Source organism: Parambassis ranga, chromosome 14 (genome assembly GCF_900634625.1).
Source record: "Parambassis ranga chromosome 14, fParRan2.1, whole genome shotgun sequence".
NCBI classification, from domain to species: Eukaryota; Metazoa; Chordata; class Actinopteri; family Ambassidae; genus Parambassis; species Parambassis ranga.
The window spans coordinates 6294265-6582622 of NC_041034.1; the positions used below are offsets into that span (position 1 = coordinate 6294265).

At 40.9% G+C, this 288358-nt stretch overlaps 11 protein-coding genes and 2 long non-coding RNA genes across 28 annotated transcripts; 4 read left to right on the forward strand and 9 right to left on the reverse strand.

Moving 5' to 3' along the window:
* Nucleotides 1-49527: 49527 nt before the first annotated feature.
* Nucleotides 49528-151490, reverse strand: rapgef6 (Rap guanine nucleotide exchange factor (GEF) 6). Of its 6 annotated transcripts, XM_028421126.1 has the most exons (32): nt 151033-151490; nt 130026-130096; nt 129305-129361; nt 126326-126409; nt 118594-118663; nt 112337-112480; nt 111326-111343; nt 84639-84770; nt 81255-81435; nt 80066-80202; nt 78167-78325; nt 77118-77270; nt 76021-76185; nt 74945-75052; nt 74608-74811; nt 73874-73982; nt 73537-73780; nt 69604-69761; nt 64206-64446; nt 61507-61674; nt 61197-61412; nt 59334-59545; nt 58745-58868; nt 57331-57354; nt 56048-56268; nt 55504-55677; nt 55273-55419; nt 55050-55169; nt 53467-53761; nt 51848-52392; nt 50700-51050; nt 49528-50179 (listed from the first exon to the last, which is right to left on the reverse strand). In XM_028421126.1, exons 1-32 carry the CDS (start codon nt 151105-151107, stop codon nt 50157-50159), a joined length of 5130 nt encoding a protein of 1709 aa, XP_028276927.1. In that variant the 5' UTR covers nt 151108-151490; the 3' UTR covers nt 49528-50156. The 6 variants fall into 6 exon arrangements, with proteins under 6 accessions (XP_028276927.1, XP_028276929.1, XP_028276924.1 ...); XM_028421128.1 differs by lacking the exons at nt 126326-126409; nt 129305-129361; nt 130026-130096; nt 151033-151490 and adding an exon at nt 124591-124895; XM_028421123.1 differs by lacking the exons at nt 118594-118663; nt 126326-126409; nt 129305-129361; nt 130026-130096; nt 151033-151490 and having other exon boundaries at nt 112337-113187.
* Nucleotides 151491-153745: 2255 nt separating this feature from the next.
* Nucleotides 153746-183043, reverse strand: fnip1 (folliculin interacting protein 1). Of its 3 annotated transcripts, none has more exons than XM_028421130.1 (18): nt 182854-182945; nt 173379-173508; nt 170832-170972; nt 170627-170727; nt 170237-170311; nt 169895-169986; nt 168896-168979; nt 166239-166310; nt 164722-164857; nt 163786-163987; nt 163304-163389; nt 160047-160193; nt 158540-158709; nt 156456-158106; nt 156205-156370; nt 155867-156067; nt 155669-155784; nt 153746-155570 (listed from the first exon to the last, which is right to left on the reverse strand). In XM_028421130.1, the coding sequence occupies exons 1-18, from the start codon at nt 182943-182945 to the stop codon at nt 155492-155494; spliced, it is 3741 nt and encodes a 1246-aa protein (XP_028276931.1). In that variant the 3' UTR covers nt 153746-155491. The 3 variants fall into 3 exon arrangements, with proteins under 3 accessions (XP_028276931.1, XP_028276932.1, XP_028276933.1); XM_028421131.1 differs by lacking the exon at nt 182854-182945 and adding an exon at nt 176542-176630; XM_028421132.1 differs by lacking the exon at nt 168896-168979 and having other exon boundaries at nt 182854-183043.
* Nucleotides 183044-183748: 705 nt separating this feature from the next.
* On the reverse strand, nt 183749-185803 carry LOC114446469 (uncharacterized). Its single transcript, XM_028422113.1, has 9 exons — nt 185721-185803; nt 185501-185615; nt 185289-185374; nt 184820-185138; nt 184613-184747; nt 184497-184536; nt 184364-184419; nt 184250-184275; nt 183749-184167 (listed from the first exon to the last, which is right to left on the reverse strand). The coding sequence occupies exons 2-9, from the start codon at nt 185577-185579 to the stop codon at nt 183787-183789; spliced, it is 1122 nt and encodes a 373-aa protein (XP_028277914.1). The 5' UTR covers nt 185580-185615; nt 185721-185803; the 3' UTR covers nt 183749-183786.
* A 2232-nt stretch (nt 185804-188035) lies between these two features.
* On the reverse strand, nt 188036-215184 carry acsl6 (acyl-CoA synthetase long chain family member 6). 4 transcript variants are annotated; one of them, XM_028420989.1, is made up of 23 exons: nt 215053-215184; nt 214794-214905; nt 213770-213894; nt 204759-204979; nt 203626-203740; nt 202441-202505; nt 200982-201083; nt 200664-200763; nt 199990-200168; nt 199225-199257; nt 198547-198598; nt 196040-196113; nt 195842-195919; nt 192921-193055; nt 192480-192614; nt 192080-192175; nt 191450-191522; nt 189417-189505; nt 189210-189326; nt 188978-189121; nt 188778-188879; nt 188621-188692; nt 188036-188532 (listed from the first exon to the last, which is right to left on the reverse strand). In XM_028420989.1, exons 3-23 carry the CDS (start codon nt 213813-213815, stop codon nt 188392-188394), a joined length of 2169 nt encoding a protein of 722 aa, XP_028276790.1. In that variant the 5' UTR covers nt 213816-213894; nt 214794-214905; nt 215053-215184; the 3' UTR covers nt 188036-188391. The 4 variants fall into 4 exon arrangements, with proteins under 4 accessions (XP_028276790.1, XP_028276791.1, XP_028276792.1 ...); XM_028420990.1 differs by lacking the exon at nt 213770-213894 and having other exon boundaries at nt 215053-215183; XM_028420991.1 differs by lacking the exon at nt 213770-213894 and having other exon boundaries at nt 204759-205009; nt 215053-215183.
* A 6282-nt stretch (nt 215185-221466) lies between these two features.
* irf1b (interferon regulatory factor 1b) lies at nt 221467-224846 on the forward strand. 2 transcript variants are annotated; one of them, XM_028422038.1, is made up of 10 exons: nt 221467-221623; nt 222174-222273; nt 222705-222804; nt 222902-223066; nt 223154-223188; nt 223302-223440; nt 223531-223635; nt 223751-223776; nt 223948-224065; nt 224156-224846. In XM_028422038.1, exons 2-10 carry the CDS (start codon nt 222187-222189, stop codon nt 224251-224253), a joined length of 873 nt encoding a protein of 290 aa, XP_028277839.1. In that variant the 5' UTR covers nt 221467-221623; nt 222174-222186; the 3' UTR covers nt 224254-224846. The 2 variants fall into 2 exon arrangements, with proteins under 2 accessions (XP_028277839.1, XP_028277841.1); XM_028422040.1 differs by having other exon boundaries at nt 221469-221623; nt 222181-222273.
* A 1090-nt stretch (nt 224847-225936) lies between these two features.
* On the reverse strand, nt 225937-242697 carry LOC114445824 (uncharacterized). Its single transcript, XR_003671711.1, has 2 exons — nt 242543-242697; nt 225937-226302 (listed from the first exon to the last, which is right to left on the reverse strand). It is a non-coding gene; the product is annotated as an uncharacterized LOC114445824 (long non-coding RNA).
* A 1297-nt stretch (nt 242698-243994) lies between these two features.
* LOC114446042 (solute carrier family 22 member 5-like) lies at nt 243995-246929 on the reverse strand. The gene is made up of 10 exons (XM_028421442.1): nt 246448-246929; nt 246215-246318; nt 245980-246134; nt 245717-245888; nt 245298-245424; nt 244973-245073; nt 244670-244884; nt 244394-244576; nt 244151-244286; nt 243995-244067 (listed from the first exon to the last, which is right to left on the reverse strand). The coding sequence occupies exons 1-10, from the start codon at nt 246853-246855 to the stop codon at nt 243995-243997; spliced, it is 1674 nt and encodes a 557-aa protein (XP_028277243.1). The 5' UTR covers nt 246856-246929.
* A 1629-nt stretch (nt 246930-248558) lies between these two features.
* Nucleotides 248559-251384, reverse strand: slc22a5 (solute carrier family 22 member 5). The gene is made up of 10 exons (XM_028421332.1): nt 250995-251384; nt 250808-250911; nt 250415-250569; nt 250158-250329; nt 249946-250072; nt 249629-249723; nt 249333-249547; nt 249078-249260; nt 248863-248998; nt 248559-248685 (listed from the first exon to the last, which is right to left on the reverse strand). Exons 1-10 carry the CDS (start codon nt 251382-251384, stop codon nt 248589-248591), a joined length of 1674 nt encoding a protein of 557 aa, XP_028277133.1. The 3' UTR covers nt 248559-248588.
* Nucleotides 251385-253962: 2578 nt separating this feature from the next.
* Nucleotides 253963-259823, forward strand: LOC114445892 (solute carrier family 22 member 5-like). Of its 2 annotated transcripts, XM_028421200.1 has the most exons (10): nt 253963-254579; nt 254855-254958; nt 255380-255534; nt 255613-255784; nt 255964-256090; nt 257342-257439; nt 257832-258046; nt 258133-258315; nt 258746-258881; nt 259120-259823. In XM_028421200.1, the coding sequence occupies exons 1-10, from the start codon at nt 254178-254180 to the stop codon at nt 259226-259228; spliced, it is 1701 nt and encodes a 566-aa protein (XP_028277001.1). In that variant the 5' UTR covers nt 253963-254177; the 3' UTR covers nt 259229-259823. The 2 variants fall into 2 exon arrangements, with proteins under 2 accessions (XP_028277001.1, XP_028277002.1); XM_028421201.1 differs by lacking the exons at nt 258746-258881; nt 259120-259823 and having other exon boundaries at nt 257832-257928; nt 258008-258046; nt 258133-258272.
* LOC114445894 (uncharacterized) lies at nt 254487-255995 on the reverse strand. Its single transcript, XR_003671712.1, has 3 exons — nt 255869-255995; nt 254861-254951; nt 254487-254608 (listed from the first exon to the last, which is right to left on the reverse strand). It is a non-coding gene; the product is annotated as an uncharacterized LOC114445894 (long non-coding RNA).
* On the reverse strand, nt 259079-263155 carry LOC114445893 (solute carrier family 22 member 4-like). 2 transcript variants are annotated; one of them, XM_028421203.1, is made up of 12 exons: nt 262873-263155; nt 262452-262634; nt 262144-262247; nt 261912-262066; nt 261652-261823; nt 261355-261481; nt 261088-261188; nt 260387-260601; nt 260108-260290; nt 259849-259984; nt 259658-259743; nt 259079-259184 (listed from the first exon to the last, which is right to left on the reverse strand). In XM_028421203.1, exons 1-11 carry the CDS (start codon nt 263089-263091, stop codon nt 259680-259682), a joined length of 1659 nt encoding a protein of 552 aa, XP_028277004.1. In that variant the 5' UTR covers nt 263092-263155; the 3' UTR covers nt 259079-259184; nt 259658-259679. The 2 variants fall into 2 exon arrangements, with proteins under 2 accessions (XP_028277004.1, XP_028277005.1); XM_028421204.1 differs by lacking the exons at nt 259079-259184; nt 259658-259743; nt 259849-259984 and having other exon boundaries at nt 260182-260261.
* An 803-nt stretch (nt 263156-263958) lies between these two features.
* LOC114446470 (sodium-dependent phosphate transport protein 2A-like) lies at nt 263959-270295 on the forward strand. The gene is made up of 17 exons (XM_028422114.1): nt 263959-264094; nt 264178-264321; nt 264388-264499; nt 264582-264777; nt 264894-264989; nt 265116-265167; nt 265250-265417; nt 265500-265616; nt 265825-265949; nt 266019-266131; nt 266202-266485; nt 267428-267579; nt 267702-267768; nt 267895-268200; nt 268550-268837; nt 268950-269072; nt 269630-270295. Exons 1-17 carry the CDS (start codon nt 263959-263961, stop codon nt 269728-269730), a joined length of 2580 nt encoding a protein of 859 aa, XP_028277915.1. The 3' UTR covers nt 269731-270295.
* A 95-nt stretch (nt 270296-270390) lies between these two features.
* On the forward strand, nt 270391-272422 carry LOC114446335 (uncharacterized). 3 transcript variants are annotated; one of them, XM_028421876.1, is made up of 7 exons: nt 270395-270699; nt 270782-271099; nt 271210-271497; nt 271613-271732; nt 271816-271890; nt 271972-272033; nt 272102-272237. In XM_028421876.1, the coding sequence occupies exons 1-6, from the start codon at nt 270645-270647 to the stop codon at nt 272025-272027; spliced, it is 912 nt and encodes a 303-aa protein (XP_028277677.1). In that variant the 5' UTR covers nt 270395-270644; the 3' UTR covers nt 272028-272033; nt 272102-272237. The 3 variants fall into 3 exon arrangements, with proteins under 3 accessions (XP_028277676.1, XP_028277675.1, XP_028277677.1); XM_028421875.1 differs by lacking the exon at nt 271972-272033 and having other exon boundaries at nt 270391-270699; nt 270839-271099; nt 272102-272422; XM_028421874.1 differs by lacking the exon at nt 271972-272033 and having other exon boundaries at nt 270393-270699; nt 272102-272422.
* Nucleotides 272423-288358: the final 15936 nt, after the last annotated feature.

Sequence of the window (288358 nt, forward strand, 5' to 3'; positions counted from 1 at the left end):
CACCGTGTGATTTTGGGCTGTCGCAGATAAAACATGAGCATCGTAGGAGAATCATGGAGACATCTTTGGTCATGGCTCTAAATCGGTGGTCTTACATTGTAATGTTAGATGGGTTCCACAATGCCCGTTGTCAGCGTCTTACGACCAAAGACAAGCTGAGATAAAATTCTAGCGGTGTCAGAAAATTAGGATGACAGCTGCTACGACCTGTCACTCCACATCCACGTCTTCCTCCTCCTCGCATGTTGACGTATATCGTAACTTGTGATCGCCTGCGATTCATTGAATGGTCAGCGTACAATCTGCACGCATGTTGCATAGTGTGTCATGCAATGGTCTTATAAGATCGCTAAAAATCGTACAGTGTAAACCGGGCATTAGGCGTGGTTAGAGAGAGCTTGTAATCTATGTATGGGTTAGTAATTCAAGATCTGGACTGTACGAGGTTTGTGTTCTGGTGTTCAAAGGTCGCGTTATAGTTGAAAATAAGGTTTTTGGCAGTGGGTGTAACATTTTTGTCGTAGACACCTGACTTTCGTTTCAGCTGTAAACGTGCTTAATTCTGCTGTAAATTTGGACACTTTAACTCACTTTTGGAGCCACGAGAAGTCACAAGAGGAACTGTAGTTTATGACACTCCTGCATGGACCTCACTTGTCATGTTAGAGACAGTTGATGTTAGTTTGCTAGTCTTTAAATAATCTTAGTTGTATGTGTTAGACTTGTCTTCGCTGGTTATTTGTTAGTCTGCACCAAAGAAGCAAGACAGATCCAAGATTCAGGTCACACAACAAAGTTATTATGAATCATCATAATGGGCACAGTCGGGCAGAGAAAACAAGATATTGTGACAATCCTGCTGTGTTTTATTACACAAAAAAATACATATAAAAAAACAGGTGACAGCACAGCACCAATTAACTTCAGGCCAGTCAGCTGATAAATCATAAATCATTATTATATACTTAGTCACAGTAATTTCTCCTTTTACTGACTGATGAATCAAATGTCAACAGTATCAACATCAAACAAAAAGCGGGTACATTTCAACCTGTAGCTGCGCCTCACCACTGCAGACCAGACTTAAAATCAGGAGCTGCAAACAAACTTTACAGTGAGAACCCGGCCGGCGAATGTTTCTGCCCCTATCGAGTGCAAAGATCAAGACAAACTTGAAGTAAAAACAAGCAGCCGGTCCACAGGGAGATGCCTTTCCCTTTCTCCTCAGTTCCCTCACTCTTATGCTCATCTTGTGATCTGTTCCCTTCATATCTTTATTCATCCCTCCATCTATATTTCTCCCTGCTTTGCCTCTCAAAGGCGTGCAAGTAAAACTTTTCTGCCTGGCACCTTGGAGAGGCTCGGGCGTGCTAGAATAAACATTTCATAATGGAACTATTGATTTGCCGTAGGTCTTTTTTTTATTATTATTATTGCTGGTAGTAGTATTCTCAAGGTGACGGAGATGATAATATGAAGGGATTATTTATTTTTTTATCTTCTTCAATCAATAAAAGATGGCAAAGACAAAACAAAGGACAGATTTATGAAGGATGCAAATAACTAAATTTATAACAGCATTTGGTTTTTCAAATTATATATATGTTTCTATAGAAACCACATTCGCATTTTTATTTTTATCATTTTTGCTATCAATTGATAAAATGATCAATATTCAGTGCAGAAAAGTAACACTTCATATTTCTCCACTTCCCTCAAATCAAGTAAGAAATCTTTTCAAGATGGCAAAGCAAATCAAAGTTGTCTGTGCTGACCCGTGGTGTTGCATTTATATTCAGAGCTCGCATCTTTTCTGTGGCTACAGATTTCACATCTGAGGTGGGTTCATATTTTTTTTAGTTGGGTTGATGAGGGCTTTGCCCTCTGGTTAGAGCGAAACAGCCTAAATGCCTCCTCTGTTCCTCATTATACTGGAAGAATAGCTGAAGGTTTATGTGCAAAGAATGAAAGCTATAGTTTTCCAAAAGATCAGTTACACAGAAGAAATGCTTTCACATGTGTAAACACAGAAATATGGGGAGGTAGTTGTTGGAAAGCCTGCACCATGGGCACACCTTCAACATCTTAAGAGTTGCCAGCAGTAGCTGACAGACCAATGACTGTTTTTAAGCCATAATCTTTCTCATCTACAATACAGTTATGCTGAAATCTTATAAATCTTTTGTTGCCTATTGTTAGTCCATATAGTTTGGAAATTGTAATATACTTTCACATAAATAACAATTAAAAAACATGACTTACTTTTGAACATGACTAAATCTAACTGCCTTGTAAGGCCAATACATGTCTCAAATGGCAACATGCAACCCAAAGCAATGTTATGGTTTATGAAAATATATTTGTTTACTTTAAATAAAAACAAAACAAACACACATATCTTTAGAGTTAAAGAACACAGTGAGACCCGGTCCAATCTGTTACCTGTCCATTCCCCCGGAGGCATTTATGCAAAACATAGGCTCGTCTGTGCAGCGTCTGGCACATTTTGTCCTATAAATCCCAGGTCTGTCTATTTTCCTCATACATACACAGTAGCTCAGGCCCACTGCTGGGCTAAAGGAGATAAAAACAAACGCTCTGCGCGGAACAAGCCTCCATCATCGGAGAGAAATAACAATACAAATGAGCTGCCATAATGTAGCCTAATATGTATTTAAGACGCCCATAGTTCTGTTATTTTTTTTACTTCAAGCTGGCAGCTCAAAGTGTTTAAATACGCTCGAGTCTACCAATCATATTAGATTATAAATGAACTATTATATATTTTATCACTGTCTGTGTCAGCTGCACATGTTAATATTCTTGCAATTAATAACTATGTGGACAAGAGATGTGGAGATCTTGAGTGGATCGAGAGGCTACTTTAAAGTCCATGAATTCCCTTCATCTTTCTCTCACCCCATCAAATTTTCTCCCACCGTCTCCCTTGTAGTCATGGTTCCCACTATTCCACTCCCTTTGTTTTCCTTTCTCCCAGTGTCTCGACCACTGCCCTCCTTCCCCTCCACACTTTTATTCTCCCTCCCTTACTTTGCCCAGCTTTGATTTTTTCCACTGCGCCCCACCTCTCTGCTCTCTGCGTGTAGTTTCACATGCTCCTAGGGTGCCTCATATCCCCCAGACACAATGCCATCCATTCATATTACATCAAGAGACACTGACACCAATTATTTGAAGGGTACATAAGGCTGCACAACCCCATGATCCAGAGGATGAAGGGAGAACAGAGACAGATGGACAGGGAGTTGAGAGAAAGATGAAGCAGATTGGAGCTCAGTTTTTTTTTTTTTATGTTGAAATTAGAAGGTCTGGTGAAGTTTTCGAGTGCGTTCAACAAACTTCACTGGACGGGGACCAGCAAGTTGAAAAAGTGGCAGCTTAGATAAGCTCTCATAAACTTGACTTGAGTGATTTTTGAGGCAAAACACCATTTCCAAATAGAAAGGACTGCCTAAAAAAGAAAAATTCACTTGGCTCCAGGACCTACTTTCTAATTGACATGTTGCTATAGCAACACATAAAGCAACGTTTACCTGGTAAAGTGCTGTTAGATCTGTGAACAAACAAATATTGACAAGCATCTACTCCCCAAATGTTCATGTTGGACAGAGATGTGTTTGTTTTCATTGCAGAAATTATAATGATGATTTTACTGCTAACCTGAGCTACCATCTCCTGTTCTGTGTCTTATGCTAACTTACGTTCCAGCACAGCCAAATAAGCAGCAGAGAATCTAACACTTCCGACGAGCAAAAATAAAAGCAGCTTTGTTTATAGTGTGTCTGTGTGCAACATTGGTGAGCAACTGCTCGAAAAGAATACAACAAAGGATGCATTGCAAATACCTTAACACAAAATGGTGGTGCACAAATCAAGCATCCTCACTCAGGCATCTGCTTCTCTACCAGGTACGCTGAGCTTAGCTTTCTAATAACACTCAAAAAGGGTGCATCTGAATTTAAATATTGTAGTTCAAACTGCAGTCAGAGTCTCTGATGGAGGTGATAATTATTTGTTCTGACAGTGAGCGAAAGTCAGACTGTGATTCCAGTGTAGGTTTCTTAACTTTCAAACAGTAAGAATAAAACATTTTCACACACCACATCATCTCAAAGAGCTTCCTTTCTTCTCTCCTCCACCCATTTATGACACACTCATCTGTCAAAATTTGTTCTCCCTCTCGACTTGCTGCTCCATTTCTCCTGTTTTGCGCAGGCACTAAATGCTTCTTCTCAGAGGTGACTGTCATTGTTTTTCAGTTGGGATGACTCGAGGCTCTTCAGGCATTCTGGACGACACGCAGGGAAGAAGGGAAGACGAAGAATAGGGATGAAGACGATCAAGGATCCGTAGCCAATCTACAATGATGCTTCGAGTGAAGTCAATCCGTCGCTTCATAATTTCGTTACACATGTTCAAGCTCCAATGTACAGGGACACACACAGATGCTGAAGAAGTCCTACTTTCTCTACATGTGTGTTAAAAGTACTGTTACGTGTTGTGTGCATTCTTTCCAAAATACGCCTGAAGGGCTAAAAAACACAATTCCAGATGGAGGTGCCACCATTGTTGGAAGAGTACAGAGTGAGCCTGCACACTCCTAACAGTACGTAATTACAGAGCAGACCAGTTCTGAGAAGTTGCATCTCTTCTCTCCTCCATTCGTTTTTCAGAAGCCAGAAGTTTTTGGACATCGCAAAAAAAATTACAATAAGAGAAGTTCTGAAGCACCATCTCCCACAGGTAAGGGTCAAGTTTCATTTAACCGGCTAGTTTTGAAAACATTTGCCCAGTCAGCAGATGGAAAAATATAAAAATTGAGAGTTCAAACCCAGACGGCATGCCCCCTGCAAACACACAACCTAGAAAACCTAATCACAGCCTATTAACGGGTCAAACCTATGATGGGGTTTATGATGTATTGGGCAATCTTCTGCTCAAACCCTGCAGCGCTGCAACCCGTTTTCCTGCTTCCGCAGCATTCATAAGGACAAAGTCAGGCTGAGAAACAGGGCTGTAGATGGAGTGGAAGAACAGTGCAAGGAGTGAGAGAGGAGAATGAAGGACTGAAACATCAGCGGTGAAGGAAAGTTATCAATGTTATTGATAAATTAAAACTTTATTTCTTAAATTTCATCACCACCACAAGTAGGTTTCATTAGGAAATAAATAACATTACATGTAACCTCAAAGTCCAGTAAAAGGTGGATGAAATTAAAGGAGCACAGTCTCCTCTGGATGAGACCCCCAGCTGTTCCATCCTCACAAGTATCTGCTCAGTGATTGGTATTGATCATAAACACTATCAACCTCCTGCAGAGGGAGGCTGACAGGGTTGAAATAGATTGTTTGTGCCAGAAGAAACCAAAAAAAAAATCTTTATCCGTTTCTCTTTAAGTGAAAATAAAAACCATGCTTTCTCATCATCCTTAAAGTAAAAGCTGAGCGAGTTTACTCAAAGTGATCAGACTTATCTGACTCTGAACCAAGTTCGGAGTATTTGAGGATACAGATCTGAAAACAGTCTTTTCTTGTAAATGTAACTAATGTAGCTTTAAGAGCATAATCCTTACATTTCATATTGTGCTGCTTTGCTTTTAAAAAAGGTCAATATTAAAGCAACACAGTCAGAACAAGCTGATTCTTGCTGAGATATATATAGTTTACCTAATGATTAGCCTACTCTACACTGTATTTACAGATTTATATATTTAGAAGCCACCAATTACACATTGGAGCTGATGTCTCAGCCCTTATTTTAAAAATTAGAAAGTATGAATATTGACATAATGATTTAGGGGGTCTGCTGGGACTGGGTGATATAGACCAAATTAGGGATATTTGTTCATTAGTTACATGTTCAGTTTTTAAACTGTGGTTGGATACACTCCTAATTTAAACATCTTTTCTAAATGTCAGCAATAAATAGCAGTATTTAGCACTAATTATATCGATAATATATCTTCAGTACTTTCAAAACTACAGCTGAGGGCTGTGGGGTGTCAATTAGGGCGTGAGCACCGGCTCGTACCTCTTACCTGCACATCTTTCCACACTGACAAGTGAGTCTTCTCCTTTACACACAACACTGTATACACCTTTTCACTATATGCGCATCTATTTGTTTGAGTTTTAAGCTGAATGGAGGTATGTCCGTTTCTCGTCTCTTAAAATTCAAACATGCGCCTTTCTCTGCTTACGAATACACTTTAATGTCATTAATTTGCTGCAAGTAATGAGAGTCACTGAGAAAAATACGAACTTTATATCAGACAGATACAGTGTTTACTAAAATAGCAGCAGCTCAGTAACTGCAGCTGATAAAAGGTGTATGTGTGACAGCTCGGCTCTCTGAAGTGAGGATTTGTCTTTAGATCCATGTCGGGATCATTTATAATTATATTACCAACTCATTGGTGGCACTGTATGGCTGTTGTGCATCACTCTCTCACTCTCTCTTTGATGTAGGGTAAACCTGCAAGAGACGAGCAGGGAGAGGAGAAATCGGGGAACTGGTGACTCCACCGGTATAATTTAAACACAACATAAACTAAATTGACTTGATTTAGGACCAAAAAGATGAGCATACATCTAAAAATATTATAATCTTCCCATTAAATATATACTAAAAAAAATACATGTCCTGCTGCTGATTGGTAGTTTGTTACATATCATGCAGACCAGATGAACCTTAGGTCTGTTCAGTGGACACATGGAAAAGTAACACATGAACATTGCTGCCGTTACACCACGTTGCCTCATGGCCCCTTTGGAGTCCCCTCATGTTTAAAACACACAATTTCCATCCTAAAGCAAATCAGGTATTGATCATTAATTTAAATCCTAAGAAGAATTTTTAAAACAGCACAGGATTTTCACACTTCTGTCTCACCCAGCTCGAACTCCCCCCCCCACAACGCACTCTCTATCAAACTTTTACATGGAGAGACAGTCTGAGTGGAGATGATGCAAGTAAAGCAGAGTTGAGAGATTCTTTCACTTTCTTTCCTTCACTTCTTTCTCTCAGCTTACAGGAAATAATTCAACATAAACACACACAACTTTTTATCACATTTTTATGTTTATCTGACACGTCTGAAAGGAGAATTGTATTGTTTTAATAATCATTTAGTGATAAGCAGCGGATTCCAGCTCCAGCTTCTGCCACACTGACTGAGCTTATTTCATCAGGGAGGATTAGATTTGTTGAATAAACTCTTTATCCAGTGTTTGATATCTTTATATAATAAGATCATCTTGGGATAATAAGCCTACACACCAATGGCTATGGCTTTTTATAAAAATGGGTAACTTCATATAACTGCTACTGTTAGACTCACACAGTGCAACAACAGCAGTGCACACACACATATACACACATTACAGTACAAAGAAATACACTTTCCTGCCCACACAAGTACAATCCCAGTGCTTCCTCCTCAGCATATCCTTTTACAGTGACCATCCGGCTATCTACACCTACTCACTTACACACACAAACACATCTTCCCGTCTGTGCTTACTTAGATACTGGCTGCTCAGTGATGTATGTGAGGTCAGTGGACTAAACATTTTCTCTCTCTCTGTGGGCCTGCAGGGGTCTGCTTGGTCAGCACACAACCGCTCACGCTTATCAACAGATAGGGAATACCTGCAGGACTGCCTCAACAAAGTCCACATGCAGGCTTTAGGTGTGGGACTGCACTGCCACACACAAAGATGCTACACTGAATAGTGAGAGCAACAGCCATTACCCTACAATGTTACCTATACAATGTTAACTATGTCACCAATCAAAAGTATAATAACTTGCTTGGCTCTATGTTTTGCTTATGATCAAAGTATCTTTCAAAAAACGGGGATTGATGAAAATACACTGTTTTCTGTGTTCTCATCTCATCATAGCAACAATAAAGGCTTTAGGCTGCTGCCGTACTGAATGTACACACACTGGAATGTCCACTGAAACTCCACATACACACTCATCTGAAGTAGCTGCACAGGACACACCTCCAGATGCCCCACACACACACACACCAGCCACTATACCCCGTTCACACTGGGGAAAAAAAATCTGGCTAAAGCGGGATTCGGGCATATCCAGATGTCCAGGTGTGAACACCTCGAATCCGGCACTATCCATCCGGCTTCCGGATTGAAATCAAACTGGATAGGCTCAAATGTGGCTCAGGTGTGAACGCAAATGTGGCTAGCGAATCCGGCTAGCGACATGCTACTTCCGGTTAACGATGTGCTACTTCTGGTTCACGGGGCGCGACACGGGACAAAAAACCACACGACGCATGCGCAGGCCTGAACGGACTCTGTATATTACAAGGTGCCACCTAGTGGTTTGGAGGACAGCAAACACGCTGGATGAAGCCGGATTGAGTGCAGACACAAGTGTGTGCTAGCCAGATTTGAAAATAGGTCTGAACGCATCCAGCATAAAGGCTGTCTGGGCTCAATCCTACTCTAGCTGGAATTACTTTCTTCAGTGTGAACGGGGTCTAAAGCACAGGTCATAAACCATGCTGCACCCTCTCTGCTCACTGGTTCAGCTAATACAGCAGCTCCTCAAGTCAGAAGTCAAAGCACCTACTTTACAAAGTAGACATCACAATCTTTTTTCACAGTGGAAATATACTGTAAGTAGTTGTAATGTTGCATTTGTTTTAATTTAATTCATGTTTAGACGAGTGTATTTAAAAGCACGAGATAACTTTTAGTTGTAAAATGAAGTCCTCCATTATGTTTGCTATGCTATGTGAGACATTTTTTTACTACAAAGGTTATACGATACAAGAGAAGCTAGCTAACGCAATCCCCCCTGGTATCTGGCTAACTCTCACCAAAGCCTAAAAATCTTCTGGAGTGTGCTGGGCTGATCATCAGTAAACCTCAACCACACAGCAAAGGCTCTGACAAGCTTTACTCCAGTTGGAGAAAACACTTCTCTGCTAAGAATTACCCAGAAAACACAAAAGGGAAAACAACAGATAAAAGAGAAAACGGAAGAAATAGTTACTCTGTTGGTATACTTCCACACTAAAACAGGGAGAAAGCAGCACTCAGACAGCACACTAACCATAGGTTTACCAAACAGGATGGACAACAGATGCTGAACTCTATCATTGTGTGTCTAGAATGGATGATTGAGGTGTTGAAATCCATGCACGACTCAAACATGGCTGCATGAGGTTGAGAGGGGTGTATGCTTACTGTAAGTTTGTGAGTGCCTGCACCTCCGGGAGAAAAATCAGACTGTTTGAAGAGGCTGAAGTGTGTATGCGCCTGTGTGTGTGTGTGGGCTTGTGTGTCAGAGGATTACACAGAAAGAATTTCTACAGCAGCTCTGCAGCTTGTTTTGCTACACTACAAGAAAAAACATCCCTTAAAAGCAAATCATTTTGACAATCAAGAGAAAGTGACGAGGGATTAAGGATCATTTTTATCTTTCACTGGTCACATTAATAAAAGGCATATCATATAATGCAAATCCAATCCCTCTTCTAGTTCATCAGATACCATCTGGATTAACACTAAACCCTTTTGAAACACCTGATAAAGATAGAAATGCATCATATTTATGGTGTGCACTGAGGATATTTATGGATGTGGCACATTTTTCTTTTTACATTCACCTGCCATACCTTTAAGTCGTTGTCCAAGAACGCAGATTAAAGCTTATAACACCACACTTAACGTGGCTGATTCACCTTCAGTCGATCGCTTCTTTGAAGGAGGAGCTCAATGGCTGCCAGTGTAACAGCGATGGTGGCTTAGGGACTTTGCTGTGGGACTTTAAAGATGTCCAAAAAGTGGCTTCACTGCATCTCACTGCACCTACTTGGGACTTTTTGCAGAGTGCCAGCGAGCAGCACCAGTTGTACCCTTAATATTGAAGAAAAAGCCATATGTGAGTGTGCTTCAGGGTTTTTTTTTTTGTCCAGTGTAAGTGGAATAGGCAGCACAGCTGGTATTTATGGCAGCGAGATGATGAATGTGAGACAAAGTCTATGAAAGGATACAGATGCACAGACAATGCTTGTTAGTAGGATCAAGTTTGTTTTCATCTTGTCGTGAGATTTCTTGGTGGTAATTAAAACACAAAATATCGATGTGCTGCTGAGCAGCTGAACTACGAGATATCACTGTTGGTCAAATGCCTGTGGAGAATATAAAGGTCTACATGGCTCACGACACCAACAAAGGCCACGAAACACATGGCTTTCAAAATAATAGTTGAATAAGAGCATGTGGGTGGTGTACTCCGCAACTTTGTTCTGCTTATTAGCTGTGCCCTTCAGTACGCCTGTTTCTTAGCCTACAGAATGTTTCTTCATCCTCCCACTGAAGTTGCTATTTACTGGCTTGAAGACTTCATTTACATGACCGAAAATGAGATGATTTTATCCCTTTGTGGCACACCTCCGTTAACGTTATGCTTGTGTGAGCAATTAGTCCCATGTGGTATCACTGTAATTAGGATAGCCTGGTCTGTCTCATAATATTTTGTGAAACGATCATTATGGACTTAAAAATGCAAATATTATGCAAGAACTGAGGGAAGAAAATCAAACTTGTCAAAGAAAGAAAAACTTTAAAGAAATACATTTACAAAAAATGTTTCTAATTCTGCTTCCAAGTCAGAAGAGAAATAAAAACTTGTTCAGTACTCCATTTTTTTCAACACCATGTGCAGTTTATCCCCCCCAAAAATATGACTTACTTTTGCTATATTCATATCTGAAATAGATACATTTACAGCCAAACCCTGATGATCATTTGTAGGCAGATCGGTAAAAAGTAATAAGGTCACAGAGTTTTTTAAGGCGAGATTTAAGGCTTATATGGTCTCTAGTCATCTTCATTCTCACCTTTCTACAGTGTGAGCATATCGGTCAAACTGCTAATAAGGATTTCCACTGAGGCCAATTAGCACATCCAAAATTCATTCTCAAAGTGAGAACTCCAAAAAAGTATCTAAAAAAAGTCTGTGGCAGCACATTATATGTAAAAAGCAATTTAAAAAATTCATTTGCAGCTTTACATTTACTTTATGACAAATCAAGACCAAGACCATCATTGGAAGGTGGAGGGGGGGGGGGGGGGGGTGTGATGAAAGGTGAAAACAATGTTTGCTGATTTGGGCTAGCAAAACTCATTAGCGAGTAGCACCTCTCCTAACTGATTTGTAAATGATAGAGGGAGATGTACAAGAAGAAGATGGAAAACACAGGACAAAATAAAGAGAGAGAGAGAATGGAAGTGACAATGAATTTGCTGTGGATAGACAGGCAGAGGCAATAAAGATAAAAAGAGGATTATCATGCCCATTGTTGAAGAGTCTGTTCATCCTCCCTCAGACTACAGTGTTTAACCTTGACATACACGTTACATAAATCGCAGTAAATTCACAAATATGCACTATTACTGGCAGATCTATATTGACTGCATTTGTACATTTGAGCATGTCTCCCTGTCCAAGCGCCCCATGCCTCCCATATAATGCCACCTAGGACTAGCTCAACACCTCCACTGTAGGTGCAGGTATAGCTAATGGATGCATGGATAGATTGTATTTTTGCATCTTGACAAACCAAAGGCAGAATCAAGCAGATGTACAGTTTGCATATGTTGATGCCAAAGACCTTAGATGAACCACTGTCCATGGGTCAGAGGATATTATCTGCACACAAAAACCATGTTTGATATTTACAATAACCAAATGTTAAAAACCTTTAAAGATCAAACTTCAGGTTTAGTCGTCACTGCGTTTTATCAATAGGCCACAGAGGGTAGCAAAGCAGGGAATTAATTCATGTGAAAATGTCACAGATTATTGCTTTTTTCAGAGTTTGTTGCTCAAACCTTAAAACAATGCAGTCGTCATTGTGTGTGTGTGTGCAGGACTGTGTGTGCATGCCACCAAGTGATACAGATTGTTGCACAAACCCAATTATATGCTGACATCAACAAAACACTCCAGCTCTATAAAATCAGCCTCCTCTCCCCAGAGGAACAGCACAGACTCTTGACAGAGCTGTAGTCAAGATCAGTTCTGTCAAGTTAATGTCAGGTGCACGGCTGGAGCAGAAAGTCTGATGAGGTCTGAAGGTGCTTAAACTGTGTCAAAATGAGGAGAAGTACCAAAACTGAGCCTGCATTCAGGTGATGCTTATTTGAGTAGTCTAGTAGCACCAAATACAAATACAGTAACAGAATTGTGAAATCAGAAGTGTTATATTCTTCAGGAGGCATATGCACGTGCCAAATCTAGCATTAGTATAAACGTGACCACCTACTTTTACAGCAGGGGCATGAAAGAAAGCATGTTTTAGTTGTTCATCCAAGAGCCTTTGCTCTGGTGTGAGGCATCCCCAGAGCATAAGAACTAGAAAGCAGAGAGCTGCTCTGAATGGACAAATTCCTAAGGCTCAGCATCATCCAGTGCTATAAGAGACAAGAAGCAAGAAGATCACAGAAAATAAAAGGAAACCAGGGGAAAGATAGATTCTCCAACAGATATACAGATATGATTGCAATTAGTTTGTTGTGAAACAATGCCCACCTTAAACTACTAAATGCTGGATATTTATCAGGGTTTTTTTAGTGTACAGGATAAAGATTTAACACCAGCACCACCCACAAAAAAAAAAAAAATCTCAGGTTTTCCTCTCTGCTCTGTGGCTGAAAAGCACTTGCCCGAATCATTGTCTGCCATCTCCAATAGCAGTGAGCATATCTGGGAGCTGGAAACTTTTCAAGCTTACCATAAGGTGTTTACGTTTTAGGCACTTAGCTGTCACTCTTATACAGGGCAACTTACAATGAGTGCAGCAGGGGAATGAATTACCTAGAAATAAGCAAAAAATGGAAAAAACTGCAATGCATGACAAGTGGTATTTTCTCATCTTCGCTATAAAATCCACCAGAACCTTTTTGATATGAAACACAGGCTCAGGTATACATAATCTCAGGCTTGTGTGTGTGTGTGTGTGTCGTGGGGCACAGCTGCAGAGGAAGTTATACTTAATTAATGTTCAGCCATGACCATTATCATCATCATTAAGAGCATGGGGAGCTAATTGGCAGAATCTGTCTCCGATTCTGGCTCAGAGTGCAGCAGCAGAAAAATTACACGAACAGGGAGAACAGGTAGATTGCCCTGTTCTGTGTAGAAACAGATAATGTGTGCATGTGTCTGAATGTTTTTATATGCTTGTGTGGGAATGCATCTTCCTTGTAAATGTGCCTGTTTGTTGATGGATTGAGAGCAGGATGGAGTTCACACCAGTCATAGGAGAGAAGGGCAGCAGTCTTGAAGGACATGAACCCTTGAACTTTGGTTCCAGAAACATCTCCGGGAAGAGGACCAGGAGGAGTAGTAGTCGTGCCCTTGAAATGGCTTTGGTGGCTTTGGCACGCTGGCTGCACAGTGTGATGTCTGCAGTCTCAGTGTTTCCTTCTTCTCCATGTGTGTCATCTTGCTCTCTATTACTTTATATTTATCCAGTTTTCCTCTTTTATCTGTCTCTAATAGCCCATCTGTCTCCCCTCTCTGCCTCCCTCCATCCATCTTTCTCTTGCTTTCTCTCTCCATTAGGAACTGTCCATAAAGCCTCTGCACTGACCGACCTCTACAAACTTGCTCACTAATCCGTGTGCTTTCTGATTGCTCTGCAACTACACAAACACATTTATACACACACACACACACACACTAATTCATTTTGGGCAAGCACCAGCTCATGAATACAAACACACATACACATACACACATTAAGAATCATATTATGCCCTGACGAAAACATATAATTCTCACACATAGACAGCATTAATTGACTCACATAAAGACCCAAAGTCATTCTGTATACCAGGAGGGGAGCTCAGTGCTCTCTCTGCAGTCTATCATTTCATTGATCTGAGGAAGTGGAGCGCAGAGGAAAGGAAGGTAAAATGCTGAGGTGAGCCTGTTTCTCTGCTCTAACTGCTCAAAATACAAAACATGTTTCACAAAGAGGTGTTAGCCAGCAAGGTTCTCATGGATCCACTTTGTTCTAGTGAGCTGAAGGCTATCTAGGCCATGGGCAAATCATCATGAGGTATCACCATGTATGATATCTGACTTTATGTCTACTGGCTTACTATCAGGTCTCCTCACGTGGTAAGATTTCATTCTTATGGGAGGAAATGTTGATTTCAGCACAAGGTTTGGCCTTATCCTGTCTTTTTGTGCTGACTGATTTTCCCCTAGTTGTTTCAGATAAGAGAAAGACGAGGTCTCAAAACCCCATGTACAAATGAAATCTGTTCTGCAGCAGTCACATTTTGAGTCATTTCACTCTATATCAATATATTTGAACATGTCCTAAAGAAGAAAAAGACCACATTTGGTTGATAATACATCTCCACAATAGAACACAGAATCATATTTTCCAAAATTATCTGATCATAGAACCAATACAGCTGCAAAAGTCCACACTGGGAGGCAGGGGGGTACAGACAACACACCACACCTTCCCTCAGGAGTCTGGGCTTTGAGTACCCCTAACATCGCAAGCTGTTGTGTTTTCACTGGCTGTTTTATTTTCAGTTAAGATTAAGTTTCATTTTCTCTTGCTAGTTAAGTAAACACCCTACAGTTTGTCTTAAAACACAAAAATTCATAACAAACACATTCTACAAGGAAAGCCACTCCTTCCACAATCAATTTGCTGACATCGAACAGACACATATCTACTGTGCTACACGTTGCAAAGAAAAGAGAAGCACATCTTTGCCTAGCATTAACGCTAATGGCGCCTGCTTTATGCTACATATATCTTCATTCCTCTGCCATCAAACGGTATCACCTCCCCTTCATAACATCTCTCTGCTTGCACCCATGGGAGCCAGTATCGCATTCCTATGGGATGGCTGCGATTGGAAGAGGCAATTTTTCCACTACACATGACAAGGCCATGAAATATGACAATGACACACAGAAGCCACTGCTGCTGCTCCTACAGATACAGAATACAGAGCGTGGTTTTACAAGCAAAATCGTTCTGACGGGAAGGAACTGCTGGTCGTCACAGCTGCTGGAGAGATGTGAGGTACGGATGCCATTTCTGTCATGCCGCAGCCTATGTAAATGACAGCCCACGTCAGTCAAGCAAGGAGAGTTGAAGAAAAGGAGAATCAAGGGAGGGGGAGCGGAAGTGGAGCATTGACATACTGGTCATTTTAATGTCAATTAAAAAGCAGCACCATGACAGGAAATCCACCATAAAGCCATGGAGCTGTGACGGAGTGACTAATAATAAGGACAGACCGATACCTTCCTTCCTGTTCGCTTCATCGTGTTTTAATGTCTTATTCGCTCTAATTTTCCTTCAACTCTTTCTAATTCTTCCTCTCATCTTCTCTGCATGTCATTACTCTCAGTGTCTACTCTTTTCCAATCCCTTGACCTCTTTGTGCTATAATTTCTCTCCCCACCCTCAGGGCCAAAGATGTGAGGAACATGGATATGGATGTGGCCGTCATATGAGTCATGATAATGGCCATCCCTCCTCTTGACCCCGTAACCTCACCTTTCAGGCCAACTGAGAAAAACCAAATGCCAACTCTAATTAGCATAGAGCCCATTAGCTTCCCTCCAGTAACTCGAAGAAGGAGAGAAGGAGAGCTCTGAATTGCCTTATTACCCAAGGAGTAATTGGGGGATTTGTTTCTAGGCTTCAACATCTCCAGCAAGAAAGACCTCAGCTAACAGGCTCAGAGGATTACATTTGTAGGCACTCAACTTTGTGCTTTTTTTACATTCACACCACAAATACAAGTAAAAAAGTAAGCTTAGGCACATGGCTCCTCTTGATGGCCACCACCATCATTCTGCATTCTCACAACGATGTTTTGTGGTGCAAACAAAGGGGAAGAACTAAGCTTCAAGGTTTCATTTTGCCATACAGCCACCACTGGTTTTGTTGTGGATTTTAGGTCTAAAGCTCCCCGTCTGGCTGAATACAGCTTTCTAAGGTTAAACATTTGTTGAAGCATGAAGGACAGGTATTCAGTGGCAGCACATTGTGTGTGTGTGTGTGTGCCAGAGAAACAATCCGAGTTTGTAAATGAGCTTGTTTACAAATGCACATTTGTGTGTTTGCAGCACTGCAAAGCCTCAGCCTTGACCAGATCAAACCTGAAGCGTTTTTCCACCGAGGAGTGTGGCCATTTGTTCCGGATGTGTCAGATACCCGGGAGAACACAGCAACACAGAATTCACAGCGTTCACAGTGGGAAGCTCTTTGGCCACTTCAGAAAGCGTGACAGGAAAATAAAGAGGCACAATCTTGGAGAGATAATCAGCAAAAGAGCCCCAAAGTGTTCCATAACCTAAAATAAACACAGACTGCTCTCAGACCTATCAGGTTGGGGCAAAATACATTTTATACTTCTTTTAGTGCTATCTTTCTCAGTGCATGGGAAATATGACAACAAGTCAGCATGGAAGAACCTCAAACAAGATGCCCCCCCCTGCTGCCTCACGGCTCCTGAAAGCAGGCAAAATGAAGAAATGATTGTTTTCTCTGAAAAGTTCTGTCTGCTGTTCAGGTGAATATTAGATTACTACTGGACCTCTGTGTGAGATGTGTCCAATTTCAAAGAAAAGGGTCATTTACACACGTAGACATGTTATTCTGTAGCAGAATCAGACACTTTTGATGCAGATTTACAGGCAGAGTAAAAAGAAATCCAAGGTGGGATTTATTCTCAGAAAATTGAGTGCTCCTGGTGTGCAGTTGTGTGCAGTCACACTACACACAAGTGTAATTTCGTAAGCTTTACCAGTACACTGTGGAGGTGTATGAAGCAGTAAAGATATCAGTAAACCTCCTATAGATAGGGCCTTATGTTCTACCAGATAAAGAATGCTGAAACAATGACTACAACAGCATTTGGCTTGCACAAATATCCAGTTGTCACATGTTGATAATTTAATTGGGTGACAATCTAAACAGTAACAGTCTCTTAAACAGCAGATGGTTAGACAGCGTGGACAGCTGAAGGAGGGTGCTACGGACCAATCCATCACATGGCAACAGACATTACCAGCCTTCAATCACTTCCACATGCTGGGACAAAATGCAGTGTAGAGAGTGAAAGCCAATGGCCCAGTGGGAAGTGATTTGTCCAAGATCAAGTCTCCCACTCTGCTCCGGCACACATCAAAACAAAGTTTTATCGTTTCCGTCTCTGTTTACGACGTAATTACAAGAAGATTTACACCACTAACTGTCCCTGAGCTTTGCCTTGAGTGTATAGTCTGGTGTCCTTGCAGAAAGGCCTGCTGCCTGCACACCTGGCACAGCAGGAGTAACAGATTAGAATGGCATATGCAGCAGTTATTGGACGGCCTCCACAAATGTCTGTCTTGGGATGGGCAATAAAACAAGTAATCTCATCACACAATATTTTACACATGGCAGTTTTTTAAAATTTACACTGACGTCTTTGGAAGCACATAAATATTCCAGTGGTGTTTTATGCAGATTTAACAGTCGCAGAGTTGGAAATTCCACTCTTGTGTCGTCGGGTGTGCCATTATCAGTAAATAGCTACGAGCGCTGACCTATCAAATTCAAGACCAGGAGTACAAAGACGTGTGTGCTCACTCCCAAGAACAATATAAAGATACTTAAACACTCAAAATATTGACTTAACTCACCCAGATTCTTCTCTAGCATGTTCTTGTAATCAAAAGACAACAAGAGTATTTTATTACAGAGTTCTATGTTACTAGAAGACAAAGTGCTGAGGGAACACTGTGGCTTACGTTAATGGAACATTAAGCTGCAGAAGTCAGAATAAGGAGGTGGGTGGGGGACAGAGGATGGGGATCCAACATGGTGGACTTTCACTCAGAAGAAGTCCGAGGTTTGAGTCTCCTGACGCCATGAGCTGGTTGGGTTTTCCCTCACTGTTAACTTTTAGTTTTAAATGCACCTGGATATGTGATAAGGTTTAAGGTTAAGGATTAAAAACAGGGTAAGAGGTTAGGTAAAAATCATCCTACAATACACAAATTCGTAACAGTAAATACATTTTACAAGGAAAACTGCTCCTGTGGTCGCCATAAACTCGGGGTGATCCACCCCCCTCCCGTCTCACAATCAATGGGAAATTCTTTAAAGTTACATGTCAGAAGTGGGATTCGAACCCATGCCTCCATTCGGAGACCAGAAGTCCCGTCTCTGCAGAAAGAGATCCTCCTTGAGTCTGGCGCCTTAGACCACCCGGCGATCCTGACACAGTAACAATACCAACACGCTGGTATGCAGCCGGAGAAATACGCTCACGTGTTCCTTGGACTGAAAGCTTGACCTCATGTTTTTCTGTTGAGGCCGGGCTGGGTTTGGCAGAGAATGGGATATTTAAGTGTTAAGAAAACATAACAATGCCCAATGTTAATATAGTGTCAGAATATTCTCTTCTGCCTGTAATGTAAGTTCCACAAAATGGAAGTCATAAAGTGTTCACCATTAATGCCAACCTGTCTCTCTTAACCAGATTAATAATAGGAACATCCAGTGCACTTTCTATGCTACCTGGTTGTATCCATATAGAGCCCATCAGCTATGTGCTCTTCTCTGGCTAATTTACTTAAATGACACCACAAAGGCAAGATAAATTCCCTCCAGCTGTGAAAGTATGCTGACAAATACATGGTAGAAATCTGGCTAATTTACCCCCAGCCATGGCATATCACGGCCATCCGAGTCACTTAACTCCCATATGCAGCCCACAAATATAAGCTATCTGTCCTCATCAAGAGTAATAGTCTCTTTCTTAAGCTGCCTTATGGGTCTGACCTTTCCACCATGCTAAATGTGCAAATTATTCTTCATTTTGCAGCCTATATTTTTTCTCCTCTTCAGAAAAGAAAACTGCAGCAGACCCAAGTCCCAGTCAATTCCACAGCACTAAAGTCGTACATCATATTTTGAGTGTATGGATTTCTAATATCTCGGTACAGCAGTCAAGATGATGTAACAGATATGGACTCTGAGCACATATCAAGTACATTCCTTGAGGATATTCAATATGGCTGCCACGAGACATTTGATCGGATTATTAAAATAGATAACCTCATACAGCTTGAATTATACTGTGAAATTTTAAAACTCCTGCTGGGGATAATTACGGTTGGTCTGGGCAAAAAAAAGAAATGGCAATAATGTGTTCCAGTTGGTTTAATGAAATGCTCCCACTTTTGCCACCTTGCATATATTGAATGCTGCCCCAACAATTGTGAGAAAATTCTGTAACTTCCCTCAAAAATAAGGTGTGTAAAAAGCACATATAAGCTCAGGCTAGAACTCCTGAGTTGCAGCAGGAGTCTGGAGATGCACATCCACTGACCTCTAGTGATCAAATTTCACTTCCCTGCTCTAAATGCAAATAAAAATGTATATAATTTGGGGGTGTTTGCTGTCAACATCAGCTTTTGTTTTTGCGAAAATCCATTTTATATCTATGGGTCAGTCTTGTTAATCTGAACAGTTACACACTGTCCTTACAGACTTCATTGCAGCAAAACTGTATTTCTAATGGACATTTTTCAACAGATGCTATTGTCTGGTAATTACAAATTAAAAACTGGCTCTTTCTCAGGATACAAAAAAAGGAGTAAAAACCTGCTTTGGCCCATTTTTTTATGGAGCCCTGGCTCAATTAGAAAAGGATGGCTGCGGTCCATGGAAATGCTCCAGGTCTATACACATTTTTTGCACAGGTGGTGCATCTATACTGTGGAAGCCTTACATTGTTTTTGTAGACAGAAAACTGCCCAGATCCATGCATGCAGGCTGAGCCACCCACTACCTCTCCAACAGACATAGAGGGAGGGTGCAGTTTCTGCAGTTCTGGGTAAGATGGATCTCTCTGATGACAGTCATTGAATTAGTCTCTTGGGACCAATTTGCATTTAGAGACTCTACCAGGAGCAATTGCCCCTGACAACACACCTCCCAGGGTCACAGGACATGAGGCCCCTCCTCTTATATTAAGATGATCGTTCAAAGAGGGGACAGTGCACCCCAAGATGTTCAAATTCATCCAATATATCTGCCAATTTATGTGCCAGGAGAATAGACTGGCCTATTAATTACCTCTGTGAATACCCACAAATGCAATGCATACTACTTTAATCCTTCACAGCATGCTGAGCTTAGCATATTTTACTACTATGACCACTCCATCAGGCTAGAAAAAAAAGAAGAAAGAAAGAAAAAAAATGGGGGCATGCTGGTGTGTTTTGCAAAGTGCAAATAATCCCAGGTGGACTTAGGTGGTTGGTGTGCAGCAGCGCTCGTGGTGCCAAGGGACGATGGCCCAATGAGGCATATGAAAGGAAAGTGCAGAGTATGCTGAGTCAGTAGCAGGAGCTTGCTTTGCCCTGTAGAGGTTAGATTGAGAGCATTTGTAATAAAGTCACCTTCAAGGTGTGTATTTGCACCATTTTTGCTAGTTATTTAAAGTGATAGTTTGCCAAAAAATGTGGCCTACTGTGTTATTTATGCATCAACATTGTTTTTATGTGAGTTGCAGCCTATCCCGAATCTAGGTCCCATGAAGGTAATATCAATATATTAAATAAACTTTAATACAAATGTCAACTTGCCAATTTTATTTTTCACAGTCTACTGTTGAACAGGTTGTTTTCAACCAGCAAGTACTGTATACAGAGCAGGTAGGTCATATTTAAAAACAAAAACACATTTCTAAGTATAACTTCAGCCTGCTTTGAAGTTAAAATAATAACTACAGTTAGTTTTTCAAACTATGCTTTATGAAAACATTTTTAAAACCAGGAATCTAGACCGGGTTCCTCCCAAACACCTGTGCTTTTCTTCTGTTACTTTGAGAGTAATAATAATGATTCAAGTGCTTTGGAAACAGCCTCTTTCTTTGACAGAAACACTGCCAAAAAAACAGCGGTACATTTCCACTGTATTCCACAATGCATGGTGACATACATTTGAACTACAAGTCAAAAGACTTTCTCAGTAAAAACTCTGCCAAACAAGTTTGGGCCAGGTGAGGCTGTGAAGTTGATATTCAAAAAAAGAAGAAGAAGAAGAAAAGCTAACTTTATTTCTTTTTCGTGGTGTGTGTTAACTTGCCTCCACTCAAGAGCAAACAGACTTTACCTCACTGCTTTTATTGCTTTCCTGACAGGGTGTCTTCTCTGCTTCCAACCTGGTTTCATCCACATACAGCTTGTGTGACGGCTCAACTTGAAGCACAGCGGGGGAGGTTTGGGTGTGGGTGGGGCTGCACACAATGGAGTGCACTCTTCTAACACGTAGGCCTTTCAAATATCATATCTGCTTCTACTTACAGTCAGCACAAGCAAATGGAAAGGTAAAGAGTCAGGATGAGAGACGGAGAGAGAGAGAGAGAGAGAGAGATGGTGGGAGGACAGGAAAGACACTGCCACAGCAGGATGCCCTTCACCATGGAAGACTGCAGAAGAAGTGAGTGGCACAGGATAAAAGTCAGATATAAGGAGAAAAAAAATGATTACGGGGAGAAGAATCTCCTCCTGTCTGACTCTCTATTTAATAAAAAAAAAGCATCAGCATGAAGCATGAAGCAGAGTGTAGGGTGTCCTTGGTTGCTGCAAATTCAAAATGTTTAGCTCACCTGTCATCCCTCGACTCATTTACTTTCACTCTAAATAGCCACTTCAGCAGCTAATACATTGCCCTGGGGTGTGTCTGGCTGCTGCTGAGTGCAATATTGTATTTGTGTTTGCTTTTAAAAAAAAAAAAAGGCAAGAGAGCTGCCACTACATTAAAAATAGCAGCCACTCCTTTTTCCAGTACATAATTGCTGTCCAAGAACAGGGGAAAAAAGAGGAAGGAGAACAAGAGAGGGAGGGCAAGGAAAAAAATGAAGGACATGAAGCAGGATATCATGAAGTGATAGATATATTACAGAGAATAGGAGGGAGGATGTAAGGCCAAAGTCACTCTCTAAACTCCCACTGGGTGCTTATGTTAGTGGGAACTCCATTAGCAACGATTAAAAAGCCATCGCACTAACAGCTTGTGAACCTAAATAATCACAGGGTCCCCTTTCAGTCTTGCCTCCCTCTCATTTTCTGATGAGCCAGGAGTGTTGATGCTTTCACCTTGTGGTCCCATAAGGACCCTGTAAATTGCTATTGTGTGTGTGTGTGCGAAGATGACTTAGTAAGAGATCTGGTCGGGGGGGGGGGGGGGGGGGGTTGAGTTATACTGAGATGCTTTGCAACATTTTTTTTTGTCTCTGCACTACTCAACTGGTCTCTTCAGCATCATTTAGTTCTGCTATTTGCTCGTAAAGCCTGCAGATATGGCAAGTTATATATATAAAAGCAGTGTGTCCATCCCTGGAGCTGAGGAAGAAATGTCTTCTTTCCCTCTGCCTCAATGAAAATCCTCATAACACACAAAAAAATACAAAATAAATGAAGACAGTCTAGGTGCTGTTTGAGAATACAGCTTTTCCTGCCTCGATCGACCCCACGGCCAAGATTCTCACTAGTTGTTCATGACCTTGTATCACCTCACACAGAACTTTCTCCAAAAAAAATCTCACTTCTATCAGCGTCTCACATATTGTTTAGTTAACCCACTGGCATACTTGGATACCTGCAATGCCACCAGGAGATTAATTATTTCAGCAAGAGTGAACATAAAAGTATAAAAGCAACACATACACACACAAAAAAAACACAAATAATGAGATTCCAGGAGTGAGAGATCCTGAAAGTCTGCCACATTCCACAGCTTTGACTTGGTTTAAACATCATCACATTTTTTTGGATGTCTATTAAAATGTAATTTGGCAAATTAACTAGGTAGCCTTCTTGTTGTAGCCTACTGGCAGCCTTTAAGTCAAAAACATAGTTCCAATGCCAAAATGAGGTTCTCTTGTTGTGCAGACGTGGCTTCATGTTGTAAGCACACAGTTCCAATTAGCAGTCTCATTAAATCATCAATAACGTCCATTTACTGACTTTATTTTTTAATATGTGTGTATATTAATGTGTGTCAGCTTAACCTATAAAATACATTTCACAGCAGAAAATTTGTATAACCTAGAGTTTAGTGATCTTGCCATCATAGCCTGTCTGTGACACACACTGCACATTAAGGCAAACAGATCAACACCACAAAAGGAATTAAATGAGTCCTTCTGTCCTTCACTTGTACCCTTTTCTTCCTTTGTCAACAGTAACAACTTTCTGTGTCTGTGTTTAATCAAAAGAACATCACTGCCCTGATGTTATTCTGCATTGCTGACAACTTCCAGTAATGTAGCCAACCCTCAAGTGAGCTGATCTGATGATGTAGACATCGAAGCAGCACAAGTTAAATGCAGCGAGAGCAGACAAGAGCTAATGGACGGGCAAGAATTTTTGGACACCAGAGTTATACATCTTTCATGCTCTCCTAAGCACAGTCCAATTTAAACTGATTTCTGATATACCATTTATGTTCTATACTATAGGACAGGGATAAAATATGTCTGTGAATTGAAAAAAATAAGAACTTTCCTTCATGCAATCAATCGATATAGTGATACTGTAGTAGTAGAGCAGACATGACTCCAGTCCTATTCCCCCCTGTTCCCAGGCCCATGTCATCCTTCAGTATTTTCAGTAATCCTGTACCAGGCATCAGTAATTGCCATCAAATTGAAAGCTAATTGTTCCCCACACCCCACCAGTTATAGATCTCCATATTCATACTCCCAACACACAAATAAGCCTTCATACTAATTGGCCTTCGAGGTACTTCAGCTATGCAGCAACGCCCTCCTGGGAGGGGAAGGAAATTGAAGAAATAAAGCAACTAGAATGGACTAATTCATAAATAACAGAACTCAGACAGAATACAACAGCTGATATCACACTGGTAAGCAGAAAATCAAAACAGGAACTGCAGGGCTGCAGAAAATGCAGCACAGACTAATCCAATGTCCTCTGTTTTTCTCTGAAGGTTATATATATCATGAATTCCCTGAAGGAATTACTTTAAAATGATGGCAAATGTTTACTTGGGCGTCAAGGAGGAAATGACTGGAAGTAGGTGGTTAAAGGTCAACACTCAAGATTCATATGACCCCAGTCCATCCAGTTCTTAGAGTGTAATCAATATCTTAGAGATGCCGTAGGGGAAGACCCGACCTCACAAATGTCAAAGCACACTCTTCCTATGACACATCCTAACATTGCATATTTAAACTAAATGGCCAACTTCACCTTTATTAAGACAAGTATGGAGCTTGAAGTTTGACAAAATAGGAACAATATCCTTAAATACTATTCAAAACATTTCAGGCTCTGGATTTTGGGATTCCTGTGTGGTCTAACTGAAGAGAGACATCTTCTCTGTTCTTCCTCTATTAGGTTAATTACATTGCAGTATGCACAGCTGGAGCTTTCCTCACATGCAGCAAAGAGAGAACGTCGCAATCTGACTCCCGGCCATCTTGTTCAGCCTTCCCCCACAGGATTTCCTTAAAGCAATTCTGGGTCTTTAGAGATGTCAGCTAATCTCGACATCTCTAAAGACCCAGGGAACATGCATGCAATTGAGCAGTTATCGTGAAAGGTAGAAAGGAGACTGCATGTTCTGGAAAGTCCCCCTTTATTTTCTTTCTTTTCTTTCTTTCTTTTTTTAACCTCAGTATTGATCGCAGATGCCGATGGAGAAGTTTGCAGTAATTGAGTCTTATCTTGATGGCTGTAAGTTTAATGAGGTCGGCTCTGGCCATAGATACCAGCAGGCTGGTAAAAAGGAAAGATAATGTGATAAAGATGGAGTAAAAAAAAAAAAAATCATGCTCCATATTGGAACAACACAGCCTAAGTGTCATCTTTCTGCTGGATTTGTTGGAAAACATGTAAAAACACAAGATAGCTCTACAAGAGATGTGATTTGTATAGAGAGAAAAAGTATTCTTAACTGGGAATTAATCCTAATGATCAGTTTTCTGGTTTGATTTCTGGCACACTTTTATCCTAATTTTTGGCAGTAACCTTTTTTTCTTGCTAAACAAAGATGTGGAAGCCTTACATTTTTATTTTCACCAAATAAATTGTACCACCTGTGCCACCTATTGTACCGCCGCACAACTTCTAAAATGTGTCAAATGTTGAATTCAAAACATTCACTCTCCTGTACACCTTGTTAAGATGTTATATTACAGCGTGGGCGTTGCCCTGAAGGAAAAGGCAGAGGGAGAAGTTCAACACAACCTACGTATGAGGATTGTTAATGTAAAACGCAACATGTCTAAATGACAGAATGCTGCCATTTTAACTAATTAATGCATTTTATGTCTCAAAACGAGCTCTTGAATCACATTATTGTGCACATTGTTGAGGTCAATGCAGCAGCAATGAGCAATTCACATCCATGAATTACACTCAGCCAATTAAGACATTTAAAATCTCATTTCAATCAAGTAAACACATCTATCTATGCATATTCTGAACACTAAGTGGTTCATGCTGAACAGCAAGGCTAGCAAGAAGGTCAGTATCTGTTTTCATTTATCCATAAATTCAATTGCTCATGAGGAGAATGAATTTAATGAGTCCTAACAATAAGCTTGATCCGTTTTTTTCTTTTCAAATTGACCAGACAAACGATATGTGCTCAATGAATGTGAAAACATTTCAGCTCTGAAATGCAGCAGCTAAGTGATAAACAGGAAAGGTCACCAGGGATCCCCGATATTTCCAACCACCTAACGCATGCTGGAATAATACAATTGAGCATTAACAGGAAGTCTGCGTTTCTATAACTGACCGGCTGGTACTCAGCCTGTCAACCTGTCACTTGACCCATCCATCTCCATCCTCCCACTCCTCCAGTTGAAATGAGGACATCCAGCCAGTAAACACAATGAGGGAGAAGGTGACGCAGTGATGCATGTAAATGCTCAAAATGTCTAATTCACCTAATGTCTAATTCACCATCTCTGCTGTGCTTCCTGTGGACAGCCACCGAGGGCCTCAGTGTCATTTAGAGGTGAAAACAGCCCGAGCCCACCACAGAAAATATTACTTTTATTCAAGGAATGCAATTTGATTGACAGCCTCAGATTGCTTTGCCTGTGACCTTGGAGGACTGGCGCTCAGGCTGAAGTTAGCACTTTTTATGTGCATATGAAACTGTGGCCCTGCAGTCAAGCCTCATTCAGATGCAGGTCCTCGTTTGTCTCTGCTTTGTTTCTCAGAATAAATACCATATCTTTACATACACTGTACAAAACTGTATAGACTGACTACATATTGTGAAAATGGCCATATTAAAAAAATCATTATAATATTTTTAAAGCCCCCCCCCCCCTGAAGCCTGTGTTAGAATAGATTTATTTAAATCTGGTTTGTTTCCAGCTCCCCTAGGCATAAAACATAGAGTCGCCTTGAATCCTTCTATAATTGCAGTCAATATAAATGATTTGACAGGAGCTTTTAAGTCATAAATGGTGGCATAAAATGTGAAAGCAAAGGCAATAATAACTATGCCGTTGTATATTAAGGATTCTGTCTAGACCTCGAAGTACACTTTTTATTACTGATTAATGATCGTGTGTGTTCTATAACAATCTATAACGCAAAAGCAAACTGTTTAAGTACAAAGCTATCAGATGAACAAAAGGTTTTAAACACTGACAAATGATTAATTATCAATAACAGTAAACTAGCATTCAGCTCCAGTCACTGCATAGAAACAGAAAAGTGTCATTTATAGAGGACAATGAATAACTCATTTTCCTTTTATCTCAGTATAGAATATGCAACACTTTCCAAAACTTTATGTCGATAGGCATTGATTTATGGATGACTCACTGTACAACTAAGAAAAAGACATTTTAAACAAAAATAAGACAGTTTATGTTGCTTTTGTTTCACAATGACACCAAGAGTAATGACATCTATAACTCATTATTTATTTACTTCCTGACTACCACATGGTGACTGCACAAGGTCTTAAAATGTAATCCCAATTTGGTCGTTATACTGGTAAACTGTGACTCTGCAGGTAACTTCAAATGTATGATTAAATATTCAACCTTATATCTGGGATCAGAACATTTTAACAGCTTTTAACAGACACACACAATTTTCTGTGTTTATGGAGACCTCATCTGTTTCCCCCTGCCTGAATTCTCTCCTCTCCCTCAGTGTCCTTTCTTTTCTCTCTTTCTTATCTCATCACATAAAGAAAAAACCTCTCCCCCCACACACACACAGAAAAAGAAAAAACTTCTACCCCACCCCCATGAGACCATGTCCCATAGGCCTCTGCCATGTGTATGTGGGCTGATGAGGTGAAAGTAATTTAAATGGTGTTCTGAGCAGCAGAGGTGGCCTACGACACACACACACACTCTCTCAGGGCAAAGCGTATCATCGTGTGGCATATGGGCCTTTCCAAAGAACACTAGCTTGATAGGGGGTGAAACTGTTGAAAATGAGTTGAACCTCCACTGAGGCTGTGGGGGGGGGTCGCTGCCTTTCTTTGCAACCTTCCATCCTTTTCTCTCAGGGGTCAGTAATTGAGCGTCAGAAATTGAAGAAACTGCCGCAAGTTGATACGAAGTCACAAAACAGCTTTTTCTTTTCTCAGTTATATTTCATATGACCTGGGAAAAAGCCAGCAGGGAGAATATGACAGGGCCACAAGGTGGTTTTGTCTTTTGTATGCATGCATACATATTAGTATTGTCATCTCCTTTATCGTGTATGATTGTGTTAGTAAAGATTCTCTCCCCGGTCCCTGAGCTGGTTTCCAAATGTAGAGCAAATCATCTCCTGACACACGGACGGGGCTGGGTAGATAAGTGCAACTTGTTTTCATCTTCAAGGTGACCCTGTGCCATTGACACTAAAAACAGGGAAAATTGAGAGCATCTGATCTTCTGGGGATATTAAACAACACAAATATCCATCCTCCCATCAGCAATGCAACAAAGACAAGTGTTTGCTGCAGTGTGAGGATGTTGGAAAACCTGATCTGGTCAAGGATGTATAGCAACAATAAACAAGTAGCAGACTTGCATAAATTCTAAAATGGCTTTTAAAGGAATTGTTAGTAATTAGACGTGACAAATACGGATATAAACATAAGATAGAGGTCATCTAAATATATGAATCACTTTTGCCTTCATTAAGATCAAAAGATACTCCCTCTACTGGAAGGAGTAATCACTGAATTCTCTTCTTCAGCAGAAAGTATTCAGTTCACAGTCTCAAACAATTTATTATCCTAAAATCTAAAAGATAAAAGTTTGAAAGTTGATTTATAATGTACTTTGAATCTAGGCAAAGAGATGTATTTTGAGATTTTCACTTATCCGTTTTTAGAGGAACAATTTCATTTCGCTTCATCCATGTCTGTGCTTGCTGATATATTCATAGAAAACAATAAGCGTTTTTTCCCAATGCATACCATCTGAATCTTGGCAATTTCTTTCCTCTGGCTTTGCCGTATCTACAGAAATGTAATCTGTGTGTCTGTATTAAAATTCATGAGGACAGATAAGAAGGGACTTTCATTAGTGTGGGATTTTCAAGCTGCTATTTTTTTTTTTTGAGGGGGGTAAAAGCAAAAACTCTTCCAGCAGCACTTTCTATGATCCCGTGTGAGGTCACACAAGTCGGGTCCGATAGGGTTTAGGCTCAAGATTCTCAGGATTGCATCAGCTGTCTTCTGGAAACTTTTTTTTTTTAAAACAGCATTTCAAAACTTTGCTGCAACATTCGGAACATTTATTTGGCCAGCAGTGTTTGCTTACAGCACACGGCGTAACGTCCACCAGGCAACAAGAAAGTGATAAAACACAGAAATATCACTGACATCTGAACACCATTCAAGTTTTTTTTTTATTTGTTATGACTACTTATACACACATTGAAGTTCAATGTGTGTGGTTTTGGTACAGCCAATAGGTTTTTCCATTATAATTTAGCACAAATCAGAAACCGGCCCAACACGTCCGTACCAATACAAAATATAAATGCCACATTTATAGGTGATAATTTATCAGTCAGCTATGACATGCTGTTATGTTAGCAGTACATATGAATGTATTGCCTAAAGTATTACATGTTACGTTTACAGAACATATGATCATATTGTCTGATGATCATGGCACCGATAATGCTGCAAAAGTCCTAAAGAGGCAGGTTGTGGAGGGCAGTAGTACATGGAATGTGGCAGACTTTCGTTCAGGAGTCTGTGGCTCGAGTCCCCCTGACACCACAAGCTGTTTTGTTTTCACCCATTGTCAAGTTTCGTTTTTAATCTAGGTTGAACCTGGTAAAAAAAAAAACTGGTTAAGGTTAGGAATTTAAAAACTGAAAATGGTTTTAGGTAAAAACCTTCTTCTTCATAACATTTTACAAGAAAAACCACTCTGGTCATGCAGGTGAGGATCAGCTAAATGAAACACAAAAAAGTAGACCAGAACTATCTCAACATGTTATCTCCGCTTTAATTAATAAAGACTAAAAGTGCCATTGACTTCATAGTTACTTCCCCTGTCCAGGAACTGAAATGTTAGCGAAGGAGAGAGATGTGAGAGGAATCTTGGCCTGTGTCTGACACTTCCCCTTTACCTCGAAGAAAGACTAATCAGGTGCTCGCACTCTTTGTCGACAGTCAACACTTCTGGTGCTGACACACCTACTGCTAATTAATAGAGAGGACAGAAGTGGAGTGCCACAGTCCTCTTTGTTTTGAGCGTATGTCATGCTGTCACCAGAAATTTGTTTTGTAGCTTGGACTAGACTGTGACTGGAGGCCGTCTGACAAGGCTTCAGGCGCCTGGTTTCCAAGCACCAGCTGGTCACTTATTAGCTCTGGCATGCATTGGAAGTGCTATTGATGTGCAGCTAATGGAGAAAAGCAGTCTGAACTTCTGAGCCTCTTTTCTGAGTCAACAGCGAAAGCTGGCAGACAGCTTCAACTACAATCAGTTAAACCTTGAAATTTACATACAAGACACAATAAATTCAGAGCACTGAAAATACATTTAACATGAGGATTAAATCATACTTTATTAGGCTTGAGTAATAGACAACAGGCCATATTCATGTGGATAAGAAAACAGCATACATTTAAACAGTAAAGGTTCCAGCTGTATGAGATTCAATATGCACTTCTTATTCAGAAGTGATGGTGAAAAAAATCCCACACTATTGACTGCTGGTTTGAAGCCCTGGCTGCAATTTACTAGTCAATCATCGTTGAAACCATCTCACATACGGTAACAAGCTTCTGGCTGTGAATGAAAGAATGATTTCACAGACAAGCAGCCAAACTGATACTTCACTGTGGGTTTCACTGTATGTGAGGGGGGCCCAGCGATTTGGGAGACCTTTGCCATGAAGCTGCTGGTCTTTTATACAAAAGGAACCAGTTAAATTTGGGTAAACATCACCCGGGTCGCCTCCGTCTGGAGGTATTTTAGGCAAAACCGAAAAAAGATGTAACTCACTGCTGGACTCAGAGTGTTTGGATGTCTTTCAGCTGAACATGGATGAAAAACACTTGGCATACATGGTTGCCTTTGCATCAAGCAGACAATAAGCAGAAATTACTAATGTATTTGTTTAATAGCATAAGAACAGGGTTAACAGGAAAGCAGACCAGCTAGAGTTTGCATTTGGCTGCACACAGACCTCTTTCCTCACACTTCCAAACACTGTGCCAGAAACAATAAGACAATATCACCTAAGAATTACTTTAGCTTCTACAAAGTAAGACTTTTTCACACAAACCAAAAACTACTAGGGTCATAACATTAGCCCACTTACAAACTGTTCTCTTTGTTTAGCCATAGTACAAATCATTGTTATGCAATGATACTATGCATGTTTGCCTTAATACTACAAAGCAAGAGAAGAAGCATACACAAGTTTATCAAATTGTCCCTGAACTAGGGTGAGAGGTGTTATCAAGATGTTCAAAGAGAGTCAAACAGTGCAGAACAAGACTGACAGAGGAAGAGGAGACATGAGACATGAGAGGTCCATGCCAGGAGGCCATCAAACCTGGAGGAGGTCGAGTGATTCACTAAAGAAGAATGAGCTTGTTTTGGGAAATTAACTTTAATGTTGAAATAAAATGCATTAAAAAGCAAATATTTGGATGACATTTTCATTTTTAATATGCAATGTAAGTGTGTCCTGTGATCTACCCTGATGCATTAATAAACTGCTTGTAGTGCAAGATGTTTGTTTAGATCAAGTCAGTGACCTCGCATAGCTTGAAGCTAGCCTGTCATCACATGTTCGAGCCCAGCTGTGGTTAATGAGCTTCCAGATTCACCTGTGTTAACTTGACCTCTACCTTCCTATGAAGTGCACATGGCAACAGAGATCTGTGCCCTGGAAGCCCCACTGAGATGAAGAATGAGTGCGACAACACAGCGGAGGTCTCAGGTGTGCCGCGATGTCGGTGAAAAATGTCACAGAGATGAATAGCAGGGGGAGGAAGAGCAGGAATGTACGTGTGAGGGAGAGAATCTCTGAGATAAAAGAGTGTAAAATGTTTACTGTAAAGAAAAAATAGACAGAGACAGACAGTAGAACCTCATTCTTAAAAATCAAAAAGAATGTGAACCGAGGTGAACACCACTTTGTTATTCCCCATCAGTGTCTCCCCACACTTTGCATGTCCCTGCCAGCTGTTCTTTCCTTCATTCATAAGCCAACACAATGCAAATGAAGCTAATCTGCTTTATTATGTTTCGTGTCCTCCTTCCTGTGTCTGCTGTCCCCATCTTTCCCCTCCTAACTCCTCTCTCTGGTTTTTAAATTCAGCCGCTACTTTTGCCCTGTTCCACTTTCTTCTCTCCCTTTTTCTCCGTCTCTCCCTCTCACCTCCACATCTGTGTGTGATGACAGCAGTCTGCCAGCTGAACAGCTGTGCTCACCGGTCAGGCCGAAAACAATGTGACAGTTTTGGCACCACTGAGGCGTTAGACAAGAGACTGGGGTCTCTCACATCCTCATTCAATCTTCTTGTTGTGTAATTTTTGTCTAGTTTCCAGTCCCTTGTTACACAGAGGATTATTGGAAACAAACAATAACTCAAAAGTCTACTGAAAGGTCAGAATTCCCCGTCTTCAAAAGAGCACAATGTTATAAGGTGAAACATTAAACAAAGCTAATTAATAAATATGAACTGAAACTTTTCAGTCCCTGTATACACATAATCATCACTGAGGTTACATGTTGTCTTTGTACAAACTCTGGCTCCAACAGGAGCAGCTGCAGGTTGTTGCATATAGAGCTCGGCTACATGAAAACAGCAATAAAGAGATTGTAGACTGCTACTTAGACACTAGTAGCTTGCAAACATGACATGAAGTTGTGTTGGTGAAGCCACTTTTATCCCAGTAAACGGTAAAATGACATACCAACCAAAAAAAAAAGCACTAAACTTTCCATTTTAGCCAGAGGAGGGAACACTCCTTGGTTCTTCCCATTTTGGTGTGAAGCGCCTGAAAATCTTTATTAAGCATTATAGTAATTAAGTCTGACAGCAGTTCCACCAAACTTTTCTTTTAACAGCAAAAAAAAACACTGTATTAAATAATATTAAAATAATATTCGCAACCCTGCAGTGAACTTTCCATTTCAGCAGGGCCTCCCTCTGTCTCTGTCACACAGGCTGCCGTTTCATCTGGGCCTGGACCCCCCTAACTTTAGCTGTGACAGGCATGTTTCAATAATGCAGGTGGCACCGGGTGTGTTGGCTTTGCAGGGGGTGGTGAACTGAGGTGGTGACAGCATGTGGGAGGGACGTGTCACCGCAGCTTCGGTTACTTAAAAATATTTCAGAAGTAAAAGAGATGCACGGCAGAAATTTACTGTATGTGCAGCCATGATACATGATCTCATTTTCTGCTTGCTTCCTTTACTAAAAACTCTCCAACTTCCAGAACACTCTGACCTAACCACCTGCATACAACGTGAAGATATTAATCAAAATGGATCAGACTGACGGAACCACCAAGAATCTAATCTGTGATGCAGATTGATATTTTCCAATGAAGGTCACAGAGGATCACAATGCAGCTTTTTTTATATAAAAAAAGACACACATACAGACCCTCATCCTGTCTTCAAGATAAACAAATGATTGAGCAGCAAAGGACCTCCTCCCTCCTCTGAGTCAGAATTACTGGTGGTGTGTTTTGTCTGGCACAATTCATAACCTGCCTGTTAAAATTTGATTAGGAGGAAGTCTGGGAAAGTTGAAACCCTGCTGAGTGTTTTCTCTGTTCTAGGAAGTACACTGGCAATCAAATTACACCCACAGATATTTGTGAACTGCTGCTACACATACGTCTAGAAAGTCACAATTCATTTGAATTATTCAAAACATTTTGATTAACTTTTATAATGGAGATGGGGGAAAAAAAACTTCAGAAATCAGAAATCAGAACGGTATGAGAAAAGGGAAGAAAGGACGCTGGCAAGTCCTTCAGTCTCTTCAGCGATTCGCTGCTCAAGGGCATTTTGTACGTACAGAACATTCAACCGGAGGCTGAGTGTTTGAGAAAGACAGCAGTTCAGCGTCAAAATGTATGTCACATGATTCCAAGAGAAAACTACATACATTTACATTCAAATACATTTTATACAGTGTTCAGAGGTCTCAAAAACATGAGACTTAGTGGCAAATATGTAGCTATTATGGTGAGGGCTAATGGTTGCCTGTTGCCATAGTAACACAACACAAATGGCAGAAAAGAAAATTATGTAAGTAAATAAACGTTGAGTGAGAGAGATCAGTGCTTTACTGCAGTCAGCCACAAAAACTGTGGCCTTTGAAAAGAACAAACACTTCCTGTCAGTCACTCCATCCTCACCAGGAAAACGTAACACAAGGTCGAGATTTCAGTCCCTGGACAAAGGAACATGTGAGCGTATTTCCCCATCTGCTTGTTTACATGTTTATGTTGGCGGGGAATCACTGTAAATCAGTAGGTTTTTTTATGCCAAATTCAGCTGTGATTAAAAACAAAAGTTAACAGCAGGTGAAAACAAAACAGCTCACGGTTTCAGGGGGACTCAATCCTCAGACTCTTGAGTGAAAGTTTGCTGCATATAACCCCATCAACCTGCCGTTTACTTAGACAACAGGGCAGACCCAGCATGCAGTGGTCTGCAAACAAAGATACCAAAAGTGTTCTTAAAGCTGCCAGAGACCCTATCAATGCCATATGGTCTATCGCTCCACACAGTGTCTCCATCAGTCAGGTAAAGTGCACATCGCTTGATAGTGGTGAAGTTTGATGATGCACTCTGTAGTCTAAGCAGAGTGCGAATGAGTAGCTGCGGAGACACTTGGATGATTTGTTTTTGAATGCAGGACACAAAATGCAAAAATATCTTAATTCAGAGGTAATAAACAAAATAATCAATAGCCTTTACTCCGAGATAAATATTAGATTTTTAAATTCTAAATCTAATTTCCATTACTTTAACATTCCCTAATGTTAAAGCCAATTTTAAGGAAGGGAAATTACTTCAGAGGTATCTCAGTACTTCTTCATCCCAGGAGGATCAGTGATTATACCCATTGTGCGATTACTCAGAGAAAACACATGGCCACTTCATCAGCTCATAGCTGCTCTCAGCCACCAAGCCACCACTTTAACATTCAATCTGTGTTTCTAATATAAAGACCTCTGCCAATGCAGAGTGAACTCATATCAGATCCTGGGTACTGGTAAATACCTCTGTGATTCATTTTTAACAAGACTGTCAGGTCCCTGCAATACAGCGCAGGCCTGACAATGCCTCAACCTTTCCAACTCAAGGTCATGGATTAATTTCCTTTTCCACAGCCCCATGAGCATTCTGGTATTTGCTTGGTGGCTCAATCCTTTAAAAGGCTGCAAAGATATTTTCTTGGAAGTGAGCACGAATTGCGACTATACATGGTGTGTAATCAGCACATGTCATCTGGAGATTTCTACTGTCTGGATCACTGGTTCAACCTTCTCCCGTACACTCTGATCAAAACCATTAAATCAGCGGCCATACCGAATTATGAACTTCTTGCAAATGTCACGCACAAACAAAATATTGATTGCTTGGAAATGTCACATGTCTACATCGGTAGACAAGGGAGCCAGTAAAGTGCAGGGACAGTTGTCTTATGCAACACAACACAGCGCTGTTTTAATAAAGTTTCACTAAAATTATTCAAGCAAAGACATCATACTGAAAGTAGACGGATAAATTGACTGAGCACCTGAACATGGCTGGGAACTACAGCTCAGGTCATTAATCTGATGTAGGTCATCTGAAGTAAGTAAACCCTTAGAGCTCAGCCTTAATACTCCGGGGGGTTAAGGTCAGTTACTGTCTGGCAATTCAAACGGTAAAAGTGTGGGAGGATCTAGCTTTGATCCCACAGTTCACAAATGTCAGATTTACGAGCAAGTGGAAAAAAAAAACCACTTTGATGGAAAATATTACAATAACAAGAGCAAGTGAAGGAGACTTGATCCACACAAGGACTGATGGGAGCACCAAGATCACACAGCTGAAGGTTAGAAAACAGATCCCAAAGAGGGTCAAGAAATATTTGAAACAGTAACCACTGCTGAAGTGCCCTTGAGCAAAGTCAGTCCCTCAAGTTACTTAGTGGTCAACGGAAAGCAGAAGCTGAGTCGAGAATCTAAAGCAGAGAGGGGGTTGCTGGAAAACAAGTTTAATTTTCAGCCAAAATACATTAAAATGGAAGATACAGAATCTGAGGCGAAGTCCAGCCGAGTCATACGGTACTTCAGACTCTGCAAGCTTCACTGCACAGACAGAGCAGGCCTCCCCCACAGGATTCTGGGTAATTTAGCAGGTAATGAGCAGTCCAACTCTGTTGCACGGCACCTCTTATTACTGACAGTGAAAGGCGTACACACAACACACACACACACATTATCCTAACACAGGTTTTCATAAACCACCCCTGCGCTCTCTTGCAGGCTGCACCTAAACACTAGATTCAGTCCCACAAGATAAAAACTAAATCTAATCTGTGTTTACGTTTTAATTAGCAAAACCAATTAATTTTTTTTAATATAACAATGAAATCAGCGAAATCAGCAGTCAGCCAAGGTAAACTAAAAAGAATCATTCACAAAAAACAATACAGCACAAAGACCAATTGATTAGCAAATTAGAGGCTGATTGATTTTCCTTTAAGTTTCAGCACTAAACACAAAAGAGCACTCTTCTAAAAATATGATTAGTATTTTCCTTTATAGCTTTCTCTGTGAGGAAACCTATAATTCACATTACAAAAACTCAGCAGGTCTGCCAACATGTAGCCCGCACTCTTCTCAGTTTTAATAACTATTAGCACGCCATCTTTTACCGCTTCTTCCACTACATCCACAGAAGTGTAAATGATCTCACCCCTGTTCCAAAAATATTTTCTCCATTATCTAGCGAGACAAAGAGACATTAAGAAAGTTAGTGGTAATAACGCGAGTGAGAGGATGAGTTCTCTCATTTAGAAAGGAGGTGGCGGATCATGTCCTTGAGCAACAGATTTTCAACCTCTGTACAGAAAATAAGCGACTGCACTGAAATGACATACATGGCTCATTGATGGAGGTGCGAGGGCTGTCGTAGCCACAGGCGTACAGTCTCCATCCGATTAAACAGAGCAGTGTGAGGTGATCGCTCACCTCTATTTGCCCTTCTCACATATAAGCACACACACAAACACACACAGAGGAAGGGTGAAAGAGGAAACAGGCATCAGACTATGACGAAACTCTGTTTGGAAGAACATCAAGTCTTTCACAGTTCACTCACTGCCACTACATGTGTGATCTTACATCATCATCTTATCACTTTAACATGAAGGCTGCATGCTTTAAATGATTAGAGGACTTATAGGATCACAGAAGTGCTAAAATCACACTCTAATGTCACTATGAAGACACACTGTCTGACTCTCTCAGCTTATTCACACAAAACCATTGAAGCCAGGATAATGGAGACTCGGGGTACATTTTCAAAGGGCAGCTTTGTATAATCAGAGGTGTGTTGTCGTCCATTTACACAGCAGTGATTGCCACCACTGCAGGCTCAGAGGCGCAAAAAAGTACTAAGTAAAATAAAATCACACAACTATGAGCGGTCCATGGTTTAATAACTATTGTCGACGTCTTATTTAAAAAAAACAAAAACATTTGATTAGATACAAATCTTCTTATCAGACTAATAGATTCAGAACTAGAGGAGAACTATTTAACTATGCAGGGCAGTCTTGCAAGACTATTCAATAGCTCTGATAAGTTTGTACAAGAATGGCACTTAAATGAAGCAACACAACCTTTCTGAATCGAACAAATTCTTGTCAGAAAAAAAGAGGGAGCAAGGTGGAAGAGAAGGAAAAGGATGCAGCATGATGAGGAGGAAACGACATCCATTACGGCAGACAGCTCCGAGATTCCAGCTTGTACACAGCTACATCAATCACTGCTGTAATCTTGACCCACAGCCCATGCATACTAACCGATAGCTGATTGACTGGCACACACTCACATACACTAGGAGATGCTATAAGTGCAGCTTCAAAGACACACACACACACACAATGCAAACATTTTCTGTCGCTGCTTAAGGTAAAAGCAGCACACTGAATATGTCACAGTCTCACTGCTAATGAGAGATGACACATAACTCCCTCCTCTGCTACACTCTGCATCTCAACAACACACTGAAAACACAATTCTTTTCCAGAGAGCCGAGCATGTTTGAAGGAAATTAAGTTAGATACACACCAGCACACATTACTGTCTTTGTGTGTCTCCAGGAGGTCCAAGCAGAAATGCGGTGAAAGCTAATGATGAATCCACGGTTAAAGTCTACCAACCGCATTATGCACATGTCTATGTCTTTTTAGGATGAAATAGTTAGTCATCCATCAATCCAGAGTCATGCTGACATTTATTCAGCTTTACAGGAGAAGGAAATGACAGAATAACTCAATTTAGGACAATGTCTTCTCCTCCAATATACAGTATCTGCTTTAAAATGTAGATATTCTCCTAATTTTCATTCAGACCGAAAAGAATGCTACTCTGTAATTAAAGCTCAGAAGCACGTTACAAGTCTTAGCTCAGTGTATTATTATGGCCTGTGTCAAAATGGCTACATGCTATAATTAAAGCAGGAAGCCATATCTGAAAGAAGTATGAAAACATCAGGAGAGACCATAGACTTGGTCGTGTTGTGTATAAAATTATTTTTGATGATTCTAATTAGCAGGTCAGGAAGATGACTGGGATCCCAGAGACGCCTTTTTTTTTAAAAAAATGTATAAAACACAAAGAATTTGGGGGTTTCATCATCTGTAGTAAATGACCATTAAAGGAAAATCTTTGTACACATGGACGAAGGCTGAAAAGTGTAAAAATGATGGGCACTACTTCATCCAAGCTAAAGATAGGAGAGACAATCCAGCTTGTTATCAGCAGTTCAAAGGTTATTATGGAAGACTTTAGTTCACATGGCATGAGGAAGCTTCACATCTATAAAAGCAACAGTGGGCACAGATGAACATGCTGCTATCCACACAAGGATAGGTGGATAACCCCTATTTCATTTCAGCAAGACCACTTAACACCACATTCACACCCGATACAGCAACATGACAACCTGGCCTGCAACTCCAGAAAACATCGGTTAAAGTTAGAATCTGTTCTGTTCTCTTTATATTTATACAGCATCTTAACTTTTATAAAAGCTCCCTGCAAGCAATGACCAGACACAACAGGAGCAGCTTAGGAGTGAGCTTAAAAGTTAAACAGTGTCACTGTGAGTTCACTACTCTGAGGGCAGAGGCCCTGATTGAACCACTTAGGGCCCCAGGCCACGTACTCCACAAGGGCTGACAAACTACAGCAGTGTAAATGTACAAAGTTTGCAATGACAGTAGGAGACCTCCCTAAAGGAGCCTCGCATGACTCAAGTCACTCACTCTGTTGCATGTTTAGTGCATTTCTAATGACAACAAAAAAAGCCCAGAAAAGTTTCTGTCCATGAAAGAAGGCAAGTCCTGCAACTACTAAGGCTGGGGACACACCACAAACTCTCGCGATGGCAACAGTCTACAAACAAACAACCAGATGGTGGCAGTAATGCATCAATTTGTTGTTTGCCAACCAGCTTCACTGCTTCACAAACATCCCCTTAAATATAACATTTAACATTTTAGCACAAGCAGACAGTACTCACAGTGCTCACTATTGTGGCCACAGTGCAGGATCATCACTGAGAACTGGACAACTTGGAGAACCTTTGTTACCAAGTCAGGTGGTGGAACAGTAGAGGAAGAAGTGGAGGCTCTGAGGTGTTTGACTGCTGGCTGGGACGTCCTCGTGAGTTTCCTCACAGAATTCCCCATGACCTGTGTTGTATAAGACCATAATGATCAATCTGATAATTAACAATGTAAATAATCCAAACTAGACATAATGCCCATACCTTCATCTGTGGAGGTTGTGGCATCTTTGTGAGGAGACACAGACATGTGTTTAAGCACAGCACCTGATGAGAAACAAAGGTAATATATAGAATATTGATGACTATTTGCACTGTTTACTCCATCTTGCACTACTTGTACACTAGTACCACCTCACCAACCCATGTGGTACCTGTTACATTACATTATTACACTGTTCCACTCGTTCATATAAAGGTCTATGTTTACCATTACATCCGACACTCATTTTATGTTCTGTTCATTGTATGTCTGTTATGCCATGTCAAATTAGCCTTACTTTAGTTTATTTACCTTAATTTTATCTTAGTTTTATCTTATTTCATGTTAATTATTATATGTTCTTTGTATGCACCAATCACCAATCAGGCAAATTCCTAGTAATGTGAATCCCCTTCACTTACATGGCAATAAACACTATTCTGATTCTGATTCTGAATAACTCACACATATATGGCAATAGTTGATCATAAGTTGAGGACTACCAACTAGTTTATTTGCAAATAAATACCTGAACATTGATATAACACTATATAAACTGAATTTTCCTGCTGTGGTTTAGAGGTCATTAACTCTAACAGGTGTAACAGCAGCACTTAGCTTAAAAACAGGCTAAAGTAACATTAGCATAGCAGCTACGCACTGGCGCTGCTATGCTAACAAGCAACAATCATTATATTTACCTTTACATTTTATATTTCGTTATTATATTTACTTTTACTCATTTAGCAGACGCTTTTATGCAGAATGACTTAGAATTAGAACATTCAAGCTGCACTACAGTATGAAAGGAGAGCTTGTAGTGCCGCTCTGAAAGTGACAGTGAAACCACGTAGACAAACAGCGTGGTGGAGTAAGGTGAAGCTGAGCTGTGTTACAGACTCTTACCGCTCTCTCCTCCATTGCCGTCTCTTCTTGAAGTCTGGAGAGCGTGTGTGCTTCAACCTTGAGTTTAAAACACGCCGCTTGGATTCTCTGCTTTGACAGCAGCGCTGAACCAGAGTTCCGTGGCGTGGGGGGTAGAGGGGAGCGGGCCCTGATGTTGCCATCGCGCTGGGCCAAAATAGTTGTAGTTTAACGGTGGGGCTACCTGGCCTGGTCCTCAGGGCATCCGTGTAACACAGGCGCGGGGACAACAGGTGTTGTGCAAAAAAAAGTGATCGTCGGCCAAAAACCGATTTCCGTCGCGGGAGCGCGCACGCAGCCTTAAAGCTGCGTCCACCCAGGCACTGTGTAAAGGCTTTGACAGGAGGTGAAAAACAACTAGTGTAAGGTGTATTGACCCTTTAAAGGTTTTAACATGTACAGGTGGGCTGGTTGGATGATAATCTGTTAAATATCACAGACAAGAATGAAACAGAGTCCTGTTGAGGCAGAAATAAGCCCCTGGGCTCACTGTGGGGGGCCACAATCACTTTTTGGCAGATGAAAAACAGCTAGGTTGGTTGAATTATAATTTCTTATATGAGATAACCAAGACTGAACTCAAGTCATTTGGAGACAGAGCTGAAGATGAAGATCAGGTTAAAGGTTTAGTTCAGATAATAATTTTATTAATTTGGAAATAAATCAAAATTCAACTTTAGTATAACCATAATGGTTGATTTTCAGGTGAATAGTGTGTTTAAGCATGCAGTTCCTTATTATTTATTTGTTTGTTTTTTGCAGATGTTTTAAATATATTGAGAGAAAAACAACAATCTCAAGATGTCTCTCTCTTATTAGTCTGAATAGATCAGACAATGAATCCAGAGAAAGTGGAAACTTTTCTCCAGTGAGGACACAGAGTTTGGGACATTTCTTTTAACTTGAGGTATGTTCTGACATCCTCAATTTCTGTTTTCATTTATTTATTTATTTACTGACTTCAAAGAAATGTCCGAGCAGCCTGACGCTGGAGGAGAGAAATAAATGCATGTTACAGAAGGGCTGAGGAAGCTGTGATGTAGGTGGAGTTTCTGCACACTGTGACCGCTGTTAACCAGGGAAGATACGGCACAGATGTCATGTCGTGTGTATACACACAGTTCTACCTTCCATAACAACCATTACTAGCAGCAGGTATGTCAGATGAGAGTGTTCTCCCATAGAGATTCTTATGTTCTCATGGTAACTGGTGATCTGTGCTGGGAAGTTCTTCACTGTGTTTGATGCAAGTTCTGTCTGCACAGAGAAGTTTGTGGTTCCATAAAGTTTTTTTTTTTTTTTCAACAAACTACATTTACGCACTACCAAAATGTCATTTAGTCAGCTCCCTATTTATCTTAATGAGAGAGGTGCGTAGTAATCTGAGGTTGCCTGATAAGGTGATTAGGGAGGATGGCAGCACTGCCTTTGCATCCCAGAACACACCTTGGTAAACCCGATGCCCAGGGCTCACCTCAAAAACAGCAAATATAAAGCTTTTAAGACTGTCTGAGCTTCTTCTGGAAGACATGATTGATAACACGTTTTCCCGTTGCAGCCGCCTCACTGTGTGCTAATGGTTGTCGAAGACAAAAGATATAATGAGACACATTAGCATATGTTGCCACTATGACAGCTGTGAGTTAGAAGAGAAGCTGCAGCCTCACCTGCAGACGTCGCACGGCCTGACGCAGCCTGGATGAAGTCACAAGTTGTAAAATGCAGTGCAGTGGAGGCCAGTCTCAACTCCTCTGTGAATCTGTGTGAATAATAATTTATACGTCAAATAAACTCTGGAATGGACCTTTAATCCCGTGCATCAGACTGGGAGGGTCTCCTACAGTGGAGTTAAATGAAGTGCAGGATCAAAGACCTGGCTGCAGCTCAGCAGCACCAGAGGAGGTCAGACCTTCGCTCTCCTCTCCTCTCCTCTCCTCTCCTCTCCTCTCCTCTCCTCTCCTCTCCTCTCCTCTCCTCTCCTCTCCTCTCCTCTCCTCTCCTCTCCTCTCCTCCTTCGTCCACCCTCTCCTTCTCTCTTTCCTGACATCTAGTTCAAAGCAGGGGCCTCCTACTAAGTACCCCCCATCATCTCCCTCTCTCCTATATTTCTCTGCAGCATTTCCCCAGTTTCCACAGTGGGGGGTACTCAGACTTTCCCTCTCTTTCTCTTTCCTCCTCCTCTCATTCTACTGAAGCTCCTTCTTCTTGTCTCTCCTCCTACTTAGAATGCTGCTTCTGTGAAGATACATGTAAAAGTCCTCAGTGTCCTATAAGCAGAAGACAGGTTTTTATTTGAATTGCAGAAATATTAAAGTCCCTCTAAAGGCAGGTTTTTGCCGCTGTGCAGCCCCTCAGGCAGTCATTTTAGTCTAACAAGTCCAGACTTCCTGGTTCAGATGTTTTTATAAAGCAGGTGATTGGCTCTTAGGGGGGGGGGTGAGCACAGTCAAGCAGAGTCTTCTACCCTTTAAGTTCTGCTTTAGACCTCACCATCCCTCTACGACACACAGAAATGCATGCACAAATCAACTCCTTTCCTTTAACATTTCTTCTCTCCATTTCCCTTCACCCATCACCATTCATTTCTTCTAAAGGTTCTATATAAAATGTTCTATATATATATATATATATATATATATATATATATATATATATATATATATATATATATATATATATATATATATATATAGAACATTTTATTATAATGAGGATGATATTCAACAGTGATGATGATGACGCACTTCTGTGCAGCCACAACTGCTTCTCCTGCAGTCAGGGAGAAGATATTACTCTCCTTAATGACTGTCTGTCTTTTCTACACACACACACACACACACACACACACACACACACACACACACTGCACAGCTACAATAATGTAATGCACAAAACCAACGACAATTGAGTATCAGTGTGGAAGCTGTTGTAGAAATTACTGGATGAGTGGAGACTTTTTACACAAAGAGAAAGATAAAATCATCATCACCTCCACCAGGCCAGGACTGCATCGTTCCAACACGGACAACGTGTTGGTCATTTGCACTTTAATAGGACGGCCATCCTCAGGGGGGAAATGTGCTCCCCAAATACTCTTTTTTCTTTCCTTTTACAAATCTTGCCTGAGGTAGAGCAGAAGTAGAGCTTTTCACACAGTGTTTCTTATGATGCAGCACTGCCCCCTAATGGTCATCAGAGGAACAGCAGCAGACAGATATGGTCTCTCTGTAGCTCTGTTGTGTGACGTTACCACCTGATGTTGTTGATGTTCTCATCAGCTTTGACATTTTATGTGATATTTTCAACACAGGGGTCGATTATTTAGATGATAACAGCACAGATTGACCTGAATATATACTACATCACAAGGTGATCATATGTATATATTAGAACACTGACAACTTGGCATTTCTTATGTGTCCCCAGGGTCTAATATTATACTTTACTATTAAAAATAATGATTAAAATCAAAGGAAACCTCTGACTCAATGTCCCATCTAGCGCAGCTATAAATGAACAAAACACACCCAAATGTCTTTTTTATAAAAAAAGGTAAAGAGAATAAGAATGAAGAGGGGACTTTGACGGATTACCTGTGGCCTTTTGAACATCAGGTTACATTTGGTGGGCTTGTCAGGTCATTTATCTGTGCTGCACTGCTGACACTGTTAAGGACACTGAGATGCAAGGACGCTGACCTCAACCTTTTTACAAGCTGCAGGAAGCCTTGAGGAGCGGTGACAAATAGCCGGAGCAGCCCTGCGGAGGGTCACCTCAGCAAGCGACTCGGTGCCCTGCAGACGCTCCAGAAAGAGTCCTGCAAAACACAGAAAAAAACATGCATACTACTGACATTATGAACTGTGACTGTTATTAAGTGTGATGATCGGCTTACACCAGCACTGCTGACAAACTAACGAGTCAAGTGTAAAACAGAAAACTCAGATGATTCAACACCCTGTTGATGTTTTTTAGAAGGGATCTGACAGGTGAACAACAAGCAGAAGCTGCTAATTAAGCAGAATCTCACATAGAAGAGGTAACAGTGCCGAAATGATGTTTGTTCAGGTAAAGTTGAAACTTCGTTCTTCTGTCTACTGACTGTAAAAACATGGTGCAGAACAGGTGAAGAATTAGAAGTCAAACTGACCCTGCAGTGCATCACCTCTCCTCAGGCAGTGTTGTTGATCACTAACTGACCTTTGACCTGGACAGAAAGAGAACAAAAAGTAAAGTTTTCCTCCAACGGATATAAAAATAATACAATGTTACAACAATGGAAAGTTATAGTTACAACCTTCTCCATTACAATCATGGCGCCCTGGGTCTGCGCCCACTGCAGCTTTGAATAGAGGCTATGTGCAGACGTCTCTCCATTGGACTGAGTGGCAAAACTACCTGTAACATGGCAACATGGCTGCCTTCAGTGCATACAAACTACACAAACATGGTACATAGTCAGGGTGTAGGGGATTATTGCTCTTTCTTTGTATAGAAAATATACATTACATATTGGGGGGGGTGAAAGTGAGAAAGCCAGAAGGCCGACTGACAAATTTTTGTCCGTTAATAAATGTCTGAAGTTCCGGTTTGACAGAAAACAAAGACGTGAAAAGTTAATGACCCACAACCGCCTTATTTTTCAGTTGTGTGACAGCAAAGGCCCACTCACACATACTGTACACGCTCAAGGGCGGCGCTGAGACTGTACAGGTGACAGAATATTTTCCAAACTGTTTTGCTTCACAAATTTTCATTTAGACAGGAATATGCTAAAAGCCAACCCCCCTGTGTGTGTGTGTGTGTGTGTGTGTGTGTGCGCGCAGCCCTCAGGTGGTAAAGTTCCAGTTTTTTTTCCACCTCCTGCTCTCGGCTTCTGCTCCTGACAAAGTCACAACTTCAAAGTCAAAACAGAGGCGAGGTGTGACACACACACACTCTCACACACACACTCGTGCATGCAGGCCGCACATAACATATTACAAGACCCCGTTTTTCCACATTTCCTTCCTTTGCCATCCAGCAGGGCTCTTTGTGATGTATAATTGAAGCTATGTGTAATTTCACCGACTCCTTTCCCTCTCTGAGCTGAACTTCCACTTCTCTCGTCGCTGTGGAATATTCTCTCTGAAGTGGAGAGACCAGCTCTTTGAACATGGTGGTTAACATGCCTCCACCCCTCCACCCTGACCCGTCTCTATTAAACATCGCTCTTACTTTACAGCAGCAAAAGAACAAAGTGTCTTTAAGAAGCAGTTCAAAAGGACCCAAAGTCAGATTGTGCAATAGTTTACACACTTGTGTAAGTCTTTGTTGGCTTCCCTATTAAAACATACTTATGTATGGAGCCAAATCAGGGTCAGAAGTTTTGTTCACGTGAAAAAATAAAATTCATTCAAACAATAAAACCTGAAACTGGGATTCTTAGTTTTCACATTTTGTTTCTTCAGGTTCAACCCCCGATTTGGCTCCATACTTACGTACCTTCTTTCATGAAGGCGTTTAATTTGAAAAAAATAAATAAAACTTTATCGCATCAATTTTTTTGAATTCTCCTTTCTGACCCGTCAGCTGTGAGTCTGCAGTGTGGTGTGCTGTTAAGTTCAGCCTGCAGCCATCTGCAAGAGAAAGCATTGCAGTCTAGTGCAGACACACACACACACACACACACACACACACACACACACACACACACACACACACAGGTCAACCAGCATGCCCCTCTCTCTGTGTGACAGTAAACCTTTAATGAGTAATAAAGGGAACATAACCTTGAGCACAGTGTGATGCTCTGATCAGATCTCATAGTGCTGAAGGCAGCAGAAGGTGGAGACAGTGTCGACAACAACACAGCTTGCTTTAGCCTGCGATCAAAAAGGTAAATTCTTAAAAAAAAAAAAAAAAAAAAAAGTGTTGTTTTTTTCAAAATGGACGTCAGGGATTCTTAGTTCAGGCTGAAAAAATCTTCAGAGCCATGGATGAAGAGAGAACTGCTAATCCTTGAGGTTCATGTACTTCTGCTGCTCACACATGTGTAATATCGGATCATCTTCTTGAATACCGTAAATAAATATGGCTCATATTTATACATGCAAATATAGAAACAAACGTACAAATGCGGCTTTAGTTGCTGTGTCCTGACGTAATTCGTCCAGCAGAGTGCGCTCACACTGTTTTCACAGTCTTCAGCACATGTAGCCATAGGACTCAAACAATAAAGACACCGGATACTTCCTGCTTTACAGTTTATTCATTGTCCAAATTCATATCAGTAGACTCAGAGAAATAAAAGGCTTTTTTTTCCTTTTTTTTTTAAACATTCTCTTCAACAAAAATATAACAACTATTTACAATCACTCGTAAAAAATACATAAAAAGCGTAACAAGCAAAATCATGTTTTTGTCTTTCTAAAAGACATAAGTTACAACAGCTAGAAGTGTGAGACGAAAGCAAACTTGAAGCCACAGACCGAGTTAATACCTCTTTGTACAGATTGTGCAGCTCACACACCACATTTAAGCTTATTGTTGTGCATTTCTGCTGTAATGCCAAAAGATGTTTAACATTAAAAATAACACACACACACACACACATTCACATCTCTCTTATTGCATTCCAGATAATATGATGGCAGGAGGGGAGGGGGGGCTAATTACAATCAGAAAGGTGAAGGAGGTGTCTCCAGTTTTTATGTCATGATGTTGTGCTCAGAGTCAGGACACATACGCCTATACTGTATGTGGAGGAAGGGAAGTAAACTACTGAGTGAAGGTTAGCCCAGAATTAAATACCATTTGGAGTTATGAGCATGTGAAAACTTTCTGCGGAAAGGCTGAGTTTAATTTTAGGGTGAAACACCTGAACCCCTGACCGTTCATATAATCTCAGTAAACTATCAGAAGCAGCATAAAGCCACCTAAAACACATTAATACTGCTTTGCGGTAAAGAGTCTGAGGACTATGGTTGTGCAAAAATAAGAGACACTCGGTCTGTTTCAAACGTTCTACTGTTGTTTTTTTTTTTTTAAAAAAAAGAAAAAGGGACTGGACGAGGGTCACAGTGAATACTCATGACTCATAAAAAAAACCTCTCGAGCGATGGAGTGAAATCCATCAGACGAGTACAGCGAGGAGAAAAGGCTGCAAGTTCAAAGTCCTGCTGAGTTGACAGAGCTGAGAGGGAGGCAGGGTTCGTTCTGTTGGATCCAAACAGACAGGGGGCGTAATGGCATCAAAAAACTCCTTTCAATCATCCACTCTTAAATGAACTCACGCCGTGAAAACCGGCGGCAGGAGACTCGCAGCGTTCTGCAGGCAGAAGCAATCAAAGCAAAACTGCACACTCAGAAAGGGCCGGTGCTGGAGAAGCCTTTTCTTAGGTGGCCTGATTTATTATTATTATTAGAGATGCCATGATGATCCCAACCGATAATATAATCCCACACACACACGCTGCCACATCCCAACACACAGCAGCAATTACACTCAAAGAGCAGAAATGGCAACAACAACAACAACAACAGAGAATGAGGGGAGAAAACGCGTCAAAAAAGAAAGACTCCTGCCCAAAAAAAACGTAAAAACAGGGCAATCACAACCTTATTTCTTATAACAAAATATTCAAAAATAGCCTTTATAGAGGACTCTCTTCTCTCATCTATACATGATCAGTTAATTTATGGCAAAGAAACAACAAAAATATATATTCATATATATGCCTTGTATATATTAGCATCAATCATTTCAAGTCTTCGTGTGGCACAAACAAAATAAAAAAAAAGAAGCGTCACAGAGCGGCGTGAGACCAACAGCAGGAGAAGAAGAAGAATTCCAGTTACACTCCTGCCAGAACTGCAGACACACACACACACACACATTCCACTTTCAATACAAAAAAACACATTTTTCAAGCACATCCTTTAAATATTCTACAAAACATCGGTGGAATGGAGATGCGAGCCAGGCGTTCGGAACCGGTTTGTTTTGCTGCTCGTTCTTTTTAAATAAGATGAGATGAGGGAGGTACGCTGTGAGCGTGAAGTCAAAGGTTTATGCTGCATCTGCATATTCCTGCTGCATTATAAACAAATTTACAAGGTCAACTCAACCTGGAGCGCTTCAGCTTGTAATTCCATAGACAACTAGTCTAATAAACACTGTAAACAAACTGTGTAAGCATTGGTGTAAACACTGTCCTTTGTCACAACAGCTAAGATTTTGCTGTGTCTGTGTGTGTGTACGCATGCACATCCTGTACTAATTTATCATTTTATCATAGCTGCTGCAATATAATAACGACACGTGTTTTACTGTACTGGAAGCAGCAAGGCGTTTGTTCTTCAGCTCATTAAAAACAAGTTAGAATACAGGTTTTTTTATAGAACATCCAGGAGGCAGCATGCCGCTAAAAGTACCTCACGTCAGACTGAACGAGCATTAAGAGGTGTAGGTGTGTGTGTGGAGAGCGGAGAGACACACAAACTGCCTGAGAGATGCTGTTTGACTTTTTTTCTATAAAGCTCAGCAAAGTACAATAAGTGCTAAACACAAACAGACGTGCTTTCTCCTTTTTTTTTTTTTAACCCTCCTGAGGAGGCTCCTGGGGGATTTCCCTGACCTCCGCTGCAGTCTGAAGTGTGAGTACTGTAGCCGTTTTTGTGTTAACTGCTCTTATTTCTGTAATTTTTTTTTTAAAGGTAGGGTAGGAGATTTTGAAAGTAAACACACGCCCCTTTCTCTCAGAGCTCACCCCGAAGCCACGGCTCCCAACCAGTCTGTGACTTCGGCCATCATGCACGTACCTCTCTGGTGCGCGCAGAGCAGGAAGAGAGTGACAACCAGCAGGGGCGCCTCATAGGATTGGCTGATGTTTTTAGCGTTTTATAGCTTCCACAGATGATTCATATTCTTCGTTTTAATGCAAAACTGCTATCGGATTGTAAAGAGAAGTTACACTAATTTAACAAAAAGTGCATCAGAATGAAGTCTCCTACCCTTCCTTTAAATCAGTGCCAGGGTTTAACAGAGGCCCATCAAAACCTCATGTTTCTTGTTTTGTTTATTAATCTACATTCTTTTGAGAACTCCCGCCTTCCTGTCCCTTTCTCTGCTGCTCCTCCTCCTCCTCACTATTCTCACATTGCAAAGCTCAGAGATGCAACTGAAAAAAATCTCTTTACAAAAAGAAAAGAAAAATAAAATCACTGTACAACATTTTAAAAACATTATGAAACACCTTTAGACAAGAGAGCTTGGCGCGCAAAATGGAGGTACATGGTGGTCTGTTTCCAAAGGAGGCTTCTCACCAGGCGTCGTTAACCGTCGCTCTTTCCTTCTTTTTTTTTTTTTTTTCTTTCCCTCCCAGCGATATGATCCCATCACACCGCTCCTTCTGGTTTGGGTAGAGTTTTTAAAAATGTTTTTTTAAAATCCTTTTTTGTGAAATGGGTTAAAAAAGAGGGGTGAGAGGAGAGAGGTCATGTGACCTACACCCCAAGGGCGGGATATGGAAAATGTGCTCTGACAATGTGATGACATCAGGCCGCTAGATAAAGTCCAAAGCCTGATCAACACGACATGGTCCGCGTGTGAGGACGAGTGTGTGTATGTGTTTGTGTGTGTAAGCGTCTTTACACCGCTGATACTTGTTCATCTGGAAAAAGAAGAAGAGGAACAATGGTTAACAGGAAGTCAGGCAGAGGTCAAAGCTATAAGGTTAATCTAAAGATCAATTTAAAACAACTGAAACATTTAAACATTTAAAATGTGTTGAATTCGAATCAGTGCGTTATTATAAATCCAAAAAATATCATTAATAACTTCTGTGTCTGGAACTGTAAAGAGAGAAAATTAAGAGAAAGTAGTTTTTTTTGCCAGTCTCAAGTCCCATTGATAACTTCTGTCTCCCCCTTCAGGCAGTGTTATGACATAACAGCTAAACTAAGTACACTTGGACTGTGTGCAGCTGAGAGAAGTGTGTCCACTTTATGCACTGGTTTGATCGGAGAGACATAATAATTCCTTTTATTGGCGAATGAGCTTGCCAGCATGGGTTATTAATGGACTGGCTTTTCCTCAGTGAAAGCAGACCGTGACTGAGGGTCAACACGTTACTGCACCTGAGCATGTAAAATATCTTGACGTGCTTCTCTGTGATGGTTTGTTTGACCTACCATCCTCACTGTCAGCCAGATCCTGTTGTGGGAGGCAAATGCTCGGCGGTCTGGAGTGGCCCTGCGTGGAGCCAGCCGTCCGAGCATCTTGGAGGTAAAGGCTACCAGCCAGCCGCCGTGCCTCAGCTAGACTGCCAGCCGCTCCGGGGCTCTGCATGAGTTTGCTCCTCTGCAGGGCCACACTGTAGTCCGGAGGTTTGAGGTGAGGAGGCCTAGGGACGAGACCTCCCGGGGCACCTACTACTCCGTCTGTGAGGCCGAGATCCCCCAGAGCCAGACCCTGGTAGCCTGGAGGGGTGGGAGGAGGAGCTCGGTAACGCTCATCCTTGGCGGGGGAGGTGATACAGTACACTGGATGGAGGTGAAGATCGAAAAGAAAGGGGAGGGAGGGAGGGAGGGATGGAGCAAAGAAAAGAGGGAAGTGATGGGGAGGGGAGGAGAGGAGGTGCGTCGGGGTTTTTTTTTTGTGAAACAAAAGAAAATAATGGAAAAAATTAAATCAAGGTGATGTTTCTCTAACACAACAGACAACTACACAGCACATGCACCAAAATGTGTCAAAAATTAAAAGAAAAACGCACAACCGATGAGATGGATGGCTGCAGCAGCAGATACAGACAGAACTAGGGTCGCATCTGTTTTCAGTAATAATTAATCTGACAGTTTCACAGATGAATCGATCAATCGTTTAGTAAAACTGTGGAAAACATACATTTTATATAAATTACAATTTAAGTGTTCATTTTTAGTGATGCAGGCAGAAAAAAATGCAGACTTAAACGATTGATCGATTCTCAGAGCTTATCTAATAATAGATTGATTTGGTTGTGGGCTTGACCTCCTCTTTTACTACAAAAAATCTAAAAGTCTCATCCTCCTAAAATATTCAGATCTAAAATACATATTTACACTCTGGCTGATGATCCGTTTTGCCAACAGCGAGGATGTTTGGGATCTTAGCATGAGATCTAAGTGATGCCGGTGTGTAGCATTTGTCAGCTTGACAATATGTATGCATGTAAGTCCAACATAAAAACCCATTTGATACTCAGCATTGTTGAGCACAAGCTGAGGTCTATGTATATATCTGTACAAGCAAAGCCCCGACCACTGCTATAGGGAATCACACTAGCAATTTGACCCCTCACCTATGAGGCCCTTGTCTGTGCTTGATGTCACCGTTTTGTAGGCGGGGTCTGTGCTTTGCCCTCCATCCTCGTTGGCCGGTGAGGAGGGGTGCTCCGAGGTGTTTCTCCGCTTTATCGTGCTGTAATTGCCCTCGTAGGTGTCTGACAGCGAGCCGGATGATGCCCAGCTCTGCCGCAGCTGACTTGACAGCTCTGTGTCTCTGGAGTGCTGCTTGGTGGCGTCCTCGTTCGCCCACGCCGGAGCGCCGGCAGCCTCGACCTCTGCTATGGGCCTGGACAGCTGCGTGTGCTTGAAGCTGCCCAAGTGCGTGTGCGGGAGACACAGCGGGTGGCCATGGATGCCATGGTCCCAGGGTCGACAGGAGGAAGTAGGGAGGCTCTGGAAGGAGTCGTGTGAGTTGGAGGAGCAGGAGGTCCAGCTGCCGCGGCCGCTGTCGGCCACTGAGTCCAGAGAGGTGTGGTCTGGGGTCAGCTCCTCCGTGGAGATGGAGGAGGTGAAGGTGGAGGCTCGCGTCACGTGTCTTTGGGCGGGTAATGAAGAACTACTGTAGATAAAGACACAAAAGACGTTAATTAAAGGAACAGTTCACCCCTAAATCTAATATTCTTTTTTTTCCTGTGGCCTGTAGTGACATTTATTGTGATGGTAAGATCAGTGTAGAGCGGAGAGGGAGCGTAAAACCTGTGTAGCACAATATCAAACCGTGGAGGGTAAAGGTGGAGACAAGAAATGAACTGATGATGAAGAGACAGGGAGAGAGAACAGGGCGAAGGAGGAGGTTCAGTAATTATCGGCTGGAGGATATATGGGTCAGAGAGTCACCAACAACAGAAGGTTAAAAAAAAGAGGTTAAAGTTCAACGTGACACAGATCAGACCTATTGTTGTCACTATATTCTCCATCTCTCTGATGTTCCACAGTGAAATATGAGCCATGTATGTAAGGAAAAGTCTAAACATTTGACATCTGCCTGATAAATAAAAAAGTTTTCCCCTGAGCTTTTTTATAAACCAGCATTTTGATTCACTGACAGTTTTACTGGACAAACAAGCCACTCAATGAAACTGAATATATATTTCATAAAACAGGCCGCCATTATACAGCGAGGCTGCAGGGGCAATATAATATCAGAGAAGGGAGCTGGGTTATTTTCAAGTCTCCTGTTTATGAGACAGAATGGCCTGATCATGGAGGAACAATAAACAAACAGCAGACAGTAAAAAGCCCATGTTGTTTACTCAGCCAGATTAAAAAGCGGCCTGTGTGAAAAACAGGTACGTTGTTAACGGAGAAAAAGAGGAAAGACGAGTGCCGTAAAAGCAGGAGTCTAATAAAAGCCTGCTGTGTTTTATGGCTTCCTGTTCGGAGATATTTTTAATGGGGGGAGGACATAATTGGAATCCGGCTGGGGGAAAGGTGAGGCGGGCAGTACACGTGTGGTGCCTTTGTGGTCATGTTGGAGGATGAGCAATGTTTGGGATGTGTCTCTGGGTCTCTGGTTTGTGTGTCATCACAACTCCAGAGGCATCACTTCCCATTCAATTATGATTTTCAAAATAAAAGCACTTTATAGGCCTAAATTATTTAACTGAACCACTGCTGAACTGAAGCTAGTTACCTTGTGCTGGGCTGGCTGTAATCAGCATTTACATGTGCATGTGTTGCCGCTGAGCTCTCAGCAACTGGAACAGCCGGTGTAGCAGCAGTAGAAGTAGCAGCAGCGGCAGCGGCAGGAGCGATAGTGGCAGTAGTAGTTGAAGGAGTAGCACAGGTCCTGTTGCTGCTATTGCATCGGTCTTCGAGCCCAGGTGCTGGTACAGAGTCGACTGAACAGATACTGGAGCGGGAAGAGATCTCGCTGTGACTGGAGTCCGACAGGTTGTCTGCTTTACCGGCTGGAAGGAGTGCATAACCTGGACAGAGGAAATATTTCACATGTTTACATTTAAACAACATATTATTAGTACTGAGAGAAAGCAATGCATGAAGAAAGACGGAGACAAGATTATCACCTCCTGCCATTTTTTCCCTTTCACATCACCCTGCCTCTTAAAGATGACAAAAACTGAGACAAGAGTCACAAGTTGTACCTATAAGGGGGGGGGGGGGGGGGGGCAATCTGATGTTTCGCTGGCTCTTTTAATCACATGGCTTTACTGCAAGGCTGACATATACCAAGAGGTCTGTCAATGATCTGGGCTATTCCAAACCTGTATTCTACAATGTGAAGTTACACAAACAGAGAATTGTGTAGAAATGATATTTATTATATTGTATATTTCTGTAATATTGGGAGTCACAGCTTAAACTCAAACTGTTACAGAAACCTACAGGAACGAACCAACTGTTACTGGAGGGGAACCAGACAAACATGGCGTTGAACATTGGATGATCATTTTGTGAATAAAAAGTCAGAGTAGATGTAACATATTTTGGCTGTTTAGTCACTCTAGAACACATGCAGAGAAATTGCTGGAATGCTTTTCTATATGCTGTAATACACTTCTTCAAATCTGTGTCACGTAATCATCTTCGAATAACACTTCACAGGTGAAATTCTCAATAAATGTAACTGATCATCTAGTGCACGGTCCTCCTTAACTTCAGTTTTGTCTACAACAGGCTCGGCACTCTGTCAGACAGTCTTTCTATTTTGCTTGTCTCTGCACAGCCAGAGGAAGGGGTTGGGGCTGACCGACCTCCTGGCCCTCTGCTCTGCCTGCCCTTCTGTCTCATCCTGAGGTGAGGAGGGCATAATCTCTCCTGCTTCCTCCTTACGGTTCACACATGGCCTCTCCCTTGATGCACTCCTTCCCCTCAGTATCCTGAGTGGGGACATGAGCCTCTTTCTGATGGGTGACTCTGGGGGTCTGGGTTGCATAATTTGGGGTATGGAAACAGGTGAAAGGGTTGGATTGTGTACATGGACCAGGGACCTCGCTGTGTGTGTCTCTGGGCTTCCTGCTCTTAACCTCAGTGGCATCATGTCTGCCTCTATTCGTGCACACTGGTTGTTCTGCTTCTCAGGTCTTCCCCTCCTTTGCTCTGATGCAATATTGCCTCCCTGAGCTTCCTCTGTCTCCTCATGCACCATCTCTAACTTAATTCTTTTCTCCTGCGGCTCTGTCTCTCTGTCCCTGCTGCTCTCTCGGCTTTGCTGTCTGGTCATCATAAGGATCCTCTTGTGAAGGAGTGCCCCACCTATGCCATAGCCGCGCAGGCTGATGGTGCCAGCTTTTGTGCTGGCGTCACTGGTCAAAGATGACGAAGATCCTGACAAGTTCATCTGGCTGGAGTTCTGGGATTTGGCCACGCCTCCCACTGAAAAAACAAAATCCCATGGTGTCAGATTCAGTGTATATGTCCAAATATTAACTGCATAAAAACACACACGGTGTGAAAAATCAGAGTTTCTGCTGCTTACCTTTGCGTGGGGAGCCCTGAGGGGACACCGTGGGACTGGAGTGAAGGGAGGAGATGGTGGAGACGGTGTCATCAGATGGTCTCTTGGCACTCCAATCCTCTGAGGAAGTCACTGGAGGCTTCTTCACCACCTGGGGAGAGTTTGAGTCTGAAACAAGAAACAATCAGTGACACACCTGCAATAATAACAACACACTTTTCCTTCACAAATAACCACATACACTTCACTCACTAGATAAGCCTATGTCCTTGGCAGTGCTTTTCTTCCGTAGAGGGTTCAGTGGGACCTGGACCTGAAGGACCTGTGAAACCCGGTTCTGTGTTTTTCCTGAAGGCAGAGCCGACCGCAGAGTCACCGGAGACATGTCGGACTTTGTGGATCGCCTCTCGCTTAAGTTCTTCGACACTACAATCACAAGAAGCCATTAAGAGGCATACAAAGTTGGGGCCATTTGAAAACATATATATCTTTACGTACATATAAAAATTGTTGAACTACTTTAGGTACGATAAACAAGGTGACAGAAAAAAGGCAACAACACCTCTATACAGATATGCCACATTACAACTGTATAATAAAATTCACACTAGGGGGCAGTGCATGCCAATAATACACAATCGTTAATCATTTTAAACCAAATCTGACATCTGAACACATTTCTTTCAGGTACAGACGCAGCTCCATGTACACCAGGAAAGGATAACATTTCAACTTTTGTACACATTTTATTTACTGGTAAAGGTAGGAAATTGGTCTCATCTTATGTGGTACTCACAGGTGTTGTATGCTGGCTCACACTGCAGAGACATGATTTGGTGCTTCTCCTCATCTATCTCCACCGTCAGGTTAGACAGATACTGCTTCACCTTTCTGGCCATCTGAGCATCTTCATACAGCTTCTTAGCGTTGAGGAGGGAGCTGCGACGGACTCGTTTCTTATGGGCTCCACCTTGCACATCCAGCATGTTGGAGTTGGTGCTGCCTTGACTCAAAGACCTGATGAGAAGGAGTAGGAGGAAGAGGATAGAAGGAAGGAAAGGTAAAAGACAACGAGGACACACAGAGAGGAAGAAGAAGAAGAAGAGATGAGAGAAGGTGAGGAGGGAGGAAGAAACAGCAGAGATAGAAAAGGAAGAAGAGTAGAAATGCACATGGAAGTATAAAGACAGAAATCAGTACAATCACCAAACAGGAAGGACTACTATCTTTTTCCTCTACTCTACTGTCTTTAAGTTGCAGCGTAGCATTTTAAAAAAAGGACCATGCAACTGGGAGGGAGGCAGCACTCCCCAGTGTGCCCTCATGCTGTCACAGCACAGAACAGCAGAACATTCTGTCAGATGGAGGCAAAAAGGGTTAGGAAACAAAAAGATGGCCAATGTTGGATACAGGGAGTAGGATGGCAGGATGCAGATGTGAACACCAAACCTGAGTCAAATAGTACCTATACATTTGATTTACTTTGCCTTTATTTGGAGGCTTTTAAGTTTCATAGCTGATTAAAGACTTTCATAACAATAGTGGACAAACAGGTCCAACTTAGAGGGGTATTTAGTAGCAGTAGCAACTTTTTTAACTGACACTGAGTGCCCTTGTTATAACAACTCTTTGACACCAAAAACCCTATGAAGGAACATTCACCTCCATTTTCCACCATCTATGGTATGACATTATGGCAAATAAGCCAGCTCAGCTTTTTTATTTTAATGAAGCTCCAGAGGACGCAAAATGAATGTTGAGATCTTTGGTTTCTTTTAGAACCGCTTGGTGTGAACAAAAAGTATCATTTCAAGCTACTATATGACTCAAATGTACATTCTGATGAACAGAGCAGACATTTAATGTGTCAATGAGGGACTTCAGGATGGCTTGTGTCAATGAGCACTGCAAATGGTCGAGTTAATCACACAGAAGCACAGGCAGACACGCAGGTACACTCAGATAAAGTAACAAGGGAGACATGCAGAGTTTATGACAGCTGTAGGGGATGCAGGGTGGTTTAAAAAAAATGATGCTGATCCAGAACAGGGTGAAACCAGGCAACCAGGACAAACTTACCCTAAACTCTTCCACCTCTTCTTCCTGCAAGCAAGAGGCGTGAAGATTGAAGCGTGACTTAAAGACAAGTTCACGGGTTGGGGGAGGGTTGAGGTGACAAGACTATGTAAGACGTCATGCCACCACAAACAAACAGGAAATGACTGGAGATGAGAAAACACCAGGCATAGGACATCTCCCTATATCCACTTGAAGAGTGTGTGCTATGGCCTTGTATTGTGTGGTATGATGTTGAAACAGGATTACTATGTGTAGAATTAAAGTGTCTTCTCTGATGTCTTGTTGTACAAAGGGAGTGCCAGCAGGGGGCAGTCATGCACTGCAGCAGTGACAGACTGTGATGTACAAACACACACAAAAACTGACAAACTACACACTGCGGCTGGCATCAATTCCACTTCCAGTTCACGTCAATCCAGTCAAGCCCTGTGTCCTCGGGTGGTTGCAAACCAGCAGAGGAGTCCAAACACCAAGAGCTATGAACTGCACAGGAAATGAATGGGAATTGATTGGACCAAGGCCTTGAGTGTGTGCCTGATCCTGCTAGTGAAGGATCCAGGTTGGCAGGTGGTGGGATGGTGTTGTGATTCCCTTTTTGCCAGCATTTGTAGCAACGGAGTAAAGTTAAAAAAAAAAAAAAACTGGAATCTACTTTGCAGTACTGGTTTTTCTGTGTTCTCTTTCTGAGAATGCTGCTGTCTGTCTTATAGGAAACAGGAAGAGGTAGTCTCAAAGATACAACAAGGTGAAGGAAGTCGCTAATTTTGTACTAAACCATGACCACTCTGGTTGAACTGTTGACTGTAAATCGACTGGAGCTTATCACAATATGAAAATGTACTGGGCACTGTGTCTGAGCATGAACCTGCATGTTTCCCTAATAAGAATAATTTCTTAAAGAAATAGAGCAGAACTTTTATCTAAACGTGTTCGTATTTGTAGTAGGTGCATTTTGATTTACACCATTCCACATGAAGTGGTTGGTAACCTGAGAGACATAACAGTTATATAGTATACTGAACATAGCAAATAACAATGAACTTACCTGTCCTTAACAGGCCGGTACTTACATGATATTTGGAGTTTTTAGCTATTATTTTAACCCTACATACAGAATGAAACGTTTTCTTGGAACTGTTCCTTCTGTACTTGTGTTGAGTTTTTTAACCTGTCATGCTTGCTCCATTGTTACGGTTTCCCCCCTCTTCAGCTGTGCCACTATTGCCCAGATGCAGACACACTTGTTTAAATGAAAAGGCTCTGCACTGTAGCTTTATAAATTTTACAATTACATACTGAAACAAACTGAATGGCTGCTTCAACCTACAGTTTCCCCTGTTTGAGAATCTGGCTTCAACAGCAGCAATGAATTAAAAAAAAAAAAAGGAAAGCTTGTGACATCATAACAACCAACCTCTGTCTGAACATGAGGGCGGGGTCCATGTTGGCTGAGGTCATCCTCACTACATGTCTGATCTCCTTGGCGATCATTCTCAGCTTCTCAAAGTTCACCAGGCCGTCCACACTGGAGTCATTACCTGGAAGGACAATCACACATTCACAAAACCTCTGAAGTCGTCTGCCAACACTGTAATAGAGACAAATGATTTATATTTTGGGACATTTGCAACACGCAATTCGATGCAATATTTCATAGTCCTTTCTTCAAAGGCAAAAAAAAAATCTCCTTATTCTGGCCTCTTTTTTGTTTTTACTCCAGGAGATCAAAGTAGTGTCTTTCTTTTTTTTCTATTTTGTCATACTGGGCAGTTTTTAAGATTGTTTTTAAATTTACACAATTAGGGGAGCTTTCTGTTTTAAATTCTAACATTAGGACAAAGCAGGACAAGGAGAAGTCTGTTTGTGTAGTTGTGACTTGACACAGTGCAGTTTGTCAAACAAGCAAGATGGGGAAGCCTTAAGCAGAAGTGAGCCTGACATTAGCTTTAAACACAACACAGGAAGTAAGAGACTGAACAGAATGATATCAGAGAGTCTTTTACCTTCATGTAAGAACGTGAGGTCCTTCTTGACCACTGGGAACAGAGGGATGATAGGTGGCTGCATGCTCTGGCTGCTTAGCACGTTGCGGTACTTGGCCATGTTCCTTGACGGATCGAAGACGTCCTGCAGGTCCCCGAACAGCTTCTCGTACTTACTGGGCAGTTTTTCCCAGGAGCTGCGCAGTCGAGCCACCGGTGCCAAGTTCAGCCCGCTGTGTGAGGAGAGGAGGGCGTGGAGAAGGGGAGCAGGCAGGCAGAGATAAATGAGTTGTGGTGGGAAGAAGTGAGGCGAGGGGTAGAGGTGAAAATGAAGAAGGAAGAAGCAGAATATTTTTACACCATGCAGCAGAATTCCTTTTTTTGAGCCAAAGTTCAGCTCTGCACTCATCTGACTCATTTAGACAAGTGATAACAATGACTGGTGCACCCTGCATTCTTCTTTCATTCACCACCAGTAGAATAACCCTTTATTTCAGACAAGGTGAGGCTCACTGTGCGGGAAACACGCACGGCAGCAGCCGTGCCCCTGTCATCAAGCAGGTTATGCATCAGAGCCATATGTGCAAAGATGCCCTGCTGTGAGTAGAAGTGTAAAGGGGACAAGGAGGTCAGACACTTGTGCTCTGAAGTGCCTTTTACAGCAGCTAACAGAGATAGAACATACTGCTGAGCTCCTTAAACTGACAGTCCAGATTGGAAGTGGACAGCATAGGTGCTGTCCAACATAACAGCTTAGTACTGAATGAGAGAGATGCTAGCATTTATTTTTTATGAGCTATAATGGTAGTCTTTGCAGTACTGCCTTCAAGCAACAAGGTTTATTTAATAAAAATAAAAATTTATTTATTTAATATTTAATTTATGCTGCAGCAATATTGCAGAACATAGCATATTTCCTGTAGATTTAAAGGGGCACACTGTATTGTAAACCAGGCCGGGCTAGGTGTTTCTTAATAAGAATCAATAAATGGCCAAAAAAATAACAAAAAATAAATATCACCAATGATTTGGCTGCAGCATTACACACCTGTTTCTCAGCACTGCTGGTACAAAAATGAAAATTACATGAACAAATACAGTTAAAAGCAGCAGTGGTCCTGGAAAAGAACACTGCAGATTATAAGGCGGGGAAGGTGGACCACAGCTTCCAGACTCCAGACCCTCAGGGGGCCTGGAGGAAATTAAATATCTGAAATTGTGAAGGCCCTAAGGTGGTCCCTGCATTCTTATCTGATCCTGAGGTAATAGAGGTCCCTGAGTCCAGCTTTCTTTTGCAACAGCAAGACACAATAACAATGCAGTATGTAATGTATATGTTTAGATCATTTTATCTCATCTCACTGCACCATGAACTTTTGTTTTGAAAGGTCCTGAATCAAGCTATTATTACCTCTTAATAAATTCCACACACTCTCAGCTGCCTGGTGGATTCAAACACAATCCCTTTTCATCTAAGCTTTTACCCTTTAGGTTTACCATTTACACCAACACGTCGTCAGTTTAACAGCCATCGAGAGCCAAAACACAGAGGCCAGAGGGAGTGGGCAATCTCAACAAACAGTAACAGTAACTGTTGCTGTGGGACTCTTGTTTTAAATGCTTTAAGGTTGCAGAGGCAGACTGTGTGTGGTTTGGTTAAATCGGGGCTGATTCAGTGAATGAGCATGACGACAAGGTCCGCTCTCCTGAGGGGAAAGACAACAGCCGCCAAAGCTCATTTGGCACTCATGCTGTCAGCAGAAGAAAAACTAGCTGTCATCACATATGGACAATCCTCTCTCTCTCTAGCCGAGGCAGAATGTAAAAGAATAAAAAACAATGCACTGTAACAGTGTGTCACTGCATTTAATATGAGAAACCCACCTGATGATAGCGAACATGGAGTTGAAATTTTTGCACTCTCTGCAGTGCAGGGCAATCTTGATGAAGTGTTTGATGGTCTTCATCCTCTTCAGGGCGTTGGGCTCCTTTAGGATCTCTGTTGCGACCCAGAAGGTCTCCTGGTTTATCATTTCCTCAAACTGCTTCAGATTGCCACTTCCCACAGAGGAGTCCAGTTTAAATAAGTCATCCACATACCTAAAAACAGGGAAGTTAAAAAAAACAGCATTCACTATCAGAGCTTTTCAATATACCATTACGTAGTCATATTTTCTTTCGTGTCTCTACATACTCTGTGGACTCGATGTTTCTGAAGAGTTCGAAGTCTCTCATAGAGAGCTGTGCAGCCACCTCCATGGTACTAAGTTGAAGCAGAGTGATCTGACTCTCTCTAAGGAGGTCCTGGGCGTCCTCATCTGAGCAAAGAGTCTCTGTCTCCATGTTGTTCTTCAGGTAGTACCTGGAGGGAGGAGAGCAGGTGTTGAAAGGATTAGATGTGACTTATGCAACAGTCACAAAGGTGTATGAGGAACACTACACCAGACACGCTGCCACATTTTCACAAGAGACAGGAAGCTGACTTTGATTCTTCAGAATGGGAGAGAACTAGCAATAATTACATAAGAATACCTGATATATAAGGTTTTTTTTACAAGTGTACTGTATTTTTAGCACAGCAGATTTTAGGCCTGCAGTATCCTCAGGTGCTTTGATACAGGCTGCAGAGAGAGACAAGTGGGTGGACATGAACCAGTTTCTTAACTCCCCTGTTCTACTTCAAACTCCTGTTTTTCACATTTCACTTTCAAGAGGCACATTTTCTGTCTCAGTTAAAAATACTGTTGGTACTGATAGATGACGGCCATACTTTAGAAACAAGAAAGTTAGGTAAGAAAGACAACAGGTGCTGGGAGTAGCAGCATCTCTCTTACCTTGTTATGTGCTATGGTTTTATAAATCTAACCCCACCCCCTCACTTTCACTCTAATGGAGCTGTAATGTGGTCATATAGGAATGCAGAACATCAGAGCATTATGGATCAACAGCGGGCAACCCTCAGGGGTGCAGTGCTGGCATGGATATAAATCTGAACTGTGCTCTGCCAAAAGAGGCTGGAGAGAGGAGTGATGAGAAAGCAAAGTCTTTATTTAAATATACAAATTTAAGACAAATTAAGATGCTGAAAATGTATAGGAGATAGAAAAATGAGGAGACAAGAGAGGAAGAGTCATAATGAAGTGAAAAAGGAGACAGAGGGAATGGTGGAGTCTAAATTAATGATGGACAAAGCGTTGCTAAATAGAACTGGATGAGGCAATGTCACTGGATGAGAGCCATTGCAAATGGCCGCTGGCATTGTGTGTGGGAGTGTGTATCTGTGATTAGGATCCCTTCACTGCATCTATATGTATTTTGGCAGCCTGAACAAGACTTGCTATTGGCTTGGCCCCTTTGTAGACCTTCTGTCAATCCAGCTGCATGGCGGAAGAGACACAGAGAAGGCAGACATACTGCTCCTTAAAAAATAAATACACTGCATGTTCATCCTGCTGACAGGGCACAAGGTTCTGTATATTCACAGTATGTGGATTGTCAAAATGTCAGTAAGTGCACCAATAATGTATGTGTATAAAAGCAGCACTAAATGTCTACAGAAGGCTGACTGTGTATAAATAGGTGATTGTCTGTATCTATATCTTTGTACGTGCCTCCGTGTGTGTGTATGAATAATTCCAGGCGTGCCATGCTGTCTGCAGAGGCCTCCGCCCCTGACAGAGGATGAAAAATTCATGCTAGCCTAGTTGGGAGGGGACCGGCGAGGGACCGCAGGAGATGAGGAGGGAGAGGAGAGAAAAAAACTGTGAAACACGGACGGAGGAGCGATTTTTAAGGGAGCCTTTACGGCCGCAGTCAAATTATCCTTCAAGTCTTTCTAACTTTCATCTTAAAAGGGAACGCGTCTGACATCAAGAAGAAGAGCTAAGACTTTAAACCTCAAAAAGAAAACATCTAATGAAGGCTAAGTGAAGCTGAATCTTTTTCATTGTGTCCACAACAAAGTGCACATTAACATATCACTGCAGCACTTAGCCAGCCATTCAGTGTAAACTAAACTAAACTGCAGCTTGTAGCAACAACAACAAAAAACAGCACTTTTTAAGAGGGTTGCAACACTTAATTTATCATTCCACTAAACTAGGACAGTGGTTCTGACTTCTGACTGCTGCTCAGCACCTGGAGTCCTGCTGGTTTTCATTCAAGCCACACAGCCAAGCAATGGCAAGCGAATGAAATACATCTGAAAGTAGTGTCCTGTATCCTCAGGAGCAGCACAGAGAACTACTTCTTTAGAGGAATTCAATCAATACATTCCCACAAACTGAAGCAAACGTGTAAAAGTAACCACAACATGAATGCCAAGACCCAGATGTTCCTGGTGTCACACTCCCCATGGCATGTACAGTAGTCTTGTGCATCCTGCTACCATCACAGCCATAAGTTAAAAAAAAAAAAAAAAAAAAAAAAAAAAACATGTTTGAAATGGTTTGGAAAGACATTTTCCAAAAAATCGTTGGCAGATGACTTCAAGCAATAAGAAGTTCCATAGCTGGGGGTACTGTGGTTTCCTGCAGTAGCTTGCTGATTGGTTAAACCAGCTGTGTGAACCATGCCAAAAACAATCAGAAAAAGATAGAAGGAAGAAATCCCACGACTGAGACTTCTTGGCTTTGAGTCTAACCACTGTGGCTCCAGGCCTTCAACACGACAATGGTCTGTATAAATTCTCGAATCCTTTGTTTCATATCCAGCTGCTCTCTGTACAAGAGTCCCCACTGAGGTTTGAGTATGAGTACATTTCCATGATGTTTTCGATTAAAGGTGATTCTCAGCAAATTACTGCTGCTTTCTGATTTAGTATAGTATTGTTGTGAGCTGCACAAGCACCTCTAAAAGTTTCCTTTAGAACACCCTCTGATAAACATTTCTTACCTGCCGTTGAGCTGTATCCGATCAGCCAGTTTGGACAGTTGGTCAGGGAGGCGGCGCTGCTTTATGACTCCCTCTGGGCTGACTGACACCTCACACAGGGAGTAGGTTTCTGGTCCCGCAAGGAGGCCAAACTCGTTGACAGTGTGGGCGACAACATCTTTGGCAGTGGTGTCCTTACTGATGATGATGTAGCAGCTCTGCTGGTCGGCCTTAAACACCCGAATGACCTGGTCTGGGATGTCTTAAGAGTGGACGACAAAGAAAAAAGAGGAATGGTTAGTGACTAATTAGGGTTGAATGAGAAGTCAACGTGATGTAATAAAGTCCCAAAGACCTTAATCTTTAAGGAGTTTTCTGATAATTTTTTTTGAGTAATGTGATCGTCATAAAGAGTAGACCTGTCCTCTGAATGGGAAATGAAGGCTTTAATGTTGGTAGTGACTACAGATTCCTGCTGCTGATGCTGGAGCAGCTGCCCGCGACTCACGCTGTGCAACGTGTGTTAAATAATAGAAATGTTCCCCCTGAGTGAAATACTGCATTAAAGATCTCTGTGTTTGAGTAAGGAAGAGGGTATGGCCCATTAGCCACAGGCAGCCAAAGAGCTTTAAAAGAATGAGTTATGACCGCTGCACAGCGACAAGGAGAGAAAGAGAGAGAGAGTCCAACAATCAGATGAAGATGTCATGCAGCGCCAGTGTGTGTTTAGTTTGATCACGAACCGATATCATGGCTGGAAATGGAGGGAGATCATGAAGGTGTGCGGGACTGATGACTTTGTTCAAACAGGTTATTACTTTCATCCTTATTAAAATGGATCTGTGATGTGTCTGTGACTTTAAGTGTATTTAGATGACAATGGCTGCAGCAGCGTTATTATCATTATTGCAGCAGCAGCGCAGCACAATAACCACCAACAAATGGCTGAAGGCAAAGCCAATAACAATATTATTAGAGTGAAGGCTGATACTCAATCACCTCTGTTTGTTTATGGAGCTGCATGTGTGTCTGTGTTTGTATAAAGGATTCATATCGAGTTAGACTGAGTTTGGATTTTCAGTTTTTTTATTTAAACATCTACTGTTACATGACATTTAAAGGGGTTCACTTGAAACCTTCCAGTGTCCGCAGGTATAACATGACACATAGGACGGCAGCAGTGTCTGGAGATGGTGGACACCAACACTAAAATGTGATGTCCATATGCTAAATTAACGAAAGAATGCAAGTTTTTCTGGACAGAAAAACGACAACCCTCTGTATAGAAAGGCACCACATTGAATCTTTAATGAAATGTATGCACCTTGAATGGATATAAATAGCGATCGGTTGATGTAAAAAACAAGCTTCCAGATGTTTTTCTGCTTTGTCCAAAATGTTCCTTCCTGTTTTGTTATTACTCTTCTTAGAATGAGTATATATTGATGTTTTCATGCTGCCAGCCCCTCTTGAAAATGAATGACCTCTTTATGGACTGCAAGCGTATTGATTTCTATCACATGACACATGTGCTTTGTGTGTCAGTCAAATAATTATTGACTTCAGATGGAGATACGCAGAGAAACACAGTAAGTTTAAAGTGTGCAGTGTCCTTCCTCCCTCTGTGTTGGAAGAGAGCATCTCTGTTAATGTGCAGGCTGGTGGTCAGAGCGGGCTGACTGGAAGGAGCTAAACGCTTTGTGTCTCATTAGCAGTGATTTGTGATTGGAGTGTGGGAAGCCCTCAGATAAATAGCTGGCTATCATATCCAGGGGGGCTTAATCATCATCATGTTTAATCCTCTGGCTAAGACGGGACCTGACCTGTGCGCAGGAGGGCAATCGCTGCCCACCCAGCCAAACTCCCAATCAATTATCATCTTTAATAAAGTATCATTCATTCTCATCAACACTGGAAGGTTTATTTATGGACTGAGGCCAAAGAAGATTTCTACATAGGAAAAAAAAACACTCTTCATGGGTTTCTGCAAACACAGCACTAACTAAGAGGGCTACACACTTCCCACAAGACTCCTCCTCCTCCTCCTACTCCTTCTCGCTCTCCTTTCTACTGTTTGCCAAAGCTTTTCCCAGTCACTCCATCATACAGTGAGAGGGCGTAAATCACTTGTGAAAGCAGCCAGAGCTGCTGAGAAGGGCTGGGCGCGAGGGCTCCAGGTTCTGAGAGTAGAGTAGCGGTGGTTAAAACACCACTGGGGATGCAATAAATAAAATGTAATGAAAAAATGTCTTGTAATTGTTAAGGGGGGTGTTTAATTCCTGAACATTAAGCTTATGTCCTCACGGATAACACACTGTTATATCTTTGTAGCCAATGCGGATATACTACGTTCCACATTTCTTCATGCTCATTAATTTCAGTCTTCAAGGCTGGAGGGTGTGTCAGTGTCTATGTTCAACTGAGAGGAAATCAATCTTACAAATGCGATTACTCAACCACTAAGGTAACTTAAAATGGACTGTCTTTAAGCTGTCTTTATTCTGACATTCAAGTTCTCACAATGACAGACGACAAGTGGAAAAACCTATAAATGTAAAGGAAAGCAGCTCGAAGATGCAGAGATGGAAAGATTAATGTGGGAAATAGGTTATGAATTAAAGAACAATAAGAAGATGCAGGGGGAATATTTACTTAATATATTTATACTTACAGTAGAGTCCCAGTGCTTGGCAAGCAAAGAAGAAAAAGAGAAAAAAATACACAGTAATTACGAGTGAAAGAGAGTGTGGGAGGGAAGAGAGCAAAGAGACACAGTGGTTGGAAACATCATGACAGAGGAGAGAAAAAAAAAAAGGAGAAGACCAGAAAAGTAGTCTGTAGCTCATGGGAAACCAGAGAGGCAGAGTATATGACTCAACATGTCGACACCAGAACATCTGTTTAAAATCACAGCAAGAGAGATGCAAGAGGAGACAGAGGAAGGCCGAGGACGGAGCGAGAGAGAGAGAGAGAGAGAAAGAGAGATGATATGAGAAAAAAAAGAAACACAGAAGATCTGAGAGTTTGGCTTTACACAAGCATAAACAGCAGCCACTGAAAAAAACACATGTACTCCATCTCCAATGAAACGTTCATGCTCCACTTCCCAAACAACTGAGGCTGGTGAAACAGGCAAAAAGGGATGTGACTGATGACTACTCCCATTATAATTCTTAAGTGCTGTTATAAACTGTTATAGAGGCGGTAGAAATAAAACCATGGACAATCGCAAAGACTTCAACAAGAGAATATAAAAAATGTTTTCGCTCCACAGACATTTGGATAACATGAATAACAGTAATGACTACGGCGACACTCTCCTGTCCTGATGCAGCAATAATGCCCTACAACAAGTGGTCCAATACATGATGAAACCATAAAGCCTTATTAAAGCTATAACAATGACTTACAGAAGCCAAAACACATCAGACAAACAGCAAAATAAAATCAGGTGTGAATATAAAATTTATAATGGAATGAAGCATAGGAACAAATAAAGAACGACCTCAATGGCATCCTTAAACAAAGAGCAGCCTAAAACTATAACGTTAACCAAGACCAATACAAAACAATAACCTAATATTGAGCACTTTAAAACAATCTGAAGTATTACAAAACATACAGATATTCGTACATCTGTGCTACGTCTGTATAATAATGTAGAGAACTTTGTTTGAGTTCTTTAGGGTGTGTTATAGACGGGGTACATTTAAGCTGTTCTCTCCTCCATTATTAACCCTAACAGGAGGAGGACTAAAGGAAACTTGATCTAAATTTGTATGGAGTAATGTGGCACAGTTCTGTCTCTTTTAGCTTTAGTTTAACCACAGGTGATGTATAGGTCTATGAACTAGACCATCTACATGCTAGTGTGTGTAGCTCATTGACAAATGGCAGGTGGAATAAATCAGGACCACATTCTCCCTCTCGTGCACTTTCACCTTCCTACTTTTTCTTTTTCTTCTTCTCCCTTCTCTCAATCTTTCTGTCTAAATACACATAAATAACACACACAAAACCATAGGGAGTGGCCCGTGTTAGCTTAAATAATTATGGCCTCGCGAAACCTCGCTGGGAAGGAAAGGATTTTTAAAAAAGTGATTGATGAGAAGGTTAACGTTTGTCAGGAGGACACCATTGTGCTCCGGGGCAGACCAAAACATCAGCACAAGTGACTGTTTTAGAAAGTCAGTCTTAAAGAAGAGAGACGAAGAGTTTGCGCTGAAACCCACCATCTTACCCACACAGTCACAACTGCTATATGTGATTGTGTTCAAGGGTGACAGGTTGTTTGCACAGCATCTCTCAGTGCTCACTGAGCACCGGAGTTCTTCACTCCACAAGTGGCTTTCGCTGTTCAAATGAGGCCGAGGTCTCTAGTCAAGTGTGACGAAAAGCCTCAGAAGAGAAACTCTGAGCTGTGACCGTGACAGCTGAAAGGCTCAGTGATAACTGAGGCCACGGGGGTCAATAATACCTGCACACTAAGGTGTTGGATGCTTTGCCTTCCCGACACCTGAAGTGCTTTATGTCACAGTCTGTCTGAAAATTGGCTCTATTGGATGCCTTTACTAATTCACATGAATAGAAATCTTTCCAACCATAAGTCTCAATATGTGAGACTCAATTATTAATTAATGAAAATAAAACAACTTATTTACCAAATTGTATAAAGTAAAAAATTTTACTTTGTAAATGTTGTCATCAGAGGGTGTATGCAAGACTCTATGTGGACATCTATGCACCCACCAATTTGTTATCAATTGTGCATGCACTACAAAGCCAAAGTAGACAAAATATAGATAAATCTGTGTGAAGACATTTGTCTCTACCTGCATTTGCACAACCAAATGTGCTGGGACACAGAAAAATTAAGAAGTTTTATGTCTGTAAAGAACATGTTTGTTTGTATGTGGAAGCAGTGGCCTACATCCGGATTTCAAAGAGTATAATCCTGACCTCTTCATGGAGCCCAGCAAGGATCTCATTCTGGGAACATTTCTGTATGTTTTTTGAGATCTAAAAACCCAGCAAAACGTTCACAACACAGTGGCACTTTGACATCGCATCAGACATGTTGCAAACAAACCAAAACCAAAACAGAGCGCAACCAAGTTGTCAGCAATAATCCGTCATTGAATATGTGGTGTCTCCACTATTTTTGAGTCACAGTGCTGGAGTCACAGCTGGAGACTATTGAAACAAATTAGTGAATAGTGGGGGAAAAGCTTCGTGAACACCCCCAGGGAAACTAAAGTAGAAAAATCTAGGTACATGGAAATAGAGCAATTGTAAGCAATTTAAGTTGTTGGGATCATCTTAGAAACCTCTTCAAGCACACAAAAACACTAACAATGGAAGGATATTTCAGGTTTGTGTTCGCACATAGGAAAGCCTGTGTCAACATTCTGTTTCTTACCTGCCGGGTTGGAGAAGTCAAGGACGCTGGTCGCTGGCTGCAGCAGGTCGGGGCTGCTGGACGAGAGGTTGCCAGGAATGGGCATGATGGCCACGCTGTGACGACACTGCTTGGTACCCACAATGCTGTCATCCTGAGACTGACCCATGCCACCATCGCTAGAGGTCGAATATGGGGGGAGGTGCAGTGGGATAAGAGAGAAACAGAAAATCACTTTTTTGATGAATTAAATGTTCTAAAATGAAGTTTTAGGCTTTTTTTTGGCAGCAGTAGACATTTAAAAAAATGTTTTTTCTGTGTTATGAGTTTTAAGCACAGGTCTATGAATGAGTGCATGACTCTTCACCTGAGAACTCATAACAAATCAAAATCTGAGATTTAATCAAAATGTCTACTCAGTGACACTGCTGAAAGTCATCCATAAGGAAGTTTCATTAATGGCAGGAATCCATAAGGAGCATTTATGGATAGAAAAACACACATATTCACACACACACACACACAAGACAATGAGACAAAGCTAGCACAGACAGAGGAGCACATATGAACGCGTTTTAGATCACTTTGAAGGTCTTTTATTTGCACCTGTGCATTAGCATTTAGCCCTCTTGTTCTCGTCTGTGTGTGTCCAACTGTTGGACACATCATGAGGCTAAACTCAGAGACGGAGGCCTTTCTATCTGGCTCCTCAGCTACGCTCTGCTCGGGGATATGCAAACATCAACCTTTACATTAATGGTCTCATTAGACTGAATGGATCTGCATAAATGTGATGGAAATGGCAACCCTTTGGCGACGGACAGGTGGGGTTTTCAATAGTCCAGTCGCAGATGCTAAATATGTGTATCTAGAGGTTTGGCACCTTCTTACAAAGCTGTGGGGGCTTCTAGATGCTCTCAGAATTAACTTAACAAATTAAAAGCAGGAGAATTCACCTAGTTTAAGTTAAGAAATACTGGCAATTAGCACTTGTAATTTGTAATATAAACATTTAAATATGTGCATTTCAATGGTGGTGAGTCTGTAGCTGATGTGTCAGATGTAGAGTTCATGCCTGCATACTAATTGTAGCATGAACACGGTGCAGTAATGCAGAGCTCCCACTATCACAGGTCTAGCAAAGCCTCTGTAATCTTTGTATCACCAAAGCTAGAAGAGAAAAAAGGGGAAGGGAGATAAAACTGGGCAAAAGCAGATAGAGAACAGGTAAGAAAATAGGTTGATCAAATATTTTTGAGCAGGAGAGAACAGCAAGGGAGATTTGGAAAGCAGATAATGGTGAAATTGAAACAGATAAGGATAAGATGGGGTTCAAAAGACTACACTAAGACGTCGCAAGGTTTACAGGAGGCTCGTGAGGCTAGTAATATTCACACTTTGAACAATGAAAGAGAGGGCAGAGACCCAATATTATCAATATCCAATAAGCCATATAATATGGGTTGGAAAAAGGTATTACAGACACAACCTGGATGCCAGGTGTTATTGTTAAAGAACCCAAAACCATCTCTAATTTGCTCCTGTTTCTGCAATATCCCTGCAGATAGGTTCTAGCCCAGAGAGAAGCTAGGAAAATACATTGAAAAGAATGTGAATGTGAAAATGAGACGGAACACCTTGGCTTTGCAGAAAGGAATTAGCATGAAACCTACAAAAGAAGAACCTCTAGTTTACTGTTACTGAAGGTCAGCCTGCTGTGTGTAGGTCTGCAGATGGATACTAAATCAAATGGCTGAAAGATGGGGAGTTACACAAGAGGTCTTACCCAAACAGGCCCCTGAAGCAGCGGAGACAAACAGGGAGAGAGACAACATTGAAAAGCGTGAAAAATAAAAAAAAACAAAAGAAAAAAAAAAACTGAAGCAGAGCTCTGCTGATGTGATTCAGCAATACCAGTGCAACAGTGTTCATCCTCACACACACTGAAACCAACAAACACGAACATGTAAGCAGACACAAGATACAGCAGCCATCGTTAAGACGCTGCAAAACACAAGCTAAAAATGTGTAAAGCAATTTCATAATACCAGCATACAGTGGAATAATTCAAGATGAGACTTCAGCTGCTAAGAACTATACTCATCTATCCTCCTCTGCTAGAATGAGGATAGTCCCCTCTGAAACAGTTTCAACAATTACTGATCTTTAAGATCCAGAACTGCAAAACGGAGCTAGTGTGTTGTCTCCATTTGCACCCTGATTATATAACAGAGCAGCCAAACTTATAACTTTCTTCCAAATATTCTACCTGCTGTCCAGGCAGGTCAATAACTGAAATCAGTAGTCTGGCATGCATGCAGTAAAAATGTGGATGTCATGTAGAGTGAATGCTGAAACACTCCGAACAATAATTAGTCTGATGCAATTTGTAAATTAACATGTGGCCAGAGAAGTAGGAAGAATGAATGAATTGCATCATGGGACATAGAGAATTACTGTATAAGGTTTATTATCGTCTCATTAAATCATGAGAAGAGAGATACACAGACTAGAGGCTAAAACCTCTGTCTATTGCTTCCCCATCTGTGGAATGTAAATCAACTGGGAGATGTAAATGCACAGGGTGGCTGGACACATTAATATGGCAGAAAAACAACGTGTTTATTGCTAGTATCCCCTTGTCATATAAAGTCTTAGTAGAACACAATGTCAGCCAAGAACAGAAAGAGGCAACAGTGAAGGTGGTTTTGGGAGGACACTTGCTACGGCAATAGCGACTGAATCGGTTAAAACAAGGTTAACTGTCTCAGAATAGAACAGAGAAAAGGCATTAAAATGTAGCCTGTGCGTGTGTGAGGAAGTGAGAGAGAGAACAAACAACAGTCGCATGTTGAATCCATGTGTGAATCCAATGTGTCCTTAAAATGCCAATTCAGTGTGTGCGCTTGCATGTGAACAGTAGTTTAAATTCACAGCTGGTACCCTTAGGATACATGCAAGCGGTCACACAAAGACACTGTACACAACTTTTAACGATGTTGCCTCCCCTCATATTTCAGCCCACAACACACGCTGATGAATCCTAATTGACCAGAATCACCCATCTCCTTTCACTTTAATCAGTCGTCGATTCCTTTGAATCAAAGGTTCGTTTGAATGGTGCTAACTAGCGAAAAGCACAGTGGATAACCCTTTGGATGCTGTGCAGCACCGGGCACGATTAATAGTTGTGTGATAGACAGACACAGCAGCGGAGAGGCTGTGGATACACATGATGATCTGTTGCAAAAGTGTGCGAATTTACATTGAATGAGGTGGCTCTCTAATTAACAGGACGAGAACAGTGTCTTCTCTCTCTCTCTCTCTCTCTCTGTGTGCTGCACTGACACAGTGTGGAGTTAAATGAGGCCTGGAAAGGCATGAAATGAAATCAAGTCTGTATCAGCACGTTATGGGAGGAATATTGAATGTGAGCCTCTTCTGCACAATTGCTCTAGATGCTGCCAGTTTTAGTGGCTTGATATGGATGACACTACCGACTATATGATGATGATGTCTTTTCACATTTGGTGCTTTCCTTTGGAGCCTGTCTACATGACAGCAGCAAAGGATAAGTGAAAGGCTACTGAACTCCTGAGGAAAAAGGGGCAAATTAACAGTGAATTCGATGAACTACGGTCACTGTATCTAGTGCTTGAAATGGCCCAGGGAACTATCATTTTCTAATAAATGTAAGGTAAGGTTTACGGTGAAATAGCTTCACTTCCTTTTCATACCAGCTGAAAGAGGAAGGCAAAATGCGTTTTTTCAGAATAACCGTTGATAGCTTGATGGTTTATTCATAACCAACAGAATAGTACCACAACAACAAAAACAGTTGATGGCGAGACTGATCTAATCAGAGAGAATAGAACTTTCCTGTAAATCTTTATGACATTGAGCTGTGTTTAATTACCATAATTTATGTTTAACACCAGCAACATGTCACACTACCTGAATGGTTTTGGCGGCAGTATGCTGAAGCGTGTCTTCTCCAGCATCTTTCTGATCTTGTTTCGTCCTCCAGACACAGTGTTCGCCTTCATTTTCCGGGTGCTCTTGTGGTCCGTGGGAAACTCCATGTCTCCAGGAAGGTCAGGGATGGAGAAACGATTGCCCTTTTTCTCCTGGATCTTGGGAATGTGAGGGCCGCCGTTCTTCTTCTCGTGCACAATCCTGCTGAGGAGCTCTTTGAAGACTAGATCGTGGGAGGCACATAGAGAGAAAGATGATGATGATGATGATTTTTAGGATGTAAGTGTCATTTGTAACTTCCTAGAACTAGACTTACCAAATATGTTGGTTTTGACGGTGAGGGAGAGGTGTGTGTTAGTTCTCAGGATGTCAAGGGCTTTGGAGAGGGAAATGTTCTCAAAGTTCTGACCATTGATCTCCATGATCTGAAATGAGACAGGTGAAATGTCAACATTCGAGTAGACTGGTCTCAAAACTGACAGCAGTTTTGCCTTAAGTGTGCCTTTTAATCTTGATTAAGCATGGCGTTAATCAAGATAAAAAACAACACTCTTGTCGTATCTGAGTGAACCAGAAAGGTAAGGAGGATTCAAGGAGGATATCTGTTCTCAGCAGTTAAAATATTCATTTATTCAAAAGTAAAAACCCAGTGTCGATCTACAAGAAGAGTTTTTGTTCTGGTTTAGAGTAGTTAAACAAGCACATGGGGGTCATATAAGGCTGCAGACTTTGCAACCACAGGACTGATTTGATTATAGGCTCTAAAACTGAAAACCTTCTCGGAGAGATGACTCATCTCCAGACACAAAAATATACATCTTTCTCTTCCGTGATGTTTTGACATGATGCCAAACCTGTCTGTACCATATTTCATCTCATCACATATAGTATATTGTTTACGCAACACATTCAGCATTCATCTTGCAAGCACTAAGCCCTGATGGTCCTCACAACTACCATTATTATTAGGGTAATTCACAATTTAAACACTATTCAATTAGGGTAATTCAAACTACCATACAAAGAATGGAAAAAAACTTGTTTTTTTACCTGATCCCCCCGTTTGAGTCCAGCCTCTGCAGCCTTGCTTCCTTCTTCCACCGACTCCACAAAGATGCCAAATCCTCTCTCGCTGCCGCCCTGCACGCTGAAGTAGAGCGGTGACTCCCTGGATGCCTTCTGCAGAGTGATCTGTCTCCATTTTGCCTTGGCCGCACATGCTATGTTCAGCAACCTCAAGTGGCCCTTCATTTTCTGACAAAGAAAGATGAAAAAATGATTAACTGGAGGAGACTTCTGAAATATAGATCGAGGTTAAAAAGAAGTAGTTAAAGTACTGTAGTGTTTTAGAGTTGAACATTAAAAGTTGACTGATATGCGATCTTACTGTGGTTTCTAGATGTTTCTCAAACTCTTCCAGGAAGCGTGTCATAGCTGGGTCACCCTCAAAATCATTGAAGTGGTTGTTGACCCACAGCAGCACTATCCTCGTTACCTGTGAAATGCAGAGGCAGTCTCATCAGACAGAGTTTCTGTTAGATATCATACTATTTAAAGAGCTGCTTTGACATTAAGTTTGGTATGAGAACTGCTAGTAGCAGGTCAGAAGTTAACAGCAGTGCATGCTGAGCTGACAGTTGCTGAAGAAAACGTTAGCAGTGTCAATGTATGGCAAGTAGAGTACCCCTGTCAATACATATTCCTTATCTATATATAGTTGTTAAAGATAACTTTGCCAGAGGAATATGCAGCCCAAGCTACTGGTTGACTGCTTAATTTGGTGCTGCAATAATTAGAAGAAAAACAAATACTTTCTACAAGTTTACACTGGAGGGTACATTGTTGTAACCTTTGCAAAAGGTCAGAGCAACAACCAATTCATCAATCAATGTACACACACTCCACTCTCTCACACCATCACTTTTCACATTCAGTTAACCTCTCCTTGTTGGTTCTGTACAGGATAAGATGCTGTTTAATGGGGCTGAAGATTATAAGCCTGACTGACAACCAAATAAAGACTATTGACAGTACAGGGCTCATCTCAGGTTAAAGCAGTTATGGACAATGAGAACGTCAGGCTTGAACAAATCGCTACTGGTGCTCAAGGACAGCTGAGCTTGCTGAACTTGTATTGATCGCCATGTAAGCAGCATAACACATGAATTTCCATCGCACATGAATACCAAATACCAGGAGTGCTGAGAGGAGCATAAAGACCATGCATAAAACACACACTATACAATGCTATGAATGGTCCTTTCTACGCTTACACACTACACTCTCATGTCAGCTCACACACAAACTTTCCAAACTTCTCTATTTCAACACATTTCCCACAGATCGGTCCACACACACCACACACCACAGAGTAACTAACTTTTGGTAAACCAAATACCTGTCCACAGTACAGTGCAACCTGTATCTAAAGCAGAGACTTAAACTTAAAATGGACCTCCATACCGTGTCTCGAAGGTTGTCCACCTGGAACCACTCCAACAGTTTCTTGCCCACCTCCATGGGGCTCGACAGAAAGGTCCTGTAGGTCAGCAGAAAGTCTTCAATGTAGGTGGGGTCCACCACCGATGGTTCCTCCACCAGATGCATGATCAGACGCTCTGGAGTTCCCTAAGGTTAACAAATTAGAATAGACTTTCAAAAACAACTTACAGACTCATACACACACGTGTGACAGCCGAATCATACATAATCTATACACATAAACACCAACACACAGCAATTTGAATACATTATGCGACCATTCATCATAAAAGTGACAAGGACATAAACTATAAAGATGCAGCTATTGAGCTGGACTGTCAGTCAGTCATTAATAAAACACACACACCATCAGCAGCCACTCAGTTTTCACTTTCATTGTATAGCCATCAGAAGAATAAGAATAAAATACCTGAAACATTTGGGATAAATTCTTCTACATCTGCACAGATTTTTGTTTACAAGTAGCAGACATTAAATGTCCAACACACATTAATTCTTCTGGTTTCAGTGAGTTTGTTAATGTCACCGCAGTGGAGGTTTTTAGGGGAAATGTTTCATTTGACAGGGAACAGAAAGTAGAAAGGCATCCACTTTTTGTCAGACACACAAAAAGAACAAAGCCAAAAACAGAAGCGGAAATGCTAACACTTGTGAATTGACTCGTCTCTGCTGGATGTGTTTTAGAGCCAGCAGCCTTCTTCAGAGCGGCAGCCAAGAGAATCATTCAGACCCATTACCCGATCAATACCTGGCTGCCTCTGGAGGTTCGGGGTGGAAAAAGATCAAAAGGCTTTGGAACGCACACGGATGTAGCGTACAAGAAAATGCTCCGGCAAACACTAATAGTGCCAGCGGTGTCTCTTAACGATCAACAGAGAACATAGAGCAACTGCACTGTGCACTGATGTGTTTGCAAGATACTGTACTGTAGGTGAGGAAACGGTCAATTCATAATGATGCAGCACTTGCGAAAGATTTCACACTGTATCGTCCTCAATATTGTCATGCGAAGGACAAACTTTTGGGTATATATATAAATTACTGTGACCTCTTCTCACCTTAATAACAATGTGTCCCTTTCTGGTTCCGCTGCGGTCCAGCTCTCGGTGCTCCTTCACCATCACTATCTCCCCCTCCTCCTCCACCTTGTGTGTGTTTTTCTCCACATGGTTGAGGATGCGCCAGTAGTCCTCTTGGGCGATGCAGACGAACTGGTCGAGGATGACATGGGGACAACGGGTGAACTTGTAGTACAGCAAAATATTGCTCGGCACCACAGATGGGTACTCAAACAACAGCACAGATGAAGCATGATGAAAGGCAGGTAGAGGCATGGGCGGGATGGAGAAAAGTTATGTCCAACAACACTATTCTCTCACTAAAAGAACCCTGAATAAAGAATGTTTAATTTAAGTACCTACAATAGTCTAAAATCCTCTCAATAGCCATTTCACTGATGAATCCTTAGAACTAAACTAGCCTCCCATTGCATTACACTGAACAGAAGGAGCTAAGAACTAAATCCTACCGCTACCCTAAAGCATTGTTGCTTGCTGCATTTCCCTTATCTAAATCATCAATTTCTGCATTTGTCTCACAAAGCCCTACCTCTGCAACTTCCTGTATGTCTGAAGACAGGAAATGATGAGTGCGAGTAGAGGAACAGGGCAGTGTGGACAGAGGGGGCTATGAAAGTGTCAGCACTCGCTTCACTACTTTTACCATTTCACGCCTGTGACTGCTCTTAGAGAAACCCATAAAGTGACCTCAAAGAGACACACTGCTCGTTGATAATACACAATAAGATTGTGACTCAGTTACAGCTGTTTCACAGGAAAAATAAAAAAGAATGTGTAACCATTTGGCAATCCTTGCACACCACTATTCTAACGTCAAAAGAAGAAATTGAAAAACTGCACACTGTGATTCCTGCACTTTGACACAAATGTTCCATGATAGGGTTAAACAGGAAGAAAAAACACACACAATCTTATAAGACTGTTAAACCACTGCTTGATGTTCTTCTATAAGAGAAATATGTCAAGTGATCAAATCCAGATTGTCCAGTCATGACTTTGTTAACCATCACGCTGCTTCTTGTCTTTACCTGGCAGTCATCTCCTTTGGTGCGAACTTCTCCATTCATGTACTGTTTGTCCAGGGAGGGTGAGATGCCGAAGCTGTTGCCCATACAGAGAGTCTCCACTCTGCCCTCTGGGTGGCTGATCTCAACTGCTCCATTTAGGATCACATACCAGAGGTCCAGCTGCAAACAGATGCAGAGATGTGAATTCTAATGCTTATAGTATTGAGTGATTCATATGTGGTATGTGTTCAAACTAAACAAACGTCTTTATAAATTCACATTTGACACCTTTTTATACTGTACTGCTGTGCAAGAATGGCAATATATTACTAAGTGACATGTGGTATAGTGTGAGCACAATGTGCGAGGTATGAGGTATGAGGTATGGTGCAAAAGAGGTATTGTGTCTCTAGTGGTGGCGTTTGAAAAAAAAAGGAAATTGCTGGCAGGCATAATATAACAAGCTATTCATCCCGAGTGTGAGTGGATGGAGGGCGGGTGAAAATGAGCCCCGGGCTCCCTCCGCAGCGATAACTGGTATTTCCTCCTCATTGCCTTTTTATTCGCTCACTATTTCTCACCTTGCAAATCTCCAATTCTCTCCCCATCAGGTTTTATTTTTTTTTATTTTTTTTTCTGTCCAGTTCAGTCTGTCACTCTGCCTATTCCTTAGCGATGATGAAGTAAGGTGAGATAAAATAATCAAGTTTCTGGGAGGGAATTTGTATGCAGCACACATAAATATAACATGTCTTATGGCAACTAAAAATAGCTCCAATTACATTAAAAGGACAAGTAATCTCTCTTAACTCTCTATACAAGCCACCATGAGACCAGAAGTGAAGAAGCACAGAGATATCTTCAGATCTTTCAGAAAGTGGAAATGACCATCATCGGTAGGGGAAAGAGGTAGATGGTGCCAAATCTAACAGAGCTGGTGTCGGACAATTTCACCCAACTCCACTGGGTTTATAGGCTGTAGTGTTGTCCAGATGGACCCAGAAGTTTGCCACCATGTCCTTTTGACTTCAAGCATTCAGCACAGCCAAATAGTTCAAATGCACATGAATATAGTGAGAGCTGATTCTCCAATCTCACCAATCACCCCTGTGACTGTCCCTATTTGGCTCCTTCACCCTCTATTTTGCAGTCACTTCAGTCTCCTAAAGCACTTATCTCTTTTTTTAATACTTCTGTTAGATCACTTTAGGCTCTTTATTTTCCTTTTCCTCTCACAGTCACTTAGCCAAGTCGTGTTCACTTCTGAGAGGAGCCAAGTGTTTCTCTTTGACCTTCAACATGAGTCCACAGAGAGACAGCTGAACAGAAGCTGCTCATCAGCCGACTCGACACAGACAGTATGGAGGCACGTACACACACACACACGCACACACCGTCAGTGTATACCTTCACTTTGTGTTTATGGTATTGTCCTGCTGTTGTGTATTCCTGTCCTCCTGAAACACAGCGGCTGGCAGTTCGTTGCCATTTATCGCCCTGTCGGTTCCAATGCTACTTCTGTGTGTAACCAAACAGCCATGACAGAGCTCCAGTTTCTCAGGCATGTAACTTAATTAATTAGCTGTGTAGCAGCTCAAGTGATTGACGGGGCTTCTACACTGCAGAGACTCCGCACATACCAGTTTCTCTGTGTGTGAATTAGGTTGGGAGGATGGCTGCGTGTTTTTCCTGAATGGTTGTATCCACGCTTAAAAGTGATCCAAGGGCGGATTAAAGATTTTTTCAGCTGTAATTATATTAACTCAACTAATTTAATCGTGATAATGAAGCAGATACTATACATGTATTTTGCAAGTAATCAATCTAAGTGAGGTATTGAACAAAAGATCTCAGCACAAGCAGTTTTTAACAGGCGTGCATTTCATTATAACAGGTGTGCAGTTATTAGTCCGTTCCTACCTCTTGTTTGTCATGCAGTATGACTGTGCCAGCCTGTTCCACCACCTCAAACACCATGACGCTACACAGGTCCCTCCGCACAGACATGGTCATGTTGGCAAAGGCAGGCAGCTGGTGCATGAACTCCAGCAATTGCTCTGTTTGGAATGGAAAGAAAGGAGAAACAAAAAGCATGAGGTTTTGTCGGGAAGCATTAAAAGAGTATTGATAATGCCCGTGTGTCCAGAGCAACGTGTCTCAGGTGTGCAGGGAGAAACTCATCGATTTTTCTGCAAACATACAGCAGCAGTTTTCTAAGAATCTATGGACTTAAAACCTGTTTGCAAGCAGATGGTGCTCACACACATTCACACACATTCACTGGGGAAACTGTCAGCTGAAATACAAAAACACATTACAAGATACTAAAAAGCAAAACTATATTAATCTAGTGACCTTCATCAGTGGGTCAGTGCACACTATCTGTGTGTCAGACTTTTATGATGGCTGAGAAACTTTTACACCCTGTTCCCTCCCTACTGATCCTCTCTCCTCTGTACTGCAGCTGAGAACGCAGTGACCCAGCTCCATCATGCACACTACGCTGCCTGAATGGCTCAGCCGCTCCCTACTGTTATCGCCTCCCTCTCTTCCTCCCTGACGCTTTACTTTTTTGCCTGTAAGTCTTTAAAAATGTTGAATATACCAAATGAGGAAAAAAAAGTTGAAGGTTTACAATGATGTGACAGATTTTGTAAACAACATAGCCAGCAAACAGACTATTTGGTTACATGATACTGTTTAAACTGACTCCAGAGATGAGCTCAACAAAATTCATATGAATGAGCTCCGTCCACAACACTGAAGGCCATGTGAAGCCGGGTCTCCCCGCAGGGACGCAGCAGCCCAGGCATTTACAACTCAGCTCAGCTCTCTGATGTGGTCACCTACTCCTCCAGGACTCCACTAGACCCTGCTAATGAGGTCGTCTCTTCTGATTGCCTGTTCATACATAATACACACTTGAAGGGCACCGGTGTTTAGAGACCACCGCAAGGGGTCTTTATGAGACAGGTCTCCCTAGTGTGTGTGTTTACTGAGTGACAGATGGTCCAAAAATAGAAAGATCAGAGTGGCTGATTGGAACATAGAAAAAGTCAAGTGTGCTATTCATTCATAGCCATGTAAGTAAATTGACGCAAACACTGACCGATGTCGTCGTCATTGCGGTCAGCAGGGTCTTTCTCCAGACACTCTCGCACCAGGTCTCTACCCAGGAGAGTGTCTGAAGCTCTCTCCAAGTCCTCATCTTCCTCTTCTTCTTCCTCGCTGTCCACTGCAGCCTCTGGAAGTCCAGACAGGTCCACATCACCCAGCTCGCTCTCTGTAGCCTGGTGGAAAACAGCAAAGTGGTTTGTTGGTGTGCAAGAATATGTTAGTGGAGAATTCATTGATTTATTTAAATGGCAAACTAAATCATTATTTTATTCGAATTGAATTCATTTGTTTAAGTAGAAACTGCTGTAGAATCAGGCTCTTGTTCACAAAACAAAATGACAGAGACATAAAAGTAAATTTGAGTAAGGGTGATCAAATATTTCACAATGACTTTAATTCATTTAAATTTCTTCATTTCTTCATTTCATGAGGATTTTAAGTTTGCATCATCCACATTAAACATGGAGAACAACCTTGGGATGAGCAGCTGTACCTGAGCCACAGACTAAAAAGCAGAGGCCAAATATTTAAATCCAACACTAGTAATTCACATCCCACTCATATCCCATATTTCCACCCTGTGCGGGGCAGACAGATGGATCCTGAAGGGAGAGAGGGGTTTTCAGGTCAGATGGGAATTGAACCATCAACCTGGAGGTGAAAAGAGGAGCTCTCTGGTGGTAGTGCCAGCATTGCAGGCCATCTGTTGGCTTTTGCAGGTAAGCCTGATTTCACCTTTGTCTGTTCTGTTTTTTGTTTACACAGGGATATTATCATGTAGATCCAAATGTTCCAATGTTCTGGTAGCAGCGATTAATCTGTCTGGAGAAGGTTTGACTGGGATATAACGGCTGGTGGGAACAAGTTAATTTCCTGGCCTACACGCTACAAGGTGGACTCTCCAACCAGCAATGCAATCAAGTTATCGGGAGCAGCAAAGATTGGGGACTTGCCCAAAGGCTTTTTTTTCTCCCCCCCTCTGAGGTAAAGGGATTAAACAGTCCATCCCAAGTTTAGGCATGGGTCCACTCTTGTTTTTATAATTAGGCTGGGCAAGCTATTTAGAGGACTTTTAAAAATGTGCCAGCTGCGCAGCCTTTTCCTTTTCTGGACCATTTAATTTGCCTAAATGAATGAAGACAAGCACAGACACAAATGCTGTCCATAATGTAACTACAAATATGTATTATTTATTCATAATTAACATAAATAACTGTAAATGATTTAATGAATATGACTTGCTGTGGAGTTTCTTTTCAAAGCCCATTGCAGAGACAGATGGTTATACTCAGTAATATTCTAATTTCCTCCACTCAAAATAGCATAGACTCACATTCTCCTGCTGTGTGTGTGTGTTCTCTACACAGACCATGTACCTGCATGCCAAATTGTGTTTGGTCAATACAACTGCAACAACAATACAGACAGCTTGACCCTTGTCTGCAGATTCTGCATATTAATATGTAGTTCTCCGTTTCTGCAGATTATTTATAGGTTGCACTTTAATGCTTCTGAAAAAACAGAGGCATTAAAGTGGTGCCATCTGAAAAGATATAACAACACCTTGCTATATTCTCACTCTTCGGCCACACTGCTGCTGACATATCTTTCAGTGCTTCTGGGAGCTGAATTCATTTAGAATGCAGGATGTGGCCTTTCAGTCCAATACTCCTGGTCTCAGAACAAGTTTGAGCGAGGAGGACATTTCCTACTGACGAGGGACATCAGATTTTACAGTGTAGAGATGAACAGGTATAAAGCAAAAAAAAAAAAAAAAAAAGACGGGGCGGTATAGTGTAGCCAAGGGAAGAAAAGAATGAATGTGGAAGGTGGTGGAAAAGTCGAGGTAGGAGAACGAGTGTGGCATAAAGAAAGAGTGGGAGTCTGTTGCATTGACAGCTGAAGCTCACAACTGAATGGAAGGCCAGCGCTTTAAGACAGCTGTAAACAAACACAGAGCCGGGTCAGCGACAAGCTGATGGGAGCAGATCCGTGTAATAAATATCGAGTCTCTGTGTTAAACGTCTGACCCGGGTTTACCTGACTTACATCAATCTGCTAACAGGCAGGCGGAGGAAGTGGGGGGGGGGTCAGAACATATACTGCGATGAAAGCAGATAAAAGTGTAAGAATATCTGAACTATGTCAGATTTATAGCTAGGTATTTTTCCTCCACTTAGTTTGCTGTACCATGACACTTTCTCATCTTTTTGTTGAAAGAAAAATCAGCATAGCTTCACTGCTCTGAAACAATCCTCATTAGTTAAGTGGCCAGCAATGCCATATATCATAGCAACTCATCAACTGGTTCATTAGTGTGGAGCAAACAGACCTCACTAGTGATGAAGACCATGATGAAAGCTAACGATGCTAACCACCGTGCGCAGAAAATGTCGTGTAGGGTGTGGAGAGGAATGATAAAATAAACACAGCAGCGCTGTGCCAGAAAAAAAAAATGAAGGCTGAAAGATCATGTTGGAGTTATTACAACTTTCTGGGGGGATTAGGAGAGCTAGGGGATTAGAATGATTACATGACAGGCTTATCATGTATTCTTTTATGGGTTATTGATCGGCAGCCATTTAGACACTCAAGAGAGAGATTTCATGCCAAAGCACGCTGAGCTGCCGAATGCTTAAAAATGTCATATAAAGGTGAAGGTGATACAAAAGCATGTCATCAAGCAAGAATACAATGTGAAGAGCTCCTGTGCGCTTTTATTGCTCCCTTGTTTTCGGCGAAATCACTGTTCTACTGAAATATCTGCAAGTTGCTCTGCCCCATCCCGTGCAGCCGAAGTGGCAGCAAGGTTAATATTAGGTTCCTCATCTCCCAAGCTCAACGATGAAAAGACCTCAGCATGTGGTAGTGCACAGGTGGTTTTTGCTAATATGTTTAATTCCCAGTCTAGATGTCCTTCTTGCAACTATAAAGTGCACACAGAAGCCCCCTAAGGTCTTAGCTGCAAATTGATTGCCTCTATAGGCTACCACACATATATATATATAGCATAGGTATATAGATGGAGCAGGAAAGGTTAGGTTCATTTCCTACATGTGACCTTTAATGCACAGCAGGAAGTTCAGAGGGAGATGAGCCACCAGGATCACCACTGACGCACAACAATTAGTGGGATGAGTGATATGGAGATTATGAGAGAGGGAGGGTGGAGAGGGTTCATAGATATGCTACAGGTAGGCAGAAACACATTAAGCTGAGAAGAGTCCACCAGATGTGGTTGTGATGTAGTAGTCAGCAGGAGAAGCTTTGCTGTTTTGTGGTATAAAATATACTTTATACAGAAAAGTTTAGTTCACATTTATCAGAAAGCTAAAGGTAAAGTGATTTCTTTTAAAGAACGTAATGAGGCACCCACCTGGTAAATATCTGATAGGCTGCTGCTCCCCGAATCACTGGCGATGCTGCATCCTGACTGGCTAGGAGGCATATGCATCACCTGCTGGTGGGTGTGGTCTGTTAGGTGCATCTTATTGAGGTCTGCGGGAAGCTGTGCAGACAGACAGGAAGTGACAGAGAGACAGAAGAAGAGAAACACAGAAGATAAACAGGATATGAGTTCACAAACACACACAGTTCGGCAGAAGCAAACACACTCACACTGCTGTTTCATCACCCTTAAAGCCAGAGCTGGTTTGGCAGTGTTTGACATTATATATACATATTAATCCACAAGAACATAGAAGAGGATGAAGATGCTTCAGATGGCAGTAAATTATGGTGTAAGGATGGAGACTACAGGCAAAAATATCTTAGGGCCGGCTCAAACTACCGTACCAAAAACAACCAAAAAGACACAGACACACATGCTAATATATTATTACCATTTATACAATGAAACACATTACGCAAACAAAATCAATCTCCTTCTAAATTTGCACTGAGGCCAGTCTGCTTAACATAAGCTAATGTGAACAAAGCATAGTTTATACATAAAATCCCTTTGTTTTTAGCAATCACTTTTTGAAAGGATTGAACAAACTTCAAAATCCAAAGCAAAGAGCGTATTTGCAAAGCAGGCAGAGAATGTGACATCAGTCAAGTTCCTTCCAAAAACATTTGTAGCTGTTTGGAGCACTTGTTTATGATGTTCAACTAGCAAGTGTGCAGTGAAATCTAAATCTAGGCACTACTTTACTTAATAAATCTACATAACTATATACAACTTATGCCATATATTATTTAATTTAAAAGTCATATTTAAACAATAAAGCTAGTTTAAAAAAGCTAATAAGAAGGGCGGCTTATATATTTATTTACATGATGCTTAAGCTTAAGCACCATAGAGAGAGAGAGAGAGAGAGAGAGAGAGAGATACTATGTGTATTTCAGATTTAGAAAATTAGTAAACCATACTAGGTCACATTATTAGGAATATTTCTACACAAATAACAAAACATTCCTTTTTTTCCCCCACCAGAAAGAGATCTACCCGACAAGTAGTGTAAGCCTGGCAAGGTTTTTCTAAGAGAATAGTGAAACTCTGACTGATGCAACACTGAAAAATCCGGAAATTATGCAAAACTGGACACACAGTGTTTACAAACAGCTCAATGAAAAGGACATATCCAGACCAAATCTACCTATTTTAGTTTCATCAAGTGTTTACCCATGAGACCCCTACCACAAATCAGAAGGAAAACCAGAAGGCATTTCAGCAACATAAATATGGGAATTACTACAAAGCATGGTAGCTAGCTATTGCCTCCATTACTGTGCGGACAGACCTTTGCACTCAGCGCCGCCTCTTCTTTAGAAAAAGCCAGCTGACCTTTAAATCTTAAGTCTTACCAGTTTGGATGGGGGCAGTGTCAGTGTGAGGGACGATGTCATCCTACGACACCGAGCAAACCGACAGCATACATCCTCCATCGCCACATCAGACCGTCCACACAAACACACACACCTAAAACACTTGCTTAAAGTCTCACACCAACATGCTGAAGACACACCAAGCCAAACTGGAAGCTTGGGAGGCTACGGCTGAGGCTGCGAGGAAGGAACCTCGGTGCCAACATGCAATATTAAAGACGCTGAGTCTGGGGGGCACTGCCCCCTCTGCACTCTCGTCTAATAGGCCTGTTGTACTGTACAACCTCATCAGCACTTAACTCCCCTGATCCCCAAACCCACAGGGAAACGCAGTGTTGGGGGGTGGAGTACAAGAAGTTCAATGACTTGTTCTTAATGTGTGGCACATTCAATTTAGATTTAAACACAATGGGACAATCTGTCAGCCATTTTTGGTTGGGGAGTGCACAGATAGCACTCCCCAACAACATAGTGTCCTAGATTTATGATAGTTTGCACAGGCATGTCCTGTGAGTAAACCTTGGCAGGTGGTAGTCAAATGTTTGGTCACCTGATTCAAGTGTATACACAAATTAAAATCTGAAATGTTAGAGTACTATGGCATTAAAAAATTGATGCATCTGCTGCCTTGCTTCTTCATCGCACACATACCTATATTGACACAGTACTCTACTGAAATATTAATACACCCTGGGTTCCGCTCTCTGTGCTATTAGCAACCCTTAAAGAGCTGAATTCTAACTGTAAAGTGTGCTTTTGTAACATTCACACACACATAATGACTCTGGCTTTAGTCATGAATGAAGAAGCATTTAAGTGGAATCCATTTCCAATTAGGTATGGTGGTGTAATGCATCGTACAATTCACATATTGACCTGTGGGCAACACGTAATACTAGACAGTTAATGTTATTGAGTTACAGCCCAATCGCACGTATACAACAGGACATGTGCACTCTCAACCCCGCTGCTTTTTGTTGACCAACAGCCTTTGCTACACATTTGTTGTGTTTCTTTGTGAATAAGAAGCTACGAGGAAAAGCGAGAGAGGGAGAACAGAGAGTGATTCCTAATTTTTTTTACAGGTAAATACGTATTGATTTCTGTGTGACGGAGCAGTTATCAGCAAAACAAAACTTCCACACAACACCCATTTAAAACATCTGCATTAGAATCCATATAGAGACAGAAGCTAATATGTCACACTGCCGAGCTGTTTCAGAGTCTGACTTGAAAGGGTTCCATTATAAAACAGAAAGAGGACATTTTGGCCATAGAATCATGCAACTTTGGATGGTATTACCCAACTTTTACATATATAAACCAATGACTAGTGTTTTAACACACTTGAAAATCAAGGAAACATCATTTGACAGTGAATCGCACACAGGCTGCAGTACAGTCCGAAAGAAGTATTCACTGATGACACTAATGGCAACACTGGAAGATGAAACTGGCAGCATGACAAAGTTGTGTTTTTTAGAGTAAAACAGAGGGTGATGAGTATGTGCGGAGAGCAGTGGATGGAGGGGAGAAGCTGAGCGATGAGGAGGGAAAGTGAATAATTGTGGAGGTCTCGTGGCTCCTATTCACACCACAGACTTAATCCTGCTCTAATCCCCCTCTTTTCCTCTCCCAGCAGGCCAAACCACGGGGGGTGGGAGGGTGGAGTAGGGTGGGGGGACTCCCATTCTCCTCATGCATTAAGGATGAGAGTTAGCAGATTAAATATGAATGCATAAGGTTCCTTCGGCTGTACAATTCTATCATGTCAAGGAGCGGGTACAATCATGGGAGGATCAAGCAGACTGTAAATGTTACGTCGCTGTCAAACAGAGCAAGCTCTCACAGCAGCAGTCACTTACAGGGTCTGATTAACTCTGCAGAAGTCAACCTATCATCTATCATAATAACGGTTTAGTCGGACTAAAATGAAGCAGACAAAGAGGGTGAGACACAAGGCTTTCAAAACATCAAGTTGCAACTTAGACTGGTGCCATATAAATTAATAGAAAGGCAAAATAACACACCATCCTAAATGACAGGCATTAAAATTCAAAGATTTTAAAACTGCCCACAACAACAACAACCTATCGGAGGACATCATGAAAAGCAAGCACTTACGCTATATCATAATTTACTGCAGTTTACCACCAAAATAAAAGTGTTTCCTCCATCAGGGAGAAAAACTGCAACATACAAACAGCTGATCTGCATTTTAATCCCTCTTTATGCGTCCATTTGTCTTTCTATAAGACCCTGAAACAAAACAAACCACTCACAATATATTAGAGTGATATCTTTTTCTTCCTTCTTCAGGAAAACTCTGTCCCATTTTGCTTGTTGCATCTATTTTTTTTTTACAATGAGATTATAAAGCTGCAGGTCTGAGTGCATTTTGTCAGAGGGGCAAAATGGGCCATAAAGCCAAGACTGGTCATCTGGCTGCACAGAGCAGAGCCTGGGTTTCCCAAAAGCATTTTAGTCCTGGGTTAATCTTTGCTACATCATAGGTCAATACATAGAGAAAGAGATGTTTTGAGGCCACAATGGTTTTGGAAAACCTTGAGGATATTAATAGATGATGCCCGGCCTATCTACTCCAGAAGGGGCCACGCCAATAAAACACAAGCGGTAAATAGGGGGAGGGTAAATTCTAAATCCGATGTCAGATTTGAAACAGTGGCACTGCTTTATCTTAAATGAGGGTTTCCTTTAATTTAGAGGCTTCGTTTAGATGGTATTTAATGACTAAAAGGCAGGAGGCACCTGAGACTTCACTAAAGTCTGACACCTAGACAACAGCTGAGACTGCGACCAGAAGGATTAGTCAGATAGAACGGAGATAAAAAAAAAAGACATACAACAAAGAAGAAGCTGAGGAGAATGGATGACAACAATACATTAAGATGAATAATAACAAAGAGAAACAAATGGCTTAGCTTAGTAATTAAAGAAAATGTGATGAGGCTGATGAATCCTGATGAGGGTGATAATTAAAGCGGGTTCAACAAACAATGGCACAAACAAAGCTCAATGAATATTTAAAGACAACTGTGCTGTAAGACAAAACAAAGTGACAGTATTATAACAAAAGATTTTTCATGCTACATGTAATAAATAGGAGAGAAATGAAGCAGCAAAAATTAGAATATTCATGTATCACAAAGAAGGGACAAAACCATATAAATAGACTAAAAGTTGCTGCTTAGTTCAATGTATTTATCATTTTAACTTGTGATACCCAACAATATAGATGTCTATCTACAAGAGATCATGATGATGATGATTATGATAAGAAGATGATCCCAGAATCGAGCCTATTAGCCTTAAATTTGATTCTAAAATTCTTGAGAAACAAAGAACTGATTGAATGGTGACATATGCCAGCTCAGTGCACACTTTCAAATGTGCTGTCGGAAATGAAGATTCTTATTACTTATATAACTTGTATAGTTGTCAGGATATTTAGAGAAGATTGAAACAAGGCGTCTGGACTTGTAGAGTTTTCAACTCTACAAGTCCAGGCGCCTTGTTTCAATCTTCTCTACGTATGATGACCTGGATGACTGAGAATCTTCATCAACATGTTGTCAGGATATTATTACGTATTCACAGTCTAAGCACCTTCAAGGCTGTTGATAGAGAAGGTGGGAGCCTCAGTATGCAGTAAGTGCAAACAGCATTGCCAGTTTATTTACAATTTAAAGCAGATGTTGCATGTTATTGGTTAATGAGTTCACTGTTGGGGTATCTGACATTAGCACGTCTGGCCTGTAGATGTCAGCAGTGACAAACTGCATTGACATGACCCAAGCTGAACAACCATCACTCATCAGTGAAATACAGCAGCATGATAATTGTGTAAACTTATTTAGCTGTTTTGTCCATAACTACTCAAACTGCTTGCACGCAGTGAGCATTGCATGAGCCAAGTGACTTGCAAATGTTGTAAAAATATGTTGATTATAATGAACACTAATTATAAATAGAAGTCAGAAAGGTGTGAATTCAATTGAAAAGGTTTCACCTCTATCGAAATAGGGTGTTATTAGACATGAAACACACACTTTGGGTTCACTGATAACACCTGCCAACATGTTGATTTAGCTCTCACAACAGGCTGCTAAACCAGAAACCACATCACAGACAGCAGCAGAGCACCTCTACACAAAGGAACAACCTCGCTACACTCTCACAGCAAAAATCCTCTTTGGTGTGATGTCTGAATCTGAATTCTGCTCTTTTTCTGGTTTCTCTGCGCTCTGAGTGAGTCTTTGCATTGTCATTTTCTAAGCCTCTGCACTGATTCACTCAGTTGCTATGTCTCTCTCTCTCTATATATATACATTCACTGCCTCTTTACAACCTCTACTCATCCAGTTCCTCTGTCACCTTCTTTTCTGTCCATTTTTTGGGCAAACGTTCTCTGTTCTTCACATTTTTATTTCTTACCAATCAAAGGGAGCACCTGCTAGTAGCTGCATCAGACAAGCTAGGAGAGAACATTGGCTCTGATGTCTGGTAGGGGACACACACACACACACACACACTTTGGAGGTCCAGATTTAGCCTTGTACTACTGGAAAAAAAGCTTTGATCAATTGAGGCCACCACTGTTACCTTTAATGTTATAAGAGGAAACACACACACACACAGATCTGATGGTGAGGACAATGCCTGCTAACGAACACACACAAATGCTGTATATACAAACAAATCACATTTTACTATAGGAAAGACTACAACGCCTATGCCCAAAGATCGAGTTCACTATGTGCAAATGGTGTGCATTTATAGGGTTCTATTCAGTAGAACGGAGATCGCCACATGCTCCACTCCACTACTAAAAAGTCTACAGACGGTTGGGAGAGAGGAGGGAAAAAAAGACAGACCTGAGGTGAATGTAAGCAATAGAGACAAAGAGAGAGTGGGCCTAAAGAAAGGCAATGGAGAGAAAGCCATATGATAGAGACTGAATTGACTCTATGTGTGTGTGTGTGTGTGTGTGAGAGAGAGAGAGAGAGGGAGAGGGAGAGAGTGAGAGAGAGAGAGTAAAGATAGCTGAAAATCTAGAAATAGGACTGACAGCGTGGACCAGAATGAGGATGAAGTAAAAGTGAGGGAATAGATGAAGATAAAATGTCCCCCAATATTCTCTTAAGAATCCAATTCTACCTGGACTGCAGTCCAGACTGGCATATCTCTGGGAGTGTGTGTCTGTGTGTGAGAGAGTCTGCACCAGCTGGAGCAAGGGGAGATGTAATGAATTGAAGCTGAAATTGGAGGTGACAACTGCGAAGGCAGACATGTAACAGAGAAATGGAGGGAGAGAAAGAGAGAGAGAGACTGTGAGAAAGAGAGAGGGACTGTAGTTAGCAAGGGACCACATGAGGAGATGAGGACATACTATCAAACAGAGAAGAGTGTATGTACACAAACACCCATGCACACATGTTACTCTGTTTCTCAAACTGGCAGGGCATCATCTCCATCTAGCCATCAATGCTGCTTCACATTGCTTATTAATCCTCTCTGCTGCACCACAAATAAAGAATAAACTTCAGACTAAGAAATAAAATCCACCCATTGGATGAAGTATGCAAAATCTGTAGTCAATGTGGAGATTTAATTGTTTATTCTTCTGACTCAAAATAGATTACGAGGAGCGTTAGTAATGTCCTCAGTTGTTTTGGAGATACCTTTTAGGTTCCTCTGTAGGTATTCATTCGAGCAGCACCCTCCAGGGCTGGAAAATGAAGCCAATGCACAATTGTCAAAAACTGCAGTTAGACCCCATGCCCGACTTGGCAGCAGAAATAAACACATGGCAACAGTGAGGAAGCATATGGGAGCCGATTCAGGTCACTACCTGCCTGACTAGGTTTCACCTGCCAAAATGGCAACTAGGCATAAAAAATGCTCTTCATGAAGCCTATAAGGCCGACGTTACAGTGGGTTCATTGCAATTACCAGGCAGGTAGAGTTGCACTATGGGCTCTGCCTATTTCTCAAAAGGTAAGTTTACCTTGTATGCGGCATCTGATCTGAGATGATAAACTCAAAATTTTCTTGAGACATTTGTTGACATTTTCATTATAACGAATGCAACACTGCAGCTGCAATGAAAATGTTTTGAAAGAGGACAGTTAGAACCTGAAAGTGGGACAACTTGAAAGCAACACAACATTTCCCCCAAAACGAGGTGGAAATTCTGCATAGCAACCATTTGCCTAAAAAAAACCCCTCTGAAATTAATTTTAAACTCAGTTGAGACCAGAAACTGCATCCTGTGATTTGGCAGGCACTGGTCTGCAAGGTACAAAGTTCAACAATCATTGGTTGGCAAGTTCTTAGCCTGGACAGACATTGGCTGGCACAGTTATGCAGTGGATAAACAGCCATTAGTTGGCAGTTTCTACTCCGTGCTGTGCCAGTATTATGACAGACGGGATGCTGAACGACACCGGCACTGCCAAAGGCCCTGTGACTTTTGCCCCAGTTGTCTGACGAAGAAAAGAGACAGAGTGGCAGAGCATAGAGACAAGAGGGGAAACAGAAAGAAGGAGGAGGAGAAACAGAAGAGGAGTATTTGCACATTTGCTTTCCTGTCCTCATTTAACATTAGAGAAATCATCCAGATCTGAAAAAAGCCTGAACCTATTACTAAATTACCAATCATAGAGATTAACCCTCAAACACTGGACGCTGGACATGTGTGGGTGTTCAACATTTACTTCACATTATTAACACATTTATTCAACAGCATTTGAATGTGTTTCATTTGTTAGTTCCTTCATTGTGTGCTGAATGCAACATGCTCCTTTTCATCACAATTGGCAACTTACTTGTTGCTTAAATCAAAAGTCAACTTATAAGTTATAACAACTGATAATAAAAGTCTTCCTCCTCTTATTGGAATATGCTCCAACAGTCTGGATTTAATAGCTCTAAACTGGCTACACCCACACAAACTTCACCACTCATGCCTTTGGCTGGTAAGTAATTTTTTTTAATTAGCATGGGTCAGCACCCCTGCTGAGAAAGGTATTGTTCTCATGAGGACTGAAAAGTGTTACTACAGTCGGAATTCCTTCCAGGTGGCATCTAGATTGAGTGTGTTTATGTGAGCGTGGCAGCAGGTAACAGACGGTGGTCGCTGCCCAAAAGAGTTGGTTGTCTCCGAGAGTGATATTCAACCTGTCACAGCCCGTCTGTCCCCCTCTCACTTGTTTTAACACCTGGAAAAAGAACTGTTTGTCGCAACGTGGAAGGAAAAAGTGGAATTTAAACATGGGTGGATGACCGATATTAGCATTAATATTAATAAATAAAGTTTGACTATACTAATTTTTCCTGGGATAGAATGCTGATTGCATCCTTTACTATGCATCGTCTAAATTCTGCAAATCCTCTTCCTGTTTAGTGCCTAAGTGATGATCAGAGCCAGAATAACAGATCTGTACCAGCTGATTTAGTGTTAATTAACAGGAAGGCTCCCACATCTACAGGCTGAGAGATGCTATTAAGTCTGAATGTGTTCTATAGGCTGGGCAAAATTATGAATAATAACTCACAAATCAATGAGGTATTAATATTCCCATCTGTTGGTAAACAAAGTAATTTGGAATGGAACACGGAAATGTTTAGTGTATGTGTTTGTCCGTTTGCTCTTTACTCTTTGTTCTGTTTGTATGTGTGTGTGAGAGAGAGAGAGTGCGACTGAATGTGTGTGTATTACAGGAAGCTACAAGGCGTCTCTTTCTGAGCCCCTGAGGAAGGTGGGCCAGGTTTTCCGGATACAGGAGGGAAGGCAAAACACTTTTTAAAATACATGCACTTACACACACACACACACAAATACAAACGTGTGCACACATGTGCACCAATACATACACTAGAGTAGCGCCTGGCTCCCCTCTGTTAACAGATGCTTCCTGCCCTGCGACCCATTCCACATTGCTTTACACACATACATACAGTGTGTCCCTGGCACCCCTACAGGTTGACCCAGGGGCAGCTCCACCCAGAGGTTCTCCTCTGGTGTTTTTGTTGGATTCTGTTCCTCTCTTTTTTTTACTACCGTAATCCTATTTTGTTTTTCTAGCTGATAAAAATCTCGACATCAAAAAGAAGTAATAGAAACGGCTGCTAATTTGAATTTAAAATCACTACACTTCGTGCTGTTGCCAAGATACTTCAACAAGATGTGTACAAAGGTGCAAGGGCTTAAAGCTTTTATAAATGTTCACTATGAACGTGTTAACATTGGATGATGGCAACAATAGTTCCCAAAATGTTGTTGTATAAATTAGCAATAATAAAATGATTTATTGATGATAGTTTAGTGTTTTTCCATGTCACATTTATTTTCCTGCCACACTATCAGCTTCCCCCACACTGTGCTCCCCTTTGTTTTCAAATTCACAAACAGCCACAGAGCAATCACCCATCCAACCCATCTAGTATTTATAAATGCCCTTGAAAATTATCCAGTAAAGGGCTCTCTAGTTGTGCAGGCTGAGGAGGGGATGTGGATCAATAGCAGTGAGATAATGGGAGCAAGTGAAATCGAGGGGGGTGGGAGGGTGCACGAGTGGTTGAAATATCAGCGCTTGGATGTGTATGTGTAAGTGGGGTAGTGGGGGTGGAAGCTTATGACTGACAGAGCTACAGTAGGTGGAGTCTACATATATAATAAGAGGCTGAGTAATTTATGTGCACATGTACTGTATTATGGATTATGTTTTTACTGTGTGTGTGTTGTGGGTGTTAAACTGCATTTGAGACTGAGCGGCCACCAAGTTCAGAGGTCACATGCTTGATTGTATGTGTGAGTCTCCACATGAGCAGCTTCACTTTTAGTCCATTTGCTCCCTGTAATGTCGACCAGCTTGGGCATGCAAATGCCTGAGTGGGATTTTCACTGTGAAATTTCAGCTATCGTAGCTAATGGATAGTAATTACACACAAATCTGGCCCTTTTATGCCCTGATAACTATTGAAACATTTTAGTAGTAGTCCATGTTTTCTCATTGGTGCATTAAACTACTAAGAAAGCAAGTGCTTTTTCTATTGGTGACTCGTTTTTTCACATCATCCTGTAAAATCTGAATATAAATGATTACGATTTGTGCCATCACGACTACTACCTAGCAATACACAAGCAAAGAGTTTCAGATGAACGACATACTGACAAGAATCTAGAAGTGGAATAAAGAAAATAAAGGTTTAGAAATACTCTAATAATAGAGTGGTGATGTCCTTCACTTCGACTGCACTGCTCACATTTTATTCAGGCTACATCCACATAGCTAACCTAATGACTAATGTAAAGTTTGTAAAGTGTACTCCAATGAAGTATGAACGTTTATCTCAATCATTTAATAGAGGTGAAGTTCTTATCAACTGAATTGTCTAGTGCTTTTGTAGCGGATGATGGATCAGAAATGTGCAGTCTTTGTCAATATCGTACAGTCACCTACACTAAATGACGTTCTGACCTTCGAAATAAGGAAATCATATTTTTAATTTCTTATTTTTTTATTTGTTTGTAAGAGATAACAAAAAAATTAGAAACAATGTGTGTTTTTATTTAGCAGGCCTGAATAGTAATTTATGACTTATGGGAGGTGAGTGGGGCAAGGCCTGGCTTAATGCAATCCATATCGATCTTTATCACCCCTACTTCCTGTGCATATGATATCCTAGATCTCCCTTGGCATGCTAAAAGCCCTCTCTTTCTCTATTGTTGCCTCTTCCTCAAATTCTCCCCCCCCCTCTCTCTCTCTCCTGCTCTTATCAGGACCCAGATCCCTCCTCCTCACCACCACTTTGAGCCACATTACCTTGACACCCAGCGTGAATTCTGTCAGTTCGTCTATCAGCCTGTCTGAAGGGCCGAGGTCAAAATAAATCTGCCAAGGCCAATGTGAAGAGGCTGTGGCATTACCTCACCTGGCAAAGGTCACAGAAACGATTCTGTCAATATATTCAGGTACCAGGGGAGCCATGGTGCAACTATCTAATACTCTTTTAATGGTGCCTGCAAGTTTCCATCTGCTGATGTGATGATGCAGAGGATTACAACACAAAGTGCATTTTATGATCGACAGCTACTCTTGACTATGACCTGTTGGCAGCAACAACTCTCCATAAGCAAAAATACTTTCCTACAAGATGCTGACGAACATTTTATTTTTTATCTTTCAGCAACAACGCAGCGACAACACTAGCTGCAATTACCACAACAACACTGAATTCTGTCAGAGTTGAAATGTCACCATCTTTGTTACTGAAGCTAATTTGAATAGTCCTGGGTTTGTGTTGGTGGGGTGTTACATAGGGCTGCTGGACCTTTAGCCTGCAAAGCATTTTTCCTTGAGCAATTAAGAGTAAAATTATTCTGGGTTAGCCTCAACTCAAAGCAATGTAACAACAAAATAAGTCAATTGCTAGTGGCTCCCAAGATGCCATTTATGATGAGATGTTTTGGCAAGTCTGCAAAAGGAGATAGAGGGTTCCAGACTTTCAACCAGGACCAGGTTTATGTCCTGCTTTGAACCATTACTCTGTCAAGTCTAGGGTCCAAACAGCGGCTTTTGCAAGAACCAGCACAAACACAAGTGTGCATTACACACGTGTCTTGTATTTGCTAGTTGCTCTTTCCCTTAATTTATTTTTTTTATCTCTGAAATAAGCTCTCTGATTACCCGATTACCTTCATCCAATAAAAAAAAAAATATCTGAGCATGTTCCCTCTCTTTAAGGTGCTCAGGTTCTAATCAAACACATACCGCTGTCTGGGCATGAAGCCACTATGCTGAGCAAAGGGTCAATAGACTGTACTGAAGAATAATTAATCTCCTTATTCCACTCAATAAAGGTTCAGCAGTTTAATGTAGCTATCTATCCTATCTGATGTGATGATGGATGGTAGACCAGTAACAGTAGCTTAAATCAAATGCAGTACCTGGCTCTTAAACCAGAAGTAAAGTTTAAAGAGGATTTTTTTGCTCTCATTACAAAATGTCAAGGCTCATTGAAACTTCAAGCCCGCTTTGTACTCTTTTAAACCGCCAGATAAATTCTAATGTACGTCATATGATTATACTACATGTATACTAGAATTCCCTCTTAATGCTGCATGTACAGAATGGCATGATTTTGGGGTATACCAGATTCTTTGTCTATCTATCTGACCTCCCTGCCCTGGCACTAAATCTATCATCTGCCTGCTATTATTTTCTTTCCCAAGCAAAAAATGATCCATTTAGAAATGTCAAGAGGTGAGTTATCTTTATTGTGTGTGAGGAAACAAGCTTCTAATCAGTTCTACTACTGCTCAGTGCCTCTAATCAAACACACTTTTGCAAACTTAAATCAACTTTTTTAAGCTACTGAGAGAAGTTAAAAGGAAATGCAAGACATCTGGAAGGTTAATAAGTGATGGAAGGCATTAGATGCAGAAAGACAGAGCAAAGGTTGGGCTTGTGAGGATACAGATGGTTTTCAGAAGGAGTTGGTGTGATTTATAGGACAGGAAGGGTGAGGATACTGCCCAGCAGGGCAGCCACAGCAGCAGCATCAGGCTGACAACAACAACAACAGGCCCCACTATCAATGTTTAAATAACAGAGAAAGAAGAAGAACAAGTAGTAGAGTGCAGAGAAGTCCCAGAGAAAAGGAAGGAAATGGGCTAAGGGGAAAGCAGCAGGAAGTCCATGCTAAAAGAAGGAAGAGAGAGACAAAGTTTAAAAAAATGAGGGAAAAACACAAGAGGGACCGAAAAAAAAACACAGAGGAAGCTGATAAAGCTCAACAGAGAGCAGCATGTAGGCAGCAGAGAGGGTCAGAGAGTTCAGCATCAGGACATTTTGACAAGTCTTCCAGCATTGGGAGGACGTAGACGGAGGTTGTGTTCCGCTGGGATGAGCAGGATGTGATTTAAAGGGACAGTTCACCCATAAACACAACACAATAAAACAGTAAAATAAGCAAGCCGTTAAAAGCCTCTTTGAAAAGTAAGTGACTGACTGCTTTTTAGAAGTAGAACCCAGGGCAAACTTCTACTTAAAGTCTGCGATGTTTATTAGAAAAGTAAATAAATCTAGGTCTCAGAAGTACAGAAAAAGAAGCCCCACAGAACAGCTCCACTGGCCTACATTTCACTGCCTGTCATCTGATGCCAAATTTCCAGCCACTCAGTCAATATTTCAATATCTATCCTCTGACGTTAGAAATTAGAGCAGGCAAGTATGGCAAGCTCTTTGTTAATAGCTGTCATTTGGTATTGTTGAAAAAAGTAAATGGCAAAATTAAGTGTTTACCGTCTTTAAGTCTAAAGCATTCTTGTCAAGGTCTGTTGTAAACGAGCTGTAGAAAAAGCTGTAAAAGCAAGCTGGCAGCTGCAGATTCCCTGCAGAGAAATAAAACTAAGTGATTTGTTTGAATCAAACATTGGTCTGCTCACTCTCCTGTTAGATCTCCTGTAATAAGTCAGCTTGTTCAACTTTTAGACAAAACAGTAATTTCAGTTAATAAACAAACTCTGATTGGTTGTTCAGTCCCAAACTGCAGAGGATGCACTGCTGTTGTACAGGCTTTCATGATAAAAATTGAAAAGCAGAAAAACATAACAAAGCCAAAACTTTCACAAGAGGCCGACGTCTTACGAAAATAATTGCCGTCATTCTGAGAAGGCAGTCAATTATGAAAACCTCTTGTGCAATAAAAATCACTGGTTCAGACACTTTCTTATAGTCATTGATTTATTTTCTGTCTCTTTATGTCTTTCTTATCCCTCAAACTTCAAATCACACTTCAGAATTTCTTCACACACACACACACACACACACACACACACACACCTCCCTCTTTTGCCTGAGACATACACACACACATAAATGAATGAATTTACTACACAGTCACTGAAATCCCTTTGCAGACCATCCTTGCAGTTTCATGACTGCAATGGGTTTTGATTGCTACTGTTCCTCCAGAAGGCGCACAAGTGGCCTAATGGGAGGTAAAAGGGAAACTTAATTAACCTTTGCAAAAGGTGGGCTCATCACACACGTCCACCAATTAACGAAGGACTTCAAACGGCCCACGCCGGATGAAACCTCAGCGGCTCTAGACAGAGGATAAATTAGCTCAACTCTGGACCCCGTGGATGGACCAGTAATAACACACAGATGGGCTGTTTCCGGGATAAGCCTGTGCAAAAACTAAATTAAAGAAAGCAGACTGTCAATACTGCCATTAACTGGTTGCACTGATGAGGGAGCTATCATAAAATGAAGTGACAAAAACAACTGCAGAATTGGATTTATATTTAGCAGCAGTTACAGTATGTGAGCAGAGAGCACTTTATGCATAATTTGGATCATAATTGGGGAGCAATAAAGAGGAGTAACAAGGTATTTAAGAGTTCACTTTGTACAACGTGTTTCACAGATTTAATGTGTTAGACTGAACATCTTCTTTATCTCCTCTTATCTCCAGAGATCTAATTATTACTTATCCCACTAAACACATGTACACACACACATAATAAAGACAAACATCTCTGAGGCTTTCAGCACCCAGACCGATGCTCCCAAAGAGACAGACACATAGGGGATCTATGGTGCAGTCACTTGCTGGAACTACATAGGCACAGGCAAGGTCATTGTCACTCATTCGTCCGATTTGATATCATTAAAAAAACAAAAAAACAAATAAACAACAACAACAAAAAAGAAATCTTATGTACTATAGTTGCTTTCCTTGCATCATCATGAAGTTCACCGGGGGCTAACTATGGCAGATTATTCTGAGAAACTAAAACTAGGACAGCGAATTGTTAATTATACACACAGCTACATCATTACCAGTTCAGAGCTGACTACTGGGAGGCACCAGACAGATTAGACAGATCAGATGAATTATATGTATTGATTAACAGATATTAAAAAATACACAGAAATCATGGCAGCTGCAGTTTCTGCCATATAAAAAAAATCAACTAATATTGCTATATTCACACTAAAAAAGATTGCAACCTTTGTTCCATCATCTGTACTTATCCTTCTGCATTAAATACTCTCAGCAGAAAAAAAGATGTTAAAACATAATTTACAGCCACAGGGGGCAGATATTATTTTTGGAAACCCACTTTGTTCTCTTGAGAGTGAGGAGTGTTGCTGAGAATAATAAAACACTGGTGCAAAGCCAAAAAAATCTCCTGCATCTTCAGTGATTGCACAGTGAGTACACTGACATGTTTAAAAATGCTGATTATTATAAGGCTGAACCTCTCAGAAGACTTAACACTGAATAAAAAGGAGGACTGTAGGTTATGGTTATTGGCCAATTAACACACAGGTGATTTTTTTTGTGTTTGTTTTAAATCCCTCTTTCCCTACTGTGCTGGGACTGGGGGAAAAAAAAGCTTTGGCATGGCAACAGCACTTTTGCATATCAGTATTTTTCAGAAAAATCCAAATTAAAGCAAGACACAAAGCATGCATTCAGTTCTCAACAGATAAAATAAATATTCGTCATATGCATATAAATGAAGCTCATTTTCTCTCATCCCCACCCTATCTCCCTCTCAGTAACACACACGCACACAGACAGCAGCATCCTAAGCCAGAGGCACTGGCCAGAAAAGGGATTACGACATCGCTTACTTTGGAGGACCACGGCTGCAAGCAGTTGGCATAGCAACGGACCAGGAAAGCCATTTCCACAGGAGGGAGGGTGCCAGCGAGGAGAAGTTTCCCCTCGTTCACCAAGAGATGAATAAAAAAATTAATAAGTGAAAGATGAGGGCAAGGGCTGATGCCACTCTCTTTGCTGCAAGACGAGAACTGTCCAGAAGGTGGGTTTAAAAAATCCTTTTGTTGATTTACCAGCAAAAAGGAAGAGGATGACTGTCAGATGGCAGTACAGAGGGAGATGTAAAGTCAAGAGAGATCCGTTTATATGCCAAGCTTTCTCTCTTTGACTAAGTCACACTTCTAATAAAGCTTGAGGAAAGAAATTCTGCCTAACATTGAAAATTAAATCCAGATGTGAAGGAGGATGCATGGTCAAAGGTGAACTCCAACTTTTTAAAAGGTTTTTATCTTCCAAGTTAAATGCAGGAACTCGTAGAGTTAATGTGGTCTTCAGCGTGCACTTTTTAGAAGCAGAAGTTCTTCTTAAGCCAGCCAATGATGAATAAAAAGAGGGGCTTGTCTGTGCATCTGCAGACCCCTGGGATGAAGCCTCTTGCCTGGCTTCAAGTCCTCCACACACACACCCCCCTCTCAGCTCCCAAAAGCTTGGATTAGATCATTTGCCTGCAGCGCTCCTCTCCTGCTCAATCACTGTCTGCATCTGTCAAACTCCTTTCTGTCTCTTTGCAACTCTTTATATATAATGCTCCAGTGCTGCATGAGGGTGCCCAGCGGTGTAGCTGTTCCATAGCAGGGGCCAGTGTTCCCAGCTCATGTTTGGCGCTCACACCTCACGCCGGCATTTCTCCTCCCCCCTCCCACAACATCGGAGAGAAGTGACCGTGGATAGATGGTGCGCTGTGGAGAGCCAGCCGCTAATGGGAAGCGGAGGAGAGAGTGTGAGGGAGGGAGGAGGAATAAGGGAGGAGAATCCAGCTGAAAAAGAATGACATCACCTGTGCAGCAAGAGAGAGAGCGAGAAAGAGAGGGAGTGAGGGGATGGGAGGTGGCATGGATGAAGAGAGCGGAGGAAAACTGCATTAGATGGATTGGCTGCTGAGCAGACGTAGAAGAGAGAGGAAGAGAGAAAGAATGGGAAAGCCGGAGACAGAGAGGAAAAATAAAGGAGCATCTTTATTGATCTGCTTGTAACATAAAACTGAGTGTGTTGAGGCAACCCCCTCCCCTTTGTAAGCGTGCCGCATAAATTACAAAAAAAAAAAAGAAAGAAGAGGGGGGGCCATGCATAAATCACAGAGCCCCTATCAGATACAAGGACAGACGCTGGCGGTATTTTCCCGAATGTGAACATGCGACACAATAGCACCAGCCGATAATGGGTTTTCCCCCTTTCCCTCTGCAAGATTTGCAACTCAGTAGACAGAATGTGATGTACAAGAAAGATGGATTAATCACACATAAGTCGGTCTATTATAGACATCGCTGAGCAAAATAACAGTTAAATACAGACGTTAGACAGAACAAGTCTGGAGCTGTAAATAATTTGAAGCAGACCTGAAATGACAGCCTGTTTAGACCATGTTAACAAACAGACGTGCAATACAACCCAAGAAAAGTTTGACTCACAGAAAAGTAACACAAACTAGTTTCACAAAGAGCAGATTCTAGAGAAACACACTTTAAAAACAGCTTGTATGCAGTATGTGTATATGTGTATACGTGAAATTGAAAAAGATAATAATGCAACCTATCCCTATGAAATTGCTTGTCGCCTCAAGGCTGTTGAGTTTAATGCTGCAGCTGCATGTTTTGCTAATTAAAAGTTCAATTGTTTGAGTTCCAAACCAGTATTTTCTTTAACATTATTGTCATATTTATCTATTCAGCCTGTGTTCTGTGATGTTGTAACAAACATGAGAGGCAGAGACACAGGGAGAGGGAGAGAGTGGAGGGAAGAATTGAAAGCAGAGACAATAGAAGCTGTCTGGTTGTTTGAATTCTCTGCCAGCGACAGACAGAAGCCAGTTCCCATTACCAGACACTTCAGAGAGAGGGGAATCTTTGTCATCATCTCTCCCTCTCTTCCTGACCTCCTTCCCTCCTTATCTACCCCTCCTTTCTCCCTCTAACTAAAATACTAATTGTTTGCAATCACCGCCTCTCCATTATTGTGCCATGCCTCAAATTAGGTGTTTTCTCCTGCTTGGATAAGTCCATCCTATTTTTACTCCTTATGCTTGGTGCTATGAACCAAGTTCTCTATCCTCAATTCTCTCTCCTCCGTGGGGTGTGTATATGAGGCAGAACACACCTCCTGACTAGGAATGACATCATCCTTTTAGTCTCCAGCCAATCAGATGCAAGCACATGGAGCCCTGCCTTCAGAGGAGTGTTATGTACACAAGAGAGAGGCAGAGAGAAAAAGAGAAGGATGAAAATAGATAAAGAGATGGAGGCAGAGTAAAGGTGGTAGTGGACTAAAAAGATGAAACAAACACACATGCACAGACACACACAGAGTCCTTAAAACCCCACCTTTCAACATGAATGAAATTACCGAACAGTGAATGGATTAAAGACTCCGACCCTAATGGAAGGATCTGTCCGTGAATGTGTGTATAAAGCTGTGCAGAGGCTGTGTGTGTGTGTGTCTGTATGTGTCTTAGTGTGCACTATAGCTGCAGTCCTTTCCCTTTTGCATACTAGTACGCACAGCACTACATCTTCTCCTTTCCTCTACTGCTGCACTAACACACACATAGCTGCAGTTTGTTTCCCAAAGAAATATGGACCAAAGTTTGAAGCTTCTTTAGTTATTTCCTGTACATACAAGGCTGCACAGAAGTTGTGTTTTAACACTGCACATCCAATTTTGCTGACTGCTGTGAAAGCAGAACAGAGAACACCCTTTAGATGAATTATCTTGATGCTCACACTCATCATCTTTAATCTCAATCCTGCTCTTTGACCCGTTGGGGTTCATTACAGCACAAATAAACGAACGTAGTGACTGAAAGAGTGACCAAAATCATCACAACTAAAGTATTTCATGCCAGAGTTTGTGACAGAAAATAACTCAAAAAGAATAAAAGTACTTTAAAAAAAAAATAATAATAAAAATCGGACAAAAGTAATGGTCTCACTAATGAATAAAATAGCCCTACAGTTTTATAGTGTGCTGGAGTATCTAAATTAATCTGCATTTGAGAGATTATCAAAACTTTCATGCTCAATCTACTCTTTATGAGCACAATTTATAGAGGTACATTACTTTAAAAACATGAAAGTAAAGAGCAGTTTTGTGTGTCAGACCTGATTCTATACATTCAAACTGAAACAGGCTTGCAGGCTGAGGCTTGCATGTGTTTCTCAGTGGACCATTTACTGTATCTGTATATGAAGACGTTTGATCTGTCTGCAAAACACAGAGCAGGAAGTGAGTCACACACAGGAAACACTTCCTGGAACAGTCAAGCTGCTTTTTTTTGTGGGTGTTTGTATGCACGTGTGCAGGGTAAAGTCAAATGACAGTTTTAATGGACGGGACAGAAAGAAAAAAAGGAAATAACCACAAATAACGATGCAGAGAAGTCAGAAAGACAAGTATTAGTGACAAGGAATCAAGACATAATAAACGAGTGCATTTGTCCTTGGAAAAAAAAATGTTCTAGGAAAATATGACAAAGTCAGACAGTTACCGAAAGACAGGAAATGTGACTGTCCGATGGTGAGCTGTCAGACAGACAGACAGACAGACAGGCAGACATTGCATTGTCATACACCAAGCATCCTGCGTGCATTTGTGCCTTCTGTGCTCACTGAGGTGTGGCGTGGCTGAGTGGGGTCCTGTCTCTCCTTTGTCACTCGCCCTGATGCTACTGGGACAATTGCCCCCGTGGGATGCCATAAACACACACACACACACACACACACACACACTCTAATTTGTATACACTCACATGCTTTCACTAAGTGGTCAACTACACTCTTCTGTGTGTGTGTGTGTGTGTGTGTGCTCTCAGCTAATCAGCTCTGCCAGGCTAATTAAAAAGAGTCAGCTGAATACAGACCCTGTGGCACTGTAACACACAGATGTGCATGCACGCAAACACACAAAGAAGTGCTGACTTGTTAAAGCTTTATATTGGTGGTTGTACAGTAATTTCAATATAAATAGACAGCCCAGAGTCTGACACTGTCTCTCATTTACAACACAAACCACAGTGTACTAGTCTATTACACGTTTTCTGTAACACTGAGGTAAAATTATTAAGATTTACTCTTGGTTTCTGGGGCTGTGTGAGTAATGCAATCAATCATAGGGCTACAAGGAAACCATGTTTTTGTACATACACATTTGCAGTCACACAATAAATGAAATGAAGTTCCATGGTGGTCCACCAGAAGAGGCAACGCTTCATCTCTGTATAAAAAAGTAGTATTTCTTCTAGAACACACTGTAGCATCAATGATAAACATGGCTTCCTGCCTCTCTGTAAAGAAGCCCCACTTAGGACTGAGAGTTCAAAGACAAATCTGATAATACCATGTATCCAAGGACATCCAGTTGTACTCTCACACGCACAAAAATAACATACAGAAATGTGAAATCATGCATCACACTCAAGGAGGCAATGGGGTGAATAAGCTGCCTGCAGCCATCTGATCATCATTTGTGTGTGTCTGTCTGAAAGAGACAAGACAGGAATTCCTGCCATCTAAACAAGCCCTTCCCTTCCGACCAGTTGAAGCAGTGAGTGTCTGAGATTCAAGCTCAGAAGAGCCAAAGCATTAAATATAATAATAAAGATTCTTATATTTTAATACTGTTGTTTTTTTCTATCCTTGTTTCCCTATTTGATATCACATGACAGAAAGGGCATTACATCCTTTACAGTGCCAAAAGAATCATGCTTATTGTGCTGACCTTAAATCTTGTCACAGTGAAACTCTGAAACTTGATGACTTATGTTCTGCACAATTTCCTAAAGTGGTGTCTGGGATACACACAACAAACAAACATCATCATCATCATCATCATCCTCATCATCATCACCATAAGGAGCACCAGGGAACGCAAACTGAAAGTAAACATGAAGAGACAGTGAGTCAGAGACCAGAATGCAAGAGGGGAAAAAAAGCAGTTAAGTGAGAGGAAGAGACTCTTATAGATGAAAAATTTAGACAAATGGGAGGAGAGACAGGGCTGGGGTGAGAAGAAAGAGAAGAGCTGCCATTTGGAGTCTACAGTTCAAGGTGAAAAAGGAAGACGGTCTCAGCTGCCCTTCAGCTCAAACTGGCTATTTTAAACAAAAGAATTTAATCAAGCACATGTCCAAAAACAAAGATGAAGGTTAGACAAATAAAATGGCACAGAGGGACGATGATGTGAGGATAAGCGACAGACATAAGAAGTGGAAGGAGGGGGGGGGGGGAGCCGAGAGGAATATAGAGAGGGGGAGTTCAACAAGGTTGTCATCTTAGTGCTGCTGATGTAATCCCTAAAATTAGCAGCAACAACAGCAGCAGCAGACAGTGCCCCACTGGAACACTGTGCTGGCCTGTGTACTGTACTCTGCACATGTACACTACCAGGATGTCTGCAGGATTCAAAAACCAAATGCAACAACCGTTTTTAGTCTTTATAAACCTGTGTATAATACATGCTCGAAGCAAGGATGTTGAATGCAAGAGCAGAGATCGAGCACCGTTAGGCAACTGAGGTCTGCGGTTTAGTTGGCTGTTTGAAGCTGACAGCCCAAGACTGAGTATTTTGAGTCTGGGCCACAATTTGAGGAAGTAAACAAGTCATTGATTGGCACGTGATCGCTGTACTAAACCCTGCCAGCTGTTTGGGTGACAAAAAATATTTTGGTCTTTGTTGTTTGTTGACAGTTTTATGATTTATGGCTTTGTCCGCCATGGTAACAGACGGATGCAGAAGATGTATGACTTTAAATGTAATACCTTGGTGTCTGAAGCGTTTGAACCATATTGTGATGTTTTTTGTAGCCAACTTTGCAGCAGCCAGTACAGCTCAGTTTCAGACACACATGTGAAGCAAGGACTTTGAAAACACCCCCTTTGTTTCGTATTATTCTACATTACCTGATCATTGGTCTCAAAGCACTGCACTGAAGGCTGCCACGTGTTACCTGAATATTATTAACCCCTGTCAGATTCATGTGCGCTCTACCTCATCCTCTAACCTCCTCTCTCTCGCTTAACCTCACTCAACCTTGTCTTCCTCTCGCCCCTTCCTCCCATTAAATCCCCATCTGACCTTCCCGCAACCTTCACCTCCTAGCCTCATCCCCACAACTTACCCCTCCCCCCTTCTGCTCCACACCCAATCATTTTTTTTATTACCTGTCAACACCCATTATTTTCATTCCTATTTTCCTCGATTTTTTTGTCAATCCTGCAAATGTCTTTGTTTATCAAGAGAGACAAATACTTTTTTCTGTTCCCTTATTAGGTCAACCTCTGAACCGTAACCCCTGAGTGCCTCATCACCTACTTCCCCTTTCAAACTCCTGTTCTCATCTCATCCTTCCTTTCCTCTTTGATTTCTTTGATGCTGCAATTAAAGCTGCAAGTAGCATTGACCAGGCCCTTGTGATGAGCAGGTAGCTGTGCAGTTGCAGGGTTTTCATCCCAAAGACAAACACATAGACTCTTACTCAACATCAAAACTGGCCACCAAAGTCTTAACACAATGATGATCCTGTTTTCCAGTATCCAATGCCTAAACTTCAAACTAAAAGAATGTTTGTGTTTGATTTGAAAATGCACCCCAGCTACAAAACAAGAGCAGCTCTGGCTGACACATGTCCAGATAACAAGCTGTGAGTTTTCACCATTCTTGTGAAAAAGTTTCAATTCCTGTCAGCTATTTTCAGAACTGTAGTTGCAATAACGTGAAAGGTCTATTAGTTTAAAGGTGCATAGACACTCAATGTAAAACCTTCACAATATTAATTGAGAATATTTAAAGGAAGGTCACATTTTGATTTTGTGTCCTCTCTCTGCCATTCCATACCCCCCCCCCTTTCCTGGCTCTCCATCTTTCCCTGGGGTCCTACTTGGTCTAGCAGTGGCAGAGCCGGCTAGAGGCCCTCAGGGGCTTTTGCTGGCTCCACCTGCATTCTGATAGAATGAGACCAGCTGAGCTCAGGAAAAGGACTGCATTAAAACAGCTTGGAAGTTTAAAACATCAAGTCCAGTACCAGCAAAATGCACACGGGCAAAGCGTTTTTGTATTCACATTTAAACCACACAGCCAACAAGCACAAGCCAGACACACCCAGACGCACGCATAGCTAGTTTTACAGACCCACATATTTTAATAAAACCACAGACACACGCACGCATATTAATGACAATGTACGTGAAGCCAGGAATATTATGGGAATGTTAACAACTTCATCATTAAATGATGCCAAGCATAACTCTATAAAACTGACCCAAACCGCTGAGCTAATTCCAACATAATCAGCACAGGAAATTGACTTTTTCAACAAAATACCACTGTGCTCTACAGATTTCCCAGACATGTTTAACCAGCTTGTTTAACTTTAAAAGCCAAAGAGATACTTGGAGACAAAGATAGGCCAAAATAACTGAATTATCTGATCTATGAAATCTGAGAGGGTGGGATGGAATGGAATGCAGGCACTTTCTCATTACTCAGTGCTAGGCTGACACGGTTGTGACAAAGCATGGGCATGAGTCACACCTATGACTGGCCCATCGTGCGAGGAATGCAACCTCAGATTTAACCTGATTGCAGTGATTGAAGCGGCACTGTTGAGATAGCTACAGTAATACCACTGCATGACGAGCACTAGGTCATCAAATTGAGTTAAAATGATACCACCAAAGATGCCGTCATTGTTATAAAGTCATTGCTAATGGATCCCTAAAGAGAAAAAATGATTATGGATTATGGGTGTCCTTTTGTTCTAAAACCTTTAGGGTAAAAGTAGATAAGATTTTGGAGAAGGAAAGTTCATTATAAGCTATTTATCAACCATTCTGAAGCAGGTAGACAATACTTCCTCCAAACATAATGGTTAGTATCTTTGGGACAAACAATGACAACAAAGAGTGACAAATTCGGGTGTTTCACATAAAACACGTGGGTTTGTCAGGGCCAGCTGCTTTCTGTGGGTGTTAAGGTGACAGATTCAGCCACTTGTTGGTTTAAAATCAAGATTGCATAAAGATTTTAAGTGTATTTTTGTATTTGTATTGGAAGCCAGATAAGACACTTGCTCGTTGTTTAAGTGCGAGGACGTGATTTTCTGCTTCCTGTGTGCAGCACTTTCCAAATCTGCAACAAAACGCGTCCTACCAACCTACAAAACTTTAAGACTTGAGTCACTTTCTTCAACGTCTTTCTCCCCATGAATTTCATTAAAGCTGTTGTTTTGCATTATTGATGCAGGTTTGAAAACCTAGCCCACGTGTGTAACGAGTTAGCCTGAGAAATAAAGTCCTCTGGAAAAAAAAAAAGCAGCAGCAGACATCAGACATTCTGCCTTTTTGTCACAGAAAGTTAGCTAACCACAGATGTTGCAAGACACATAGTGTTTCCGGTGTGAAGAACGACACTCGGTTGCTTTAAAACAGCACAGAGGATGCTGCTTCATGCACCATAAGCACATTCAAGACAAGCCACAGGGCTCCACTCAGTACCCAGAAACACAAATCACTTAAGTCAATCTAAAGTGAGGGAAACACCTTTTTGTCTATATTAACAATATGATACTGTGTTTTTAAATAACAGTGGATATCTATTTGTACCACTGAGACAGCATAACATCACTCTGTGCTGATTTTATTCTAGCATTGTGCAAGCCAAACCCTCCCGTGCAGATGGCTGAACCTGCATCATGTTAAATTAATGACCCTGGGATGCCACGGAGTAGCCCGGCTGTAAAAGCCCTTCCTGCAGGTTTCCCCTGAAAGGCAAATGAGGTGATGGGTTCATCTATCTATCTTCCTCGTGTGGGAAAGGCAGTAACCCAGCGAGGCAGCTGATGTCTAAATGAAGTGATTTTCTTTGTGTGCATGTGTGTCTGGTTCTGTACAGCTTCTATGTTTGTGTGTGCGGTATGAGCCTGAGTCATTAGTGAATCCCAGTGGCCTGTTATAGTAGTGAGAGAATGCACAGGATCTTCTCTCTCTCTCTCGACTCACTGAAAGAGGAATCAGGTTTCTGGATCAATGACAGTCCATCACAACCACCTTAGGTATTACAGAGAGAAGAAGAAGTAAAAATTAGGTAATTAAATGATTTTCTGCTACTGGAAATGAAGAGAAATTCAAGCCAGACAGATGTTTTTGTGACTTAAAATTGGTAAAATTACGTCATGCCATATTGTCTGCACAGGACACAACACGTGCTGCATTTTCATTCCATTTCTGAACCATTTCTTTTTGGACTCCTTTCAATTCATAGCTTCAGGAACTTCTTTCACTCCAGAGCAGGCCATTAAGAGCGAGAGAGGCACCAGACACCAGTACAGAGCAGCGATAATGGATAACTGATGTTATTATGGTTCAGTAAGGCCTCTAAATGACATCTTCTGATCCACTGCCAGAATCGGAGTACTGTTTTGAGTGTATGTGTACATTTAAAGCATGTGTAATATCTGCTCATTAGCATTAAATCATCACAAATGGGTAGCTCGTAAAGATGAACTGGATAATGTAAATAACTTCTTAAAGCATTTAAGAGAACAAGCATACTTCAGCCAACACAACGCCTTTGTAAGCGCTTAGGTTGGGTGCGCTTGGTTTGCCTGGACCTTAAAGAAGTTGTATCAACCAGGGCTAAATGAAGTAAGTTCTGAAAGCACATCAAATAAATGGTATGTGCAACTTTACAAAATGTTAAAATGGTCCTGGTGTCATGACAAGGTGGCATTTTTTTTCTATGATGCATCCTTAAAAAAAACTCGAATAAGGCTTCAATACATGCATATGTAAGGACAATCACAATTGAGTGACATCACAGACTGCTAGCTGTCTGCTAGCTCCACTATTTTTGTCTCTGGAGTGACCTTCAAAACCACTTTTTAGAGTGACATGGAGACATGTCCATGACAAAAAAACTGATTATTAGTATACCACTGAAAGGACACACAGAAACACACAAACCTGTCTCCACTTCAGGAACTAAAGTCTGAGCGTCAGTTTAAACCTGTCTCTGTCCTGTCAGGTTTTTTTCTTAAATGTCAGCCCTAAATTAAACCATCCTCTGTTTGTTAAGCAGGCAGTTGCTGTTATTGTTCCCAGCATGCATTTGTTTGTTCCTCTGCGAGCCCCCTTCCTATCTGCCACCCACAGTGTCAGCAGACAGCAGTGCGTGCATGTGTGTGGCAGTCTCGAAATGACCTGCTTTTCCCAACACTGCCTGTTTCTAAACAACAGGTGCATGAAACAGCAGTGACTCACATGTACACACAAACATACACACGCATGTGACACGTCAACAGACAAATATGTGGACATACTCCATCACAGAAAGGATGGAGCAGACTGTAAAGTTTGCTCCTACCTGGTTGTTGACATAATCCTGAGGATTAGACACATCAGCGGGGACATAAAAAAAAGGAAGAGAAACAAGATACAGTCAAAAGAGGAAAATATGCAAACTGTGTGTTTAAGCTGAGAATGAAACAGAAAATCATCTTAGGAGAAGTCAGCATGTCAAGGGCACTACTAGGCCACTTAACAATGGCAAGAGTGTAATACACGTCATAGCACAATGATCCCTGATGTTTTTTTGGTCTAATGCAGTCATTTTCTGTATTTCCAGGCCATTCACATTTGTTTTTGTCCTGCTTCTTGGGAGCAATGCTGCGCTAGCACACCAGAGTGGATATAGCCTTTACATAATAAATGCTGTCGCAAAAAAAAAAAAAAAAAAAAAAAAATGTGTTGGCGACGCTGAAGGCTACAAATGTAATTTAAAAAAGTGGAACAATCACCAAGAGACTATGGAGGCAGGTAGGGTCGACAGAGGACACTTTAAGCTCTCCATTAAGCCCCCTCGTAATGCTCCAGGGAGCTTTGTATGAGCAAGGAGAAGTGTGTGTCACAGCTAAGTGCTGAAGTTGTGTGTGTGTGCACGTCTTTGTGAACTTGTGTGGCAAAGCGTGGCTTCTGGTGATTAGTTTCAACTGTAACTGACACACTGCTGGCCTCAGTGATCCTATCAGAAGGAGGAACTCTACTTCATTCAGAGTACATGCCCATGCGGTTTCAATGCTCTTCTTCTTACAGTCTTTGTTCTAGAAAAGTCAAGAAAGTTTAGGGCAATGTTTAAAGAGACCCAGATTGTTTCTTAAGTTTAAGATCTATTTTTAATGTGTCAAAACAGTTGGTGATATAATATTTAGGGTGAGGATGCCTTCAACTTGTGTCAACTGCCACCGCAGAGACACCATTTAGACAGGAAGTCAGCAGGTTTTACAGAATCAGACCTTTAAAAGGTCAAAGCAAATTATTAATTAAATATTGAGGGTTAGCGTTAGCGTTAGTCTTTGCTTCTGCTTGCTGCTCCTACCGTGTTGTAGCTGGCGGGTTCTTGGCCGTCTGTGATCAGTTCCCGCTCTCCCCTGGGGTTGACCCTCCTGAAGCGCCGCCTGGACCTTCGTTGGGATCCCTCTCTCTGCAGGAAGCTGTCTTCCCCCTCGCTGCCGTTATCCACCTGCAATACACAGTCAACACTCTCCTCAGAATAGTAGCTTCGGCGGGATTTGCACCCACAACTTTCAGGGCAGCTGGAGGACCGATCCTCACAGTTCGAGACTTGTGGCTCAGAGCAGCTGCATTTAAGTAGCTCCGACTTTTTGGTCTTAGAAACAGCATTGGGATTTCTTAACTCCACATGTTGGTTGTCATTTTCTGATTTCTGTCTCTTATAATCCACATTTTGGCCATTAAAGTCCAATTTATGATCCTTGAACGTGTTCCCCTCCTTTTTCTGTAGTTCTGCTTCATGCTCTGGAGCTTCTGAAATCTGGCCCTGCTCTTCTGCTGGCTCCTGGTTGAACATCCAGTTCTTCCAGAGCGCAGAGAGCCGGTGCCAGCGGAGTACACTCATCCGGACTCAAGGACGGGATCCGAATAACACATAAAAGCAGGAAATACCACAAGGGTGGGTGGAAAAAACAGCCGGGGAACACTTAAAACAAAGTCCAAAATCCAGGGGGATCCTACAACATTACATCCTCTGGGGCATACATCCAGGAAAACGACCAAATTAAGAGGACAAACAAATGGTTTGACTCCTATTTGGCAAAAATACTGCTCTTCTGGGACCAGAAAGTTCAAGACCGAGTTCAGCTGCTCAACACGTTGCTTACTGACAGACTTGCTCACTCGCTTGCTCTGTCGCCGTCGCAACACACGCACACAGTGAGCCCACAGTTTCCTCCAGGAAGCTGTGAATACACAAATATCCTCAGCAGGCAGAAAAAAACAGCACAGCACACAAATTCCGGCCATACAATTCATTCCCCATAGACGTTATGTGCAGGTCTGTTGTTGTAGGAGGAATTTGTTTTCTTTCTCCATTGCATAACGTTAAGTAAGTCAATGGCTGCCTTGTGTTACAAAGTAGTGAAATGTGTTTCTTAATCCCTTTGCTTTGGTTTTGTAAGGAATTTTAAAGTCATGTTTTAACCTCTTCCGTTTTACATTTTTGTTTTGATTGTAATTCAAATATTTTCAAATTAGGCAAGATCAAACAGAAATATCTCAACTCCAACACATCCTCTTCTTTTATTACAAACTCACAATAGACAATTGATCAGTCCAGCAGGTCAGAGATATCAGCTTTATCATCTTTTATTTCCTTCCTTGTCACAATCTGTTATTGCTTACATTGCCCACAATGCAACACAACTTGCTCTTTGCTTGAGAGCTATGAACAGGCTACAGAAGTTCACTTCTTACACCAAAATATTTGACTTTCTGGATAGTAATCTTGGTGCAACAAAAACAAGAATCTTATGAAACTTTTTTAGCAGCTCCCCCTGGAGCCTCAACAGGCTTCAAACAACTTTTTCACATACTTAGTTGTGCTCTCCAGGACCCATAAACACACCATGATGTGTAAAATCAATTAAATTCAACTCCTATTTGCAACTATACATGTATACAAAAATCTTTGCTGGTTCTGCATGTCCATTTATTTATCCCATTACATCTCTGCTGATTATAGATAGAGTTAAAAGCAAGTGCAGTTCAAGTCTTTTAGTGGCAAAGAGGCAATATGAAAATATACTCCCTATTGCATGTTACCCATTCTCACATGGCATCTCAAAGCCTGTGTCCAGGACACTGACTGAGTGGTTTGCCTGGTCAGACTAGTGTTCCAGGTAGTCAGCCTGTCTATCTGTGAAGAATGAAGTACAGGAGTGATATGCTGGTGTTTGAATATTTTTAAGCTCCGCCCTCTCCCTTTATTGGTCCCTGTCTTATTTACTTACTAGTGCAGTAGTTTTTTCTAAACAGCCAAATGAATATTGCAACCTTCTGAAGGAATGATTTTCCAAAGAACTAGCAAAAGAGTAAATAAACAACTGTTAGTGAGCTGCAGCCATAACTACTCAAAGTGCAGCATCTTCGTTTGGAAACATCAGCTTTTTGTTTGTCTTTCAGCCATCATCAGAAAAAAGATAAAAACTGTAGCAGAAGTTCTTACGAGAATATCTTTAAATATTTCCCCCTAACTTGCCCTCTTGAGTTAACAATGCAGTAAGATTTCATCACAGTGCGATGTACACCACAGTGACCATTGTTTATTTCTTCCCCTTAAGACAGTCATGTGTATTCACAGAAGTCTTAACATGTGTATTCACAGAAGACAGACTCATGACACACCACGGAGCGTGGTGAGCAGATGTGATCTCTCCGCGTTTGTGCTGAAAGAGAAATGTTGACTAGAAGGCTGTTTGTGCTTCGTCTGCCTTCCTGAATTCCCACATTCTCACAGGTAAACCTCTCGTCAATTAGAAAACAGATTTAAGATAAACCATCAGAAAGAAGATGGAGCCAAAGATTTCCACTTATACTGTGACTCAACAGCTGCTCTGGGCTGAAGCAGATAAAGGAAGAACCCTGTGGACGGAGGGGGAACTCCGCTGTAATACACAGAGTAACTGCCAGATTGTGGACAGTTTGGCTGTAATGGACTGTTCCGCTATAATATATCAAGTAACAGTTGTAAAAGGGATGTGTAATGTATCGATGTGTCCCTTCTCACAATGAAAAAAAATGTCACACAGACTCATTTTAATGAGCCTCATGAGACCGAGTGCCTGAAGCTCAACAGAAGAAATTCTGGAGGGGGGGAAGGTTAGAAATGTACCACACTTCCATGTCCATCCTGTGACCATATAGCTATCTTTTTGTCTCACAGTGCATGTGTGTGCCTCTCTGTCTGTCTATCTCATGACCACGGGTTACGTTTCTGACCACATTTCCTGCTTGCTCATATAAACGCAGTGTATGTGTGTGATTAACTTCATCTGTCGGTTTACATTCCTCTACGTCTATCTGATGCTTTTCCTGCCAAAATGCATCATTTTTTTCTTTATTCATTCATTCTTGGCTTCCTTCTTCCCACTGTTTTCAATTTCCCTCCATTCCTACACACACACACTCAAAAACAACTCTGCCCTGTCAGTCTGTGAATGTCACTCCTGTCCATTCTGTGACTAGAGTCATGACGAGAGCCACAGATTACATTCCCCCCACTATTCCCATGGCCCTAATTAGTTGATTGGCTGCAGTGCAGTGTGACTAGACCACAGTCCCTCTTCTCTCATGCATGTATGTGCGTTTCTGGGCACTTGACACATTTTTTTTAATCTTCCCATATTACAGTGATTAATAAAGAAATTATTATTTTTCTGCAGGCAAAACTGTTGATAAGCAGTCACTATTGCTCAGACATCGTCACTTAAAGTCTCTTCACCATTATTCTTTATTTCTTACATCTACGGTAACATAGAAGCTTTCAGTCAATGTGCATCTGCTCAAAAGAGAAAATACTGCATATCTAGCAAAATATGGCAAATATTCAAAGTGAATCCACTCTCCAGCCTTCAAAACTAAAAACATGTGAATACAATGTGAGCCTCTCGACTGGAAATTAGTCCCACTTGAAACTACAAACAATCAGCCAGTCAGATCTGAACCTTTTCAGATAAGAGTTGACCGATCTTGCAGAAAATTCAGTTAACTTTTGTTATTCTCAAACCCCAACCTCCACTTGACTGCAGTCATAGTTAATATAGTTTACTTTTTAATCACTAATTAATCAGAACTTAATACTTATCAATAAGATATCTTAAAATAAGGACAGCGGTCAAGCTGGAATGCCCTCTCATATACCAGTACTGTCTGCAAGCAAATATCCTGCTGGTGTAGTTTTTGTTTCTAGTGTGCTGGTACTTTGTTGTTTACTTCCTATTCGTCTGATCCACCCAGACCCACCCTGCCTTCTGTGCTGCAGCTGGTAGCAACATTAAAAACACTGAGCAGAGATGGGTATAAAAACCAATATTCACAGCTCCCTCTACACAATCTCATTTCCTAGTTCTCAGACAAAAATTCAGATACAAACATATGTACAGACACACAGGAACACCTCCTGTTCTCCCGTCAGGTTTTGCTTAGCCGATTCATTTGGTCTCTTTCCAATGCACCTATCTCTTCCTTCCCTCTTCACTGCCACCAACCCTTCACCAGGGTGACACCACACACAGACACACACACAGCACAGGCTTTAATTTAAAGTTTCACACCAATTTTGACTGCCTCCATCACAAACCCTACTTAATCAAATTGATCTTTCACTCCTTAGGCAACTGAAATTGTTGGCTCTTTTCTCTTCTTCACATTCAAACAGTAAGACACAACTATACCTGGAAGATTGGCAATAACACCAGACTGAACGGATCCACAGAGATAGTTAAGGAATAAAAAGAGCACTCCACTTTTTATTAAAGGAACTTTCTAAGAAAGTTATGTTCATGTCCTGGAATTACTAGGAAAAATGTGCAGCCCTGGATGTTGCTGACTGGTGAAGCCCTAAGGCTGCTACAACTAGATAATGGTGTTCATTCACATTGTAAGATTACAGTTTTTGTCTAAAAAGATGAGGAGATAAAGAGAGACACTGAGCGACTTAGACACAGGACAACATTAATTCTGTCATTTGCTGAAGCCAATAGCTTGCTATTGTTTATGATTTGTGTATCAGCTGTACACATATTAAATGATAGGTATAGTGGCAGGAAAGGAAATTCAGAATGGAAACAGATGCATGGTTCTACCATTCAGCTCATTAACACCATAGTGGAAGTGTAAAAACATAAAATCACTGTTCTGTGCCTTGTTAGACTACTTGTTAAGACACAGGCATTCCCTGACACACTGCCAAGAAATAGTGTGACACATAACCCAGTATATAACAACAGCATGTCATTGATGAAAATTACAACTCATTTATATTCTTTGGGTTTTTGTGGAAACAGCTTGTAAACCTGGGAATATTCCCTGTAAAGGAAACCTGCCTAAAGCTACTAAAATACAACACTAATTATCGTGTTAACAAGAGGCAATAAAGAGAGGTAATACTGACAAAAATTTAATTAAAAACGTTGCACATTATTGCATTATCATCCTTAGTGTGTCTAAGGATGATAAGGTTATATATTTTTCCCTCTGGCAACACTGAGAACAAAAATCTTAGAAACAGACATCAGTAGAAAAACTTGCTTTGACCTCATTGTTAGAAGTCAAAGTCAATGTCTTTAATTCATGTGTGTGTTTTTATTTAATTTTTTTTCAATCTGCTCACTGGAAATGTTGCTACCTGCTGCTCTTTTTGAAAAACTTTTATCCTGTCTGATCCCATCTGATCCCCTCCTAGTCCCTCAGACACACAGATGAGAGAGATGAGAGAGCAGGAAGGACGTTTAGGGTGGAGACAGACAAGGAGACAGATTTGTGAGCACTGCGACCTTGTGGAGACACACGAAACACACAACATTCCAATATTGAAAATATTATGATGAACTAGAGTGAGACGTGCAGTATGAATATTTAAAAACTATACTGGAGGTAGAAGGTCTTAGACGTGACACACTGTGACTAATGCAAAGTCTTCTATTCAGGTTCCTGTGGCTTGCAACTACCAATAGATTATCCCTTTTTCCAACTCAGAGCTTATGGAAGGTGCAAAATAGTTCTCACATCTTCTGACATCACATCAATCCTTTTCCTTGTTTTCATTTGATCCCACAGAGACTATCAGAGAATCTTTTGTTGCTAATCAGAGAATATTTTGTTAGTCATCATTGGCTGTTGTAACACTCGAGATAAGCCTGAGTCCAGCCCAGTGTCTGGTAAGATCGATTGTCACATGACCTTGTGATCCAGCAAATCTACATTAATTTTAGCTGTCTCATAAGGTAAACTGTTACCCACTTCATGCTAATGCCATGATATGACAACAATAGGTAACTGAAGCCAAATACTTTGGAAAAAAGAAGCTCGTTTGAATCTGATTTTCAGGACTTATATCTACAGTGCATATAAAGGAGAAAGAACAGTGAGAAGAAGAAAGGGTAAGATAAAAGAAAATAGAGAAAAAGGGCTGGGAAAACAGAGGAGGAAAAGGGATTGATACAAACATCAAATAAAGATGGAAAAAATGGAATAATATCAAAGGAAAGTGAGAGAGGAGGTGGGAGGATAAAACAGAGGCAGAGTCTAAAATCAGAGAGAGACAGTGTGTCTACTCACCACAATCATTTCTGATGGTTCCAAAGTAATGCATTCACAGCCTCGTCTGCCCCCCAGCTGCTTGCCAAAACTGCAGAGAGAGAATGCATACACACAAATAAGTGTTCCAAAGCAGACAATTCTCACTCAATGACGGCTGAGACAGATGTATTCAATCGCATTCACCCACCCACAGATGATCACCAGTGTTTATGGACCATTAAATTACAATAATTGTTCGAATCAGAGCGATGGCCTGTTGTAACCACATTGGTCAGGGTCTGTAGCCCAACATTCTATGAGTACAGTATGTTTTTGAATGATTAAGGTTCGGTATGCAGCTATAAAAATGTGTTGAAATCAAGTGGCAACCTTTGGGGCTCAAACCTGAAGCCCATGCGGAAGTGTCAAAACTTGTAATTCACGCCGCAACTGCTAGGGGCTGGCTCCAAAAGCGAGTCATTTCCCATAGACTCCCATGTTAAAATGGCCGACTTCACAGCAGAAATGAACGTGTTTACAGCCTGGCACAAAAAAACATTCTGGTCTCAAATGATAGGTACACTTCTAGTTTCAATTGTACGTGGGGTGAGTTTTCACTCGTTTTAATTATATTCGGACTTAAAAATACGCATAATTATGGGCGTTGCCGCTTGAGCGACAGACGGTTAACGTATCACAGCGTGAGTTTCCTGCTTCCACGATCGCCGCCCCCCCAAACTCTGCTCGTGCTCCCCCTCTTTGTCCATATTTGGAGTTTTGGCGGACGTGATGCTGCCAACATGGCGCCGGTCAGCACGGAGCCTCCCACCAAGATTCAAAACAGCTCTTCAGAAACAAACGGGTGACATCACGGAAGCTTTGTCCATTGTTTTTACTGTCAATGGTTGAAATGCCTGTGGTGAATGTTTACCTCTGTTTTTATGCCCATAGTACACTTTGATTTAATCAATAAGCTATGAAGACGGTAAAAACATGAGAAGTTCAATCCGGCGAGAGTGTGAAGAAGTAACAAAAATCGACTGCACTAATTTTTATGGTGCCCTCAAGTAGTGATTCACTGCTATTATTTTAAAAAAAACTTTCCTACATGTAGTGTCTATGAACTCCAGTTAGGAGGAGGAGCATGAGTTGTCACCTAAAAACTGAGACCAGCTGGTGACATGGCCTTATTGGCATGATAGCACAGTATGTGGTTGAAGGTGTAACCACAGAAAGTAGGCCAATAAGATCCTATGGTTAACACCTACACACAGTCTACAGAGCACCATTTTTTTTTACCATACACACCACCTAAGCTACGTAACACTATTTTACACTAGCCAATGAGGATCAGTAGCACACAGTTTCTGCTCAAGCTAAGCCTGACTGCAGGGCTCATGTGCACTCTTAGCAGTCAGCAGGGTTATTATACATCCACAGAAAGACAGGAGAAGAGCAGCTGATGCTGTGGTGAGACCATGTGGGTGATTCTGCTCCTTTCTTGTCACATGGAGATCCCGGATCCTGTCTTACTTCGCCCAAAGAACGTGGCGTGTGACAGTAAAATCCTTAGTAACACGATAGAAAACGATATACTCAAACTTCAGTAGTTATTGAAGGTTTATGTGCAGCTGATGCAACTTCACTTTCATTTGAGCTTTGGCAGCCTTAACCTAACTTCTACTCCACAAGTACACTGAGAAATTCTTTTCTAACGTCTGCTTCTGGAGAGCAGAAAACATTTCTCACCTCTCGTGTCTGTTGGCATATTTCAAAACGTGTGTTAAGAAAATGTCAAATGTAAAGAAGGCGGGCTTCTGTGTTTTTAAATTTTGAGACATTTCTCGACACATTTACATCCCTCCCACAGCGAGCGTCTGTGTTTATGCATACAGCAATTATGCATGCTTCTATGTTTCCCATGTACTGTCTGCATGTCCCCCTCCCTGTCTGAACAGCTCAATCAGTGTTTGTGTGTATTTGTGTGTGTGTGTGTGTGTGTGTGTGTGTGGTGAACCCTGAGAACAGATTGGGCTGTAAACATGTCTCGCTCCCTTTGGCATGCTAAAAATGGCGACTCAGCATTGCTTAAGGTCTGGGGGAGTGGCTGGTTTTAATCATGGAAGCGTGCTGAGCTGGGAGAGAGCCAACTTTCACTCTCACATGTCCTCTCTGATTACGTTCTCACACTGTCACACACTCACATCCCCATGTTTTAGAGGTTTTTGCTTTCTCTTCTTGTTTTCACCCCATCCTCTGCCCTTCCACTGTTACTCCCCTTCTTTGTCCATATTGAGTCCATATTTCCTTCCACTTATGCTCCTTTTGATGTCCAGCACTGACCCTTTCCACCTCCGTTTTCAATCACTTTAATGTATTCATCCTCAGCTTCCTGTTGTTCTTCCTTTGCTTCCTTTCCAGCATTCAATCCACTGCTTCTCTGCCATTTTGTATTTTATTTTCTGCTTTGCTGTTTTCTTTCCCTCATTCTCAATTCCCTTTCATCCTGTCTTTCTCTTATCTCACTGCTGGTCTTTGATAAAGGTCCTCTTTTTTACATGTCTGTGAATTGGATGAGCTGTTTTTTCTTCTGATGGACAGATTTTCCAGGAAATGTTAAAAAGAGAAATGGTTGCGAAGAGGATGTGAAATCAAACACTTGGTGCGTCAAACTGAAAGAGGAATATATATACGACAACTGCCTTTGGACAGAGCTGACACTGGATGACTGATTTATTTGACACTTTATGGCCACATGCACTCAGACACATAGTGCATCGGCATGAAGAAATTGAAGATTCCCAGAATGAGTTGAAAAAAATGAAGCTGATCCCGGCCGCTGCTGACAACAGCATTTATACATATTTGTTTTTACACAACACACAAATAAAGGAAGAATTATAACATTATTCTCAGGAAAATAAGTTATTTACAAAGTATTATAAACTTTTCTTTTTCATAAATCACACCGCTCAGGTGAACCGAGGAACAGTAAAGCCACTATGACGCATGGTGTGCATCTTCCTCTCAGGCATTTCAAGATCAGTTAATCTCATGATACTTCATGGGCATCTCTCGAGAAATCCAACTTTTGCTTGCCTCCCCTACCCTGAGGTCAGAGGCCAGTGTCAGCTGCAGAAAGCATTCCTACAGCTGCACAGGGGGTCCACTGTCGTCCATCAGTGTCACTTCAGTGAGAGATGCCTCCCAACACATGGGTGTGAGCACATGCATTCTTTTTGTTATTTGTAAAGGTTCTGAACTTAATCGGAAAAGTAAAAAGAGTATACAGACACAGTGAATCAATCAAAATACTATTGATACAACAGCTTCCAGCACGGAAAACTAAGTGTTCAGAGGGAGACATGCCGTCGGCTGGGCTCGCAGTTCTCTCAAAGCCTTTAGCCAAGAGGTCAGCCCGACTCTGACAGATCTCTCCACACTCCACTGAGGCGAAACGCCTGGTCCCTGTCAGCGCCGCACAAACTCTGCCAAGCCTGTCTCTTCACTGTGTGTGGTGCGCGTGAGACAAACAAAGGAGAATTTGCTATCGCTAAAGGAGCATCAGGACAACTAGAGTTTTCAGATTTGTATGCCTGCTGCATCTGTGTTTGATTCTTTTCTACTGCATTCCCACAAAGGCAGAAGAATCAACAAACTTGAGTCAACTGTGGTGAGAAACTGAGGTTTTCTCTGTGTGTACACACTAAATGATGCTGCTGCCCTGACTGAACTGTGATGTGATACCTCTCCGTTGTTAGCTGACATACATTTGCATCTCATGGAGAAAACCAGACAAACAGTTAAAACCACACTATGGTCAAACTTTAACCTTGGGCTGACTAAAATAAAACTGGGTTTAGAGTTTCGATAACTCATGAAACAAGCATGCTGGTGAAAGACATTGGCCATGAATCAAACCACAGTGTACAGTTTACCCACTCAGTGGTGTGCAGAAACTATCACCAGTGCTTTTAAACTAGTGATCTGCTGAATCACATTACGACATTAAAACATAAAGAAATGTCTTGATGTAATTGTTACTGTCCAATGAAGTGCAAATACTAAATGTAGGGAGCACCACTCCACAGAGCTGGATAGTCTTATCTGAGATATTGACATAACACAACATCTTAAAGAAAGTGTAACTGGTCCAATCAGTGTCACAGGAGGGTTAACAAGTAATTAATATAATATGTAATAATGTTACAGGCAAACTCTATAAGGATGAATAAATTAACATAAATATATAATGTGTGGGAAGTAGTTTGTGTTACAACCTGTTAACCTTGTTTGAGACAGAAATCCATATGCAGGTAGGCCTCTTTAGAATATCAGACAAATCATGACATCTAATCAACAAAAATGCTCCAAGGATTACAAACAAGCTGCAATTCATCCAAACAGCCTAAAATATTCCAAACTACCAAACCAAATTTAAAACTATTAGTCTATTTATTCAAATCAAGATCTCCTTTTCTTGAAAACCATCCTAATCCTTATGCATCACCACAGAATTTCAAACCAAACGATAATGAAACTGCTATTTAGTTTAAATACATCTATTTGGAATGAAAATCTCTTCTCACAGAACTGAAACTGAGCCCATCCTGTATTTCAGCAGGTGATGATTTCTCTCCCCTATTTCCCTGCAGAAACAAGTTGTTGGCAGAAGGGAGAACAGGTTCAGCGCCAGGCCAGTGACAGCTGCAGCGCCCTGGGCAATAAACCATGACAGCCGACGTAGAAACTAAGGCCACACACATGCACACACATATACACTGAGGTGAAAAAACAGAAATGGGCACAAAAGTGGAAAATAATCATATTAATAAAAGGTGGTGTACATTTAACATGTTTTTTGTCTTCTTGTGTGGTCAAACTTGCTCACAGAAATGAATAGAGTGAAAGCTTTTTGTTTATGCAGGGCTACTGTCTGCAACAGGCCAAAATTGAACGGTATGCTTCCGAACAGACAAGCTATGTTATACTACAGTGTGTAGACAGTATAATTTGAGTCTGTAGAAAGTTCCAGAGAGTTTTGTTCAAGAAAATTAACCCCAAACACAGCTTAGTGCCTATTTGGCACCCATGTTTCCATGGCAATAATGACCAACAGTAAAGAAAGAAATAAAACCACAGACCACAGAGTAGAACGCACACACACACATTTTTACTTCTCACTTCTTTTCTTGTCAGTTTTAGTGCTTGGTTGGCTAACACTGAGCACTGACTCACACACGCTAAAGAAGACTGGAGAGCTGGCCTGCAGTCGTTGCTAAAGACAGACCACCAACACACAAATACACTGGCAGACAGACTCCGAGAAGTAATGAAGTGGGTCTTACAGAAACATGACGACTTGTGACCAAAACAACAGAGCTATCAGTTAAGAAGTCAGTTAATCAGTTAAGAGTATCACAGCAAAACATCGACGGCTGCTCCTTAACCCTGATGCAGTATGAGCTAAGGTATGCCTTAGAGAAAGACAAACATTTACTTACATGCGCCTACATTCATTCAAATTATCTTGCTGTAATCTCTGCTCTGTTGTAGCACAACAGGTTTCCCAGAGAGTTAAAGGAACTTAACAAACACTCTCCATCTAACAGAGTTTCCTGTTTCCATTGCTTCTCTTTATTAAACATTAAATTATTTCTAACACAACTAAAAAATGCCAGTACAAACATCCTGATCTCTTAGACGTGTTTTATAGTGAGAGGTCTGCTTCTCTTTAAGATAATCAGTGCAGATAAAGAACAACAACAACACACAGGAGTCAGCCGTGTGTTTTTCAGAGCTGTGGGGGCCCAGCGGTGGCCATGGGGAGTTCCTGGCTATCCAGTCGGTTAAACGATGGCAGGCAGGAAATAGAGCATGCTGCGCTGAAGAATGCCTCAAGAAGGAGCGAGGGAGTTTTGAAAAATCTCAACTGAATTAGCCGGCAATCACTGTTACGTTACAGCGCCTCTGAAGGAAATGAAGGAAGAAAAACTTTGAATAAGTGAAAGAGACAAAAACTTTGAGATTACTAACCAGGAATGGGAATGTTAAGGGTCCACGTCTTGTAAGAATTCCTTGTAAGTGAAATAAAATCCAGCATATTATCCAAAACGTTCATAATTTAGATAATCCAAGATCCTTAAAGGGTGTTTAGTTTGAACTCCCGAGTGTTGACCAGTTTAAAGTTTCCTCAGAAAGCAGAAGTAGATGACTGTCAGCCTTTTTAGTTTGTCCTGAACTGAGGGAGGAGTGTGTTCTCCCTCTGTTCTATTCTGTCCGCTGGCTCCAACGAGGTGTGTGTCTGTCAGTGTGTGTTGTGTGTTTGTGTGTGTGTAGTCTGCTCATTTCCTGCCTGGATGTGCTTCTGGGCTCCAGGCGGGCAGGCTGCTCAGGAACACATGGCCAGCCACTGCTCTGCCAGGGGTTCCGCATTCCACACACACACACACACAATTCCCCCTATTAGCTCCCTCTGTGACCCTTTCCAAACCCCCTGCTGCTACTAGTACTCCAACACACAGACACACAAACACCCTCCAGTCCTCTGCAGGACACCAACCTTCCCCCAACCCCACCCTCCTTCACTGTTATCAACTGACCCACACTGGAATGACACACACACACACACAGGCCTAGCTGCCCTGAGGTTATTGATACTCGGCCAACCATTCTTTCCACTACAGTTGGTCAGTCGGTGCTTTGTTTTAAAGAGCTGTTGTTCCTTCCTCATAAAAAGGTTTTGTAGTGATACAGCTGCAACAGTGTTAATCATTATATAGATGTCATGTTTATCATTGCTAAGAACTTGATGTTTTTTCATTATCGTGTATTATTTTAATGGAAAATAATTCCAGCTTTATCCAAATTACTTTTAGTATTGCAATCACCCATTTAAATTTTATCATATACTGACGACATGGCTTATGCGAAAAATAAGAAAATTCTCTGACATATGGGGGATGAATTTAAAATTCTACACACAGTATTCCTCCCTGTATATTAGGGTGCATTGTGATTCCGACTGCTTATTACTTAACTGTAAAGTTAACCATTACTTTCCCTGAGATTTCCTGGAGGATTTTCAAAACTAACTTCTCCAACTCCAACGCTAAACTCGCTTCTTAACAGAACTTCTGTCACGTTAGCCCATATTTCAGACATCATTTTGACCAACACCCTTTTGTGGCTAAAGCCACTGGCAAGAGAGTCCACCAGTTGCTTTTAAATAATCCTGAACATAAAGTATGTGCCTCCTCCTTTTCCGTTATTGGCGTGTTGCTTGTGCTTCAGTCCAAGTATAACAACATAGGGAAGGTAAACACAGAGCTAAAGGGTGACCTCGAGCAATTACTGCCGCAACTTACCCTATTACAATCAATTGCAGTGTTTGAACAGGTGCAGCAGTTCAGTTAAAAGGTATTTATAATTGTTGCTTGAGTTGGCAAGACAAAGATTCTATATTGTCACCATGTGGCTCAACTTATACAAAAAATCTACAGAAATCAGACAGTAATCTATTAAATGTAGCTTAACACAGACTTACTTAACATAAGCTTAAATGTGTTTTTTCATGTGTGACATATAAACCCTGCTTTGTGATATGCCGTCATCTTTATCACACTAAGAAGAATACACACAAATATATATCCCGCCTCCATCAGAGAAGTTGTGTGCGTTATGTGTAATGTCAGACTCTTCCTATTCATTACCCTCGTCTCAGCCAGCCATTATGTTTTCTGTGTGGCTGTGTGGCTGTGTGGGTACATACCAACACCTTGCCAGGTACATGTGCTCCTTGACGAAGACTGATCCTGAGAGCAGGATGTACCAACAGGTAGCGATGCTGTCTGGGCTGGAACAGAGAGAAAGAAGACAGTGAGGTGTGAAACTCTGCAACAGTGGAACATTGCAGTCTGTGAATGTGCACACTATAACCTGCTGGTTTTGAGAACAGTTCATGGGTGAGAGAATTAGTGGTATATTTTTTTTAAAGTATGTGGGAATTCTTAAATCAATTTCTCACACCTGACTTGCCAGTGTCATTGAGTTTTTATAGTTTTAAGCCTTGGGGCAATCAATGTGCTGCTGTGGTCAATGAAGGATTTCACCCATTGAAACAAATTGCTAAAACTTACACAAAAGTCTACTCCTCACTGTCGAAGTTATAGTTGTTTAAGTTTTGTTTAAGAAAAGTTTCGCCTCACTGTTGTTGTTGTTGTAACTGCCCTACACTAACCCTAACCCATGAACTATTGATAATGCTTGCTTCTGGTCTATATTAAATCGAGTTGAGCCAATTTGTACAGACAATGGCATTCTATAACTCTTTGTATTTATGTGCATTTATAAATGAATTGAATTGAAAATGATACAGGCCATGATATTTAAGTGACATTTTTCCCAGGCTTTGAAAAATGCAGGAGTTGTGTCAGAAGAACTCAGAGATATCTTAAAGAAAATGTAAAGCACGCTGGGATTTAAATCCCAAGTGCTGCATTTTGCATTTCTCTAAATGTATTCTTGAGAGCTATAGAACTATAATGTAATGTGCCATCGCTGCAAGGTGGAGAGAATCCATTAAAGAGAGGCAGCCATGCTGAAAAGGACTAAAAGAGTTACGTAATCTGTTCAGCCATTCACAATGGCTGCAACATCAGCACATACAAAACATGTGCTATGTGAAGTTTTTTAGAACAGTTTATTAACCCCAAATGTAAATCTAATAAACTTTGTAATAAGCTGGGTGCTTAAATCAGCAGTAAGCAACGATGCAATCCTGTATGAAAGAGGAGGTCCGGAGAGACAGGACAGTAGACTGTATGTACAGCTGGTTATGAAAACCAGTGGAGAAAATAGTGCATGCTATATGAGGTGAAGAGTTTTCTTCATTTTGTATAACTGGAAGTGGAGCATCATTCAGCAGAAAGGCAGAAATTCTGACAGAAATTTGTTTTTAAAAGCAGACAAAAACAACTGTTTCTTTTTGCATTGCTGAGTTTAAGTGAGGCCAATGTTATTAACTATTATTGTGGTTTCATTGGAGGGCCTGTGATTGCTTTCATCTGCTCTCTGTATAATGTGTGTGTGTCTATGGAAAGACTAATTGAACACGGCAGCTGCTTCAGTCTGGGTTAAGGTACTTATGGCTAGCCTCCGGTTGAGAGGCAGGGGAGTGTATCGGAGAGAAAGATTTTGCATGTGTGCGTGTTTATTTGAAGCTAAATTAAACCACTGAATGTCTAATGTGATTCTAGTGAGCATGATAATACATCAACAGCATGTGGAGCTTTTCTTTCATTTGTCTCTGTCCTCCCTCCACATCTCACACTTCCTTCTCATCTCAGCTGCCTCTCCTACCTTACGCTCTACTTTCTCTCCTCAGTTAATTTCTTATCTCGCCTCCCTAAAGACATACTCTGCAATCCTCTCCTCCTTCTTCCTCTTAAGCATATTCACCTCTTGTTTATTCTCCTCCTCTGCGTGCACTGCTCTTATTTTCATGTACTCTCTTGCAGATTTCTTGCTGACACTCTTCTCTCATTTTTATAAGATATATGAACATCTTAACAAAACCAAATGTGATTGTATTGTGTGTCATATTAAAAGGATAAGATTGATGATACTAAATTTATTTTTCATCAAATGACCAAACAAACAATGAAACAATCCTGACTGTTAGATGTTCAAATTCCAAAATGTACAATCCGTTTGTGTAGTTTGTGGTTCAGCTTAACCTTTTGCTGCACTACTGAGATGGACTTGAAAGTAGGGTTGGGCGGTATTAAGGTATTAAGGTATACCGGCAGGGCACACGAGTAACGGTATCATTTTTAATACCGTCAATAAAAAAAAATGCAATTGGAGGATGAGCCAGAGCTGAGATGGTATTTAGTTTCTGAACGGTGTAGGCACAAACAAATAGTTTGGTCCACCGCCGCCGCCGTCTGAGCCTACATTTATAACTTTCATTCTTATTTCCATTAGAAAAACTTGCAGCGGAAAATGTGACCGGCAGGTTTTCAGCTCACTGGACAAATCGTTTTATTATCATCATTATTTATTTATGGAGCTTAAACTGATCAATGATATGCAGGATATGAATGACATCAAAGCTTATCAATTAGAATCTTGTTAATGAAAAGCAAGCTAAAGGCTGCATCAAGTAAAAAAAAAAGGGGGGGGGGGGGGGTGCACGGCACGGCCCGGTATTTCCATATGCCGGGCTAAAATGTGGAGGCCGTTTGCCGGTATCAAAATTTGGATACCGCCCAACCCTACTTGAAAGTACCATAGAAAAGAAACTGTGGTGTCATTATCCACAGCTGTAGGTGTGCATGCCTGCCAGTGAATATAATCCCAGCCTTACTCTACAACAACAACAAATCTGCAGACACACAAGGCTCACTTGCCACCTGAGTCAAGCAGGAGAGGCACCACGAAGGAGAAGAGCAACGACAAGTGTACAACCTTGTTTGACTGCCCACTGTTGGCAGACTCAGCCTTAGCAGGCCCGTTGCCAGAGGTTCATAAAAATGTCATCAGAGGTAACACAGCAGGATTTACTTGAAAGAATATGCTCCCCATATGCTGCTATTACAGTTTTAAGAGAAGGTGTGTTTTTGAAAATAATGTTAGTGGAAAATGTTTTGTGTTGCTATGAGGAGCTAAAGATTCTGTAAAGTAAAGAAACAATGAATGCAGCAGTTCATAGCAGAAGCAGATTTCATGCATGAATGTTCATACTTACTAGAACAGGACGTGGTTAGCCTCATGTCTCTCATACCTGGCTGAGGTGCACATGGACCTGGAGACAGAAACACAAAGACGTTTTCTCTCAGAAAACATCCCTTGTACAGTTCCAGCTCTTACAACCCGACACTTTTCTTCAGGAGGCACTGCTCTCTCCCATTGTAGGCATCATCATTACTGCACGTCAGCTCAGAATGTTAAGGTGACCCGCTACACAGCACAGCTTTGATTTTTTTTTCTGTACATCAATTGTAACAGAATATTACATATTTATGGGCATTTGGTCAGTGGAACTTACAAGAGTAGCATAGCTTGCAAGTCAAATGTCAAGCATGACTTATTAGTGGAAAACAGTTCAGATCATTATCTGTCACAAGTGTTAGGAATAGGCATCAGAAAACATTATGTCAACACTCTGATTAAAATGTCATTGCTGTCACCTCTAGCTCCATTGAATTCAAGCTAAGTAAAGGCAACAGCTGAAAGCACTTCCAACTTGTTTGGTATGAATGTTCTATGAGTGATAAAAATACCCTGAGACAAACAGAAAGCACCCAGACCTGTTTGGGTAGGGCATGCTACAAAAAGTAATGCAGAAAAGTAGGCCTATAGGCTACTCTAAAGTTCATTTGGTAAACTGACACTGTGAATAAAGCCTCATTTATTAGCTCATTTATACGTCAAGGTAGTGTATGTTGAGTGATATGGAAAGTACTCACCTTAGCTGATGTTCCCTAAGGTGAGACAGGACATCCATGTGATACAGGTGGCAGTAGATGGTATGTAGGTCCTGCAAAACAGACAGAAAAGTAAATCAACGCCCACGAACATATCAAAAACAAGAACTACTGGGCCATTTCAGAGCAGCCTATGCTCCATTATGCACAGGAACTTGGGCTGTAGGTCTGTATGTCCCTGTCAAGTGCTGTTTTGGGGGGCGAACACTGTCACAGTCCTGAAAAACTGTGGAGTGCTGCTCAGTAGTGGCTGGTTAAACCCAAAATCACAGTTCCCTTCCAGTTAAAATCAGAGAAAAATAAAAGGCATAGGTGTGGAAAAAAACAAGCCTTCTCTTATTTCCTGCAAGTTCACTTTCAGTTCCTGTAGTGGAAAATTGTACGCTATGATAACATATGCTGCTGCAATAAAGCCATTAAAAAAGGTTTTGCTGCGTTTCAATGGCACGCAGTGTATAAATAGACACGTTTGTAAAATCTGCAGAGTGCTGTGATGGTGTTCAGTGTTTAAAAACTGAAAGCTTTTGAAGGATTAGCTCATTGTTTGTTGAGTGAGTGGAATCTCAGCACCGTGTATAAATCACATCCAGTGCTGCGATTTGACAGAAGCCACTTGGACTATGCCAAACACTGCCTATCAAATTGACACCCTCAAACCAGACAGACAGACAGACCACTTATGTACGCACATGACAGCAGGGACACACACACACACACACAGATATCCACCCACAGCCTTAAAAATAGCACTCTATCAGGGCCAGCTGTCAAAACATGAAGAGGGTGACGAAGAGAGTGTGTATGTGTAAGAACAGCTTCTTATAAGCATCTGTAGGATCCAACAGTGTGGCTATTGAGACCACAAGGGAACTACTTTAAACAGGTAGACTGCACAGCTGAGTGGTTATGTGTAAACACACTGTCAGACACACAAAGTCAACTAACAGGTTAATAATATAGTTTGACATTTGAGGAAATACACATGTTTTACAAAAGATACTGTATCAGGCCATTTCCTGGTATGTATAGTGTCTCTATATATTGCCTTAGCCTAAAGTGGAGATACAATATGCATTTATGTATTTCCTGTATAAAACTCAGAAGTTGAAGAGAGGGTAGAGGAAGTTAAATTAATTAGAAAAAAAGGAAAATCACATGTCCATCAGCTTGAAACGCCACCATTCCTTGTAACGTGATTGAAAAAAATAATTCCTTCCATTTCACTCCCATTTTTGCAATAAACCCAAAGCACAGCTGCAGTTTAGCAAGAAAAAAAATGGGACGTCCTCAATGCCCTAATCTGAAACTAATAAATCAGAAAGTCTCTAGAGGACAAAATCCTAATGCAGAGTGTGTTGCCCTTTTCCCTTATTTCACATAGAGCTTAAAGAGATTGAGGATTTAGTTTTCAGTCAGTAATTTATTGTGAACCATTTTAACAAACCCTGACAGCCAGACAAAACTTTTACGAGTACATTGAGGGTGTGCGTCTTAAAGTAAACCCCACCCAACATATCTTATTATCAATGTTATTATTTAATGGCAATTTGATAAGGTTGCACTAAAGCAAGTCAGTGTTGTTCCAAGTGAAAGTTAAAGTGAAGTGGAATTATAGGGCATTACAAAAAACAACCTAGTCCACACTGCAGAGAAGGTGACCTGAAGAGAATAGAGCATATTTTGTGAAATAAAAAAAAATACTGTAGTTATGTGTGTGCTGGTAAATTGAGTCAAGCAGTGGGAGCCAGTGGAAGCAGAGATCAACACTGGGGAATGAAGAGCCTTTAATGCAATGGACCAGCACACCCCTCATGTGGTGTTGGCTCAATGTGACACAGGAAGGAAGGGTTGGGTTGGGTGAAAGAGGAGGAGGAGGAGGAGAGAATCGAGGGGAAAAAAATGAAAGGAGGGAGTTAACAGACGAGTCAGACAAAGAAAATGCCACAAGAGAGAGGCAGACACAAGAGGGAGGAAGACGAGGATGAAACATGACAGAGAGAGGTAAGATGATAAACTGGAAAGTATCAGGTGAATCCCAGGCTGCCAGATTTATTCCATGCACTCTATAATATTGTTGTGCAACCCGAGCCCCTACAGCTAATCTCTTATTGTGTGAACTTCCTGTGCTATGTGAATGCATTGTGACTGACACATTCTTCAAGTTTGTTATGGATAGCTTTCACAGTTTGTGACAATTCCAACAATAAAAATGTGTGAAATATTCACAATATACTCCTCAGTCCCTTTACAATGAAAGCACTACAGTGTACTTTGCCACCGAAAATGGCAAGGAAGCTTGTTAGGAGGCGTTTAAGGTTATGAAAGGGTCTGTAAATCTGAACAATGATCTCTTCTTAATCCTGGTCAAGCCTGGATAGACTATAAGTACTGTTCTATCCACTATCCAACCATTAGCTACACCTGTTTTTGGAGTGGAATGGCAATCCCTTTTTGTGCCATTTATGTGTAAACCTATTGTTAAACACCAGTCACCTTCAGTCACCTCTACTACTTCTATCTAAGAGAAATATTTAAGGACAGAGGGCTTGACCTGGCCATCCGCATTACACAGGAGAGTTGTAACCTCTATTTACTGATACTGAGGCGATAGAGAGAGATAGTGAGCACAGAGCAGCATAGAAACGCCTGGTTCAAAGTAGTGACACAGTGGAACTGTATTGACTTCAAATCACAGTTAACTGGGTTAGTGAACACAACAAACTGCTGCAGTAAGCACTCCTGTCTGTGCTGAGTGTGCATGGGTGTATGTACAGCAAGAGTGCTTCTGTGTTTGGACATACAACCCTGAGGCACTAGCTAGCTAAGATTAAGTCAGACAGCCCAAATATCCACCTCATTCTTGCTTGTTAGTGAGTTACGGGGCTTGGTTCCATGAAATGCTCTGAATGTTATGTCTTTTGATATAACTGTGGTATCTCTGTGGAGTCTTGTGGGTGACTGGGTGATTCAATTCAAACCAAAACATGGTCTGATCTGATTAATGATCATGAATGATGAACTGAAATTCTTGAAAACAGCACAAATGTGCATGCATTATTTTACAATAAGCAGACTCTAGAGCTACTACATTACTATAAATCTAATCACAAATCACTAATGGACACGCCCATAACACCAACTGCCCTCGTTTCATGTATTGATCAGCATAAAGCAGGTCGTCAATGAGCCTAGACAGACAGACGGATAGCAGGATGTCCGAAGATGGGAATCTGTGGTGGTGTCCCAGAGAGACAATGGAAACGTGATCACTGCCCTCGGCCTTTGTCAATCTTCCTTTCTGTGCCCTCGAGGATATACTACTCCTGTCTGAACTAAGGGTGTGGTGGCTACAGTAAGGCTTTTGATTGCATTCGTTTTCATACAAAACCAGCTACCTACAAGGAAAATGTAATGTGTACAATAAAACTGTCCTATGCTGTTTCTGATCAACATCAGACCTCTATGACATTTCTGATGCACCCTCACTTTCACTTTCATGCAACACACACATGTGCAACTATCAAAGTCATGTCCTTCACATCATTAGCCAAAATCCCACGAGTTGTTGTTGTAGTGTCCAGTCCTCCCTAGGGACAGCACAGGGCAGTGAAGCAGTCCTCCTCAGTGACTTCTGACCTCCAGCCTGTTCTCTCCAGAGGTTAATGTATTGGCCTAATGACCTTATCTGTGATTAGGACATCATAACTTCATAACCTCATCACCAGCTGAGGCCATAGGATTTTATTTAGACCTGTCTGATAAAGACAAAATGCTGATGCACATTTGGAGCCAGACTCAAATTTGTGAAGTGAAATCATAATGTGTAAAGTCATCCTACAGCATGAGTCAGTGTCAAACAAAGATGTAAATAAAATATTTCCTGATGGATTTCCTTTTTTTGTGACTGCACATTCTTTGACAGCCCTTCAGCAGAGAGGGAAAAAAAGGCTGCATTTCACAGTTATTCAAAAATATCAACTCTTGAAAGGATCAACTAAAAACAACTGGCTGCAGAAATATTTCTTGAAGTGTAGCTGTCAAACCAATAATAAGATAAATGGAGTCGATCAGTGATGCGCTGAGCGTTTGTCTGAGTCTGTGGCCTAATGTGTGTGTGTGTGTGTGTGTGTGACTCAGGTAGATACAGTGCTGCTGCCACCTCCTGGGCAAAGCACCACTGTGTTTATCTTCATCTGGGGATACTGCATATTAACTGGCACATTTAGCTAGTCTAAAGAGATTAGTTTTTCCCCCCATTAGGACAGCAGCTATTCAGACAGGAACATCAGGCTATTTTAAGTACAAAAGAAGCAGAAAAGTGATGTGAATCTTCAATATAAGCAAAGCAGATTTTTATTGAAGCTGTCACCCTCCTTGATCTAGATGTAGTGAATTAACAGCAGATTTTTTTGTGTGTTTTATGTACCCTTAATCGTGACAGGACACCAATGGTTTGACATGTTACTGACTAAATTATATCCCACACGCTATGTGTCATCAATGGGAGAACAAGAACCAGCTATTCAAATACAAGTTGTAGCAGTAATGCACAGAGATTCTTGTCCCGCCCACTGCATTTCTCCATTTCCCTATCAACAGGCAGCCTATTAAAACAGAATTCATGACATGCAGAGGCACGCCTACATGATAACAGACATTGTGCAAAATCCCCTCCCGCTCTTACAGCAAGGTAATGACCAATATGTCAATAAAATCCATTCACACCCATGTACAGAAGTTCATAATCATGTGGTGGTGAGAGAAACATTCACACACCTCACTGAGTTCAAGATTTGTTCACCGACATGTCTCATCCCCAGTCCACGCCCACCTCTGTCAGAATGTACAGTATGCCTCTCCAAGTCTGTCATCGGCACAGAGAGGAGACTGTACACATGCAATACAATACATCCTTTCAAGCTGGAAGAACAAATAGCTTAGCTAACGTCCTGCCTCTGTACATAAGCAGCCCAGCACATTTACATTTATATAGACTACTACTGACTCCCTGAGACTCTGTGTCAACATTGTACTGGGATATGACAATAAACAATTTAAACATTCAGCCTTGTGGTTTGTATACAAGAAAACACTAAATAAAATCAAGATGTAAAGCAAGAAGAAGTAAGGATGAGGAGTAATATCTAGGATTATTGTAATCACAGTTTAAGAGTCACTGTTAAATGTTTCAGTTGGAATCCATCTTTCTTTCTGGCATACAATAACCACATGGGCCTGTTTGTTTGAAAGCCATATGACATCATGCCACAAATCTAACCAATGCTCAGCCTGTACACCACAGCTGTAACACATCCACTGTACACTTTATGTAAACAGAGACATTCAGTTTCAGTTTAGACAGAAGTGCTGCAAAAAAGGTCTCAACAGACGCCAGACTGTCAGAGCTGCGTGAAAAAGGGGATTCAGAATGAGTGGATAAAACTACATTAGGTCCACTGATAGGCATAGAGAACACGTACTTCCTCCTCAATCCTTTAAGTTTTAAGCAAATCTGTAAATTACACATTTGGTTTGAATGCTTAAGCACTTCCTCTTTCTGAAATGAGTTATTTTGTGAAGTATGGTAAAAGAAGTTTTTGCTAAATTATGTTTTCTTACAACAGCTAGTACATCATAACACCAGTTTTTGTTAGCAAAAGGAGAGCACTCTACATTTATTCTCAGTCTACTGCTGCACAACTGAGCGATCTATTTTACCCGACATTTAAAGGCTCAAGTGAAAGCTTAATAGCATGCATGATATAGCATTAATATTCCTAAAGCCCCAACGGTTTAGTGGCTACAAGGTCAACTATGATCCCGTGGTATCATAACGCCAGGCGGGATCATTATCCATACACCACAGAAGCTCACTGACAATCCCCTGCTCCATTGCGTAGTACAGGCTTATCAGTGTCAGCATCAGTGCGAGGTTTCAAGTACACTTGCAGCAATTAAATCCTAAATCCTACCTCTTATTCGCTTACAGCTTAGCCTCTACTTGACAAAAGAAACTATTTTGAGGAACAAAGCCAGGTTGGGAGAAAGAGGCCTCGACACTGCTCACACAAAAAGCTTCAAAGTCTTTTTTTTCCGCCCCTCAAGCTTTCACCACAAAGCGATTGTGCGGGATTCTACACACGTGAAACTGTGATGATTCAATTCAAGCAGGAACCGACACTAGCCAATGTCTGCTCAGGAAAACAAAACACACAAAAATACAGTGAAAGTTTCCGCACTGTGAAAACCAAAGAGCTTGCTTCATAAAAAGCCCAGTGACGACAGTCGTGGTGCTGGTGGTGGAGTGGGTTATGGAAACAGCGGGAAGGAAGGAAAGGAGCAGGCGTCAGTCATGACCAGAAAAGAGAAAGTTGTACTTGAGTCAGACTTGGATATGAACTGGACAACTGCAGTATGTGGAGTGTAGTTCAAGACTGAATGTAAATAGTCAAAAATAAATGTGAACATATAGCATTAGAAACCTAATGCCTTAGAAGATGCCAAGTTGGAAGTAAGTAAAAATAGGTTTGTCAAATGAATCACAGTTTCCCCTTAAACTTTTACTACTATGAAAAACCAAACTTTCAGGTTGTCACTTTTCAAGCCCTGCACCATAATTTCTGACATTGTATTGAGAAAGTCTGCTCCTTTTTTTACTCCTACTACTAAAATGAGGGTGATGAAGAGTGAGTCTGGCCTAGAGAGCACACACCAGCTGCCATGTCCACACCAGCCAAACCAAACAGCCACACACATACACACAAAAACAGTGCCACACACAGATGGAAAATCTGACCCTTTATGTAACCTTTATTGCATTTTTTTTTTACTAAAATGAATTTGTCTGCAATGGATGCATTATCTTAATTATTTTTATTATACTGGACGGTTGTTTTTACTGCACAGACTTCTTCAATTGTTAAAGACATTAGGCAAGTCGATGTTTTCTACACTGCTCGTTCAATAATTCTGTTGTTTTGGCTGAAGGGTACACTGGAGAGAAATTGATGAAAACAATCAATTTCAGTACTTTAAATAGTCGCAGTGATCATCAATATCAGCCTCAATAATGGTTTTTGACACGCACAGAGATTCTATTTTGTTGTCTATATTTCTACCTAATAGATTTTCTTGTAAGTTACAACTCCTGCTTTGAAGTTGGCAGTAATTTTATGGCTTCATCTGCTCTAATTATAATGTACCTCACATCCAAACTAGCTGTTGGGTTTCATCTTAAACACCCCTTAAAAACACTGTTTTCCAGTCCCTCTTGATCCCTCTCATTACCAACTCATTCTGCACTCGTATATCATTTCCCTAAGCTAACAAGAGTACAGTCTGCACCTTTCTTAAGGGCTCTCATTTACTCAGCTGTTAACATTGTTCCATAGTTAATCTTAATTATTCCAGCAATAAGTTTTGAGGGTCTGAAGAGCTTTTCATCACCTGCAGTTATAAAGTCATTCTTCTACTCCCCCCTATTACCCCTCTCTTCATCACTGCTGGCCTCAGCAATGGACAACATCACAGCAGCAAGAGAGTGTGTCTGCTGAAAGCAGCAGATGTTAGAGACTTGAGCTGAACTCGTTACTGCAGGTTCCTGCCAGACAGAGCTCAGCTGACAGGCAAAACCTGAGGGTGAGCAGCGAGCACAAGTTTAGGGGGATGCACACAAACAGCAATTTGCAAACTTGAACACGAAGAAGCCTGTAAATGAATACTGCAGTTCTACTTCCCTGCAGCAGTCAAGCTAAAATAGGTGCAGCACAAACCCACTTGGCATACACATATCTGTCATCTGAATGGCCCTATAGCCACAGGCGGGCTGTCAGATAGCCAAGATATGGAGCAGATAGCTGATCTCTTCACCAATCTGTTCAGACAGGCAGCACTGCTCTGCTTCTCACACTCTCACTGCAGCGCCATAAATCAAAGACAGAACCGAGCAGCGTAGCCCTGTGCTTTCTCGCTATTTTGGACCACAAAGACAAATAGCACTGAGTGTCTTACAGCTGGGCCTGCTAGCTTTAGCTTTAGCCTGTGGGACATGAAGAATTAATTCCATTTTTTTTTTAGTTTGGTTTGGTTTCAGCTGAGCTTCAGATGTTTATGTAGCCCTTGGGGCCATAAATGAACCAGGTGAACCCAGAATACATGGTTTCTCTGGTGAGAGCAGAACAAACATCAGCGAAATTTAAGCTCCACTAACACTAAGGAACAGGAGCTGTGTGTAGGCCTCATTATTCTTGGTTAGAATAAAAACCATCAGCTCCTATAAATGTAGAGTTAGGCCTAAAAGCCAACATTTATGATGCGGGTGGAAAGTGCTAGTGAGGGATTTAGTGCAGATTGTAAGCAGTTAAGCTGTATATGTACACTTAGTGCAGATGCTAAACTTAAACAAGGAACAACCCTCTGCATGAACATACGGACAGTGCCAACATTCACCAGTAGTTTGAATATATTTGCATGGGGAAAGAGCACAAAGTTACGCAGAGCTCAAGCTGCCTCACACCAAAGGCACACAAATCCTAGCCTGTGAACTGCTCCTTATCTGTGAACTCTCAGCTAGATGCAATATAGAGTTAACATTGGACTGAGTGGACCAAAGGCTGTTTCACTGAGCTCATCCGCCACAGATTCGGCCACAGAGGTTGGAGGGAAAGAATGTTCTCTCACTTACTCAACTTTAAGTACTCAAGCGTTTCTCAGCCCTCCAATACATTTGTTTTCTGTCTGCAAAACCAAGAAGACAAAAAAAGGCTTATGCATTTCAGACCAGTCAGAAAGAAATCAAAGAAATTTAGCTTTGGTACAAAATCGGGACAGAAAAAAAGAAGATGTCAGGGCTGCATATTGTATGTAAAACTCAGAGCATGAGTCCAAGCAGCATTCTCCAGGGGCTGAGAAATGAAGTCAACACAAATGGCCCATTGAGCCTGACCCTATAGAACTCAGAAGGCCCAACTTTGCCCTATTTAATAGTCCACAGAGGGTTTGTCCACCTTCATGTACAGTCTGATGTCACTAGTTTGATTAGTCTTACAGTAAGTATATGGCTTTGACAATAATAACAGATTAAGATTATTAAAATGATATGAGAGGAGCTGCCACAGGGAAAAACACTGTTACTGTATCATATCAGAATGCATTACTGCATTCATATCAGTTGCTGCCATGCACAGTCACCACATTTCTTTGTTAATGGCCCTTACTGTAAGCGATCACTGGCTTCACTGAACCTCACTTTAACTCAACAGATATGTGTGTGGAAGCTGTTTCCATATGAAGCGATCAATCTGTCTTCATCTGTTCCTCTGACATGCCTACTTAGCTGCTCCGTCTGTTCTGCAGTAGCTGAGTCAATGAACCTCCAGTCTTGAAGCACATTTCCCTAACACACAGTGAATCAGGCCATTGTAGCTGCCGTTCTGATGCTTATCTATGAAATGGGCTGGGTGTACACCTCCAGTTCCAACTGGAAATCCCTGGGTATGAGTTACTGATATGTTAGAGGGCACCTGTTGCTGCTATCCCTTTGAGAAGAGGGGCAAGTTTAGATCTTGTGTTAAAGTAGTGCCACATATTTTCTTAAATAAACAAGTAAATTGAACTTAGAAGATGACAGCATATGCATTAGACATTGCACGCTCATATGAATGAATCCAGGAGGTAAGTTGCAGGCACAGTGCCGTGAAATGGCCTAGATTTTTCTCCATGACCTGCAAATACTCATTCACACAAATGTCTACTGTAAATACACCTGGTTATGGCTGGAGTTGTCTGATAAGATTGGAATAACTTGCTAATATTTGATCTGGTAAAAAGCTGCGCGACAAATGCTGAGGGTCAGAAAACAGCTGTGGGTAACAGTGTCATGTAAATGGGAAGGCCCAAAAGTCTACCTAAAACAACCACTATTTCTTTACCAAGTTCTCTTTTAATGCATGCGGTATTTTTTTTCCCTGACATTAAGGACCAAACACACACAGGCACACACAGTCTCTAATGTCACTTCTAACAAAACAGCTGTTAAAGTTCCTGAGAATCACCCACATTTAAAAAAAACACTTCCCTCTCCATTATTAGGTTCCACATAACATACAGAACTCTGTGTGGCTGAGCAGCTTTTCTTTGTCACATCTTGTTTAACAAAGTCGTGCAGGTTAGGCAAGCATGCAAGAAGTTCCGGGAATCCAGCTGTCACATTCCCAGCATTCCAGAGGTGAGCTCTGTACATTCTTTTCAATCTTGTCAGACAAGGAGTTGACCGAACAAGAAAACAAGTGATCCAGAGTGACTAATTGAGCAAGACAAGGATTCCAAGTAATTCTAAACAATTAAACAAGCAATGGGTGAGTAAGAGTGTGGACAAACTGGGAAATGAAAGAGTGAAGATTACCGTGTCAAACACACAAAACTTCCCACTGCCACCTCAGGTCACCATGTTTGTTTTTATCTTCACCATTAACTTGTACTCTTAAAAGTCCTAAGACTGAACCAAACCACTTGGTTCAGTCTTAGGACGCCTCAGAAACTACAGTTACTCTAACAAACCATTGCTCGAACTCCCACTCGGGTTAATCCTGTGTTGCTCAATCACACTGCTAGGTTCGCCTCCAGGTACATGCCGCTGAATTCTACACAGCTTTAATTTGCATAAAGTGGAATTTTGGTTACTGTACAAACTTGCAGATGCTATTAAAAAGAGCTTGTGCTCTTATTATCTGAACCAATGTGACATGCTCTTATGTACATGCATGTCCAACTATAAGAGTAAACAAGCACACTGGGACTAAGTGATGACAAGGTAGTAGAAAGTTTGTTTCTAGCCCAGCTTCATTCTTCTCAAGCTGTTAAATAAAAGGGAAGGTACATGGATTTTTGGCGTCAACCTTTAGACAGGAATGCTGTCAGTCAGTACAAGCCCTTGTAGCAAGTGTTTTCATGTAGCAAAACACTGTCATGATCTCTAATCTTCAAATACAAAGCTAGCTCAACAGATAAGAGAATCTAATATGAATATTAAAATATTTATGCATTTACTGTGCACATAGCATGTGCTATGACCAGCCAATACAAGCAGTTAATATGCACTTTTGCAAATGATAATTTTACCCCAAAATGTTCTTGTTAAAACTGCATCTATATTATTACTGATACAAGCATGCTGGTTTTAATCAATAGTAGTGTAGATGCAGACAGCATCCAGACAGTAGCCAGCTGCCTGGGATTTGTGTTGTGATGTGGACAGTGACTCAGTGTTTCCACAGTGGGATCTGCTACACAAGGGGCTTCCCACAATACTGCCTTCTGTCAGCGCTACAGACCTAAATGCACACAATACAAGCAGCAGTTGTGATGACATGAGTTGATGCGGACATTCAAAATATCGGCCAGTAACAGCGGGGGAGGAAGTTATGTTTCAGTGAAAGAGGGATTTCGGACCAATTTGTGCTTGATGAATCAGACACAGTGAAAGTGAAGAAAGCCTCAATCTGTAGGTCAGTGGGTAGAGCAGCAGATATGGAAAAAAACAACACAAATCAGTAAAATCCAGACAGATTTTCTACAGAAGTGGAAGAATGCTCCAGTCTGGTTGGCAAAATGACAACATTTATCTTTACCAGAAACCATAAAAAGCCCACAAATTCATCATGTTTCAAATGTTCAATTATCAAGTGCAGGACTTGAAAACCCAGAGAAACGTGAGACTGCAATGACAAATAATCAACACATTTAGCATAGTGTAGGAAGCTGAAAATAAATCTGAAATGTCTTCACAGATCAATGCAGCCTGATAAACAAGTTAGTTGTGTCAACAATGTAGGTTAAATGAGCAGGACAAGGCTGAGATTTAGAAAAATGTATTTGTCCCTGAGGGGCAATTTAAAGCACAAGTGAGCAGCTTGAAGTGTAAAATACAATACAAGATAGATGCAAGGATGAGCTAGAGCCATATTCTTCTCAGCAATTAAACTTCACCTGCACACATGGCTTTTTGAGGTACTACACAGTTCAACCCCTGCAAAAAAATGTTCTTCCCATTCTATGGATTGAGGTCAGAAACAGGTCATGGTTGCCAATAGTGTGTGCAGCCACCTATAAGAATAACAGTAACTGAGCTAGAATCTTGTTGGAAGACCACACTGCTATAGTCTTAAACCCAAAAGGTTAAAGAAATACACAAAGTCTGGAAAGATGTGTAGCAGGTGTGCTTCTTTGAATAACTGTCTACCTGTGAAATCTGCCAAGAACTACAAAGAGGCTTCCTTAAAAAAAACGCATGAAAGGAGCGCTCCAGAATAGCAAAAACTGATCGTGCCTTTCCAAGCTCTTAACCCTGCTTTACATAAGTCAAACAACGTACACACCAGTCACACATACGCTGCAAATGGAACACGCAACACCAAGCAGACAAACAAACACAAGCGCTTCCAATCTTTAGCCTTCAAAGTCCTGACTCATCTCAGCAGGCTGCATAACTCACTGTCAATAGCTCAGGCCTCGGGAGAGAATATGAGCGCTAACCTTGTCCTGTTCTTGACATTTTTCCTGTTCATGGCCAAACAAAGATGTTTAAAATAAGAAAGCACATCAGCTCTTTTTTTTCCAGGTTGGGTTCCCTTGTGTATCTGCACTGCCTGGCTACCAAGAGGAATGCTGCTGCTGTTGACTACAGCCCAGTCTCAGGGGGATTTTACAGGGCAGGGTGGTTGAAATCAACATATGAGCCACATTATTGCTGCGTGACAAATTATTGAATTTTTTTGAAACCACAAGGTCAAGAAAGGCACAAAAAGTGTAAACTGTAGTGGCTTTGTTGCTGTCTTGTCGCCAGTTATTTGACAAAAAAGTTCTGCTTCTTTGTTAGATATGACAAAGAAGCATCTGTTAAATATTGGTATTATTTTAAGGCGGTGCCAGAATGGTAACATTTCAACCACATTGGTTGTCATTTCTTGTACCATGGTGATCATCAGCGATCTGACTAGTGGGCAATCACACAGATTTGTAGCATGTCAGAAATCCAGGTAATGCCTGCCTTGATGTTTAAGCAGCATTATGGTCCATGGTCCAGCTGCTCTCCAAAGGTCCATTATTAACTGTAGGGAAATTGCTGCCAGAACACAAAGATCAGACTGTCATCATCTCACAGCAACACATCTGTTGTGAGCACAAATGTTGCATGTTCTTGTGTTGCAGGACTATTAGTTAAAATGTACTGTGTGAGTGTGCACACCTGGGAGTGCAGTTTATTACACAGCTTTTGGATAATGGACATCGTATTTCTGGTATTGGAGAAAGGGAGTAGTAAATGTCCTCTAAGTCAAAGTTGCCTTGACATTAATGGGACGTCTCTGCCAGATTCTGTCAGTTTCTTAAGCAGTGCATTTTTGAACTGGGAGGAGATGGGATAATTTCTGCAGAGCATAAATATAGTCTACAAGAGTTTCCTGCTTCCCAGGATAGCTAACCTACAGACAGAAATCCCACAGCTACCACCTCTCTGCTGGCTGAACTTGTGTACTCCAGTGTTCTGCAAAAAGCGCATACCTCCAACCAGACGGCTGTCTGTCATTTTTTTAACCACTTACAGAACAGCGTGTACTAATCAGTAAGTTAGGTAATCAATCTTCTTTTTTGAGCTGGTTTATGATGTCACCTGCACATTTAGTCATAGCTAGTAGTAAGAAAAGTGCCCATAAAGGTAAAAGTGAATTTGGAAAGCACCAGAAGATAAAGATCACCTGCCAAAAAGTTGATACATCTGATTTGGTCAATTAGTTAGGAACAGTGATTGTCACTACAAATACATAAATCAAACAACAACATGATATCTTTTACCTATCTATATTAAAGTTGGGCATTTACAACTTGACTTATAGATCCTCCGAACTCAAACACACAACTGAAGGTATATCCTGCTTTCCTTTCTGACACACATTCCAGACCTATTATGCAAGCTCATAAAACTGCCTTAATAAGAGTACTGTGGCAACAGGTCTTTACACTGGCTTCTTCTTGGCCTACTTCTCACTCAGAGGAGCAGAGAACCAAAATATTAAAGACTGAAAATATTTCTAGTAACAGCATGAATAAAATGAATAAAAAGAACAAGATGATAATGGAAACATTCAATACATAACCCTTTATATTTGTATGTTCTCCAGCTGTGATGTCAGCTATAAGGATTTGCACATGTGGCTGATGCAGTCCTTACTGCTTGGTTGTATTTTGTTATTGAAAAAAAAAGCTTGGTTGGCACAATAACATAGTCATTAGGTGACACTCAAATAAACTGCACATGCCAGAAGAGAGCAAATGATCACCTGATTATTAATATGTCAAGGTAACCCTGTCACTGGTTGACTAAAGTATGTGAAGCTAAACCATCTGTAGCCTTGATCTGCATTCCCTGCGACCCACGCAGGTCAGAGCTGATGATATCTGCCTGTTCGCGCCTGCTGTGTGGAATGTAACTACACTTCCCACCACACACACACAGACACAGTAGCGGAACATGCTACACTGTTTGCACTATGCATGCGCAGGCAAACATGCGCGCACACTGGGAACCCAGCACTGCCGCACTGTGAGGTTGGTGGTACCCACAGTAAAAAGCTGACATGTTTACATTCAAACAATACCCAGCGGGACAAAGCACGGCTGCTGTTATGAACCACTGTGTGAATGAGGGACTTCAAAACAGGCTTTTACAAAGAAGACATGCTCTCAGAGTGTTACAAGTTGTTCTGTTTCATCACATGCTTATAATTAAATGTTTATGTGGATTACAGCCAGCCTAAAGCAGCGACCACAGGGCACAACAAGGACGGCAGCTGACCGAAATTCCGAGGAAGGTGCAACGACCAATAAAAAAGTTTTTGCCAATAAACAAATTAAGTAAAATGTTAAATAAAGCTTTTGTTGCTGAGAAAATGAACAGTCTTCATCCAACATCCACCCTGTTCACCAAATCTGGCACTCAACTACACATGACTACTTCCTCATCCCCAAGATGAAAAGGCAGCTCTATATGACAGTGATGAAGATGCTGCTCCGGACTTTCCTCCATGACCACAACACACTGCTATTGATAACGCATAACATTGTGTCACATCACTCTAGTGCCGTTTCTCAGGCTGCTGGAATATATATATATATATATTTATATATATATATGTGTAATGGGGAACTGGCATACACATCTTTGAAACCAACAACCACAAACCATACAGCAGAGACGACTAAGAACTCGCTCACTAAAACTTGAGTCACCACCGCAAGTTTTTTAGCTTCTGTCTGCCTCCATGTCCACAGCACGGTTAGGAGGAGCCTTTATTGGATCCACAAGGAGAGCTTTCAGTGTGCCGGGTCAGGGGAAGGCTGTGTTTATTCACCCATTTAAACACAAACACACGTACAAACATGCTGCTTCCCCCTCACACACACACACACACACACACACACACACACACACACAGACTGCTCTGTATCCATTTAATTTCAGAAACTCTCTCTCTCTCATCCCTGCAGTTTGTTGGCAGATTCAGGTTTGTTGATGTTGTTACTGGCATCTGTGTGTGTGGGATCATACACTGTAGACGTGTGTGAAATTAAGCTACATTTAAATCATGCTGGAGAAAGTGAGTCTCAGCTTGGGGAGGCCTGTGGTCATCTGCTGCTTTGGGTCACAAATGGGCAAATGTGCAGAGATGGAATACGAATATGCCAATGCAGTTAATGGACTTAAACCTATTGCACAAGCAACATTTTTTTGTATGTGAAAGATATGAGACTTTTTCTTCAAATCAGTCTGATACTGGCCAAACATAGCATCTGCAGATATTAAACGTTATCAGTGAGAGTTGAATCATTCTCATTTGTAGGGAATGCTGTATTTTGTCACCGGCACCTGTAGCAACACAACCACACATGTGGCCTTCATGTTTGCCATCTGTATCACTCTAAAATGACTCTCACTCACTTATCACTCTACAAAGCTCCTTGATGCTGACTTAACTTCCTGTGTGTTTACCTGGAATGGTTAAATTACTTTTGGTAAATGGGTCCTGCAAATAGAAAAAAACAAGAGTTTCATTCACATCAACTGCACCCCCCGTGTGACCTTTATAAAATAAGTACACAAGGCAAGCTCTCACTCCCACATTCTGTCCACTCTAAGTTTAATCTAGAGTTTTTCTTTATGTACCCACTCCCAGCTTTTGATTATGTGTAGCTGTAGCTCTCTTTCCCTGCTGACTCCCCGGCTTTCTCAATTTAAAACACCCCCCCCAATCTCTCTCTAAGGCATACGTTTTGATTACCTGCCAGTCTCTTTCTCTCATCTTCTTTCCATCTTTTTGATAAGGCAACCGCCTCCTATACCTTACTAAAGTTTTTCTACCCGTGAGGGCACATCTCTCATGCTTTCTATACCACTACCACTTCTTTTTTGTCTCTTTGTTTCCCCATTATAACCAAGCCTCCCCATCTCTTTTTCTCATCTCACACACAGAAGCAAAAACACTGTCAATTTCCTAACTCTAATGCCATTTTTTGGGGGGTTCATGTGTTTGTCTAGCAAGTCAGGTAAAGGTGATCATGTAGTTAAAAGTATGCTACTGTGAAAGGAAGTGTCACTAGTTTCACATCAACAGATGCAAAAAACCACAGGTCGTCTGAGAAACGCTGAGAAATTCTCTGCCAACAATGTGTGTGTGGCATTTCAAAACTGTGCTGAGAAACCTGAGGTTACCAACCTCTTTCACCTCGGTTTTGCACTGCCAGTGAGAACACATCACAACAAAGTCTGTTTATTTTTTCTAAATAAGACTTTCTTTCTATTAAACTCACATTAAGTCACTAAGTCCCTTTTGGACAGGCACTCCTTTCCATTTTTTTTCTGCAAATCCTTATCAGTGCATAGTCTAGCATAAATGCAGCAGAATTTCAAGGACCAGTTCAGGATGACATTGACACAGACTCAAGTGAAAGAGAGGCTGTTTGGATCCAGGAGGAGAATAAAATATGAGAGCAGAGAGAGAAATGAGATGCAGGGGGCACAGAACTATTTCTAATCTCACCTATTTCCACAAAAAGTGTCGCAATATATTTGTGAGCTTGAATCTACACTAGCCCCCCAGGCCTCTGTGAAGATGATGCTGCTGTCCAACAGGTTTTCATACATGTGTTAACCTTTGCTTTTGCTCAAATTTTAGTAGAGCACTTGCAAATTCTTAATGTACACAGTTACACAGCAAGCAATTAGAACAGGAAGAAGGTCTTCACCATTAGCAGGTGAATAGAGATATTTGCTGAACACCTGCAATCTGTCTAAGCTAGTCTGGATAGCTAGATAGGGGAGGACCCACACTCCACTCAGAAACAGCAGAAAGGGCAACAGAGGCTAAAAGCAGACATTATATCTGTCTTCTCACACCATCTAATCATTATATGTTCATTGTAAACCTAAATTGTCAGCATGACACCTACTGAAATGCCTCCACTCACCAGGTCTTTCCACACAGATGTTGTTGCCAGTCATACTCCAATAAATACATTTAACTAGATTTATTTTAGGAACACAAGTGTGAACTAAGTAAACATTGTACGGATGACTTACGGAAGCCTTGTTTATCACATAGCTGTCAAAGCCAGCAGCTACAACTAGCTATGTTTTATGGAAATCAGCAGGATTGTATGGTCGATCAATCAGATGCCATGACTTAAAATAGCCGTTATATAATTACTACTTTCAGGCAGTACACTGTGTCTTCATTTCCACCCTCTCCTGATATGCTCCTGTTGTCTTTATCACTGAAATAAATTACAGCGGAAGGGCATCTGAGGTAAAAACAACAAAATGTTGCTGCAGGCAATTACAGACAGCTGAAGTAATGCTGAAGAGAGACGCAGAAGACAAGGAGACTGCATGAAATATAAGGTCCACATACCCTAAGCCATGGGTGTACTTTGTGCAGAAACACACACACAGGCAGGGTTTCTGTCATTTCTCACAGCCCCTTGTGACCTACAATGTCTTGTTTATAAAGTCAATGGCAGGGTGAAATGCCTCAAACCAAAAAATATTCAGTTTCAGCCTCACCTTAGAATAGGTTTGTGTTCTCTGTTTTGAAGAGGAACACAGGTGTCACGGAAAGTTTCATTTTTGCTCAGTTATTTTGATGCGAAATTGGAACAGTAACCATGCAAGTAAACAACAATTAGGGATGTCCCGATCCGATTGTGATCGGAAATCGGGCCCGATTACGTGATTTTAGACCCTATCGGAATCAGACGTTACCTCCCAATCAGGACAGTCATGAACAGTCAGTGCGAAGCCCTATGCACACACAAACACGTTTTGCTTGCAACAACAGGCAAAGTCATTGCAGTATCATTTATATATAGAGCAAAGGTGCAAGATCGCCTTTGTAGAGAACCCTAAAAGAAAATCGAATTGGGACTCGGTATCGGCAGAGGGCAAAAAAAACCTGATCGGGACATCCCTAACAACAATAGGGACTACATTTTTATGTGACAAATGACCAGTGTCTACATGGGTATGGTTGCTTTTCCAAGGTGGGATGGGACTCAATGACAAAAACTTTTGCTGAATCCGTGCAGACAACACAAGCGGTTTAAATAAAGTAGACAGGCAACCTGGGAAACTGGCATTCACACTTTTTAAAAAATCCACAGCAGCATTATCTTCTACCTAAATTTCAGCTGTGTCAGCACTGAGTGAACCACCCCTGTTGCACACATCTGCTGGAACACATCTCTGTGCAAGATCGCCCTCCAAGAACACAGCGTCGACCACACACTGGTCCGTCTCTCCTCATCTGTTCTGTTCATAGAGGCTAAAACGCTTGCTCAGAAAGCAAAAAGTCACCACTTAAGCCTGCGTTTCTCTTTCCTTCCCTGACTTGCACCTTTCCCTTGGGAAGCCTGCGGCTTTGTGATGGCTGGAATTCCCATAAATGTCCGATGTGGATTGGGCGCAGCCAAAACCACCATAAATCATAACCATAACGTGATTTGTCGTCTGGTACCACCAGGGCGTCTCTGGATGCCAATGAGAAAGGTAGACAGGCAGGGAAGAGCAATTTGGGAGAGAGAAAAAACAAAACAAAACACAAAACTGGGAACGGATGACGAGGCATTAAACCTGCGGAGGGAAAGATTACCCACTGAGCCAAACATCTGCACAGGAGACAGACATACTGTACCTACTGCACATCTGCAACCAAGAAATTCTGCTGACACAGAAGACTACAGTGCAGTTCACCTGATTTGACCAAATCACCCCTTGGAATATATAGCTGAAACAGTTATTGAAACCCTAGGGATTATTATTTTTCATTTCCCTCCCCGCCTAAGATCGCATTTTTGGAGGCCTTAACATGCCCCAAAACTCACCAAACTTGGTAGAAAAATTTATTCTGCTGAAAAATGTTGCGATTTGCTGACTTTTACAACACATATGGGAAAATGGCTTTATAGCGCCCCCTAACGTGTAGCCCCTTTGTTTTAGCTTGGTACATTGCAATGTCAACAGTCCACTGATGCCTTCAAAGGAGACAAGACAAAAAAATGCATTCCAAAACTCTTTTAAAAGTGTTACGGTGTGGCGGGGGCGTGGCCTCAAAGTTGACCATTCGCCATTACAAAGAAACACTATATTTTCTGCAGTACCACCAACATACTTCATGTAATGTGGACAAAATCTTACAGTACTGCTGTCTGAACATATATATATATATAGGATGATACCGTCACAGCGCCACCTACTGGCAGCAGAATATTTCTGTTGTAAACATGTGTTTGTTGTACGTCTCTGGAAATTGAGGACAGCATAGGAGAGGAGACAGCGATGGCCCCGCGGCTCGCAAGGTGTGCTAGGGCCCACAACGCTGCTTGCAGCTTTAATGTGCAGAATTTTGAAATGAAAACCAACAAGAGGGAGGCTAAAAGAATAACTATCCACTGAAATAAAAAAGATCAAGCCTGACTTATCACATGGTACATTATCAGATAAACACAGATTTATTTCACAGCTATGAACATGGTTGTTATGGTTTGTACGAGAGTTCACAAAAGCCCTCTGTGTAGGTGTGAAAGAGGCTTTCTGCCAACCGTACACACACAAACAAACAGAGGATCAGAGCCTTGAAAGGGAACCCTTTCAAAAGCATCATGCAAAGCTCCAGGTTGTTGTGTTTTTCCCCCCCTCAACAGCCTAAAAAGTGCTTGCACTTCAAAACTATTACCAGCAGCCGAACATGGAAGGGAGTACATGGCAGGAGCTATTTTTGGGCAGAGAGCGTAACTAAAGCAATGACAAGCCAGCTGTGTTTCCACAGCTTTATGTAGGGAGGAGGTGGAGGTGGAGGAGGTGGAGGAGGAGGGATGGGAAAGCAGCAGTGATTAAACCTAACTGGCTTCATTCAAGCTACAGTTTACACAAATCATCTCCTGGGCTTAGGCATAAGCCCTGTGATGGGAACCTGTGACGTTATGTTGTAAGAAAGTGGACCTGGGATGCAGTCCAGTAAAAAGTTTTCTCCAAGCAGTTCTTGACTTGAATCCCTTCTACTACACCCAAAAAACATGAATTTTGACCCCCTTGTACCCCGGTCTGGGTACCAATCAGCCCTCTAATATATTAGACTTTTTTCATATGTGTGTAATGGCAGACAAAACTGTTTTTACAAAGACACAAAAGTTTCCACTGTCTGGAAAGCTAGCTTGCCATTTTGCTTGTTTGTTTTGTTTTCCAAACTTATTGACGTCATGTACTAATAAAGCATGTGACTGTGCTGAAAGGTCTAAATGAGATAGTTGGACCACAAGCAAGTCATTTCAGGCAAACTTGACTGACAGCTAAGTGGAGTTTTCCAGCAGGGGCTGGAATCAAATGTTTGACTCTGGCTAACATTAGCAATGCGATGCTAATTAAAGAAACGTTGGATTTGTTTACCTCTGCCGTCCGCAGCGAGGGCGGCTTCTTTAAAGCCAGTTTAAAAGAAGTTTCCATGGCTCCGGTCATTTTCATAACTTCGGCTTTTACTCCCGCTTACTCTCACTTTCACGTCTCCAAGCTGCTCCTTAGACGACCCGGGCTGGTCACACTCACATCCCCGTGGTTCCTCTCCTCGCCGAGCCGAGCATGGATGGAGGAGTTCACTCCAAACGGACCGACCGCGGGAGGAACAACTCCTCCAGGAGAGGCAAAACAAAACTTGCTAGCAGTTACTGCGCGTCCGAAACCAAGTAGAAGTGAGACAAAAAGTTCAACCTGTGGGCTCTGTTGTCTTCAATTCCGCACATCTTTAGGGGAAGGAACTCTCCACTTCGGTAGCTGCTAGCGTCAGTCAGATCCAGGAGTTCAGATTTTGATCCGACAGCCGAGAGTTGACGACATCTGTCTGCCTGGAGATGGTGCTGCGTTCAAAGGCTATCCGAAATAAGAGGAATTTGTATAACAGGGGCAATTTTCTAAACGCAACAAAAGGTGGGTACTGTAAATAGATGCATATTATGATATATGACTACAAAAATGCATATCGAGACTTTTAAAAAGAAAAGAAAAAAGATAATAAACAAACTTTTCCAATAATATCTTATGTAAAAATGTTCTAGATAAATACTTAAACGCTTCTTAACCCATATAAATACATATAATACACGCCGCCACCTTCATTTTTTCCAAATACTGTTAATATTTTAAAAGACAGAAAATCATTTCACCACTTACAAGTGTGGACAAACGCGTTTCCGTATTCCCTAACAAACGTCGAGCACCTGAACGCAGCATGGATCCTCCCTCTGACTTCTGATACTTTTGAAGTCAGGCTGCTGCCAAGGACGGTTGCTGCTCAAAATGCGGAATAATCAGGTTACAGTAAAGCATTTAAAAGCAACACCCCATTGAAGGCATACGCAGATTTATTCTTTTACAAAAAACAAGTTTGTACCATGAAAGAAAAACCTGCAAAACCAGGAGCTAATTTCAACAGTTTCCTAATAATTTTATGTAACATCAAACACTTCTCTCTAAGTGTTGATGCTATGTGAGTCATTCAGGTGAAGAACTACATTTACTTTGTGCGTGCTCAATACCAGGACACTCATTTCATTTATTGCATAACTGCGGTGTGAGTGCTCGGTTCATTTTACCTCCCGCGCCGCTAGGAGGGCGGGGCTGACTGTGCATCAGGTTGGTACATTCAAATATGGGTCAAATGCAGCAGTATCAGCAGCATCATTATGTTAAGTTTCTGCAAACCACTGTATGTGGTGGTGGAATACATTGAGAACAAAATAACCTAAAAATGATCAATGTAAATCAGAATTATTAACCCATGGAGGTCTGGATTTGGAAGCATACTCGAAATAAAAGTGGAAAAATCACATTACAGGCTGAGGAAATTCCTCAAGACAAGTCAGAATGAGGCTCAGTATTGTGTGTGTGTGGCCTCCATGTGCCTGTATGACCTCTCTACAACGCCTGGGCATGCTCCTGATGAGGTGGCGGATGTTGTCCTGAAGGATCTCCTCCCAGACCTGGATTAAAGCATCAGTCAGCTCGTGGACTGTCTGTGGTGCAACGTGGCATTGGTGGATGGAACGACTGTCATGCATCAGCGGGAACTCAGGGCCCACTGCACCAGCATATGGTTTCACAATGGGCCTGAGGATCTCATCATGGTACCTAATGGCAGTCAGGGTACCTCTGGCTAACACATGGAGGGCTGTGTTCTGGAGCCTGTGCTGACAGACACAGTAAACCTTCTTGCCACAGCTCACATTGATGTTCCATCCTGGATGAGCTGCACTACCTGAGCATACATACATGTATAGAGGACATTGCAATTTCGGCCTTTGTGTGGTCTTGCTTCTGGTTTTATGTTGTTAGCAGTAGAATGGGCTCCCTCGTGTGGTGAAAATACTGTACTGCTACTATTAAACTACTATTAAAGAGGGGGACAGCCAAGCTTCAGCCTGAAATCTACATCACACATAATCTTTGGCCACACCTATGATCAGAGGTAATCAATGGTCAGCAAAGTCTCTTCTGACAAGTCGACAATGACCACATCTGCCTGCCCTGTTGAGACCAGGGGCGTTCCATGGAAGAATGGCTCCAAGGTTCAGCGGCAGCCTTCATTCTACAGGGTGTGAAGACAAACAATTTTTCTCAGCAGACTCAAATGATGTTAAGAAAGTGTTCATCCTGCTTGGTCCACGGTGCCACAGAAGACAGACATAGACCTCCAGAAAAAAAGAGAAGTGAAGGCCTAAAAGATCGGCAAACGAGGGGTGTGGTTGGTGTGATTGACAGATCTGATGTGTGCATGTCACTGCAGACATTAAAAGATTCAGACCTGTAGATGACAGATTCATCCGAGATATTCATTGGCGAGAGAACTCTTTAATCTGAATAATCCTCTTGAATAAAAGTGTGCTGACTGCACACATATTAAATGTAACTTCCTGACATTGAAAAGGGATTACAATTTCACAGCACAGACAGAGATACCTATGAAAGAAGCCTGCTATGGACAAATTATTCTGGTAATGTGGAGCTTTACTGAAACGTCTACTAAAAACCTTTAGTTTAGTGCTTTTCTCCGATTCTTTTCTTTCCCTCATTTGCGACATGCGACAGAAAATAGCTCCTGAGACATAAATTCTTAATTTCGGCATCTTTATTGCACAACATTCCCATAAAATTGGGAAAAAATAATAATTTGAGGAGACAATTCTTAAAAGACATTCTGTACAAACACATGGAAATAAACTGTACAGTGTACATGAACCGTTACACTTAACCAAAATGGGCAACTAAATAATTTAATCATATACAAAGAAGGGAAAAAAAAGCAGATATATAAATTCATACCTCTTAAACATAATGGCTGGCTTGTACAAAATGTAGGCTGATATAAGCGGAGCATCTTCAATACAGTAACAAGCATGTGTATATCCATTTTTAACTCTTTAGAAGCCTGTGATGCTTTTCATGCCACTTCTCCCTTAAGACTTAAATTCAGGGTGCGATTCAAATGAATAGAAACACACATAAACACTGTCCAGTTCTCAGGGTTACAGTGCCAGCAACATCATCCGCTCAGGTGAAATTTGTCCTCTCTGCCTGCAGTCTGCTTGACTGGAAGGATCAATAACTTGCAATCATAGAACAATGTCCCAGTTTCAGCCTCAAGGTTCCAAAAAAAACAGAAGCTGTAGAAATAAACGTCCATTTTTTTTTCCACCAGCAAATCACACCCTGCTTTATATGGCATGAAAATTGAAATTATCATGAAAAAAAACACGCCCTACGATAGGTTTCCGTTTTCTGTGAGTATAGCTTGAAAATAGTGTTAGCCGATACATACTTCCAAAGGCCTTCGCTTCTCTTTTACTCAGCAAACACTGAAGCCGTAAACATCGTACAAAAGTGGCAATAAAAGCTATAAAAGTGTGAAAATATTTCAGCATTTTGGTTGTAAAATTGACAAATGCCTGTTTTCCACAGTATGAATGGAACCTTTCCAAATCACATTTTTTTTTTTTTTTTTTTATCTCCCACCTTTTGTGGAATGATCCTCCTCAGGAATTTAAACAGCCTTCCCTTTTTTGTTTTCCTCAAAAGAACACAGCATTGAGTCTGCACAGTTGACATTCCTCTGATTAAAGTATAAAGTTTACCTCAGGGATTTCTATGAAGATCTGAGGTAGTACTGTTACCTATGATAAGAATGTCAAAGTTCCATTTTATCTATTTAAAAAAAATGTTGAACTGAAAATTACTGCGGGTATCGATTGCACCCATGTGACGAGAAAATACCCTTTGAAGTCAGGTCGACGATCCAAATTTTAAAATTGCCAAATTTGTTGAGATATAGCAGGGAAATTTGTAAACAAGCACATGAAGATAAACAAAATGACATAAATGGCATGAGATTGATGATGTTCTCAGTGATATTTAGCTCAAAGTAAAGTTAAAGTAAATTAAAAAATGTATTTTCATTTCCTTAAAACTTATAGTCCGTCACTTCGTACAACTACTGTATGTTTAAGATTGTACAGAAAAAAAAGAAAAAGAAAAATCCATTGTTATTATACTTATAATAGGCATTTTAAAAGGTTTATTCTCACCTGGAAAAAAAATGAAAGTCTTTGGCTTTTGTGTCCAGAAATAAAATAAACATTCAAACAGCAGGAGGTCATTTCAGCCTCCCTCCATTTGTAGAGTGTGTGGTCTCTAACTCCACCTTGTGGCGCAACACCGACATTGCTCCAGACTCAGCAGTACTTCTGGCTGTGCCTACAGTCAAGGCAAAGACCCAAAAAAAGACCAGGCACATGGGTCAGGGGTCGCCTGTGGAGCGTGGACGGCACAACATTTATCTGGGGCCCAGAGTGGCAGAGTCTCACAGTAAGATCTGGGCAACGTATGGAGAGTGCGTGCTGGCTACTGCAGCTAACAGAGGAAGGTCGCTGGACTCGATCCTGCAAGGACACAGAAGCCGGGGTTAGAAAAAGTGAACATTTTCTATGGACCATGATTAAACCATGATCAGTTTGTGCTACCAATAAATGCTGCTTACCCTAGGACCATGCCCAGTTCTTTCACATGGACTCTTGTCTGGCCCTTTAAATACTCAGCAAGCATTTTACTCTTGAAGTAGATCTCCTGCAGGCGGTCCTCAAGGTGCATTATACACTAAGGAAGGAAAGCAAAACATAGTTGGTTAAGCAGTGAAAACAGTGGTAAGTTAACAAAGAAAGTCAGAGATGTGACGTACAAAGTTTGGTGAGAGGTTGAGTTTGTAGAGCTGGTGAGTGGACTGTAGTAAACTAGAAACCAGGCTGGACACCAGGACCTCCTTCCCCAGCTTGTTGACATCTGTGGCTCGTCTCTGGCTGCTGGCCACCTGCACCGTCCACTTGTCTGTGTCTGCGATAATGCAGACGGCCTCGGCTATGGGCTCATCCAATACTGGATGCTACAAAGGACACAGCGAAGTCATTTAGACCAATAGGTTTACTGTATTCCATGGGAACTATTTCTGATGAAACAAATAGCAACATGGGGTGGGCACTCATACAATGTTTTGTCATAACATAGTTAAGCTGTCTTTACCTGAACAGCATGGGTTAATTCATTCATGAGGCTCTGCCGTAGCTTCTCATCACTGTGCATCCCATGCAGTACAAAGTCTGGCACGTAGGTGTGGCAGTAGCCCCCAAAGAGAGACCGCCCGAAATTAGCAATGCTTGGCTTTGAGTAATTCTCCACCAACTTTGACCTGTTGATCATACACATACTATTGGTTTCAAACATATTATTTACAGGGTTTGTGAGGTGTGTTTTGGTCTGCATCATGTTCTCACCCGGGGAAGGGCAGCAGCACTTCCTCCTGCCAGTCCTCTGTTTCCTCACTCTCACTGTCTCCCAATGCGCTGTCTGAGCTCTCGTTACGAGGTATTTCCCAGTCATTGACGGGAGCCACCTTGCGCTTTTGGTCCTCCTTGCTGTTGCTACTTCCATCCTGTGGGACAGGGACTGACAATACAAGATCTTTGTACTGCCCAGCAGGACTGCTCCTGCAGCAACAGGTGTCAGAGTCTGTAGATTCACACCTGCATCTCCTGTGAACATCCAACACAGTGTCTCCCTTCCTGCTGGACCCAACCTCTTTACTACCCGAGTCTAAACAGAATCCCAAATCCTGACCCCGGACTGCACTCTGGAAGTTGTGATCCCCATGATGCTGTGGAACACCTGAAGGGTCCAGCAAGTCTTTTTGCATACTGTCCACTGTGCTGGGCTTCTGTTGTCCGGGTATATCGTCTATAGTCCTAGTCTCCACAGGGTTATCCAGACTAAAATACTCATCAAAAACATCCACACAGTTTGGGTTCCACTGGGGCATCTTGCTACATACCCTCCGTAGGGCTAGAGGCACCTTGGTCTGCTTGGTTTGGTCCTCTGACGTTGTGGTGTTGCTGGTCTTTGAATCTGCTCCTCTGTGCAGCTGCTGTGGTTGTTGTGGGTGCTGACGCAGCTGCTGCATGTGAAGCATCTTGTGCTTTCTGATATCCTCGTCTACCCTCCGTCTGCGGCTCTCTGTGTCTGATTCAGGAGACATCGAGTCTCCGATAAGGAAAGTGACTTTTGTTGCTGGCTCGTCTTCCTCTGTCAGGTTCAAAGCCATGGGCCCTGTCATTGTGTTTCCTGGTACTGGCATTGCAGCAACCAAGTTCTTATCTGGGGGTTTCTTCTCAAGAGGGATCCCCAACGGCCGAGGAGCCAAAACTTTAGTGGGATGGCTCCCAGTTATTGCATCCAGCCCAGTATCTGCCTCACAGTTTTTACTGTCTGTGCTGTCAGAAGTCAGAAATGGACTGGATGAAAGCGTTGTGGGAAGAGATGGAACAGTAAGTCTTAGGTCACCCTTGGCCTCTGCATCCAGCGCACAGACCTGCTCCCTGGGGGAGGCCGAGCCAACACGCAAAACTGTCTCCACTCTGGCCTCCGTGGCCAGCGGGCTGCTAGACGCCTTGCGCACCTCCTCAGGTTCAGCTCCCTCTGTAGTCCTGCTGACAGGGACTGTGCCCTGGTTGTGCCCCGTCTGAAGAACACTGCTCCTGGAACCTTGGCTCTCACTGCTGTCCTCATCTTCCTCATCCTCCTCATCCTCTTCCCTAGGTGGGTCCCCAGTAGTGTGCTCCACTTCATTGTCTGTGTATGTGCTGCTGTGGGTTCCTTGGGACAGGTAGTCCCCGCTGGGTTTGTGGACAGTCACAAGAACATAGTCAGACTCCTCGACCTCCCCCTTCCTGAGTGAGGTGGTGATGAGGGACCCGGGCATGACAATAGCCTCATCCTCAGCACTGTCCAGCATATGGGTTTCCAGCAGCTCTGAACAGCGAATGAAGTAGGTTAGGACATAGAGGAGTCTCTGGACCAACTCCTGTCTTCGGCCAACCACCACAGTCCTCGACAGCCGCACTGGTGACCCAATGGCCCCATACAGGTCCCCTATAAATATTCACATAAAATTGATATTAGATCTTAAAACGATTGTTCATATCGTGTCAGTTTCTTTCTCATCTTCTTCAGCAATCTGCAGTTCTCAGTTGTGAACAGTAGGTGTCATCATTAACTCTTTCTTAAATGTTTCCCATTTCATCCTAAGTGAAAGCCTGGGCCACTCAACATACTCTTAAAGAGGTCTAAGATTTATTTATAGGATATTACCTTCTATATGTGCCTATAAATCAACTGCAGCTGTTCACACATCAGCAGCCTATTTTTACATAATGTATCTATGAATGTCCAGTGGAACTAAACAAAGATTTACTGAGGTTGACGGTCAAGAAGACTGTCTTCACAGTCCTTCACTAAGGACTAACAGCTGCATGTTTAAGCCAAAAGAAAAGAAGCTTTCTATAGTGTGTTTTGATTGTCTCACCTAGCTGTGCCCAGAGTGGATTGTATGGGTGCGTCTTTGCCAGCATGTCGACGCTCTGGGAAGAGTGTTTCTCAAGAAAGATCTTGATTGGGGGCTGCCCATTGGGCATCACAGTGGGCACCCAAGCCAGATGATTGGTCAGGATGGCTGTCAGTAAAGCAGGAAGGAATCTGGAATATATAACAGGTTGGTAAGCAGAAAGAAGAAGAGAGTACTTACTATCAATCATGAGTTTATTTGTTAGTTTCCCCTTCCTGACCTCGTTTGGTAAGGACAAAATGCTCTCACTACAGAGAAAACTGGTGACATTTTTTTCCTTTCTGACCTGAACACCACAGGCACCCATTGTTTGAAATCCACACATATGACACACTCTCATACACAGAAACACTATTTGCATGATTCACTTCTCGTTTCTGACCACAAGTGTCTACTTCCCTTCCTGTCTTATGACTCAGTACTGTCAAAGCAGTCGAGTTCAATCACGTGCCAGAAAGCAGGGAAGACTGCGGTAGTCATCAAAAACATTCATCATGGGAACACTAACAGGATGCCTCAGAGAAAACTGAGCATGTGATACAGTGAGCTCCCAGGGTAACATGATGCTTCTTTCAAGAGACAACACGTAGCAGTAGTCGTGTGGTAGTCATCCTAACTTGCAGTGGTGGAAAGAGTGACTTCAACCACAAAGAAACACAAATGAGTTTCCTAGGAGACTAAGTTTTTATTCATGGTCTAAATTTAGAGTGTCCATGGATGTAGAGAACATGAGAAAGTCCCTGGTTTGTAATGATTCACACTGAAACATGCAGACAGTATTTCAAAAAACACATTTCTAAAAAAAAAAAAAAACACATTCAAACAGTGTGGGTGGCACTGTGATGTCATTTTACAAGGAATTTTTCTTATTCATGTTTGAGTAGTTTCCACTCTTTTTGGCCACATTCATTATAACTGATTAAGTTGGTTGCGACTTTATAGCAGCGCAAACATTTGCCAGTTCATGAATGTTTTTGATACACAAGATCCAAACTTAATCTGTTAATGAGTGTTAAAAAATACATAAAGTTAAGATCTTCTTACTTTTCTCCAGGGTCAGTGTAAATGCTACTTAAATAAACCGCACTAAGCCTCGCTGCCATGTTCAATAAAGACCTTGCTACCAATTCATACTATATGTACAATTAGCAGTGGTTTGACATGGCTTTGTAACGGCAACAATAAGCTATCAGAGACTGGCAGACTGGGATCTTCTCATTCACAGCTCCTTTTGAGGGAGACAAATAAATGCACAGCGGGTGAAACATTCACAGTGTGAGTGCTATTAAGTGTAAGAAAGGGGGTTGTGGGAGGAAGAATGAATAGTGTGTGAATCTGCGTGTGTTTCGCAGTTGATAGGCATGTCACTGACATAAGATGGATATGGTTTGGCTATGCAACCTCAGAGGCATTCCCTTAAACCGGATGTGAGTGCAAGCAGGTGTTAGAGTTCAAGTTGACACTCAACTGGTTCTTGGAGGCCTGCTCCATCAGCAGGGAGAGCTCCCTCATGAAGTGACCACAGAGCTGGTTCTTCTCTGATGCTCCAGACATCATAGTCAACCAGACCGGTTCGGCCACACGGGGCATGGTGTAGAGGTCGCAGATGGTCATCCTGCAGATGAGGTACAGCGATGGAAGGCGGGATGAAAGAAAGAAAGAGCAAGGAGAGAACGAATGAAAGGGAATGGGGAGAAAGAGAGAAAACAGACAGAGAGAGAACAGACATGTTATTGTCTCTTGGGGGCAAACAAAAGAGATCTCAGTTCACAGAGCTTTGCTGTCTACACTCAGGCCATTGGGAGACCCGTGTTGTATGCGCGTGTTTGTAACAGTCCGACGACCTTGCGTGCATTCGCACACACACACGCACAACCTTGTCTCTTGGTCTGTGGAGTGTGAGTGTATATATCTATCTGTTGGTGGCTCAGCTGGGGCATTTGTCCATTGAAGAGTACTGGAGTTTCCATGGAACGTGGGGTGTGTTGGTGAGCATGTCTCGGCCTGAGGCCAAACTTTGACACAGGGGCAGAGGGGAATCTCTGCAGCCTGTGGAATGTGGAGAATCAGGATTTTTTTTGTCACAGTATGGACTGCAGCTGCAAGCTTCTGGGATTGAAAATTGAAAGCTGACAAATTACTGTAGTTTTTATTAGTGCATTATAGACTTATGCAGCTGCTATTACCTCAGGTGATAGTCATAAGACTTGCAGGTGCTACTGATAAGGAAAAAAAATAGAGACAGATCTCAGGCTGTAAACAAAGATAACTCCACAGTAACCTAGTGTACTGAGAGAAAACATTACAGTTACAGGGACCTACACTGCACATCCACTATTCGAGTGATCAAGCTATTTTAGGAAGATGCATTTTTCCATGACACACATGCACACAACTTCCCAAGAATTACTATGTAATTGCTGCACTACAGTTGTTGCAAGCACTGTCTTTCTGTTTAATGATACAACTGTCTTCATAGTGCTAATGTACTAGGATGCCAAATTGCCACTAAGTTACTTGACTGTCTATTCTTTCAGGAAGTACACCACATTTAACATTTGCACTGACACACTGGTGCATTACATAATAATCCTGGCTTATAATAATGTATCAGTTGTGACTCATTTGTTCCCAGGCACAGTGCAGAGTGGCCATATCAGTAATCAGCAGGGTAAATTAGAGTGAGCTAGATGCAAAATGTCTGACACTTTGTGTCTCAGAAGGGCCAGTGGAGAAGATGCGTCATTTAGACCACAGCATCAAATGTCCTAATAATGCTTTATTCATTCCTGTATTATAAACAGATCGACCTATCAGTGACTTTTGTAAGCCCTACTTAACCTTGAACTGTCTGGTGTACATTCATCGACTGAGAGCTCACCACTAGGCTCTAGACGAGTGGGCAACAGGCTCAGCCAATCTGCAGCAGCTGTTCAGGTGAACTTTGAAGAGCATGTCTGTGGTGCGAAATTAAACTGATGTGTCAGGCTGATGAGCCAGATTTAAATTACCTCACTATGGAGGGTGACAATTCAAACATTTCTGACCCCAGTTGTGGCTTTTGGCTTTGGTAGTTGTGGTTAATAAGCCAGTTTAAAGAGAATGTGCTCAAAAAATACTTATAATCTGTTAGTCCCTAATCAGCAGTCTCAATTTGTCTGCATACTTTGATGCACTGTGCATATATGTATGAATCAAAGTTGTTGTTCTTGTACTTCAAACTGCAAACCCTAACATAACACCAGTATAGGCTGGTGTGACTTTTATGTACACATGCCTCTGCTAAGTGCACAGCTTATCTCTGCCAGCATGCGTGGGTGTGTGTGCGAGCCCACCCTTCAACTACTCAAAGCCTCATCAGCATGAAGGAAAAGCATTTCTTCCAGTTTCATCCTGTAATGTTCCATGAAGTCAAAGCTCCTTTAATGGCAAAGATGGTCACCTTATATATTTAGCTGCTGTCTAAAGGTGAGATTTTACAGATATTCTGTTATTCCAGAGCACCAGCATTGCTCTTGCTGGCACACACACATTATTTACTATTCTGGTGCTCGTGACCAGCCGAGCTGAGGTACTGTGGAAGATAGGGTTGCCACTCAGCAGGCTTGGGTTGCTGAGGGCGGCTGTCAACAGGCATATGACTGCAGCAATGTGGGAACTGGCTGCCAGCATGTGTGTAGCGAAAGTGAAGTAGTGGTGGAGAAAGCTGTGCATATAAAATATGTTTGTGTGTTTTATAGTAGTGATAGGCATGTCTCACCCTTGCACACATACAATTTTGGAACCTCATCAGTAGTACGTACACAACAGTACAACAGTAGATTTCATATTTCATGTCATCACCATAGACAGGGTTCTTAGAACTGGTGTTTGTCAAAAGGTATAAATAAAACATCCCTCTTTAGGAGAGGTAGTGGTGGAGTGAAAGTGGCAGTTTCTAAAACTCAAGTAAGCTTCCTTAAACTGAACAAAAAAGCCCTGAAGCAAGAACTCCCATCATGCATTGCAGTTACAATGCAACAACTACTGGTTTGTACTCAGGTAGGGAACACAGGGTTCCTCCTTTCTGTTATTCAACCTATTTCAACAGGTCTTCCAGGAACTGATATGCATTTTGTGATATTATTTAAATAAACTTACACCAATGTAATGTGATCCCTATGGCGATGGCAAACATATTCCTTCCTACACTATGCTGATAAGCAAGTTGTTTCTTTGGAGTGTTGTCAGTGCCTTCTGCTTGCACCTCAAATACTATAACCCAGAATAAAGACGAAATGAATGACACAAGTAAAAATGTGTTTTTGTTTTATGGCATCCATAACTTGATTCATTTCCTGGAAAGGTTTTAAATTTCAAGTTTCCATGATGTGGAGGCCTTGCTCTGTTCCCAGGAAACCAGGAAAAGTGTTTGGCTACAGTACATAGAAACTGAATGATGTATCTCTTTTAGTGAACAGAGAGCTAATAAACATGCAGTAAAAGTCACTGGCCATTTTGGTTTAAGAGAGCCGAGAGTGATTATGTTTGGTTGTTTCTGTACCCTGTAAAATTTACTGCAGTATTTTATGGTATATTGTTTTAGACTTGTGTTATACTGCAGGATAATCCCTGCTGTAAAATTACAAGAGTAAGACATGATGACAACTATAATTGTATTGTCATGCGTATTCAAAATAAAAATAAATTATGTAAGATTATTTTCAGTGTCAGTTGTTGCCCAACCTGAACTCGTTGAGCCCGTCCACCATTCGACTGTAAGCCAGAGCCCTCTGGCTGGCATCAGCTGACCGCCGACTCATCTTCATGGCCTTGAGGGTGACACAACACAAATGCACTTTTAGATATTTGGCACCGAAGCTGTCAAACTGAGGAATTTGTGAGGGAGAAGACGGGGAGCAGCAGAGAGGGGAAGATGGCGGGTAACACTGGAAATTGCCCAGCGGTGACGGTGCCAATAACAGATCAGACACACCAGTAAATAGAACCGCAGATATACACAGTATGACCATTGACAGGTCAATCTGACAGCGACTCTGGTCATTACAGCTGCAGCGGGTGTAAGGTTTGCATTTCAGGTCTAATCCTCTGTCACTGCTACAGGATGGAGATTTCACTGGCAGAATTATGTTCACATTGTGGGATTCAGGGAGTTAGAGTATAAACCGACTGCAAGTGAATTCAAATACAAGTGGTTCATTGTTTACCTGTTCGATGGCACTCTTGAGTTTGTTCATGTGGCTTTCAAAGAGAGGGAAGTGGGAGAAAAAGAAGTCTTGGAAGCGGCTGTTCTCCTCAGCATTGGGAGACAGCATAAAGATGACCCCGATGGCAATTTTCTTCTTCCGAGTCACGCCGAGGTTTGGACCCGCACTTTCATCAGACATGTTAAAGCTCTCCTCCACAGACCTGAACAGGGTATAATTTCAGTTGTGTCAGTTTCATCTGAATTTATTTATTTACTAGTAAATATTCTGACATATTTACTTGAAGGTACAATAATATTTAAGCATGTGAAGAGAGTTTTAATTCTTAGCAGTTACAGCTGGTAAACAAGATGCTTTGGTGCTGCTGAACTAGAGCGCCTGAGAGATTAGCACACTTAAAGGCTGACAGCTGCATTTACAGTGACAGGCCAAAGCAGCATCCTGTCTAGTCACAGCACTGTGTGTTTGTGCTTGTGAGCATGGTTATTAGTGCATAGCAGCAGTGTGTGTCATTTTCCCAGCCGCCTGCTAGATTCTGAGGAAGTCCTAGAAGAATAAACTTTACAAAAGCCAGAGGCCCTGAACAAGGAAGAAAGGATAGAGGCATAAGAATTTGAAGAGAGTCAGGGGAAATTGTGAAGAATGTGAATCGTCTAACATTTGTCTCCCTCTCCTACATGTCAATTTATATACTTTGTACGCGTGATCCTATAACTGCTTTATAGCTGACAACATAAACCACTTATAAACAAAAGAAAATAACATAATTCGTTATTTTATAAAAAAAAATAAACAAAGGCAAATAAACAATGATCACTTAATGGTTAAAATAGCTGTTAAAATAATAAATAAATAAAATATATACATATTTCAATGTTCAATGTTTCAATGATTTTTTATTCTACACATCTGTAAGAACAATGTATGATCTCTCACCATCGGGGGAAGACACCGTTCTCCAAGCTGGTGGTTTGACTGCGGAGCCATCGGCGCTGGTAGCTGGACGCACAGCTGCTGGTCAAGGAGGAGCCAGGTGATGGGAAGGGAGTGATCAACAAGCTGCTCAGGGAAGCTGAGAGGACAGATGGAAGGAGAGGAAAAAAGAAGGTGAGAAGAATAAAGAGAACAGTAGGGCAGAAGAGAAAATGGACCAGAATGAGCCAGCTTCAATAAAACAAAGGAAAAATAAACTGAACGGTATGGTGTATGGTAAAAGGACCTCATGCACCAACACACACACCCTTCTTTCCTCTTCTCCCCAAACACAGCCCCTAATTACTAAATAGCTTTAATATGACATAATATCATCTAGCCTGTACACAGTCACATGCTGCAGTTGTTGGACAAACTGGCTTTACACTAGGATTAGCATCGTAATGACAACCTACACTCAAAAACAAGACCTGATCATGGGGTTATTTACAGCCCTGGCAGCAGGCACTGATCAATGGTCATATGATCATCTAGATGGTGTGTGCAGAGATAAAAAGGGACAACCGCAAAGGGAGAATGAATGAGAATGTGTTACATAACACAGCATAACTCCCATAAAAGGAGAGGGAGATACACAGGACAGGAGTCTGTATTTTATAAAGCCACATGTATGTAATTGTGTGTTGGAGTTAGATAAAGAGTTATCCAGCCTGACCGCAGTGGGGAGGCGGAGAAAGTGGAGATGAGAGGACAAAGCTTAATTTAGAAATTTCTTTTACTAGTAGCAGGTTTTGAGAGCTGCTATATTTAATCCTCTGCATGTGACCTGGGTTTCAGCAGAAAGTGCAATTCTCCTCGTACCAGTCATACCACTGGGACATGGTGGTGTTTGTAGAAGGGGGGGGGGTTGGTGGCATATCCAGAAGAGGGCAGAGGTCACTTTCCACAGGACAAGGTTTTCCAGACGAGGCTGTGTAAACAGCTCAGCGCCCTCTTTCTAACCTTCAGCATCATCTTTCTGTCTGGTTTCAGGTTAAAATACTTAAGCTCCTCAAATTTACATCTCTCTTTCCCTAGATGTCTTACGCCAACCAGCCATTAAATGTAGCATCTAGGAATTTTTAAAGAGTATATATGTTCTAGTAAAGTTGGAGCTTAAGCACCAGTAGTGCTTTTGTAACAGTTCAAACTCTTGACCTTGAACGGGGAAGCGAAAGCAGGTCAACACTTGAGGAGCTTGAAAAATTAGATGCATCTTTTATGCTTTGAAGTTTCCACAAGACAAAACTGGAGATCAAAAACACATTGGTTGGAAACTATGATGTGTCTGAGGCAAAGAAGACGACACAAATAAAAGTACAATCCAATTATTTCCGTTCCTCTTGAATGTTCTTTGTTCCTTGACCTATTTAGTCTTGACAAGAATAAACCTAAGCACAATTCAAAGCTCAGCCGCAGGACTGAAAGCTGTGTTGGCTGTAGGTCAATCCAGGCTTTGGTTCCTAGTCTCATTAACGTACCTGATCTGGCGATGCCACTGTCCCTCTCGTCGTACAGCCCTCGGCCAGGCATGTCCATGGGGTGACTATGGCCTACAGGAAAGGAGGAGGAGGAAGACAAAGCAAAGGGGTAAGGGAAAAAGGGTCAGAAGATGAAAAAGTTAGAGAAACTACAGAATCAAGACAATGTGATCAGTAAAATAGAGCACCAGGTATGTTGACAATGCTCTTGTCACACCAAAGTCTGAGTCTTAAACACATCAAGTTTAAAATCTCTAGTAAGTCTCTTTATAATGGTGTACAAACTGCAGAAATAACATTAGGAATAGGAAATACGTGTTTGGTTAATGTACCTCCATGCAAAACAATTATTATACCCAAGCAGGTGCTCAACTAATTTCACAATTTCTGCGATGACATGCCTATAATTGATCAACGGTCATGCTGTTAGTGCACCCTTTGTTCTGTAACTCCACAAACAAGATGTCGCAGGACAAATAAAGCAAAAAAGCACTACTGTTGTAACCGGCTGTTGCTTAACAACTCACCCACTGTCACTATCCATTACAGCTGCTACAGATTTGATACATCTTTTCACAACAGAGCCCATAGTATGGATGTCCCAAAGGCTATTTGTATGTTCTCAAATTTTCATTTTGTCAACACTTTAGGGTGAAACAGGAAAAGTGCCAATGCTTCTCACAGCAGAGGTGTGAAAACAAATGCATAATTTGAATGTGAAGCATTGTTCTGATTAATAATTTGCAAAGCCTCGTGTCCATGTGTGTGTTTTTGTGCCACAGAGCTGTTACCATTCCAATGTTGCATAACTGACAGAGCTACATGCCAAAGCAAGGGTGTCCTAATGGCGCTTAAGAGGCATGGTGCAAAGAAAGTCTTTGTTCTCAGAAACTGTTACCAGATTACAACTGGTAATTGATAATAGTGAATTAGTTGTAGCAAAGCCTGTTGGATTCAGATAAAGTCAGTACTGTGGAAAGGTTTTTAAAAGCAGTACTATCAGGAAGGTGGTGATCAGTCCTAAGTCAATCAGTCGCAGACTGACTGAGTAATGACTGGAGTAATAAAGAACAACCTTTAGTGGCACAACAAACGTGTCACATGCACAAAAGCATTGTTACTAGTTTACTTTTAGTACCCGAAACTTTTCCACAGTACTGTAGAATACTATACAATGGACGGTAGCTGTTTGAGCCAAACGTGCCACACCATAACACTGTTGCACACATACAAGAATATTGATACACAGGTCAGATGTAGAAAATATCAAGCTGATAAAAGAGCTCATTGGGAGAGAATAATAGTGATAATACATGGGCAAGGCTTTAAGAAACACCATCTGCATTTAGTGTAACATGTACAGGTATGAACACAATTTCTGGTACCACAGCGAGGAAAGGTGCTCTGAGGTTAAATCCAATTACTGTCTGTGATAGATGGTGGATGATTTTGCACTGCTGCTATCACACTAAGCATTTAGGAAGCTCAATTGTGGCTGAAATCTAACTTGTTAAATACATAGACATGCTGGGAAAAGATTCAAAGAGAAAGTATCTTTTTTCTTTTTTCTCAATCAAGGCAAGGAGCCTTAATCCTTAATCCTGATCCTTAATGAGTGGCTGACAGCAGTCTTTCTAACCAAGGATGTGAGCAAAGAGAGCTTTTATAAGAGCATGCAAGCTCAGCCAATATTGGATTGAAAAAAACAAAACTTTAAATGAAACATAAAGCCTGAAAGCATTGCCCAAGTATCACAGGCACTGTCAAAGACTATGGCTGTGTTTGAAAATCACTCCCTAATCACCATATATGGTTCTATATAGTGCCTTATTTATAGTTTGCTTTATTTATGTTTTGCCGTAAAACGTGTATTGGGCTATAAAGGCACAAATTATAATTGCAAACAACAGAGATTGTTTAGCCAGCAGAGATTGGCTCATTTAATTTGCGACAGTAGTGTCCGAAATGTCCAAAAATGCTTTCACAATGAGTTCACTATATAGTGCCCTACATAGAACTCCCCATATGGGGAGTAGGGAGTGAGTGATTTCGAACACAGCCTATATGTTAGTCCGTTAGTGAATAACATGGAGAAGGAAAAAAGAAGAAAATACGGCTAATAACTACAACCATCATCACCAGTGAACCCCCATGCATTCCTGAGTGCGTGATAACACCTGCAGGCCTGGGTCAGACACTACTGAGAGGTAATATTTGTGCTTACAGCTGACATAAAAGTAAATGAACCAAAAAACACAAAGACAGTTAATAATGTTTGGGTAAGTGAAGTAGCAATTGCAAACAAAACAAAGGACAAGAGCTTAGGAGTGTCTTGCAATAGAGCAGAGAATGCCACCTGAATCCAAATATTCTCCAATAAAATAACATATACTGTCTGTTGGAATCCATATCAAAGATTATTTCTGCAGTGACTATCTGACCCAAGTTATTTGCAGATGCACTATGCTATTGCATGCTATGACTACTACTACTACTACTACTACTGCTACTACAACCACTTCTAGTGTGAGGATCACCACACAGGCATGCAGCTACTGAGCGTCAGGTCCCGTACCACTGTTACTACTCCAACTTCAGCCTACACACACATGCATGCAACTGGCACACAGCAATCGCGGCCAGTTTAAAGCGCCAACCTGAAAAGAAAGACGCGCTCTTGATGAGGCGCAGAGGGCCCTGTTCAGAGAAGGCCCGTCGAGGGCTGCAGAGCTGAGAAAATCCTGCGCAGCACAAAACAAAAACATGGAACAGAAGAAAGGGAAGGAAGAGGGACAAAACAAAAACATGAACCATGATTAGTAAATACATAAGGAGGAAAGCCAGGTGCCTCCTGTTGCACGACCATCTCGTTAGTTACGGGAGGTTTTTAGTCTGGAATGAAACTGTGACCCATCTCATCTGTTGGTCAGTCAGTCAAGACAGACAAACAAGAAAGCTGGTATCACTCACAGAAAACTGCTTATTTTTTAGCTTTTTAATAAAATTATAATAATAGTTATTGTACATTAATTAGGACACTGATGGATGCAACTGCATCTTTTCTGTGAGGATGTCAGAGAAAATGCACAAAAAGGACAGAATTTGCCAACAGTTCTTTATATACATTTGTTTTAAAAAAAACAAAAATCTATAACTCAACTAATCAAACGTCATTATGTTAAAAAAACTGATTTTTACTAGGAAAAAAATAATCAAGATAAGGTTCAGGGAAGCTGAGCAGCATCACAGCAGACATATACTGCCATTAGAATTAGAGAGGATAAAGTAATTCTTCTAATTAAAAAAAAAATAATCTTGTATATCGAAGACCAGTCTTAAGTTTGGAGAAGTGGTAAAAGAAACCTGTTGGCAGAGTCTGTCTAGCATAGTTTGTTTTTCAACAGGAGTGTGAAAGTATCTTACTGTGAGAAACAACATCTGCTACTACTCCATTGTTCAAATGTGTAATAAACTAAACAAGAGGGTAAAATTTGAGTTCAACTAGGCACATATCTACCGCGTTTAACATCAAAAGAAAAGCAAATATTTCATCCACCTTCTACTTATACTTTTTAAGTAAATTGAAAGCTAACAGAGAGAGACTATCATTTGTGGCTGACATCGGTTCTGTGTGACACTGGGTTGCTATGGGTTACCTATGTTGCCTAGGAGACTGTTGGGCCCAGTGTTTTGATCAGGCCTTAGGGTGTTGCTGTCCTGTCCAATGAATTCTAGGCTGTCCTGTAACCTGTGTGGGATGAAACAGAAAGCCAACAATAACATTTCATGCATGAACATTTATTTTCCTGCAGTGTATGTGATTAAATACAGAGGGGCAATAAACAAGAGTGAATAAAATTAGGCCATAACAGAGAGGTGCAGGTTCATAGAAGAAAGATGAGATGATAGCATATCTGCATCTGTTGGCATCTGGAAGATGTAGCCATAGAAAGCAGGGCATGGTGTGTGGGTGTGTGTGTAAACATGTGAATGCTTACGTGTTGAGGCTGCCATACACGCTGCCTCCTGTCCTGGCGGTGAAGACCTTACTCAGCATCAGCTGAGGTGGCGATCTGATATGATGATAGCGCAGGGACAAAGATCATTAGCCAGCTTGTATGTTGTCCAGGCTCTTAAGCCTATACTTCTTTTTGTTTAATTCACAGTTTTCTTCTGTCTTGTTCTATCCCTCATTCATGTACTGTAGTTTATTTATTTAGCCTAAGAAATCTTCACTGGCTTCAATGGATCCTCATCTTTTAACAAAAAAAGAAAACTCCCACAATCCCCTCCTAAAAAGCCATGCAAAATGTCAAGACATTACATTTACAGGTTAATTCCTTTTTAAGCTGTGAATACAAAAGCGATCCATGCACTCCTTTTCTTACCTGATCTGGTGGATTTTGAGCGTGGAGCCTTTATAGCTCATGGCAACAGAGCCAAACATCATTTCCCCTAGCATTACCACATCAGATGAACACCTCGAACTCTGGAGAGGAGAGAAACATTTAAATGGAAGTATACAACTGCCAGTACGCATAACTGCAGAGTATAAATACATTTTTCAGACTAGACCTAGTCTATACGCAATACCTGGAAGCGGAGGCCCTGCTCCTTTGTTTCCTTGGTTTCAGAGGCACAGGAGGAAGAGGAGCTGTCCAGGGAACTGCAGCTGCCTCCAGTAGGACGGAGCTGACAGCATTTCCCAAACATCTTCACCTGGCCCTCAGTATTCTGTGGGCATAAAAACAAGTATATTTACCAGGAAATACACATATAATGAGGAACTCTGCAGATATTTAAGCATTTTGCTCTTAAAAACGTTTGTCTCCGTTCATGTAGCAACCCTAGTTCTCTCTATAAAAGTGTTTGCATTTTACTAAACTGCCCTGACACTTCTGGCATGAAAATAAAACTCCACTAGTCCATAAGAAGCAAACTTTTTAAGAGAAAAAGCATAAATGGAATCAAACTGAGAGGGTCAAAGTCTATAGAAACCTAATCCACAGGCACTTGTGTAAACAGCTAACTAAAAGCAATGTGAGCCCAATCAGCCTGTGTCATGTGCCTTCTTAACTTGGCAGCCTATTCAAGAGGAATGCATTTGGGTGGGAAGGGAGGTAGGGGAGGGAGTGGGTGTGAGTGTATGTATGTGTGTGTGTGTTTTAGTTATGCTCTGGTAATGGCTCACTTGAAACCACTGTTGCTGTCAATGAAAAAGAAAGGAGCACAGAGGGAACAAGAGGGAGATGAGAGAAAGAGGAGGAAAGATTTTTTTTTATTATACTGCACATATAAACACTTGTAGATGTTGACTTTTATGCAACTTGCTATGTGCATTTTCTCTCATACTGTTACTTGATGGTGGTTTTAGAGCAGGTACTCACATGCAACTGAAGCCACTCTGATTCAGAGCAAGCTACGTTTGAGTATGCACATGGGTGTGTGTGTGTCCGCTGCAGTTAGTGTGAGGTATGTACACAGAGTCCAGCAGCATGTGACTGCCAGTCATATGACTCTTTCGAGAACTCGTGACTGAGCAGCACTGCAATCATTCCCTGCCCTCCCTCTCTCTACTCTACACTCTTCTATTCCTGCAGCTATTTTTCTCTGCTAATTCCTTCTTTTCTCCTTACATTTTCTCCTTTCTGAACAACCTGAGTTCCCTTTCATTCATGACTCTTTCTAACCCACCCTATGAATCTCTCATTGCCTTAAGCTTTTGTTTCTCTATTCCTCATTTTTCTGTTCACTCATTGTGTGTCATGCACTGTGTGTTTAAACTGTTGAGCTCTAAAATATTTTTTCCTCTGAGTTGACAAAAAACATCTATCATGTGATAATAGCTGCTGCTGGCAAAGCCCTTACAATACAAAATGCAGTAGAAATACTGACACCATTCCAGGCAACTCTCTGCACTGACCTCTGTTACTGCATTCGTCTAAACATTATCTTGTATAGCGAACTGAGTGTATAAAATAAACAGACAATCCTAAATTTAATGTCAAGAAAATATAGAGTTGAGTGAGCATATGATTTCAAGTTATTGACATATTAATAATGGAAGTCAACAGGCAGGAGAGACAGAGGAAATGCAGCAAAAGAGCAAACAAAAATAGAGTGATTTGTAACAGATTACAGAGAAAGAAGATGATAATTATAGCCAGATTAATTTAGAAAAGCAGCACACAGTAGACAGAAGGCCAATTAAAGAGAAACATAGGAAGAGATGGCACATGGGGAGGGGGGGTGGATAGACAATGAGGTGAAAGTTAAGAGTCTGAATCCAAACTAGAGAGAGAGAGACAGACAGTGAGTGACAAGGCTGTCATGTGAGGATGAAAGAATGCTGCTTACACATGGCCTGTCAGCTGAGGCTATTATTATTGGAGATAAGAGCTCCAGAACAAACCAGTCAGGGTCAGACAGGAATGCACAGCAGTGTTATGAAAATATTAGGCAGGTTATCCAGAATTCAGTCATGGCTGTGTGTGTCACCAATTGCTAGAAAAAAAAAAACAGCTGGCACTGGCAGGTATTTTGTAAGACAGGCCACACACCCAGTGACTTCGCTGAAAGCCACTGTTGCACGTACCTTGATAAGGAATGCTGAAGTGTAAGAAAAACCTTTCTATCATAATGTCACACTGGCTGGGATGGGTGTGTGCATAGCAAGTCTCGTGCACTCGCTGACTCATACAAACAAGAGTGAGGTGTCCTGCAGGTTAAGGGTGCAGCTTATGTCCACATGACTTGCTGTGTGTCACGCCTCTCTGTTTGTGCCTAACATTCCCATCTCTCTGGTCTAATCTGTTCTCATCTATTTTGTCTGAGTGTCTGAGCTTTAAAAGGTTAGTTTCTGCACATAAAAAAATATGCTATTTAAATTGGTACAACTGAATTCAGGTAACAAAGACTAAAAAGTAAAGAGAAACAGGAGTGTAGCTGTTCAGGAATTTAACCATGTTCCGCCGTACAGTTTCACATCTCATTTCATATCAAGGAAACCTTTTTTAAAATTTCAGACCTGCAGCTATACTAATGCATTCAGCTGACTTATTTACGTCACAAAACCAAAGACCAAGACAAAATTCCAAAGAGTACATACACGTATAAAAAATGGAAATAAAGGTTACTTACGGTAATAGGGGATTCCTCTGTGCCCCTTTTCTTGGCATTGGAGTCAAAGAGGACATTTCTGCCGCGTCTCTCACAGTCCTGGTACACTATGAGCCTGATCTGACTGGGCTCCAGCTGGGGAAGCGGCCAGCTACACAAAGGCAATGATGGACAGAGGAGAGGATAAGGACAGAAGAAGAAAAAGATAGGGGTGATAAGAGAATGGAAAGTGGAGGGAGAGGGGAAACAACAGTATTAGACAAACTAATAAGGCACCACCGGTCACTGATACATAACTGAATAGGAAGAAAGAGTGAATAAAACAACTTATATACATGTGTAAGAACAAGATGAAGATGTGTTTATTCAGAGAACGATGGCTATTCGTTGTTGCATGAAGGAAAATGTATTTATGATGGACCTGCAGGCATGATATAAACACTATTCAAACTGTCACCCATCACAGCGAGCATGGCACAGCCAGCAGGCTTAATGCCATAGCTGCCATTCATCCATCTCATACCACAACCCATGGGGGAACCACAAAGATGTGCCAACCAACTTACTGCCCACCTACCCCTGACAGTGAGCACAGATAACATGCCACTACTCAAGACACTCATATAGCTAATTTAATAGAAGATACCCAGGTTGATTTACGATGGGCTATTAAAGATGACAGAAAATTGGGCCGAGTGTATAATGGTTGTGGATTTCTGTCTGATCTGACAGACAGATAGGTCAGGCAGATGGACACGGTGCTGGAGCTAAATATAGCCATTTATTGGGGAGCAGGGATCGTCCATAAACAAAAGCGTTTATAGTAAAAGGGGTTGGTGGGGAGGGGAGGAAAGGGAACAGTTAAGTCCATTTGACTTACAGCATAGCTCACACAAGCTCACATTCAAAAAGCGGCATATCAATGGTTGGTCAATAAGCCCTGGCAGGCCAGGGAATACCTGTGTTGATGTATGGTTGTGTACCTGAGAGAAAACATCTCTGTGTATCATTCCCATGCATGTGAGCTACTATTTACCAAACACAGGGGTCAAACTTAGACCAGCATTACAGAAGGCTAAATGATTCAGTTGAGCAAGGGAGCAAGGAAGAGGGAGTCATGTGCTGCAGACACAGTGTTAAGTTGTCAAACCAAAGTCATTTAGTGTTTTGAGAGACAGAAAAGCATTTTTAAAAGGGCATCAGGCAACATTTTAAAATAATCTGTCTCTAATACAGACAAAACAAAAATTTGAAATAGGCTTTGGCAAATTTGACAAAAAGGAGCCACATGTTGTTATATGGATGCTCTAAATCTGAAGTTGTTCTTAGGTATTTAAAGCATTATTCCCAATACCTATACTCATCATCTTCAAATGCAATGTACAACTTTCACACAAAAAACAGCCAGACATAATTTAGACTTTAAATTGGCATTTGGAAGGGTTATCTAACCTCGCTGACAGTGTCAACACTTTTAGAGGGACTTCACATTAGAGGTCTACTATTGCTCTAAACTTTAAAACCCAAGGCACATCCAGGAAATGTTGAAGTACTATCAACAAGTGTCTTTTAGCATCAAAAACAAATGACTCAAGCTGACTTGAGGCTTGACCAATGCCTAAAGACCCTAAAATTGTCAGCTAATGTCCAGTCAGCTCCATCTGTTCAAGGGCCTCCAAAAGGTCCATATGGATGTAGCCCAAGTGTTGCTTACCTATCAAGTATGTAACAAGTGCTACAAATGAACCAAAACAGATGCACTATTTGTTGAAACTGAGGTTTGCAATCCAAATGACTGGTGTAGTCCTGTTGTGCAGTTTCAAGCTGCAATGTTTAGAGAGTAAATCTAGATAATATCTAGATATCAAGTTTGTTGGAGTCAGATGTACACTGCTTATGAATCAACCCCTGATGTTGGATCTTTTGTTGACGTTTGATCACTCTGAAAAACACATCTTCAGTTTTCTTCCCCTGGTTTGTATATAAGGGGGAAGACCTTACTTTTGACCCAGCCTGAGTGCTAAATGGCTGATGTAATGCCTGCTTGGCCTACATAAAGGGCTCAAATTGCATTCTATGGGGCTGGGTCAATATTCAGCTCACAGACTTGTGTGTAAGGCCAGCAGTTGTTTTAGTGTGCTACATGCCTCCTTGCAATTGGACTACTGCTTTGCATGAGTATTTAATTTATACATTTTCTGTTTTCTTAAGTGACAATGAGCAAATTGCAACATTGTTTATAAATTATGTGAACCTATTCCAAAGGGTTGCATAAAATTACAAAAACAAGCTGATGTGCTGATGATTGATGATGCATTAAATATCCACTAAGACAGACTCAGCAGAATTTGACCTATCATTGGGTGCGCCCCATATTTTACACACAACAGAGAGGAAAAACAAAATAAGAGAAGAAAGGAAAGGAAGGAAGGAAAAACGTACAAAAGGTAAAATAAGAAAATATCACTTTTCAAGCAGTGAATAGTTACAGTTGAATAATAAGCATAGCAAACAAGAATTTCCAGCTAACATTAAAGAGCTTTACATATTGAGAGCAAAGGTGGCTGAAACCAGAAAGTCAAAAACAAAAACATCTCAAAAGCATTTGAAAAAAAAAGGACAAGGCATAAAGAAAGCAGAGGAGGAAGTAAACCATCGGTGAGCTTGTGACAGTCACAGCGCTGACAGTGGAGAGAGGGGAGTCATTCATAAAAGCAGCACATGACTTCATGACTGTTACATGCTTGTACTGCTTTGACCTCAATTGTCAGAACCAAAAAACCAGTAAAAAAATTCTAAGACACATGACAGGTATTCATTACCTTGAACAACCTGTTGACCTAAACTTAAATTTTAATAGTTACATTTAAACAGAACAAAAGTATTTAACTCAATTCATCTTCTTGCATCACAACACATTTGACATCATATATCTATGTAAAACACAAACTCCAAAAACTACAACTCTACCCAAGCATGTATCAGTCTAAGATCACTAAGATCAGTCTTGGTCACTGCTACCGTGGCTTCCTTACTATTATAAAGACTGTTTGCATTGTGCTGAACACTCAGCCAGAAGACACAGTTAACAGTAATAATAACAAGCATTGTTCTCAAACCTCTTTTAACACTACCATGCCCACTCGGATGCACGTAAGCCAGGTTAAATATTACCGACTCCTACCTGGGCATCATTGCGAGTCTGCCAGTCTTTCCCCAGCCCTCTCCCTCTCTCTCTCTCTATTCCTCTCGCCTCTCTTCTTCCCTCCTAGCCAAAGCAGGGTCTAAGAATAGCGGTGAACTAAATTCACACAACAACATGAGACTATCAGGTGATCGCAGGAACACTGTGTGTGCTGGACAGTACAGAGGCAGCAACAGCAGCGAGCCTGGACTGCTGACAGCCAGAAAGCACTGTGATAAGAGAGTGACAGTGGGGGATTTGTTTGTGTGTTGTTTCCTAATCCCACTCTTTTTGTTCCTTCTTCCCCCTTCTTTCTATCTTTCTTTGTCCAATAAATGTAAATTTTGTCCTCCAAACAAAGACGTGTTATAAGAATGACCAGAGAAACAAAGAGCTGAAAGATGCAAGACCCTTTAAGTAAAAATACCCCAGATGTTGATTCCTCTGTAGTTATTCCTTCAGATAAGTGGATAGTGTTAGCACACTTAAAGCTCAAGCAATGAACATTTAAGTAAAACAGGTCTGACACTTGGAGACAACAGATTTTTATGCAAATTTATGGACTGTGTAGTCACTCTCTACAGTTTTACACTGAATACTATGAAAGTCCAGGTTCCAGTTCCAATGTGTGCGTATCAGCTCATACATCTATAATACCAGAAGACAAATATATAGCTGGATGGGAATAAATGGTTAATTTAAAGGCTATCAAACTACAGCCATAATCCAAATCCAAATCCACATTAGGTGTCATTGCTGTCAATTCAGAGATATGTACACGATATGAACGATGAGCTGAATGATATACAATCCAGCAATTTAGGCAGTATCCGAGGCATTTTAGATACTGGCACTGGCAACTGCAACACTTGTCCATAAAATGTCCATAGCTGCTCCTATATTCAAGATATATTCTGGAAGGTCATAACAAAGCAATCTAGATCCCCAGACTGCAGTTGAGTCTGACATCAGCCTATACTGACCTCAAAGAGCCCTAGCTCTCTCTCCCCTGCCACTGGAACGTCTGTGCGTGTGTTGGTGTGTGTCAGAGACAGAGACAGTTACATAAACATCCTCTCAACCCAAGCTGTGACACTCTTCCGGCTATGTGTTACAACAGAATCTGTTCAGGCCCACCGGCTTGAATTTTTTAGAAGACACGTCTATGCCAAAAAGGTAGGATTTTCCCACTGCAGACAGCACTTACGGGTGACGTATGACAAAGGTCAGGAGTGTAAACTAACACCACCAACACTGATTCCTCATGCGAGATCTACCAAACCACAAGCTAGACAAAGCAAAGTTTTCCATGAGAGCAGGCTGCACTGTAGGTGATGACTTTAGAGGTGACCAGAGAAGTCCACTGTCTAGCAATGCCACAAAGCTATATCTCACTCTCTTACTGATTATAGGGCAACTGTCTATTTAACATCACCTTGCTCCCTGTGCCTTGCATGATGCATTCCATATTTGATACACATGTATAACCTTCAGCTATACTATTTTCAGGCCATGGGTCGCTTTGTGCTGTCATGTTAAATTCCCATCATGGTACAAGGTTCAATAAATACCACACCTATATAGTATATATACTGTATGAGTCACTGGAGTGACCCTGGAGAAGAGTTCATCTTATCTTTTAAGTATCTCTACCATCTCCAAATGCATTCCAAAATTATGCTAAATGGTCAAATGTGAAACTTTCCATGTAAAGATTAGCATATGTAGTGTATGGAGTGAAAATTAAACCCACAATTAAAAGAACAATCTTTTGTCACTTGACAGTGTAAATAGGGCAGAGAAAGATAATTTTATATTTTATAGTCATGCTTTGCGATACAAGTGCTGCACTTGTTCAGCTATGCAATGTTTTGTTCATAGCAAGTTAAAGTAAACACCTTCTTTCAGGAGCAAACCCACATGTCCTGAAAGCACCTGACTACCTGCATATCTGGTAGTTTCGTTGCATTAAGGACTTCTGCATTCCAGCAATCACATGATACTGAGTGAGTGAAGATGCTACAATGCCCTAGAGTTAATTTACTCACAGCTAAAATATAATCAAGCACTGAGTAGATGACTGACTCATGCAATTTTATACAAATAAAATTGAACTCAATTGAAAAAATGACTTTTTCACGCTACCCAAATCACAAGTATGCATATACTAATCGCTTATTCCTGTGTCGCAACTTCTGAATCAGCAAACAGGACAGAGACAGAGTGTTGGGAGTGCTGAGAGTGAAGAGTGTATGACTCTGTCTCACACAGAATCACATGACTGAATCATCAAGTTGAACAGGATTGGTGTAAGCGATGTCAAAATCAGGTCAAATAGTCCATTTTGCTTTTTGTGGTGAAAATGTGACAAGTGTCGCACTGGAAAATTTAGTGATCAGCCCGAGGTCAGCATGTATCATGATTAGTTGTACAGCTTCAAAGTAAAGAGATAACAGCTATCACAATTGCCCCTCCCTCCGTCTTTGTGATTGTTTTTTCTTTTGTAAGTCTCACTGGTCTAGAGACCGCAAGTAGGTTAATCAAGTAATGTGACACAATTAAACTTTTCTTGTTTGACTTTCACTAGCCCAGATACACACCATCTGTAAACATTCCGTTTTTTGTTGATAAATTTAATTGGTTGTACTGATGAAATTCATCAGTCCAAAAAATGAACAAACTCAAAGTGACTGTACAGTAGTACATAGGCTGTGAAAGTAGAAACTGATTTCAAAGAAACGTGCAGTAGTGTTATCAATAGACTTCAATGATTCTTGTTACTGCAAAAGCTGCACAAAAATATGTTTGTGATACTGTAGAAAGACCTAATCAATCAGTCAAGACCAACAAAAGATGTTAGGCCAACACAGTAGCACTCACCGGAATGCTACTGCGAGTGTGTGATGTTTGTGGCGCTTTTACGTAAAACTATATCTTTACCATGACCCTGCAGTTCTGAGAAGGCTGAGTGTGGTGACCTAAAATAGCCCTGATAGGAACCTGATGACAGCCGCTGTCTTTGCAGAACATTGGCAGGCCTGCTGTATTCACACAAACAGACGCACAAGTAAGCAGCATTGCAATATAAAGCTGTAATGTACTCATGGAACACTGAGTAGTAGGTAAGCCAACATTCAGTAAAAGCAGAGTAGGAGAATTAAACAAAGGCTGGGATGAGACTTTTATGAAAATACAATTATGAAGAATGGGCAAGTTGGACAAATTACATCAAAGTAGAATTGCAGGGGGAACAGTGGTCACGTAGGTAAAAAACTCCAACTGATTAAAATGTGTAGCTTTCATCAGCACATGCAAACATAGATCTATCTAATTTGCAGCTTTGTGGCAGTGACTGAGAGCAAAGCCATGTGATCCCGCAAACATGACAGCTTGAGATTGATGAAAGCTTCACATGACACACCGAGTTATGAAAGAGTGCAGTAGAGGAGGGATGCCATGCCAACCAGAAACCTTAGACACTACTTCTCCTGAACTATCAAGGGAAAAAATTCCTATAAATAAATTCAGACATGGTGTAAAATTTTGTTGCAACGTCATGCATTTCTGCAGAAAAAGGAAGATTTCTGCAGCATGTTCCACTGAATGTCAAACATAATTTATTAAGTTTACATTGCATGATATATTTTAAATTCACCACAATGTTTGGACTGGTATGGACCACTATGCTCTTTTTTTGTAAAAATGTATGTGAATACAACATGCAAAAGTATCTCAGTGCAAACAGCTATATTGAGTAGTATGGCCCAGATTAAGTCGGAAGTTTCCTCAGCAGGCTGCCAGGGTGTGGATGGGAGCACAAAGCTATTGGCTGACAGTCAGGCCTACACCATGGGCCAGAAACTCTCAGTGTAATGTACAGTATGCTGTCCCTGATCAGGTGCTGGAGCCAGGGAAACAAGAGAGGGTTTTTAGGCTTTCTTCCCAGGGTCGGCCAACCCCCTGCCCTCTGTGGCATTCTGAGGGCACAGTGCTGTGCTGTGACAGAGCTTTGGGTGGGTGATGCACCAAGCAAGTCAACAGGGTTGCAAAACAAAAGTTTTTTAATACTTCTCATTTCAAAACCTTTTGCTTAAGTTGGACACTGGCATCAAAACTGAAGTCTAATGTTTGTGCAGGGATATACAAATGTCTGTTAAGTGTAGAGAGGAGCACCGTTCAAACGTGTGTGTCCAGGATGAGAGTGGTCAGCCACAACCTTTCCTGCATGCCTCATGGTGGGATAAAGGTCTTGGAGAGATAGCAGACTGCAGCCAATTACGCACGGCATTTTGGCTTTGTCCTTATCAGCAGCAGCAGCACTGTCCTGATGAGGACTCACTCAGTGACGAAGGTGTATCGGTGCACTGTTGTTGCCTCTGGCAGATTGAACTTCTTCAGCTGCTAACTTTTGTGATCTGCTTCACTTTTAACGCAATGATCTCTAACAAACCAGAGCCTTAAAAAAACACTCTGACCCAAAATATGATTAATTGGGTCCAACCTATCTTTTTGCACACATCTTTGTTTGCCTATTTTCTCTTATAATAAATGACCTAATGATGCATCCTTTGCTACTACCAGCCAAGTCTCTTTAGCCATGTCTCCTCACAGGTCTGTCCTCTGAGAGCAGTTCATGCTTGATGAATGGGGAGCTTATGCCAGAGGTATGAAGAGCACAGCTGACCACTGAGTTAACATGAAAGCCTGCTGCCTGCCTGTTTGCTCAAGGAGTGATGCCAGCCAGCTCCACACACACACTTGCTGCATTTATATCAGTGGGCGCAGGGCACATTTATGGCAGTGTGGAGCATGCTCTGGCACAGACATAGGGCAATGTGCAAGCAGCATCACAAGAAGGTAAGTTTCAGGTCCACTGCTAAATACTTTCCCTCTATCTGTGGTAGGGTGTCAGCAACATTTTGCAATGCAAGTGTATTTAAAATAAGGACTTTCCCCTTGGTGGAAGACCTGACCCTGACCCAGGATGAACACACTCAGGGAGACTCATAAGAGTACAGAGCGTCCTTCTATCCAGCTCAGTAAAAACAATGCTCAGGTGGTTAGAATGTAACCTAAGGATTTTTCAACAAATAAGTACCTCAACTGCTATGCGTCTTGTTTCAGATGCTCATGCTTGCATTTTGCACTCAACTACAAACAAAACAGCATTTTTAAACAACAGTCTGCACCCTGGCTTGGGATGCACAATATCATCAGCTGTGACAGAATTGGGCAATGGCCACTTTGAACATGTCACTGCAACCTGGTGTGATATCTCAGCATGTTGCATTTTGTTCAAACATGTCTGACATATGGATTCTGGGAATAACTACAGAGCATAAGGAGTTTACACAATAAAACACATTTTCTACGTAAAAGACAACCGGCACATCTTCTAAAATCATACATGTTCAAAGCATTAATAATGTGAAACATTTATATATTTATGTGTTGATTAACGCCAATCTACTAATCAGCATTATCTTTATAATCGATGCTGCTGTAAAGCAGACATACGACAGGATTTCCGCAACCCCGACAATTACTGCTGAACACCAAGAACTGTAACGTTATGCATCAACTGTGTTTATGGAGGCAGACGCGTGGTTTTGGTGTGGATCCGACTGCACGGATCACATGTACACTGATACAGAGCACACTGTGTCCTCCACTGCTGTCAGACGGCTGTGTGGCGCGGAGACAGTGCAGCAGCACCGTCGGCAGGACTGATGGAAGCCACTTGTACTTTGCTCCAAGTTATCGGCACTATAATAGTTTAAAGTTAAAGCTACAAAAGGAGTGCGACTATCCCATCACTCGTCTCGTTTGTTTCCCGCTAACAGCCATTAGCCGTCCAGAGGAACACAAAGACACAAAGGAGAAAGCAGGACACCGCTTCTGAGCCATCATGGCACAGTTTTATCTGATTTATACCGCAGTTCAGAAAGAGATAAAGCGTCAATTGTTGACTTATTGTCAGCACCTGATGATCAAGAATACTTGTGTGAGTGAGAGGAGGAAAAAAAAAGTGCTGGCTAATGAAGCAAACCGAATCCCCACGAGACAACGCGTGCAGCTGCCTCGCTAACGTTTAGTAGCTAGCAATAGCATGTTAGCTAACCACACAAACAGGCAGAACACGTCCTAAACTATACAGTCCTGATTTATAAAGTGCCTCTGAGTTCAAAATATTCACTGCTACAAAACTCTGTGATGCTTCCAGGCACCATGGCGATAGTCATAAATAACGTTGGCGTACGCACGTACAACGTTACACACACACACACACACACACACAGAGTCAATATGTACCTGAAAGCAGGATCCTCTTTGCTGCATCTCGGGGGCGGCGACGAAAAAGCATTTCTCTTGTTGAAAAGTTTCTGGAAGAGAGTCGGAGGCATTTTGTACCAAAATAACTTCGGTACAGAAGGTCTCTTCTTTTCAAATCCAGGAGCAAATTTTGTTCCTTGTAACTGTCTCCATGGGTGTCACAGTCATATGACAGGCATTAGTCACAGGAGCTGCTTGGTAACTCACTGCAATTTTCTGATTGGTTGGACCGGACGATGCTGCTACAAAAAATTATGTGATTGGCTGATATTTTTGGTCTCGTACCACGTGGTCAGTGGATTCGCCGTGTTGATGTTTTGTCGGGAATCGTGACAGCATGAAATGTATTCACACAAAAAAAAAACCCATACAAGTGCGACTACTTAACCTCTTTTCACACATGGTCAGATTATCCGCGAAAGTCCCAGGTATGAAACTGTTAAGTGGCAGAAATTAATTTGTTAAAACAACAAAAGGGTACACAACAACACGTACTTACTAGGATCATTTATTCAATTTCATTTCTTAGTTTTTTTAGGTGCAAATTTACATTTTTACATTCAACATTTTTTATTAAGCTTATGTTACATTTGATTGAGCTCTTCATTTCTACTAATACTAATTTACATTAATGCGAAAAATAACACAGATAAAGACATACACACATATTCCACAAATAAAAGAACAACCTGAAAACCATCAAAGACTATACAGGTGGGGCCATCTAGTGGTCATTTTGCATATTGCACTCAGAGCACATCAGTGCTGGGGTTAGGACAGAAGAAGTATGCAGTATAATTATTATAATCTAAACTATTCTCTTTACACGACACATTTAAATGAAAACTTAAACATGTGATTTATGACACCTTGCTTTCATACACACAGGGGTGGAAGCCCACACATTTATATTTAATATTCTAAGCTCAGGTCTAACGTGACAGAAGGCTTTGTGTGCACAGCAGCTGTGAGAGGAAATAAAGCAGCATTTTTGAGTTTGGCACATCTTTCTCTCATCTTCTGAAAGAATGCATCCCTCTCCTTGTCATCAACAAAGTCAAAGAACGACACCTTCTCCGGGCTAGTTGTTACTGGCCTTTTTATCTCCACCTTCAGAGGTAACGACTCTTCTTTAAAACTGATCACTCCCACTCCAGGTGTGTCTACATCTGGCTTCACCTCAGTGGTGCATAATTTGGTGGCTGGGGTAAGGTTTGTTCTGAAGGTCTCGGAAACAACGGGGCTTTTAAACCACACCTTCTTCCGATACAGAATAGGCTTTCTCTTGGTGAGCTGGGGAACAAAAGTACACTTGACTATAACTATAGTCCCGCTATATCAACTTGAACTGAGAAAAAAAATTAAAATGACTCACCTTTGATTGAGTTTCAAAAGCTTTGTCTATAGATTGAAAAAAAACAACCAAATATAGGTTATTAATTACATTTCTTCAGTGTAAATAGAGCATTTTAAAAATACATACAACTACCTGATTTAAGTAAGCCTGTCTTTGTTTTAGTCTCAGGTTCAGGTTCGCTCGGGTTGCTTGATAAAGAGAAGACACAAACTGCATTAGATCTGTTTATGTGGGCACATTAACACTTAAAATGTGATCAATTCACCTGATGTCAAAGTTGTTTTCAGGAAGATTTTTGGAGACATCTGCAGAAAGAAGTTTAGTTCTTATCAGACAAATGAAGACATCCTGTTCGATAAATGTATTGATTTTTTTTCTTACCTATGATGGCTGAAAGATTGGGAGCGTGATACATGCGGATGCTCTCAGCATGACTCACATCCAGTAAGGTGGAGTTTTTTATGTGAAGATGCAGATCCAGTGAGTCCTCCTCAAAAGGTAAACTCAGTCTTTCCCCTTATGAAGACAAAAGAAAACAATCTTGTATTCTAGGTTGTTGACTTGTAAGAGCGCTCATAGTACACGCACCATCGATTTCTCTTCTGAAGATCTCCGGCGAGGGGAGGCTGCTGGAAGTTGTGAAATCAGAGGAGTAACAGTCCTCATCATTGTCATCAGAGCTGGAAGTTGTATCTGGGTCAGTGCTTGAAGATGGTGTCACTGCCAACGGTTCTTTCCCTGGAGTTTGATCACCGCTAAAGGCCTTTAGGGTGGGAGTCACCTGACCTGGGTGTGATATTTGGTAGCCAGATTTGTCATTGGCTGCTGTGGCAGGGGAGGAAGACTTGCAGCTGGGGTTGTCAGAGCTTCTCAGGTGCAGCACGGTTTTGTAAAGGGCAGGCGCTGTCTGAATAAGCATGGAAAGGGAGGAGAGGGCAAATTAGCTTTATGGCTTTAATGTGCATCCCCACAGAGGGAAGGATGGTTTATGTATGTATTGTCAGGCATGTTAGTGTTGCATATAAAGAAGGATCAATTTAATTAATAACAGGTTTACCTGATGGGTGGTTGGTTTGTAAACTTTCACTTCAAGTTCCTCTGGCAATGCATCATAATGGCTGCTGGGCAGAGGTCTCCTGTTTTCTAAATGTTTTAGAGCAGAGGTGTAGAGAATAGTAACAGACAGTGACAACTATATATTATAATTAAAAAAAACACATTTTAAATGTATAAAACACAGATGATTGTGTTTGGGGGTTCATTTCTTACTGTCTTGTCTCCTCAGTGCTGGTTTCACTGGTGTGTCTCGTTTGTTAGGTAATCCACCGTCCCGCTTGTATCGACCCATTTCCAATCTAAGTGATTTCCAGGTCAAATCAATATGCTGTCAAACGTCCAAATTACAGTCAGTACACGAAAAACACAGTACATGTAAAGTATAACAACTAATATTTCGTAAGAATTGAGAGATTAATATTGATAAACTCACGGCTGCGTGCTAAATGTGCTGCTTGTAACGTCTCTTCTCTAAATTCCGTGCGGTGCTTAGCAACCACGCACACCTGCAGTCATTACCGGCTAATGAAATCCTTTTATTTTGAAAGTCTCAAACGGAAACACTCGCTTACTGTCTTTACTTCCTGTTTCTCGACATTTTGCAGCAAGAAGTGACCATATTTGGAGCTGCCACGGCAACCAATAAGCACCTTTCAGTATATTATATGTGCTTTACGGATGATTTGATCAAACAATTAATAAACATTCTTACAGCTAATAGATTACATACAACTATTACTTGTGTTAGTCTACATTTTCACGCTCACTCAGATTGGAAAGTGTGCACTTCCTGATCAGACTAGTACCCACATTATTGTTAGCATAAACAGCTAGCTTGCTATATAAGTATGTCAAGCTAACAGAGAACCCACGCATTGGAAAACAACAACAAGCATCATTTCAGAGGGATTTTTTTTTTACTTTATCTGTTTTTAAGCATGAGTTACTATTCAAAACAATTTGTGTAGTTATTTTAATCAGTCAAATGTGTCATTAACCCTTGGGGCACTTTTTGGTCCAAACGGGTATTTTTTATTTTCAATTTTCAAAATATCAGTCAGTGTAAAGGCTAAATGTATGAAACTTGGCCAGGAATCTTTTGTTATAATTATTTTTTAAAATTCAAAAATCCCCACTGTTGTAAGGTGTATAGTATAGGAGATTTACGCCTTGACCCATTTGGGCCCATTGACTCCCATTATAAACACAAATCTTTGATATACTCTTTAATAGGATGAAGTGAAAGTAAAAAAAATGTTTTTTATTTTCATAGCATTTTTTGAACGTACCCATTTGGGTACCAAAAGGCTTTAGTGTAGAGACGGTTTTTGAGTGCCCCAGGGGTTAATATGTATGCATACAACAACAATCAAAAAAGAATGAACAACGCACAAGTTTAAAATCATTCCAGAATTTCTTTTATTTCACTGCCCTTGTCCTATTCCCCACCCTCCCTCATCCCTATTGCTGCACTCAATCATTACAAGGATATGGTGCTGATTCCATTTTACAGCAGAATAGATAAATAAATAAGTACTGTTCATCTCACTACACGCAAAAAGAGGGAAAAAATCCATTCAAACCATTGATTCAATAAATATGCTTACATCTAGCTGTCCTCATTTATGTACATCCACATTGTTTATGCTTTGGGACGGTAATCAACTTAAAAAGCTTAATACATTACTTCTATGCGTAAACTCCTTCAAAAAAAATGGTTTCTTTTGTTTAAAAAGTTGACGTTTGTTCTATTTTATTGTACCTTCTGCAAATGGATTTCACCCTAAGCTTACAAAGCCCTGCACTAGCAGCTGTGGCTGTAGCAGCTGCATACAACTTGCTATAAATGGCCACAAAGGAATATTTGTCTTATTTTTTTTTTCCAAGTCAGATGACAGTAGTCCCAGCAATTTCCCCATTTTGGGACAAATAAAGGTGTTCTTAATCTTAATCCAGGGCGAACTACATGCATTGCCCTGAGCCCTGGTTTTTGACGTGTTTCTTTTGTTTTCTTTGACTTGACATTCTCTTTATTCAAAGACGAGTGACAAAAAAAAAGTTGTGATTGTACCAACTGCAGAATGTGAACCTTAATTGGGCCATTCTTTTACATAAACAAGGAGCATGCATGCTAAACTTCTGACCACAGCCATGTAGAGTTGACTAAATAAATGAGTGTGAATGTGACATCAACAGTAATTCGGATGTGGCTCTGATATTGAGATGCTCTACATGTAACAGTGTGGACAGCAATGATTTGAAAGGCAAAAGCTGCTATGACATCTGGGATATACAGTACATTACTTTAAATTCATGTGTCAGATCAGGTCCCGCCTGCAGCTTTTTGATTTAACAAAATAAACCTCCTGTTTTTCCATTATGTGTGTGTGTGTGTGTGTGTGTGTGTGTGTGTGTGTGTGCAGGGGGGTGGTGGTGGTGTGAAGTTCATTACTGTCCTACAAGGTATCAGCTTGATTACACATTTAGACATCTCCTGGAGCTACACTATACACAAAGACATCACATTTGCTGTCGTGCGACTGTGTTACTCTTGCACAACTGTTGGGTCGTGTTTGGCTGGTGGGTTCAAACTGTTGGAGGAGAGCGGAGCGGCGGTGACAGGAAGTGGAAATGGACTGCTCAGGTTGAAGTGCTGCTGAGATTCTGATGATTTGTTCTGGAAAATAGCGCCTGTAGTAGCAATGTAAGGAAGATTTAGAATGCCTAAATTACGGTTATAAACACACATTTGTTTAGATCACTGAGAGTGATTTATTTGTGACTTGTTTGTTTCCATCTGAAAAGAATCTCCCTCTCACCTCCCTATGAAAACAAATGTCAGTGCTGCCCCCTGCTGGACAGCTCTGAAATGCTTTGATTTTAGTGTGTTTTGAAAGTCTTTGACGCAAACAACTACATATTTTCATTTAATTCTAACACAATCATGTGTATTTAGGCATTTTAAACCTTCCTCAGTTGGGGCCAGTTTTGGTTCGCTTATCCCAAAGCATGTGACACCTCCTCTTTGTCCCACGGCAGGTCGCTAGTCAAAGAAAAGATCTTAGTCTTAGGATGCCGCAAGGGAAAGCGAGGTTTGCCAGCCTTCACATAGAGATGCTGCTGTAGAGCTGATCGATCTTCTCCTTGAAGAATTCCTTCAGCTCCGGTCTCTTTGCCTTGAGGGTTGGAGTCAGGAGGCCATTCTGAATGGAGAACATCTCATTGTGGATGTAGATGTTCTTCACCTGAAAAAAGACAATTGAAAAGAAGATGGAATTTTACATAAAGTTTTAAAATTTAAATAAAATATAGTATAATCACTTGCTGGCCTACCTGCTCAAAAGAATGGAGGCCACCAGCTTTGCCCAGACGCACTAAATCTTCAAGGATGGCCTTCTTTAATTCCTGTTAACAAAACAGAAAGTTATCAGTTACATTTCTAAATTACTTCTGTAATGATAACTGGTGAGTGAGGGTTTCAGCTACCTACCGTGTTTTTACACAAGTCCTTGTAGATGCCCAGTATGCCTTTTTTCTTGGCCCATTCAGGCATGACTTCAGGGTCAGGAACCACAATTCCTACCAAACAGGACTGAAGACAACACCACAAACATTTAAGGAAAGCTCAAAGAATTGGGTACAAATCCAGCTTGAGGCCCTCTGTAGCTAGCAGACCTCGTACGTCCTTACCTGCAGACTGTCTCCATGGATGTAGAGCTGTGCTACAGGTTCACTTCTAATGTAGATGTTCTCGATCTTCTCTGGGGAAATGTACTCGCCCTGCGCCAACTTGAAGATGTGCTTTTTCCTGTCAATGATCTTCAGCGTGCCATTCTACAAGATAAAAAGGATGCATCATAAAAAAAAAAACAATGGCACATCAGACAGTACATATTAGAGCCGGAGAGTTGCAGGTACTCACAGGTAACCATTTGCCGATGTCTCCTGTGTGCAGCCAGCCATCAGCATCCAGTGTCTCGGCTGTCCTCTCCGGGTCTTTGAGGTAGCCCTTAAACACGTTTGGTCCCTTCACACAGACCTTGGCGGCACAAAAATCACAAACTTCATTTCTCCTCTACACACACACAGTATACAGAAGGTGTATTTCCTTTACAACCACTGTGCTTACCTCTCCCTCTCCTTTAGAGGCAAAGTAGTTCTTCTCAGGGACATCCACCAGTCTGATGAGGTTACATGGCAGCGGAGCCCCAACGTGACCTATTAATCAATACAACGAAACCATTAGACACTTAATTCTGCCTGTTTTGTAATTTCCCATAATGTGCTGGCTGAGAAATGAACACAGCAGGGAACATGCTAATATCCTCCTAATTAAATGGACTGTTAGGATGTTTTAATGGGGTTGTATGAGGTACTTATCCACTAGATGGTGGTGTGCACAACACCAAGGAGAAGCAGGCAAAAACAAAAACAAGCAAAGAATTGCTGTTGGTGAGGACACATTGTCACTATCACTAACTTGCTATAGCCACAGCCACTAGAATGGCCATTTCAAAACCTATAGGAGTTGGTGGTAATTATGCTGCATCAGCAGAAAATTAACAACAAGTTTTAAGTATTTTTTCTTGAAGTGAATTCTGGTGGCACTGATAAAAAAAAAATCTAATTCCTGCTTAAAAGTTGGCTTACAGGAAAACACATCATCATATTGCATCATAGATATACAGCATAAATACCTCAAGTATCAAAACTGAGCAGCAGGGGGCGATGCATGACTACATGTAGATGTGTTATCTAACAAGCCTTCAAAAACTGCCCCACAACAGGTTAAGGCACATAGCTTAGATGTAAGCAAAGATACACTATATGTTATATCATTCTCTGTCAATAATGGCACTTTCTCTCAAAAACACATGTGCTGCTGTATAAGCTGCTACTTTGTTTTTTTACACAATAATCTATTTTAAATTAAATTGCATGGACCTGGAAGCGTTTCTGCAATCATTTGGTTGAGATGTGCAGCAGTTGTTCAGACTTTGCATCATCACATTTTTACACAGATTAAACAACAATGCAATGATGGTTTTCACTCCTACTTCTAATTACTCACAAAGAAATCCAAACATGTGTAAAGAAATATAAGAATAAGCTGGTGCACTGTCTCACTGACTGCACACCGGCACACAAAGCCCCTTTCACCACTACGGCCTACTGTATGAGTGCTATTACAACATCCAGCAGAGGTGGTAAAAGAGTTCAGCTGTGCAGTACTTCCACTGTACCTGTACACATAAAGCTCAATTCTGATAATAATTACACCCCAGAAACAGATCGATCAGATATCCAAAATGCGAATCTAACGAAATAATGTTGGGGAAAAAACCCTTATAAAAACACATAACTTCCACACAAACTTCAATGGAATGTTGACTTTCACAATTACTAAAGCCCTGGCTCGACACCATAATCTCCAGGAAGAGATTAACATTTCATTTCATTAAAAAAATCTCTCTACATTGTTAGAGTACACTACTGAAAGTGAGTGAGTAGGTGATGGTATGTTCTCAGGCACATCACACATGGTGCTGCAGGTGTTACAGTATCTGTGATACATGCAAACTGCTGGCCGGCTTCCAATGACTCAAACATGCATTTCCTTGTCAAAAAACTCATTCTGTCAACATACATATTGCATACAAATCACTTGGGAAATATTGTTTCAGTAGCTGGAAGTCTAACCAAACAATGCAATGCAACTGTGGGTGAATGCAGGAATGTAGTGGCAGCTAAAGGTTTAGAAGTTTTATTAGACATTTCTTGTCTCTCCCACAGTTTCTCTCAGCCTCTCCCTCTTTTTTCCCTCCTAAAGCTCAAGGATGTGGGAGCCTCCCCCTCACTCTCTGTCTCGCCTTGTGTATTTTCCACTGGCTGTGGTCCATAAATCATTTATTTTGCAGCATGGTTAAATACAGCCCATGTGTCTGAGCTGTTACATCAATGTATGATCAACAGTGACCCCGTCACAGTTTTGAGCTCTGAGTAATGTCATAAAATACCTTTTGTAAGGGAGCATAATAAAAGACATTACAGGCCTGTTTTCATCACTTAGACCTTTGAACCGAGCTGACAGTCAAGTAAACCAAGTACAGTTATTGGAGTTAGATAGAGACCTAGTATCTTCTAGGTCTGAATGACACTCACCTGGGGTCCAGTCTCCAGGTGTGGTGTAGGTGCAGCCAGCTGTGCACTCTGTCTGGCCATACGCCTCATACACCTACGCACAGACACAGAAAGAGAGCTGTATCAAGAAGGTGAAAGCACCCACATATTGTGTTATGTCTGTGCTTGCTTGTCTTTGACAGATACTGTAGTTACACTGCCTTGCTGCGTTTCAGACACTATGGTTTTGGGAAATATCTGTTCAATAATCGGTTTAATGCTGCACCATGTTTGTTTATAACTGCTGGCGCTGGGCAGGAAATGAGTCTTTAGAACTGTCGGTGTAGAAGTGAGACTATCTCACATTAGCAGCAGTGAGGGTGAACCAGCAAACCTGCAGACTGGTTGGTTTCATCATGCATACCTGACCCAGCTTCAAGCTCTATTTTCTTCAGCCTTCTTTTTATCAGGCTTAGAGTTAACTTAAGAGTATAACTAAAGTATAACTTTGATCACTTGTGTGTTCAAAAACACACCAATGCAGTTGCTGCTTATTGACACACATGTTACTAAAAGAACAAAGCAGAAATCTTGACACTTTAAGGGTAAAGTTCAGGAGTTAAGTGTAACACAAGACAAGACATGAGGTTTAAGTGTGTTTGTGAGTCTGACCTGGCATCCCAGAGCTGCTCTGAGGAACTGCAGGACAGTGGGTGAGGTAGGAGCTGCTCCTGTTATGATCATCCTCAGCCTTCCTCCCAGGCTGGCCTGTACAAAGTGGGAACCACATTATAAACACACATAAGTCAATGCAGCATGAGCATCTGATAACACTATGTTTCTGGGTCACTGATCCTAACATGAGTTAAGAAGAAGATTTAAGGTGATCTTAGTATGGATACCATGCAACAATGAATCACTGCATGAGAAATGCAGGTATTTATGATAACAACCTATCTTTACAATCTGAGTGCAGGCTAGTTGGGTCTGTGGTAGTATGAGATCTGATTATATAACTATTTATAACTCCTTTTTTTCCATTGAAGATGTAGGACAGAGGAAACACTATTACCTGAATCTTACTGAAGAAGATTTTGTCCCATATGCTGTCACTACGAATGATCCCACTGCTGACCTCAGCACCTTTTCTCTTGGCAGCAAAGTTGAGCAACCAACGCTTCAAAGGGGTGTTTGCCTGGTTGAAAATCTGCGGAGGTGATAAAGAGTTTTTTTTTGGTCAAAAACCCCTTCTTCTCACTCCATGTCCATATTAATTCATATAAATGACAATTTTCAGGGTTATATTCTACTGAATTATACTCCATATCAATATAAATTTTTAGATTTTTAATTCCATATAGATAACTTTTGAAGAAACCTACTGTTAAAGAATGATTCTGCGTCACATTTGGACAAACAAAATACTTCACAATGAGCCAAACAAGCTTAACGGCCACACGGACACCATCTGAACAAACAACGAAAAAACCTGTTCTGCATCTGTTTATCTCACCTTGTCGTACATGCGGTTGAGCAGTCGAGGCACCACAGGGAAAATGGTCGGCTGCAGGGCCTTCATGTCGTCTGGGAGGAGGCGTATGTCGCCCTGATAGAACCCGATCCGTCCTCCATGGCAGTAGACCACAGACTGGACGGGCAAACACAAAAAGTGGGCTCATCAATATCAACAATGGCATCTTTGCAGACTAAATCATCTCAGTACTGTAAGAGGAGTCACACTATTACAACATGTTTAGGGGAAAATGTAGCTTAATCTGGTGCATTAGAGGGCTGAGGGGCTGTGTCAATAAAAAGACACAAGTAAGTAAATTCCGATAAGTCCGGTATTCACATACGGTTTATCAGCTCACACACACCAGTCATCAGACTTGTCATAAGTGGTTGGCATTCCCACTCAACTCAAGAGTTAAAAGAGGAACCTTAAAGTTTGCATGTAATGTTTCAGTAGTGTTTTTACATCGTGATGTAGTGGATAACCCTGAGAACATCACTAACTTACAACATTAGTCTACCATAATATAACCACATTCCATTTCCCACATTTAAAATGCTACTTGAATTTGAACACTTCCTGTCATGCTAGAAAGAAAAAATGGTTGTTCTGCATTAAAAGAGCATTTCAACATAGCCTTGCAGAGCAGAGAAGCAGAACTTATGTTGGATGGGTCCATTTTTTACATTCCTGGATGGCAGCCATCACCGCCTTCTGAAAGAGAAAGCTCAGCTGTGGTCCCTATTTATTTTACTTTCTTGGTAGATAGAGGGTGTTTGCTTCCTTGAAAATAGTGAATGATACACACCAGGCCAAAGAGTTTCATAGCCCTGTAAGCTGACATCTTAACTAATTTGGAACTGTTTTACTTGGGTCAAGGTCATGTCATCGATTATGTCATTTGACTTCCAGACTCGATTTCTGCACAAAGGCTACTGTCGGCCATGTTGACAGTGTCGAAAGTATCCTAAACAGTTTTTGACCTGACACGTTCTGCCACATGCAAAGAGCTGAACAACAGGTGGAAGCTCTAAAACTCATCTTCTTCAGGCTCACATATACCCACATATGCACACACACACACCCATACGCTCTTTTACAGCCTTAGGATTTTGTAAGTTTAGGTAACTACTGCATGAAAAAAGGGCCGCGCATGTGGCTGTCTTCTGCTTTCTTAGGCCAGCTGAGGAATCAGCTAAGCACAACACCTATGCCCTTTGACTGAGGTCTCACCAGTATCAGAGCGGTGTGTTTGTGTGACCTAGCTTCTATTATGCAAGCTGATGCTCCGCTTTTTGAGGAAGCTAGGTGGTTTCCTGTGTCTGAACGTCACGTCAATGAAGGCGTGGCTGTGCTCTGCATGCAAACAAAACAGGCTGGTTCGAGCTGATGCAACATAACTGGCTCCACACACCACACATATGTGTAAAAATATATATATATATATATATATATATATATATATATATATATATATATATATATATATTTATTTTTACATATGTGTGTGGAGACACACCTTAAGTGGTCCACTTTATGAAAGAGCATTATATATTTTTAATGTCATATAGACCAGACTTCACTTTCAGGCATGTTTTATAGGTGATAAATGATTTGGTGACGCAAAACATGCTGAGGACAAACCCATCATGTTTGATTGACAGGCAGGCAGGCATTGTTTTTCAAAGATTCTCGGTAAACAAGCTGCACTTACTGCGAACGTCTGGATTGTTATTGCACTAATTGTTGTCAGCATGTAGCTAAAACGTGAGAGGCAGCTGGCATGAACCTAAACCCAGCGGATAACAAAACTTCCTCCAACTTGACCACAAAAAGCTTGCCTGGGACGGCAGTGCCGGTGTTTTCTGTGTGAACATTCGAGACTTGTTGTTGACTAAGAAAACCACAGATTAAGACACCATCGCGCTCTTAGAAAAATCAGGCGCACCTGTTTATGCTTCTTTGTTTTATATGAGGATATCAGTGCATGTGTGTATGTCAAAGGAACATCTGTCACCATGGAAACATAATCCAGATTTGATCTTTAGGCAGTGTAGTTTTATAACAGTGGCCCATTAGGTAAAAAGACCTACAGTGGTTTTTATAAATCTGGATTTTGGGGTTGCAGAGCTGTGGAGGTTCTAACTAATACTCAACTTTTAATACAACTAACTTTGGTTGCAGTGTCAAACTGTCCCTTTAAGTACTTAGATTTTTTTTAATACTATCAAGTATCAAGTGTTTATACATAAAAGTTGTGCAGATGCATGTTTCTGTCTCTTTAAATGAACTTGCCCGGTTTGCTGCATAATTTGTGAATTTTTTTGTGTCCCTGTTGGTTTAAGTAACATCACATTGACAACATTTCTGCAGGAAAATCCAGAAATGGAGGCACGTGTTATAATGGGTGGAAATTCTGAGGGAATAACATGGTAACTGCATCCAAACTGAGTAAAAGTGAAACTGAAAAATCACATCCACAGCTGAACAGGAGACTCTTTATGAGATTCAGTGTAAAAACAAAGGTAGCACCCTGTCACCTCGGTGTCTGCCAGGCCACAATGTCCAGCTGAAACTCCTCAGGCTATAATGAACCTATATCCTGTCTGTCTGTATTATCATGCTTACTCAAAATGCTTTGAACACACACAGATGTTTTCATCTCTGTGTACATATGTGTGTGAATGTTTAGGAAATGATGCAACATGGACTCTGCTGGCTGTAAAATGCAGGTATGGCATCAGAGCTGGAAACCAAAACTACAGAAAGGAAAGGAAAAGGGATGGCAAACTTTCTCCCACTCCTTCTCCCGCCTACACACGAGTAATTAAATGAAAACATCAGAGCTCTTCCTCTGCCCTATGCAAACACCCTGAAACGCATAAACACTCATTCGTATTGTATCAGATTTTTTTTTTTACCTCAATCAGTCTCTCAAACATGTGAGCCAATGGCAGGAAGGAAATGAGGCAATCATCTTGGTTGGGGAAAATTACTTTCTGTAAGACAAAGAGGGAAGATCAGATGATGTTAATAAAGCCTTGCAACATACCAGTTTCTTAAAAATAGAAGCTACCGTGCATGCAAGAGATATAATAGAGCCATTTCAGATCACTCACATCTGTTACTTTGAGGAAGCCTGAGAAATCTGCCACTACGTTCCCATGGGTGAGCATGACTCCTTTTGGGTTTCCTGTGTAACAAAGCAGACAGAAAACAGGCAACACACAGGTTAATCTTGCCCCCAACATGTCTGAGGAACACACACAGTCATCCAAGGGAAAGACAAGGAGACAATGGTGTGGAAACACACACGTGGTTCTGGTGAAATTTAGTCATCATCAGTGTCAACAAAGAAGCTTTTGCAATGTGTTAGAAACTCTGCGATATCAGGTGTGATGCTCATAGGTCTCTGTTTCCCCCCTCACGTTGTACTAATGGACTCTAATCTAATTAAAAACTAAACAACTAACACATGTTTTTTCTTTCTCACAGTTAAGTACCATTTACCACACAGACATACAGTGGTTTATATGAAGCAATATCTCTCAAGTAATTCCTCTTTTTGAAATGTCATATGAACACTGATGTCTGAAACCTGACCACTTGGGAGCTGAATAGAAGTTTACAATAGCAGATTCTCAAGAAATTAAGGGCAGCACATGGTAACCTGAACTTGTGTTTACCAGTAGGTGGCATCCTTGTCAATGCTCCCTGATTAAGGAAGCTGCAGCTGGTGTCCCTTGTAAACTGACACCAGCGGGTCCTTAAATGACCCTGCCTGCTTTTGTCCGCTTTTCTATTGGTTTAAGCGCTCTCTGTTGCTGCGGGAAGGGAAAAAAAAAAGAGCGGCAAAGCAGCCATGAGGGTAAATATGCCACCATTGGACATGACAGAGTTATGCGGGGGTGGGGGTGGGCCGGACATGTGTGTGTAATAGAGGGGATGGTCCGTAATTTGCTGTCTGCCAGATCATTCTGATGAAGGAGCAAGATTTACAGGAAATGCTTGCCTTCCCTTTGCCCTCTAATGTAGAGTATTTATACCCCCAGCAGTTCGAGCACATGTTTAACGTAGCAAAGAATCGTCCTGCAAATCCTTCCCTGAACAACAATAACCCTAAATTTAACTTAAATCCTGCAAGCTTTAATAGGCCTATATATTGCTCTGGCATTGTACTCAGATTAAATGGAATCAAAACATCCTAAGGGCGCCTCTATTTTAAATTCATCCCTATTTATTTAATGTTTATGCACAACACCTCACAGTTCCATTAGTGCCTTACTTTATACTGTGAGTCCTCCCAGTTGGACATGACACACTACCTGGCTTGAGCAGTGTCGTTGCCGTTTCAAATAAGTCACATGGTGCTAACATCTAGAAAGCAAAGGGCGTGTGGTTTGTGTTTCAGTCAAAGCTCACTGTTACTTGTGACATGCAATGTTATGCAACAAGTGTCCCAGTTTTTTTTTTACACTGCTGCTTTCGGCAAGCTGGGGCTTTATGAGAATACAGTCCAAAGGGTTTTGTGGGTATCTGCACATGATAGTAAGCATGACTGCCTTTGTTTTCAGTAAAAGCGATCAGTCTGTGTTGCTTCAGATTGCTGGAGTTATTCTCAAGAGTGGATTCTCCTTTTATTTTTCAGGGTTTTGGGGGTTTAAGGTGTATATAAAAAATTCCTCAGTGCAAAGGAAAACGCTGCAAAAATAAGGGCTGCACAGGGTGTGTTTTCAGCCGGTTGTCCAGTCTGACCTGCTTACTAATAATAACTTGGATTCCATTGGTATTTTGAATGTATTCAAAACACTTTGCTCAACCCTGTTTTATTACATGCCCTGTAAATTCATAAACAGCAGCCTGAAAAAGGTTTGATGTCAAAGTGATATTATGAGTCAGTGAACTTTGCAAACACTGCTATAGAGGTGAAATATTTTAGTTTGGACTGACATCAATAAAGCCTCCCTTTATTAAAGGTGTGGTTACAGGCTTATTAGATACAGGTAGAAGTGTTGTTTGCCAATGAGAGGCAAACAATTGTGAGCTTATTTTCTCCAATTTCTCTCTACCATATCTTGTATTTTATTAATTCAAATAAAAAACAATAATAACACACTATGTGATCTGTGACCTGAACACACAGACACTTGCACCAAGGGTACAGGAACTGATAGTGTTCAGCTATGGTTGGATGACACACACATGCTGTCAGAAAGCTCAACTTCAAAGCCTGCTGAGGCACTTTTTCAGGAAACTGGAGAATTGCAGTGAGTGTATGAGTGTATTATTCCTGTATGTTCATGTTTCAGCATAGGGCACCAACATGGGGCTTAGTCATTGCCAATAACAGCAATGGTGATGTCATGCTGTGCACCACTTACAAAAAAAGAAGAAGGGAGTCATTGGCTCCATGATTGTGGCAGTGTGTGTGTGTGTGTGTGTGTGTGTGTGTGTGTCAATTTAGGGCATGACAACTGCTGAAACTTCAAAATGAAGCCACACATTTATCAATCAAAGATCACAGGGCTGTTAGCAGTTAGCTGCTTCATCTGTGTCCTAGCATGACTTACATGTTACTTTCTGGCAACAAACCCAAATGATGCATGACATTCGCAACAACAACTACCTGTGGTTCCGCTGGTAAAACACACAATCGAGAGGTCATCTGGTGCTGGTGGCTGTGAAAAAAAAAACAAAAAAACATCACATCAGTCAGAAAACCAGCAACGCTGTCGGAGACTTAAATATACAGGAAAGCTGAATGTTTGTATATGTTAAGCAGTCTATGCTGTCTATACTGCCCATTTTGTCTATCGTCACACCAGTTACAGTGCGTGAGGTGAGATTAAGTAAGTTGCCAATTAACTGTCACTGAGTTTCCAGTCAGTCTGATGGTAAACAGTGTTTGAATGGTTAGTACTAAGGTTGGGGCTCAGTTCATTGTTCGACCTGTCAACACCAGCTACATATAAAAGGTGTGAGGAGCTGTCACAATACAGATACACAGGATGCACAGAATAGAATCCCAGATGGTAAAGGGTGACTTTCGTAAAAAACACTATTCCAAATCTTCTAAGGGCCAACAATAATAATGTATGGATGATCAACGTTAGTTATATATGATAAGGTCAGCCACCCAGCCTTTTCACGACCTTTGGTGATGTAGCATGTTATCACTTTCTAATCGCAGATGTTGCTTGATCACCAGTGTTTTTAACTACTCATCCTAAAAGGCATAAATGACCAATATATTTAGGCACTTCATTTAATACATGTTTAATCTGTTACTATTAGTTGTACTTACTATAGGTTTTCTGTGGTGCTCTCTGCCCAGAGCCTGAAAACAACAACAACAACAACATGAATATCCTGGTAACCTTTCCATTGGACAGCTAACAATGCTAATTACTGTGTTGAAAACTGCATTAAAATGTTATTATTTTCTACAAAAATAAACCTGTTTTGTGGCAGCCTTTGCTGTCACTGCTAGCATTTCTTGTAAAAGCAGCCCTGATGATCTGGGTGTCTGCGGTGTTGGCACAGGCCGCAGACTTCAAGGTTCATCATAACAGAAATATGACAGATATGTACACACAATGACTGCCTGCTACTTTCCCAGCCAGCATTTCGAGTACTCATGTCCTCTTTGTCCTACACCTCTGTTTATTATTATCCTGCATGCAAAAGACTCTGCACGTCTTGCTTTTATGTAAAGGCAAGACAAAAAAAAACAAAGGAATTATCCTAAAATGCCCTTTACTGGTGTCGCACATGCTTGTGCGAAACACTTCAGACAAAGAGGCATAACACACATTTGTCAGACTCTTTGCTACTAGAGGCCAGCAGATTATGATCTGACCCAGCAAGCAAAACATGCGGCCTATTTTTTTGATCATACACTGATGAAATCATAAACAGCACTTTGTTTTGACTGGCTGCTTTTCCGCCTTGACTCTTGAATGTAACCAGATTAGGGTTAAATGGAATTATAACCTGTTTTGTGGCCTCTGACCATCACTATCTCACTTTAAGCTAGTATCGTGTACTGTCTTTCCCCACATTGCCATACCTCCACTTCCTGCAAGGCCTGCACATGGACGCCACAGCTCTTCCCATGCTCCACAAGGGCAGAGTCGAAGGCATCCATCAGGATGATTCTTTGCAGGCCGGGCGTCTCTTTTCGCTCAACATTTCCCAAAAGTACCTGAGCTTTCTCTACTTTGTCACAGATGACCGTGGAGATGTCAGCTGCAATGAAACAAGCACACAAGAGCACACGCACCCTTGTGTGAGTACCAGCATAAAAAAACAAAAAAAAACAAATGAAAGGGAACAAATCAAATGTGGGAGTAGGGATTCAGGTGAAAAGTGGTCATTTTTTTAAATATCTTTAGGTTTTCACAAAATATATGATGTCCACCTCATGTTTTTTTTTGTTTGTTTGTTTGTTTGTTTGTTTTTTGAGGGAAGGGCTCAAGGATTTTATTGTTTACGTTAAATACAAACTAGGGTTACATTGTCATGCTGTGATAAATTCTACAACCAAGCCAGTCTCTAAACAATGTTTAATCCAGGAAGTAACAAAGATGCTCTCTGTCACCAGCGAGGGGAGCTCTACTGCTAAAAGCTTCCCACACTGATGTCATCTGCTCTTTTGTTTATGTTTACAAGCTGCCAATTCATAATAGAAGCAGTGGTTGGACAACATGTGATATGTGTGTATGTGTGTGTGTGGTATCTTACCGGTGTTAATGATGAACCGTATTGCATCTGCGCCTAGTGTGTCATACAAGGGAACCACCACCATGGAGTAGGTGTAGCACGCTAGCTCTGAGATGATCCACTACAATCATACACAAAATTAAGTCAAATACAGAATGCCTAAAGAATCAGCTTATTGTACTATCACAGTATCAAAGCTGGCACGCTTTGCTGTTTTTAGTCATTAGTAATTCATCTTCATGATTGATGAGACCAACAGTTAGCGTCATGCTAATTAATTTGTAAGGAGTGAATCACAGAAGCTATGAGAGAACAAAGAAAACAAAGAGTGGCCCTCACCTCAGGTCTATTCTGAGCAAACACTCCTATGAATTGGTTGGAGTTAGGCTGGCATCCCTGGTGCAGAAGGCCCGAACCCAGATGCTCCGCCCGGGATGTCACCTATGGAAAGAGAAGATGAAAAATATTCTCTGTATTGGGGCTTCATCTATGATTAGATTTAAGTGTAGTGAAAAAGGGAAACCCTTGTTTGTGTTAGTTACAGCAGGAGGTTTATTTTTTTCAACATTCTCCAGCTATAAACCTAATAGCAATAAAAGGTGTTCAGCTGTAAGCCCATTTTGGAATCATCCTGAGTTTCCATTTCTGGAGAAATACACAGTGACTTTCTATTATGTAAACTGCCAAAACCACATTTCTTAAGTTGCCGTGATTGTGCAAGACATCAGATTAAGCAGGATCGATGTCGCTGTGCTTAGACAGCAAAGAAAGTTGCATAATAGCTTCCACATGTTCCATGTTTCCTCTCAAGTCTTGCCTCTTTATTTTTTCCTAGTTTGGATGAATCACAGTCAGCTTCTCCCTAATCTGGAAAACGTACAGGTCTGGATTTGCTTGGCTGCCTGAGGAATTACAGCGAACTGAACAAAGGTAAAACATCCGGCCACCATCAGCTTGTAAAAATAATATGATGTCACGGAGAAATCTTGAAGGTGACATAATTCTTCTTCTGTCCACTCATGGATTTCTACATGGGTTCAATTAAATTTCCAACCAACTTTTGAAAACTTTCCATCACACGTGTTTATAGAAGGTATGCTTGGTATTTGCAGCTAACCCTAACCCTACCTCCACCTATCAAAGGCTGGGATAGTCACTCATTCGTGGTGCATATGAGTGAATGATTTATATGACAAATAATGATGGAGGTGGTGTCTGAAAGTGTTACTATATACTGCCCTACATTGAACTCCCCATAGAGGGAGTGGGGAGTGAGTGAGTGAGTGAGTGAGTGAGTGAGTGCCCCCCCCCCAGGTGTGAAGTCAAGTCAGCCTTGTGTGTGCTATGCTGTACACCTGGGTGCAAATAGCATTGCTACATAGTATTATTACTTATTTCCTGAGTATTGCCTAATACCTGGGTTCAAATCACACCTGCCTACACTAAATACGTTTGGAAAAAGACTGAGAAATGATCAGGATGACAAGGAGTTAGCTACAACTTCCATCAATAACATACCATCGAATCGCGCTAGTTTGCAGTATACCCACTATAAATAATGTTTTTATCCCACTGGGTGTCTAAAAATAGAATTGTTTGCAGACTGCAGTTACCCAGTGGACATGTTAACTCTGAATTACAATGCAGTCTGTATCTTTGTCTTTGTCAGAGTCAATCCAGTTTCTAGTATTCTGCTTTATTACCACTCTCTGGAAGTCCAGTCCCCTTTTTTTTACTTCTACCAGATACACCTGTAGCTGCCGTGGTTACATGGACATGTCCCCTAAATGGCACTGACCTCTTTGTAGGACATCCATTTGTAAGGCTGGTTAGGGAGCCGAGAGCCTAAGCAAGGTCCATCACCTGGTGACACAGACAGGGAAATAAAAAGCACTGTTAAACCATGTGATCCACCTTTTTTCTCCAGCTGGCATCAACAATGTTTTATAACCATTAAACCTTGTGGTGTTAAATGACACCTTATAATTATCAAACAAATTGTCACTGGAACTTATAAACATAATAAAAAGGTGTAGCAAGAAAGATCTCTGCACTGTGTGAGTCAGTCACTTCAACCCTTTGGCTGTGAGCCCTGACACTGTTACCGATAGCAACGATGGCCATCACCTTGGCAACCAGAGGAGTAGTTTTATTCCTAGCAGCAGGGAAACATAAATGGAGGATTTATGGTCAGATAACAGCATTATGTTTGACAATTATTTATGTGTCCTTCAGCATATTTGTATATCTGTGTGGCAAAAGAAAATATCATGGAAATGCACTAGACAGTAAAACTTGATTTGAGTCACTTAAGATAAAGCAGAGGATATTAAAACTAATCACTTTTAATTGCCCATCTGTGTGTGCCGTGATTATTTTCATATGTATTTTACACTCACACAAGGTGACTGTGTGGTGTCCATGTCTGTGGTGATACACATTCAACATGATTCTAAAGACAAATGTAGCAGATGTGGTGCACTGTCGCTGTTTATGTCTGCCTTGGTTGCTGCAGATCAGACTGTTAGCATTGTTAGCATAGCAGTTTATTTACTAAGAAGGTAGTGAGTTAGAAGTTGCAAGGCAACATTGAGAAAACAAGATGTCTGGCCCAGTGGGAACACACAAGGTGATTATAAAGTAAAGTGAGGTGCATTGTCATATAACATTGCGGGAACACACACATCAGCTTGTGTGATCCTTGAATACTCTTCATAGCATATCTCCTTTCCTTTTATTCTTGATTAAAATGCTCCCTTTATTCTAATCAGGCCATTCTGTAAGTCTAATATTTCTTTTAAAAAAGGCAGCTGCTATGTAAACTGAAGAATTCTGAAATAAAAAAAAAAAACACATAAAACCTTGTTTTTATGATGAATGAAACTATTGATGTGGTAGGTTGTCCAGGTCTTGTAGAAATGAGGCTGCAGTAACTTGGCAGACTTTCAGCATGAGTGTGCAGTCATTTTTTTATCCTACCCACCAGATATATGGAGGCCTCTCTGGAAGACCTCGTACATGGTCCTGGCATCGTCATGGTAATGAGTCAGCAGTTTGGAGGGGTCACCCATCATGGACCTGCGACCCCCATCTTCATGCTGATGCAATAATAAAAAAAAAACGGTGAGAGTAATTTTTTACAGCCTTCTTCTTCCAACCTCATAAAAAAACAGTGGTGAACAGCAGGGGGAGGGGATGGAAAGATGAAAATTGTTTTCCTTGTTCTCTGAATGATAATCCATCTCTTTTGTCAGCACACAAATGCCTACAAAAATATCTGAGCTGCTGAGTGGAGCAGAGCTTTGTGTGGTTCTCCTGTGTGTACACTGCTGATGCATTCTGGGTGATTAGAGTTCATTCTCGCAACGCTGAACCACATTTTTTTTTTACAATATGTCATCGACTGGTTGCAAAGACTAGGAAACATAAACATGCTTGTCACATACACATACTGTCACAAATTCAAACACCTTCTCAGCCGTCAGCCGCAAAGGAGTTTCACGCTGATGCAAGCTTCACCTGTAGGTTTAAAGGCTGCGGTGTGGTGTAAGTGGTTTGGGCAGGATGGTGGTTGGGTTAAACCAGGATAGAACAGAAGTGAAGCATGTTCAAGTCAAAACAAGTATAATATTTTGATTATTAGTATGGTTATTGTTGTGTAAACGTAAGGAGTTTAGTTAGAAGTTGAGTTACTGAAGACTTTTTTGGCCTTATGAGGTCATAGAAAGCTTGACTTTTGAACACTGGTGGACCCATAAGGCATATTATGTATCGCTGTGAATAAATCTTACTTTTTATCAGAAAAAGAGATGTGACTATTGTTTAGCATGTGTATTTTATCTTTTCCTAACTGCCAATCACTGCCTTAACTTTATTTATTATGTGTTTTAAGCCTGATAGGTGCAAACCACTGCAAAAAAAAAAAATAATAAAAAAAAAAAAATCAACCTTGAAGGATACTGCTGGTAGTGCATAACAACAAATGATTGGATTCTGACTGCTGGAGCGTAAGAGATAACTCTGTGCTTACACTAACAATGTGCAAAATACCCACTTTGTTCACTGGTTTGTTTATCTGCAAACAAGTTTATGTTCCTGTCAGCATTGTTATCTTACCGGCACCTCCTCGGACTGGTGCAGCAGGTTGCAGGGAGGCTTGATAGGACGGGGTCTGGTGGCCAACCAGTATGCCAGCACGGCTGTCAGCGCGCCAATGCCCACCAGCGTGGAGGTCGGCAGGGAGCGGAAGAACTGTCCGAGATCGTCCAGCTCTGGTATCCTCAGGCCGCTCATCATCTCCTGGGCCTGCATCTTCTCCATCAGGGTAGAACTCAGCTCTGCATTGAGGAGGACACTCGTTCAGTTATCTGAAAATACATATTAACTATTTGTGGCTAGGCAGTAGTTTCTATGCATATTTTTTTTGCACTGCATGATGAAACCTTCACATAAGGGCCTCGCACAGGAGGCATGTTTTTCAAAGAAAAAGAAGAAGAGGGACTGAAAACCACCACTGCCTGGCAGCCAGCAGTGGACAGGAGGGAAGAGTGCTCACATCTTTCACTTCCATCATCAAGCTCTAAACCAAAATCATTTGACAAACATACACCTTCTACCTCCTGTCTTTCAGAAGTTGGTCCACACCCTTCTTTTAGATAAGCTGTTTTTAAACAGACAGAAAATGAGAGAGTAAAAATTTGCCTTTGGTGGTTGTTGCCACTGCAGTAGGTTTCCCCGGAACCACATTTAGCAACACTACAGGAATTTTTTCTACCTCTGTGTGAGTACACTGCACTCCATGGAAATCTAACTACCTTTCACAAGAAGGGGAAACAAAACCATTCACCTCTGTACATCACAACAAGCTGACACAAAAAGAGGCTAAAACACATGCTGGACTCATTACTGCACAATTAAAGCAATGTCTCCCTAGAATTACATTTTCCATGATGACACACATGCAGGCTAAACAGGTGAAAACACCACCAGCGGGACTGCAAGCTGCAGTGGGAGCGAAATGTGTAATATGTAACCCATTTAAACCGCCTTGGAAGACATAGAAATGCATCAGTGAGAGCGAGGCTTAGTGAGTGGTTTCGTGTTGAAGCACAGATGTGTGTGACAGGCGTCCGAGGAAGCCTGAGAGACACTGTCGTCAAGGAAGTGGTTATGTAGCTTTCCACAGAGAGTTTACTAACACTTTTCTCAGGCCTGTGTTTAAAGCATCTGTCTGACATTCTAAAGCAGTGTTTTATGAATGCATCTGACCCCCCAGGTCCTCCACCTAAATCACCAGGACCACATAATTTAAGACGGTGAATCAGGGGGTCTACCCCTGCATTCCTGCTGTTTGTAAATTAAAAAACATAATATACACTACAGCAATGAAAGGAAGACATGAGTAGAGCCATGTACAGTGTTCATTAAGGGCTAAACTTCCTCCTCACACACACACACACACACACACACACACTCTTAGATGTATAACTTAGCTGAGGGGGAGGCTGGCTGCAGTGCTGACTGGAGGGTTTCCTCCCCTCCCCTGGGAAATGAGTCAGAGACAGCGCCACCTTCTCAGACGAATAGCATCAGGGCACTGCTGCAGCTCACAACCAATCAGAATCACTTCCAGTCTGCTTGCTCTCTCTGTGTCTCCCACATATATGCACACTATTAGATACCGAGCCGGATAAGTATAAATATCAGAGGCCGTGGGAACTGAGACTTCCTCATTCACCTATTATTATTTTGAGCATTTTTTTTTACTACTTCAGCTGAACCATTTAAAACTTACACTTGTTTAAAAGCAGGAAGACCAAGAATGAGAGACTCACTCACTGAACAAACAGTTTGTGTATGATCGTCTGGATCTGACTGTTAGTGTAGTAGTGAGCTGTAAATAAGGGCCACTCTTCCTAAAGATTTTTGATGAGTTGGTTGTTTGTCACATTTTTCCTCAGTGTGTCACAAAAGGCCTTTTACTTGTTCACATACTTTAATCAAATGAGTCTGTTTATTCTACAAGACTCTGACACACTGTCCTCTGAAAGCCTCTTAATGATATTTGTACAGCATTACCTGTACTAACACTAGACTATAGGTCACATTTAACAATTACTAAACATAAAAAAACACGTATTATAATTATATCACATCAGCGATCACAAGTTTGGCTGTAGGTAACTTCAACCACAAAAAACCCCAAAACACACACACACACACACACAAACACACACACACACAGGATATTAAGACCAGCAGCACCATTACTGACACCGCTCTGATTGCACACTACCTTCCACAGTGGAGTCCCTGGCGCTGCCTTCCCGAACACTACCCGGGCTCGAATCCTCTAAATTCACTTGAGTTTCTGCTGTGACAGAAACTGTCACCTGTGACTAAAAAAAAACGAACAAACCACAGCATCCCTATGGTGTACGTTTGAAACCAGTACTGCGCCTTTAATGCTGCAGATATTTCCTCTTTTTCTGTTTTATTTTTCTGTGCTGTTCCAGTAATGGTGATGTTCAGTTACAACTGCTCAAGTGCTGGGAAACGTTTAGCAGTAATAAAAGAATAGAAACTGTTTCATATTAGACCAAATACTACTGTTTGTAAGCATGGAGCAATTACAATGTTAAAAACTGTCCTCCCCTCCTGTTTGAGGGCAGGGGTTTGCCCACTGTGTGCAGCTGGAGCCTATTAGACTTTCTGTAAAAAAAACTGAAAACATAATCTGGCACCGCTTCATGTGTTTCAGGGACAACAACATCAAGTCAAGTCAAGAAAAGATGTACCTTATCATCCTAAGAAAGGTATTCAATGTAAGAAAATGCTATATTTATATTGCATTTATCATCTTAAAGTCCTTAACTGATCACAGAAACAGTTCTGATTAGATTAAATAACTAATTTACTGGCAACCATCACAGTGTGTCTGTTACATGTGGTGGTTATTTTGTAGGAATTTAAGATATGTCACACACGACCTTTGACCCCGATCATCACAGTGCTTTTATTGACACACACACACGTACTTTTGCATCAAACATGGTTGGTCTGTTTCATATTATAAATACAGGTTTTCAAGTATGACACATCACTCGTCCGAACTGTAATGATGCTCCAATGAGCCAAATGTGTCAATGTGCAACTATTTAAACTGAAGAAGATGACAAAAATCATATTCGGCTTGGCTGCTGTGATTAACTGAGCCACAGTGGACGAGTTGTTATTTGAAAGGAGAGGCAGAAGAGGGGAAACGGCACTCAACCACCTCTAAATATAGACAGACTTCATAACCCACTGACACCACTGTACAGATAGCTGCAATACAGAGGAGGCCAGAGAGTGGAGAGAGAGAGTCTGGTTACAAAAGCATCACTGTGTAGAGACACATACAGACTCAAGCCTGAAACGACAGAGGGAAGCCTGGGGCCAGATGTTGCAGTAATAGAAATAACACTACTATTAATGAAGATAAAATCAAATAATGTGTGTATCGCCATCAACGTCTTATCTAAGTGTAATATTTACACCATGATAAGGATTTTTTATTATGTAAAATGGGACTTGTTTAAACTGCAGTTCCTCAAATGGCCACTTTGCCCAAATGCACATATACCAGTGTATGCATTATATGTAAGCACATTTAAGGATGTGGCTATGAATGTGTAAAGGCGTCATCGCTCATGGATTTGGGTTTAAATACTAAATGCTATAATACAAATAATCCACATCTGCTCATCCTCTCTCTGTGCACTTACCACTCTCTGCACCTGTTTTGCGTGGTGCTCATGAAGAGCCTGCAACTTTAGCACAGACATGCTAGAACTCCACATCACAGTGCCCTGAAATAGCCCAACAGCAGCAGGAGACTCGCAGCCTGCCAGACACCTAATTGGTCTCCAGTAGGGATGCAAACATCCAACTGCCTGTCAATGTTTCCCTTTGCCCTGCTTTCTTTTACCAAGACCTGAGCTGACTTCTGATGACTCACTAAAACTTCAACATCACCAAAAATATTTTATCTTGGAGATAACGGCAGGTTAAATTGCTGGATGAGAGGCAGTGAAAGAATCCCTCCAGGAAAAAAACACTGTTTTTCAAGCTCCAACTGCATGAAAGTATACACAAAATACACCACAATAGGATCACAGAATGCTGCCTCAGCTATCCACTGATTTCTAAAAAGATTTATTTATTTCACAAATGTATCTTTATAAATAGGATGAGGCTGTGGGCTTAAATTTGCATGATTACATAAAAGGGGGTCATCTTTCCTTACACCCCAGCTCTAAATCCTGTAGTGACCTCAAAATGCACAACATGGGTCACACACATGCAGAACAAGTCATCCGAGTTCATTTCTGTTTCTTCAGCTGGTGTGACAAAGAAACAGCAGGTCCGCAGCATCCCCATCAGCAACAAACAATGACCTTTACCAGCATGCGAACTCAAAGACTTCTCAGTGGAAATTCTGCACAGCTCTAGATTTTAGACATATTGTAAAGGGTTTGATTAGAGACTACCACAGAAATTGCACAGCTGTTTTCAACATAAAGGGGCTTTCAAACAGAATGCAACAAGAGCACCCCGGTGCTTTAAAATCCATTATTTTCAATGGCTTGTGTCACACAGGTAGCAGATAATGTTGAGATGATTTCAGCTTTGGTTGCTCTGTGCTGTAACAAATGCGTGCATGGGCAATACCCTGTTTTTTTGTGTGGTCAGGAAGAATGTCTTGAAAATATGTCTCCATCAGTGCAGCATGTGTGAACATATAGTATAGATCAGACAGGAAGTGTCATTTTTAGTCTGAATATATATAGGAGAAAAACGTCAAGATTTTCTTGACATATTCACGCTAGAACAAAAGCTGCAGCAGCTGCATCCATCACTTCATATTAATAGTACTTCAAAAATGTTCTTCCTGTTGCAAAGAGCCTGTGACATACATCTGCAAACTCATAGTTTAGTTAATAACATATAACATGCTATCTGTTGATGGGATTTCACACCATCTGTCAGCTGTCTGTCGTGTTTTGAAATGTAGCGGAGAGATGGGATCAGTATCAACTAATCTAATCTAAAGGGAGTTTTATCAAGAAAGCAAGGAGTCAAATTGATATCAAGTATATTTGGTTGGAAGGCATGACAGATGTGCACAGTCTAAGGGAACACAGTGTATCATATCAATTACAATTTAGTGCACATACTGTGCTTAAGCAGCTGGGACAAAGAAAATAAACAATTGAACTGTTCATGCAGATCTGGACGGGCCTCAGCAGGCCTTTATTTAAAGCCCAAGTTTAATATTTGAGCTATGACATGAATCATTGTGGTTCATTTGAATGGAATCAACTACAATGTTTGAGTTATTAGCTCATAGAAAAAACAGCTTTTTTGGATAAGGAATGTGACTGCCCGCTAAATGGAAGAGTAATCATGCCACACTCAGGTCTAAGTGCACTATAAAAGATATTGATTTTTAGCACCAGTGCTTATTTAAAGCAGCAGCAGCTTTGTATCATGTCACCTGTGCATGTCTTCCTCAAAAAACCGATGCAGCGTCAGCATGGGTACTGCAGGACTACAGTGTGAGGGCTTGTGAATGGGCCAGGATAGACTTCCTGTGACCTCTGAAGGCTTAAAGCGGAGGAAACGCCACCCTGCGTCCTCAAGTCCCGCCCCATCGGCCCATCCGAGGGCAGTCACCAATGATTAGACTCCAGCGTGGGGAGATTACAGCCTATTACCACAGGAACAGATGACCAGTGGTAACCTCACAACAGTACAACATCTATTTAAAGACACCCTGCTTCCGATATTCTCTACATGCCTGTTTTATCTTTTTTTTTTTTTAAACCATCAATACTTACTTACTTACAGGGCTAACTATTTCTCTCTCTGTTAGACTTTTATTTTTTGGATCACCCTATATGACTCAAAACCACAACCTTTTCCTGTCTGTCACTGACAAAGAGTCGTGCAGACGGTGTAACATCCTGTGTTGCAGCCATGCAGCAGATTGCATTTATCATTCATTTTATGAATGAATTGAAAAAAAATGCTGCTATTTAAAACATAAATTCACATGCTAAACAATAAAATCTAAAGTTAAAAAAAACAGCAGTCAAACCCAAAATTTGCCAAGCAGTTAACACAAAGGGTAATTGCACTAAAGCAGCTGTGGTCTAGGCAGAGGCACTTACAAAGGCGTCGGAGGAAGCCGGGCAGCCGTTGAGGTATGATGTGTGACTGCCTGCGTGTATGTACGTGTGTGTGTGTGTGTGTGTGCCCGTATGTGGTGTGTGTCAAGGGGCATCAGGCGGATATCACATTGCCCTGTACAAACTAGTGATTACCTTCCCACTGCCACACTGCCGCAGATTAAGCTGAGGCAAGCAAGAGGAGGGCAGGCGAGATGCGTTTTGGCCTAGTTTGAGCCTTGCTGGCTTCCGTATCACACCACCCTCAGCTCAACAGACGCTGCACTCTCTCACCACACCCACCCCTCCCCTCCCTCGCTCCCTCCCCCACACTCGCTTTCTCTCTCTCGCTACCTGAAACGCTGGCTCATTCTTCACTCAATACACACACACAGACGATATACATGTGTAGGCACACATGCAAATATGCTTACATGGGTGACACTTTAAACAAATCACACACATCAAACAAAGCTGCTCACAGTGTTCATTTGATTATCAAAGCAAGAGAGACGGTAGGAGGCTCGGCCGGAGGGATTAGTACAACGAAAAAGGCCTCAAGAATTTTAATTCAGGGTCCTCTTTTGAATCTACTCCTTTTTACATATGATTTTAACATAAAGTAAAGGGAAAGGGACAGCTTTTGGGCTCCTGTTTCATGCATCACTATATGTGATTATAAATAAAGTCACTGAAAAATGATCCTTCTTCCAGACTTCAACACTGTGGACGACTTACCTAAGGGTCTAAGATGCTGATGCCAACAAATACGGTGGTGGCTATGCTAAAAAAAATAAAAAATTCTACGTCAGGGTGCAAATGTATCAATCACCCCACATAGCTCTTGCTGAAAATGCAGTGTTTTGAGGGTTGACAACAAAACCAAAACAATGAGCTGAAAGGTGCTAAAGCAGAATTCTGAGTGTGGCATAAGGGATTATTCCCTTTCTGGGTCACAAAGTTAACAAAAAAAAAAGATTTGAGAGGCCTCAGTCAGCACTTTAAGCTGGGCCATTACCGACAATCTGAGAAAGAGCGTGCATGAATGCTGAAACAGCAGTAAGTCACTCAGATGCAGAGAGCTGCCACGTGGCTCTGAGAGGAGCCAGACTGGATAATATTATTGATCATTCTCACCACTTTGACATATCACCAGGACCTTGTCTCGGTGTGATAACTGAGTTTGCCTCATTATCAAGGAAAGATTGTGCGGCATGTTTTAATTTGCAGGTTTAAGATGTCTAACCCACCTCACTGCTCCGTTACAAAAAGAATGCTGAATGACCTAGAAAAGCAACATAAGTCATTTTTATGAACATCACTGGTTGCTTCCAGCCAAAAGGGGGTGGAGTAAAGCTGTAGCCATCCTTTTAAATTAAATATTGAGGGAGGAAAAAGAATAGGTTTACACACTGTGTGCTGTTGGGCTGCTTTAGATGGCGATTGAAATGAATTATTCATACTGGAGGAGCAGCAGGGGTGCTGAGGATGAGGTGACAGGTGAGAGGGGGGGGTGTCATGAATCCTCCCAAGATGGCTCCTCCCGTCAGCTCCAACAGAACGATTCAGTAAATTTTAGGTCCTTAGTGTCGATCGGTCATGAAATATACAACACCTGCAACCCTGGAGCAGCAAATTTTATTATTAATGCTGCAGCCAAAAATGCCAGCTGTTAACCGGATGCTTGTCACTTAGCAACCAGGTCAGCAGGGACTATTTGCAGGTAAAGCCTCAATTTAACTATTAGTTGTAAAAAGCAGTAACTTGATCTTTAACAGCACGGCTCAAAAAACAGGATTACATTTTTAGCGCACACTGGAGGTTAAATGCGTGTCTCTGCGCAGCTTCAATGCCCCTCTGTAATAAAGCAGAGCAGGGTGGGGGTGGTGTCGGTTAAAGCGGAGCACGCTGTGCTCTCCAGTTTTTTGCCGGTAGGCCGCAAAGATTTCAGCACCCCTCGCTCCTGGACAGCTCCATCCAATCAGATGTGGGCTTTCAAAGCGCGTCATCCTTCCTCATCCTCCTCCTCCTCCTCCTCTTCCCCTCCATCACTGTGGCATGGCGGAGGACACTACAGGCGAAATGCTGACTTTCACAACCGGCTTCCGGCCGAACCGAGTGATTTAACATGAAATAAAAGCACTGGATGTTTATCAGTACGACACAGACGCACTGAAGCACCAGCAGGTCTAATAGCGGGTGCTCTGCTTTTTTTTTTTTTCTTTGAATGACGTGTGTCCGGTTTTTACGCACAATGTCACACGACCTTAGCAGCTGTCTGGCCTTTACATTGATACATGCTACACACATATTTATCCATTGTACCCGACGAACACTACCTTATTTCAAAATAGCTGGATTATCAGCATCACACACACATAAGATGCGGAAAAATGAGGCAGAACGGAGCGTGCATGCAGCCGCATGGCTGTTTTTTATGTCCACTCCTCCTACCTGATTAGAGGTGGCTAAAGAACCGAGCCAGTCAGCATCCCTCGACGTTGCCCTGATAATCTAGTAGCCCTGACGTGGAAATCCAAAGAACCGAGGCTAAAAAAACTACAGCTACAGCTACACTGACATGCTAACGCTTAGTTAATACACGTGTAGCTAGCTAACAGGCTAAAAAAAATGACTAAAAAGTCACCGGCGTCATTTTTTGGTGCAGGAAAAGCGCCAACTCCACCAAAATGTTTATGGTTAAATCTTTGACAAATGTGTTTCTGTCGGGAAGAAGTAGAAGCGTCAATGTCTTTGAAAAATGAAAAAGCCGGCAGTGAATGACAAACAATGAATGCGCCTCAGCGAGAGACAGGTGCATCTTTAGCCTTTTAGCTCCATCCTAGCGACGCCGATTCACATAATTATAATAATAAATAAAAGAATGAATGAATGAAACCCACGTTCAGGACTCACCTAATATAATCCAGAGCGACCCAGAGACCAACACGAATGCGAGCATGTCTTTCTCATTGAGTCAGGTGTCCCAGTGCAGGAGCGGCTCAAAACTGCAGCATCGACTGCAGCAAGTCGCCGACAATCTGGGAGATTAAGGAGGGGAGGAGGGGAGGAGGGGGAGGTTAGGACGACAGTATATATCTGAGACAGACCACAGCAGGGGGAAAGCTGTCCAGCCGGTTTCACTGTGCAGATTTTGCCTAAATAAAACAATATGTTGCACGTGTTAAAAGAAGAGAAACGGACTCCCTATAGAGCCTAGTGAAGCATCCTTCCCTTCCTTCCTTCCTTCCTTCCTCCTCCTGCTGCTGCTGGATCTTCCTCCTTCACCTAGTTGGCTGCTGCTGCTGCGCAATGGCAGCCACCCCTGCTGAATATAACAGGGTCGAAAGGATGATCCGATCGACGCCAAGGTTATCTGCACGGAATTGTCTGTTTTCGATGCTGCTACGCATCAACAAACAGAGATATTTCTCATGTTATGTGGAGAAAAAAAAACCGATCCCGCAGTTCCCTCATGAAACGCACGACACCATCCATCCATCCATCCATCCATACATACATACATCCATACACACTAACGTCGTTGCATTAAATGCGTAAATGTGTGTTTTATACTGATGATGCGTCTGTTTTTTTTTTGTTTTTTTTTTAAATATTGATTTATTGCAAATGGATCTGGTACATCACGCCATCCTGCAGCTGAGCGCAGCTTTGACACAGAGTAACTTTGCATCAGGATCACGTGGTACAGTAAGACACTCCCAGTGAACTGAAGTAACCTTGAGAAAGGCTGATAAAGAGGCAGTAGTGTGTGTGAGATGATCAGTCACAGAGGGGGCAAGACATAGGAATTACATATATAAATATAAATATATTTTTTAAGTCTCAATACATGCTGGTTGATCTGACATATTATCTTTATGGCTTATCCTGCACAGCATTGGTTCCTGTCTTGTTGTGTTGCAGTCATGTGACTGACCTTATTAAATGGGTCACTTGTAGGGAACAGTAGGCTAATCTGGCCGTCACCTTCCTGTTCCTCCTCTTCCTCTTCTTTTCTTTTTCTTCTTCTTCTGTCTTATTTGATCCTTCTGCAGAAATAAAACACACAAAGAAGAAGCCAGCTCACACAGACAAGCAGCCAAGAAGAGGATGAAGGAGGAATGCTCAGTTAAGTAATTAAAAACTAAGACTGAAAAGTCATTTGATGTCCTGGTATAAAGCTCATATAAACGTACCTGCTGCAATCCGCCAGCTGGGCCTGAGCAGTGAATGTGGTTTTTAGACGATGGCACCAAAATTGATTACTTGGTCTATTTATTTATTTTGCAATCTGATCAAAGTGCACACATGATAAGTTAAAAGCCTTTTAGAGTCAATTTAGTTGCACTGTCATACTTGTTCTTGTATGTGATTCCACATGGTGGTCAGAAATGTGAGGTTCCCTTAAATGTAAAGGCCAAAGTTAAGAGTCAGGAAATGATGGGGAGGATGCTCCTTCTTATGGTTCTTATAGTAAGTGAAGTGCTTAAATTCAATGTGGCAGAGAGAAACCTGAAAACGACCTGTCACACTGAAATGGAAAGCTGCTCACCATCACCACACAGGAGGCAGGATGAGCCTGACAGATTTATGGAAAACACAGCTGTACATGCTACATGGCAATAGAGCCGAGTCCAAATTCAAAAAAGGTCAATGGGTTACACTGCATCCTTTGTTCTCTGGGTGGAGAGACTATCTCTCCACCCTACATATTCCATATGTACCCCCATAGGGACAGTTGATGTGGATACTCTCTAAGACACACCACTTGTGGTGGCCGCTGATCGGTAACGTGACTATATAAGCACCACACATGTCTACCTGAGGGCAACCTTGATGTTTCCGAGTGGCCTGGAGCTGAAGAGATAGTCTTAACACGAAAGAAAGTGATGGGTTACATTGTAACCTTGGTTCTCTGAGTGGAGAGACCATCTCTCCACCCTACATATTCCATATGTATGGGGACTCTGTAAGACACACCGTGAGGAAACCAACCAGAAAGCGCAAGAGTGCAATGGCAGATGAACTCGAATGAGACGTCCCCACCACTGGAAAAATCACCTATGTGCCCAACAGAGAACTAATTAAATATATATACACATGCACCCCTGACTTGCCCAGGGCCCAAGGGCTCTCAGACATGACTGGCTCACCAGATGCTCAGCCACTTACAGTGGGTGAAAGGCCACTCCAGCCGGCAGCAGGCTGGCTCAGAAAAAAGAAAAACGACACTCCGGCCAGGTTCCTTAATGTGGAAGCTGTGGCCTGGCAGGCAAAGTGAATTGAGGCCTTTCTTGCTGCGTTGAGCCCAGCACATGTTCACCAAACAATGTACTGACTGCTAGATTTATGCAGTAGAACCTGATAAATATAGAAGATGAGGCCACCTCACAAGTTACAGACAACCAGACACCTCACCCTTCATCTGGCCCATGAGGTAGTGAGGCCCTGTGTGAAATGCGCTCCTCATACAGAAGGGCCTACATGCCCTCCTGTACGATTCTTGGATCACCTCCTCGATCCAATGTGAAAAAGCCTCTGCTTGGTGACCGGGCATCCCAGGCAGCTAGGCTTGTAGCAGGAGAGAGGATCCACCAATCGGGTGGTAAGAGTGGCACTATTCACCCTCCTTAAGGCAAGGCAAGGCAAGCTTTATTTATATAGCACCATTCATACACAAGGCAATTCAGAGTGCTTTACATAAGATGAAATCACAGAATAAAAACATTTTAAAACATTAAATTAAGAAGGAAATTAAAATCATAAAAAGAATAAAATCATAAAAATCATCAAATAAAATCAGGATGATTAAATGAGAAGAGTGCAGTCAAGAAATTAGGAGAATGCTGCAGTAAACAAATGTGTTTTCAGGCCTGACTTAAATAAAGTGACTGTCTGAGCAGACCTCAGGTGTTCAGGAAGGCTGTTCCAGAGGTGAGGGCCAGAATAACTGAATCCTGCTTCACTCTGTTTGGTTCTGACCCTGGGTACACACAGTAGGCCTGTCCCTGATGATCTCAAGCGTCTGGATGGTTCATAGGGAACCAATAAGTCCAGGATGTATTTTGGTCCAAGACCATTCAGTGCTTTGTAGACCAGGAGTAAAGTTTTGAAATGTATCCTTTGACTCACAGGAAGCCAGTGCAGTGATTTGAGGACCGGTGTGATGTGGTCCATTTTCCTGGTGTTACTCAGAACTCTAGCAGCAGCATTTTGGACCAGCTGCAGCTGCCTGACTGATTTTTGGCTAAGACCTGTGAGGACGCCGTTACAATAATCTAGCCTACTGAAAATAAATGCATGAATAAGTTTTTCTGTGTCTTGTTTGGACAGAAAGCCCACACTCTGACGCTACACGCAAAGTGATGGCCTCAGATTTCTGATGAAAGAAAAGAAAAGAGAGCTGCATGAACTTAAAGGTCACACGTCACACAGGATGCTGATTAAAGGGAGTATTCCTCTGCAAGGATAACATTACAGAGTGGTAATAGTGGCTGAATATGAGCTGTATCATATTAAACTACAGAATAAATGTGTTTTTCCCTTATGGGCCATGTATTTATCAATCACATCATGTCCTTAAGTGTTGTAAATAATTGGCCGCAATCATGAATGTGTGTGATTAACCAGTACGGCAAAAAAAAGTGAAGACAAAAACACTGAATGACTGTCAAAGGAACAGATATTTATAGACCTATAAGGACAAAATGTCTGTCTGCAGTCCTTAATCTCTCCACAGAGTTTTTTTTTTTTACAGCAGTAAAGATAAAAACTCTCTGAACAGACATGATGTCACTCGGACCCGATGACTCTCTCCACAGGAAACGCAACACATTGATCATAGATACTGTCAGGAGGGGTTGTGAGACGGAGGACACAAATGCAGACTTAGGTGAAAGCAAACTCAGAGTTTTATTACAGGCTAGGGTTCGGTACACAGGAGTTCAGTCCACGTGGCAGAGGTATCCAAAAAGGCAAAGGCAAAAAAGCAGTAGTCAAATCCAAAAACAAGTCACACACAAGAGAATCCAAACTTACTCGAAACCACGTAGGGAAAAATCACAAGAGTGCAAAACTTACTCAAAAACACGTAGGGAAAATCACAAGAGCAGAAAGGCTACTTGGACGGCTGTGTCGCATGGAAGACTCACAAAACGAACTGGCAACAAGGGGCAGGAAACACACAGGCTTTATACACAGGAGGGCGGGAAGACAATTGGACACAGGTGAAGCACATTAGGGCGGAGCAGGTAATCACAGGAGGGGGAAGGGAGCACACATGAGGAAGGGGAAGTAAACAGAACTGAAACACAAGGGGAAGATCGAGTATCAAAATAAAACAGGAAGTGACTAGCAAAACTAAAACTATACAATATACTATACTAACTAATACAAACAGAAAATGAACTACAAAATAAAAGACCTGGCTGAAACCATGACAGATACGTCCTAAGAACAGGAGAAACTTTTACAAAATGTTTTAAATACACTGATGAGTTTGGTGCAGGTTGTCTATGTTTTATTACAGGACAAGGATGAGGCAAAGATGCATGAAGAGCAATAACATATTGCCGGAAGAAAGACAGGGGTCAAAGATGCGAGGTACCAATGGATCTTTTTCATCAATCCAAACACTATTTCAGGTTAATATTATATGTGATATATAAAAGCTTTCATTTAATGTTGTAAAATGACAGGTGAAGAGTTTAAACGGTGCAAAAAATACAGGATAAACTTAAAAATAAAACACTCCAAGCTACCAAACTCTTTACCAGATACATCAAAACAGTCCTGTTTATGCACTAAAGCTAAACAGTACCAACTAGTTCATGAATTACTTACAGTATTTGCATCAGAGTCTGAGTGTTGCGCTCACAGTCGCTTATTTATTTGCTAACAGAAATTTCCACATCAGAGCTCCATAAAACATTACACTCTAATCCACTTACACCAACCAGAACAGGCCTGAGGGTGTGCAGGCCTTTAGAGCTCCCCCACCAGTCCAGTCTGGGTACTGTTACACAAGCCTGTTGTGGGTTTAACCTAAAGAGCAGTGTGTGTGTCTGTTTGTGTGCCATTGACCCCATGCTGAAGGCCTGATAATTCCTCATCAGTCATTCGACATGTTTACTCTCGTCTGTAAATTTTACAGCACACATTGCTGAACTTGCTTTTCATTATTTTTAGCACTCTTGCCACTTCCTTCATGTGCTGTCACCTTTTTTTTTTTTACTCGCTTTGTCTCAGAGTCACAGAAGTTGATTACAAACACAGAGGCAGAGCGGCATACGGCTGATCTTTGGAAGTGTGACAACTGCCTCTGGTGTAATAAATGAAGTCTTTGAATTGGCAGCCAGGACAATAAAACATCTGTGGTAGAACATTCAATCAACTACAAAGACGTCTGGCAATTAAACACAATACCCACAGAACAAAGAGCTTTACCTGAACCAAGGTGCTCTGACCCCTCCCACCTGCAATAGGCTGCAGTGTAATAGGTTAACCGATAAGGACTTTGACTTGATCCAGTGTCAGTGAGCTGTCAAAGCAGATGGTCTGGGGGGGGGGGGGGGGGGGGGGGGGGGGGGGTTGGCCTGAATAATTTGCATGCATAATCTCTCCGTGTGAGGGTACAAGTTGCAGTGTCGGTTTGAAAACATCAAGACAGTAAAAAAAGAAAAAAATGTTAAAATTTATGTTTAAAAGTTGTGTTAATCTTCAAATATTTTACTTAAAACTACTTAATGTATGTTATTTTTATTCCTCTATTGTAAATGTATGTTTGAATTATCCAGCAACTGTCCTCACTGACCTGTAATTTAGATCTTTAATCTATTTTCTCCAGGGATTAAATTTATGCTGAAACCCCTTAAAACAAAACGGTTTCTTGTTATTAGGGGATGAGACCATCCTGACTCCCCGTTATGTAATCATCATCCTTATCTAAAAACACTGTTTAAAGCCACTCCAGTGACTTCCTGTAAATTCTTATCTCTGCACTCCCTGCGGGGTTGCGTCAGACAGAAACGAAGCCAAACGTTAAAAAAGTCGGGATGATTTTCCCCTACAAATCCAGATACTCTCTTGAACTGGGAAATCCCACAACACAACACAATACCGGTGAAAACTCCGCCGAAAACTCCCTGCTATTCCCTCCCTCGGCTTCTTCGGTGGCGCATGCGCAGTGCACACACATCCATTTATTTACGGCAACGACCATGTGCCTGGTGAGTGTGTGCGCCAACACCACCACGCCGCACCAGGCGGAAAGCCCCTACAAGGACAGGGGAGACAGATGCCGCAGTGGGGGCTACTGTGTGTGGGATTTCCCGTATTCCCCCTCCTGTGCGCATTCACATATCCTAACGGGGTGTGTGTGTGTGTGTGTGTGTGTGTGTGTGTGTGTGTGGGGGGGGGGGGTTATGAATTATGATGGAGTATGATCATTTAATGTATTCGCCCCTCATGCAAGTTTGTGCATGCACGTGTCTTCCCATCACAGCTGTGGATATGTGTGCGCAAAACGTGCGTAAAACGCTGCCTCTTTGCAGCTTGGGCTCTCACACGCACACACATACAGCTGCTGCTCTGTCTTCCACGCTGTTACTGAATATGACCCACATCAGTCTGCACAGAGCCAGTGCCGCACTGCCTCTAGCGGCAACCGAAATTACTACATCATTTCTCGTAAATGGCACACTTCTCCGGGAGTTTGTGTTTATACTAAAGGGCTGGTCCGTGGCACATATTTATCATGCCTGGCGCAGGGATGAACTTTGGCAGCTGGAGGAGGAAGTATCCTATAATGTGCGCTTAAGAATGATTATTTGTATGGATAATCTTATTTTAATAAAGCACATATTGCTTGACAAACTTATATTTTCTGATTGATTCTGCAGAAATAATGCACAAAAATAAAACAACGTATAATTCTGCTTTTTGTGAAATAAAAAAAAATGTGCAAAAAAAAAGAAGAAAAGCAAAAGGCAAACATGAGAGTAAGATAAGAGTGACAGGCTGATGGGGTTAAAAGCAGTGTGAGGGTCCTGTCTACGTGCGGTGGGCCACTGTAATAGTTATACATTGTTGTTAAAACTTCCCTCTTTTGTCTCAACTGCGTGATTTCTCGGAAACGGCTGTAGCGCTGAAGAAGGTGCTCAACAAGCGCGCATGCGCCACCACTGTAAAAAGTGACACTCAGATCCAATCTTGTTTTTAGATTTTCTGGTTATATATTGCGTTTTTTAAGGACATTATTTGTTGCATTGGGTCAATTATCTTCACATATATAGATGCATTGATTTGTTATTTGCAGAGTGTTTTTTTCCTGATTAAAAATAATCCATTAGTGATTTTTTGCAGGGATCAACCGTGCTCTTAATTTGAAGAATGCACAACACACATAACACGGAATATGTCTCTATAAAAACATTTTCTCGCACTGAATAATAGATTTACCCTCTGATAATAGGGGGAAAACAGAGTTCACAGTCGACCTATGCTTGTTTTGCGCATGTGTTTTTATCTTGTATCGACATTTTTTACAGTAAGCCGAACCATTCCGCTTGGCCGGGGAATACCCGGTGTATGGTATAAAAAGAGGAGCCTGGAGGAGGGAAGAGTCAGTGTCAGCTTTACTCTCTCAGGAGGTGTCAAAATCGGATAACCTGAAGAAGAAGAGCAGCTTCACAGAATCAAACTCAAACCATCAGGACTATTCTCCTGTATTCGCCTCTTCAACTGCAAGCACAGACCAAAACAACGCCTGTAAGTGACTTGATATCACTTCAATCATTTTAGAATTAGCATGTATTTTCTCATATTTGTATTTATTGATTGATTGAATGATTATTTGTAAGTCATCACACACTTTGCGTGGAGGTAGACTTTCTTATTTGCTGCAATGCTTTGTGATTATTTGCATGCCTGCGGCCGTGCAGGAGGAAAGGGTATATGCGCGCTTATCTTCCAGCGCACATAGGACCTTTGTGCATAGAAGTCTGAAGTCTGCCGCGTCATTGAAATTTGAATGTTTTAATCCAGACTACAAGTTGAACACAGCTGCTTTTATGTTATTATTTTCTTCAATGATAATCTTACTCCTACTTATACTCCGCGTAAACGCCCCCACTAACCGTGCTCTCACTTCTTACATGCCCTGACCGTGAACTCCTCCCTCCTCCTCCTCCTCCTCCTCCTGCACAGGCAGTATAATACATTTCAGCCAGGAGGCAGATATAGTAGTTGGCTTAGTCTCATTACTGTAACACACATAATTCCTCATTCATCTAAAAAAGAAAACTTGTGTTTGCTGCAGATTTTAGACAAACATGCCTGCGTCAAGGATGAGAATGCGGCCATGGCTGGAGCAGATGATCGAGTCCAACACCATAACGGGTCTGAAGTGGATGGACAAGGTGAGAGCCATCACTACACTTGCAAGAACACCAGTCCAACTATTGAACTGAGCAGAGGAATAGTTGCCTTGAACTGAACTTTATTGTAGAGTGGGCAGGGTCAAAGTAAGGCTTAGAACTTTTAGACTGCATTATGTTGAACTTTAGGTACACAGGAGCTGCATGTTAGTCTTATAGTGGCTTGTTTGAAGTACACTGAGTTTAGTGCTGTATTTAAAAAAAAAAAGTTTTTTTTTTTTTACATGTCTAATCATATTTATAGGCAAGTGGGCCAAACAGCTGTTAAAGAAAAATGTACCTAACACAGCATACTGTGGTACAAACTTACCATTCGGTGTGTGCGGCTGCTGTGACTGTGCTCTGCAGAACACTCTTCATGAGTTGGATACTCGTATATTTCTTCTGACTCAACATTACTTTTATATTTTCAGGAGGCCAAGATATTCTCCGTTCCCTGGAAGCATGCCGCCCGACATGGCTGGGAGCTGAACAAGGACGCCTGTCTGTTCAAAGCATGGGCCATGCACACAGGTGAGCCTGCCTGAGCATGCACGTCAACAGTTCCACTGTTTTTTTTTTTATTTAAAAATGTCAAAAATATATTAAATGTGATAATGTGCAAATACAGGGAAATACACAGAAGGACAGAATGACCCGAAGACATGGAAAGCCAACTTCCGCTGTGCAATGAATTCACTCCCTGACATTGTGGAGGTGAAAGACAAGAGTATCAACAAAGGCCACCATGCAGTGCGCGTCTTCCAGATACTGCCATCTAGCCCAAAACACAAAGGTGAGAAAAATGACAGGAAATAACTTTTTTTCTCGTTTTTCTTACGATTTCAAGTGACTGAAAAAATTTTTTCCTTCCTCTGCACAGAAAAACGAAGCAAGAACCTAAAGCCGAAGAGAAAGGTATATAATGTAAATTTTCTATTTGTTTAATACATGCAGTCAAATCATGCACCTCTCATGCTAATAAAGGCAGAGCACAAAACTTATTAGATGTTCTTATTTTGTCTCGTCAGGTGTTAGTGGTCAAGAGGGAGGAAGACGTGGACACAGATTACAGCGACACTCAGTCTCCCATGGGTGCATCACAGCCAGAGGACAGAATGTCCCCACAGGAAAACACAATCGACAGCACAGTACAGGCCAACTCACCAGGTGTGTGTGACAGAAAAAGCACATAAATATACAAAAAGCTTTGGCTTTAGTTATGTGGATACTTAACGCTATTGTTCGTCACTGTTGCAGTCAACTTCCTGAGTCCATTTGAGGTTCCTGAATATTCTTCGACCATTGAAATCGCGTCGGACTTCTCAGACCACAGATTTGAAGTTTCGCCTGCACACAGCACAGGTAAGAGTCTCAAACTTTTAAGTTTAGGATTTGTACATTTGAACAGATATTAATGGCACCATACTCATGTTCTCTTTACCCCCCCTTTTTTTCTCCTCACCTTGTGATCACCCAGATTTTGACTACACCTGCATGGTTGAGGTAAGCATACCTGCTCTTACTAGCATGCATTGTTCATTGACAGGAATACCCATGTTTGTCTCTTTTTGCCTGTTTGGCTTCTGTATTAAAAAACCCCTAAAAACAATAAGATTGTTAAATGAAAAAGGTGTGGGCACAAACATATACTCAACTCCAGTATTGCTCTTTCAGATTTGCGAGCAACTGGAGAGAGACTCAGTATGGGGAAGCTGTTTTTCTGAAGACAAGGGATTCCTGAGCAATGAAGCATGCAACAGTCCGGGGAGCCACTGGAGTGAGTCTTCCTCAGGTAAATGTCGGCTGGTTTACGGCAAAACTGTGCCATCACACGGTAACTTTGTCATTCGCTGACCTTGGATTTCTCTTGTTCGGTTTGCAGTCGATGAACCAGACGACATTCCACAGTACATGAATTTGGGGACAGATTTCACAAACGCCAACGCCAATGACGTCTGGAACCAGCTTTTCCCGCTCTGAGACCTCAAGAACAGGGGCAGGGTTTGACTCTATGGACTTTTTTAAAATAAGTCTTCCCTGCCAATGCCTTCGAATCACCATCCCTTAAGCTACCACACTGTCCCCTATCCCTCTGCATCTGATGCGTGCTACCATTCCACGGGACTGCCCTTGTTTATGTGAAGTTGTATATAGAAATGCACTGCTGTTCATTATCTATGTTTTTGGCTGGTTCAAAGCATGTTGCTGTGCACAACTTATTGTGCGACAGTGAGCGTAATAATTAGAAGAGAAATCCCATTAGGTCCCGGCAGGCTCATACACAACCGTGAAACAAGTTGCAAATAAGTTCACATACAGTGTGCTTGTTGATTTATACAGTGTCCAGTAATTATCTCATAAAATCAGCTGTTTTCCGTTTCAGGTGTGCTAACCAGTTTTAGCTATAGAGGGCATACGGTGTATTTTTTTTCTCCATCTTGACAAACTTGAGTTTGACTTTGGGATGAGGAACCTCTAAACTCTTTGCTTCAAGCAAATGGGCTGTATATAGTGTACATTTTCTTATGTGTGTTTTTTGTAAACTGAAATAATAAAAAAAACAAAATTGTGAATGAATGTGGTCTCTTTATTAGCACTGAATAGATAAATGACATTAAGTGCTCTCCTATCAAGTGAATTATTGACCTTTTTTTTCCGTCTCAGTATCATTGCACAACGTGTGTCACACTGCAAATCAGCATTAATATTCAGCATTTACAAAGAAAAGGGGTGTGATGGGGAATTCAACCTGGATGGACACATACTCGTGCCTGAATGAACATCTGCTTCCAGAAAACATGTTTTAAATGTTGTGCTGGTGTCGACTCATTTAACAAGAATGTAACAGCCAACGTGTCCAATCCTTTTTAAAGCCTGCGCTAGATGTTGCTGTGTAAAGTGTGTGTTTTACAGTCAGTGTTGGGAAGATTAGAAAAGTCATTGGTTACAAATGTAGTATATTAGTTTAACTAAGTAATGTAACTAATTACATTTGATAACATTTTCATTACTTTTCTTAATTACGAATGAATGCTCTGTTTACCAGCAGCGAGCAAGGCGAGAACCAATCAGAAGGCTGTGGGTATGCAGCCTGCTGCTTTGTCATGGAAAAATAATGTAATTACATAACTGCGTTACATGTAATTCATTAACTTCCCAACACTGTTTACAGTATATTACATGTCTTTATAAGGAGCACCTGAAACCTATTCATTAAAATGAGTGTTGAAAGTGTGTGCTGAGTTAAAAATAAATACATATTTTATACACGTATAATATACATACACGTATATATGTGTATATATATATATATATACATATATACATATATATATACATGCATGTATGTGTATATATATGTATATGTGTGTATATATATATATATATATATACACACATACATGTATATATATGTGTATATATATGTGTGTATATATATATATATATATATATATATATATATATATATATATATACATATATATATACAGAACTGTTATACTGATCAGAGTAGATATAGAATTGGCCTGGTGACCCCAAACTTTTGAACGGTAGTGTGTGTGTGTGTGTATATGTATATATATATATATATATATGTGTCAATGACAAAACACCCCGGCTTCAGGATTATTAAAACATTATAAAAACACCAAAAGACGCAGATTCCAGCTTTTCATATTTTATTATTTCTACATGAACACTTCAAATGTGTGATATCACAAGCCAAGGAAATACATGCAACCCACTCTCTGATGTCCTATATAATAACAACAGATGAGCTTTGTGGGATTAGTGGCAGCGAGGTTCCTCTCCTGTAGACTGGAAATGAAAAGAGATGTGAAACAGTGTACATCACACACATATATATGTTTTTATACAAATTTTGCTGAATGTATATTTGTCCAAATCCCACAGTCTGTCAGTTTCAGACATAGTTCCTTTAGAGGCAGGTGACCATCAGTCTGCTCTTTTTCCTGCTGCAGACGTGGAGGACGAGGAGCACTGATAACTTTTGATCTTTTGACGACCCTTTGAACACACAAAGGACAAAGAGTTTATTATTATTGCTCTAATACATCATTTCCAAAGTTTTCTTGCACCTATTAAATTTTGAATTTCAATGTAACAAGGCTGAAAAGTCAAGAACAAGAAGTCAAATTTAAGAGGAGGCCGACATAATTCATCTCTCTCACATTTACTATCATAGTCTCACACTCACACTATCAAACTCTGTTAACTGTCAAACTCTAACAATTTAAATTGCTGAGGTGTAAGAGAGTTTGATAGAAACGGAAACAATCAGTTACTGATTGGTTTTCTTCAATGAAGACAGAGGAAGTGAGATTACGCCCCGCCCTCCCAATCCATCCATTAAGCCCATCAGGATAGAGTTTTAGATTGGTTTAAACTTCAGAGACAGCAACACAATCCATATTTTTGTGTAGATCAGGGCAACATTTTGGCAAAAAAATGTAACGAGTAACGACAAACATTGTAGAAATGAAGCTCTTAGCGCAAGTTCAATCAGGAAGACTATCTTCACTCTTTTATCACTTCTTCCATCCACCTCTCCCTTATCATCCACCTCACACTTGTCCCACCTTCTCCCTCGCCCCTTTCTCTCTCTCTGCCTCCCACTTAATCAGCTGGTTAATATAGAGCAACTCCCCCACCAATCAACAGCCGAGCCGTCCCTCTCCTGCCCAATCACCGCTCAGCAATTCATTTAAAATTTCTCCGTCTCATCTCCAGCTGTCTTTCGGATCGATTTCGGCAACCCTCCTCCACCCCAAGCACCACCAGTTCCTCATCAGGGCAAGGCCTCTTATCCCCTGCTCTTTTGCTCCTTCACCACCACCAGGTCTAGACCCGGGGGGATTCCTGCCTAAGCGGCCTCATCTCCTGTCCTTTCCCCCTTCGGATGTCGGTCATCGCATCGGGGTCTAGAATGCCAAAGCGCAATTCATTCATTCATTGTACTTCAATAAATTCTTTCTCATCTAAACATTTAGTCTCTCCTGATTGAAATGTGGTGGAGTAGAGAGTAACAGCCTCAAAATGTAAAAGTCTAAAGTTTGCACTATTATTTTAACTTAAGTAAAGTATAGATACATAAAAATGTACTTAAGACTTTTTTATAGTGTGATGCCGTGGTTGTATTTTTACCTTCTTCCAAAAAGAACTGTCAATGTCTGATGCTCCACAGTGTCAGAAATGAGCATTCCTCAGGAAGAGACCACCATCTAAGCACTCCACACACAGGAAATCTGGACAGCTAGCTATCAATGATTTGTATTCATCACCCCACAACAAGGACAACAAAAACTCCAGAAATACGACTCTTCCTCCTCAGACCAGGAGACAAAGGCTGACCAGACCAGTCATAAAACCTTCTGGTGCATTCCACAGGGACACTTCACACTCTATATATGTGCTCATTATTTTCTATATACAAAATACAACCAACTCTACATGTCTCCGAAGCACAGACATCACTTTGAGACCCAGCAGGTTGTAACTTGACTCTGGATGTGAAGATGACTCGCTGTCTCCACCCAGAAGATCTGCATGAGATAACACTCTTCACTGGCTTGTTCTTCTGAGGAACGCAAGACGAGATGAGACGTCTTCACGTCAGACTCTGTGACTGACCTAGTCCAGCTCAGCCCAGATTGAGACAGAACCTCCCCTCTGCCTGGCTCTGATACAAAGCTCTCAATCAAAATAGTTTTTTTTGAACATTTAGAGAAGCTTAGTTTTTTACATCAACCCTCAGCTGAGGATCCAGCAGGTTGAACAGCTGGCTATGACCTGGGCACACCAACCGGTGTTACGACTAACAGACGTCTGCAGGTTTAACAGCGGCACAATAAACGTGTATGCTCAGAGCAGGGCAGCACTCTGCAGGCACTAAAGAAAGAAGAAATGATGTGACACTTTATGTGACGTACTTAGGGCTCATCACTCGAAGTCGTCGTCTGTGGGGACGGTGGCGCCATATGGTGGAAAAATGCTGAATCACTTCATTTGTCCTTATTATTTATTGCCTTATTTGAGCTAATCTGACTGGAAATGTGTAGAACTGCACCTGCATCACACTCATAGAAGGTTACTATTTGCAGCCACAGTGCCTGATATTATGCCTGATGGTATTTACTGGAAGTTGAAGGTCATTTTTTGCCACGACAACCAGCACCGAGGTTCTGATCTTAAAGAGCATCCAGCTCCACAACCTTCTCAAAGTGGGCTGCAACCTCCTCACACCTGCACCTTGATCAGGGACGATGTCCAGATTCTAATAATTACATTCAAACACCAGTTTACACTTTAGGATTAGATTATTTGTTTGAGAGAAACTTAACTGCATCCTCTTCATCACCATCGCTCCAACATTTCATTCATTCTTTTTACTTCCTGTTTCTGTACATATCTTCATATTTACTGCATTTAATCTCAGATTTTATTCTGTAGTTAATAAAAATACAATTCTTTAGACCAAGTTGATTCAATTTATCCTTTTACCATTTCATTCATTTTAAATAAACTTGTACTCAAAGTGTAATCACACTACAAAACTGTTGCCCCATTGTGAGGCTGCCTAAATCTTTGTACACTACAATATATATGTATATAAGAGACTTTAAGAGTTGGGAGAGTTTGATGTGTGCGAGAGTAAGAATGTAAATGTAGGAGAAAGGATGAATTATGTCTCAAACATATTATTTATTCAGTCATAGAGCAGCAGTAACATAAAACTTATTGCTGCACAGTAAAATATCAAAACTACAGTAAGTGTGACTACACCAGCAAATAGACACTGGATACTCTGGATTGACGGGTTATCACTTAACTCAATGTGTTTGTTTATTTTTTAAATAATTAACAAAGTGATTTTACTTGTTCTTGTCTTGGATTTGGATTAATGGATCCATGTTTGACATCAAATTGTGGTCCATTAATGTGTTTTATTGCATTTATTGCACTTTTATTTTTATTTATTTTTTATTTTTTTTTATTTTAGATACTTTAGTAATCCCCGAGGGAAATTTGTTAAGGCTGCTGCCAAGCAGTGTCATACAATGACTAGCAAGGCACGCCACAGGCTAGGGTGAAGTGTCTTGCCCAAGAACACACAACAGTGACTAGGGAGGAGTTGGGATCGAACCACCAACCTTCCGGTTATTGGACATGAAATGAAAGATTACTTTCAAAGTTCAGGATACATTTCAGTGTGTACACTGAAATAAAACACCCACATTACACACTCGGTCAAAGAAACCCTCACTGATGTGTCTGTATTTTCTGCCATAGTCACACAAACAAAGAGCTGGGAAGAAGGAAGTGGAACATATTTTCTGCCAAGAGGCGTTTTCCTCAGAAAGTGATAATATCTTTATCTAGACGCAAATGGCTGCAGTTTACAGTGACGGATGGATGTGAGAGTATTGAACTATTGTCTAATGTGGCAGCATACTTCTGCTTTATCCATTGACTTCCAGCTTTTAGTACCAAATCACACCAACAGTCAACCTTTACAGCAGCAGCAGCACAGAGGAATAAGATATATGAGCTGCCACGGGGCAGCGGCTATGTTGCATTCAGATGAGAAAGTGTGTTCATGTTCTTTGCCTCAGGAAAGGGTGTGATATCAAAACTGGAGATGGACAGTATGCATAAAGCAGCGAAAAACACCCACATAAGAGGACCAACTGTAAGAAGGGGAAATAAATGTGTGTGTGTGTGAATCAGATATTTCGGGTGCTTTCCACCTGATAGTTGTAAACTTTTTTTTAATTTTGAATGACACTGCTTTACTCTTAGTCACTTTGTTGTGAAATGACTTTGAACATGTGAGAGGTTACTTCCCCTGAAGCTTTGGCGCTTATACACACACACACACACACACACCACAAACCGGCAGGGTTAAACAAGCCGGCGTGGTATTTCCCTAGATTTTACAGTCTCGTGACGGTGACTAATATTTCAGTTGTTTACAATGTAATTACACAACACCTGTACATTTAGCATAGAGGAATCATCCCCTAGCAAACATGACAGTTTTGTTAAATAATCCTGAATGATGTGGCACAGAGGGATGTCGTGATGTGTTTGCGTACATGAAAAGTGATAGTAACATGCACAAAGTTGCCAAGATGGCGGCGGCAAGTTTCAAAACAGCTGACCAAGGAATAAACTGGGTGGAGGAATTCAGGACACCACCTCTGCTGCCGAATAAGCAAGTGTTTTTATAAAAATGATGATAAAAGACAGCGAGCAGGAATGTATTTGATTATAATCTGTTTTTGGGCCTGTTCTTCCAGATTTTCAGTGTGTGTGTCTGTCAGCATCCTGCAGTGTTTGTGTTGGCAGGGAAACATCTACTAGCAGTGTAACATGCCTCATAGTAGCAACAGCAGGTCTTAAAAACATCTAGGATTTACATAAAGGTAGGGTAGGAGATTTCATTCTGATGCCTTTTTTGTTAAATTAGTGTAACTTCTCTTTACAATCCGATAGCAACCGCATGTACCTCTCTGGTGCGCGCAGAGCAGGAAGAGAATGACAACCAGCCAATACTCCACGCAGGATCCGATAGCAATCGGTTGCTATCGGAGGCCGAGATGTTCCTCCCTGAGGCTGTGAGGCTCGACCCATGTTCTTTCTTTCATGTTGTTTAATGACAAACAAATGAACTTGAACAGGTCAGCCAGTCAGTTGCTCCTGAATGTGCACAGGCTGCCCCACGGCTATGGAACAGATTTTTTTCATTAGCATTCAAGAGTTGAGCACAACTTTGTGTCTTTGCCAAATTGTCTGTTGCATGTTTAGGCCTGATCATTGTACAGTATATTGCTTTTAAGTTTTAACTGTGCTTTATAAACCAAGTTGACATTGACAGAATACATAAAATAATGCAACAGAACAGGCAAATGTGTAAACTAACACCTTTTTTTGGCCTTTTCTTCACTTGCATGGCTGCTGTTGGGGTAATACCAGACAAAAAACTAGTCTGCAGAGTGTTATGCAGCAGGCTGTGACCTCAGAGAGAACCTGGCTGCTCAGTTAGACAGATTAGGTTAGGCAGTTAGGCAGTTAGGCAGCTACTGTCTCACAGAGCTGCTACCGTGATTGTGGATTGTTGACTGCCTCACTAACTACATAATAACACATTTGTAATAGAAGGTCAAACGTAAAGTACAGCTACAAGTTCAGTACAGCAGCACAAGTGCAGCTGAATTTTGATACAATCTCTCTGTGCAGCTTGACTATTAACAGCCGTGCAGAGAGGCTGCAGCCGTGCAGCTGGGTACAGCAGAGCGTTTTCACACGAGTAATGAGCACTAAATACATCACATAATGTGTCACATCCTTTCTTCTTTTCTCAGTATCTGCAGAGTGCTGTCCTGCTCTGTTATTACATGTTATGTGCAGCTGGAAAGCGGGAACGTGAAAAACAAACTTCAAGGTTCAATAGGGAATGGACAGTCTGCAGAAAAGCTGCAGATCATTATACTGTATCAACTGTATCAAGTACAAGAGCTGTCACACTGCAGCTTGTTTTCAGTTTATTTGATACTCTCACAGGAAATCCCAGCCAGCAATAGATAGACTACACACCCATGGTCTCACCCCGAATGTTCAAAGCCACAAACTGTCGTTTATTTAGTTCATGTAGTTTTTCATAAATTCCATCGACTGTATTATCACAATAAAATACACATGTACTTTATACTGTATCTGTAGTCTAGTTGTTACTCGGTTATTTGATCCATGCCTAAGCTGCAAGTTTTATAGCTTGCTGTTTGGCCCATTAGAGTCTCTGGCGGGAATGCGTAATGAATCTGATGTTATCAGTCTGTCTCTGTCTCTGTCTGTATGTTGTCTAAAAAAGGGAAACAATGTTCTATCAAACAAGCAATTGGTGAAATATACAGTATATATAATGTGGATGAGATCCATCCATCCATCATCTGAACCCTCTTCGTCCTGCAGTGCAGGGTCACAAGGGGGCTGGAGTCTATCCCAGCTATCTACAGGTGAGAGGCAGGGTAACACCCTGGACAGGTCACCAGTACATCACAGGGCAACATGCACAGACAAACAACCATTCACCCTCAACCTAACAAGCACGTCTTCAGAATGTGTGAGGAAGCCAGAGCACCCAGAGAAACTCCCACACAGGCACAGGAAGAAACTCCAAACAGAAAGGCCTCAGTCAGAATCAAACCCGGAACCACAGTCAGACAAACGTATAATCACAACCCCTCAAGGTAAATTTAATACCAACTGGCGGGTGCGGGCGCGGGCGCGGGCGCGGGCGTGGGCGTGCTACTACAACAACCTGCAAAACACGAAGACGTTTCTGTTTTAATTAGGTATCATCAGAAGGGTTGATGAGCCAAACATAACAGCAGACACTGAACCACACAAGGTGGATTTTCAGGTTAGGAGACATCTGCTTGAATGATTTAATGTCAACACTACGCTCTAATGTCTACTGTTAGATGCACAAAGCTCCACATGCATGAGCGATGCCAGAAGACTGACGTCATGGCACTGCAGGTGTCTCTGTACACATAGTTTAATTTACTGAGTTTCTGCAGAATTTGCTCTAAAATGTAAATGAGATCTTTCACAGCTTGATGAGTCTTAAATAAAGAGGTGAAAAAAGCAAGTTGCTGGTAATGTTGCACAACATTCAAATCAGCTCCTGTCCTGTTTTCATTCAGAAATAACTTTAAATTTGCTGAGTGTTCGCTGGAGGCTGCACCTGGGTGAAGTGTCATGATTATGTTCACTATTTCTGACTCATTTATTGTCATCCCAGTATAGCTATAATTGACAGTCGATATGTGTTAGTTTCACAGTGACTCACGCTGAAAAATTAAGGATGGCTCATGGCGGCACACTCATCATCACACACACTTGTAGCTGCCCTCGGGAAAATATCCATATAACTTTGTACAAAGCTGAACATGACTAAAAATAAAGAGGTCAGAGTATCAGTTCTCACGATAAGTTGTGTTTTAGCACACATGGCGGAGGCAGCAGAGCACTCGTCGACAGGCCTTCTGTGCGTTCTGTTCTCAGCGCTGAGATGGCAGAAGCTGTCACTTTCATAATGAGTAAATCAAAAACAATGACAGGAAGTAAAAAAACGCAGTAGACGACCAGGCCTATAGGCGGGCTTATCTGAGCTATCCATGCTATGATTTCAACATCCAAGTGTGTCACAAAAAGTGATAATTTATATGCTAGCTTTGCATTGTGTTGTCTGACACAGAGACACTTATAGGACATGTCTGCCACCCCCTATTATGATGATGACAATGACACAAAGGACGACGATTATTATTATTTTAGAGTAATTTGTGGAGCTGATTGAGTTCCATTTTGATGGATGAGAAACATTCTTTCACATGAAATTTTTTTTTTTTTTTAATTACCACCACACGCAGAGCACTTTTTTTTTTCAATGTGGCCCTGCAAGTTCGGGAGTTTTGAGGGAAATTTATGGGTGCTTATTTAAGATGGAAGCTGCAGATAACAATAGTGTCCTGTCTGTACCTCGGAGGGTCCGCTGCCTCGTCTTTGGTTCTGGTGTTCTGCCCGGACCCCGGGGGGCGGGGGGTCCGCATCTCTGGTCTCTGGCGGGGTTCCTTGTGGCCCCTGTCATCTCTGCCCCTGGCTCTGTCTCCTGAGCCCCAGACTTTATTATTTTTGGCTTCGGCACAGTCTTTGATTAGTTCATGAATTTTTTATCTCCTGGACATTTTGAGTTTGAACCCCGCGCCCCTGTATTTTTGTTTTAATGGATGAGAAACATTCTTTCACATGAAACTTTTTTTTTGTTTAAATTACCACCACACGCAGAGCACTTCCTTTTTGCAATGTGCCCCTGCAAGTTCGGGAGTTTTGAGGGAAATTTATGGGTGCTTATTTAAGATGGACGCTGCAGATAACAATAGGGGAAACAAGTCACACTGAAGTTCTATAAACGTGTGTGTTGCTGCTGTGTGCTCAGGTCCGTCTTACTAATTAGAATGAGAGGAAAAAGAGGAATTAAAAAGCCTTAGTGTCTCCCAATTTCACAGACAACTGAAAATGCAACGCAGTCTTTATTGGTGATGTACTTTATACTGTATCTGTAGTGTAGTTGTTACTCAGTTATTTGATCCATGCCTAAGCTGCAAGTTTTATAGCTTGCTGTTTGGCCCATTAGAGTCTCTGGGGGGAATGTGTAATGAATGTGATGTTATCAGTCTGTCTCTGTCTCTGTCTGTATGTTGTCTAAAAAAGGGAAACAATGTTCTATCAAACGTGAAGTGAAATATACAGTATATATAATGTGGATGAGATCCATCCATCCATCATCTGAGGATCACAAGGGGGCTGGAGTCTATCCCAGCTATCTACAGGTGAGAGGCAGGGTAACACCCTGGACAGGTCACCAGTACATCACAGGGCAACATGCACAGACAAACAACCATTCACCCTCAACCTAACAAGCACGTCTTCAGAATGTGTGAGGAAGCCAGAGCACCCAGAGAAACTCCCACGCAGGCACAGGAAGAAACTCCACACAGAAAGGCCTCAGTCAGAATCAAACCCGGAACCACAGTCAGACAAACATATAATCACCACCCCTCAAGGTAGTCAACACACACTCAAACACTCAACACTCAACACAGTCTTTATTGGTGATGCAGTATTAGTCAGACCTCCACCACCACCTCCACTCTTCCTCCAGGAGGAACCTTTCATTCAGTTAGTTGTAGATACGATGTCTGCAGACGTCTGTGAATGTGTTAAACAGAGCTGCAGAGAGATTGTAAGAGATACTCTGTGGGTGTGTGTGTGTGCATGTGTGTGTGTGGGTGTGTGTGGTAATAGAAGCCTCCTGATTTACTGGAAATGCAAGGGCTGCCTTTATATTAGCTGTTACAAACAGTATAAACATACCAGAGCTGATGTACTGTGTGTCACAGGAACAAACAGCCAATAAAGTCAAAGTCAGCTCTGTCGTCAATACCGCCACATACACTGGATATACATTGCTTTACTCTTAAACCCACAACATATAACTTAAGGATAAAAAGTACAAAAAATAAAAAAAAGGTACAAAGTATGTACCTACAATGAGGCCCATCATCGGTAGTAGGAACATAATACGAGCGATGCTGTAGACAGCAGGACCTGAACTCTACTTCAGCAAACAAACTTCTGTTTTTTTAACAACAGGATGCACTTATCAAAAAAAAACAAAACAAAAAACAAGCAGACAAGTGATGGAAATATACATGAAACCTGCAGATTTAACCCAACTAAACACACCATCAGATGGGCCAGGTTTCCATCCCATCTCCATATCACTTCAGTGGCTTCCTATTCCTTCTGTTTAAACTGTGCTTTAACTGCCTCAACAAGTTGATATAACTGAATTGATTTTGCTTTGTGTTCTTACTACATCCTTATCCGTCAAAGCACTTTGGACCATATAAAAAACAACATCATGTTTATGAAGAAAAACAGCAGCTAGGCAACTGTTATCGCAGTTAAAACTGTAATCTGAACCGGCTGGCATGGTGAAAAAAAAACTGCTTTTACACTGTGAAGTCAGGTCTCTGCTTGTCAAGAGGATAAAAATGTTGGCAGACAGCACAACATTTAGATTCACAACGTAAAAAAACTGCCAGCATCAGATCCAAAAATGTGAAAAAGCTATTGACAGTAAAGAAATTACACTATAAATGGAGGAGTTAGCTACATGTCAGATATAATAGAATCAAAGATATGAATGTTGAGCAACATTTGGCTTCATAAATGTATTAATCCAGTGTTAATATTAGCATCCAGGTTATGCTCTGCAGTTTACTTTTTGGTTGGCGCCCAGGTCCAGGCCCTCCTCTGCATGTTTGCTTTCAAAGAACTTCACACATTTTGCACCGCATCAAATGCCTACATGCAGCCCGCTGTGGTGGTGATTTTACTCACAAGAAGTTTTGACTACACTTTTCTCAGTAATCTTAAAAATAACTGACATCCTAAAAGGTAAACGTGGCTGGGGTTTGACAAAGTTATAAAGTTTGATGAACACAGTCTGCAGAACAGGGATGTAATTCATGCAAAGCATCTGTTTGATGTAATCAGATCCTGTTGGCTAGTGCCACTCAATAAACAAGAGTTACCTGTTTGCCAAAATGCCACCAGTGAGCAATATATCTATGTAGGTGAGAGCAATTTAGGTGTGAGTGAGAGATAAAGTATTAACCAGAAGTCATCTGACTTACTCACTAGGTCTATGTTTCAGGTGTGGTTGCACATTAGATGGTATCCTTGTTCCATGGTTCTGTTAAACCCCAAAGAAGGCCGTTTGCAAGAATAGACCTAATTACTGGAAAGACCAGACGTCCCTCCCTCCCTGCCTCTTTCTCTCTCTGTTTCCTTTCCATTCTATTTTACACACACACACAGAGGAGTGGATGTAGAACACAGGATGGCACAGTGCCTACACTAACACACCGTGCAGCAAAACAAGCATGCGTCCAATCACAAGGCAGCAGGTGGCACCAACCGCATGGGACGATCACCACCCTGCAGGCCTCTTTTTGATGAACGGTGTCATAAATAACACACATGCGAATAATGTATTACTTTGGATATCATCGCCTCCTTTTTCTTTATGGATCATGCTTCTTTTTTTCACAGCAACATCATGTGAATAAATGAATGCAGGTGTACACACAATGAGCAGCTACAACATTAAACACACCTGTTTAATACCACCAGGGACACAGGCTGATGGTGTAGGGCGCATAAGCACATAAACACTGGCTGCTTCTATTCATTACAATCACTACTGTCATTTTTTTGGTGGGGATGGACCAGTTTAGGTGCATGGCTGCACTGTTTCTTCAGTAATGTTATTGCAACTTGCTGCCATCCTTTCCCAGGTAAACAAAGCCCAGGCGCCACCCTTTATGGTCCGTTTACGGCATTCAGGCGCCCTTAGAAAGTAATATGCAGGACAGGGATCAGCAGGGGCTCTCTCCAGCCTGTAGCCCCATGCATGGTGCCTACTAACACTCAGCACGCCCCCTAGACTTGGTCAATAATACATGGACATGTTTATGCTAGTGGACAATATAGACGTAGTGCCTGACGTCATCCAATCATGGGAACGATACAGCTGCACAAGTTGGAGCAAGGAGGTAGGTTGCATATAGTAGAGGTCTATGCAATGCGGCAGACTTTTACTCAAGAGTTCAAGGTTTGAGCCCCCCTTACACCACGAGCTGTTCTGTTTTTACCCACAGTAAGTTTCATGTTTAACCACGGCTGGATATGGCATAAATAACTGCTGGTTAAGGTTAGGCAATAAAAAGGAGGTGTTAAGGGGTTGAGTAAAGATCATCTCACAACAACACACAAATTCATAACATTCATAACTGCTAGCATGCAGCCACTGTTTTCGGCTGCCATCGCGGTGAATCCACACATAGACATGTGCCTGGTTCTATTACAGCCACCATTAAGGCTGCTGCTTTGGAGAGTCTCTGAGCCAGCAGTCTTAGCTTTCACAATCATCTCCTTAGCAAAGTTACTCACATCCTCATTTGTCCTTTTATTCCTTATTTCAATCACACCCACAGACCACACAGACAGGGCCCACTGTAACAAGAAGCTGCATCCATGTCTTCCACTTTTAAAAACACACAAATTACACGAATACAGTTTGTCATGTTGATTGGAACAACAATTTTCTTTTTCTTTATTCTTGTAAATCTCAGCAAAACACACACACATTCAAATAATGTGCCAGTATTTCCATTGCAAAGAGCCACACTTGTTAACTTAGTAACAAAGACACCCTGCCCTCTACAACCAGCAATGTTTATCTGTGTGAATCCACTTCCTGAAGCCTTGCACCGAAGCCAGGGAAGGCTGCAAACACACAACAACAACACACAATTCTGTATGTATGGTAAACATTAAATCCTGGATGATTGGTAGTCTGTTTATAGAGAGAGTAATTTGTCACCCCAAAGGTTAAAACTCTTACATTCCTGGAAGAATTTATTGGAGTTCATACAAAACACATGTGTACCACTATGTCCTGGTGCAGTGAAAAGGTTATCTGGCCAGGCAGACCTCTGCCTGTGCTGCATAGAGTGTAAATAGCACTCAAGGAATGAGCTGTAGAGTTCAACAATGTGCTGTGCGCACACACACAGGAAACACTCAAACCACTGAATGTCTCACCCACGGTGCCCGTTTCAAAGTGTGTCATGAGCAAAATGCAGACAAACAAAAAATCTGATGTCAAACGTGAGGCCAATTTGCAAGAAGACACAGTGCTGCCATAGAGTACAGCTAAATTAAAGTGCTGTCCAATAGTGCATCATTCATGCTAATAAAAGAATGACACCATTCATGCACCAATGTCTTAAGAAGTTGAGTTTCAGCAGCATTACGTTTGGAAACCGCTACATTAATATTCCACAAATATAAAAATGGAGATAGTGTGTTTGTGTAGGAGCCTGTGAGCATAGGTCTAACCAGGTCGTTTACCTGGAATCACCTGTCTTTGTGCTGCTGTGCCATCTGCTGTGGGAGTGGCCACAGGTGCCGTGAAGACATAGCAAATACAACTACAAAGGGGTGACAACAGGAAGCAAACAAAGCCAAAGCATACCACAGATTTTTCTTTTTTGATGTGCTATAGAAAAGCTGCCATTCACAGTTCAATTGATACTAAGCTCAACCTCAGGCTAGATATGAGAAAACACAATTATTTCTAATCATGGATCATTACAGGAGGGAGAAAGTAAAGATGTATGCTGTGCCTTTAAACACCCCCCCCCCCTCCAAAAAAAATAAAAAAATAAAAAAACAGTCCATCTAAAAATATCCCACCCACCGGTCATGACGACCCTGTTGCTCATGTTGCAACCCACCCTTTAAAGAGATGAGAGAAATAAAAGTGCACCACAGTCTCTCTGAGTCTACAACAGAGACGGTTGCCTCCTCTGAGCTGGAGGCCCGATTTCTTCTAAATCACGTGATTTGAGAGAAAGCAGTGCCGTGCAGTTCTGTTTTCTGACCAGGAGGTGGTGCTGCTGCACACAAGCAGGGAGAGGCATTTATAAGAAATGCACCGGGAGTTAGGAAATCCAATGGCATCCTGACAGAGAGAGCTTGCAGGACCAAAAACACAGCAACCCCCCCCCCCCCCCAAGGGAGGAGCTCACAGTCATACATTTCCTTCCTGCCTATCTAAAATCGGATCAAGTCATGGCAGCAGATAACCCTGTGATTATTTTAGGCCGGGGGTCCGATTGACATATTAAAAACTATGAGATCAAACCTGGGATTTTTCAAGTAAATGTCTTTAAAGAGTGCATTCACAACCCACTCAAATACCAGCAAACATCATAAGATTATCAGATAACAGGAAATGCCACCCATGCAGCGCTGCTCCGTCTGACTGGAATGTAAACAGGGTTTGAAAAGATTGCGGGGCGTCTTGAGCCAGAATGTAACACTGCTCACAGCCGCAGTCAGACATGAAACAGAACACAAGCCTTTAAGGCGGTCAAAACTCCACACAAAATGAGCAGAGTGACGATTTGAAAGTGTTGAACCACACTGTCAACGACCTTCTGTTGGAATCTGTGGCGGTGTGTTATCTCATCCATGATAACAGATAAAGAACGTTTTCAACTGCAGAACAGCTTCCATGGAAAATGGGACGCATACCTATCCGTCCTGCATCATGACTTTAACCTGTATAACACCTCATCTCTGTGCCATAGATAACACTGACTGTTGTTGTAACTGACAGATTTGCACAAGGTTAGCTTTACAAAATTGCACAATTTTGTTTTATTTTTATTTTCTCTTGTTAATGATGTTTACTTTACCTTACAGGTGTAGGTTTAGTATGCTGACTGTCTGTATGTTGCTGCTGTAACAGCTTGGGATGAATGAAGTAGTTCTATTCTATATGGTGCAGGTACATGTGAGACGTGTTCTTTATCTGTATGTTACAGTACAGAGTTACAGTAAGGGGGAGCTTCTTGTAACACTATTATCTAAAGATCCAGCTGGACTGATTGGGTTCAAAGTATCTCATGTATCACTGCCTCTAATCTGGACCATTCATTATCACTGTTTTTATAGGGCATCTTATCCAGCTGCAGGACAACTTAAAGTCTACTCGATGCTGAGGATGTTCTATGAGTCTGTGGTGGCCAGTGCCATCATGTATGCTGCTGTCTGCTGGGGCAGCAGTCTGAGGGTGAGGGACATAAACAGACTTAACAGAATCATCAGGAAGGCCGACCATGTTGTGGGAGAGGATCTGGACTCTCTGACAGAGGTGTGTCAGAGGAGGGTGTTGTCCAAAATAAAGACCATACTGGACTGTCCCACCCGCTCCACACTGTGCTGACCAGCTACAGGAGCTCGTTCAGCAACAGACTCCGACTCCCACGACGCACCACTGAGAGACACAGGAAGTCATTCCTGCCTGTCTCAATCAAACTACTAAAGTCTGAACTGTAACAGTCAGTCAGACACTGTACATTCATGTCATGCTCTTTACTATGTAAAGGTTTTTATATAATAGTAAATATGTTCTTTAGATACTCAGGGATTTAAATTTGTCTGTAACAAACAAGAATTTCCCCTCGGGGATAAATAAAGTAATTTCTGATTCTGATAAACAGGTAGTGAAGGCCATGTTTATATTACGGGCTTTGGCGCCATCTGGTGGTTATGCATGATGCACTGTTTCCTCTAAATATTGACCAATGCTGACCCCTGGTGTTCATTCGTGAAATAGATTGCTCACAGCAAGAACAAAGGGCTATCACCAGTCCCCCTCCGGCAGTCTCATAGTCATTGACCAGTCGTTAGACACACCCGACACAGTCAGACTTACACAGGTAAGTATGGAAACATTTAGTGCTATTGTTTGTAAGTTTTTTTTTAGACTGAGGTCTACAACCCACCGAACAGTTAGAACTGATGAAGCTGCTTGGATGAGCAGCGAAACGTCTTCAAGAAAACTCTACAAGTCCAGACGCCTTGCTTCAATCTTCTCTCTGTAGCGTGTGAATATTACACAAACATCAGACAAGCTGTTTAAATAGATATTTAGTTTTTTACTCCACAGTGTATGGGAATAAAACTGAGTGGTGATGTAACAGAGGTGGAGTGCCAAATATAGGATATAGGAAGAAACAAAACTGTCCTGTCAGAGTGGAACAGCATGCATGAAAAAGACGGATAACCTTTTGTTGTACATTTACAGCTTTAGTCACCAATTACATTAATCATTGATCCTTAAAAAAATACACATGGATAATGAGCATATCCACAAAGCATTCTGGCTTTACTCTATCTGTTTATTAGTGTTATATAAATATATATATATATATATATATATATATATATATATATATATATATATATATATATATATATATATATATATATATATATATATATATAATTTTTATTATAATTAAAGAAAGGAAAAGAAAAAAACAATTAAAAAAGCAATAACTGTTAGACATGGATGCCAAATGGCCATAACACTATTGAATGACTTTAAAAATATATATCACGTTACTACTGAAATGGACGTCTTTGGCGACATCTGGTGGTCATTTATATCACTGCGCTTGGTAATTTGATAAACGGTTACAAAAGTGGGCAGGGCTGCAGTTACACAGCTATTTAAATAGTTATTTAAAAACTAAATAAATTAAAAAAATAAATCAAATTATATATAAAACGATGAATTTAGGCATAAATCGAGTACTTTATCTTACTATTGGTTGTATTTTAAGTCGGCCTGAGTTTCTGTAGTTGGGCTTATAGTATAAAACAGGCCACAATAATGCCCATAATGTAGATTATAATGGACAAAGGTTTTAATACAAATCAATAAAGATAAAAGATGGAGTATAAGAATAAAGGAAGACAGATGATCTGCTAACTGTACAATCACACGGTGCTGTCCCTGTTGCACTTTCACTTTGTGATGTTACTAAAAAAAAGAAAAAATCTAAATAAGAGGATTGTATACTATATAAAACATGTATGCTATTAAAACACGACTGTAGTGTGTGTTTTGACGCCTTTTTCTTTTTAAAACATCACGGTTGTTATGAAAAATCATAACCATCGCCATATAGGGAGACAGGATGTGCGTCTTTAAATTTGAAATGTTTACAATATTTAAGAGAGAAAAACTCACCTTAAACCACCATCATTATCAATCCACTGCTGACTGACTGCTGAGGTGAATCCGTCCAACAGACGCGTTAAAAGTTGGATAAAAACGAACAAAGAGGAGAACCCGTGTGCGCCGTATGCTGCGCCAGAGTTCGCTTTCACTTTTATTTTGGTCAGCGCTTCATGTGAACTCTGCGGCGTTGCCAGTAATTCCTATTTACAGCATCTGCCGCTGTGTGCGCGTCAACACCCCTCTCACTGCACAATAGGCCTAATAATAATAAAAAAAACTATATCAAGTTAATTACAACCAAATGAAACAGCTCTTATTGATTTAATTATTAAGAGTGATGTCATACATTTAAGTTTAAATACTTTATAAACTCCTCTTCCTGTCAGGTTTGAACTGAAAGTGAAATGGAGGTCTTTCCACGGAAACAGGTGACGCACTACACAAAATATATGTTGCTGTCTATGTACTGCATACAGTTCATATACAGTGATGATGATATATGTTTATTAAAAATAAAAATAAACACAGAGTGAATGGATGTAAAGTGTAAACATCTCCACATGTGTGGAAGCATCCAATAAGAGTTTTGTATCTCTCTGCTCATTGGATGAGGGGGTGGATTCAGAGTGACTACACAGAGTTCATTATTATTATATCTATTTATGCTGAATTCTAACTGTGACACCACATAACCACAATATTCCTATTGGTGTGACATCATGTGAATGGGCAGGGCATGCATCAAACAGGAAGCTTTTTTAATTGTAATAGCATGAACTGTTAATGCTAATATATTGCACAAACCTTTGATAAACATGTATTATTATATCATTGTTTTGTTATAAGTGTCTTATATCACATTGCTGTTATTAATTAGGTCATTTTATTAGTATATTGTGGACAGAATGACAGAATTATATAATGTGCTGGGCTGATTTGTTAAATTGACCCTTTAATGTGCCCAAGCAGGGGTGCCTCTAGAGCCTGTTGGGGTCCCATAAGCAAAATTAACCCTAACCTTTGTAATTATTAAAAGTTATAAATAATGTGACACAAAATTTCTGCACACTCTTTGCCTCTTGTTGTCATTAGAAGTGCATGAGTGGAGTCAGACAGGGCCCCTTTAGGGAGGTCTACTCCTGTCATTGTAAACTCTGTATATTGCAACTCGGGCCTCTACCCCCCCCCCCCCCCCCCCCCCCCCCCCAACCGGCCTGGGGCCCCAAGCAGAAGCCTGCCTTAACCTCTGACACACTTTAAATTCTTCAGCAGAGTGTTTATTTTTTCTAATCCTCCCTGCTTTCTTGCTGTTGCCTTTATAAATTTCACTTTGCTCATTTAACATTCTTAAAAATATTTTTATTGATCAACTTTAAAAGACTGATTGACAGCAGGTTTGTACAATAAGTTAGAGATACAGTTCCAATGAAAGTAAAAATAAAAAACACAAGCCAGCACTAACTACAACTTGGATTCTTTACTCTGGGATTCAGATGTGCTCTCTTTGTTTCCTTCCTCCTTGTTTCCTCCCCTCCTGTTTGAAAAGCAAGACATTTAACATTCAGCAGAACTGAAACAATCAAATATAAGACGATGATTTTTTGCATCTTAATCCACCTGCATATGTGCTGCATCTCTGGTATAGTCTCTGGCAGCGCTTTCCCGAATGTTTCTGGCAGTATCAAGCACACAAGAGCACCAGAAATGGCCAGAACTCCCATCACTATGTACGGGAGCACCTTAAAGTATCGTCCTGCAAATAATAAAGAATACAACAACATGGTGAGTGAAGCAAACAAAGCACAAAAAAACATTTCTTTTGAGTGTAACTGTAGAAATCTTAAAATTAAATACACTTACCTAAATGGATAATAAAGGGGGAAACAATGGATCCAATGCGAGCAGCCATGGAGCAACAGCCCATGGCTGTATTTCTGAGAACGGTTGGGAAGAGCTCAGATGTGACGGCGTACACGATACAAAACGCTGCTGTGATGCCAAACTTTCCCATCATCTCAAGAAACACACCTACACCCGGTCTATCTAATAATAATAATAATTAAAAAAAACACATTTCAAATGTTCAGTATATTAATATCACCAGCCTGCTTGCTTTTGGAGCTTTTTAGCCATTACCTGTAGGAATAAGGTGAACACAGAGGATCATGGCGCCTCCGAGGAGGAGTGTGGACGACTGGCAGAGCCGCCTGGAGCAGAACCGGAGCAGCAACAAGGCAATAATGTAAGCTGGAACTTCTGTTACAGCAGACAGGAAGCAGTTTATGTACGGGTCACCGAGCAGGTTTGAAGTGTTGAGGATCAGACCGTAGTAACTAATAGTGATGATAATCCTGCGGAGACATTTAAAGCAGCATTTCAACACTCAACACTTGTAGGACAGATCCACAATCAGTGCTTAACGGGAAACTGTGAACTTACCAGAGAAATGAACAGAGCAATGTAAGAGAGAGAATGTTGCAGCTTCTCAAGATGAAGAAGATGTTGTACTTCTTGTCTTTCTTCATCAAAGCATCGTCAATCTGCAGAAAAGAAAAGATCCCATTAAACATTTACAAACTTCATTTAGTAGACTTTTGAACTCACGTTGGCAGATTTAGTTAAAATGAAGTATAATAAGTCACTCAAGAGAAACAGACTAACTTGAAATGGAATCCTTAGCCAAGAGATAACAGAGACTTCAAATTACCTTCAGACATCACGTGTGGAAAATATAATATAATCATCAGCTTGCTGATAAACTGACCTCTGCTTGTGTAAAAATGGCCTCTGGAGCTTGGACGTTATTGCTTCTGGCAGCATCTTTTAATATAGCCTCGGCCTCCTTTACTTTTCCCTGAGAGAGCAGCCAGCGAGGAGACTCTGGAACCAACCTGCAGACATATGGATGCAACAATGTCAGCACAAATGACCTGGGCCTGACATTGCAAGCGTTGTGTTAGGAAGCAGGAGGTCTGAGCTCGACTGGCACCAGTCACACAGAAAGGCACCCCAGCAGAGTATCCACTGCACACCTGGGCCGCTTTCAGGCAATCCTTACATCCATTAAGCGCAAGAACCAACCAGTGAAAGCCATGCAAAAGAGTTAAAAACTGCAGTTCCCCAGCGGCCTCTGAAAGTCAGTCAATCCCCAATTGCATGGTTCCAATACATGAATATTCTTACCACCACAGAGGGATGTAGATCAGGCCCGAGGCCGCCATAGGAATCAGCAGCAACCGCCATCCCCGTATGAAGTACGCTACAGCTGGCATTGCCATGTAGCCCAAAGCCGAGCCCATAAAAACTCCAAGGGAGCAGAAGACCACTCTGGTTTTTGGACTTAAAATTTCTGAACCTATAGGCATCATTATTTAGAAAAAAAAGTTTAGAGTCCTGCTGGGAAGCATTCATGTGCAACCATGATCATCCAGATATGAACAACCTACCCAGCACAAATGCAATGATGTAGTTGGAGAAACCTCCCGCACCAACAAAGAAGAAAATGAAGGTAAAGACCTCCCAACTTGGGGAGAATATCTGTGCAGTGAGGGCCACAGTCTGAAGAACCATCATGATAAAGAGAGTCGGTCTTCTCCCATACCTGTAAAAAAAGAAATATAGTTAAACAAGCAAGTTGAAATTACAGGATAATGTTCAGATAATATTGCATTAAGCACAGACCTGTCAGACATCTGGCCGGAGACCAGCGCCCCTACGAGCACGCCGACATAATGAATAGAGGTGGACAGCGGTGATTTGTATTCGTTGTCACACACCAAGTCCCACTGCAAGTTCAGCACATATTCACACTAGTCTTTATGATCAAATTAACTCTAAGCTGCCTGAGAACAGAGCATAGTACCAACCAGGCTACAAATAATCTGTGATAAATTAAATGTTGACTCCTCACTCACCTCTGTGACAATAGTTGACTGGTAAATCTCTTTGCTGTATGTCCACCCGTCCTTACAAGACTCTAAAGGAATTTCACTCACATTCACATCCACATTTGGGGTTTTGTTATTTTCAGAGTATTCCCTGATCAACAATAAGTCGTGCCTCGAGCAAGAGCTGCGCTTTGTGACCTCATCAACAGTTTCCAAAGGGATTGTGACATTTCTCCACACCTCACTGATGTTATAGATTTCTGGGACATAGCATTCATGAGGCGGCGTGTCTCCCACAAATACTATATAGATGCCGATAAATCCATTCGGGAGGATGCTGGCGGCCAGTGCAAAAAAAATCCTTCGTTGAAACGGTCCCCAAGAACCAAGAAAAGATGTGATGGTGTCATAGTCTCTGACTTTTACGCTGCTCATCACCTCAAATAAATAAATAAAATAAATAAATCCTACAAGAAGAAGAGGAAGACGAGGAGCTGATGCTTCGTCACTACTGACAGGCACCGCACTGATCTATGACCGGCTTTGGGGGCAAAGTGAAGAGTACAGTTAAGGTCAAGTTTTATATGCTGGCTTCACATGATCTGTGAGGTTACACAGTTACACACTGCAGGGTGGAAAAAATAAAAACACCTCAATGCAGGCACAATTTTGTTGTACTGAACAAGGCTCTTAATATGCATTAACTTGTCTTGTTTGTGTGCGTTTTTTAAATAATATAATACAATTTAATAATAATAACATTCATGACCTAACAGGTGAAGAGCTTAGTCTGAGTTAATCATTTTCAAACAGAGGTAAAACAGTAATAAAGCCTTAACTGTCATTTCAGCTGATGCTTCAGTTGTTTATTGCAGTCAAATGATCAAAGTCCTGAAAGTGAGAAAGCTTTACTTCAATGATCATTCAGAATTTAGACTTCAGTTTGTTCACATTAAGACTGCTGGTATCCAGCTTTTTGATTCAATATAGACCTATTCCCCTGTGATATAACATGAAAGCAAAACCACAAGAAGTTTGTGTGATGTGTGTAATTATGCACCTTCCTCTGAAGCCAAAGTATGGTAAATGATTTAGAAGTTTATTAGGTGAGCTTCAGATAAAAGCTGATGGACAAAGCTTGCAATCTTTGTAAGAGATAAGCTTGACCATTCTGTGCAAAGAAGAGCTAACGTTTATATAGTGAGAATGCATACAACAATGGACAAAGTGTCTGTGATATCGCCATAGAAAGACCTTTTGTGGGAGCGGACATGTTTGTTTTTGCTCTAAAGGTGACCATAGGAGTCAATGGAGATTTTTAATGATATTTTCTTGAAATCAAATGAACTAAGTAAAAAAAACTGAATAATAAATTAAAAAATTACAAAAATTAGTTTTGGATCTGGTTTCATATGATTGCTGTCAAGCGAGAGGAAATTTATTTCAAAAAGTGAAAGTTTAAAGGGTTTGAGAGTCAGGTTTGGTCTCATGCTGTAAATGCAGGGTTACTCATTACCACACATTTCTTTTTTAGGGGCTCCCCAGTAGAACCAGTAACAGAAAAAAAATCATACATAAACATAAATAAGTCGGTAAATTTGAGCTCAAACAGGCAAAATGAGAGTGTAAGGAAGTAGTTAAGGGTGAGACTTCCTATTTAAATGTAAGGCAGAACCTTATGATATGTTCCTGTAAATTAAAACAAAGGAGGTTATGTTCACATTTTGTTTTATCTCATTAGGGATCTAGATTTTATCTCTATAGTGATTGGTGAGCTAACTATTTTCCCCCATTTCCAGTCTTTGTCCAAACATGTAGCTGACTGTGGACTTGTACCAACAGGTAAGTTTTTGGTGTGAATGTTATTTTTGCTCTAAATTTGGCTGTTTAAAATAGGACACTATGATAATTGACTCACTTTTTGGGCCTTCCCCAAGAGGCTATGGAGGAAACCACATGTTTGACACACCAGGCTGTTGTTTGGGTCTCAGAAAAAGCAAACCCCAGACTGTACATTAAGAGGGTTCATGTATTTTAATGACCTGCGTTATGAGATGAATTCACATGAACTGAGTAAAAAACAGAACAATAAAACAAACTTCACAGTTAACTTCTGGATCTGACTTCAGATGATTGCTGTCAAGCGAGAGAATGTTTCTTTAAAGAAACTAAAGTGTAAGAGTTTGAATGTCAGGCTTGGCCTCATGCTGTATGGGCAAGTTGCCGTTTTCCACATATTTGTTTCTTTTGGGTCCTCGGCACAACCTGTAACAGAGAAGATGCCAAATGCAGTGTTGGTGAAACTGCAGGTATTTCTAGGAAATCATGTAACTTCAAGAATCAGTACTATAGCTCCTCTAACTATTTAAGTATTGCTAAACTTTTTTAACTTAGCTACAGACGTCTTATCTAATCAGCGTGACCTCTGTGAGATGCACTCACCCCTGACATTCCTGCATCTGCTCCACTGTTTCTGGAAGGTCTTTATGCAGCGTCTCCGGAAGGAAGTAGTTAACCACAGAGGAGGCAATGGTGAGACTTCCCATTAAAATGTAAGGCAGAACCTTATTATACGTCCCTGTAAATTAAAACGACGGAGGTTAAGTTCACATTTTGTTTTATCGCTTTAGTGATACTTAGTGTGTTTCTGTATGCACCTAAATAGATGACGTAAGGAGCTGTGATGCTGCCGATGCGTGCAGCAGAGGAGCACATTCCCATGCCGATGTTCCTGAGCACGGTGGGGTAGATCTCGGCTGTGTAGATGTAGACGATGCTGAAGGCCATGGTGAAGCCGAATTTTCCGATCATTTCCAGGGTCAGAGCCACGTACTGGAGAGCTGAGGAAAAAGGAGAAGAGTGAGTCTATGTAGTAGTTTTACCAGTAAATAGACCTTTAAGCGTGTCCTTACTGTCTGGGATGAACTGGATGAGTAGCAGGACTCCTCCTCCAATGACCAGGAACAAAGACAGAAGTGCTCTCCTTGGACATTTTTTCAGCAGCCATGTAGAAACCACATATGCAGGGACTTCAGTGGTCGCTGACAGAAAGCAGTTCATGAAGGGGTTGCCGCTCAGATTGGAGGTGTTCAGGGATAAACCAAAATATCCAACGTTTATTGCCATCCTAAAGAGAGCAATGATCGAAAATGAGGATGTTTTCCTTGTAAACTTTATTGCTGAGAGTCCTTAAAAAACAAGCACTCACCAGAGAAGGAGACACATCAGTGTGATGTGCCTGATGTTCCTGGATTTGAGAATATCAAGCATGCTGTATGTCCTGCTGGGAGACCTTGTCTCAAGCTGAAAGCAAAAGAAGAATGACACCATTACACTTTTCAGATTAGCACACAGAATGTAGGATTAAATTTGGAATGCATACATGAATTGTTTTAACCCTTTCAAGTTATGAAATAATACTGACTCTTGAGACAAAATGAACTAAGACTCCCTCTGGTCGCCCATGTTGCCTATTCTTGTTCCCATTATCAGCATTTGTCCTAAATGTTCCAAATAAATACTCACCTCTGATTCTTTAAAGATTACAGCTGGAGCTGCAACTTTATTTTTCCTGGCAGCATCTCTCACGATGACCTCTGCCTCTCCCACTCTTCCCTGAGTGATCAGCCATCGGGGAGACTCTGAGATGAACCTGCACTATCAGTACCAACAGATCAGGTTTGTCTGCTGTGGTTGAAATTCCATATATGCATATAGGGATATAACAGGACACATACCACCAGAGTGGGATGTACACCACAGAAGTTGCAGAAAGAACAGCAAGCAGAGTCCTCCATTCTCTGATGCCATATGCGATCCAGGGTAGAGTCATGTAGCCGATGCAGTAGAAGAGGAAGGCCCCGAGAGTTGTGAAGAGCACTCGCATAGTTTTACTCAACAACTCCGTGCCTGTTTGAGAAGAAAAGGCCCACAAATACTTACAGTGAGATTTTCTTATGATATAACTCCAAAGATAGGATTTTGCAATACCTACCTAGAACAAAAGCAGAAATATAGATGGATATCTGAGAGGCTCCAACAAAGAGGAACATGATGCAGAACATCTTCCATGAATAAGAGAAAGACTGAAGAAAGACAGAGAGACACTGGGCCGCCAGAGAGATGAAAACAACCTTCTTCCTACCAAACCTGGGAATATAGAGATTTTATTTTATTTTTTTACAAAGTGAAAAACTTCTGTGTGAGCTTGTAATGTAGGGGACTGTAACACCAGATGGTGCTGGTGTCACTGAGTGCAGTTGCCTTCAGTAACATTCACTGTATGGCTTATTAAATAAGGATTGATTGTTCACAACATTTAACGAATTGTAACGTTGTTTGGACAAGAGCACATCTGTTTCCGACAATAAGTGATAATGATCAATACCTGTCAGAAAGTTGTCCTGAGATTAGGGAACCAAGAAGGTATCCCACAAAGAGAGTTGAAGATGCAAAGGGAACTTTCCATTGATTGTCACAAACCAGGTCCCACTGTGAAAGATATGAAAGATGTGAATATTCCAAACTAAATTTCCCCCCCAAAAAAGCTTAAAAGCTTAAAGCTTCTCACTCACCTCAGTGACTATGGTGGACTGGTAGATGTCTTTGCTGTAGATCCATCCATCCAAACATCCCTCCTGTTCCAGGTTAGTGAGGTTAAAATCCCTTCCAGGAACGTATCCTTCAGCGGAGAGATTCCTCACCACATCCAGCTTGTATCTGCTGCACTGACTCTGAACATCCTCACCTTCCACTATGGTGGAGGGAATGATGGCATTCCTCCACTCCTCAGTTAGGTTGACATCCGGAATGAGACAGTGGTGTTTGGGAGCCGATCCAACAAAGACGATGTAAAGTCCATTGAATCCGGTAGACACAAAAACTGTGTTCAGGAGGAAGAATGTGGTCCAGTGGTAAAGACCACTTTGTCCCAAGAAGGCAGTGTCTTCATCATAGTCTCCCATTCTTTATAAAACAACCTCCCCGCTCTTGAGGGAGGAAAAAAATGTGTCTGAGACGTGTTTTTCTTCAGCTTAGCAGCAGAGTGGAAGGTTTGAGCTCTCTGTGGGGAAGCTGGTCCCTCAGTGGGACAGAGCCACAACAACTGTAGATTCCAGTCCTGTGAGAGTGAATTAAACCTTCTTCCAACTTGTCTGCATCACCAGCAGACATAGGAGCAACATTTATCTGAGATTTAAGAATGAACGACCTCTCACTCAGTGATTTGATTTACTGAAAGTAATCAAAAGCCTCAGACTGGCCAATCTGACCACCCAGCCCCCGCACCACTGTGGTATTTTCTCTAAACAACATTCCACACTTTTAAATACCCCAAAGACGTCCACGTGCCTGTACTCTAAATGCTGCTAAGTAGCTTTCAGACTCCCATTGGACTATTTTTAAGCCGCTGTTTGGCTTTTATGTACAGTTAAGTACATAAAACAACGAAACACAACTATTGGTGCAAAAACTACACCTAATTATACAATGTTCATAACATCACTGCATGCTGATATACATTGTATATAGGCCTCTGACGGACAGCAGTTTTAAGCAACTAAGGGTCATTTAAAATCAAACTGGTCTCTCTCTCTCACTATTTTCCACAGTGCTGATGAGATTAGGTCGTGGTGTCCTGAGCTCTGTTCAATGTTTTTCTAATCATAAGATGAAAGCATGAAAACATCAGTGAAGTGAAGGTGCGTGATACTTTGGCACCGGAGGTTTAAAATTTTACTGAGTTTTACAAATGTGGATAAATGATTTATTCTAACTAAGTTAGAATACACGTGAAAAGCGACTCACTTAAAGTTCCTCACGTGAAAACACTGCCAATTACCTTAATTTAATACAAAAAAAGCACCAACACACATTCATTTCCTGCACTTTGGGATTCACAAATTGGCAAGTGTGTATGTGTATGTATGTGTGTGTTTTTACCTTGGTTATAAAACACTTCTGACATTTATTTAACATCACTAAAGTCATCAAACACACCTGCATGCCCAGGTTCCCTTGTTATCACTGTATGAAACAACACATCACTCGGTTTCACCACAAATAGGGAAATCAGCTTCTACACACATTAACTAGACAAAAACAGACCGCGATACGCTGCATGTGACATTAAGACCACATGATTAGCACACAGAGTATATTAACACAGACAGATGTCCACAGCCCAGCCTTTTTTTAAAAGCTTGTGTTACTTAATCTGAAGCTGCTGATTCAGTATCTAGTGGAAAATTAAAAATAAGACATTTATACATGGCCATTGATGTCTTTGTTTAGCACAAAGAGAGGGAAAAAACAAAGGAAGACAATTAAAGGAGCGGATCTGTCAGTTTGCACTGATTAACACATCATGATTAACACATCATGCAGGACTACACAGACAAACGTGTTAAGTGTTAAAATGTCAATTTTTAACACATTTTTTAAAAATAATTTTTTTAGGTGCAGTTACTTCCCAAAGTCTCTGCCTGTTGTTTCTAGGTATAGGGTCAATAATAACCAGTCCAGCTCAGACAGTGAGTTACCTGACCTGTCGTATTCGTTTGTTGTTTATGAAATAAACACTAATGTGCAATATTTGTGTTTTTTAAATGATCCAAATCAATGATTCTGATAAAATAAAATAAAAATAAATGATTATATTTTGCCAACTTCACTCCCCTAATGCCACAGAAATTTATCCTCTACAGAAAAGAATATTAAAAAATATTTTTTTGTAACAAAACCATAGACACACTGATATTTTGGAAATATTGGAAATTAATGCAACATACACACAAGCAAAAAGCTGGTATCCACAGATGCAAATTCAAACTCAACAATTGTCTCTGGGCTTTAGATCAATTAAATTAAGAAAAAGATTCCTGTAGTCTGACCATTAAGAGTTTGTTTATATATATATATATTTAAGCTGGATATATATATATATATATATATATATATATATATATATATATATATATATATATATATCCAGCTTAAATCAGCCCCACAGCTCCAAAGCAGCAGCACTGCAAACTCACACTCCTCTCACTCCTGTTTGCATGAAGTTAAAAAAAATAGTGACCAGAGTCTCCACTGGTCTGGGAGGACATTAGGGAGATATAACAAATGAAACTGCAAAGTATTTGGAGCAAAGATTATTTGTCAATGTTGCCTTTGCTGCAATAAAAGAGTCCAGAGTGCATCCAAGGTTTGTGTTGCAAGAGTGCATGAGAAGGAGAGGTGTCTGCTGCTGAACTCTCTCTCGGGTTACTTTCCATGACAGAAGCGTGTATTGTATTATTTGCTGTTTTTAAAACACTTGTGCTGTTGTTGTATAATTGTGTAACAGAAAGTGTAAACACTGGAGATTCAATGTCTTACAGGATAAGGTTTTACACAGTAATTCAATGAGCATATTCTGCATGTTTGTTTACCCTGGCATAAATGTCATCATGTCTTAAAGAGCCGCTGTTATAAATAATTTAATGTTTGAACGCGTTTTATTGTTGTGTGACATCACAAGTGGTCACTCGTAGACACGTGTTCAGCTTTGGCGCACAGAGATCTCGGAGTGTCCTATTAAAGACAGGTTCATTCAGAGAACCACAGCCAAAAATTAATCCAGCGGGAGGCGCGGGGGATGGTGCTTTGGACCTGGAACAAAACCTCTCCTTCAGAAATGCCTTCTATGAAGCCAAACACTCCTGTTTCCGCTTAACTGTGCGCCACTCTGTGCGCCTCTTGAGCAAACCAACAACATGATCGACTACGAGACATCCACCGCCTTCCTCGGGGAATGGGGACGCTTCCAGCAGCAGGTGTTCTTCCTGCTCTGTCTGACTATCATCCCTAACGGATTCACCGCCCTGTCCATGGTGTTCCTCGCCGACACGCCACCCCACCGTTGCCTCATTCCCACGCACCTTAACCTCACCGCCGCGTGGAGGAACAGCAGCATCCCGCTGGAGGTTGACTGGAGTCGTGGTGGCGCTTTGGTGCCCAGCAAGTGTTCCAGATATAATCTGGAAGATGTGCTGAGTTTCTCGGAGACAGGCTTAATGCCAGGCGTTGATGTCAATCTGTCTAATGTGGCGACAGAAGGCTGCTTGGACGGGTGGGAGTACGATCAGAGCGTCTACATGTCTACTATCACAACCGAGGTGTGTGCGTCAGATGTGAGGGGATGCTACTGCAAATACAGAAAGGCTGAGTTTAGAATCAAATATGAATTTCTTATTGGATTTCATCATCATTTTTGGAAAAAATATGAGAGAATATTATCAATATAATCATGAATATTGAAATAATATGAGGAAAACTAGAAGATGTGTTATTCTAAGAATAAAAATATTCACCTGTAATTTATTTTCTTTGATACTATAACATGGTATTTTGATGTGATGACTGCTGTGTGTGTGTGTGTGTGTTTTTGCAGTGGGACCTGGTTTGTGATGACAGCTGGAAGAACCCACTGACTTCCTCTGTCTTCTTCGTTGGAGTTCTTACAGGCTCCTTTATTTCAGGACAGCTCTCTGACAGGTTTATGGACAAAATAAATACATAGTTAGGACATGTACAAATTATGTTTCGATAAAATCTAAAGCACAGCTGTGGTTTAACAAAAACTAATAATTAAACAAAACAACATGGCGTGCAGTTAGACGGACACTTTAACTGCCAGTAAGAACTCTGTAACCTTCAATGTCTGGAAAGCTGTCAATCAGTTACTAAATAGAAGTGTTTTCTCTGTTTGGACTTGAAGGTAAAGCTGCAGGAAAAAAAAAACATTGTCATGTTTAAGTAGCCAAGACAACAAAGTGCAGGTTTGAAACCACAGTAGAGTGTTTTGGAGGTGTTATAGGGAAATGAGTACATTGACAAAAGACAAAAGCCAAAGATCGGAAAAAATGCAGAAGAAGTGTAAAAAAAAATGACTGATCATCTGTGCATGTTTTCTCAGGTATGGGAGGAAAATAGTGTTGTTTGTCAACATGGCGGTGCAGACAGTGTTCACGTTCATCCAGGTCTTCTCTCCGTCCTGGGCCGTATTCTGCGCTTTGTTCTACATCGTCGGTGTGGGACAGATTTCCAACTACGTGGCTGCGTTTGTGTTAGGTACACTCTCCGACATATATTTTATGATTATAATGGAGAAGATTGTCTAAACTTGGTGTAATCTTTCTCTGTTTGGAGGAACTGAGATGTTAGGCCCACGCGTGCGGACCATTTTCTCGACAGCGGGGGTGTGTCTGTTCTTTGCTGTGGGCTACATGCTTCTGCCGGTGTTCGCCTTCTTCATCAGAGACTGGAGGATGCTTCTCCTTGGCCTCTCAATTCCTGGCTTCCTCTTTGTGCCTTTTTGGTGGTAGGTAGGTGTGTGTTAGTGTGTCTGTGATGTAGTCAAAGAAGCTCTTACTCTACCCCATAAAGTGCAGAAAATGGTACTCACTGTGACACCGAAATAACTTCACATCCAGGCGTCTGATGTTTTAGAAGCACTCTTCAGGGCTGAGGATTGAATGTCGCTGTCTCCTCTCTGTGCAGGTTGATCCCAGAGTCTCCTCGATGGCTGCTCTCTCAGGGAAAAGTCAAAGAAGCCGAGGCTATCATCAGAGGTGCTGCTAAGAAGAACAGGATCGAGCCTCCGCCCACCATCTTTAGCCCTTTACAGGTGAGACCTACTGACAAATATCACAAACAGATTTTAGTTGAGTTTTGTTCACACTATATAAAAAAACTGTGGCACCTGTTACTTCCCAGTTGAAACATGAGTGAACACATAATGTCTAGTCACCTCTGTCATAGAGAGTTGGTAATTTTGTGTCAAAATTCCAGTTTACAGAGTTCTACACTGCCTGCCCATATAATCAAAACCGATTGAGAATGGGCACCACAGTACAACCACACCGATGACTTCCAAAGACTGTTGTGATTATATATTCATCTGAAAAACAATAAAGTTAGAAAATAATGTGAGGATTCTGTGACTCAACCTTTACTCTAGAAATTAAACAGGCACATTCATGACCTTTGTTCTGCATGCTGCCCTCTTAAGAAACATGAACACTTTTGGACTTTTGGAGCACAGAGCATTTCAACTTTTGCTGTCAAGCCACAAAATTCCAAGCAAGGAGGCAGGTTGGGGCACAAAAACCAATATTTTACTCAAAGTACTCAAGGTACGAGTTCCCCGACACCACAAGCTGTTTCGTTTTCCCCGGTGTTTACTTTTCCCTAATGGTTACGTTTCAATTTACGATTCCCGTCAGCGTCACGGGTCCCCACCCCCATGAACACATAAAGGTTCGGCTGGAGAAATACGCATGTTCCGTTTTAAAGGTAGGGTAGGAGATTTCTCAGTGAGAGTCAGCCAGATTTCGAAAGTAAACACGCCCCTTTCTCACAGAGCTCACCCCGAAGCCACGCCTCTAATCACATGGACGAATTACCTGAAGACGGTCTGTGACTTCGGCCATCATGCACGTACCTCTCTGGTGCGCGTAGAGCAGGAAGAGAGAGACAACCAGCCAATACTCCGCGCAGGGTCCACCCGGAGGATTGGCTGATGTTTTTAGAGTTTTATAGCTTCCACAGATTATTAATATTCTTCGTTTTAAAGCGAAACTGCCGAACTAATTGGTTGCTATCGGATTGTAAAGAGAAGTTACACTAATTTAACAAAAAGTGCATCAGAATGAAATCTCCTACCCTACCTTTAAAGCTCTGAAAGTTTTCTTGGGGAGGACCGAGTATTACAAAGCATTGACAACAAATTACCTTTTACCTCTGCACACAGGGAGATGCATGTGTTCACTCTGCATGTATCCAAACATTTTCAGTCTTCTCTCAAATTACATTAATTCTGGGCGGATGAGCCTTTTTCTTTAGTGTTTGTTGTTGCACATGCTCTGCTGCACCACAGAAAGAACTCCAGTCTGAGAAGACGACCGCCCACAACATCTGTGACCTGCTCCGTTCTCCAAACATCCGCTGGCTCTCCCTCACGCTGTGGCTGGTCTGGTGAGTCCCGCAGTCCCCCCTGACCTGCACATTCAGTACAGTGAACCTTCACACACACAGACAGACACATACGGTTTCAGCATGTACGAGCTCGTCATTCTGACCGCAGCCTAACAATAAATAATGACCTGTCAGATGCTGTGAAGCCTGCAATTGAGATCAAACTCAGGTTTTATGCAACCGCACAGTGTGCCTGCTTGTTCCTGCTGAGTTAGAAAACAGATGCAGCGTGACTTTTCTTTGATTTTGACAGTTCAGTGTAGTATTACACAACTCGTAGCAGCTCTTATATACAATTAATTGCCACTTATTTACACATAATATGTGTAAAGATCTTCCTGAGGAAATCAGGCTTGTATCTTTTGTGATAGGATGCCATTTTATCTCCATAGGAACACCCTCTCCGTGGCCTACTATGCCCTTTCCCTGAACACATCAAACCTCCACGGGAACGCATACTTCAACTGTTTCCTGTCTGCTACAGTTGAGGTACCGGCCTACATTTTGTCATGGGTTATGTTCCGGTGGGTCTCCAGACGACTGAGCATTTTCTCAACCCTCTTCACAGGAGGAGTGTTTCTCCTCCTGATACAGCTCGTTCCATCGAGTATGACAACATCTAAACATCTCGAGTTAGTTTCTGCTATTTTTGATCATGCTTAGGTATCTGATTCTTTTGTCTTTTCCCTTTAGACTTAATTTATCTGGCCATAACGCTTGAGATGACTGGGAAGTTTGCAGTGACGACAGCATATGCGATTGTGTACGCCTACACAGCAGAACTCTACCCGACTGTGCTGAGGAACACGGCCATCGGTGCTTGTTCGATGGCCTCTAGAATTGGCAGCATCACGGCACCATTCTTTATTTACCTGAGTAAGAATAATGTTGCTAATGTCAACCCTGGTCATTTTTAGTTTCAGAATTCTGTTACCCTGGGGACTTCTTTATTGCCATCTTTGAGTCGATTTCAAATTTTAAAATAATTAAACAGTGATTCATGTCAATCCATCCATTACGTATCCCTCTGGAATTGTTTAGAGGCAGCTAATCTATTTTTTAGTCACACTTGTCCTTATAGCCCGCCTGCCTTTGTCTCTGTGTCCTCTGATTTCCTCCAAGTGTACAAAGAAAGAACATGGAGATTTAGAAAGGCCAACAACGACAGCCAGTTGCACACAAAACACACAAAAGCAGGCTTAATTAGCAATCAGACCAGACACAATTCAGTGGACTCAAACATGAAACTAACTCTCCTAACTACCATTAAAACCTAGGCTATATTTTACTCTCTGTCTTTCTACAGGAAGGTACTCTGTTTCTCTACCTTACATCCTCATGGGAAGCCTTACAGCTATGGCAGGGTTGCTGAGTCTCCTGCTGCCTGAGAGCTATGGAATGCCTCTGCCGGACACCATCATTCACATGCAGCCGTTTCCTGGGTAAAACTCTCTGTCATGATGTTTCCTAGAAAACATCTAGTTATATTTATGTGCAGGTTTTAGGATGTTTCAAGCTGCTTGAAGAATTATTACTTACTTCAGTCTTGTGTCTCATGTAGACTTTGTAGCACAAAGAAGCTACAAATTACTACTATACAAACTTACTAGCATGGCTGTGAGGACCACAAAATAGCTGTGGGCTGGATATAGCTTCAATTTTTGTTTGTTTTTCTCCCAGATGTTGTCGGAAGACTCCTTATGCACTTACACACACAGTAGAAGAAGAAGACGTGGGAAATGCAGCTGAAAGAAAGACAGCAAACACAAGGAGCAGTGCTCAAATCTGACGTGAAGTCATCGTCCATTCAACTAAAAAGGACTTCAAGCTATTCAAATGCATCATCGCCCAACGTAGTGATGTTGTGTTCTTCAACAATATCAACATCAACACAAATGTTACCATAACTGTGTGATATCACTGTCTGCTAGTATAAAATCTTTTTATTATTATTTTTTATTTAAGGAAAAATTACAGCTTTTGATCAAATTTAGCATAAAATTTTTCAGTTTGAATATTTTGTAAATATCTTGATTCCATGTAAGAAAAAAAAGCCTTAAATCAGTAATTAACTGCTAAACAAAAGTCAAGTTAACCAGGATTACAGTCACAAAATGGTTGTAATTACAAGGTGATTTGCAGATACATATTAAACATACATACTCCAACTAATACACTAATATATAAATATTCAAAAACAGACAATGACTCCATCCACCTGTATCAGAAAAGATGGGCATTCATACTGCTGTGTCCTGCGCTGGCACTGAGATCTTATCTCTCTTCATACATGAAAATTTTATCCTGTTATAACGAGAAAATAAATAAATAAACATTATTGGTGGATCAGAAAAGTTTGTGTGTAATGGGAGGAGCTTTATAAAAAGGTGAATTTCATAAGGTGCTTACTTCTTTCTCTTTTGCATTTCTTGAATAGTTTCAGGTAGAGGATGTTTAAAACTCTCTGGAAGGAAAAGACCAGCAACAGAAGACACAACAGCCAGCGTCCCCAGTGTGATGTAAGGCAGATACTTAAAATATATTCCTAAATAAAAAAAGAAGACAGGGATGTTTAGAGAGCATTTACTATATGTGGAAAGGCGGCTTACAATGAGCTGTAAAACAAAATAAAATGTCTGTCTGACAGTTACTAATAATTGTTACTTACTTAGATTTAACAAAAAGGGGCTGATGCAGCATCCGAGTCTGGAGACAGTTGATCCTGCACCTGTCGCCGTGTTTCTGAGTACCGTTGGGTAAAGTTCTGCGCTATAGGCAAACATCAGGGAGGCTCCAGTCGTAAAGGCATATTTACCCAGCATCTCCAATGCAAGAGAGACATGTGATAGATCTAAAACAATGCATCCGTTTAGTTTGATTCACTGAAATACAGCAGAAACCATGCAAAGTCTAACACAAATGATTACGTCTCTTTTTTTCTTCTTACCATTTGGCACCAGCTGAATGAAATACACTGCCACTGCTCCGAGGAGCAAAGTACCGATGACCGACAGCCGTCTAGGAAGGAATCGTAGTGCCAGCCAGCTGGAAATGTATGCTGGCACTTCAACGACAGCTATGATGAAACAGCTGATGTAGGGGTCAGCGTGGAGTTGGGATGTGTTTAAACACAAACTATAGTAGCAAGTAGTCATAGTGAACCTGAGGAAGTGAACATGGTTCATAACATACTGGCAGATACGACACATTTCTGCTAACAGAACATATGGACGTATTGTGTGACATACATCATGTGACCTTGTCATAATGTTATCTAACCATTGGACCAATAAAGCCACAAAAGTCAGAATGCAGAGGTCGGTAAAAGGAGTCTGAGAACTGAAGTTTGAGTCCCCCCAACATACAGAGGTGCAGCTGAAGAAATGTATTTCATCTTCAAGGACTGAAATATTGATCTCATGCTACATTTTCATGGTGAGGATGGACTGAACATACAATCTATGCAATCAATGCAATCTACAGTATTTTACATAATCACAATCAAAAGCACTGATTAGAAAAGGAACAAATACACAACCTGCACTGGTTTTATAAATTAAAGAATACTCAAAAGGAAATTGACAGTAGAGCCAACATGAATTTATCAAATTAGATTTATCTTATGAAAATTACTGTGTTTATACTTACCACACCACGCAGAGGATGAGTGTTGTGCTTCTCATGTTGCTGTTCTTAAGCAGGTCAAAGATGCCATAATGTTCCTTTGTCTCCGGGACTGTCACACTGACCTGCAAGACACAAAGACCTCCATGACACCTTCTGTTAATTGTGAATATCTCAGTGAAGCAAAATTCTGAAAAAAATAAATGCAGATAATATTAGTTTTAGCCATTTAAAATGTTTATTTATTTATTTATTTTTATTTCTGCCATTACTCGTCTGTCTGAAACTCACATTGCAGCCGTCAAATATGACCCTCGGAGGTTGAACTTTGTTCCACTTAGCAGCCTTTCTTATAACAGCTTCAGCTTCTTCTACTCTTCCTTGGGAAAGCAACCACCGAGGAGATTCTGGGACGAGCCTAAGACACAATTAACTGAATTAAATATGTTATTTTGTACAAGTGGTTATGCAAAATAAGAGCAGCTTGACACTGAAGCTGAGCAGAGTGAAACTGAAAAGAACAAGCTTGTTTTGAAGTGTTTGGATAAGTGTAAAAATGTAATTTATTTTGTAATGAGGGCAACCAACCACCAGAGGGGGAGGTAGGCCAGGCCAGGCAAAGACAACGCCAACAGGAGCCATTTCCAGTCCCTTATAAAGTAGGCAGTAAGAGGCAGCATCATGTAACCGACAGCATAGCCTAAACATGTGCCCAAAGATGAGTAAAGTACACGTACATGGCCGGTCAAGACCTCAGCACCTGCGAGACACAAAAGAAGAGGCACTTGTCAATGTCTGCTACTTTTACATGTATCCATAAACCTGACAAATGAAATGTCTATATGTACCCAGCACTAAAGCAGTGACAAAGTTGGCTATCTGTCCCAATCCACCGATGAAAAGAAGGATGATGAACAAAATCCATGAAGTACAGAAGACTTGAAGAAAGGAAAAAAATGTCTGCACGGCCATGGTCGCAAAAAGAACTGGTTTCCTTCCGAACCTAAAGAGAGAAGTACAACAAATGATCAAGAGAAAAAACATAAATGTAAAAATTTATTTGGTAGAAAATATATTCACCTGTCTGACAGCTGTCCTGAGAAGAACGTTCCTAGAAGAACTCCCATGAAGTAAACTGTGGAGGTGAACGGCTGCTTCCACTGCTCACTGCACACCAAGTCAAACTAGAAAATGTAAATTAGCATTAAAAAAAATCAAATACATTAACAGCAAACAACAAATGCTACATATAAGTATGTGGTAAGCTACTAAACAAACTGGCATGTTCATGCACATCCAAATGGGAGAAGCACAGAATAAAAGAAAATATGGAGGTGGGAGGTGAAGACAGTAAAGCTGTGTGTACAAAAGAAGAATTTCACTCATACCTCTGAGACTATAGTGGACTGATAGATGTCTCGACTGTACCTCCACCCATCTATACAGCTCTCTTGTTCCAGATCAGTGACGTTCACGTCAACGCCAGGAATGTATCCTTGTGCAGACAGGTTTCTAACCACATCCAGCCTGTATCTGCTGCACCTGCTAAGCTCCTGTTTTCCATCGCCCACCTCGCAGTCACAAAGACATTGTGTGGTTAATAATCAGAATTCCTTTATTGTATTTTTCATAGCTTCCATATGTAATCCTGCTACATCACAGTAGGAGTGTAACTACAAAAGGTGATCAAAAAATGTCACAAACTTGTAAGTATGACAAACCAAATATCAAAGAAACATGATATTTGAGTATAAGGAAGTGCATCAAATTACAGCTGCATAACAACAACTTACTCTGGCAGCAACTCACTTGTAATGGAATGACATTTTTCCGCCAGTCTTCCGTGAGGTTGGCGTCAGATACCTTGCAGTGGTGACTGGGTACATCATTCAGGAAAACGAGGGCAAGAGCACATAATCCATTTGGTATCAAGCTGGCACAGAGCAGGAAGAAGACGGTCATCTGGAAACATCCCCACTGACCTAAAAAAGCAACGCAGTCATCATATTTCTTCATAGTCCGACTCATGGTTCTGCTCTCGCCTTCTTTCAGCCGTCTCGTGTGAAGTCATGAATTCCACGTTGTTTTGTTTTTCCCCTTTCAAAAAGGCACAGGTTAAAACTGCTTCACTGACATGTATACTCCGCCCCAAAACAATTTGTCAAGTAAACCTGCCCAACTGGTTTCATCTTTGCAGACAACCGCTCCATTTAGCTACAAGCTATCCCACCACACATTCCAACATCCATCCATGTTTTGCTTTTGCTCGTTTTAATATGTGTTTCATCAGTTTTTTTAAAAAACACATTTGAGTCATTAGCACACAGAAAACTGCAGAAAAACATTGCATTATATATAACATAACTTCAACTGTAAGGCGGTTGTTTTCATTATCTGTGAATATTCTGATTGCTCAGTGATTCTGATTGCTCAATTCTATTCTCATAATAGTAAACAGTGATTCTTGGACATTAAATATTGGACAATAATCCTTATGAAGACAGGAAGAAAACAAGGCAATATGAGATATACTGATAGTTTACAGATAAAGACCAGAAGAAAAAAGTGAGTTAATGAATCGTAGCTTTCGTGTTTCAACACTTGTCCATACTTTACCAGAAGAGTTAATCAACACTACACCGTAACAGCTCCTTCTCTTTGTTCTGTCATTTTGCTCCTCTCCGTCTGCTTCTTCAAGTCTCATTTTATTTCGTCTTTGACTGTGCAAAATTACTTTATTACTTCCTAAACAGGAGGCACCATTTTATCAGGAGGGCATTAAGGAGGGCAAGAAAGGTATTTATACTGTGTGTGGTTCTTGTAGGTGTTACAGGGCACATTTTTAAATGTTTTATTGGCTCTTTACTGTACTCCAACAGATAAGTAATCCTGACCATGGTATCCCTCTCCGGACAACGAGGAGTTAAAAAAGTGGCATCTACACTCTGTAAAATTCCTCTCCTCTTTGTGCTCCTCTACCTCTTTGTGTGCTCCCTTGACATTTTAAGCTCTGCATTCCAACTAGCTGGAGGTAAGTGTTAGAGTGTCAGTTGTCGTTACTCTTATAGTATAGATGTCTAGAAAGTTTATGTTTTTATTGTGTCTTTTTGACAGGTAGAGTAGCTGGAGATATCGTCCAGAAAAATGCCATCCTGTCTAACCCAGTGGCAGGGCTGGTGGTGGGGATACTGGTCACTGTGTTAGTCCAGAGCTCCTCTACATCTACTTCCATTATCGTCAGCCTTGTGTCCTCTGGACGTGAGTTAAACACTACAGATAACATTTATACATGCAGATGTTGTCTCACTATATTCTTCTGTGTAGTGCTGGATGTGCGGGCAGCCATTCCCATCATAATGGGGTCTAACATCGGAACATCTGTCACTAATACTATGGTGGCTTTAATGCAAGCTGGAGACAGAGAGGAGTTTGAGAGGTACAGCTGTGTGTCTGTGTGTGCGGTATTTACATATTTAGATTCATGTAAAAAAAAAACTGTCATTTTGTATGTGTTGCAGGGCATTCTCTGGAGCTACCGTCCACGACTGTTTTAACTGGTTGTCAGTCCTGGTGTTTTTCCCTCTGGAAGCTGTGAGTGGGATGTTAAGACACCTGTCACAGGCTGTGGTTGATATGGTGCACTTCAGTAGCGGAGAGGAAGCTCCACAACTTCTGAAAGTCCTCACTGAGCCACTGACTAAAATGATAATCCAGGTGCAGTAAACAACTAACTGGCATAATCCACAGAGAAAACATTACAGATTAAACTTTAAATTCCTGCATACCTAAGCATAATGAGTTCACAGGTAATATTCTCTCTCTATGTGTAGCTGGATCCATCTGTCATTAATGCCATTGCTACAGGTGACCAGACCATGAGGAACAAGAGTCTGGTGAAGCAGTGGTGCCATCCCACATCTGTGAAGGTACATGTCAGATTACAGCTGATGCTTATCATTTATTATTCAGATACTGCTCATGGAGACAGGGTAATCTGGAGGATCATTTTTCTCCCATGTCTTTCATGTCTACCTGTTTATTATTGTTAACAGGACAATGAAGCATCCTGGGGAACACACAACCTTTCAGCACACACAGAGAAATGTATGGGTTTTCTGTGATTTTTTGGATTTTATGCTGTCTATTTTTTCTAATAAATATTTATCTTCTCCCCGTCCCTGCGCAGGTAAACATCTCTTTGTGGACTGCTCTTTGTCGGACTTGGTTATAGGTCTGATCCTCCTGGCCTGTTCTCTGCTGGTCTTGTGCAGCTCTCTAATACTTCTTGTTAAACTGCTTAACTCCCTGCTGAAGGGCCAGGTGGCCAGTGCTATCAACAATGTTGTTAATACAGGTATTATGGCAGTGACAGCAGTTTCTTAATATATATAATATTATTACTAATAGTAATACATTTGGCTTGTTCTGGTTTGCAGACTTCCCGTACCCTTTTACTTGGCTGGCAGGTTATCTGGCTCTTTTAGTGGGAGCAGGCATGACTTTTTTGGTTCAGAGTAGTTCTGTCTTCACATCCACCATCACTCCACTCATAGGTAATACACACACACACTGAAAGTTTGTGGTTTCCAACTCACCCCATGACATCAAATCAAACTGTCATGCACAAAATATACAAATCAGTCAATTCATTGTATAAAGTTAAAAAAATCCTCTAAATATTGTGCACTTTGTACGATGGTACATATTGCTAATGTACTGAGCGAGGGAGAATTTGTATCTGATGTATGTGTGCCCCCTCAGGGATTGGTGTGATCAGTATTGAAAGAGCCTACCCTTTAACTCTGGGCTCCAACCTTGGAACCACTACAACAGCTACACTGGCAGCTCTGGCTAGTCCAGGGGATAAACTAGCTGCTGCCACACAGGTACACAAAAACACAACAGTCAATGACAAAATGAATCCCCTAACCCATCACCTCCTTGTTTGTTTTCAGGTTGCTTTATGTCATTTCTTCTTTAACCTCCTTGGTATCCTGCTGTGGTATCCCATACCAGCCACCCGCTTACCCATCCGTATGGCCTGTGCTCTTGGCAAACGCACTGCTAGGTATGGTAGCCAATTTCAAAAGAAATCATAATACTCAACAATGAATAACAAATACAACTCACATGTTCAGGTACCGCTGGTTTGCAGTCTTGTACCTCCTCCTTTGCTTCATGCTACTGCCATCCGTGGTGTTTGCACTCTCCATGGCTGGCTGGAAGGTGATGACTGGGATTGGTGTTCCAGTCATGGTGGTGATAGTCTTTGTTGCAACGATAAATGTCCTCCAGGTGCGCAGACCTGATTGCTTGCCCCGTAGACTACAGAACTGGGACTTTCTTCCTGTTTGGATGACCTCATTGCAGCCGTTGGATGACTTCATCACCACTGTGACCCTGTGGTGCAAGCAAGAGAAAGGTAAATAAATACTTGATAAAGTAATGATAATGATCTCATTTTTGTTTGTGGGCGTTGTGGCAATAATCAGTTTCCCTTGTGCATTCTTACAGGCTGCAGCTGTAAGAAAAGGAGATGGAAGCAAAATAGAAGAGAACGAAAGGCCGAAGAGGGTGGGAAAACACAAGGAGATCCTGGATGTTGTGATTTTCAATATATTGGGCAAAATAATACAGACAACATAACAAGTGACATATATTTACACAGCGTGTCTACAGAAAGAAAAAAGAGAAACAATGAGTGTACTCAACTCCAAAGCACAGGCTTGTAGCAGATTGACTTTGTATGATGAACCCAGATGTGCCATGAATATACAAATTGACACTCCTCATGGTTTGAAGCCATTTATTTACATAATCAAACAACTGAAATTTTTCCAGATCACAATCAGGTCCAGCCGCATCGTTTGGAGTCTGCTCATTTGAGAAATTGTAGGCTAGCTTCTGTTTAACACAACTGAAGCAAATATTAACGTAATTTATATGTAGATATTATAATTTATATGAACAAATAAAACTGTAGATAAAACAAAATGAGGTCTTTACCCATCTGCTTTGTGGCAAGTTCGAGCTCATCTTTAATGTTGTGTGTAGATGTGTTTACAGGGAGGGATGTGGTGAGTTTTACAAACAGGGCTGTGAAAAAGAAAAAAGCTGTGGTTTTCGCTGACAGTTCCACACTCAATTATGTTTTACCTTACATGTGTGAAAGTTAAAAAGATGCAGATGTCTGTTGGTGATATGCAGGAAGTTTTCATGCCTGCAGGTCATCAAAGTTAAATGAAAACTATAGGTATAAAACGTGGTCATTAGCATTGCAATTAATAATTTCTTACTGCACCATTTTATTGTAAAAAAAAACAAACTGCATATTGTTTGAATCCACAGCACCTGTATTTTTTAGATGAAAAACTAAGTTTAATACTTAACTCTTATGGCCAAAGCAGCAAGTTGTGCAAGATAATAGCCACTTCCTGGAGGCTCACCACACCACCGAAACAGAAGAAAAGCACCAAGCAGCGTGCCTGGCAATACATAGGACACATTCTGAATGCGGTGAGTTAAATTTTACTATAAAACTGATCGCATGCAATCTTATATGCATCGTTAGATGTCAAACCTAACTTGGTTTTTAACTTTTAACTCTATATGTGACTGTATTTTAATGTTTGCTTCAGTTTGACAGAAACATGTTGGTTTCTATCTTCCTGATCATCACAGCTCTCCCCACAGCTCTGGCTAAAGGTATTCGGTACATATAGAAATTCATTAAAGAAACATAGATACATAGATAGACATTCATCTATCTTGAAAATGTAACAAAACTAGATGAAAGTATACACTTTCAAACTGTACAAATATGTCTTTTAGGGTCTACTGAGTGCCATTTCTCAGCATCTGCTGAAACTCTGTGTTTTGGGGAAGTGGGTCAGCCGCTCATGTTTCATCTATCCAACAAAGCAAACACTTCACTTGTTTTGATGAAGGACTACAAATACAGAATTCTGAGGAAAAACAACTACAAGACAATGAAGACACATCAGAAACACATGAATCAGTCTGAAACACTGAAACTAGGCAATGCCACAAAGCAACACTCCGGAGACTATAGCTTGGAAGTGTTTGGACCTGATGGCAGGCTGCTGAGAAAAATAAACGTGCATCTAGAAATACAAGGTAGGTTAGATTTATTTACTTATTTATTCTTTTAAAAGAAGGTTGTGTTTACCACCAATTAGTAAAATGATAAAAAAAAACATCTCATCTTTGGTTTCTTCTTTAAAAACTTTCTGTAAACTGATGCCTAACCACACTTCAACTCCTACACTGACTCACTTTAGACTACCAACTGCACATATGCCGGAACGGCTACACAAACATTTCACCATTTCACTATACACTTGTACAAATAAAGTAATGTGCAAACTACAGTATATTGGAGGCCCGCTTCACATAGGGACGCATGGTTTAAAGTGGAAGGCTTTGTATGTATTGGTAAAGATCCCTTGCAATGCTTATCTTTTAGCTCCGGTGTCAAAGCCCGCTGTGTCTCAGATGTGTTCTTCGCCAGAACAGATGCAGGTCATCTGCTCCACAATGGGAGATAAAGTGGAGTTAATTCTGAGTTTAGATGGTCAAGTACTGATACAAACCAGAGATCAGAACCAGCTGTTAAGCAACAGAACAGCCAACAAATCTGTTAATTCAGTTCTCACCATCAACATTCATGGACAGATGACTGGAAATCTCATGTGTCAAGTTTGGAACAACGTCAGCCAAGAACAAACAGTTATTCACCTGACAGCCTGTGAAGGTATGCAAGCAATTTTTATGACCATTATTTGTTTATGTGGTGTTTCACTGTATTACAGATAAGGAACAAATTTCTTTTGCAATTACGTGAGATTCTTTTATCGGCATTTCAGATCCCAATTCCTACATCGTGATTGAAGCCGTGCGAGCTGGTGTTGCTGCTTTAATTCTCACGACTCTGTGTCTGAGTATCTACTATGTACATAAGAAAACCAGAGCTATGCCTGTTAATGAAGGTAAGCTTCATCAGACTTGCAATTCAATAAATGTCAATGCTAATCGTCAAAAAGTAAAGCATAAAGTAGCTTTTAAAACAGCCACCTTTTGCTTTGATGACACTCGTTGGATTCTTTCAGTCACCTCCATGAGGTACAGGCATCAGGAATGAAAGAAACAGTGATAGAGTGCTGAGTCACATGACCGGGCCTCCACAAGCACCTGAACCTAGCTGACATGGTTTAGGATGAGCTGATTGCAGAGAGAAAGCAAAGCAACCAACAAGTGCTCAAAAACACTGTGAAGTGACTACCTGATGGAGCTGACAGAGGTTCTACAATATTAAACACATTCTGGCTTAACACTGTTTTGTTGACTACATTGTTCAGTATGTGTTTCTTTGGTTGTAATGTGTATAGCATTAATCTAAAATGAAAAAAAATTTAAAGGTGTGTCCAAACTTTTAATATATCTCTCCTATTGACATGTGCCACATTAACAATCACTATTATTCACTTTATGGCTGTTTAGCATACAGATTGACACATTTGCATTTCACTGTTAATGTTGTGTTTAGTTTGTGCTGCTGAGACTGAGCTGACAACCGAACCCAAACAGAGTAACTCTGAAAGACAAAGGAGCCAGCCTGGATCCACATGGACTCCATCTATAGTCTAATGAGACTTATAAGAATACTTTTTCATCTGAACTTGTTGTAAGCTGTAAGGTGTGAAAAAGCATTTCCTATTGCACACCTTGACTGCAGATGTACAGATATATGCTTCCTGTGTACTGAAAGATGAGGGTGTGAATAACAGACTTCGGGGTGAGTTTTGTCTTATAAGAATGTATTTCTTGAAGTTTAATAAGTGTGTTTTTTCTTCTTTTTTTAAGTGCATGCATTAAAATATTTCTATCATATTTCCACTGTTTATGCCTGACATCCTGTTGTGAATGTCTTAGACCTGCCAGCATGTTACCTATGCAGTCTGATCATGTCTGCAGCTGTGCCTGTATTACACCTGTATTTTAATGATTTGAGGGATTCAGGGAAGGCGGTGAGCATCCTGACCATGACCATGTCAAGTACTTCACAGCAAAGACATCCGAGTGTCTGAGTATAGGCCTGTATAAGTTTTAAATTGGGTACAGTGGGTAAACACTGTCCTTCTGTCTTTAATCATACATAACCTCTCGTGTACAATACATATATTTCCATCTGATCTCATAATAGCTTTTTTTCTGATACACAGGTCTTGTAAAAGCTGTCTATGAAGCAGCAGCAGTTTGTAGCCTATCAGATAAGACAGGTCTTGAAACTCACACCTCTGCATGAGACATTTGTCACCTACTCATTGCTATGTTAACTACTTACTTCTGAACAATAGGTGTGACATTAGTGTCAGAGGAAGACACCACTGTGAATGCAGTGAGTAACCATTCTGAGCTAACTCCATGTACTGCTGATAGCAATGGAAAGAATCATAGCATAATTTCAACAAATTGTTATTGGAATTTGACTTCTTCAATACTGTTGAACTGACTTATACTGACTGACTGAAGCTGCAGAAATAGTTAGTTACAGAAATACAATGACTCCCATCTACATGATCATCGCAGTTCTGGCAACAACAGCTCTGGCAGAAGGTAAAGTATAGTACTAAAGGAAAAGATTTAAGGAAACAATCTCTGAATTTTAGAATATTAAACATTTCATTGTTCTTTTTAGGGTCTGTTGAATGTAATTTCCCTAGATCTAACGGATCTCATCTGTGTTTTGGAGCAGTAGGACAGCAGCTCATTTTTCATTTGTCAGATAAGGCAAATACTACGTTTACTTTATGGAAGGAAGACAAACACAGGTTCTTAAAATCCTCTGGGAATGTGACTATAGATCAGAGACACGCAAATCACTCTCAGTACATCAATGGTGGAACATATAAACTAGGGAATGCCATGAAGACAGACTCTGGAAATTACACCTTGGAAGAATTTGGATCTAACGGCATGTTGGTTAAAAAAGTACATGTGTCTCTAGAAATAAAAGGTACGTCAATTTAAAAAAAAAGTTTAATTATTAAAAAAAATGGTAAAAGAAAAACATCTTTTTCTCTGTATGAACGTATTCATAAATACTTCTATACGCTTGTCTTTCAGCTCCAGTGTCAAAGCCTGCTGTGTCTCAGGAGTGTCTGTCACTAGAACAGATGCAGGTCATCTGCTCATCAGAGGGAGATGAAGCCGAGTTCATTTTGATGTTGGATGGTCAAGTGCTGATGCAAAGCCGAGAACACAACCAGTCTATGGGACATTGGGCAGTGGAAAAATCCAATATTTCAACTGCATCCATCAACTTACACGGACAGATGACTGGAAACCTCACGTGTGAAGTTTGGAACAAAGTCAGCAACGCACAAACGGTTATTTACCTCAAAGACTGTAAAGGTAAGGTGATCACATATTTTATGAGCTTTTTATTTATCTCTGTTAAGACAAAAGCATATTCTTTGAAATTATTATCACAAAATAATATGTTGTTTAAATATTTGTGTCTTTTCAGATATTCTTACAAGCTTCCCTGTTGTGACTGTGGTGACAGCTAATGTCATCGTCTTCGTCCTTTTTGTGGCTTTGGGCCTTGTTATAAAGTTTCACAGAACACCCACCCTTAAAAACAACAGTACGCGGAAAAAAGTTTTCAAAAAGCAACATATCTTCAGTGATAAAAGCTTTTAACATTTGCTTGTGTGTGTGTGTTTTCAGATGTGTCAGACAATGTTCAAGAGGAAGTTATCTACACAGATGTTAAAAAAACAAGGTCCACAACTGTAGATGATGGTAAGTCAAAACTTGTTTAAAGAGGTTTTAAAAAGCAACATGTTACCTTCAGTGACTTTTAACAAGTGCTTTGTAACCTAGATAATGTTGACAAGGAAGTTATCTACACTGATGTTAAACAAGACCCACAGCTGTAGATGATGGTAAGTCAAAGCTTGTTAAACATGTCTGTTCTGTGATAAACACTTTCACATAGTTTTCTCCCCCCTAGATACCTCTGAAGATGGCGATAAAATCATATATTCAGATGTAAGGGTGATAAAACATACAAAAAAACCCTCAGATCTGCAGGAGAACACAATGACGGTTAGGTGCATTGTGGACGTGGAAATATAGACCTCTAATGCACAGCAAAGACAATGCAGCCTCTGCTGTAAAAGGAAGATGTCAAAGACATATTTTATATGGGAACAGTTTGTGAAAAATAAAATTATTTGTTTTTTTTAAACATACTTAAACATGGACAATACTGGTAATGTTTGTTTCTTTTTTAACTTTGGACTTTTCAAATAAACTCTGATAATAAAGTAAACTGTTTTACATCTTTTAATTTATTTATATAATTTTAATAAAATTGAATTCAAGTAAACTTTTAGTGAACTCAAAAGATGTACCAATATACACTCTTGGCTTGCAGTTATTAATGGTGTGGAGGGGTTGCAAACCTGTGACCAGCTTTGGCCACAAGATGGAGCCATAACTAGTGTAATATGGGGCCTCTAGCTTTGGTAGGGACAATATTGACCCCCAAAGAAAAAAACATCAGATCTTTGTTATAGAAAAATGAATGTTAAATATTGTTAGGTACTATTCTGTCTTCCAAAAATATTGGTTGTGATATGTAACTGTGGTCCATATGCAAACCTATGCCCTTTGCCTCTATTCTGTTGGATCATGGGCCTGCAACCAGCAACCAACATCCAACATTTACACTATAATAAGACACCAACAGAAAAATTCTGATTGTTATTAGAAATGCACAACAGTGAGAGTAAAACGATTCCTTGTGGAGGTCTCCCACTGTCATTGGCAACTTTCTACACCACTGCCAAACTAATCATACTGGAATGGCAGTAGCTTGCTAACAAATTGCAAAGTTTTAAACATTAGCAGCAACCATATGCTATAAATCAACAGCGAGAAATATAATCAACAAGAAAACATTTTTGTTTCTTTCCTGCAAAGAAGTGGTAGGTAAACTGTGACATTTGTAATGTCTTTATCAGCAGCTTCTGAAACCAAAGGTACAGTAACCACACCACTTTGCAGCTGAAAGTATTCACAGCAGTCTGCTACTGTGGCTGAAGCAGCCACGGAAAATGGAAAAAGTTGTGGTTGTCTATTGTCTAGGGTTTTATGTCTATAGTCGTAACATGCCAGTATGTGTGAGAACAAATTACAAAAGTACCACAAAACTGATGTGTGTTAAAAATAAGAACACAAAAATATGTTGCACAATTTAAAATAATTCTGAGTTCACTGACAGAGCTGTGTGCAGACAAGAGTTCCTGCTTCCGTGATTCCTATCATTAACACAGTAAGGCACCGAAGAAGAAGAAGAAGAAGAAGGGCATAAACCAGTTGTCTATCAGAGTCTATTCACAGCCTTGAAGACATCACACCACTGTGAGTGCGGTGAGTGATACTTGAATTTGGATCAAATGTAAGATCACTGAAAAGAATGATAGAGGAATTTCAGTACATTTTTCATGAAAAGTTAAACATTTTAATCACATCTTTATAAGTCTGAATTTTCCATTTAGATGCAACAGGCTTAACTTTACGTTTTAAGATGCAATTATATTTCTATATGTTCATTTGTGTGTTCCAGAAAATGATTTTTATCTACATGATCATCACAGTTCTGGCAACAACAGCTCTGGAAAAAGGTAGACAACACTGCAGTGTAACAGTATGGTGAATAGAGGATAAATATTAACAATATTTTACATTAAAAAAGGATTTTTACAAACACTAAATTTTCCTTTGGTCTTTATATACAGTATGTAATTTTTATGTTTAATTTCCTTATAGGGTCTACTGAATGCAGTTTCTCTGAGTCTGCTGGGATTCGTCGGTGTTTTGAAGCCGTGGGTCGGCCGCTGATTTTTCATCTGTTAAATAAGCCAAACGCCTCACTTCTCTTAATGAAGGACGGCCAATACAGGATTTTAAAGACAGGGAAAACTGGAGAACACAAGATAAATCAGGAATATGTAACGCAGGCTGGAGGCATTGACAACGGAACATTTAAACTAGGGAACGCCACGAAGAAACATACAGGAAATTACACACTGGAAGAATTTAAATCCAACGGCATGTTGATAAGAAAAGCTATTGTGAATCTGGAGATACAAGGTGGGTTCAATATGCTTACTGAATTCAATGCCAACTATAATAATAGTAATTAAAGAGCATTTTTTAAACTTACAGTATGGTGTTTAATAAATATTTGTGTTAACAGTATACATTATATGGAATTTAGAAAAACAAACAAAGGAAAAATGTAAGAAAATATTATGTTACCTTGTAAGCTACTAATACTTTTAGGTTTAGGTTTATTAAAAGATATTACTCAGTTAATTAACTGTATTATAATTTGTTTACATTATTATTGGACTTTCAAGGAAAATGTGACTTGTGATTTAAGGAAATTGGAAAAAAAAGGAGAAACCATATCACCTTTAGGATTCCTCTTGATAAACTGTATCATTTCAATATGTACAACGTAAGACGAGCTACTAATGAAATAAAGGAAACAAACAAAAAGGTGTGACCTACACACACTTGTTAGTGATTTGGTAAATGGTTAAATTAAAAGTTAAAAAGTTTGCTACATGGGACAAAAATCTCAACAATATTTTGAATGCTATATTTTGAAGTTTAGACTTCAGTGTTTCATGTTTGTCTTTCAGCTCCAGTGTCGAAGCCCACCGTCTCTCGGACGTGTTTGTCATCAGAACAAATGCAGATCATCTGCTCCTCTGAGGGAGATGAAGTGGAGATCTGTTTGACTTTAGATGGTCGAGTACTGATGCAAAGCAGAGCACACAGCCAGTCTGTGAGCAACTGGACAGGAGAAAAATCCAATTCAGCTGTTGCCGTTAACTTACACGGACAACTGAGTGGAAACCTCATGTGTCAAGTTTGGAACAGAGTCAGTCAAGAGCGAACAGTCACACCCCTGACAGCCTGTACAGGTAAAGAACGTTGCTTTCTCTTGCGTGAGTTCCGTGATATTTTCATACCATTCTTAAAAGTCTTGCATGGTTTAATGCAGTTTGATTACAACAATTCTGTAAAAATTATTATTAGAGAAGGATAATTTGGTATTTGTGCTTTCCAGGCTTTGTACGGAACGTCCCTGTTCTGATTGTGGCTGTGACAGCGAGCGCTGTCACTTTCTTTCTTCTTGTGGCCTTGGCTCTTTTAATAAGAAAGTGTCATAAAACAACAAGACCCACTGCTGTAAATGAGGGTGAGTGAACGGAGGTTTTTTAAAAAGAAACACGATGTATTCTGCTATACACTCTATTGATAGTTGTGTTTTTTTCCAGGTAACGCAGAAGATGAAGTTATCTACACTGATGTTAGAGTGAGAAAAAAAACATAAAACACATTACACACAATTCTGTTTTCTAAGTATTGAGAAGCTCTTATGTGTCACTTGGACAAAACCTGTAGGACTATTTTTTCTTTTGCTTGCCAACATGTCACCAAATCAATTTTCTTCTGAAAATGATTATCATATGTTCAAGTGTGTTTGTGGGATTATTGAAGTTGTGGCAAAAAGAAGATTTTTTTATTAACTCACATTTGTTATCTTTTACTTTGTTTACTGTATTTTCACATTTGCATGTATTTCACTTTAGTGTTTAACAAAGCGATTAACGAGTAAAAAAGGCTGCACAATTATCTTGCAGTTTTTTTTGTTTTTAAACAGTGGAGGAGCAAGGTTTGAGATCGACCACACGATGGAGCCAAAAGTACTCACAAGTAACAATTACATTAAAGCTATTAGTGTACAGCCTTTGTTACAGTGGGCTGAAGTGTCCAGATTGTTGCAACTGGTTTGGAACTGCAGCAACTTGCCAACATAATGCAAAACAAAACATTAGCAGATAAACAGGTAAATTACGTAGCCAGTGATGCTGAATGGTAGCTAGTCTTAAGAGGATTTTGTTGACAAAAAGCACGATTAGCTTCTACTTAAGCCCAAAGCTAAACAGTAACTTTAAATGCATGTGTGCATTATGTTTTTCACACGCCTTCAACCAAACTAAAAGATGTTTGAACCACCTGCTTCCTGTTAATCTACTGGACCCGTGTCTGTCTTTGCAGCTAAAGATATACACACAGTCACTCTGTGGCTGAAGTAGAACAGAGAATGGAAAAAGTTGTGGTTGGCATCAGTTTGTTTTTTTTTTGGTACCCACACATTAGTTTTTCAGATCTAAGGTCACTTAGACTACTTTTAACTCCTAAGAAACTCTTCTATCTAAAGTGCTTAAAAATAAAAATGATAAAAAAAAATATATATAAAAAATTTAGATATGCAATGCTTTGACTAATGTTTTGATCTCATCTTTTGAAGACTTTGTTTTTCAAAAATACTATCCATTATGCAGCATATCATGTGAATAAAATAAATACATTTTCTGTATGGTTATCTTTTGACTGAGTTTGTCTGAATAAAGGTCTGTAAGGTCTGCAATCATCCACTGTGGGCAAGCTGTAAGCACTGTGCTATGAGAGGAAACTACACTGCCACACTGTCAATAAAACACACATAAACCACTGAGTAAAAATAAGATGAGGTGCTAGGGGTAAAACCCGCCTCCTCAATTCTCTGCACGCCACACTGTCAAAATTCAGTCAGTAAATCTGCCACATTAGAGCGGACCTCCTGCTGCAGGTGAGAAATGCTACTAACAATACTAATGAACAACAATTAAAAGACTTATTAGACTAAAACTTACGTGTGATTAATTACAAAGAATAACAAAAACTTTGCCAAATCATCCAACATAATTGTATATACAACCAAATATATTCTAATAATAATATTATAATAATATATCATGTATGAATGCTGGCATTATGCTCAACACTCTATTTTTTGATATATTTGATTAAATGTAATATATATGTGCTTGTATTTTTTGTAAATAAGGATGATCTGTACACTTGTTGCCATGCCCACTCTGATGATGATTCCATCCCTTCTGGTAGGCCGTCTAATCTTGGTGTTTACATTGTACTTTTGTTGATTATTTGGTTTTGTCAAAACAGAAAATGACTTTAATCTACATGATCATTGGAGCACTGGCAGCTACAGCTCTGGGAAAAGGTACAGTTCACTTATTACAAATTGTAGTTGTACAAAAGTTTACTTTACGGCATAAAAATGTTTTACTCATTTAATCACATTTTAGTTATTCAAAATAGATATAGCACAGAACTTTTTAACATGTTATCTGGACAATAAGGCGAATTGAATTATACTGACAATCACTGAACATGTACTGTTACTACATGATAATTACAGCCTAGAAGCAGGTAGTGTACTGTTAATAAATTAAGGTAAATGTATGGCTTTGTAAATTACTATGTTTTCCTTGATCAAATGATGATCACATGATCAAGTACAACATTATTTACTATATTTTGAACAAGCCTGTTTCCAGTTTCTAGTTTTGATATGCATTCTGTTGTTTGTTCCAGGAGTTGCTGGATGTAATTTCTCTGAAGCACAGCAGTGTTTTGGAGCACTGGGGAAACCATTGAGTTTTTACCTGCCGGCTGATGCATCTAGAAAATTAGCTTTGAGAAAGAATCAGACTGTCATTTTAAAGTTAGAAAATAATGTGTTAAAAGAAAATCAAGAAAAATCTCTGAATCACTCTATATACTTCCCAAACGGAACATTTGTGCTGAAGAACGCAACAAAGAACGACTCTGGAGAGTACCGGCTTGATATATATAGATCTACTGATGGTGTACATTTAAAAACAATGAAGAAGCTTGTTGAAATACTAGGTATGACTAAAAATGTCACATTTTCTTTAAATACAATAAATAGTAATGTTCATGTCATTTTTGTAAGATTCAGGGGAATGTTACAAAAATGACAAGAAAATGGCTTCATCTATCAAAACTACTTATGATGTGAGGTCCCGCACAAATATTATTTTTATAGTTTACATTAGGATTAAAACAGCAAAATTTGCAACTTGCTACTATTACTATTACTATTTTGGAACGTCTCCGAGTTTATAAATATTCAAATATTTTATGAGCAGTATATTTCTATTCAAGTCAACCTGCTGTTTAACAATGAATATATACATAACATGCATTTTATGTACATTTCTTTAATGCTTTGAATTTGGGGCTGCTTGTATCTGTGATGTGTTTTCTCTTCCAGCTCCTGTGTCCAAACCAGCTGTATCTCAGACGTGTTTGTCACCAGAAGTGATGACAGTCAGCTGCTTCTCTGAGGGAGATGAAGCCAAGTTCTCTTTCTATGTGGACAATAATTTAGTGATACCGATTAGAGCCAGAGGCACAGAAGAAAACAGCTCGCCCAAGGTTACCATCAGCTTACATGGACAACTGACAGGAAGCTTAACGTGTGATGTTGAAAACAAGGTCAGCCGAGAACGAACAGTCATCCACCTTTCAAGCTGTGCAGGTACGCATTTTTGTTTTTTTACATGGTGCTGGCTTTTAAAGACAATTGAGCAAGTACAGAATATGTCTGCAGTGATTGGAACCCTATAAAAAAATATACAGTCTCTATGTTATTTAAGTACCTAATTTGGTTTGCTGTGTTTCACTTCTAGATGCTATTTATTACCTGCGACTTGTCACTGTGGCTGTGATAGCAACTACTGTCACACTGCTTGTCATTGTAGCTGCTTGTATCGACATCGATCGTTGTAAAAAGACAAATCTTGTGACTGTGAATGAAGGTGAGAAAAATATTCTCAGTTCCTGTGTCTTTCATCAGCTGAAACCTGCGCAGCATTAAAGTTGTGCCACTTTGAATAAGACTAACAAAATGTTTCTCAATCTTTGTTGAGCCACGGCACATATTTTACCTGTAAAAAATTCCACACCCTCCCTTAAATTATGCAAACTGCACTTTATTAGGGAGAGAGTTATTGTTGTTAAAGATGTTAATCAAAGAGGCACAACCTTCATTGTTTGCAAAATTATTAGGGTTTTGTTCATTATCTATATCTATATATATAGATATATATATATATATATATCTATATCTATATATCTATAGATATATAGATATATAGATATAGATATATATCTATATATCTATCTATATACATATAGATATAGATATATATATATATATAGATATATATAGATATAGATATATATATATATATATAGATATATATTTTAATTGATCATTTTAATGGACTACATGTTTACAAAACATTTTACTTTTTTTCAGATGTCCCTGAAGATGAAATTGTCACCTCCCCGGATATACACAGCACGCGAAAGCGTAATGTAGCGTTTTACAGCCCTAACACTCAGGTGTTTCTCACAACATCAATTTACACCAGGAGCGGTTCAGAAGAGTAGCGTAGCGCTGCCTGAAACAGTGTTCCACACTCGTGAGATTGACAAACTCACATAGTAATCTGCCTGTTTATCTGATGGTTAGAATCCTCTCTACATATATCAGGCTGGGTTACAGAGCAGTTACTGAAAACTCTGTTTACTCCATCAGCACATGTACATACAGAGCAGCTTTTCACCTCCACAACAAACCTCCCTGCCTTTTGCTGTGTTTTTTTTGTGTCAGCAGTGACGTTAAATCAGCGTGCAGCATACAAGGAAGACAAGAAATTAATGATGACCTATAGTCCGGAAAATACAGTATTATGCATGATTCTATCTCCATGAACTGTAACTGCAGAATTGGTATAGAAACCAAAGCTTAAAATAATCACTGTTGATGCATTAAACATAATCATTCTGTAGAAATTTTAGATATGATAACAGATGTTGCAAGCATGCTATATAAATAAGCAGTGAACAATTGAAATTGCAGAAAATGACAAAATATATATGGCAATTGAGTTTGCAAAAATGTTAATTTTTTTAGATTTATTTTGCAGTTGTGTGTGTTTCATAATAAATACACAGTATAATCGTATTGGTCTGGTTATTAAGTGTATTTACTTTCTATGTTTTATCATGTAAACTACTGCAGTTATCATTACTGACCATGTGATGGAGCCAAAGGCCATCACAGTTTACCAGATAACAGACAAGAAGGTAAATCATCAAGTACACATTGTTCTAATAATAAACTGGTAATGTTCAGAGAGGTGGGTGCATACGGGCTCGTAGCATGATAATACATACGTATACACACAGCCCTTCCAATGCAGCACACACAGAGGTCTTGAAGACTTTTTTTTTTTTTTTAATAGTGGAGGAGGTGCAAGCTTGAGGTCGACCACATGATGGAGCCAAAAGTACTGACATGTAACAATTACATTAAAGCTAATAGACATAAGACATCAGTGTACGGCCTTTGTTACAGTGTGCTGAAGTGTCCAGATTGTTGCAACTGGTTTGGAACTGCAGCAACTTGCCAACACAATGCAAACAGTAGCAGATAAACAGGATAAAGTAGCAAGTGATACTGAATGGTAGCTAGTGTTAAGAGGATTTTATTGACAAAAAGCACAATTAGCTTCTACTTAAGCCCAAAGCTAAACAGTAACTTTAAATGCATGTGTGCATTATGTTTTTCACACAGCTTCAACCAAACTAAGAGGTGTTTGAACCACACTGCTTCCTGTTAATCTACTGGACCCGTGTCTGTCTTTGCAGCTGAAAATATATACACACTAGTCAGTTTCTGTGGCTGAAGTAGAACAGAGAATGGAAAAAGTTGTGGTTGGCATCAGTTTTTTTTTTTTTAAACACATCACACATTAGTTTTTCACATCTAAGGTCACTTTAGACTTCTTTCAACATCTCCTAACAAACTTTTCTACCTATAGTACTCAGAAATAAAAATATAAATGAATGGGCAATTATATATTATGAATTTAAAAATGCAATGCTTTGACTAATGTTTTGATCTCATCTTTTGAAGACTTTTTTTCAAAAATACTATCTTATATGCAGCATATCATGTGATAAAAATAAAAACATTATCTGAGTTTGTCTGAATAAAGGTCTGTAAGGTCTACAATGATCCACTGTGGGCAAGCTGTAAGCACTGTGCTATGAGAGGACACTACACTGTCACACCGTCAACAAAACCCACATAAACCACTGAGCTGCAAACTGTACAACTGCATGATCATTTTAGGAGAATATAAGATGTATACACGGTGTGATAATTTCATTCCTTACAAATATCTACATTTGTTTAATTCAAATAAATATACAAAACACTGCTCGTTTATTAACTACACATTATGATTAATTTTTCCCTCTTTAAAATCTGTTATGCCCCGTGTTCAACATATATTAACATTCATGCAATGCAATCAAAGCAATTTCCCCATTGTGGGACTAATAAAGGTATTCTTAATGTGTCATGTTTATGTTAATGATTTGTGTATGAAACATCTGTACCAAACTCCATGCTGTCTTGTTTAAAATGAGTGAGTAAAAATAAGATGAGGTGCTAGGGGTAAAACCCGCCTCCTCAATTCTCTGCACACCACACTGTCAGTTAAATATTCTGCAGTCAGTAAATAAGCCACATTAGAGCGGACCTCCTGCTGCAGGTGAGAAATGCTACTAACAATACTAATGAACAACAATTAAAAGTTACGACTTATTAGATTTAACGACTATATAAATGCTGGTATTATGCTCAACATTTAGTCTCTATTTTTTGATATATTTGATTAAATGTATTATATTTGTGCTTCTATTTTTTTAAACAAAGACGATCTGTACACTTGTTGCCATGTCCACTCTTATGATGATTCCATCCCTTCTGGTAGGCCATCTAATCTTTTGTGTATACATTGTACTTATGTTGATTATTTGGTTTTGTCACAACAGAAAATGACTTTAATCTACATGATCATCGGAGCACTGGCAGCTACAGCTCTGGGAAAAGGTACAGTTCACTTATTACAAATGGTGTAGTTGTACAAAAGTTTACTTTACGGCATAAAAATGTTTTACTCATTTAATCACATTTTAGTTATTCAAAATAGATATAGCACAGAACTTTTTAACATGTTATCTGGACAATAAAGCGAAATGAATTATACTGACACTTAATCACTGAACATGTACTGTTACTACATGATAATTACAGCCTAGAAGCAGGTAGTGTACTGTTAATAAATTAAGGTAAATGTATGGCTTTGTAAATTACTATGTTTTCCTTGATCAAATGATGATCACATGATCAAGTACAACATTATTTACTATATTTTGAACAAGCCTGTTTCCAGTTTCTAGTTTTGATATGCATTCTGTTTTTTGTTCCAGGAGTTGCTGGATGTAATTTCTCTGAAGCACAGCAGTGTTTTGGAGCACTGGGGAAACCATTGTGTTTTTACCTGCCCACAGATGCATCTGGAAAATTAGCTTTGAGAAAGAATCAGACTGTCATTTTAAAGTTAGAAAATAATGTGTTAAAAGAAAATCAAGAAAAATCTCTGAATCACTCTATATACTTCCCAAACGGAACATTTGTGCTGAAGAACGCAACAAAGAACGACTCTGGAGAGTACCAGATGGATATATATAGATCTACTGATGGTCGACATTTACAAACAATGAAGAAGCTTGTTGAAATACTAGGTATGACTAAAAATGTCACATTTTCTTTAAATACAATAAATAGCAATGTTCATGTCATTTTTGTAAGATTCAGGGGAATCTTACAAAAATGACAAGAAAATAGCTTCATCTATCAAAACTACTTATGATGTGAGGTCCCGCACAAATATTATTTTTATACTTTACATTAGGATTAAAACAGCAAAATTTGCAACTTGCTACTATTAATATTACTATTTTGGAACGTCTCCGAGTTTATAAATATTCAAATATTTTATGAGCAGTATATTTCTATTCAAGTCAACCTGCTGTTTAACAATGATATATATACATAACATGCATTTTATGTACATTTCTTTAATGCTTTGAATTTGGGGCTGCTTGTATCTGTGATGTGTTTTCTCTTCCAGCTCCTGTGTCCAAACCAGCTGTATCTCAGACGTGTTCGTCACCAGAAGTGATGACAGTCAGCTGCTTCTCTGAGGGAGATGAAGCCAAGTTCTCTTTCTATGTGGACAATAATTTAGTGATACCGATTAGAGCCGGAGGCACAGAAGGAAACAGCTCGCCCAACGTTACCATCAGCTTACATGGACAACTGACAGGAAGCTTAATGTGTGATGTTGAAAACAAGGTCAGCCGAGAACGAACAGTCATCCACCTTTCAAGCTGTGCAGGTATGCATTTTTTTTTTTTTTACATGGTGCTGGCTTTTAAAGACAATTGAGCAAGTACAGAATATGTCTGCAGTGATTGGAACCCTATAAAAAAATATACAGTCTCTATGTTATTTAAGTACCTAATTTGGTTTGCTGTGTTTCACTTCTAGATGCTATTTATTACCTGCGACTTGTCACTGTGGCTGTGATAGCAACTACTGTCACACTGCTTGTCATTGTAGCTGCTTGTATCGACATCGATCGTTGTAAAAAGACAAATCTTGTGACTGTGAATGAAGGTGAGAAAAATATTCTCAGTTCCTGTGTCTTTCATCAGCTGAAACCTGCGCAGCATTAAAGTTGTGCCACTTTGAATAAGACTAACAAAATGTTTCTCAATCTTTGTTGAGCCACGGCACATATTTTACCTGTAAAAAATTCCACACCCTCCCTTAAATTATGCAAACTGCACTTTATTAGGGAGAGAGTTATTGTTGTTAAAGATGTTAATCAAAGAGGCACAACCTTCATTGTTTGCAAAATTATTAGGGTTTTGTTCATTATCTATATCTATATATATAGATAGATATATATATATCTATCTATATCTATATATCTATAGATATATAGATATATAGATATATATCTATATATCTATCTATATACATATAGATATAGATAGATATATATATATAGATATATATAGATATATAGATATAGATATATATATATATATAGATATATATTTTAATTGATCATTTTAATGGACTACATGTTTACAAAACATTTTACTTTTTTTCAGATGTCCCTGAAGATGAAATTGTCACCTCCCCGGATATACACAGCACGCGAAAGCGTAATGTAGCGTTTTACAGCCCTAACACTCAGGTGTTTCTCACAACATCAATTTACACCAGGAGCGGTTCAGAAGAGTAGCGTAGCCCTGCCTGAAACAGTGTTCCACACTCGTGAGATTGACAAACTCACATAGTAATCTGCCTGTTTATCTGATGGTTAGAATCCTCTCTACATATATCAGGCTGGGTTACAGAGCAGTTACTGAAAACTCTGTTTACTCCATCAGCACATGTACATACAGAGCAGCTTTTCACCTCCACAACAAACCTCCCTGCCTTTTGCTGTGTTTTTTTTGTGTCAGCAGTGACGTTAAATCAGCGTGCAGCATACAAGGAAGACAAGAAATTAATGATGACCTATAGTCCGGAAAATACAGTATTATGCATGATTCTATCTCCATGAACTGTAACTGCAGAATTGGTATAGAAACCAAAGCTTAAAATAATCACTGTTGATGCATTAAACATAATCATTCTGTAGAAATTTTAGATATGACAACAGATGTTGCAAGCATGCTATATAAATAAGCAGTGAACAATTGAAATTGCAGAAAATGACAAAATATATATGGCAATTGAGTTTGCAAAAATGTTAATTTTTTTAGATTTATTTTGCAGTTGTGTGTGTTTCATAATAAATACACAGTATAATCGTATTGGTCTGGTTATTAAGTGTATTTACTTTCTATGTTTTATCATGTAAACTACTGCAGTTATCATTACTGACCATGTGATGGAGCCAAAGGCCATCACAGTTTACCAGATAACAGACAAGAAGGTAAATCATCAAGTACACCTTGTTCTAATAATAAACTGGTAATGTCCAGAGAGGTGGATGCATACGGGCTCGTAGCATGATAATACATACGTATACACACAGCCCTTCCAATGCAGCACACACAGAGGTCTTGAAGACTTTTTTTTTTTTTAATAGTGGAGGAGGTGCAAGCTTGAGGTCGACCACATGATGGAGCCAAAAGTACTGACATGTAACAATTACATTACAGCTAATAGACATAAGACATCAGTGTACAGCCTTTGTTACAGTGGGCTGAAGTGTCCAGATTGTTGCAACTGGTTTGGAACTGCAGCAACTTGCCAACACAATGCAAACAGTAGCAGATAAACAGGATAAAGTAGCAAGTGATACTGAATGGTAGCTAGTGTTAAGAGGATTTTATTGACAAAAAGCACAATTAGCTTCTACTTAAGCCCAAAGCTAAACAGTAACTTTAAATGCATGTGTGCATTATGTTTTTCACACAGCTTCAACCAAACTAAGAGGTGTTTTAACCACACTGCTTCCTGTTAATCTACTGGACCCGTGTCTGTATTTGCAGCTGAAAATATATACACACTAGTCAGTTTCTGTGGCTGAAGTAGAACAGAGAATGGAAAAAGTTGTGGTTGGCATCAGTTTTTTTTTTTTTAAACACATCACACATTAGTTTTTCACATCTAAGGTCACTTTAGACTTCTTTCAACATCTCCTAACAAACTTTTCTACCTATAGTACTCAGAAATAAAAATATAAATGAATGGGCAATTATATATTATGAATTTAAAAATGCAATGCTTTGACTAATGTTTTGATCTCATCTTTTGAAGACTTTTTTTCAAAAATACTATCTTATATGCAGCATATCATGTGATAAAAATAAAAACATTATCTGAGTTTGTCTGAATAAAGGTCTGTAAGGTCTACAATGATCCACTGTGGGCAAGCTGTAAGCACTGTGCTATGGGAGGACACTACACTGTCACACTGTTAACAAAACCCACATAAACCACTGAGCTGCAAACTGTACAACTGCATGATCATTTTAGGAGAATATAAGATGTATACACGGTGTGATAATTTCATTCCTTACAAATATCTACATTTGTTTAATTCAAATAAATATACAAAACACTGCTCGTTTATTAACTACACATTATGATTCATTTTTCCCTCTTTAAAATCTGTTATGCCCCGTGTTCAACATATATTCACATTGACGCAATGCAATCAACGCAATTTCCCCATTGTGGGACTAATAAAGGTATTCTTAATGTGTCATGTTTATGTTAATGATTTGTGTATGAAACATCTGTACCAAACTGAATGCTGTCTTGTTTAAAATGAGTGAGTAAAAATAAGATGAGGTGCTAGGGGTAAAACCCGCCTCCTCAATTCTCTGCACACCACACTGTCAGTTAAATATTCTGCAGTCAGTAAATAAGCCACATTAGAGCGGACCTCCTGCTGCAGGTGAGAAATGCTACTAACAATACTAATGAACAACAATTAAAAGTTACGACTTATTAGATTTAACGACTATATAAATGCTGGTATTACGCTCAACATTTAGTCTCTATTTTTTGACACATTTGATTAAATGTATTATATTTGTGCTTCTATTTTTTTAAACAAAGACGATCTGTACACTTGTTGCCATGTTCACTCTGATGATGATTCCATCCCTTCTGGTAGGCCATCTAATCTTGGTGTTTACATTGTACTTATGTTGATTATTTGGTTTTGTCATAACAGAAAATGACTTTAATCTACATGATCATCGGAGCACTGGCAGCTACAGCTCTGGGAAAAGGTACAGTTCACTTATTACAAATGGTGTAGTTGTACAAAAGTTTACTTTATGGCATAAAAATGTTTTACTCATTTAATCACATTTTAGTTATTCAAAATAAATATATCACAGAACTTTTTAACATGTTATCTGGACAATAAAGCGAAATGAATTATACTGACAATCACTTAACATGTACTGTTACTACATGATAATTACAGCCTAGAAGCAGGTAGTGTACTGTTAATAAATTAAGGTAAATGTATGGCTTTGTAAATTACTATGTTTTCCTTGATCAAATGATGATCACATGATCAAGTTAACATTATTTACTATATTGTGAACGAGCCCATTTCCAGTTTCTAGTTTTGATACGCATTCTGTTTTTTGTTCCAGGAGTTGCTGGATGTAATTTCTCTGAAGCACAGCAGTGTTTTGGAGCACTGGGGAAACCATTGTGTTTTTACCTGCCCACAGATGCATCTGGAAAATTAGCTTTGACAAAGAATAAGACTGTCATTTTAAAGTTAGAAAATAATGTGTTAAAAGAAAAGCAAGACAACTCTCTGAATCATGCTACATACCGGTACTTCCCAAACGGAACATTTGTGCCGAAGAACGCAACAAAGAGCGACTCTGGAGAGTACTGGCTGGAAATATATACTACTGATGGTCGACATTTACAAACAATTAAGAAGCTTGTTAAAATACTAGGTATGACTAAAAATGTCTCATTTTTTAAAATACAATAAATAGCATGCTGCAACACCGTTTACTAATAGAAATGGAATCTTACAAAAATGACAAGAAAATGGCTTCATCTATCAAAACTACTTATGATGTGAGGTCCCGCACAAATATTATTTTTATAATTTACATTAGGATTAAAAAAGCACAATTTGCAACCAGCAGTTATTTTGGAACGTCTCTGTTTGAGTTTATAAATATTCAAATATTTTATGAGCAGTATCTTTCTATTCAAGTCATACTGCTGTTTAACAATGAATATGCACTTTATGTACATTTCTTTGATGCTTTTATACAAATGTCATGCTGAATTTGGGGCTGCTTGTATCTGTGATGTGTTTTCTCTTCCAGCTCCTGTGTCCAAACCAGCTGTATCTCAGACGTGTTTGTCACCAGAAGTGATGACAGTCAGCTGCTTCTCTGAGGGAGATGAAGCCAAGTTCTCTTTCTATGTGGACAATAATTTAGTGATACCGATTAGAGCCGGAGGCACAGAAGGAAACAGCTCGCCCAAGGTTACCATCAGCTTACATGGACAACTGACAGGAAGCTTAACGTGTGATGTTGAAAACAAGGTCAGCCGAGAACGAACAGTCATCCACCTTTCAAGCTGTGCAGGTATGCATTTTTGTTTTTTTTTTTACATGGTGCTGGCTTTAAAAGACAATTGAGCAAGTACAGAATATAATCTGCAGTGATTGAGTTATTTCAATATCTAATTTGGTTTGCTGTGTTTCACTTCTAGATGTTATTTATTGCCTGCATCTTGTCACTGTGGCTGTGATAGCAACTACTGTCACACTGCTTCTCATTGTAGCCGCTTCTTTCGGCATCT

What these genes read in the sequence shown, in the direction of transcription:
- LOC114446042 (XM_028421442.1), bottom strand. Translation starts at nt 246,855, where the DNA reads ATGAGCAGCGTAAAAGTCAGAGACTATGACACCATCACATCTTTTCTT. An exon ending in TCCGGCCAGATGTCTGACAG is followed by an intron (nt 246,135 to 246,214) that starts GTCTGTGCTTAA and finishes CTTTTTTTACAG; the next exon opens with GTATGGGAGAAGACCGACTC. An exon ending in TGTTCACCTTATTCCTACAG is followed by an intron (nt 244,577 to 244,669) that starts GTAATGGCTAAA and finishes TATTATTATTAG; the next exon opens with ATAGACCGGGTGTAGGTGTG.
- rapgef6 (XM_028421123.1), bottom strand. Translation starts at nt 112,876, where the DNA reads ATGAGTGTACTCCGCTGGCACCGGCTCTCTGCGCTCTGGAAGAACTGG. An exon ending in GCCTATCAGATATTTACCAG is followed by an intron (nt 81,436 to 84,638) that starts GTGGGTGCCTCA and finishes GTTTTCCACCAG; the next exon opens with GCTACAGAGAGCGAGCTGGG. An exon ending in GACTCAAACGGGGGGATCAG is followed by an intron (nt 73,983 to 74,607) that starts GTAAAAAAACAA and finishes GTCTCATTTCAG; the next exon opens with ATCATGGAGATCAATGGTCA.
- irf1b (XM_028422038.1), top strand. Translation starts at nt 222,187, where the DNA reads ATGCCTGCGTCAAGGATGAGAATGCGGCCATGGCTGGAGCAGATGATC. An exon ending in ATCTAGCCCAAAACACAAAG is followed by an intron (nt 223,067 to 223,153) that starts GTGAGAAAAATG and finishes TCCTCTGCACAG; the next exon opens with AAAAACGAAGCAAGAACCTA. An exon ending in TTCGCCTGCACACAGCACAG is followed by an intron (nt 223,636 to 223,750) that starts GTAAGAGTCTCA and finishes GTGATCACCCAG; the next exon opens with ATTTTGACTACACCTGCATG.
- LOC114445892 (XM_028421200.1), top strand. Translation starts at nt 254,178, where the DNA reads ATGATCGACTACGAGACATCCACCGCCTTCCTCGGGGAATGGGGACGC. An exon ending in TGTCTACTATCACAACCGAG is followed by an intron (nt 254,580 to 254,854) that starts GTGTGTGCGTCA and finishes GTGTTTTTGCAG; the next exon opens with TGGGACCTGGTTTGTGATGA. An exon ending in ACCATTCTTTATTTACCTGA is followed by an intron (nt 258,316 to 258,745) that starts GTAAGAATAATG and finishes GTCTTTCTACAG; the next exon opens with GAAGGTACTCTGTTTCTCTA.
- LOC114445893 (XM_028421203.1), bottom strand. Translation starts at nt 263,091, where the DNA reads ATGAGTCGGACTATGAAGAAATATGATGACTGCGTTGCTTTTTTAGGT. An exon ending in AGTCCACTATAGTCTCAGAG is followed by an intron (nt 262,248 to 262,451) that starts GTATGAGTGAAA and finishes TACATTTTCTAG; the next exon opens with TTTGACTTGGTGTGCAGTGA. An exon ending in CTCATCCTCTGCGTGGTGTG is followed by an intron (nt 260,602 to 261,087) that starts GTAAGTATAAAC and finishes TCACTTCCTCAG; the next exon opens with GTTCACTATGACTACTTGCT.
- LOC114446470 (XM_028422114.1), top strand. Translation starts at nt 263,959, where the DNA reads ATGGTATCCCTCTCCGGACAACGAGGAGTTAAAAAAGTGGCATCTACA. An exon ending in CCCCACAGCTCTGGCTAAAG is followed by an intron (nt 267,769 to 267,894) that starts GTATTCGGTACA and finishes TATGTCTTTTAG; the next exon opens with GGTCTACTGAGTGCCATTTC. An exon ending in TCACCTGACAGCCTGTGAAG is followed by an intron (nt 268,838 to 268,949) that starts GTATGCAAGCAA and finishes TCGGCATTTCAG; the next exon opens with ATCCCAATTCCTACATCGTG.
- acsl6 (XM_028420989.1), bottom strand. Translation starts at nt 213,815, where the DNA reads ATGCTCGCATTCGTGTTGGTCTCTGGGTCGCTCTGGATTATATTAG. An exon ending in AATGGATGTCCTACAAAGAG is followed by an intron (nt 201,084 to 202,440) that starts GTCAGTGCCATT and finishes CTCTTTCCATAG; the next exon opens with GTGACATCCCGGGCGGAGCA. An exon ending in AGCACCACAGAAAACCTATA is followed by an intron (nt 198,599 to 199,224) that starts GTAAGTACAACT and finishes TTTTTTTCACAG; the next exon opens with CCACCAGCACCAGATGACCT.
- fnip1 (XM_028421130.1), bottom strand. Translation starts at nt 182,945, where the DNA reads ATGCCTCCGACTCTCTTCCAGAAACTTTTCAACAAGAGAAATGCTTTT. An exon ending in GACGGGCTCAACGAGTTCAG is followed by an intron (nt 160,194 to 163,303) that starts GTTGGGCAACAA and finishes CCTCATCTGCAG; the next exon opens with GATGACCATCTGCGACCTCT. An exon ending in GAACTGGGCATGGTCCTAGG is followed by an intron (nt 155,571 to 155,668) that starts GTAAGCAGCATT and finishes GTGTCCTTGCAG; the next exon opens with GATCGAGTCCAGCGACCTTC.
- LOC114446335 (XM_028421874.1), top strand. Translation starts at nt 270,645, where the DNA reads ATGACTCCCATCTACATGATCATCGCAGTTCTGGCAACAACAGCTCTG. An exon ending in TGTGTCTCTAGAAATAAAAG is followed by an intron (nt 271,100 to 271,209) that starts GTACGTCAATTT and finishes CTTGTCTTTCAG; the next exon opens with CTCCAGTGTCAAAGCCTGCT. An exon ending in ACCCACCCTTAAAAACAACA is followed by an intron (nt 271,733 to 271,815) that starts GTACGCGGAAAA and finishes GTGTGTTTTCAG; the next exon opens with ATGTGTCAGACAATGTTCAA.
- LOC114446469 (XM_028422113.1), bottom strand. Translation starts at nt 185,579, where the DNA reads ATGGGTCGATACAAGCGGGACGGTGGATTACCTAACAAACGAGACACA. An exon ending in CTTCAGAAGAGAAATCGATG is followed by an intron (nt 184,748 to 184,819) that starts GTGCGTGTACTA and finishes TGTCTTCATAAG; the next exon opens with GGGAAAGACTGAGTTTACCT. An exon ending in GACAGGCTTACTTAAATCAG is followed by an intron (nt 184,276 to 184,363) that starts GTAGTTGTATGT and finishes TTCAATCTATAG; the next exon opens with ACAAAGCTTTTGAAACTCAA.
- slc22a5 (XM_028421332.1), bottom strand. Translation starts at nt 251,384, where the DNA reads ATGGGAGACTATGATGAAGACACTGCCTTCTTGGGACAAAGTGGTCTT. An exon ending in CTGATGTGTCTCCTTCTCTG is followed by an intron (nt 249,548 to 249,628) that starts GTGAGTGCTTGT and finishes TGCTCTCTTTAG; the next exon opens with GATGGCAATAAACGTTGGAT. An exon ending in TCCTTACGTCATCTATTTAG is followed by an intron (nt 248,999 to 249,077) that starts GTGCATACAGAA and finishes TTTAATTTACAG; the next exon opens with GGACGTATAATAAGGTTCTG.